A 288,358-nucleotide genomic window follows, 5' to 3' on the forward strand; every position below is an offset into this window, starting at 1 on the left:
ATTCCAAACTCATCTCTGAGCCCATAATGATCATTTACGAGCAACTTTTTCATCCTCCCTTAAAACTTTAGCTGTGTCCAGGTGAGCCCACATCTATGAAACAAAGTTGAAAATTGGTCTCAAGCGGCTGAACTAATTCTTGCCTCAGCCAAGTGAAATCTTTCTCATCACTGGGCCAGTCCAGGCTCTAACTAGATCACAACTGACCTGTCTGTTGCTTGCTGTATCGTTTCCCATAAATAAGCTAATTGGGCAGATTTGTTTCCCCCTTCTCCGAAACCAAATTGCTGCTAGTCACTGTCAAGGCCCATCGCAGTTTTTCTTCTGACTCCTTTTGGCCACTGATGAAGACAGCGAAAGAGCCATTTTGTCACAAATCTTCCACTTGACAGATTCCTCCACCACTTCGAGTCCTTCTCCTGTGCTGCACCTCCTGCACCATGTCATCAGCCTTCAAACTCACTGCTGCTGAGAGGCCAACAAAACCCATGTCAGTGGCAGGGATTTGCTCACAGTTGCTCAGTGGCCTCACTGTCTCGGTGTCCCTGCCACCTCCATCTCATCATTGACTGGACACTCTTCACAGCAGGACCATTTCACACAAGGTCCATCCAGGGCCTCAATAGTGGTTCCTAAGCCCTACAGCAGTCCGACTGTGTTGATGTGATGACAGATCAATGATGACAACCACCATTCCCAATGAAAGGCAATAACAACAGGCACAAGGAGTTATGAAAAAAATTACTTTTTTAATGTACAAAAGGTTTATATACAGGTTCAGCACATTACCTCTGTTCTTATGATGTAGAAAACAGCTAAAAATGTTCTTAAGATATAAATCTGACAGAACAATTCACCTACAGTACTTTTAGTAATGATGTCTTCTATACATAATATATACAGTGCTGGAATGGTTATTATAATACTATTTCAGTAAATGAAGGAAGACCACCACTGGAAAGTCTGAGAAATCTCAAGTCATTGGAGATTTGGGTTTGATTTTTTTCTAATGAGATATCTATGAAGAGGGACTCAAGAGCCATCGTTGCCCTACACAGCGGTTGAAAAAATCAGATTAGCAGTCAAAGGATGTGTGAAGGCCTGATCCATCTCAATACAAGGGATGCCCAAAGGCACTCCAAGCATCCAGGACAACACAGAAAGTCCTAAAATATGTATTGCCCTCTTTTCATAAATGCAAAGGCAAGGGCAAGGTCGGTAACTGCAGGAGAATATATACAGTGGACTATAAAACAATCCCTTTAAACACACCTTTCACAGGAGACACAAATGAACAGCCAGACACCTTGCTTTGCTTTACTGTCCTCGTGCAGCCAGGACGTCAGTGGCAGTCACGGGGGCCAACGGGGGTGACGGGTGGGGGTGAGAGAGCCCCCGGGGGTGCCCTGTGCACACGCTATGCCTTTGGGACAAAGATGACTCATCTGGCAGGATGCCGAGCAGCACCCCCCTGCACAAGCGGGACACTGGAGCCACTCAGCAGCAGGGCTATCCCAACCGGCCGTTACTATGCACAGCACGTGGGGTATCTAACATTGCTAAGTTTGCTGGAGATTACATGTGACGTTCTTGCACCAGGTAGAGATTATGCTGGGAACAGCAAGCCTGACATCAGTTTGTGCAAAAGGAAAGCAGTGACTTCAGGACCACTGCATCTTCACCGAGCTCCCTGACGCCCCACGCAGACGAACAGGGTGGGACACCAGTGAGAACCTCACATCAGGATGAGGGGAAGAGGAATGGTGGGCAGGAGAGAGCTAAGCCCTGCAGATGGCCAACCTATGAGGACCTGTCTATCCTGGGGAGAAGTCACAGTTGTCCCTGGCCCCACAACACACGGCGCACGAATTATTTAATGCCATGTTACTAGGATGAGGAGAACTGAGGTGCTCAGCAAGGCCTCCTCTGCAAGTACACCCACCCCACTATTCCCACCCTTTTGTCTAACAACAGTAAAATAAATAATGCAACTAGGATTGACTTCAGTGCCAGGTGGACCCAGCCTGAAAACAGCTAATCATGGAGTGTATTACACAGACAAACCCTTGCTAGACAAAAAAGCTCCCACTACTATGCCACAGTGCAGACAGGGCAGAAATGATCACAGAACTCTCTTCATCAAGATCACTTTGGTATGTGAGCATCTTAGGAAGCAAAACTCAAAAGAAAGTGAAAGAAAGAAAGCTGTTGCAAAGCTGCACAGTGATATGGTAATGCTTGCTTTAGAAATCTGACATTAAAAAGCTATTCAGGGCCCCAGCAGAAAGTCAGTACACCACGACGCTGCTGCTCAGAGAGCGCAAAGTTATGCATGCGTATCAGTCTCTGCAGGCTGGAGCCTTCCTGCCACAGGGGATTTTTTTCCCAGTGATTGCTGTTCCCAGGCCTTTGCTCCATTCTGCACATGATATAAACCACATTGTAAACACATCTGATCAAAGTGTGCACTCACCTTTCATGTGTCTCATCAATGTGTCTTTCCAATGTTTTCTCAGAAACACCACTATGTTTTTATAAATGTACATTTTATATATGCTTCTGGCAATACACTATATTTGATTTTAAAGGAAGAGAGGCCTTGGCTACTTAACACTAAAGCATAGTAAGGCACTTCGCTGAGAAGCCGTTTGGATTCAATGCTCTTCGCAAGGTACAAAGGTATTTACTGTATAAAACAATACTGCTGGCAGAGGGCTTGTTTGGAGACATAACTAAGCACTACTCTCATCAGAGCAGAATACACAGTATGGCTTTTATTCGGATCAAAACCACATCCTCCCATTTCTTTCTGGGGTGGGTTGAAAATGGTATTTTTTTGAACAAAGCTAACGGAAAATGATGGGAAGTGCTATTTACAGGGTGCCAGGGAGGGAGGGTTTCATCTTTAACCACTCTCATGCAGTCTCCTAGCTTGGTGGTGATACCATTCAGTGCTCTGAGAAACCAAGCCAAAAACAATACTAGAGGCGCACCCTTGCAGTGCTGACCTGCCTGGATATAGTTTACATAACTCTGTACAGAGACTTTTAAAATCTTATTTTGAATCCCTTTAATGCATTTAATATCAAAAAAAATTCTACCCTATTGAAACAGATTATTTTTGGAAAGCACATTCATAAAATTGCTTCACACAGAGCCCCTTGGATAGTGCTAAGCCCTTGTGCTTTACTGTTACGACATCATGTTTAGAAATTTACTCTCTTCCGCCAGCGTGGTTAGCATGGAGCTCATGTCGCCTATTGCCATATTGCTTATTCCCGCGGGTATGGCGGGCAGTGTCAGAGAGTTTCGTGGAGTTGTCAGGCGAGAGGAGTTCTGGGAGAGGTTCTGCAGGATGCTGGGGCTCAGGGTGCCCGACATCAGGCTCGAATGGTCCCCATCGTCCATGATAGCATCAAAATCTATCTGGGATGGCTCAAGACCTTGTGAGTCCACCGTGCTGGACACCTGGTTCGCTCCTGGAGAAGGCAGGGCGGCCTGTTTGCCGTTCAGCGCACACTGCTGCTGTCTAACTCTGCAGTCCGCGTGATTATCGAAGTTGCTGTTTTGTTCATACATGTGGATTTGACCGTAATAGTACATCAAATTGTTTTCCCTTGTGCCATCCACGCACTGCTGGGTCAGTGCTGGCAACATGTCGCTGGTTCTTTTATGAGCGGCCTCTGCTGCCTCCTGTCCTGGGCTCATGTTATTTGTGGGGTGGGGAGTTCTCATGTAGCCCAGCTGCTGCACAGTGCGTACGCCTCGGGCTCTGCTGGCCGGGCTTGGCTCGAGTGGTGGACGAGGCTGTACCATGCCAGGCGGGTAGGCCTGTGCAGCTGGACCCATCATGTTCTGCTGAGGCTCGAAGCTTGGCTGGTTTGAGGTCATGATGGGCTGGTGAAACACCTCCTGAGCCATCGGGAAGTTCAGGTGGGTGGGCTGAGATGAATAGTTCTGCTGACTCTGCTCGTGCATGACCTGACTCAGCATTGTGCGCTCGCTGTTGCTGCTGATCATTAAAGAAGGGTCGGTTGCCATGTCCATTTGCTGAGGGTGAACATGGGGTCCAGACTTCACTGCCATGCTGCTACAAGAAGGAGAGATCTGATTTGAATTGCTGCTGATTGCACTGGGGCTCAGCATCTGATGAGGTTGGTTATACCCTGTGTGCGAACCCAGATCAGGGTTCATATTTGGGCCAAGGTTCATCAGCTGTTGCCGCAGCTGCATACAATTTAGCCTCTGCCCATCCATGCCCATATTTCTTTGCATAAAATTCTGCTGAGTTACATTCATGCTGTTCTCCGTCATTTGCTGCTGGTTGTAATTCTGATACTGACCAAAGTTCTGCTTCTGCTGGACCACAGCTAAGTTTCCTTGCGAAAACTGCTGCTTCGACTGATTGGACATGATATCAACTGTACCCGAGCTGACTTCATTCCACTGGACGGGCATGTTGTTTTTATTCATGTCTGAGGGAGCATCAAAGCTCATTGGACACTCTGCCATCATTGGCCCCAAATGGCTCATGCTTGCCTCCGCCACAGCCATCCTGCGCTGGCTGGGCAAGGCTGGAGGCTGCAGTTTCCCACTTCCTTGGAAGCTCTGCATCTCACTGCTGTACCCTAGGGAAGAGCTCTCAGCTGCTGTCCCGTTGCTCTGAGAATTGATGTACTGTACCACGTCATCCGGCAGCATAATGTCGTCATCTCCGACGTTCCCCTCTGTCTCCCTGGACATGGCTTCCATGGTGATGTTTTCACTGATGCTCAGTGGCCGGGGTGAGTAGACATGCCGCGGGAGGCTCCCATCAGAGCGTGTGTAGTTCTGGAGGCTGAAATTCCTCCTGTCTGTAGGATGTGGAGGATGGAAGGGGTTCATGCTGTTGGTGCTGTTGAAACGATGAACTTTAGGGAGGGCCTGGGGTTCTCCAGCAGGTCTCCTCACTGGGTCACTCGCCCGTCTCGTGCAGTTGCCTGGCACCTCATGGGGAAATGCTGTGGCTGATGTATAGCCGTAGGTGTTACCATCGCTGCAACGCCTGGGCCCTGGTGGGAGGCGAATGGAGGACAAGGTGGGCTCTGGTCCATCCATAAGGGAGATCCTATTCTTCAGGGTCATTCTCTCCATGTTTGGCAGAGGAGTTGGAGGAGGGCCCCCTGTGGCAGCAGCATACTTGGCTTTCAGCCGATAATGCTGAGCTGGTGTGAGGTTCAGAAGACCTGGCATGCCACTGCACTGGCTAGCCTCACTTGACCGACGGGAGGCGTCTGTTGAAATTGGGTCATAGGAGTCAGCAGAACTTGTGTTATTGGGACGATGGCCGAGCTGCGAAGCTTCGCTGGAACGGCGGCTGGAGAAGTAAGGGGAAATCCCTGATGATCTGCGACTGACAGTGTAGGCAGAGCTGATGGTGCTCGTTGTACTATCACGGCGCTCGTTGAGTTGGTTCAGCATCGTAACCTCATTGACAGACAGCTCCATTATTCTTGGATTAGGCAGCGCAGCAGAAGAACCACCACTATTTTCTAGAATAGAGCCTGAGAAAAAGTTGTGGGGAAGGAAAAGATTTGGTTAGCTGAGAAATTACATTGGGTAATGTTTTTCATGCTTAAATACAGACACACAAACCCACTCTTAGATATTTTACTACAGTAACACTATTGTATCGAACAATAGTGAATTTCATTTACTGCCAGTGAATGCTAAGCTTCATTTCCAACTCTGTGTCCATGTGCAAAGAGCAAGAAGGCTGGGGAAAGAGGACAAGAAGCTCCTGCTGCAGAGTCTTTGCAATGCATACCCCACTGACGCTCAGCCACTAAGGGAGTGCATCTGTACGAACTTCTCTTGGCAGGGAAAAAGTAGGACTGGTGCGAACAATGCCATAAGGATAGCATGTAGCTACAACCACAGCTGTTGACTGGAACAGATGCACAACTTTCAGTGACAGGAGGCTGAAAGCCCAGAAGTCGAAACTCAGGAGCTCTTCCCAGCATAGACTAAGATGCTTTAACATACTAAACGCAGGTTAGTGTAAACCAGGTCCTACACCTTGGGACTTCTCCTTGGCAAAGCGAGAAGAGCACAAAAGGGATCATGAAGATGCCAGTATTGGGAATCTCCAGTCAGTGGAAAGCTGGCATATGACGCTGTAGGCAATAGCCTGGAGCTCTTGAAATGATGGAAGACCTGTCAAAGCAAGATCAAGGACAGAGGGCTTGGCTGGATTGCTGCTATGCTCCGGCAATCTCCCAAGAGGCACATCAGCCCTTAGGGAACTGTTACTACTGGAATAAATCAGAGCACTCTTGAGGCTGCTCTGACTGTGCTATCAGGGTGGTGAGGACACCTGTGGTCAGGCCCCAGGCAACCAGATAAACACTCGCACCCCTCTCTCTCTGCATAGCTCTGCTGCACTAAGCATCTGGGTTTCTGCTGCACAGAAACACCAGGTTGGTGAGCTCATGTCTAATTTCTCCATTTTACCTGATGTCTCTATCTAGCAAGGACTGACTCTGAGGCAACAGGAAATGATCCTTTTCCAGAGCCGACTCCTGGTTATGAGACAAGAGTCAAGACTTGGTGGGTTCCTACAGGGCAAGGACCAGTACCAGAGCTTACCATTTCCTGAGATGGGAGGCAGCTTGGTGTTTCTGGCTTGTGGAGCTGGGCTCACCCATGAGCAGGAATCCTTAACTGTCTTGAGTTTTTCTTTCTTGAGCTGTTCAAGTCGTTGCATCGTCGTCATGTGTTTCCTTAGCTGCAGGCTGAATGTCGAATTACCAGATGAGACCGTTGAGTCCACAATAGGAGCGTTGTCATCCAACGCGGTCAGATCTCCCAGACTTCCCCCGCTGTGCATGTTCATTTCTACTCCACTGTCATTGTTGTTGGTGCTGCCAAGGGGTGACGGCTCACTGCTGCATGACGACTGGCCACCAGGACTGGACTGACACATCTTGGGGAAGGAAAAGAAGAGAAAGATTTGGGCAGTGGAAACATCAGTAGAGAAAAAACAGGACCTGACATCTGCAATGGTCTCCATATGTTTGGAAGCAGAGAGGCATTGCCTGCTCTTGTTACCCTTCTCTGCCACAGGAGCTGTAGCAGAGGGCAGGGGCACCTTCCCTGGGGGCATAGGGCGGTTCAATATCTGGGGTATCCCCAGGGCTACAAGCAGCAGAGATGGGGATGGTGACAGAGCCTCTCCATTATGTACCCTACAAATCCACACGCAATTCCCACACCTTGCTTTTGCTGCTGTCAGGACTAACGTGTTCAAGTAGTGCCAACACTGGCTCTAGCCTCATGCTAGAGATGTAGTGCTTATTTCAATTAGATGAACAAGCAGATCTTGACTGTGTTTAAGAGCACACACATCTGCAATTCCCCCCACCTCAGCTTGAAAAACTACAGTGTGTTCAACTGGATGACTTAGAGAACCCCAGAGTTCCCCCTCCAAAAGATTATGCACAGATGCTTCTTGGAAAAAAGCAGCATGTTACCTGGTTTTGCAAGGTATGTTGCAGCAAGCACTGGCTTATCTAACATAGGATCAAGGCCTAAGTATTTCAGACACAACATATTTCTGTCTTTAAACTACCCTAATGTATAATTAGGTTAGCTGACTAACTTCCCAGCCAGATAAAAACCTGGTTCAGTGTTTGCAAACTCCCGCTTGCAGATAAAGCAGATAAGCACCATAAATATTTATTTTATTTACATTAGAAATTGCATTTCGCATTGAGGATGTTACTTGCTGCAGACACTAAATAGTCTGAACTTGCTCTGAGGTAGCAGTTGCTGCTGCCAGATGGGATGCTTGGGTTCTCCGCTTGAGGCCCATGCTGCAGCAACTGTCAGAAATGCGAGTGCTGAAAAGCAACATACTTTGCCCCAGGCTAAGGTGGAAGTGCAAGGTGATGGAGTGCTTTACTTTCCTCAGAAGCAGCTCTAATGGGCAGGGCTGACTGGCTCTAATGGCTTCATAGCCCTTCAATCAGGATGACAGAGATTGCAATCCCAGGATTTAATGGCAAGTCGTAATACCGGGAGCGATGCAGTAACGGAATCCCTGGGCACTGCGCTCTCCTCCTTTCTATGCACTAGCAAATATCCCTGCCCCTCCCTGTTGCTCCGTACACCTCCACCCCCTGCCACCATGGTTAGCTGGAGTCAGGAGGTCTGGGAGAGATCAGGTCTGGGGGAGATCATGCTCTTACACAGGAATTTTAATACAAAGGATTTCTTTGCTCACCTTAGTACCGACTGTCCTTAGGAAGGTAGAGTAAGGAAAGGTAAGTGGGAATAAAGAACAGGTTGTTAGAACAAAGATAACATTATCAGAAGGGATCATGTTAGTAAAAGAAGGAAGAGCGGAGTGCAAACGCAAACACAAACACAAAATGCCAGCATTTCCTCCTTCTAGGAAGGAGGGTCCTCCCCTAGGAAGACTAGGGTCTTCCTTACCATCCTTCTTTGTGGGCCCAGATGGAAACCCCTAGAAGAAACTTTCCACGGGTCTCTGAGGGTTTTGAAATAAACTCAAAGCTGGGTTAGAACAAGAGACTTTGGGATGATGAAAGTTAGTGGAACATCTCGCTCATCCTGTCACCCTGAGCTTAATTAGAAAATAGTGGTTGGAAGTGGCTGGTGAGTCAGATGCCACCCCTGTTATATGTGCACACATGAAGTAAAGAGCGTTGGACAGGGACAGCAGAGAAGAACATCTGACCCACAAGCTCTGTCACCAACAAGACAGCGTGGGTGTAACCTTGGGAGCGCAGAGCGCTGGGAAAACAAGCCCATGGAGCAGGGAGTAGTGAGTCTGACTGTGTTTTCATTGAGAAAAAAGAAACATCAGGGGAAGAGAATTGGAGTGAGGTCATTCTGTCTAACGGTTTTCACTCTCAGTTTTTTTAACCCAATGCAGAGCCTAATTAAGGTAAACTGTTTCTTTAGTCAATTAGAGTCACTTTGGATGTGAAAATACTCAGTTCCTTCCTAAGCAAACACACCACTCACTACTAATTTGTCCAACACCACATCCCTCAGCCTTTTCTAGAAAATCCTTTCAGCACCAAGACATGTTACTTGGTAGGAATAATAATATTTTAGCCTAGATTCAAATCAAAAAAATACATACTTCGGAGCTCAAGGTGCTTTCAGCTCCAGTGAGAAGTCTGGGGACTGTACCTGTACACTTTCATTTGCAGGTACAGGTCATTTCTGCCACAGCCACTATGCTGCCCTACTCTGAGCTGGTGTAGGAGGCCAGAACTTCAAGTATGAAGGTGAAAAGAAATACTGAAACACAAATGTGCTCCCATGTGTCACAATGCCTGATCTCCTCCACCAGCTGCACAGGGACAAGGAACAAGAGGACTCACTGGACAGGATGGAGTAGACTTGAATGAGCTTGGGTCCATCACCTGTACACACCGCATTAGCACAGATGACCATGTTACCACGCACTGTGAAGCCACAGTAATGGCCACGAGCAACACCCTCTGCCTGAGCAAGTGGCAACTTGTGGGAATGTAAAAATGTGATCATGGTCGACCACGGGCCCATATTCTGTGGACCACAGAAAGAGGAGTATCTGTCCTAACTCCTAGGTTCACTCCTGGCTTCGTTTACCCCCTCTCATCCTGGTACTACTGTTTTTGGTAACTAGGAGTAATGCTGTGACCTTATGTTTAGTGGACAGACCTGAGGAACTGAACTTGCTTCAAAATACCCGACAAAAATAAAACAGCTATTTTTTTTCCCATCAGGTTCATCAGACAGCCCCAAACACAGCTGCGCCAGCAGAGCAGGGTGGAGGAAAAGAAAAGGGACATCTTATGCCAGGATTTCACCTTCAAGATGCATTCATCAGTCTGTGCCTAGGGCTTCTGTTCAATTTAAATTGGCATAGCAGGCAAAGCTTATTTGACCACAACACCATGATAATGTCATATTTTATTCATAACACACAGCACAGGGAGGCTAAGCTTGATGCTGGGCATCATGTGACCCTCATGACTGTGAGGGTGCGGATTTGCGATGCTGGGTTGAAAGGTGCAAAACATACTGGACCCTGCCCTGACCTGCATGCTCATCTTTGGGCTTGAGCTCTAGGGTGTTGGCAGGTGAAGGGCACAGAGAAGAAAACAGCATGCAAATTCTTCATGCCCCCATCGTGTCAGAGAAACTGGAGGCCACATCATTTCTGCTAAAAGCAACTGCTCTTACCACAGAATTCTCCGTCTTTATGTTTTTGACTTGCAGGCAATCCTCCATGCTCCTTGTGGTGCTGTTGGCCTCGGGGCTCTCCTCTGAAACCTTGTTGCTCTGTTTGGCGCTCGCCTCATTGTCCCCGTTTTCCTTGAGTGCAGGTGGCCTCGGGTGGACGTCATTGCGCTGCTTCTTTGTGACGTGGGCATCAGGCCCGTGTACAGTCTTGACGTGTTTCCTGAGGGAACTAGGGTCTGTGTACCTCTTCGTGCAGCCAGGGATTTTACAAACATAGGGTTTCTGTCAATATAAGCAAATCTTGTGTTAATTTTAGAACAAGTCCAAATTTTCCAGGTACATTTTACGGGCCAACAGAGTACAATGATCATGGCTGCTGGTAGCAGGAAAACGTGGAGCATCTGTTCCACAGAGTTTTATAAGACCGAGATCTCCAAGATGTGATATATGGGCTGCTGCCGATCCACACAGCTCAGGCCAGTCATTTGATGTTGGCTAAACTCCTTGTTTTCAGTTGCTCAACTAAAAGACAGCTAAGAATTCATGAAATATTTTCCTAATATTACTTTTCCATGTAAGTATTTGCTCTAGTGGCCACAGGAATGTTTCCTGATTATGGGTGGAAGGGAGGTGATGTAGGGGACTGGCCATAACACATTCCCTCTGCTAAGGTGAGGTCTACACTGAGAAAATATCTGAGGCCTTCTGGTTGAGGAAAATCCAGAGAAACCAAGCCAGACTGGATTCACCCTACCCAATCTATCATACAACTCCAGCACCTGTCACCTTGAAATCTGTTATTGTGCAAAACAAACCACAGGCATGCAGTGTTTTTTTCAGATGACAGGACTCTGGTCCCAAATTCATGAATCATTGATTGCCACAGGAAAACAAGGCTGAAGCCATGCTGCTGAAAACAGAAGTCAGCAAACAGATACTTTTCTTCTTCTTCTTTTTTTTTTAATCAAGTTTCCGATTCTGAAGTGCATTAGCACCACAGTTGTTTAAGTTAGTGCTGCTGCACTGGAAGCTCTGAATTCATCACAAGTTATGCTTTCAGCTGCACAGTCACTCTAAGTATTTTTCTGCCAACATACTGGAATAGAACCACAAAGAACCCCCAGATAGATGTTGTTTGAAGGCTAACCCAAATGACAATTCCTATTCATTTTTTTATCTGTTTTCTAATTTCAGCCAGAAGCTTGAGTGAAAAAATACAAAGGAGCATATATACTCTGCAGAAAGCCAGCATCATCACATAAAAAACATTGAAAGTCTGTTCTTTATTCAAAAGCATGTTTCCTGGCTGATCTTGGCACATCACTTGAACAAACTGAGGTAAATATTTAATATATTTTAAAGCTGGGTGAACTAAAGCACAAAAAGTAAAATAGTTTGTTTATAAATCTCATGCAACACTCTGGATGGGGCATTATATAAGTATTACTGCTGTGATCAAAACCTATTCTAAAGAACAGAAACCCCTCCACACACACATTAAACAGCTCAATGACTATTTAAAAATATTCTTCTGGTCTAATGTCTGTATCTGATTTTAGACATCAGCAATTAGGGACACACGACCACTGCTGCTTGGACAGAAGACTCTCCTCTGAACAGGGTGCAAGTTAGAGAGAACCATCTGCTTCATCAGACCATACCTTCTGCAGCCAAACTGAGTACAATTGTTGTTTCATTAGCATGCCTTCAAATGGCCCCTGGATTATTCAAATACTGATGTCTGATGCAGTGCATGTTCTAGTGAAGTCAGCAACATAGATATCTCAGATGCCTTCCTCATCCTCCCATATACATACAGTGATGATGCTCTCTAGGGTGGGAAAATCGCAGATTTCTCCAGGAACGCAGCAGCACTCAATTCCTACATTTCACCCTTTATTGGCTTGACTCAGAGAAAATGTCACTTCAACCCTCTGGCTGACCATGGACTCCTGCCAATCTTTTGGGAGTTTGCACTGGAGAGGGGTCAAGGAATGAAAGCCCCTTTTCCAGGAGCACCATTGAGGGTATTCCCTGAAAAGATCTGAATCCTCACTGGAAGTTTAAAAGGAAATAGTGCATGTGATGTTTCAATAATCAAATGAAAGCTACTGCCACTCAAACTTCAGCATGTCTGGATCAAATACGTATGTCCTGTCATACAATGTACAAACGTACATGGGGAACCAGGGACACCTTCCTTAGAGGATGACTTAGACATGGGTGACTAATTCTGCAACTGTGGTGTATCCCTGGTAAACACCGCATGTAGTGGGAAATATTTAGTAGGAAGCTAGGAGCCACAACAGAGTTACCAAAGGGTAATAGGAAATATTCACAGCCACAAACTCCTGCTTTGCATCTGTGTGGTTTTGTGTGGCAAAGTCTCAGTGCAGTTTCTTAACCCACTGGTCATGTCCACAGCTGTTTGCAGGACCCTCACACCCGGGCCTGCTGCCCAGTGCAATCTGCTTTGCCATGAGGGACATCATCTGTTGCATCCTCATAAAGAGAGTGTCAAATATATCATCCACAGAGCTGTTACATCTGGCCCACAGACTTCCTGCAAGTCTCTGGACATGTCTGTGCTGCATGATGGAGTGCTGAGCAGAGGTTCAGGAGTGAGTACAGGCCTCAAAATGTAAGATCACACAGTGCCATCTATTTCCCTTGGTAAGGCGCAGCTGGTCTGGTACAAAGTCTCCACTAGTGGCTATACTGCTTCTGCACCTGGAAGGCTTTGCTCAGACGAAAGGAGGAGTGATCATCGACTCAGTGCAGCTCCTGGTCTGGATCACTCAGTAAACTCAACTCATTCAAAGAAACGGCATTTAATAATACAATCAAATAAAAAAAAAAATCCACATCTAGGAATATGGGACACAGGCCAGGCCAACAGAAGGGAAGACTGTGTCTATCCCAGAAGGGATCCTGGAAAAGCCCTAGGGATCAGAGTTCAAGTGCTGTATGGTGGAAAAATAGCTAACACATTGCTTCAGCACGTTCAAACTGGGCAGAATCAGCTTTAGGATGAGAATTTTATTTTATGATAATTTTAGTACAGTGTCCTGCACTGAAAATTGTATCAGAAGTCTTGATCCATCAGCATCAGGATCCTTAGGGATGGAAGAGAGACACAGAATTGATTCAAGTACAGCAAAAAAGTGCTGCAGCAGTGGGACACTTCAGTGGCTTGTCTGATTCTTATGAGAAAGATAGGAACTGAACACTGCACTGTCATGGAACAAAATTAATGCCAGTTAAAGGGACACTGGATCCAATGCTGAAGGAAAGCAGAGGGGGCATCTGGAGCCAGAAAATAAGCAGTTTCTAATACCACAAACTTTTTCAGTGAGGGTGAATTAAGACTACCTACCTTTCTGGAGAAGCAACTTTAACAAAGAACAAATTATGTTTTAGTTGAGCATTGGTGATCTGAATAACCAGTGCTCAACTAAAACATAATCTGCTCTTTGTTAAAGTTGCTTCTCCAGAAAGGTAGGTACAAACTCTTTTCAGTTGTCCCGTGTGACAGGACAAGAGGCAATAGGCAGAAACTGAAGCACAGGAAGCTCTGCCTGAACGTGAGGGGGAATTTCTTCACTGTGAGAGTGATGGAGCACTGGCACAGGTTGCCCACAGAGGTTGTGGAGTCTCCTTCTCTGGAGATGTTCAAGGCCTGCCTAGACACAACCCCGTCTAACATGCTCTAGGTGACCCTGCTGAGCGGGGAGGTTGGACTAGATGATCTCCAGAGGTCCCTTAAACCTCACTGATTCTATGATCCTATGATCACTGGTTGCTTGTGGATGAGAGATCAGGCAGTATGTTCTATTGGTCCCTCCTGGCCTCAAGGTCTGCATAGCCCCAAACCCCAAATTACCTTGTCCCATTGCAGAATTAGGTTAATTTTAATCAATATTCCGGCTTGGGAGTGGCCCTGTGGCAAAGTATAATCCCAATATTTGGTTTCATAGCCTAACAAATTCAAATGATACTGGGATCAAGGTCATTAATTGGGTCTTTCTTTAGATCACATAGCACTGAAGGGCATCTTAGGCTTTGAGTTCTTATTCTAACTCAAATGAAATCTATGAAGTCTTCCGAGCTCTGACTGTCACTGACTGATATTATGCTAGAGATAGAAATACACCCAACAAGCCCTTTGTAGACACAGCATCTCTTTAAAAAGCTGTCATCCGTGGCAACTGCGTTCCTTTCTCCAATAGTCTATATTTAACTGTTGCAAATTAAGCTGCAGATTGAATTCTTCATGGCTGAAAATATTATTAGAACTTCGGAATGTTGTTTTTTTCTTCCCCTGTCAGCTAATTAGTGGTAATATAAATTTCAATCATTGGCCGCGGTTGATTGCAACAGACCATCACATGCGTTACAATAAAGGCAATTTCCTCTGATCCCCGACTACTAATAGTGGGTCTTAATTAGCCAAGGTTAACAAAGCATTGCATTGTGCTCTGTCATTGTACATCAAACGACGGAGGGAGTATTATTTCCAGAGTGTTAGGATCCAGGGTAGCTGTTATACTACTGCAAGTCTGTGCCACAGTAATACACCACATACACAAATGTATGATCCTATTTGCACTACTAAAAATTATAAATTTGGAAAGTGCTCACTTCAATTTCCAAAGTCGATTAGAAAGTTTGCATACTTGAACATCTGTTTATGATTTTAAACACGGCTTTCATAAATATAAAGCTAATGTGGTCTGGCTCTCCAGCAAAATAAATCCCATTAAAAAATAAGAAAAAACCTCTCATTACAGTAGGTTTCTTCTTACACGAGTCCAGTGTGTAAAGTGTATGTTTATTGTCAGCAAAATTAAAAAAAAAGCCCTCTATATTGAGCTGTGGCGAGCCCAGGCTTACCTCATTGGAATGTGTCCTGTTCTGGTGCTTGGCTCTATCCGAGGCATTGGAAAAGGCTTTATTGCAGCCTTCATGTTCACAGACGTAGGGTTTTTCTCCAGTGTGGGACCTCAGGTGTGTCTTTAAGTTCTCCAGACGGGAATAGGCTTTGGAGCAACCCTCAAACTAAAATAAAAAAACAAAAGAGGAGTGATTAATTAACCAGAAAAATTTGATTTCCCCCCTGCCTAAACCCTTCTCATCTGTTTCTCATTCTTTTTTTCTTTTTTTCTTCCTTCCCTTTAAACGCTTGTGTTTTAGGGAACAACATCAACTTTGTTGAGAGAACTTCCTTTCCTTAGGCAGGCTGGGATTCTTAGAAATGACTCATATTTAAGGTGGAGCTCCTGTTGAGTACCCAGCCTGATGTTTCACTAAGAGAGTGTTTTTTCAAGCAGAGTTGAAAGAAAACCCCTTCCCCTCTCCCAGGACTCTCCTTGCCCCTTCTGCCATCCATCTGCAGCATCTCCAGCTAAGACATGCAGAAATGGAGGCCCTCTCCATCCTCCTTTATTTCCCAAAGAACCAATTGCTTCTAAACAGTTTGACTAGCCTTGCAACTTTACCAGCTCCAGAGCTGGAAAGACCAGACCATTTTCTAAAATACAAGCAGAAATCTAGCAAGCTTTGAAGTTTCCCAAATTACAACTTCGGTCTACACTTGGAAGATTCTGTGGTCCGGCTGCCTGACATTACCAGTATAAAAAACAAGACTCTCAATCTTGAAGACAGATGGATTTTTGGATGACACAACAGGCCACCAGCCTTCCTCCTGGAAGGAAACCAGCTGCCCACACAACGAGAAGGAGCAGCTCAGGAGACATGGTCAGACTTCAGTGATGTAAGTCCTACCACCCTGGCTGGGTTGGAGGTTTCTCTCTGCACCTGCCCTGTCTGTAGCATGGAAGAATTTCACTAGTCACTCAAACCAAGATGACTGCTTTAAATTTGACTAAGTAGGTGGGAACTTACAAACACTGAAAGAAGTTTTTTTTAAAAAATGAAAGCATAAAGCAAGGTTTGTTTCCAAATTCTGGCTGAATGTTGCACTCACTATTCACCTTACATTTCAACAAACAGTCACTCCTGTTGTAATGCATGCAAGCTGCAAGGTCTTGTACTTTAGTCAGATTGCTTACATATATCTGCAAGTTCAGTCCAACTGTAGCAAGATTTCAGACTGCTGTGTTTGTGTCTTGGTCAAGGAAAAAACTGGTGTCACAATAGGGCAGGTCATACCACAGATCAGTGCCAGACTTCTCGTGGGCAACTGGGTAGCCCTGCATGTCAGTGGTGTCTGGCCATTCTGAGCAGAGGCGGCTGGACGCGATAGCAACTGTATCTGTGTCCTTGTACTCCACGGGCATATGAAGCAGTCTGTTCTAACCACGCGCTGGTAAGAAGCAAGGCAAATGTACCCAACGAACCATTCCTCTTCTATTAAAGCCAGGAGTGAATGCACTTTTGGGGAAAGGGTTGTTACTGGACCCCCTCTGCCTATCAGCCCTGCTGACAGCAGTGGTCTGGAGGACCAGACAGAGCGGCACTTGGACTGCCGCTGAAACAATGGCCAAAGCACCATACCTTCCACTGCTGCAAGAGTCTTCGCTTGGCTCCGCTGCCTAACCAAAGGAAGAGCAAGCCTACTGACTTTAATGTGCACAGCAGTTTAAATGCCACAGGCCAGCATCTACACAGACAGGGCTCTTCTGAGTAGGTTCTTGCACATTCTCACCATCTGAGGACCCAAGCACAGGTTAATCCCGCCTAACTTTGCCGTGTTGGAGGAGTAGAGTTACTCAGGGTTCTCTTTAAAGTCTGGCATGGGGATGGTGGACAAGAGGTAAACTTGCCCTCTTGAGACACCTGATCTCTTCAAGCACAGTGGGAAAATTCTTCAATAGCTTCCTTCTACAGGTACGTTGAGGTGCAATGAATTCAGTTCCTCTTCCCCAAACAACTTTCGTTATGTACATTTGGCCCATAAGGCAAGCTGCAACTTTGAGACATCAGAATATATTCTCTTATTCTCTTGGCCTATGCGCACAGCCCTTTATAACTTGAGTTGCTTATGGTTACTGAAATATATCATTCCACTTGCTGGAAAACAAAGGGAACTCAGCATGAGGCAACTCATTTGTCCATTCGGGTTGTGCTGGATACTGACACAAAAATGCAGTTATTAAGAGCAAATGTACTGAGGCCCATTTTCAAATAAGGGCTTCTCAGCAGAGCAGCCTGTGCATGTTCAAAGTGGTTATTCTCAGTGTTATGTGTGGATTTGATCATGCCAGTGGGAGTTCTGGCTGTCATCTGTTGAAACAATTCTTGACCGGATCCCAGGCTGCAACTGGGCTCATCTGTAGCTTTGTTGCCACAAACTTCTTGTCTGAAACAAATGGCACTTTGAAAAATCATTGGTAGACTTGAACCAGGAATGATCTGCCAAAGCAAGGTACCATCTGCACTGCTACAATGTATCCCAGGCAATCAGAAACCTGCTGTATATTCAGTTTGGGCAGAGCTGCTGCAATACACCACACTCAGAGTGACTGCAGTTCTCTGGCAGGCAGAGGACTACTTGAGACTGCAAATTCACCCTTGCCATTGCTCCAGCCCAACACAACAGAGGGTACTTGAAAGAGGCAGGATTGAGCAGCAGCACTTTTTCCTGCTCCAGTATTGAAAAGGATGTATTCCCTGCTGCTTTTCACTTGTGCAGGGGGCTTGTGCTGCCTTCTGATTCCTGCTGCCTGTACCTGCAGAGCTGCAAGGGCAGGACCAGTCTTCTCCTTGCTATCACTTTGTGGCACACCGACAATCAATATTCTTTCAGACTTTTATGGAAGATTGGTAACATGCTAAAATGGGGCAGGGTGCTTTAGAAGATTAAAACAAAGGATATGGCCCTGTGCCCCAGGGAGCTTACACTCTAAATTAAATGAACACAGAGCTGGAAGATTGATAAAGGAGTCATGCAGCAAGCAAATCATACTTATCATAATATTTGTAAGCAGGAGCTGGGGCAGAGCTGGGGAGGGAGCAGGGCTGGAAGTGACTAATGGAGCAGAAGAGGAGGAAGATACTGGAGGAGGGCTCAGACATCTGCCAAGCAGAAAGAAAGACTCATTCTCAAGACTCTGGGGAGAGGAACAACGTAATGTTCACAGGGAAGGAGGTTTGAAGAACTGGCAGGAGGAGAAGGCGGGGGGGGGGGAGGGGCAGAGGATATCAAAAAATACAGGGGTGGACCCTGGGGAGAAAAAAGGGCTGAAGAGTATGTGGGAAAAGGTGGTGAACATTTCTACTCTCCTACCAGTGGGCCACAACCTCTAAACTTGACAGCTCGGTTCTCTCCTGCAGCCCCTCTCAGGCCTCTTACTTGGATTTAAGCAACTAGATGGTCTGCATGTTTCCCTTCGTCACTTTAAGTAAGTGACTTGTCCTAAGTCACTCTACATCTCTGCAGCAGAGCTGAACCCATTTCCCCCAAGAAACTCCATGTTTTACCCACTAACACTTTAACCACCCTCCTCTTTGATCACTTCCAGTCTCATCAGGGTGTAACTTGCACGCAAGTAAAAATCAATGGATATGGAGAGTTGGTTATCCCTGAGGTGGAGCAGGTACCCTGAGAGAGCACTTCCTGAAGCTACGCCTGTGTCTCAACACCCATGTTTGCAAACACTGAAGTCCAATGTCCCTCTTGCCAAGCCGAGATGTTCTGTGCATCCCTCCCAGCTCACCGTGCACTTGTGGGGCTTCTCCCCGGTGTGTCTTCGCATGTGCACCACCAGCATATACTGAGCCTTGAATGGCTTCTGCTCCCGTGTGCAGTCCTGCCAGCGGCAGACAAACTCCTTCTTCTCCCCGTGGATGTGGTCGTTGTTGATGTGCTGGGAGGAGAGAAGGAGGAGAGAAAGAGGTCACTCCTCGAAGAGCTGATGCCAGCAAAGCACCGCCGGTACTCTGAAGAGCCAGCCGTTCCCTCCCTAACACTTGTGGGCAGATCTTGCACCTGTGTCACAGGTGCACAAATAACACAAATAACCCCTTGTCCGCAGGGACACGTTGGCCAGTGCTGTGTCTCTGGCACGTCCTGCAGGAGAGAGCATGCCGCACCTAGCACACTGGGCTCTGGGGCTAAAGTATCCAGAAAGTGGAGGTTTGACCTAAAAGTTGCAAAAATGATGCAGAACCTGTGGTAGCAGAGGGAGAAGAGCCCCTCCGTGTCTCCCAGGGGTGCCCGAGGTGACTGCTGGTGGAGGAAGGGAGGAGGACTCTGACTGACATTACACCAGCATCACTGACAGAGTCATTTTTGCCTCTGTCAATCCCTCCCATGTCTCACTTACGCAGCTGGGACCCTTTCTTAGAGTACTGCTGAGGATGGGGGAAAGACGGAAAAAAGCCTGATCCAGAGCCAGCGCGTACGCCGGCTCTACAACATCCACCTGCTGTCAAACGCTGAGCGGCTGGCAGGAAATGACAACATCTGGGAAGTATGTGCTAAGGAAAACTCCGCAGCCTCAATTACTACTAATTACTCGGGGCCCATAAAATCCTTTGCCTGGGTGTTGAAAAGTCAGCACCAGAACAGGGCCTTCATCCTCCCTGCGAGGAAGACAAGGGTCTCTTTACCAGCCCAGAGAAGATGAAACCGTGACAAAAATAAACAGAGCCCGAGAGCAGCCCATCGGCAGCGCTGCTCCCACTGTGGTCTTGTCTCGCTCTGAATGGGGTCTTGCTGCCAAAAATAATGCCTGTCCTTGCTCCTGGGTTTTCAGCAGACATTCACCGACAGGAAATCCTAAAATAAACCACTTCGGGTTTGGGTTTTGTTTTTGCACTGAGATTTTTTTTTCCAGCCCCTGTCTTCTCCTTCCTGTCCTCCCTCCTCCCCACCCTGGTCAAGGCCAGACACACATGCTGTGGCTTGGGACTGAGATTTTTGGATTTTTTCGGGGCAGGGGTGCAGCACGAGGATACACAAACTTGTTAAAAAAGTAACTGGCCATTTGCCTCCAGCCCTGGGGTTTTGTGTGCATGCAAGGGAATGTACAACGTGGTCATGCCTCCCAGGACTTAGCTGACAACCACCGGGCAAACAGAGCGGGGACTTGGGGCCACGCTCTCTCCCCATAGCTACATAGGGAGTCCTAGGGCTACCGGTTTCCCAAGGTGGGCCAAGGGGCAAGGAGAGATGTCAGGAGCTCAACCAGCTCCTAGAACACCATGGGTGAGCACCAAGATCCAAGGCTGCGTGCCTACAGAGTGCGGGAGGCTGCAGCACTCAGAATGGGGTTAGGTTTCAGGTGGGTTTGGAGCTCAGCTGCCAACAGCTCTGGTTTTATGATGTTGCACTGATGGGAGATTTTAGCCTCAGATGGCAGAAATGTGGTGAACCCCTCATGAGACCTACAGACATGTTATATCACATCCAGACCAGACTAGAAAGATAAATCTGCTGGCTCTGTTTGCGTGGGAATCTGACTCACAACCAAGACTACACAGCAGTGCTAGCAGTGGGGAATTTCACAGGTTTTCCCTTTCAGACCAGTTTGGGCCAAAGGAAGATACATTTATTGGAGGAGGACTGCAGCCCACCCCCCCCCCTTCAAGCTTATTAGCTCACTGTCTGGGCAAAGTCTGGTTCCCATCACACGCTGCAGGAACAGTCACACAACTCAACACACTCCAAACACATTGCTCCACAGTCCCTGTCATACCCCTAACTGGTCTGAGATTTTGCTCAGGCTTCTCCCAAATTTTGAGTGAAACCTTTAAGACTGGGAGCAGCAGTGGTGCTTGCAAAAATATGTCTTCATTCCTGCTGCTCCCCTGTAGACATGCACTCCTCCCACAAGCCCGCCGCCCACTCTGTGTGCAGAACGGACCCTGCATGCCCAGGTATTTCTCTGTGCGTGCAAACAGGAGTTTTTCCATACATGGCAGGATATCACCTTTTCAGAAGTTGGCCCATGACACCTGCACTTTGTTTAAATGTGTATTTTGGGCATCCTGAATCCGCAAGCCTATGTTGCTAGTAATCATAGTACTCAATCCTCCATTTTTATAACCTTCCAAATTTAGGAAAATCTTGGACATCTTGTCAAATATTTTTCTTTGGGTTTTCTCTGGAAATAAATTGTGCTGAGCTGCCTGGATCTGCCCTGCACTTTGCTCTGGGCTGAGTTAAAGGGTTTTTCTTACATCTGAGAGGGAAATGCGCAAATACTACTGGAAAAATGTGAAATCAGCCCATCCAACAGGGCTGCTGTGGTTTAACTCCAATAAAGCAATGTCCTATGGTAGACTATGTGCAACCCATTAAACAGGATACCCTCATGCAGTCTTCACTTTTTAAACTCCTCTCATGCATTTGGCCCTCAAAATGATTTCCAAGACTGTCTATGCTCAGGACTTGTTACACTGAACCAGTGACTTCTGGCAGAGGCTGGCAGGTGCTAGCCTTAGATTTACGAGCAAATGCCAAAAATGATCATTTAGAGCACAGTTTCTTTGGGCTAAGATGTGGTGCAGAGCTTGGAGGAACAGAGATGAATGCCTGTTTGGTGGCCTCTAAACATGACTACAGTAAAATGAAGATATACATAAAAGATGAAAGTAGATGTGAGCTTTATAGTGTTTCAAAAAGAGGGTCTTTTTTATTTCAGAAATAAGGAAGACCTAATTGCTGTGTGTGTGGGTGCATGCACGCGCATGCACGTTCTTCACCATGGGCCACTGTATCAGTAAACCACATACAGGGAGCTCTGGGGAAGTTCAAGCCAAGCTATGAGAGGGCAGCAAACGGCCAAAGGGAAAGAAGAAGATAGTGGCTCCTGTCACAAAACTTGCTCAGCGTGGCATTTTGCTACATCCTCGATCCTCAGGGAGGATTACTGAGGCTGGCGACTTCCCAGTGACTCTGGGCTGGCTTCAAACAAGGTATTACAGACACAAACTGAGGTCTGTGAGGGAGCCAGGCTGAAGGAGGAAATGGGCTCAGGCATCGATCATGTCTGGTCTTGCAGATACTTGCTCCATGTTTGCAGGGTCCGCCAACCCCAGAAGCCAAAGAAAAACTGAATGACAAATTCCCAGGTGAAACAAAATGCACAGAAGGTTCTTGGACGTTCTTGTAAATAGCAGTTTTGATGCTGGTTCAGGGCATCACTATGATTATGGAAGGATTATTCCTCAGTTTTAAAATATCATCTCACTTGCTGTATTTCGTGCACTGATGGAACCACAGGAACATGTCTCCAGCCTCTCGAAGTGCCCAGAGGGATGAGCTGGGCAGGTTGGCAAATGGCCCCACAGCTCATGCCATAGCATTGTTAAAGGCTTCTGTGGCCTGGTCAAGGTCTGAAGATCATCTGGTCAGTCCCTGGCCCACAGCTTGGGTGGGTATGTGGGGTGGCTCAGTGAATATGGCCAAAGAAGAAGGAAGGGCTCAGCCTCCCCTCCCCATTTTCTGATTAGATCCCCCGCATGAAGTCTTTTTTTATTGGGTTATGCATGAAGGAGACCAAAACTGCAGCCTCAGCAGCTGAGATGAGAACATCAAATAATCTATGAGAGGCTTCCTGCGCCTATACCCCTTGGGGAACAGCGACCTGCTTTGGCAGTGTTTACACACTGTTTCTCTGATTTGCACCTTTAGTGGCTCCCAGAGTGAGCTCTGGCTGTACAGTAGCTAGTGATAAAAAATGAGGACAAGTGCACAGAAACCCAAATTTATCGCTGGGGTTTCCTCCCAACCATTACTCACATGGACGAGCTGCTCTTGAGTGTCATATTCCTTTGTGCACCCTTCCCAGTGACAGTTCGTCTCATAAATAACCTCAGGCTCCTGTTTACATTCATCCTTATCTAGATCTTCTTTCAGGTCTGTCAGATGCTCCTGTAACACATAACAGTGCATTTTATAAGGTGAGCTTGTTTCATCTGAATTCCTTCGTCACTCATAGATTAAAGGGCGGGTATCAACTGATCACAAAATCGCACTCATTGTGGCAATATAACATCCTTGATTAGAGTGAACTAATGAGTTACGAGGTTTTGGTAGAGATAGATCAGAGCTAATGACAAGACAGGAAACACCCCCAAGCCACAGTGGCAGTGGTGCCTGGCTCCAGCCAGGTCATGGCCAGCCTCAGGAGAGAGGCTGGAGAACACGAAAAGACTGCCTTTTGAAGTCTGATTTTGTCCTTTGCTGGAGCAAAACTTCTGAGCTGGGGGGAGTGGAGAAGGACAAGCATGAAGAAGCCTCAGAGCAGTCAGAGTTTAGTGGTTAAACTTACCTCATTTGGGCAGGATGGGGCTACTTTTTGCATCATTCGATAGGCAACAAAACATGCCTAACCCTTAAGCAGCAGTCTGCAAGTCCAGGGTGCTCCACAGGGACAAACTAATGAGCCCTCAAAGCACTCCACTGAGATCAGCGAATTTGGAAGACCTTGTGATGAGTGGGCTTCAGAGCAGAGCTCCAGGGGCTCTGGCTCCAGCCGGAGGCCCACTCGGATTTTCATAAATGAGCTTGACTCTAGGACCCTGTTATCTCTCTCCTTAACTTCTCTGTGCCCTGAGTGTGTCAGTGCTAAATGAAGTACAGAAAATTTTTACATTGTGTAGCTATGAGGATTAAAGCACTGACACCTGTGCAGTATTGTAACCTGGAACAGAAATGCAAACAAGAACAATGCAGAGGAAAAGACAACTGTCAGCCTGGCGTGGGTCACAGCTGTTTACCAAACAGACTGGATAGCAGTGCACCAGGCAACCAGCAGCAAGTATTGACCTGGGAATTTAGCAAGACAGAAATCTGCAGGCTTTGGCCCTCTGCAGTCCGTTTCGTCCCAGTTGCTCTCACTGCCCAGCACAGAGCATCCTGCCTCGGAGGCAGCTTTAGACAAGAGCCTGTCGGGTAACTGACCACATCAGATGCTTTTCTCTTGATCTGACACCCCAGGTGGCCCCATGAGTACCGAGCCACAGCCAGACTCGACTCATACTGTCTCTGATCTGCCTGGATCAACCCATCTGGCTGCCATCTCCTTCCCCTCCAACATCTTCCCAACACATAGTGAGGGGTAGCAATGATTAACGACTTAATGGCATTCTATGCCTTGGGAAGTAAGATGTGCTGTATGAAAGTTCAACAGTTTTCATTAACCAGCTCATGACAGACATGCCAGCTGTGACTTTTCAATTCAACAGTTTGGATATGGAGAGAAAGAGATTTGTTTTAATTAGTTCTTAATTAAAAAAAAAAAAGATATTGTAAGGTGGCTCCTGGGACAGGAAACTGTAGTAATATACAGAAGGATTTCGGCAGATTCAAAGTGTATCAGAATCTGAGAAATTTCAAATAGTAGTTTTTTTTCCTGAAGCTCCTATATGGTGGAGATGTGAACATTATTTTTGACGTAATGTTTCTCTCCACACAAAGTCTGGTCTGTGGAAAATTTAAGTTTTCTCCTAAAAATATTATTTTGCCAACATTTTTTTTACTTTCTGTTAAAAAAAATGAATTGGAAATATTTTAGTTGTGGAACAGAACTGAAATGTTTCATTTCTGGTTTGTCCAACATTAACCTGAATCTGTACTGGAGCAGTACTTCAGGTCCCCCATGCCTGGTGCTCCACTTTGTCCCGCAAATCTTGTTCTGATTACTTCTTTCATGAGTGCAAGCCATCATGGAGATACTGTCTGGCCAAGGATTTTAGACACCCAAACCACAGCTCACATGAGGCATTTCCAATACGGCATTTCCAAAACAAAACACACACAGGTATGCTTTCTGGGGGATAGCTGAACTTTTCATTCTGCACAAAACGTATCATTCAGTAATCAGCTTTCCACTAGAGTCTCAGGCAGAATGGGGATCCCCAGATTCAACAAGCTGCCTTTACTCAGATGAACTGAAACGCAGACACTTGCTACATTCAGTCTTCAACTCTGTGCTCTTGCCAGGGAACGCACTGTCTCTTATGAGGTATATCTTCAATCAATACAGAAACGCGGCAAGACCTGAAGTCTACATTTCCCTCCGGGTATTGCTCCACAGATCTCATTAGGGACTATCAGACAACCAGCATACATTTTCCTTTTCTTAATTTTACCTTGTTATCAAGCCTCCTTGCAACACTTCAAGTGATTCTGCCCCCCCCAACCTTTGGTACTTATTTCACGTAAGATACAGTGGACGAAATAGTGGGGCCGGGCTGTGTGGATGATGCTTGTACAAGCACTCCTGCTGCTGGGAACACATCTCTCCAAATCCATGCAGAGAAAAGGAGGACGATTGCTGTCAAGAAAGCAGCTGCTCTTCCCATAGCTCCTGTGCTATGGATGCTTGAGAAAGCAGGTGACGGCTTTCTTTTTTTTTTTTTCTTTTTTTTTCATTTGCTACAAAAACCAAACATGTGGCGATACTAGCCTGGGTAGTGGCCAGATTGGTTTTTCAGGGCATGTGCTTTTGCAGCACTGTATAGATGCACTCCTAAACTCAAAGCTCCAGAGAGATGCCTCTTTGCCCTAATCGTGCTGACTACAGCATGTTTATCTTTCCCTGATATGCTATCTTCATCAATTTTACCAGCCCCCTGATGACTGCACATGTTGCTGTCCCCATGCATCATGCTGAGACCTGCTCCTGAACCAGGGCAGGAGGAGAAATTTGTCATCAACTCTTCCATTCGCTTGACAATAACATGGCCTAATATTTCATGAAAATGAAGTGCCCAGAGCACTCCTGATAGTTTACAGTTGTGATAAAGGACGGTCAGATGGATACTGTCAGCCATTAAACAGTTTGCAATCACAGAGCTCCAGAAAGAAAGCAAAGGCCTTTGGGCCCTTCTTGGTGTCAATGTTGTGTCACCAGTGTAAAGAATGTTGCTAGGAGCAATTCCTTGTTGAATCAAGAAGTCTTTTTTTTTGGCAACCTTTTTACCTACATGCAAGATTCTCTTGTAATCTATGCTTGCTCTGAGACACCAGTACTGCTTGCTTTGCAGTGCAGAAAACTCCAATGTCATTTTTAAAGCTGTCACACTTGAAATATTCTCTCTTTCTTTCTGTCTTTTCAAGCACAGCAACATCAAGGCAAGTCCCAAGCACCCTCGAATGCTTCACTCCGTCACTGAAACTCTGTCCTGTACCTCACTGAGCTTCCCAGATCAAGAGACGCTCGCCTACCCTGCACACAAAATGTGCAGAGTGTTGTTCCCAAAGCTCACAGCACGACTTGCACCAAAAACGTTACCTGTGTGGTTGGGGACACTGGTGGCAAGCCCTCAACTTCAGTCTTGACTTTGCTACGCTTGTTAATTACTGGATTGACTGTGCTGCTCACAGCCGACTCGCTGCTCTGCTTGCTCTAGGAAGAAAAAACCAGAAGAGAGGTGGCATCAGGGTTTGGGATAAGGGATTGACTGCAGCCTGCATCATCATTAGGAGTTCACAAAAAATCAGTCAAGAATGAACTTCTACAGCAGCCAAGGGCAATGATGCACTGGCCTGCTGGCCTGGGGTTTCAGAGAAATTCAGCCCATGTCCAGGCATTGCCCGGGAGACAAATATGAACTGGATTTGTGCACAGCAGAAAGAGGGCAAGAAAGCAAAGAATAAAGAACATCAGGAGCTTTGGCGCACTCAGCAGTGTGCTTTGCCTCTCAGCTGCTCCTCCGTTTCAGAGCTATCCTGTCCCCATCAAATTCATCAAAATATTATGTAAGCCCCACTCAGGCCACAACTATATTTCTCAATGTGCTGAAATGACTTGTAGAAAAACTGAACACAGCAAGAGGACAGTAGGGTTCTGGTTACATGTGAGGGCTCCCTCACCCTGGGTGCATGAAAGGGTATGTGTATTTTGCTCAACTCTTAAAAAATGAGAATGACTTCAAGAGAAAAGAACATTCAGTTGTATGTGTATAAAACCGGAACATTAACGTTTTAAATTTGCTCTAGCTAATTGCTCAAGGTTGGTCATGCAAGTTATTAAACAGAGGTAAAACTCCTGCCAGCCACATTATTTTAGTAGTCAGTTTGTGAGAAGAAAACAAAACTAATCAATCAAATAGCCTTCAATAGCAGAGTTTGCAGTGCAGCAGCCACGAGAAACCCTAAAATAATAAACCAGTCTGAAAAGTTCAGTGTAATACAACTAAAAAAACAATTTGAAATGAATGTGAAATGAGGTGAAACAAGTCTTTTGGGAGAAAAGCAATTGCTATTTAAACTTCCAAGAAACAAAAATGGAAGGGAAAGTGATTAAAATTACCCTAGACATACTCACTAACCCTCAGTGCGTGTGTGCGTGCATGCACATCTGTGCGTGAATACACAGGTACATGCATAGATATATTTGAGGTTTCATACACACGCAGTATTTCTAATTCTCAAAACTCAGCCTCTCATTTTGCAAAACTTAATAGTAAAAATCAACAACAAGGATATTATGAGAGAGAAAACCATCTGACCTGATTATTGAAAAACAAGGAACAGTACCTGAAATAGAGGTCCAAGGTAGGATACAATGATTTGTTAATGAGGAAAGGAGTAAGGTGTTTTAAAACCACCAATATGATTCACATCAGCAGAAAAAGGGAAGGATGGATTGGTGAATGAACTGACTAAGCTTGATTCATGGTGCTTGGGTGCTTATCTAGCAAAACACTTCAGCCTGTGCTCAATCCCATTGATTTCAATAGTACTTAACATGTGTTCAAGGAGATTTGTTGCCTGAGATGATCCTGCATATCATGTTAAGTGTTTTGACAGATCAAGGACTTTGATTCTTGCACAGGTATGTACATGTGTGTGTTCAAGGAAGAGAGGTGGGCATAATATTTGGCTTTTACCAGTCCAAAAGTGTTTTTTCAGGATGAAGAATATGCTACATAAAGAGAGAGCATGAATAAAATGACAGTTAAACTATGGGTAAAACCAGGGGAAGTTCTGCCACCAACAAGGGCAGCCCTCACCCCACAAAGAGCACATCTCTGTTTCTGTCCAGGCTATGCACAGGAGAGAGCTGGGCATCGCAAACGGGACAGGTGCAGCTCGAACTGACGGTCGGCTCATACCTGACTGGAGTCAGAGATGCAGTTGCTGTTGCTGCTGATCTGAGCTGGTGGCGGGTTGACTGAGATGACAGCCATGTGCTGCCGCGAAGGGAACGTAGGAGACGGCTGGATCAGAGGGGGAGTGTGTCCAAAGGCTGAGCTCAGTCCTCTTTGCTGGTTCAAGATCTGCTGGTATGTCACTGGATTAATGGGGTGGGGAAAGCTAAACGCAGGGCTGCAACAGTGACAGGAAGAAAAATGAGAAGGAGTTATTTTAAACAATATTTATCACATTGGCTAGTGATTGATTTCAAGTTTGGCCAGGACTTCCTGGAGACTCCAGGACACAGGGTGCAATGTCCCAGCTGTATGTCTTTAATACCACAATAAGCCCGACAGTCTCTTTTAATGCAAAGACAGGATTTATCTCATGTGCACTTCAGCAAACTTGTGAGTCATTTTGACCCACCTATCAGACTGACTGTAATTTCTTTGCTTCCGATGGTTAAAACTAGCCAAATGGGCTCCTTGGCAGGGAGTGTAGAACAGGGACCAGCATCTCACTTTACAATCCTCAAGGCTACAGACTTTTGCAGGCTTTAAGGTTAGGGTTATGCTACCTTCAACATAAAAAAAAATGTATCACCTGGCTCACCTGGAACAGATCACAGCAGGGATGACTAACAATCAATTTAATATATTCCAAAACATGCAATTTACTCTGCATTCAGGTGAGTAGACTGCTGGCTCAGGAACTGCTAAAATATGTCACCCTTCATATGTAGGTCACCGGTTCAGCTCCAATCTAGGTCAGTGGTGACCAGAAACAAGATCAGCTCTTGGTGGCTTGGGTGCTGATCAGTGTAAAAACAAAGCACTAGTTTTGGTGAGAAAAGTTTTAACTCCCAGGAGTAATTTAAGTTCTCTTCACAGAGATGGAGAAACACTGGAGATGCTGCAAGTGTGCTCTGTTCCCTTTACTCTACATGAGACACACAAACTACGGACTCTCAGCCCTAAAATTCATTATTTGACACCTTTAAAACTTGGCTGCCATGAACCCGTATCCTCATAGTATTTTCTCTCACATCAATAGAACTGCCCACAGTGGAAGTGCTCAGAGAACAGGGCCACAGTCAGCAATACATTCCATTTTCCATTCTGTTTTAAGAGAAAGTTCCCATTGCTGATGACTATACAATTAGTATTTCTATTCGAAACCAGTTAATGACAACTTGACTAAAAGATTAAGGAACAAAAAATCACTCCAGCGTTAAGAAGTTCTGGAAGTTAAGCATGTGCTACAGCAGAAGGAGATCTGAGAGCACGCTGCTGCACAAATATGATGTGAGTCTGAAGAGGTGTGAAAGGGTTTAATTCCTGCCACTAATGCATTGTTAAAATAATAATAAAAGTCTTTTCAAGCAGCTAACAGTTATCCTAGTCTAATATATGTAATACATTTTACCGTTGTTTATATTTAAGATGTACCTTAGAACACAACAGAGTTTCAAATTATTTTATTTTACCCCTATAGGCCTCCAACTGACCACTGGGTCTGAACCTGTACTCTACAAAGACGCTGAAAATATCAGTTTCTGCCTTGAAAAGCTTGAAATCTAAGTACAAGATGAGATGCTGTAAGTGTGCCCAGCTAAGGACAGTGGGCAACAGGGGAAGAAAAATGTGATTAGCAGACAGGCGGTTCCAATTTCTTTAAGAAGGCATTATGTTAGATACTGCAGTCGATTTCTAAATGATGCTACCAGAGAAAGTAACTGATAAATTAATGTAACAACTATTAATGGCAATGCTTCTATTTTTCCCCTACAAATGTTAGGAGTGCATGATCTTTATAAGGCCTTGCTTTACATGTGTAAATTAGACAGTGTAAATTAGAACCAACATATTTAACTGTTAAGTAATAGAAAGAATAACAACCTTGTGAAACTTGGGTTAAGCAATCACAGCAGGAATTGACAACAGTGAGCTTCCTAATATAAGTGCTTTTTAATTAAGATTTGAGCAAAACTTTACTCAAGGGCTTAAGGTTTTTTTTCAAATATGCTTTTAGAATTAGGCTCTTAAACCCATCCAGGCAACTATTTAGGTATTTATTTTACAACTGTGGTCAATAATTTGGACAATACTTTGGAGCAATTTCTTAAATCAGAGGATTTATCAGTTGAACCATTCACAGTGAACATTTTATAAGATGAACTTTATCTCCATTTCTGCTTGTGAGGAGAGGCAACCGTATTGTAATTACTAGAAAGCTGGTAACCAATATTTCTATCCAGCACCCCTCTGCCCCCGCCACATACTCTGAAGTACCCTTCCACAGGCATAAAAGCTGATGGGGGGCTTTGGTTTAACACATGACACAATCCCAGTGTACAAAAGCAGAAGTTTCAAGGAAGGGCCAGAGTGTGAACATTTTCCTTGCTGGAGTTTCAGTCCTGTTGGTGAGATGATTGTGTAGCTGAACAGACCTGCTCCAAAAGCGTTACCTTATTGTCCCTGCAGATAAATGGCCATACGAGCCACTTGCTGCAGAACTGCTCCTGGAGTTGTTAATATACGCCACAAGTGAGTTCGGGGAGGTCCTGATCATCGTCTGAAGATCAATGCTGGCATCAGACAGCGGGGAGATGGAGAGGGCTCGCTTTCGGCTTAATCTTGGAGTCACCCGTGGGCTTGAAAACCGTGACACTGTAGGAAAGAGAGGAGGGATAAAAAGCATAAACTTTGTCAGATAAAATCAACAGGCTGCTCGTTTCCTGCAGCGATGTGCATGAAATAAGTTATCTGCTGACACAACATGGATCTGGGCTGTGTGAAAAGGAGACTCTGCATTCTCACGCAGGGCTTGTGTTTCAAACACCAGCACTCCCCGCGTTTGGTGACAGGAATGAGCAGCTCAGTCTGCTGCTGTCGTGGTCATCCTTGCACTGCAGGGGCAGGGCTTGGTACAGCGACATGCACAGTGGTCTGACGCAGGCTCCGTAGGTCATGCATCACGTTTGCTTTCCCCAGCTCTGGAATGCAGGGTGGTTTTCAGGTACAGTTGGTACATGCTTAACTTTGACATGCAAGTTATCCCTAGACCTCCCTGGATCAAGGCCTAGATGTCCAAAGTCTGCCCTGTAAATCTGAACACAACGGCCTCCGCCCATGCCTTGCTGCAAGGTCTAGGTATCAACCTCATCAGCGTGGCAGTTTGGCTCCCAGGAAGGATGACACCAACCACATCTTGGCCCCTTGCAGAATGACAGGAAAACACGGGCAAGGAGAACTCTTCTGACCTGCCCCAGCCCAGCCTCTCCAGCACTACTGTTTTCGCTGGTCGCCAACTGCAATGCAAAATGCTGCTGATGTGGCTAAAACGTGCTCCTAGGGACCGGACAACGGGGCTGGAAGTCACGGGCTGGTCCTCTGTGCCTGAGCATCTCTTCCCCAGGCCGGGTAGGCAAAGGAGCCCTCCCACATGGGAAATGGACGGGAGGTGCTGAGACCTACTGCACTCGTGACTGCTGGTGCTGTGATTGAGGGGCAGGTAAGAGGCAGGAGCGGAGCAAGGACCAGCTGCACTTTGATCGGAGATTTCCTCTCAGGTCTGTGCTGAGTGACATGGGTCAGGCAGTACCGGGAATGCTCGCTTGCTTTGTGCTCCTTGGAGGATAAACAGAGGCCTGTCAATCACCCCCTTTCATCAGCACTAAATTAACTTAAAATTAAAAGAGAAAAAGTCCCTGAAGACTTCTGTGAGCACAGCAATTCTCATTGACTTAGTAGCAAGAAAATCAGGCTCACAGAGCAGCACATCAGAATGGCAACACTCAGGAACTGCACGTGTGCATCTGTGTGCGGCAGGAGCGGAAACGAAACGGGCGCTAGCGCAATGCTCACCATCCAATTAACCACGGTGGCGAGGCTCCAGCAGCCCCAAAAGTAAATTAAGAGTTTTAAGAAAACCAATTTGGCAGCTCAGACACAAAGTTCAAGCTCTTCCCCTCCAAGGGGACCAGCTAGTGCCTGGACCCTATTAACGACTGTCAATCATTCAGGCATGAAGTCATTTCCAACTCTGCCAGTCCCGTTTGTGGATCTGAAATACATGGCAAATTACTACTGTACTAATTTGGCCTCTCCCTGCATTTCAGCACTGCTAACTGGAACAACTGACTTCATCATTGGGAAATTCTACCCTGGCCTAAACCATCTGCAAACCAGTGGGATGGCACAGACTGGAGTCTATGGCCTTGATATTAGAGTATCAGATCCAAAGCCTGTCTGAGCCCTAATCCTATTTGGAACTGCTTGTCTCTCCAAAGCATTGAGAGCAGCTTCCATGTAATGAGTCATGTATGTTAAAAAAAAAAAAAAAGAAAAAAGATTTCTAAGGTAAAAGATGCCACTTGGCCATTCATTCCCCTACTGCTCCACACTAGGCTGATAACCCCTGTAATCTGTAATCCACCCAAGGGTGCCAGAGGACTTGGCTTCTTCCCTTGCTGAGCACAGCACAGCATTACTACCTGGCTTTTCCAGTGGCAGTTTCCCCAGAAAGCTGCCTTGAAGGGTTGTTGTAGATATACTGGATTAAAAACTGTGAAGTAATCAGCATTTTCCCAAGATGGCAATATGAGCTCTTTTCCTCTAGATGGTTATCACTATTGGTTGCCATATCACCAAATACAAGCCTAGCACTGTGCAAGCAAATGAACTTCCTGTCCTGCAGACAGTGTTGACATGAGAGAAGGTGAATGGGATGCACAACAAGGTAAAACATATCCTGGCAGTGTGACCAATTAGTTCCTTGATTTGTGTTGGCTCGCAGAAGTTTATGTCAACATTTCCCTGAGACCCACGGCTGGATTTCAGTCTCCTAGTGTCCATGACTCATCTGTGTACTGAAGAGGCTCTGTCATTACTGAGTCTGAGTACTGTGTAATTAATGGGGTTTAATAACACTGTTCCCTGTTACCCATACTGTCCTTTACTGCACAAGTTAAATAAATTGCTCAAGGTCAAACTGAAAGTCCAAGGCTAAGTTACCACTTGAATTAAATACTCTTGTGACTATTGTCCTATATCTAAAAGTCTTCAAGAGCTGCTGGCTTCCATGCCTTTACTGCAAGACTAACAATACTAGGAATTTCTCTTAGAAATCAGGCTGTTGCATATGTACTGAACACTTTTTTCTTGCAGTATTTTGCATAACTAAGTTTTGCAGGCTCACGAGGCTGGAAGAACCTCAAACACATGACTGTGAAGACTTGAGAAACAGGTGGCAAACACAAAAGCACACACAACCATCTGCAAAAAAAAAAAAAAAAAAAAAAAAAGAAGAAGAAGAAGAAAAAGAAGAAAGAAAGAAGAAAACAAATCAAAGGTCTCCAGACTGTTAACTCTGTCCCATAATTTATAGGGGCTGGACTCACATTTTTCTAATGCTTGAGGTTGCCAGTTTCCAGGCCCATTTTGCCGTGGTGAGTGGCACTTCTCTTGGGAGCTGGAAAAGGAGCAGCAGTTTTGCAGAGGCATTATGGAAGCAAAAAGAAAGACCAAATGGACTCCCAAAGTGAAGGCTGGCCTTGCCTAAAGGCTATCCTGGAGCATTCCCAAATTTTTTGCACCTGATTCATGAAACATGAGTCCTATTAGAACCCCAAAGCCTCTCAAAGTTTAGAAATTTGGTGTGGCTCTGGTGTGGATTCAGATCATAACGCTGAAAACTGTATTCTCTCTGTAACATATTAATGTACTTGATTCAAAGTAATTAAACTTGCCTTTTTGTTTGCCCTGGCAAAAAGGCATCCTGATTCAGTACATGGGCAAGGCCTGCAGAGACCTGAGTCTTGTTCCCAGTTCTCCTCAGCCATATGACCTCAGATACATTGCTTTTACTTTCTGAGCCCATATTTTTCAGTTTCATCTATTTACACGCGCTCCTTGAGATAGAGTTTGCGTCTTACACTGTACATACTGCACCTAGTATGACAGGGCTCCATCTCAGCTGAGTTGTCAGTATTTTCCACTCTACAGTTAATATACATCTTTCCAGTTACAGATACTGTTTTCTGCATTTGCATTTGCACAGTCTCCTCCTTTTCTAACAGAAGGAAGCAGGCCAGATTTGACAGTCATATTTATCTCTGTTACTCCCACATCTCAAGGGAGATCTGTTTATTAATGTGCCACTTCCCTTGATAAATTACTAAATAGAAAGAAAAGCCTTGTACTCATTTCTTGCTGTTCTTCCAATGATTTATGTCCGCAGTGCTGGTTCAGCCATTGGTCACCATTAATTTGCAGAAGGAAGAAGTCCTCGTGTCCAACAGAAACCTTGATTTCACTGGTGCAGCCAACATGGGCACCCTCCTCAGTGCATGCAATACATAATTTTTTCCCTATGTAAAACTCTGCTGGAAGCTGTCAGATTTGCAAGCTGGCCTGGGACTTTTCCAGCACAAAACAAGTAATATGCATTGTGTTAGTGTCTGCTCTAATTTAGATCTTCCAAGTACCACGGGCTATATCAGACATTTGATAGCAGGTCCAGTAGACTGGGCTTATGTTTTACACAAAGGCCTTAGCTCTCATGGGCTTTAAGGGAAAGCTGTGACCAAAAGTTGTGCTATGGATGAACAATTCTTCTTTTTTCATGGGCAGCCAGCATAAGGTGCCCATGAAGTGAAATGTAAAGTGAATTTAACTACACAAAGAAGCACTCACTAGGGCTTTTAGGAGGAGAAAAACTTTTAAAAATTATTACTCAAAAGCAGACAATCTGCACTGGGATCATTCTCAATAGTAAAATTGGCTTGATCTAATGACACTGAGCAGTAACTCAGTTGTTAAATGATAACAAGCAGTAGCAAAGATAAATATTAGTGTAGCTGTACACATAGGCAAGGTTTTCAGTATGGGTTGAGTGATGGTCATTTGAAGGTGCAAGTAAAATCCTGTATTGCCTGAGGTTCAATGACGTTTCAAAGGAGAAACCACACAACTTTTTTAATAGCGATTGTGCCCAGAGAAGAAAGGGACTGTGGGATCCATTTTTGAGAGAGAGAGAGATGCAGGCCTCAGGAGGATTTACCACCAAAACTCCTCCTCTCATCTTCCTTTCAGAAATTCTGACTTATCAAAGTTAACAGGGTTGGTTTTAAGACTTTCTCGATGTTTGGGAAAAATGTTAGGAGAACAGTTTCCAAACAGTTCCCTTTTCAACATTCTTGAAAGAAAAAAAAATCTGTTATTTTTCTGATGGTGTTCTAAAAGATGTTTTGTTCAGAAACCTAAAGTCATCGTAAGTTAAAAATGAAATCTGAAACGGTCAGAAATTGAAATGAAAACATGAACTTATTTATAAGAATTATTTCCATTCACCTGCCAGCATTTCAGTTTGTAAAATTTAAGTTCTCTATGGCTCTCCATCTCAAATGGAGACCTTTTTCCTTCAGTCTCTTCACCTTGAATGTTACTGAGACATGAGAAAACGTCCTCTCACCCAGGTCCAAAAAAAAGTGACAGGCTCAAGACCATTCAGAAAAAAAGGATACAGCTAGACAACATCATGAGAGACTCCATCTTGTTGCCTCTTGTGGTTTTTAACAGCATTTCCAGTTCTGTACATTTACAGCATGCCCAGGGTGGGTGTTCTTCTTTGTTGTTACTGGCGGGTGTTCTTGTATCAATTTGCTTTGCTATTTCTATCTCACTTTGAATGAACATCTACTAAAGTCAGCAGACGCTTTCCACTGATTTCAATGGACTTTAGAACATGGAATAATATGAATTTAAAAGCCAACCTATAGACACCCATGTTTGAGAATTTTCATTTTCATTTTTAAACTAATTCTTTCTCACTTGGAAAACATGCTACAATGTTCATGCAGTCATTTTTGGAAATACTAATGCCTTGGTCTTGATTTATTGATTTATGCAGTGTGCATTAAAAGAATCAGCTCTGAATGAAGGAAGCCTGTTTTATTTTTTTAATTTTTGCAAGAGATAAAGATACCTGCTGAGAATTCAAAATTGTTTCAGATTTCCAACAACAAAAATATCATTTGGCTTGAAAGGAAGCATAGGAAATTTTAAACCAAAAGACTGTTCCCCTCTCCCTATACTCTCCAATTTAGGAGACTGAAATGCAGATGTGAATTGGCAAAAGGAAGAGTGCAATAAAGTTGAGCCCAAAGCTCTGGGCATTGGCTATGGAGTTGTGGATGGCAGCCGACACAAGTCAATAAAAATGTTACCATAGGCTCTTGGCCCCTGCTGCTTCTTTTTATAGGAAGTCAATTTTAGGTACATTTCACTGTGTTTTATATGGAATGTACTAGTCTGTTCATCTTTTGAAAAGACAAATGGTCTTTTCACATCATTCCATTGGCAGAACCAGATACTCTGGCTATCACGGGCCCACTGCTTCATGATAGAGAATAAATATAACTTGTATATTTTAAAAACCTTTAAGTATCACCTGGAACAACTTTTCAATTGAGAAAGCATGCCTTTACAGTGACATTATCTTTGCAAGTTAACTGTAAATGCTGCAGCTCTCAGTGGAAAGCCACTTCTCTTCTGGGAGGTTTTAAATATCCCATTTCTCTATTAGCAAGGATTCAAGGTGGAACCTGTAAGCGACACTGGCCACGTTTACCAAATGTCCCAGCCTAGTTCTCCAGCCAACCTAGAGCTGGGAGGAAAGTCCACATTTCTTATTAAAAAAGGAAACATTTCCTTGGTAGTTTCATACAGTGTCTACAAATTGCCACATATATGGGTTACTCAGAATCTGGGATTTTCTTCCTAAATTCAGATTTAGTCACAATGGGCCAGAGACAAGCCAAAGGTTCGGTTTCACGATTTTACACACAGGGCAGCCTGCGGTCTTACTCATGTTGCTGTTTCCAGTGCTGTTGTGCCGATGGGCCTGACTGTGTCTGGATCTGACAGAGCACAGGAAAGATGGGACCAGAGAGTCTCATTTGCACTGTTCTCTGTGGCTGTGGGACATCAGAGGGACATAACAGGGAGGGAGATTTGGGGCTTTCATATCACATTAGAAACAGTGATAACATAGCTCTTCTGAAAGGAAATGCCAAACACTCAGCTGGGAGATGTTCTAGGACAGTCCTTTCTTTACCAGAGCCTAAGCAGGAATTTTAGGTGGTCTGCTGACAGACAACCATGTTGCTGTGATCTACACCACTGCAGAACATTGGAGGAATCTGCTTCCAAATGGCCAAGCCCATAATGCACATGAGCAGCAGATTTTTCACCTCCCGCTTCCATGATGAAGCACGACAGAGCCACTGCTTCTCCTGCATCCCCCAGCTAAGCACCAGCATTAATACAGCGTTATCAACTCAGCCACTCTTCTTGGCCATACACCAAGCAAGCAAGAACAAACTCCACCCAAAGCATACAGACATACTCCCCTCCTCTCACCGTCAGATGGAATCCAAGGGCAGTAGATATATCGTGAAAAGCACAGAATTATCTCTTAATGAACGAGTAGCAGCAATAAGCTACAAACAATCTTGGCATAACTGGTTCCTTATTCCTCTGTCTTTCTGTAGCAGCAACATATATCTTACTTAGACTGCAGCAGATGCTGGACGTTTGTTCTGGCACCAGATGCTGTCCTGGGACCCTTCTTTCTTCACTCCCTGGGGCCTGATCAGCTTTACAGTTCAAGGAATACTAATGCTTCCCCCAAATCCTTGCTGAAAGACAAGGCTGCATTCTTCTACTCCCAATCCACACAGTAACTGTTTAGACGACCCAACTTGCATATGTAAATTGAATTCTTTAAAAACCAGAGTGCAGCGGGATTCCAGACAGAGCGCTTATGGGACGCTCTGGGACATTTTCTCTATTCTGCACATATTTTTCTGGGGAAGAAAACAGAACTGCTGGCTAGAACTGGGTGGGAAATTGTTTCCCATTCTCTGAATCTTTTCTGAGATTTCAGCAATTTTCCGTTCTGCACTGGGACAAAGAAAACAAAAAAAGATCTTTCAGAGTTTTTAAGGAAAAGACTACAGGGTGCGCCATCTGCCCAGAGTAGCCAACAGCTGGCTCACGTGGAGAAGTCATCTGTGATCCAGAATATTCAGACTGCAAATCCTGAGCTGCTAGTTCCTCAAGCCCCAGACAAGGGATTTATTTTCCAGGCCACCGTGAGGCCAGTCTCCTTCACTCTCTCCTGATGGAGTTAAGACACTTCATATACACCCACTGGAGGAAAGTCCTGAACTCACTTCTCACACATGCTGCTAACTGCAATAACCACTGGACTACATCATCAGCCCTACTTATTACCCTGATAATTATTAAATGATTTACTTGAAGTAGAAAGGCTCAAACAACAAAGACTGAGAGAGGCCACTGATGGCTGAATCACTGTTTGACTTGAGGGAAATCAAATCCTACTTGATCATTTGCCCATATCCCAGGGAACTGCTCCAGTCATTGGCCTGTTTAGCTATCCTGGGTTGACTAAAGCTCTTTGCCAGGTAAGCTACTATTCCTGTGTCAAGAGATTCTTAATCTATTAAAAAAAAAAGCAGCCCACACTTTAAGAATATTTCTACACTATTCAACACAAAACAGGGTAGGGATCTGCTCCCAAGCTCCAGTATTGGATGAAGTGCTATTACAGCACTACAGGATCATCCCAGCTTATTTACTTCTATTGGTAACTGTCAAGCTGCACAAACAAATCTATGCTGCCTTCACTACCTGAGGGACTATCTCCGTGCCACGCTGCTAGGATATAACTTCAACTCAAGATTTTTTCTCCCATTTCCTCACTCAGTATGGACAACTGTATCGCATCTTTGGCACTGTGCAAACAGAAGTGATGGATTCAAAGACCAGCTTTTCTTCTAGCACACGTCATGAGAGTCTTTATTCAGAAGATCTAGGTCATGTTCCTAGAGCTGCCACTGCTCTCCTGATAGATCATTTGATTGCTTTTCTCTTCAAGGTTTCCATGGGTGGAATACCTTTGCTTTGTACAGTAACCTGAGATCTGTTGATGTACAGGGCTCATCATTGAGTCAGTCTGGATCCATTCCTCTCAAGAGCAAATGGTGCTGCCTGGAGAGCTGAGGATAATGACAACAGCAATTGTACTTAGGGAAAAACATCTGGACACACTGAATATGCTCAGAGAGCAGCAGTCAATTCCAGATTCATCTGCACTTCCCACCAATCTTTTCCTGGAAGTCAGCTGCTCTCTGTGCAACCACTCTGCCACCCAGAGTAACCCACCATATAGCACTCACTTCTAGGATAGAAATGTAAATGGACAGCACGTAGGATAGAAATGTAAATGGACTGCACGAAACGAGGCAGCTAGCTCAAAGGTTATTTAGTTTTCACTGGCACTGGCCCTAAGATCCAGGCTGTTCAGTATGTAAAACTTATGTCTGGTCTACATTAGCAGTTCAACTACTGATATAGCTGCTCAGGGAAAATCCTACTGAAGAGACGTAGCCTCAGGACCCCTAGCTCAGTCACCTTTTAAACACTCAACAGATCTGAAACAGGATCCATACCAACAAGTTCCAGCTGACACTGATCCCCTACTACTTCTCGTTACTCTAGGCATCCGATGTGATGAAAAAAACACAGACAAATCAGGAGTCATGGAGGCATCCTCCAAGAGGTGCAACGAGGAACCAGAAAGGCCCTTTTAAGTGTCTGTGGAAGAACTGTTATATTCAGTGTCTTGTGCTCCCATAAACCTGCAGATGTTTGGAGGTGACACAAAACTGAATAGCCCAGATTTTTTACTATGCATCTGCCTCTTTTGCTTTTTCATCTGTGTGTGGTTTAACAGTTGCACTCCCTGCAAGAGCTACATGCATTTCAGTAATGGATAAAATTATTCTTTTTGTAAAGTTCTTAATTTCTGAGAGAAAAGGGGCTCTATAACTGAAAGATGCTGTCTGCCAGTGACTCATTCATGTTTTACCCATGCTATTGATACTCGCATCTCAGAAAAGCACCACAAGAGGAAGTTTTATTAAATTATCCATCCATCCAACTATTTACTTAGTCCCCACTGATTTAAACTGTTGATATAACTTCCTAAACAGAAAGGAAGACTACAATTCTTCAGCCAGAGTTTCAGAGCCATCCGTTTTACTCTCAGCCTTGATAGTGCATTATTCTCTCTTTATGTATGGCACTGACACTGCACCTCTATTATCAGCCAGGCTGACAAACTGGTGATAACACATCAAACCCACCAGCAAAAATCCTGAACTATGTATTGTAGCCCAATGCCTCAGGGTGCAGACCTGACATTAGGAAATACTAAATCAGAAAACAGCAGTGCTTAAGTTCCTCTGACTTCAAACACGCTTTTAAAAGCTGCGCTGGACCAGGGCCGGGCACAGGACCTTCAGCAGCCTGGGGGGGGGGTGGGAAGATAAAGCAGAGGGCTGACACAATTACAGCATGAGCCCTGGGCTGCTGGGTAAAACCAAACACGTAGGCCAGAGACTTGTACCAGGCTGCTTTTCACATCCTCAAAAACTAGCTTTCTGATATCTCATGTCACATATTTGTAAGGTTTAAAAGTTTTCATCTCAGTAAGGGTACGTGAAGGTCCAGAAAAGGCTTCCCCGTGAGTATTGGTTATGAGTGTGCCTGCCCGCAACTGGGACTTTTGTTACGTGATTTACTCTAGAGCTGTTTCAGGAGAAGCCAAGTAGGAAGAGAGTCTTCTGCCAAAGAAAATATCTCAGCGACTTCAGATAAAGACTGATGTTCAGTAAACTAAAGGACGGGCATCTTGGTGCACTGAGAGCCAGCCTGCGCATGACAACAGTTGTGTTTGCTTCCCTTTCTGGCTGTTTATCGGGCACTTTAGAGAGACAGTGCTGGTCAGAGATGGACTAATAAGGAGGCAAGGAGGAAAGAGTCTTGGTCAAGAGCCCAAGGAAAACTTGGCAGAGCTGATTTGCACCCATCTACTCTAACCCACAGCGATTAACCCCTTGGAGGGAAAACAAAAAGTAGTCTTACTGACCAGCTACTTTCTAGCAGAGAAACCCTGAACATTTTTTGCACATTAGAGGCAGGATACTACCAAAGAGCATGCGCTCTCCATTTTAGACTAGAATCCAGCTTCTCGATCAATCTAGGAAGTGATGGTAGAAAGTGACTATTCAAGTAAAACTTCCACAGCAGCTGCAGACAAGAAATTGTTTTTTATTTAGAAATAACTATAAGGCCCTATCACTGAACAGCCAGAGCAGCTTTTATCATTCAAAACCAGTCACTTTATGAAGCACCAAGACCGCAAAGCCTTTCATCTTAAAAGCTCAGCAACAGAAACTTTGAAGCAGTAATGAAGTGATGCAGATCTCCACTCCAAAAATCACTACTGTCCACAGGCAAATCTGAAGGCAGCCCAGGAAGCAGAAGCTGAGATCTGAAAGTCCAGCTGAGACTTCTCTACCTTGCAGCAGAAATAATCCCTAAACTGTTCACTGCAATATTTGTGCAATCTCAATTCTTGCAAGAGATGGTGTAAAGCAAAAGGAAAGAAATTTCTAATGGGTCTAAAAATCATCTGTGTATCTCAAATACTTTACATAAACAGTACCAATCACAGCAGGGCAGTGGTCAGGCTGCAGGGGTGAATCAGCATTGCAATTCCTAACATGATTTTGTTTTTAGTTAAGCCATGAGCCAGAATTTTCTGGGTTTATAATGCTTGATATTAGTATAAATACAACATTCCTGTAATTTTTCTTCCCTGAAGTACTGACACATCCTCTTCACTGGAGCTCCCCATTAACTTTATTTTTCTCCTTCAGAGATTTGTTTTGCAGTTGCTCTGAGAGGTCCCAACCAAGACCAGGGGTCTCCTGTACCGAGCCCAGACACATGTGTAACATGCAAGATGACAGCCAGTCCTTGCCCCAGACGCGAACCAGTCTAAATAACAAGGCAGACAGGGTGGGATAGGAAACAGAAGCAGAGCAGAGGAACTTGCCCGAAGGCGCACCCCAGGTCACTCGCGGCCAAGGGACCAGGATGGGAGCAACGCCCTACCCGCCACACCAAGCTGTCTCCTACACACATAGCAGCCCTGCTGTCTTCCCCCAAAGGCCACAATTTATATATTTTAAATTAGGAATATTATATTTATGGAATAACTCAACCTTTTAAGCCAAAAATTAGAGTGCATTGCTCATGGGTTTCAGCAGGAAGGAGCAACCACGCACAGTGACCTCCACCTGGAGAACAGCCACATCCGCCCCAAACCTCCCGCAAGAGCTCCGCGTGAGCCGCCTACGAGTGATGGGGTACTCGGCCTCTACTCACCGTCAACGGGGCTGAGGTAATCGTGGAGATGTGCTGCGCTGGCTGCTCCCCCGCTCTGCATCAGGAGGTCCCCGTAAGGGTTCGGGTGGCTGGCCATGAGCGTCATTTGGTGGTAGTAGTCGGTGGGGTTGGCTCCCGGTGGCGGCGGGGGCAACCCGAACAGGCCTCGCTCTTTCAGATGCTCGTGAGCCACTGCAGAAGCCGAGAGCGAGGAGGAAAACATGGGGAGAGTGTTTCCACAGCACGTTGAACTTCGGCGCTGACGTTGGCGCCCCCGTCTCTCCCCCCCGCGCCCCCCATGAGCCCGCTCCTTACGGCTCGCTTTAGTGCTTTCGTGACGTGCGTTTGGGCGTGTTTCTGTGGACAAAAGAAGCTAAGCTGGGGCCTCTGCATTCCTCCATTTCCGCAAATTTATAAACAATCTCTCATTCCCCCTTCTAATAATCCTTCCGTACGGACACAGACTTCACCCCGGGGAGGGGGAAGAGGGCCCAATCAGCCGACAGCAGTAACCCTGTCAGCATCAACATCCCTGCCTATTAGGAAAGAAAGACAAATGCAACCCAGTTCCCGATAGCAGTGCAAGAAAATTAAAGCCGAGGTCTAATGCACCGAGTTAGGTTTAGCGTCTGGCAGCATAAAACCATTTTGGCTGCCAAAGCCAATTACACTCACTTTCTCCCAGCTGCAATTTTTCAAATCTGCCTCCCCACCCGCTCGCCCCATTAACTTATTTACCACGGCCTTTTAAAAAAATTAAGAAAAAAAAAGCAGCCCAAAACACAATGCCTCTTTTTAATACGAGATCGTGAAACTCGCCCCGAGAGGGGAGGCTGGGGGAGAGCGCACGCACACCAACGCTCCAACCGCTCTGCTGTGCGCGGTTGGGAGTTTGAACGCCTGCCCTGGTGCGGCTGTAGGGAGGAACCACCCTAAATTAAGGGCCACATTTGGGGGCAGGAAAGGAGGCATATGCCTCTCCCCATTACCGCAGCACCTGGGGGCCTTGACGTTCTCTAACGCCCTGGGCTTCACCACAGAGAAGGGCCACTTGCCTCCGCTGCGGTTCAGGACCCGAGGGACGTTGTGATCTGCCAAGTTCGCAGAGGACCAGGCCCCCAGCCCCAGGCTGTTCCCTGGGCACTGAACCAGCTGCTTGTAATTGCGCAGCACAGTTCCCATCGCCTCACACGTGACACTTGGTGTCTGGTGAAGTAAACCATGACTTAGGCCTCCATACATTGAAGGAGAATTATGCCGTACCCCGTACGATGTGCACAGTGGCTCAAAGTCACAACCTGTTAAAACAGTGACATTCCAGCAAATTCACCTAGATCTTTCCCAGCATTTGGAAAGCAAGCTCTGTAGATTTGAACTCATTAGAGAAGAGCTTTGCATGTCCCCCTTTCCCTATTTAGCCATTAATGTCACCAGCCAGCTGGGGAGCAGGGAGCTGCCTCACCCCCCTGACACGGGGAAGCTGGGGTCCCCACCGACCCCCACCCACAGCACGTGGATACGTCTGGGCTCCACGGGGTTGCACTGCTTCTGCTCTGTGTGTGTCAAGCACCAGTTTGCACGTGCCTTTGCCTTCACATGAGAGTGTCTTCAGAGCAGTCTCAGTGCATTGGGAGCAATGAAGAAAGTGTGGCCTCCCTCCTTCACACTGGAGCAAATTCCCTCCCCCTAAGGATGTCATGCCATGCAGCGAGGGACCGGTATGGGGACCAAGAGCACAGGGGTGCCCAGCTAGGGCCAGCCTCACAGCAGCAACATGGAAGAGCCCAAACACGGTTGCCTCATCTCTCCTGTGTCAATCACAGCCACATCAAGCACCCTGCACAACTGTCATGCTCTCAGAGGGAAGCAAGGCTCCTGGTAGGGATATAAAAGCAGGGAAGCTTGTAAGAGAGCTGAGAGCACTGCAGAAAGGGACGTACTTTAAGCAAAATATTTATAATACGACCCAGTGGTAATAGCTATTCTCACGCTCTGCTTTCTCAGTGCAATGATGCAAAACAAATGTGTAGTTAAATGAAAAAAAAAAAAAAAGACAGCTCTCCCACTTCAGAGAGCAGCTGCAGAGCCTTTACAGCTGTAAATCCCTAGGTTTTAGGGAATTTCAGGGCTGGTGAGCTACAAAATAGCTACAGTACAAGTAGCATAGAATTTTCCCCAGCACTAAGCCAGGATCTGGCTACGGCCATAACTCGGGAAGCACGTGCCTTTGCTCTGCTACTCCTACCCCACGGAGGGAACCAGAGGGGAAGCCACGCTCCCCGTCTGGGAACAGGATGGCTCGGCTCATGCCAGCTGCCACCCCCAGGGATTTCGGCCCACGGCTCTTACCGTCAGCAGGGCTGAGGCCCCTGGCCGCAGAGATGACGGAGAGGGTCGGGCTGCTGTGCACGGAGCGGAGGTAGTGTTCCATGTGCGGGGCCACGTAGGGATGCGGCGGGCTGAACGGCGACTCCCCGGGGCCTGCCGGGTGCGGGGAGAGGCGGATGAGGGAGATGTCAGAGATGACGGGGCTGCCACTCAGGGTAGGAGGCCTGGGAAGGAAACAGAGACACAGCCGTCACCCACGACCACGATGGCTTCTGCTTGGGGACGAGCTCAGCAGTCTGACCTCCGCTGCAGCTTGCCATGATCCAATTTAATTTGCTGTGCAACAGGTTGGCCTTAAAAATGGTTATGAGATGGCTAAAGAGAAAATGCAACCTATGGCAGAGAGCTAGGACCGCATGGCAGCATCGACAGCCCTTTGCTGTGCAAGGTGGTGATCCTGCAGCCTGCCTAAATCCCAAAGTTACTGTGAGCAGAGGAAGCATGCAGGAAGGGCAGATGCACCCAGGTGACTCCCAGGCTCAGGCTGATCTAAGGGAACGACGGTGCCAAGAGGGCCATCTCGTGCCCATCACACATTCATCCCTTCTGCTGGCACCATCACTTGTGCAGCTGCACGGTCAGCTGGCCCTGGGAGCTGACCTGGCTGAAAGCTAACCTCCTGCCAGCAAAAGGGGGGAGGCCAAAGCACGTGGCTGCAGGAGCAGGCAACAGCAGCAAAAACTGCCCTTTTGGGCACCTTAAATCAGCATAAGCTTCCTGTGAACGTGCACCCCAGCACGGTCCGTGTAAAGTAGCTTGCCTCACCCGGACTGCCTTTAAAAAACACATAAGCAGCTTCAAGGTGAGGAACACTACACGCACAAGCAGGTTGCATGAAGTACGTCCTGTGCGATCGAGCTAACCCCCTTTCATTGCACAGGGAGGCTGAAACAACAAAGACGCTCAGCGTGAAATCAGCTGTTTGCAGCCTCCTCGCTGCTGCTGGAAACCCAGATCTTTAATTCTCCTGTGGGCACAGAGCCTCAGCTTTGGGACAGCTGAGTGAAGAAGGATGCAAAAGGGTGAGAACTGTTTATATGGCCTAGATGGCAATGAGCTCCAGGCTGAGCTGTGCGTAATTGTCAGTTAAATGCAGGCCCTAAGCATCGCTCTCCTCTTTCCCTACTTCTGTAGGAAACTCCCCATCGGTGCTCAGCTCCACGCTGAAGGGAGAGCAGGTCCCGTCAGCAAGAGAGTCAGTGGCGGAGGCGTGTGGAGCTGGCCCCAACCATCTCTCCTGCGCTGCCACTGGGCCACGGGACCCAGCATCGGTGGCTCAGGCCACCCGTCTGCTCCATAACCTGCCCCGGTTACGTCAATCACAGCTTTTACAAACCTCCTTGACAGCTTGGCTGTACAGTTCAAAGGGCAAAAGTTCAGGAGGGATTTTTTTGCTTGCTTTCTAGGGGGCCACTTCTATTAAATCCCTCAGATCTTCTTCAGGCCAAGTGGTACCTGAGAAAGAAGTTAGTAAATGCTGCAGGCTTCAGCAGGCAACCATAAGAAACAAAAATCAGGGGTGCATTTTGGCACCAAAACTTACTCAGGATGATCACGCATGGAAGAGAACCGTATTGAGCTCTCCCAGACATGTATACTACTACATCCACCAAGCATTTTAGACAAATCATGGAGGGTGCAAGAAGCAGAGAACAGAATTACAGATGCTGACCTGAGATGCAGAAATCTGAGCCAGACAAAAAACCAAGTAGACATGTCATTAGGCAAAAATGAAAGAGAAAAGCTTGCTTCTGCATTAGATCTCTTTTTGCTTACATATTTATTGAAATGGAGTTGGTGTGGAAACGCTGATCACGCCAGGGACAGGGTTTGTCCCTGGCCCTATGCAGTGGAGAAGCTGAGAGAAGTGGGACACTTGCCCTATGGGACTACACCTGGGCAAGGTGGACAAGGGCTGATATAACAGATGGGGTTACAAAGGTCCTTCCCAAAGAATATCCAAAAGTGCCATTAGCAAGCGTGTGTATGATCCATCTCCCTATGCACAGCTAACCACAAACATGAGGGTCTGAGCAGTTTAGACGTGCCACCTAAACCTCAAAATTGAGGTTCCTTCTACATTACAAACAGCTCAGGTGCATTTTAATTTATTTACAATACGTGCATATCAACAAAACCACACAGAAATGTAATACAAGCTTTACAGACTTATTCAGCAGTTTACGAGCATGTTTGTCTTTGTTTGATCTTCTGTGTGTTTCTCTGTCTTTCTGATAAATTAGTAAACCTTGTGGCTTTTTGAACACTTTTTGCTGATGGGTAGTAAATTAAATGTCTTTTAAAATATTTATAGTTCAAAGTACTTTCCTGTAGCAACACACACTGTGGCTCATTGGTGTAAAATACAAGGCAGTGAAAACCTATCATACATGAAGCTCAGTAAATGACTTCTAGAGACGCACAGTCACCGACACACACACACACGTTAACCGGACCGAGGCCCAAGTTTCACGGGCGTAACGCCTAGCAGAATCCAGCCTGCTTTCTTTTACGGCCCTGAAAGACAAACTGATGATCACATAGCTATTTCCAACCTCGTAACCTCCCCACCTGCGTTACTGTGTTATTTTGTTACCAAAATTACGGGGCAGCCCGTGGGCCGCTTTCCAGGAGTGCCCGGCTGCCGCGGAGCGCGCTGCCGACCTCGTGCCGCGACGGCAGCGCCGCGGCGGCTGGCTTCTGTCGAGGCTGCTTATAAAGGTGGCCGAGAACGGAGTCGACCAATTTATTTCTACCGGGGAGGAGGGCGAAGTGAATCAGAGTCTCTGTTCCAGATTTAGTTTCAATTCATTTCTAATAATCTCCACCGCCTCATCTGGAAAAAATGAAACAGGATTAAAAAAAAAAAATGATGTCATTAAGAAAACATCTGACTAATTTTTCTTCTGACGAAGACTTAATATAAGTGGTGGAAGGGGAGAGGGGATGTAAATTAAAAGCAGCCCCAATCTTCCCTGGGCCACAGAGCCAGCCTTAATACATAAGCCATGAAAGAAGTTTTCTTACATATACAATAAGTTCCCTCTTTCATCAGTACTCACAGCTTCTCCCAAAAGGGTTGTGAACTTCTTTGATGCAGCCTTGAAACTACGTATTACTAGGTTTACGAGCCTTTGGAGCCTATGCTGATCAAACTGCGAGGCTGACATCTAAAATGTGTATAACAATACGTGGAGTTTGCTGTTCATTTTCTCAATGCTAAATTGGGCAGAATTGCTGGAGTCCCTCAGAACAGGAAAACTCCACCCTGGCCAAAAAGGTAACACTGGGAAAAAGATCAAGAATTCAACCCAAACGCACGCAGCTGGAAATCTCAACATAAGGCTGGCTCTTCTGCATAAAGACCAAGTTGGAGACCAAGTTTCTGCTCCTGGCTCCTTGTAGCTTTACCTAAAGCCTCTCATTGCTGCAGTGTCTCCATCTGTAAATTAGAAGAGCAATATTCTCACTCAGGTCTGGCTCTTGTAAAGCCTTTTAGCCAGGAATCATCTCTACTGTATGTGTACAGCTCGAGCGAAGCACAATCCCCATCTCTGGTCCTGCAACTGGAATTAAAATGACTACTGGTGTATCTGAGGACCAACGTTCACACGGCACAGCAAGTCCCAAAATAGTATGACTTCTAGTAGCTGCCTACCAGGAAAAGCTCATTTGACAGGAGGGACAGCATTCTCTGTTCCCAGCTCCCCGAAAGCTTGGCCTTTCCTCCCTCTTTCCACTGTCTTTGATGGCATTATTTTTTATCTAGCCCCGAAGTCCCAGAGTGTGTCACCACAAACATGCAGCACAAGGCGGCTGTAGCTGCACAGGTCTCTTCCCAGGCAAAGGACGAGACAAAGTGAAATCTATTAGCTGCCGCTCGTTGGACGTGGTGACGGTAATCAGGGAGAGAGGAACTGCTACTGGAGGAAGGAGGCTCTGCCCAGGCTCCCAGCACACCGTGGGGGAAGCAGGGCTCTTGCCTCAAAGCCCCGCCGTGGGATACTCTCTGAGTTAGTGAGTTGAACTGGCTCGTGCAATGGTCCTAGTGGCGCCAGAGCTGGTGCAAAACAAGTGGTGAGACCAGGCGGTTATTGGGGAAACCAATTAATCCCTTTATAAAACCACAGACCAAGACCAAACCATGTCCTTTCATTAGAAATTATACGATGCTTTACTTGGAAGAGAAGTTGAAACAAGCTGGTCTCAGCCCTCATTACAATCCCTAATCTTTGGATTTCTTCCTCAGGCTCTGTGCCATACACCGGGCCCTCTCTAACAAAAATACATCACCACCTTACCACCAAGCCTTGTGTCTCCAGATGAGCCCCCAAGCTCGGAGTCAGTTAACAAGTAAGAAAAGACAGATTTCAAGTCGAAACTTCTGGGCTTTCTGAGTGTGTCCTTGAAGTTCACCACCCACAGCCCCTCACTATCTGTAAAAGCATCTTTTGCTCTCTCCCCGGGCCCTGCAGGTGACACAGGAAAAATGCCCCAGTGCCTGGGGATGATCTCCTGCCTTTGCTGAAGTCAACACTGTGTAAATCTCGCTGACTTGAGCAGGATGAGGGATTATACCTGACCACATAGATTTCTGAAGAAACTGGGATTCTGGTTTTCAAATAGGCTAAGGGAATTGGGTGTCCAAACGCCATTAAATTTAATGGGAGCCAGGGGCCTGTTTTCCCTCCGGCACCAGCGAGAAGCCCAGATTCTATAATTAATGCTCAGAACTTATCCAGCAATTTGCATCTCCTATGAACCACATGAGCACTGATTCATCTCCTCCACCGACCCACCCTCCTCCTCTGGCCAGGAGGGGCTCCTCTCTTTTTAACAGAGAGAGAAACTGAGGCCAAGAGACACCATTGACCACCGAGGACCTAATGGTGATTCCCATGGCTGCCAGCAGCCCCCTCCTCGGTGCACAGCTCTCGCCGACCTGCCGGCACTGAAAGCTGTGCGGAGGCAGGGAGGAGAGGCAGCTCCACAACCAGCGGAGGAGCAGCACCAGCAGCAAGGAGATCCGTCAGCATCTGACACGTGACACAGCCAGGGAGACACTGGGAAGGTTCTGGTGGTTTCCTAGAGGCTAGTCATTCCCTGCCCATCCAGGGGAAAGGAATCTGTGTTTTCTTACCCGGGGGGTCACCTCGAGGTGCAGAAAGGCAATAAGGCTCTGTGCGTCTGCTGAAATGCTGAGGTCACCTGGAGGCACACAGCCCCAGCCCAAGGAGATGTTAATGCTTCGAACTAGGTTCATGGCTGCTCTCCAATGCCCTTCCTGCTCCTGGAGCACAAAACCAGCAGCAGCTGCAGAAATCAGGGTGAGCAAAGCCTTCTGCAGGCACGGGAGGCCCCTGCGAGCCACCCATCTGCCCTGGAGAGGGGCTGTGGGGTGAAGGGAGCTGCTGAGTTGCTCAGGTGACTTGTCCCTGTCCCGCTGTCCCCCAGCAATCACATGACAGCAGCTGCCACATCTTGCGCAGCAGAGATGCGGCATCGCGTCCCTGCTGCATGCGACCCCAGAGCCACTGGAAGTGGCACCCAGCGATTAACACAACCGTTAAAGAAGCTCTGAAATACTTTCTGTCGGTTAAATAAAACCCAGAAAAATGGGGAGAACAAACCAGCACTAATGTCCCATGACTAGTCTGAATGAATACTTATGTGCCAAATGCATTTATTCCACCAAAAACAAAGGGCTGAATACTTTTCCATATGCTTAATGGAATATGGACACTTGCAGGCAATTGTTTCGCTGTGCAATAATAAAACTGCATAGCTGCTAAACAGAAAAGGAAGCTGGAAACAGAACTTTCATGGTGAGGGGGATTATTCCCTGACAGAGTTTTGTTATGGGGTTGTTTTTAACAGCAACAATCCCCTCGAAACCCCACATAAAAATCCTTGCTTTGTTTCCCCAAGATAAATAAAACCTCCTGGCCTGATTTTCACAAGTGCCGTGTACCCAGCACCCACCACGCAAAATCGGCAGGAGACGTGGAGGAGCCGTATAGTACCGTAAGATCTGCCAATGCCCCAAAAAGGGACCGCGCTTGCGACTGACACTGTATGTATGGGACATCAAAGCTTTATTCAGCATGAAACCAAAAATGCCTTAGGACTCGGGCTAAACGGGTCAGTCCAAACAGCTCTTGCCAACCCCTCGAGTTCACCTCTATTTCTGACTTAGAACAGGAAGGGCGAGAGGTTGTGACATCCCTGAGGTACCCCAGGACTAAACCCACCCAGGTCCTACAAACCAAGGTACCTTTTGGAGTTCAAATCAGGGCCATAACTACCAAACTCGCATGACATTTGATCATCTAGGAAGCTTCCCTCTCTACCCCCGTTTTTCAGCTTAAAAAGGCAGGGGAGCTGCAAATGCCCATGTGCTGGGAACGAGTGGCGTTAGTCATCTCGAAGCCGCATCTCACCCCCAGTGACTCCGTGGGGCCGTGGAGCAGTTGGGTAACGAGGCGACGGGGAATCACTCGCACTTCACAATTCTCCTGGTACGGCAACAAGTTGATAATTACCCATTAAAGTGACCTGAAGCTTGAATATCGGGCTATCAACAACTCAGAGATGCCAGCTGACATGTCCTACTAGGAGGAGAACTGAATGGGGACCGGGAGACGGCAGTGCTAATTCCCAGCTCTCCCCTGCTGGGCTGCTCTGCATGAGCCATTTAACTCTTTTTGCCTGTATTTCCTCACCTCTGAAGCAGGGATAATATACTTTTCTTTCTTTTCCTTTTTTTTTTTTTTTTTTTTAACATTTTTTCCTGTCAGACCCACAAAGAACAATATAGAAGACCAGGGCTATCTTTAATAAATTAGCAATTAATGTTCTCACTTGTAAGAAACTGTTGCAGAGATTGGGAAGCTCGACAAAAACTGCTACTGCTTCCCCGCAGAAATTTAACAGGTACATTTTTGAGCAGTTCCCATTTTCTTCTTTCCCCTCCAATACAGCTATAAGACACTGAAAGCATGAAAAATAACATATTTTAACACCGAGGGCAAGTTCCCCTTAGAACAGTTTATAGAGGGAAGTGGTAAATTCAGCACTACTGCAAGACTTTATGGCAAAACTAGAGGTTTTTCTAAAAGATGGGCTCTAGGAGTACCACAAGTTTTGGAGTTTTAATAGTAGGGAAGAGTCATTTCTCCCACTGTCGGAATTAACGTGTGGAATCCTATAGCCCGTGTCACAGATGTCAGAGCAGATTATCGTGGTAGCTCCTTTGGGCCTCAACAGATATAAATTTCTGAATACAAAAATCCTTACTTGTGGATTTGTGGTTAGGGCAGTGCTTTCAGAAGGAGTTAGGCAGACACTAAGAAAAATCCCACTACGCATCCATTGGCATTGGTTGTTGTCTAAATTCCTTTAAAAAATTAGCCTTTAAGTGTAATCTCGTACCACTGAACCAAAAGAAATTTTGTCACTGGCTACTGCAGTGACAAGAACAGGCCTCCAATTTGCTATTTCTGTATTTTCCATCTACATCATGGAAACAGTATAGTAATCACAGATAGGTACAATAACTTAGCATAAACTTTTTTAAATTCCTCAGAAAAGCTCATTTAAGAATTAATGCAACTTTTAACATATTCAGGTGAACTTGATCCATTTGCTCTACATGAAAAAAAAACACATTTGGTTCAAAAGAGAAAAAGTAAAGATTTTCGATTTCTTGTTTTAAAAGACTTGTTTTCGAACATATCTGACTTCAACTGAAGATTTAAAAAATATTTAAAACCAAAATATTTCATTTCGCTTGACACACAGTTATTATTTTCACCAGTGAAATCAATCTTACTTTGTTTTAGAACAACTTGAAACATTTTTTCCGCAATGTTTTAGCCTAAGTCCACTAGAAGTTAGCGATGTCCTTACGTTCACAGATTGTTAGCAGTCTTAGCAAAGGCAAGGGCATCATTTGGAAGAAACAAAATTGGGAATGTAAGAAATCTCATACAGGAACTGATCCTCAGATTAGAAACTCTCTTAACTATGTATGGTTTCCTATTGTATTTACGCAGCATTTTGTACAATACAGGTCTAGTCTTGGCTGACACTTGTAGGTACAACTGCAACATAATAACAACAACAATAACAATAATTGCTTTTAAATGGAAGAAAAATGTGTATTTTTAATAAGTAAGGTTGCCCTCCATTACACAACACACACATAAGCAAGACATCAAAGGCAGAAATTAGAGTTGATACGGGACCCTCAAACCCAAATCAAATTAGTGTCTTGAGGAGAGTTCTTTGATTTAAGCTTAATAGTGGTGATTTTTTTTCTCGGGTTGTTTTATACTTAATCAGCCAAACAGCCCACTGTGCAGACATATGTTCCCCAAGCACATCAAAGCAAGTAAACATTCTGTTTCAGATCCTAATATCCCTTTTATCCAATTATCTTACTTACATGATCTTTTAATTTAAGTTCTGAGAGCCCACCTTTTCACACAAGCTTTCCTTTGGTGACAGAGGTAGAAGGATGACCAGCTCAGTTCATGTGAGATGCCCACCAAAAAACCACAATGAATAAATCAAAGCATGGTAGATGAGCCTGTAAGATAGTTTCTTGAGAGGTTAAGGACGAAAGCCTTCAGTGAAGGAGCATATTTTAAGAAAGGACTTCAAGGAAGGTAGCTGAGGAGGAGTGAGGGAACAAGAGTGCGAGTGAAAAGGCATGAAAGAAAGCATGGATAAAAGTCAGAGAGCCAATAAAAGAAGTTCGGCAACAGACTGAAGAAACCATGCAAACCTGGCGGTGCGCGAACTTCAGGTTCAGCCATCAGAAGTGCGGACTTGATTCCAAGAGACACAAAACACAAAAGTTGTGGCATCAAAGCGCCGCTGGCTCAGCAGGAAGAAGGCAGAGGGCTGGGCAGCAGCGCTGCGGATGCGCGGGGAGCAGACAAGCGGACGTCTTGGCAGCAGGGGGAAACGAGGTGACGGCATGGACCAGATCTGAGTAGGAAGGTGAGGCCAAGGGAGATCTGCACGGATTTTGGGCTAGTTAGGATACGTGGGAAACAGGCGTTAGAAAGATGCGAATAGGACACGGCCGTTTATCTGCATCCCACTGATCCAATGCTGATTTCCCTTGGGACACATGGTGAGGATATTAGCACTTTTGAGTGAATATTTTGCTCGTAGCTGTGAAGGCGCTGGGACCGGGGAAACAAATGGGAAGTGTATGCGGGTGGGGAGGAAATACAAATTTTCCATTCCTGCCCAGTGTCTTGCCATGCTATTTTTGGGGGTGGGCTTTTCTTCCCTGGGAAGAAAGAACATCTGAGTGCTACCGAGAGGATTAATATCTAAAAGAACTACTCATACAGCATTTTTGGAAACTCCTTTGCCATGTTACACCAGCACTAACCTGTTGTGGAGATAGTGGGTCAGTAGCAGTAACACTGCAGCAGTAGAGCTCAGGAAAGAATCGAGCAAACCATAGAAAATGCTTATTCATTCATTACCTTTTAAATCTGCCTTGGCTCTGTACCCATCATATCCCAGAAAAGCAGAAAAGGACTATTCCTCTTCATCATGACTGTAATACAATCAACTGGCTGCAGCATTACTCCAACCAATGTTAACTAACAGAGTCTATGTCTGACATCTATAATTTCATGTTAACAAATTAGGTGGACTCCAGCATTTCCTGGTACCTTGAATGCCCAAGAAGCTCATAACTTTTCTTTATATGCAAAATGTCAGGGAAAGGGCAAACAATGTTATGCCAGAAGACCACAGCCGAATCACTTGGTTGGAATATGCTGTAAATCATATGTGAATGGAAAACGAATCTCTGTTCCAGGACAGAGACTTGCAGCATTAATGTTGCTGCTAATACCTTCCCTCTGCCATTGGGAATGTCCTCTTCCCATAATCCAAAGTCCTTAAATCCTGTAACTAAGACACCAAGGAACGAAAACCTACATTCAGCTAATTACAAAAGCCTGAAAAGTCTTAGTTGTCTTTTTTAATGTACAAGGGGACAACCACTGGAGTTCAGGTTTTGGAAAGATTGTTGTGCTTGCTCTCAGCAGCCTGAAGCAGTTGTAACTAACTGCAAGTAACCAGAAAACCATTCATTTTACCATACATTTTAAAGAAAAATACAAAGAAATGAAAACAGGTATAGCACAGATCTCTATGAGGCCTTTCCAGCCACTGCAGTCACAGCAGGCCGCTACGTAGAAGTAACTGTGACAGCCACACAGAAACACATCACACACATACACATACGCCCCCATCCATGACACAGGTCCACAACCAGGCAGCATCTTTCAGCCAAGACCTGTCTTTTTATAAGAAAGCCTCATTCTGCCATGTCAGAGATCCACCACTGCAGACCCATTATTCATACAAATAAATGCCAGTGATACTAGAAAAAACACATTGATCATTGGGGTTGGCTTTTTCAAAGGCTTTCCCAAGCTGCTGGAGGTAGAAGAGCAGCAAACAAGTACCACTGAGATGGCAATGTCAGACAAAGTACCCCAAATATGCAGGCAGCGTGGTGCATGCGTACCCGCCTCGAGTACATCAAAGCACGAAGAGCTGGGAGACATACGTTCCTACAGTCGTGAAAAACTTTAGTTGGAGCTCCCTGGGTTTTTCTGCAGGAATTAATTTTACTGGCATTTGACACATTTTAAAAAGCAGCAGCACACGCTGTAACCTCCAAAGGGAAGTATTTCTGAACAATATATAATAAATACATTGATTTCTAATAATAAACCATCTGCCCTAAATCTTCCTGCTGACAGGTTTAGTTGGACCAAAGGCCCTTTTCACATCTACTTCATGACAGTTCCCATCACTACATAAAGACTTTGAAGTGCCCTAACGTGCAGTAAAACGTGAGATAACCTACCAAACTGTCAATATTTCTTCTCTTCTAAAAAGAAATGCTAATGGCACTCAAAGAGCTCAAGATGTAATGTAAGATGTGATTCAGCAGGCTGCCTGATCTAACCGTCCTTCTCTGTGCTACAAGCATGCTGAACAGCTAGCAATGATATGAAGAACAGAAGTGGGTAAAAGCTTTTCACAAATAATATGACTGCAGAGAGAAAAAAAAAAGACTTTTTATTTCAAATGAGCTTTTCTCTTGGAAATGTTTTGAGTTTTCTCTGTAAAATATCTTTGTTCTATCTTTGTTCTTCCATTTTAATTTCTTTTTTTTAACCCATTGTTTTTACTTTTATCTAATCATTAGAAAGAAAACAAGCTAGGAAGAAAAATAGATGCTTTTAAAATCTGCAAAACATTCAGCTGGGAGTTAACTTTTCACAGGGAAAAGTTGAACACAAATAATTCTGAGAAAGCAAAGAAAAGCAAACAGAAAGAGCATCCCTTTCTCTCCAGTCCCCTGTAATAAACAACGGGCATTTCCCTACCAGCTCTAGCTCACAGTGTAAAACTGAGGGAGCTTCTCTCAGGTGGGACAAACTAAAAGCAGTCACAGAAGTCCTAAGCTAAAAACCCAGCACTGCTTGCTGTGCTGTACAGCTGCGACAGAGTCAGGCTGGCACTCCGCGTGTCAGCCGGTGGACACAAGGGACGAGGAGTTTTATCTCGGTTGTCCATGCACTGATGTAAAAAGCCTTGGCTCCAAAATCTTTTTGTTCCCGGTTTGTATTATTCTCTATAGCTGTTCTCAGATTTTCCCTGTTTTCCTGTATTGCTAGAAAACATCACGTATTTGTTAAGTAAGGAATAGGGAATGGCTGTTCCCACCTATTTGCTGCGCTAGTGCTTTTCAACCTGGGGTTTGCAAAACCACTGGGAATCAAAAAAAATCCTATAGGTACTGTGAAAAATAACAAAACCCCTCTAAGCCTCGTGTCATTCAGCGCCAATTCGCTCTCCCCTGCTGGCCACCCCTGCTGGAAACTTTTTAGGGAGTCCACGAAGCCTAACAGCTCGAAACCCCCTCACTGACCCTGCGCCTCCCCGAACCAATAAAATTACGCAGGAGACACTCTCCGGATAACCGCCTACCCCCACCCCGGGCCATCCAGCACCCGCCGAAGGCCGGGCGTGATTTCGGTACCGTCCTCACGCTGACGCACGGGTACCCCTGCCTCCCGCCGTCGGCAGCGCTGCGCGCCTACGGCCGAGCCTTCTCCCGCTGCCAGCGGCTCGCCGCCGCGCACCGGGAGACCTGCGGGCCTCATCTTTCACTCCCTTATCTCACGCAGCTATTCCTTATGCAGACACATTTCTGTATACAAATCCCATTATACTTGACCCCCGGTTCACCCTGTTTCCATTACAACGCTGTAGACTCAACCAGACTTGCTCCAGTGCCAACTCTGTGCTGTCATTCCCTGCGCACAGCGGTAATAAAGAAATCACTGTTTTAAGCTGACAAAGAACAGATTTCTTACTAAGTAAACACTGATGTTTTGGTAGGGAAATTAAGTTATAAAATTGTGTCTACAAAGGGAGACCATACAGATGGAGTTTGTTAAGAGACAGCAATACAGTCAACAGTGGTTAATTCAATTGCCTGCTACTTATCAGATTTTTTTTTTTGAAGGCTTATCCAGCTTTTGTAAATGCAAATGCAGAAAAACATTTCAAAGAACTGTCGCTGTCTTAGCAGGGAGCAATACGTACACACAGCTTTTTGAGGCTGAAGCGACAGCCCACGTGTTTCTGCTGTGGCCGCGATGGGGTTCAGTGGGTCTGGCTGTGTCCCGCGTGGTGGCCAAGCACAACGTGATCTGCTCCTCGGGGCGGCCCTGCCTCTCTGCCCTCCCGAGATCACCTCTTTGCAGCTGCGTCCAGGCCTCCCTTCCTCCAGCGACAGCTCTCACCTGCCTTTCTGCCCTGCATGATGTTCCACATCCATTTTTAACAGTCCCAAATCTTCCTTCAGTTCAGTCAATCTTCTGAAAAATAGGACATTAAAACTTAGGAAATTCAGTATGTCCAGTCCTCTGTAGAGCCTTAAATGACCTCATCTCCAACTTGCAATTTTTTTCTAATTCCTAAAAGGCTGGTTGGGAGGCTGTGGAAAGAGCACCAGGTTGGCTCCAAGTCCCTGAAGCTGTATTTCTCCCACCATGGCAGCAACAGAGGCATGGTCACGCCTCCCCCCCCCCAAATTTCCAGGCAATCTCAACTCGACTTGTGGGGCTACCTGCAAGCCAATGGGTTTTCACAGCATCAATACTTGCCTATCAGGTACCAGAGGGTCATTTTGCAAAGGCCACCAAATCGCCTCCACATGTCAACAGCCCTGGTGCTTGCTCACATGGCCCCAGGTCATGCAGGAGCACAAGATTTCTTAGCACGCTGGCACAACCTTAAAAATCATCTGTCTTAGGTTACACCAAAACCCAAATTATGGTCCAATTATGGTATCTAAGTTAAGAGAAGGACAAGCTTTCAGAGGCATCCTAATCAGCCCCCATGCTATGCAGAGCTAGTGAAGCAGCGGCATTGCTTTCCCCGATGAGAGCCAAAGTCCATCTCAGATGATACTATAGCTAGTATGACTATAACCTCACCGAAGGCAAGTACGTTTTGAGGACAGTTGAAAATAACTGGAGAGCTTTTAAAAATGCAGCTTACATTTTGGCTGGAAGCACAGAGAAGATGATTTACTTTTTGCATAGGATAAAGTTCACTATGGGATTCAGTGGGTAGCATGATGTAAAGTCTAAGACTAGCCAAAAGTTATTAACATTGTGTGCCCTTTAAATGATGCACTTAGGCGGTGCAAGAGATGTGCTTAGGTTGGAACTATGTAAATACACTGATGTAAATACACTGATTTTATTAATATAAGGCAGAAATGACTTTCTTAAAAAAAGATATTGCAGGGTAATTGACTTGCCCAGTATAGTTTCTATTTAAGGAGAAGTGGTATTAAACATACTCAAATTTTAATGAAAATATTTGCAATGGCTTTAATAATTCAGCACAAACAATTTCACTTAAACATTTCTCTCCAGTTTTGGAAAGGCAAACACAGGGCCATTGAACTGTGGTCTGGGAAGCAGAAAACAGAACTGCTCAGGCACACTGGATTATTTTACCTATTTAGACAGCACAATGATAAGCAAACCAACCTCCAAAAATCAAAGCTATACTGAAACCCCAGCAGTGAGGTTTTCCACGTGGTAGTAGCTTTTGAAAATCCCATTAGGCATCTCTTTGCACCTTCAGGTATCTTTTGCAACCTAAGTTGCTTTTAGAGGGGTGTGTGCTCCTAGATGAAATCAATGTGGATGCAGGTTGCTGAATGGCAGTTTGATGTCTAAGTACCTATGACTAAGTTTACTTGGTATACAGGACTTAAGGTCCCGCACTTTGTATGTTTTTCTTTAATCATATCTGCTGCTTAATTGCTAAGATAAGCAAAGGATATAGCAGGTAAAAATAAAGTAGGTTTTAAAATGTTTTATGGCTTAAATAATCTATAGTGTTATTAGTAATGAAGGAAATTCAACTGTCCAGAACTGAACTTCTAATATTAACAATTCCCTTTATGTGTGTCATATTACGTATCAAGTTTTAAAGTTGTTTGTAACACAATGGCAAAATAATCACTCTTGCTCAGCACTGTAGTACACACTTGGTACTCATGAATACTATAAGGATTAATACAGCCATCCAAGTCTGCTGTAAAAGAGCTTTTAGTCAATATAAAAATGTACAAGGCAGCACAGGCCATGTACTAAGCTCTGCTGGGCAGCAGCAGAAGAGTTGTAAGGATTTATGGGTAGGAAACAAACTTTAGTTACGCAAGACCCTCTCGAAAATTCACATTCTGCTGTTTGATCAAGCAGGCCAGAAGTTTGATGAGCCAAAAATGAACAAACGCAGCCCATACTATTGTACCCATAGGCTTTTACTGGCATATTTTTCAAGTTGTGAAATTCCCAATAATGCAAGATTCCCTGGCTGCACCATCTCTTTCTTTTAACTTCAGCCTTCAAGAATGGCTTCTAAAAGTCTCCAGCTTCATTTTAACCTCTAGTCCCAGTTTGCTGAGAAGATTTGCTCACGAACTCTAGAGGCTATCTCTGGCTCATGGCTCTTTCATTTGAAACTTAAGTGTGATCGCAGAGTGTGCAGACCCTGATGCACTGTAGGCAAAGACATTATGTTTCAATGTGGTTTTCATGCACCGAGTATGGTAAAGGATGGAGGAGATTAGATTGAGACCTTGCACTGGTAAGGAAGGCAGGCTGAAAATACAGAAACACAGGTATATACAAATCCTTCCTGAACTGGAAGTTCATAGATTACAGCAATTACAGCAATTTTGTTGGTGGATGTGTGAACCACAAAATTGCTCTGCCTAGGAGAAAAGCCACCAGTGAACACAGCATAGGTAGGGTTGGAGTTGGTTTGTGAAAGGCAGAGCAATGAAACCGATCACAGCAACCAAAATCTGGATAAAAGCCAGTCTAGCAACACAGTCAAAAACCAAGTGAAGGGATAGGAAACCACTGAACTCAGTATAAGTCTTTTGGAAAGAAGTGTGATTTGTCCTTCAGCACAAGGCACCACTAGGAATTTTCTATCCCTCAGTTTGTGCCATTTACTCACTGGGTCACCTTGGAAAAAGTCACTCACCCAAAGTGCTGCACTAGTTTGACATAGCTGAAGCAATGCAATGTCTATGCGCAAGCTAACTCCAAGTCCCTGCTGAACCTCTATCCTTATCAGAAACTGTCACACATTTCACCAGAAATGCAAACTCTGCTCTGCAGAGAATGGGCATGGAAAAACCTGGTTGATGAGAGCCTGAAGTTCATCAGCACATCAGGAACTGAAGGGAGAGAAGGTACAGCTTACAGAGCTCCAACCTTCTTTATATTTGGCAGGAATAAGCTCTTAAGAAAAACAAACAAGCAACTCTGAAGTTTCTTAATCTTGCAGTAACACTCATTTCACTGATGGGATTCAAATCAGACACGATAGAGGGAACTCTGGAGTCATATCAGTTTTAGATCTCACATGCCAAGAGAGGTCAAGATCTAGCTAAGACTCGAACAGATAACTTGCAAAGAAAATCCCAGGACAGTCGAGAAAGCGGTGTTAGTGGAAGAGTTCCTTTCCCTCCGACTCACTAAGCAATGCCACATGATGGTCTTGTAAGGGTACAGAGAGGCTGCCATTCTCATCTCTTAGAGTCCAAACGTCCAGAGTATTTCTCCTCATTACAGTCCCCCCATGGGACTCCTTTAAGAAGAGATGGGTTGTAAATACTCTAACTTGGCTCCATTCCATTTTAGTGTATTACATTCTGGACATCTCATTTCTGTCCACTCTTAGGAAGAGGTTAGAGCATTCCTGACCTAATCTGAAATAAGATTCAGTTCTGTGTGCTTACGCTGTTTTTATTCCGAAGATGTTGGAAATTTAGATGGAGACTGGAAGTCTTCTGCTTTTGCAAATCAGTAAAGAAGTTTGGGATCTGACAATGCTGAATTTGCTATGATTATCTCTGTGCCTATAGACTTCTACTGGGAATAATCTACAGACAGGTAACAATGATATTTAAGCACTCAAATGTACTGGATAAAGTTTTGCAGATGCTTCTCTTTTCATCAGTTCTTGGCATTACTTCTTACACAAAAACAGTTGTGCTGGAGGACTAGGAAGAAAAGCAAAAAGCTAGAAACAACTTGTATATGACTTTTCCCCTGGGAACTGATGGGAATATTCTCCTGACTAACCTACAGAAAATAGTTATTCACCCTGACATGGTTCCTACCATATATTAACTCTCACACTGTATCCCAGCTCCCACAACACACCACCACAAAATGGGAGCCTCGTGATCATGGTAAGATGGCAGCAGAAGACCTCACTTCAATTCCCTCCATTGAAGACAGGTTTGTGTCCAAAGGGAAGCACCGATGGCTACTTCAGGGTCTTTTCAAACAAGTAAGAACAACGGAAGACGATCAGTTACTTGAAGCAGCACCTTAAATACTATTAATTGCTTGACAACTCACCGGTCCCAGGAAGCAAACATCAGAGTATTTTGTCCACATGGTACAGTCGTTGCTAGACTCCTCCTAGGCCCGAGGTTGGCCAGTTTGACACCAGCTGTGGGATCTCCATGATGAACCTGGACTCACAGCAATGATACAGAGAAGGAACCATGTAGCTGTACTCCTTCATTAGCACTTGACTTCTACTTTGCCAAAATTATCAAAAGGAACAGCACTGAAATGCAACCCCTCTTGAGAATACCAGCAAATAATCCACTAGGCCATGAGGTCTGAAATCAACTGCAAAGTCTATGTCATTGAAAAAATCTCTAATATTAATTATTTTAAACAGCTAGACTATACAAGTGGGAATTAGTGAAAAGTTCTATTTTATGGCACCATCAGAAGACTCTCTCTCTTTAGGGCAGTATGTGAACATACATCGAAGTTTCTCGTGTTGAAATCAAGAGACTTAAGCAATTTCTAATTAAGCCTATACTTAGGTGTTTTCCTGAACAGGGAGTGCTTAAATACAGCTCTGCAATACAGATCACTTTCCACATAACCCTCTGCCTCATCAGCTCATCATTTCTTTTCAAATCTCTTCTATAAACATCTCTGCTCCTTCTTTGCTGAACCCTGCCACACTGATCTTCCTCTCATTTACTGATCTGATGACTGAATTCTTTAATTCCTTCACTACTATCTTTCTACACAGTTTCTTGTCATTTATAATACACAGTCTTCTCTTGTTGCAAAATACTGTACTGTACTTGAGTTGGGATGAAAGACAGCTTATGAAATTAAGTGTTTTATCTCAGAATTCAGATAAATAGTCTCAAACAAGAATATGCATGTAAGAACGTTGCCTGTAAGCAGCTGTAAGCTTGAAACTTTCCTATATTTAACGTATTAACCACACTCTAGTAGTCCTTCCTCTACTAGTGGCAATTTGAGATGTGTGGCTAGTCTGTGGGATCCTAAGAGGCCTTCAGATGAACTAGGTAACTAGAAATGCAGCTGATCTGCAAATTAAAAGTCATGTAAGCAGCTCCCAAATTTTAAGCTAGGAAAGTGTCTTATGAAGAAGCAAGAAGAGGAAGACAATGAATTCTTCCAAATACTTCTCCAGCATACTTTTACAGGCTCAAAAGGAAAACATTTCAAAAGCCTTTAAAGGAATTAGGAACAAACATTTATTTTTCAGAGACTGAAACCGACATCTCAACGTGACTGCATTTCAGTGATACATATAGCCCTAACGTATTTTTTCAGGCATGCCGAAGAGCACACAGGCACTGTGTTAAGTGACTAGGTATGCCTGTGCATGCTAGGGTGTATGAGATCCTACATAAATTGAGGTAGAAGCACTTCTCCTTTACAAGGTCTTGAGTCATCCCTGAGAAGCAGAGGCACTGCTGCATTTTCAAGACGGGCAGAAAGGCTCACAATCCCTGGTTTCACTCTTCTCTATTAAGATCAATTACATCAAAAAACCAACTCCATACAGTGGCCTGGTCAGTAAAGGGAGTTTGGGCTATGTGCTACAGGACGTGGTAGACAACATTAGATCCCAAACATGTGTAAGACATCTCATTCTTGTGTTTCTTAACTCCAATCAAGCCATCTCCTTCATTTGCAGATGCTTAACTCTTTTACTGTGGCTGGCCTTTGGGTTCTGTATTTCACTGAAAGTTAGGGGAGCTAGACATCAACTGGGATTTGGCATGCTGGAGAAATCCACTGCGTCTTTACATTCTCAGCACTGAACAAGACAGCCCTAAGGGTCAATGTCATTTTGAAAGTGGGACTTAGGATGTTAAATCGTATAGGCACTTTTTAAAATTTGACCCTCGAGCAATGCTCTAAACATTAGCTCTGTTAGTTGTCTATTTAATATCAACAGTGAAACATAAAAGAACAGACACAAAAAAGCCTCCAAGGCAGAAAATTGTGTAAAATCACAAATTCTCCAAATGGTCTGGCACATAGAAGAAAAACATACATACATGGCTTACTGTCAAATTCAGGGATCTAGAAAGCCCACTTAAATGAGTGTGTTCCCGCAGGAGCGTTCTGCAAATCTGAGATTTGTCAGAGCAGCAGCACCCAGTTCTGCCCTTTGATTTGTGTGGATACAGTGTTAGCTGTAGGCAGGGTATCCAGATCTACAGTTCTGCCAAATAGGGTCCTTTTATTTTACTTTTTTTATTATGATTATTTTCCTTTCACCCCAGCCATCTGGGTGGTCTGAGAATCAGATCTGAAATACCTAGAATCCCTCGAACCACATGTTCTAATCCCAGCAGAGTTGACTCAGTCCTTCATCCTTCCAGGGTAAATTGACTTCTCTGCACTTTATTGCGTGGGGGAACTTTTGGATGGGATTTTAAAATTTCCGCTCAGCATGGACATTAAAAATCCAGCGTTTTTCTTCCAGTATCACAGGCCAGCATTCCTGCTATTAGTTTTTATCTCTCAACACCTCATGCTACTTGATTCCCATGGCCACTGGTAGCTGGAAATTCAGAATAAATGGCACCTGAGAAGTGATGTGCCACAATCTTAATTTCACAAGCCCAGTGCTTTGAACAGGTTTTGTCCATTTATCTCCACACACACTGGAAGGATTTCAGAGAAACACAATGAAAATGAGGAGGCTGAACAGATTGATTTTTGAGGAAATGTTGCAGGCTGCAGCCTGGCCAATTCATTAGTGAGAGGAGGAAGGATATGACAACATTCAACAACTATCTGGAGGGGTGCGTTACATGAAGAGGTGTGTTAGGAGCAAAAGGGTGAAATTCAAGGAAGAAAAAGAGGGTGGATTATGAAAGTGAACAGCAGGGAGAGTTCTTTACACTGCAAAAGGATTTGCTGTGGGACGGAGCAAAAATTTAGCAAGGAGATGCAGGGCTGGAGAGGGGGAACCTGCACACCCCCAGGCTGTAGAGGACAAGGTGCTGCACAGGGGCGGTAATGGGACAAAATGCCGCAACAGGTCTTCACCATCTCTTGTCTTCAGGACTATAAGCTTGCAAGAGGTGAAACTCCACGAGAGAGGTTTATTTACAATTAAGAGAAAGAGAAGGCCAGGAGGGGCTGTGCTCCACATTTAGCTTCGAGAAAACTTAGGAAACAAACAATTCATAACAGCAGAGTTAAAAAGGCAGGAGATTGCCCCTGAACAATCGTCAATTTTCACAGGATGCTGAAAGCAGTGGAAAATGGGCTATACCATCGAGAAAACTTCTGAAAGACTTGCCCTCTCTGTTTGGAAAGCAGTGGGAGAATAGAGTTCAAATAAATTTTTCCTAAAGCACAAGCTTAACAGCGGATAAGGTAGAAGCATGAAGTCACTTTTAATCTACAATAAAGTGAGGTAAGCAAAGGGATTATCACTTAAGACTTGCTGACATGAAGCTCTGAGAATGACATTTAAAAGCAGCGGTGGATTACAGAGTGACATCATATTAAACGAACACATGCCAGAGGTTTATACGAAAGACCTCAGAGATCAGACTTTTGTTCTCAATACTAAAAACGCCTAGCCATTTTTACACTTCTTGTGACGATCAGGCTGAATTAGAGCTGCAGTTTTTCATTCAGTAAGTTGTGGTGTCACAACAAGAGCAACTCAATGGTCTAAATCTTCACTGGGTGAGTGCTAATGGGCATAACTCCATCTGAGCTCACCAAGACCCGCCTGCTCCAGCACGGAGGGTGCCCACATACAGCAACAGAAGATCCAACCCAAGTGCTTCTAAACACGATCTACAGGACCTTTTAGCTTACTGCTTCATTTGAACTTGAAACTATGCACCTAAAAGTCCCTCTGGACTTCAGGCTTGAGTTTTTCCAAGTATTCTGAGGGCTACAGACACATACACAGAAACTCTCTCCTCAATTTAAGAAACAGCATGGATGCACTAATAGCTTTATAGTCAGAATGCTTGAGTGTGTTTAATAAGATTCAGAAGAGAGAGGGTTCTCCCCCCACCTCCCCCCCCGAACAGTTTATTCAGATTGAAAAAAAGCTACAGAAACACTCGAGCCATGATGAGTGTTTTGGATTCTGTTTGCCCCAGTGTCAGAAGACAGGATCTGCCCGTTCCTCCTGCTGAGGTCAGGCGATAGTAAGCATAGACCTTCACAGTATCCGCACAGATAGGCGGCACTGCCTACTTCTTTCCTGATGCCTGAAAACATGCCACAAACCCTTCTGGGGAGTCGAATGAGCCACAGACCAATTGCTAGCCCTGACTTTTCTTAGCTCTCAAAGACATTAGGTGGGCAAATATTTTTCTAATGACATTTTAGAGATGGGGAGACTAAAGCACAGATAGAGTTAAAGGAATTTCTCTGGCTTCCAAAACAGGACAGCAGCAGCCCAATAGTTCACCTGTGGTCTTCTGAAGATGGATAACGTGACCATGCAGAATTACTTCTGGTTGTTTTACAGTGAGAGTGGTATTGATAGTTCCCCAAATCACCTCCTGTAAGTTACCAAAGAGCCACCTAAAAGCAACACACTCTGGCTAATTACAGACTAGGGAGAGGTCTGAACCAGCCTTCGGGTGGGGACCAGATTCTACAAACCATCGCAAACTCACACATTCTTATTTTCTTAAATAAATAAAGAAGCATGTGGGAAAGAGGGGGACAGAATAAATTGGATGTGGGAGCCCCCAAACCTGTTTCCCAAATAAGACATGTGTCTATTTGGTAAAAGTCGTAAAACTTTGCAAAACACCTAAGAAGGCCTCTCTGAGCAGCTGTTTGCTTTGACTCCAGAGGGACCTCGCTCTATCTCCAAAGCAGCACAGTACCATCAATTACAACCTGCCAAACATTTTCTACTCTGGTAGCAAAGTAAATATGAAAACACACACATTTTTATTGGCGTGTACGTTCTGCGGCTCAGCCGAGTGGCATCCTTGCTGCAGAAACCAATGTCACCTGAGTTCCTATCCTAAATTGCCCGGTAGAATCAAAGCTGCAATTCCATGAAAGCAGTGTCCTACAGAGGTTCACTGAAGGTCCTTCACACACATCCTACAATGCACAAAGGAGGCTCAAGGAGGCTGGTAAGGTGCCCCTCAGGGCTGAGGCTGCAGAGGAGCCTGGCTGTGAGGCAGCCTGCCAAAAACGTGGAGCACCTGAAGGCAGAGTCTTGCGGAAACCAGGCACAGCAAGCTGGAGCATGGGCTGTGCCTCGGGACCTTCAGGAAGTGTGTATGTCAAACTCCAACTCCTCTCTAACAAGTGTGTATGAAGTGAGTTTTTCAAAAGACTTCAATCTAGCAAAACCATTTTTTTTTGAAGTAAGATCAGCAAAAAGCACATCTGTGACAGTAGCAAATTCCAACCCTCGAGCAAGAAACACTAGAATTTCTCAAGGCACAGTTGTGTGATGATGATGATTATTTTTTGTATGGCTAAACAACATATTTTCCCTTACCCCCAGTTGGCCTCTGCTGGCTGAATCTCAAAAAAACAAAACAAAGGAAAAAGAAAACTTGCCTGACACAGATATTCAACATGGAAAACCTTGGGTTCAACATTAAATCTGGCAAATCTGTAAACCCTTGAAATACAGTCTTTTTATGATGAAAAGCACCAACAGCCACCTAGTTCACCTATGAATTACTCTGTCGAGGCAGCTCGGGACTGTTGGAGCTGACCCTGAAAAGGTGTTCCGCAATTTTTAACACAATGAAAAGAAAACAAACTTCAATAAGGAGGGGTACTAGGATCAGATAAAGAAAAAAAAAAGTACAGGCTGACTATCAGGAAAATCTGCAATATACTAAGATCTCAGGGAAATGGAGGAAGATCCATAATTAAACCAGATAAAAGCCCCACCAAAGGGAAATTAAGGGCAACTCCACATTAAGATGGAGATAGAGTCTTCTCCACCTTTATGTCTTTTGGGACAATTCACCGAAGTCATGGAATTTCACACTTGTGGCCCCTCACACTCATGCTGAATTTGTCTTTGTGATTCCATGAGGCTCAGTTTTTATTATTATTACTTTCTTGTGTGTGGACAGCAGAGCAACAACAATATTTTTCTAATAAATAATGTCAGAACTGCATCCTGAAACAGCACCACGATGTCAGTACAAAAAATAAAGCTGCTTTTGTTTGTTACACCGTGTAATGCCTGATGGGTTTTAACCACAGTTTTAGGAGCTACTGTTAAAAAGCTTCTTGCTGAGTCAAGCCTAGGCATGCTGTTTACAAGGGTTAGCCCTGAAGGCTTTTGCATTGGCAGGGACTTTTGAGCTGAGCTAAGGACTTTCTCACTGTTTTTGTTGTGTGTTTTTTTTTTTTTTTTAAGTTCAGAGTAACTAAGCACATCTAGAAATGGGGAGTGGAAGGGAGTTATCAGTAATCACCTGCCATTTCTGCCAGAAACATTACTCTGCAGTTAAGGACTTGATTTTGCAAAGCTGACACTAAGAGTCCCCTTGGTTTGAAGCAAAGGGAGTTGTTGCCAGAGACTGGGCCCCAGAGGAGTAAACTTTTTTGTGAAGCAGCTCACTAAAATGTGAAATATCCCCTTTGTTACAAAAGGGGCCTGTTCTAACACATGAAGTGAATTTGTTTGGTTCAGCTTTGAAGCTGCTGAAACATCCTGGCTGACGACTTTCACCCAGAAACACTGATCTATGTTCTCTCTACAGCCAACACTGCAGAGTGAAATTCTAACAAATCAATAAAAACTGTATATAGGAAAAAAAAATATAACACCTACCATTACTCATCCACAGAGTCTGGGCCATCTTGTGCTGCAAAAGACACAGGGATCGCAGAGAAAAACAGTACTTGGCTGTGTAATTTAATACATTATTGCAATGGTACACCAAATGGGTCGGAATCTGCAAATTTATTTCTGTCATTTCCTAGCTTTTGAGTGCTATATTGTGCAACTTCAACATTAAATGAATGTTGTTTGGAGGAAGAGATGCCTCATACAATTTATATTTACCGATACAATTTCCTTCATTCTGTTTTACCTCTACAGTCCTGAACAAGATTTCATCCTGTACTAAGGTTCACTGCATCCTGCACTACACATTTTCATGGGGCTCCAATCCACCCTCTCTCACCTTTCTCCATATGACCGTGAACCCACACCCATTAGAACCCAGTCTGATGTTTTAAATCCATAATATTCCTATTGGTTTGCAATGCAGAGAACTCAAAGTATCATCTGAATAAGATGTTTTATGTTTTCCAAACTATCCAAGCAAGCATCATGATTCCACCAAAGCCTCTGTAGTTGTTCTTCATGGTGCCATCACTTCCAAAAATAAGACTGCTGTATCACCAAATGAGCAAAAATAACAGACAGTTTATAGAAAAGTGAGATGTCTTATGACTGGAGAAACACTATTTTACCCTGAAAAAATCATCAGAAGGGCATTTCAAGGGGCTACCAAAATAATCTGCTATGTGACTGGACTTATATACTAAAGACTCAGTAATCTGGAAGAAGACTCGAGCCCTAAAAACTATTTGTCATGCTTCTTAACAAGGAAATGACTGAGAGATTAATATAGACCAGAGCAAGCAGAAATCCAGCAGGATTTTCAGGCCCCTCTTTTGGCACAAGGGTCCTCTATTATTTGAGTTTTCCATACTCCCACCCATATTCTCCAAAAAACAAAACAAAACAAAAGAGTTCCAGAGACAGTCCTGATCAAGAGAACCTTGCAGATGAGTCCCTACAGGGAGGATAAAATAGCTTATGCTCTCATCAGGCCAAATGCAAGCAGTGATGAAGGGGAATGCACAGCCATATCACATCGCGCAATCAGGAAACAAACCTTTGACATAATGCAGCAGGCAGATTGTAAGACCCCATAGCTGACAACAAATGAGACTACACTTAATTTGCTGTGCAATGTTCATGTAATTAGATAAATTTGGTTCCAGCAAGACAGCAGACAGCTAGAATACGGTCTTGATGAATTGGGGGCTCTCTGTCAAGCACTGATCACATTAATCATAAAGCCAAAACTCAGTGACTCAATTTTTTTCCCAAACATTTACCATGTTCTTCTAGAGTGAAAATGTGCACGTGCCTTTTTGAGTTTTTACTTTAAACAAAAGAATGGACTTCTGCACTGCCAGGATAGAGTACAAAATTCTAGAGTCTCGACTGTGTTTGCAGAGTCCACCCAGCCCTGGAGAAGCCATGCAACAGCTAAGCATGCTGTAGTCCAGCTCTGCCACCATATTCTGAATGATTTTACATCAGATATCCTCCACCAGAGAGGAAAGTCAGCACTATGTTGTGGTCTCCAGAGCAAAGACTGGAGGAGAGAATGGGAAGATAAAAGTGAAGCAGAATGAAAAGTAGAAGAGGAAAGGGAAGGTGATAAGGCTGAGATGTTTGCAAATAAAATAGAAAGAGGGAAAAAAGTCAAGAGAAGCTCTACAACTAATGAAGACTTTCCCAGTGTGATTGTGCTGCACCCTAGGGCATTTGAAAAAGAGAGATAGAGAGAAGTTGTATTCCCTTGACTCTAAAATGCAGGCTCTTCTCAAATGAAAGAAGAAAACTCTCTTTTAATTCAAAAAAATGAGAGCAGGATAAGGCTCAGGACACAGCATAACACACAAACACTCACACATTCACAAAAGTGGATCTGTTTTTTCAGTCTGGGCTGTGTTCTCAAAATGCAGTACTTTTGCGCAGCTTCAGAAACACCACTGAAGCCTCTGCACAAAGACTACAGCCAAGAGGCAGTCTGCTCCATCCACCATCCACCGCGGCACAATGCCCGAGCAATACGGCTGAGCTTACCAACTGTTCCAAAGAAAACAACCTTTCCTCTTCTAACACTAATGACCAAGCTTTGTCTCTAATACCTTGGAAGTTTTCTTTGTGAGAGCTGCTGCTGAGAAGGTGAAGGGTCCTGAAGAAGGGTGATCGTATTTACTAACAAACTTAAATCCACCCCAAGCCCTAAGTATGGCAGCTCTTGATCTACAGTCAGACAAGTGTAGCCGTTGCTGGGACAGTAGATTATTAGCACTTTATTGACTACTTGGACATCCTCAAAATAACCCGCCCCCCCAGCAGCTCTAGGCTGCTTTTTGGAGACGACCTTGCTCCATGACTCTATAGGACAGATGCAGTGCACCTGATCCTCACTAGAAGGAGTGAAGGAGAGCAGGGTCGCTGCGTGATTTCCAAAGGACAAGCAAGGGGAAAAGACAGACTTAATCATGCAGCAACCCGGGGCTCTCCAGATTTTAGGAGTAAAAAAATAACCTGGTTTGAACAACCAACCATCTCCAATCCTCTTTTCTAATCAGTGTTGAATATTCTCCCCATTAGACGTTAACATGTGCTGTACTAGCTATAGCTACGTTTTATTAACAGTTTCCCCAGACTATTTTGGATTAATCTGTGTTTCCTTTTTCTACAGTTTTGCAACTATTTGAAGGCAAGGTCAAGATCATTTTACACAGCCCCCTCACAAATATCAGCTTCTCTTACTACCAACCTGTTCTTTCTTTGGCATAGATGGAACTACTCTGCCCCTTTAAACAACCAGTCAAACCAACTACCAGCCAAAAAGAGAATGACTTGTCTTCTGGTAGGATACAGGGGAATGCCCTATAATTTCTTTCCTGCAGCATTTGGAAACAGAATAAAGCCTTTCTAGCTGTGTGACACTACAGATCTCTTGACTTCTGCCATCTGCAGCACTCAGCTCCCAGGGGCTGTTCCTGCTGCTCATACCTCCCCAGAAAACACACAGCTCTACAAACAGCTCCTTAAAGGCCACGTGAACCCTGGCCAAGGCAGGATGGTCAGACTGGAGCAGGACTCTGATGTCTTGCTTTCCAGAGCATTTTGGAAACAAAGGAAGCACATCGAGAGTTTTCTAAATGATGAGCCCTAGTTCTCTTTTGCTTGCTCTTCCTGCAAAGTTTTGCCAGCTCTTTCGGACTTCTCTCCACTAAGCATCCTGGGACCTGCCGCTCTGCTGATGGCTGAACCCTGCGTGAGCACTGTGGGTAAAGGGATTTCAGAGCTGCCGTGGGACCACCAACCTCAGCATGCTCCTCCTCACCCTCCATGGGACTGCGAAACTACGATGGCACATTTTGGGGAAAGGATAAACTTTCCTGGCTGCACAGTCTATCACTACAGTCTCCTGCTTAGAGCTCCTTGCTCCTTTTTTCCTGCACTGATTGAAGTTAACATGGGATGAACCTAAATCTCTTTATGAACATAGCAACTAAATCATTTAGGAACAGAAAGGTCAGTAACCATGTGCACTCACTAGGGTAATCACACTCTCTCCTCATCTTCATTGGTAACAGCACTTTGAAAAGAGACAAGTACACGAAGGAGAAAAACGCGTCCTCCAGACACAACAGGTTGTACAGCACCCACTGCCTGTGGCAGCCTGGTTTAAAAGTCAAGCAAACAGCCCTTTACAGTGACAGGGTGGGTGCACAGCCACAGTGGCATGCTTGATGCATGCAAAGCTCCTCAGGCAGGTGACTGGTGGCATGGTATGGCCCTTCAGCATGCTGGGTCTGGGCAGCATAGCCCTAAAAACAGGCACCTACCACTATGTCAGCCCTGGAGGTGCAGCCCACGGCTAGTGTGGGGTCACCTTGGTTGAAAGCACACGCCTGTCTTCTCCTCTGGATGATGCTTCTCCAATGCCTGGATGTCTCTCAGCCCTCAGTGAAAGTGTCCTCATAGTTTCCCAAAGCAGCAAGGATTATTGAACTGTTAAGTTTTGTACTAAGAGCTTAACGGTGAACCCCCCTGTCCTTCCCAAACCCACTGCACAGGATCCAGCTCTCTGCTGGCCCTTCTGCCATTTGCTATCAGCAGCCACAGTGGATCGGAGAGCATGGCCTCTCCCAAGGAGGCTGTCACTGAAACCCAGGGCTCTGCCTTCTTCCAAGCACACCGTGGCTGCCTTGATACACACTTGAGGATCAGTCTCTACCATGTTTTGAAAACGCTGTATGGCTTGTCACAGCAGCTGCCTTATGAAATCAAGCTGAACAGTATGCCTTTCGCCTCCCTCTGAAACGGGAGGGAGGGACAAACAGTCCTGCAAGGTCTCCAGCGGAGGAAGCCACACTGGGTTTCTGCCAAGACAACACTAGAAACGACCCAGGTATTTTATGAAGTGTGATACACAACAGGCACAAAAAATACAGGCCTTGCCTGTTCCTGTGACCTCAGCTGAGTAATGATACAAAAACACTGTACTACCATCCTACTGCTGTAATGCACCGCACAGGTTTAATTGAGATGTTCAACACTGCTGGCAGACAGGTCAGCATTGCCGTCAGATGAGAAAGTGAGGCCTGGGACGGCCAGCTGCCTCGCTGAGGGTGGCGCAGGCAGCCTGCAAACAGGACGCCAAGTCTCTGCGAGTCAACGGCCAGATTCTGCATAATGGAGGCTGCCAACATTTTAGCAACACATCGGAGCAGAGATGCAAGACTTACCCGTGAATAGCGTGGATAGAGTGAGGTTCGTAATGGTATCGTCCTTCCTGGTGGCGCATGTCAATTGGCAAAGGAGCGTGGAAGGCCGGAAAAATGTGCTGCGGAACTGTTGAGGGGAATACAAGAAGAAGAAGAAAAAAAAAGGGACTTCAAAAACTTTTCCTTTCCTTTTAAAACAATTTCAAAGGCACTAAATCTCCATGAATTTCAGAGCAAGAGCAGTGCAAGACAAGGGGTCTTCATGATATCAGCGCTATCATACACCAGAGAAGTGGAATGAATAAATAATCAAAGTCATGCGGAGAAATCCTACATCTTCGACATAAAAGATCTCCAACAGGGTTTTTGACAAAGACAAGCAGCTAAGCGCTCTTTGAACTCAAGGAGATTATAGGAAGCACCAAGGAAAACTAGACTTGCAACGCAAATCAGACTCAACAGAGCCTGGCAGGATCCAGACCTGCATCGTCCCTCGTGCCTAGAGTGGCAGCAAACACCTTTCCTGAAGGTCTGTACACACAGGTTGGAAATATTTACCTAAAAATGTTACAGTGATAGCAGCACTCATGCAAACCGTGTAGGCAGTCGGAAGTGGCTCAAAAATGCCTAGTGCCAGGTTCTGAGAAAGGAGCCCAAATTGCTCTCACTTGTAATCACTTGAGGCCCTATTTTTTATTCATTTGAGAAGCTTGTTTCATCTTTGATGGAAAGATAAAGTGGTCTCAAAAGGCACAGAACACCTACATTGACTTATTAAATCTACAGGTTTTAATATTTATTATTGACCCCAAAAGTTACAGCGAGAATACTTGAGTGAGTCGAGCTGATGGAAAATTCATCAGATTATTTCTCTGCCCCACCCCCAGCAATTCTGCCTGGCCGCCTCGGCCTTTTGTTCAAAAATTGCAGAAGCTAAAGAAATACAATTAGCAGAGCCTCAATAACAATACCACAACAGCCCTCAGATGGGGCTCAACTCATCTGTAACAACTCTGATTTCTAGATTTGTATCAGGGATCGGTTTTAAAGATAAAAGGCTGTTTTTGTTCCGTCTTTACAAACAGTCATAAATTCTCAATTAAAAATTGTCCAATACTGTCCCACGTCTCCCTATTCCCTCTCTGGCTTGTTGCAGACGCCCTTCTGTATAACAGGAGATTAAAATCAAAACCAAACCCCTAAGTGAGCACTTCAAAACGCAGTCTGCATTCAGTATTTCTCTATAACTTGCCTCCATGACAGGCAGCATCTCTCTGTAAAGGGGGAAAAGCATCATCCAAAAGTGTCAAGGCTTGGGCCAAGTCATTCGCTGATGTTAAGCAAACTCCAGTAGCGCCAGACTCTTTTTCTATGAAAGACTTAAAATTCAGGCTTTCGCGTCTGCAACTCCGGCAGCAGCAGAGCTACGCTGACTCCATCGAACGAGACTGGGCTCCTTTCGGGTCTGCTGTGGAAAACCTGCATAAAATCCCCAAATATTTCTTTCCCAGCATATCAGCAAGAGGATCTGAGGCTCCTGCTCCCATCGCAACATGCAGTCCCCGAGCGCAGCACAGCAGAAGCGTGTCAGCCCGGCCGCGGGGAGAGGTGAGAGACTACACCAAAACAACCCTCCTGCCAACTCGGCTGAAAGGCGTTAAGCTAAGGTAGTCGGGGTGGAAAGTATTTAAGGCTGCGCAGCAGACTCGCTCTGCGTGCTGCAGCGCAGGGCTGGCACCGCACGCAGCCCGACACACTGGGAGCATTTTTGCAGCCCGCCTAATGCCCGGACACAGTAGGGTCCCTGTTAACCGCTTTCCCTGTCTGATCCTCCCCGCCTCCCCCTGCAGGAGCCCGGAGAGAGAATAAACTTGCGGCCTTTAGGATTTGCTTTGGCGGGAGAGTGATTCACCCTTTAATCGTACAGGGCAGGGAGGATCTGTTACATAAAGACACTTGCAAGGAGGCTTCATTTTGAGAGAGAGCCAGTGTTTTTCCAGGTCAGAAACGCAGCGCAGTTCAGGCAGCGCTGAAAAGTCACATCCCGTCTCCCGCCCGCGGCGCACCGTACAGCCTCTACGCTCCCCAAACCACGCTCGGCCCAAACCAGCGGCCAGTCCGGCAGACACCGAGGGACGCTGCTCGCCCCAGAGACACTGCTGCCCCCGGCCATGTGCTAAGCCCACAACCGCCAGCTGCCGTGGGGACCAGGCAGAGGGGTGCACGAAGGACTCACTTCCCCAAAGGCACGTGGGACCTTCTGCAGGCCAAGGGCCTCCTTCCTCCACGCGAGACTTATCCAAGAACCAGGATTTTATATCGCTGTGCACCAAGCACGGTCGCAAAACCAAACCAGCTCTGCACAGGCTTCCCCATGCCAGGCAACAGAAACATCCCTGCTAGCGTGAGCCCCTGGGCTGGACTTTCCGCAGTGCTCAGCCCCCATATTTATGCTATGTGAATAAATACAGAAGAGCAGGGATCCTCCTGTGGTCTCCAGTCCAACCTGAACAGCCCTACAGGGAAACTTTCACAGCCTCCTAAAATAAGGCGGCCACCCTGCCTGCAAGGAGCGGATCCAGGGCCGGGTTAACTCCCAGGCTGCAGGAAAGCACTGGCTGAAACTGTGCTGGGCGTCCAGGTAATGTCTGAGCAGTATGGGCAGCCATATGTTAACCCCTGAGCCCGTTCTCTGGACCAATTTTGTTCACTAGTGCAGACAAAACCATTGAAAAGAGGTCAAATCCCAAAGTCTCTTAAAAACTAGGCTGAGTACATCTTACTTTGCAACTGCCAATTACTGAATGATTGACTCGAGGTAATAGCTGTAATTTTTGTGGAAATAAAAGGGTCCTTCCCCGTCGCTCTGGAGAGCTGGGAAAAATAAAACACGGAGTGTTTCTTGCTTGGCCTCCACTCCTAGCTAGCTGCCAGCGTAAAAACAACGTCTGAAAAGAATTCCTCCCTCCTCACACCTCTGATTATTAATGGGAGAAAAATTCCCATGCATTTCCTCCCTCCCACTCACACAGTTGGGCTGGTTTTAGCATTTCAACCTATTTGGACAGTGGGGGAGTCTGCAATTTCACTTTTATTTGGCGCCTGTTTCACTCTCTGGTTGTCTTTACCCAAGACAGCCATGTGCTGTGTTTCGTTCCAGCCGAGGGCAAGGGAAATGATTATTTTTGGTGACTTCCCTTTCACATGTTCCACTTTAGGGCTTCCTTTCTGCTTCCTTTCCTTGGAGCACCAGCCAAACCTACCGGCTACGATTGTCGGTGTTGCTCCTTTTTATTCTATTCCAGGTGCTTGGTCAAAAATAATGAATGGTTTTATAGGCAATCAACTACCAATTCATAAACGTCAGCTTCTTGTTCCCACCCCTGCTGAAGAGAGCAGCGAGCTGGCAGCAGCACAGCAACACACGCCATTAACAAAGATGGATGTTTTACACATACGATTTAAAAAGACAATTATATTCAATTACTTCAAATAAGTCATGGTGATATATTTCTGAATAGCCACGGGAAGGGCGGTACGATGATTAGGGCAATGAATTTGCCAACTTTAATCTAATCAAGGCAATCTCTTGTTTAGCATTATCTGCTTTACGGTGGCAGAGGATTTACCAAACCCAAGCAATCTCTGCAGATTTAACGCCAAATCTGCCTAATTAGTGTTAGTGACGATTATTATACACAGGAAGAAGCTTTTAGCAGCAGGCCTGAGGAAAGTTTCTCCCCAGGAGAAGGCTTAGCCATGCCCAGCCATTAGGCACAACACAATGAACTGCAAAAGCAAAACAGGGCCCTCAAAAGTCTTGTCAACATTTTCTCTGGCGCCCGCAGAACAAAGAGAAAACTGAAGAACAAATCAAAGCAGTATCAAATGGACAGTGGCAAAGGAAAAAGAAAACACAATGTTTTGCACAGAAATAACATTGCTCTTGCTCTTCATTAAGTTTATGGCACGTAACTGCTGAGATAAAGTATGACGGTACATTAGAAACCCACAGGTGGGAGCCCCACCTTGCACCCAACCGCTGCTCCTACAGGAATGCATCTGCCGCGCTGCACGGGCTGATAAGGGAAAAGATGCTGCTACCTGTCCCCACTTGTCAGAGCTGATTTTCTGGCCAAGGTTTATTAGCAAGACACGGACCTCCCACTGCTATATTCTCATCCTCTTCTATTCAGAGGCCAGCCAACCCTCTGGCTTCAAAGAGAACAGATATGAAGCAGAAATGCGAGTTTAAAGGGGATGTCCCTTTGCCGAAAATCCCAGGAATCAGGGAGGGAGGCATCAGAAACGGGCATTTTTTGAGGATGATGCAGGCTTTTGATTATCTCTGCAGATAAGCCTGTGCTTCAAGAGAAGCGTACACTGCACACATCGGTCTGTACCGCGAGCAAAGGAGCCGTTTTGACATCACACACAGCAGCAACTCTTTTTGAGCCCAGAAAGGAGAATTACGAAGGGTCAAGTAATCTTTTTCTATTCCAAATGCTTCAGCCTGCACACGTGATTCTTTTTCTTCTTCCTTTTTTTTTCCCTTTTTCCTTTCAAAGCAATAGGACCCCACACCACTAAATTGTTACATCTTGCAGTCTGCTTTGACAAAAACAGTTTTGAAAGCCTTTCCTTCTCCAAGGGGCTCGAACGAATCCCCGTAACTGGAAACAGAGTGGCCCCCGATGGAAGGAACAGTGACAGACAGGGGAAAACCCAAACTACTGCGCCTGTTACCAGCTTTCCAAAACCGACAAGCATTTAAAGCACGTCTTATGTTACCCCTTGGAGCTCTGGCGTAGTAACCCCGGAGGTCAGGGCCGCAGCAAGAGTGGGGATAGGAAAACACGACGAGGAGTGCAGCAGGCATGCTCCGTGCCATCCGATACGCCCCGGGAATCCCACTGGTTTATCTAAACCACATGCACGCTGCACAGGCCAGGAGGTGGGCTCCAAGAATGTGTTTTTCTTGCAGACACCCTCTCCAACAAAATCCTCCCTAGGAGCAAGTGGTCCCAGCTCTGAGTGGGATCCTTTGCTGTGTTAGGAACGGAGCATGGCATTTTTGCAATCAACAGGCAAGCTACTTGTTCAGGAAAAAAAAAAGAAAAAGGAAGATTTCTACCTGAACAATTCGGCATCAGTAATGCTTTTTTCCAGACACATTTCCTTTTTATAAAAGAAAAAAAATAACGATTTCTTGAGATCCCATTTGGCTTGACATCCTGCGACTTCTGTGACACGTGATCCTTTTCACAAAGGGATCGCAGATTACCTTGCAAGGACTAATTAAACTCCACCTCACCTTAGAAAGAGAAGCAAGCATTTATACCCATTTGATACACGTCCCTTTTTACTCACGGAGGACTGAGTGAAGCAGAATAACTTGCCCAAGTCTAAAAGGTCAAACAAGTAGCAGTTTCCAGAGATAGCAAAGCAGAGTCACCTCAGCCTGTGGTCTTCAACCACAGCAGGCAGAAATTGCAGCTTTGTCTCTGAAAAGCTTCAGAGTCCCAGGGTATTGGACTGATGTGGATTAGCGAGAGAAAAACTTCCCCAGACAACAGCTTACACAATCCTGTCACCAAGGTGGCACTAGCAACTTTGCACAAACAGCTGACCCAGAAAAAATGAAAAGGAAGATGTCCCAAAAGATGCTAGCGAGCATCTGCTAGCGCTGACACAGCACTAATGCTGTACTTCCGTGAGCCAGGTCTGTAATACCGAAAATCACAGAGATGCCACTTCGTGCAACACTGTGGTTTGCAATGCTTGGTGCTTTTTTCCCAGGTCCATCTCCTCTGAAAAGGATAACAGCAAAGTAGCCCCTACCCATGCTAGACGTTACATATAAAACTAAGCCACCAGAAGATGCACTTGCAAGCTTTCCCCACCCCTAGAGCACAGGCTCTTCTTACTGTCCACATTTTCTCCTGGAGGTCCTCATTTCAGTCTCTTCTCAAAGGCAAGGTTGCAGCTACAACAAAGTGCTCTTCAGCAAAAGAAGTCTAAAGCATCAGGTGAGAATTAAATCAGAGACAGTGTTCATTTTGCTGTTATGCTTTTTAAACTCCGTTTTATCCACGCTGCATATTTTAACATGACACACTTTGGCCCCAACTGACTCCAAGGCAGCAAATTTCAAGTCTGCTTTGAAACGGCGAATAACGAATCAGGCTTTGCTCCAGAGAGTTTGCACAGTGACTCCCCTCACTTCGGACAGCGCAGAGACCCCCCGAGCTCGGCTTCGGGGCGAGCCAGGCGGGCGCCCGCGCGGCGCCCCGCTCCCGGGCTGACGCCCGTGCCGGCACAGCCGGACCGCGGGCGCTACGTGGGAAGGAAAGCCCAACCTGGCCCTGGGTGAATGCGTGTGTGTGTGTGTGGCTACTTGCCCCCTTTGATGTTTTTTGTTTTTTTTTCCCCCTTGGCCTTTCAGCGTTGGAGTCGCAATGCCACCCCTATCGCCCAGCGCTTCAAGGTTGTAGGTGTCGGCGAGGGAGATGGTTTTTGTGTTTATGTGACGTCCCCAGAATAATGATCTCGCTGTTTAAGTGAGTTGAGCGAATGAATGAGCACAAGAAAAACATCTTTACTGAAAGCAGAGCCAAAGTTAATGCACCATTAATAATGGCCTGGGTGAATTACTGGAAGAGATAATAGGGCCGGGGTCAGGGAAGGTCCGAGACAAAGAACGGGGAAAATTGGGTCACAGAAACATGACAGAGCAGATCACATCGGTACGCCCGTGGGATTCTCCTCAGATGAAGTCATGTATTACCACACAGAATATTAACTGCTTTGCAGGGAGAGCCATTCCCAGAACTATCACTCAAATCAATAGAGGGAGGAAGGGCGAGAGCAGAAACACACAGCAGATGCCTCTTAGCTCCGATCAAGCCTCCATTCGACTGCTCAGCTTCAACGTCGTTTTGATAGCTTGCAAAATACACCAAGCGCACGCTTACTTTTGAAAGGGATAATTATGTGGTTGCTAATTACGCTGATCTGTGTATTTTTTAAGCGTGGAGATGGACATCCGTCTCAAGGAGTAACCGTCCTCTCCAAACTGCAGCACACTGCATTTCAGGCAAAGCCGTTCCAGGTGCTGTGGCAGCGACAGCTCTTCTGCCTCCAAAACCACCCCGCAGGTTGGTGGACTGGACACACCGCCACAATCCCCATCTCCAGCCCCACCAGGTGCCCGACTTCACGACGCTGAATTATTCACTGAATCGCTGTGCATCAGGATTTCCTCGTCTTAAAATGGAGATGGTAACACCTCCCTACCTCAGAGGTTTGGTTAATGTTTAGACAGCACTCCAGAAATGATGTGGTAATTAAGTGCCCAGTATTACTGTATCAACGCTGCATGACCTTCGTTAAGGGTGTTAAACCTGTCAGTCTCTTCCTGGGCAAGAGAGTTATAACCTTTTCTCCACAGGGAAAATTTAGATCAAAAATTTAAAACTTCATGAACATAATTCTACAGAAATAGGTTTTCTATAGAAAACGCAGCCTTTTCATTACGGAGTCAAACCCTGAAATATGTCATCTGCTCTGAAATCCTGCTTTCCGCCTTGGCCACCGGCAAGGGGGAACCCAGCTGCTGCCAGTGGGGGGGATGAGGACACCGGGATACTCCTGCAACACCCTCTCGCATGTCAGCTGGCTTCGCACCAGAATTCAATTTTGACCAAAAGCATAGGCTTTCTGGCACTTTTCTTGTTGAGAAAACAGGCATTTTCTGAAGTATGCAGACAACTTGCACTGAAAGATCTATTCTTGCTCTTCTAAAACAGGTTGTACCCAAAATTTTCAACAGCTTCAAAACAGGATGGGGCGGATGAATTTATTCAAGTCTGTGAAAGTACTTTGAGACATTCAGGCGGGAGTCTGTGAATAAAGGCGATACATTATTTATTATTCTACCAGAGTCCTGGGGGCTTCTGGTTGCTGCTATGTGGTTGCCTTACGGGGACAAATCATTATTTTTATACATCTGGGAAGGATAAATAACATGAAAGAATAAGTCTCCCACAGCCAGGTTCTGCCACGGGGACCCCAGTGAGTACGAGGCAGTCCTGCAGAGGGTTGCCCGAGATTCACCTGCATACCTAAGCTCCAGTGGTTTTCTGAACACAATAATTAGAAAAATGTCTTTAGCAGCACTGCTGCTACTGGCAGTAAGTCCTAAAAAGCTTGAGTTGGCACAAGGCTAAGTACAACAGCTTTCAAAAAGTGAAAAAACCTTTTAGAGGAACTTACAGATACCTTCAAAAACAGCCCCCAAAAGATCAAAATGCTTTATGACCTGTTATATTTTAGAATACAAGAAGAATATGGAGGTGATGAACTCAAAACGCTTTGACTTTATTACAACAGTATCTGCCAACACAGGAAGCGCCTGAAACACATTTCACTTCCTGGCAAATTTAGGGGGAAAAAAATAGCCTTTTCTCCTAAGTGAGCCCTGAGTTCTTCTCTGGGACAAAATGAAATTTCAAACATCAGCGTAGCAACTGCGCATGGCAACCTGCTCCGCTGCTAGGCAGCTGCTGGCAAAGTCACCAAAGCCTCGGTCTTTGAGCTGCAGCACAAAGTGTTGCTGTCGAGGCCCTCGGCTTCAATCACAATGAGCATCTCGGGCCAAACGTGTTCATCGCCGGAGCACAGTCAGGCACGACGCCAGGGGATGAGTCTGCTTAAATGCTTCAGTCAAGGGAGGACGTAAGCCGCAGACGTTAGGACGGGGCTGGACAACAGGAGGCAAATGTGCCGGCCGGGCAACGCTGCTGCCAGCCAACGCGTCCCGTCACACCTGACGTCCTTATCCAGGACCAAAACCTCCCGCTGGCCCCGACTCTGCTCTCTGAGTGAGGAGCTGCAATTTCCAAACAGCAGAAAACAAAACTGAACGGCCTGATGCGGCTTATTAATTCCACAGGTCCTGAGCTGCAAACATGGGGAGTCTTGAAAAATCACGTAACTGCCAGGCTGTCAGGCCAAAATGCATGTCGAGGACGCTGCCAATCTGAGAGTTATTAACAAACAACGAGGCCGCAAGCCCTGACGGCACCGAGCGCCTTGTTACTTCTACTCGTGCTGCATCCCAACAGGAAGTACTTAATAAGAATAATAATATCCCGAAAGGCCAACCTACGGCAGTGCAATTAAAAACTTTTCTGTCTCACTTTGGGGGGGGGGAAGAGGGGGAAATTAAAATCAGACAGGAAATTCCACTAGAACAAGCTGGCTTATGTCCTAATAACACGGGACTGTGCCAACTCCTCCAAAAAGCAGAGGAGAGGGGAGAAAAAAAAAGAAAAAAGAAAAAAAAAAGAAAAAAAGAAGCCCTCTAGACTGACTCAGATCTGAGGCCACACTTTGGTTCGACTGTGGCTGCAATTCTAAAGGGAGAAAGGCAGCTCAATCAAATAAAAGGAAGTTTGCTTTTCTAGTACGCTGCTGTTATATAATGTAACTGTTGTATTAAAGCGAAGCCACGGCAGCTTTGTCAAGGAAACACACAGGCCGATAAGCCTGAAGGGCCAGATGGATCTTGGGGCTTGTTCTCCCAACAGCTGCTGCAAGAGAATGGAAAAAAAGAAGAAAAGGGTTGGGGGGGGGGGGGTGGAAATCCCAACTAGCTAGCAAGAAATCCTGGAGCGTAAGGGCCGGGGAGGGAGGTGGGGGGCAGACCAGATGGTGGGTAAACTTGTGACTGCCTGGATGAGGTTTTAAGTGTCTTACAGTTAAAGGCAGTAGGAAAAAAAATCAGTATGTCAAAAACATCCATGCAAGAACACAGATCCCTCCAGAGAGCTAGGTTAAGGAAGAAAATGTTCCTACAGGTTTAACGGGAGAAGTTTTTCTGAGTTTTTATGAAGCATCATCCATCTTCCTCAAAAGCCAGCAGCAGCCTGAATTTCAGACTTGCAACTCCAGCTGATGCTGCAGTCTCCAAAAAAACGGGCCAAGGAGATTTGCCATTGACTGCTTTGGGACCAAGCCAATGAATGGTAAATTCTTCCAGCAGCATCTTCCCCCTGTGTATTTCATGTTAAAGCTCATTTCACAGTAGGAGCCACATCTCTTGAAAGAGCTTGTGAAAAGTGACTGTGCGAACCTCAGCCAACCGCTAAGTGTCTTGAGCATTCCTAGATAGCCCTGTCCCATCTCCTGAGGTCCCGCTGCCAGATGGGGGCGGGGGGAAGGCCCCCACCATCCTCAAGGCATTTCTTTTTCTTGGTACCCCAAGGAGAGAGAAAATGCATTTAATAAATGCACAAATGAGGCCCTGACAGAGATCGTGTCTCTCCTGGAAGGGTGCTGTGCAAGAGAGCAGAGCACCGACTGCACGCCGTGCTACACCACGACCAGCTAATCTGGTCCCAGAGCTTTATTTTAAACCTGAGCAAATCTTTCCTCATTTCTCAAAGTACAACTGCTTCAACTCATCTGTTAAACAAGGATAAACTGCAATTTGCCATTACACAGAGACATTATGGGAGATGCACTTAATAGTCATTTATAACCAGGAGGCACTAGAGGACACAGAGATACCTTCAGCTGCATCCCACATCACCAGACCCAGGGTCTCCACAATGAGATGCAGAAGAAAGGTCAGAACTGGCAAAGAAGGAGGAGAGAGACATGCTACGACACAGCGCACTCTGCACAACACCTCATCCTACCGCAATGCTAGCAGAGCCCCGACCACACACCTTCTGCTCATGCAAACAAGAAGCTATTCATGAGCATCATCCCAAGATGCAGCCTTATGAGCAAGTCTATAGGTGAGGGTGGCTTTTAGCATTCAGATCTGCCCTGCCTCACACCCGCAGCCATGCATTCACACCCCGCCCCTGAGGTGCCACCAGCACTCACGCAATCACACACCCAGCCACCTCAGGGAGTTCATCCAGTTGAAAACTAATCACTAAACATTTTTATCACATAGGTTTTCAGCTGGATCTATTCCCTGAACCAGTTTAACGTGAGATTGTTCGTGCAAGAGCGAGCAACAAATGCCCTTCAGCTGCAGTTCAGTGAACTCTTCCAGCCAGCATGGGCCCTGGCTGCCACTGAAAGCAGCAGTCCTGACCTCCCCTGGCCACTAATCCCTACTTCAAGCCACTCTCTCCATTACAGCAGCCAGGCTGTTTCTGGGTGGCTGTATGTGTGAGGAACACATCCCAGTGAAAAATAACTTAAAACCCGTCCCAAAGTCTGGTGTTCAGATGGAGGAGCTTCATGGCCTAGCTTATAGCACAGCCTCCCAGATGCTTGCCTGGGAGATGGCATGGCTGCTTATGCATAGGTTGGTCAAACTATGCTTAGAGTAGCTGCACTGACTTAGCTTTTGCAGACTAAATACATATCCCAGAATCCATAAGGCAACACAGCAGCAGCTGTTGGCACAAGGTAACTTGCAGAAGCTGGAAAACAGCTTTGCATAAGAAAACTCTGAAGGATACGCTTAAATCTCACGAACGCACGTGTGCAAGTGCCCACAAGAAAGGGCAGACCAGCCACCGTAAGTAAAGGCCTCCCTGAACAATCTCTCCCACCACAGAGCTGCTGCTGCTGCCATCACGGGGACACCCATACCCACTCACGCTACAAAGACAGAACCTTGATCTTCCAGGACAAGGCTGTGCTTCAAGTGCCATGCTAGCATTTCTAGCCTCCCCAATCCGAACCACAGAAGCAAGTTCGCTTTCTTCATGCATCTGCACCTCCAGGCACTAAATTAAACTGAAATCAAACTGTTCCTATAGGCAAAAGCTGGAAAAAAGCTTCCCTCCATATGAAAGGTCTATTTACATTATTTGTAAATCGAACAAATAGTTTGGAAAATCCCTGAACAGAATCTGCTCTGCATTTTGACCAAACTTCTTTCTAAAAATGGAAATGAAGTACTATGTTTTATTAGCCATAATACAATTACAGGGATGGGAATTTTTCTCGCACCTATTCCCAGGTGATAAGCACCTCAGTAGCCTTCAACTAAGAGTCTGGCCAGCTTTCATACTTCAGGACATCACTGCCAAAAGCATTCCTAGCCCGTAAAGATCGGGAGGACACCGCAGGCGCCAGCACTCACCCAAGTGAAAGGCAGCTTGCTGCTTTTCAGCAAACACAAAGTCTTACTGGGAGAGGGGTGAGGAAGTTATCTGCTTTACTCAGCTGTGGTTTTGGTGCTGGCTAATAACTCCCATGCATCATCCTGCCTTGGTATGAAAATTTTCTGACTGGTGTTAAAAATGGTCCCAGTGCAGTTTGCAGTGTGTTCTCCAGGCAGCTCATGCAAAATGCTTGTTGTTAGCATGCTGCTTGTGTAATTAGGGTGCTTACGACTGGAAGGGGTCTTGGGAAGGTCCTGAAGAGTGATTGCAGTTCAGAATACTCACCCACCTGGCAACACGCTGATTTATGGCCCGCTCAGTTAATAGCCCTGCTTAACACAGGAGTTTGTCGAGATTAAGTAATTGCCTTAAACAAAAAGTTTATTATCTTTAAGTCTCTGCTGATGAATGACTGGGTGTTAGGGGAATCATGTGAAAGATCATCTGTGATTCCCTCCCACTTTAAGGGGAAGAAAAAAAAAGATTTTAAAAGACAAGTTTTTCCAAAGGAGTTTGAAAACTCATAACTTGCACTGAAACATGATTGCAGACACAGTTACAAACAGGAGGTTTTAGGTATTGGCTAGAATCTAACAAATAGCTCTAGTAACAGCACTCTGCAGTTCTGCGATGTGTTTCTCCCAAGAACTCCAAAATGTTTTGCAAACATTAATTAAAACTACCCTCGAGAGACAACTGATCCTATCTTACAATAATAAGGTTAGGAATAAATTAAGAAGTAAAGTCTATTTTGTTTTTATACATAACAGTGACCCTTCCCATCACAGAAAAATCCGGAAACTTTGCAATCTAGGGAACGTTGTAAATGACTAAAGTTAAAGGATCTTGCACGCTAAATTCTGCGGCAGTTTTTGCTCATCTCTATTTCCAGATGCTTTGGCAGGGTTAATTGACTTGATTTAAGGTCACCCACTTCCATGGCCTCATGAAACTTGGATCCAGCAGCGCACCAGGGCACACGAGGCTGTGACCTGCCCCGCGTGTGCCCTGAGAGGGGATACGGAGAGCAGCGCGGTGGCCTCGTGCAAGGAGATCATGCAGCTTAAATCTTTCCATTGCGCCCCTGAATTTGCTCAGAGCGGGCCCACGAGCACAAACACGTGTCGAAAGAGCTTGGACACGAGGCTAACAGGCAGGCGGCGTACGCAGCGCAGGCAAAACCCCCATCCCTGTTGCAACCACTAAATAATGTTCCCACAGCTCATACTGTCAGATGTGCTGTGCCTCTCCACTTCAAGTCCTTCCTGCAATAAAGTGAAACTTGGCTCCAGCTTTTTTTCTAGCACTTCTCATATTACCTTTTAAGTCAGATACATATGGTTCAGGAAACACAGATTTGCATGAAAGGATGGACACGGAGAGAATATAAACTCCTCAAAAAGAAAAAAAAAAGAAGAAAAAAAAAGAACGAGATGTGCAAGACTCCCTTGGCCCCAAACACACACACACTGCTCCCCAGCATATTAATCAAGAGCCTGATGAGATTCCTTTTGAAATCCCCCAAAAGATTTCCATAGACTTCAGTGGCATTTGGATCAGGCTACAAATTCAGAATAAATCATAAACTGGCTACATCTGCCAAGCTTATTTCTTTCTTCTCCAGTTTTCAGAACAAATCCATTTTACTGCTGGGAAAAAGCAGAGTGAAATAACTGACAGGAGTTCAAATATCCTGCATCTCTCCACATATTAATTCAGGCTGTCGCTGTCTCCCATAATGCTGGGAAGGGAAGGAGATCACTTCAGCCAGATGAACATGCAAAGGCTGTGCTGGTTTCATTTATGTGCATTTTGCTTTTTAACATAACCAGTGCTAACCCCTTCTCTCAGGTTGAAAGTAATACTTTTGGGGACTGAAGCACAGGTTTAAGCTAAGCTCAGATAAAACAAAGGACACCCAGCACTGAGGCAATCTAATGATTAGCATGTAAGAAAATCCCAACAAATCAAACCATGAATGATCGCCATTTTCCTGGGTAGACAAATAGCGATTTTGGGGAGGCTCTCCTACTTAAGGATGTCTAATTTTAAAGCAGGTGAAAAAACTTCAAGACTTCAAGATGTAGCACCAAGAGTTCCTTGTATAGCTTGGGATGGTTTTATTAATTCATTGCCAATATATTTACTCCCAAATTGGCAGATTCTTCAGCACGTACCCTCTACTACTGTTTGTTCTCAGTGGAGAAAATAAGGAATAGTTTCCCCTCACTCCAATCACAGTCCGAGTGATCCATACTGAAAGTATCCAACCTGGAAGAGTTGCAAGAGAAGCCTCCTATGGCACACAGCTTCAGGTATCATTTAGGATTTTATTTATTCATTCACTGTCACTCTCTGCTGAAAGCAATGCTTGCACGGTTCTTCATTCAGAAAGCCACTGCACAACCAATATGGCATAGGACTAGACTTTTCCTCTCATTTCCAGTGCTCTGCTAGCATAGAAATCACCAACTGCAAGGCAGCAATACCTGCAGGGCAGCACAGGACAGGAAAATCAGCCAGATATCCCAGTAGGAAAGCCATGGGGAAGACCCTTTGATTTGCTTTGACCAGTTGCTTTGAAAGACTAAGTCTCATTGCTGTGTTTCAGGATGCCCGTGTACTCGTTCCAGAAAACCAAAATTTAATAGGTAGGCTGAGATCCAGCTCCACTTTACTGGACCACTGAACTAGGGCAAGAGCAAAAGTGGGCATATTAAGTTCTTCAGAAATGCAGTACTGGCAGATCAAAACATCTGTGAGCACTATGTTTTACTGACAACACGCTTCTAGCTTTGAAATAGGTACTGCTATCAGGCTATTAGCACATGCATTTTACTTTGAAGTATGTGCTATAATTCCTGAGTTTTACTCCTGACTCTGATATTTGTTCAGCTCTGGTTATCTCTATAATTTATCTTCCCCGTGTCCCACTGCAAAACAGAGATTGTAGTATACCCATCCTTAGTGGTACAGATATAAACACTTAAACCCTTATCTGGAAGTAGCCACAGGGTTAAGATGCATCCTCTTTATGTGCTGCACTTTTATCATGCATGATATTTTCTGTAAGGAATTAAAAAAGAAAAAAAAAAAAGCAGGTTTTCAAGCCAGGTGATGTTAGATCTGAGTTTTTCCCATGAGAAAAATCACTCAGAAGTTCTCTGACTCCAAGTGACTCACGGTTGTTATCCTGCTGAGGTTCCTGTACTCCCCTGGTGGTGTTTTAACCCAGGCACTTAACTCACCCGCGTGGGGCAGGCGTGTTGGCATTTGCTAATAAGCTTCCCGGGTTGTCACCTGGATGTGATCAGTGAGATAAAAGATTGTGTGATGATTTCTGTTTACAGAACAGTTACGATAAGCTGACATTTGCCTTGCGTGCCTCTAGCTGTTATGTTTTATAACTCAAATACAGTCTACACAAGCAGTCGTCCTCTGAGCCAGTAACACTCTCATTTAAGAGCTGTTTTACGGGAACTTTTCCACCCCCCTGAAAATTATAAGTGAATTTTTAATGCTTGTGAATGGGCCGTATTGACAGCTGAGGAAGCCGCAGTCCCTTAATCTCTGCACTCACGTCATCACATGTCACATCACCCCCGGTATCTCACTCTGCACTCTCACAGAGATTCAATTTCCAAGCCTCCGGTTTGAGACCCGATTTCCCTCCTTTAGTCTGACAAGGGCAAATATGAGCACGAACTGGATGCGTCTTTGGGACATGGCACCTGCTACTGGGCGGCACACAGCGGCCGCGAGCTTCCTCAGATACAGAGCACAACTGCAGCAGCAACTCTCTCATCTGAGGATGAGAATGAGTGTTTTCCCATTACCAATTCCTATCTCACAACTCTTAATTTGTAGGCAAACATGCCTGCTTATGCTTAAAACGAAAAGGAATCCAGGTCACGGATCAATAAGACAAAAAAGAAACTTCATTTCATGAGCAAGGGCTTTGGCCATCCCTGCCAGGTATGTTCAACGCCTCGAAAGCTGCAGTTGGGGCTGCTGAGGAAGGAGGAGGAGACGAAAGGTCTCAGAAAACCTGCGCTGGCATTGCTTCATTTGTCCAAGCCACTATTCAGAAGAAGGCATGTCTAAATCACATTGGTGGATTCACACAACGCTATCATATTTCTCCAAAAACCAGTCAGTACTATAGATCCTGCACTGCTCATTTGCTGGATGGGGGAGAAGAGAAGGAACAAAGAGGGCTAAGGAAGTAATAACTTTAAAGAAGGCGAAGGCAAGTCATCATGCATACTTGCCTAAATTATTAATCCAACTACAATGGCTACAAAAGGCCCCTACTATATTTAATGACTCACACACTTTTCTGGGAGATTCTCAGTCATCAGTTGGTCAGCAAATGAGTTTGTGGGCACAACACTTCTCTAGGCTCTCACTTTTCTCTGCTTGTCATGGTGTATTCTTGTCTCATCTTCTTTTGACTCTGTATCATCTAGCATCCTATCTGTATTAGCCACATCCATATTCCAAAAGAGCTGCCAAACACAGCTTTGCCAGTACACTTAAGTGCTAATTATTATTAAATTGTTTTGACCACAGCTCCTAGCTTTAGCATGCAGGGGAGGGATCCTTCAAGTATAATCCAATTCACAGGCACTCTTAAAAACAGGTTCTCCACTATCACCTCTCATGGCAAACTGTGGTCGACATACAAATGTGAAATGCAGGTAGATCGGTTAATGCAATTTCCTCTGACTTAAATGACTATATGAATCCATATAAAAGGAATCTCCTAATATCTGGAAAAATAAGGGACATTAATTGCTCAGTTGCCAAGTAACGTCTCGCTGTCAAATTGACATTCACCTTCAACCAAATGAGGGTGTTTAAAAAAACAAAAAACAAACAAAAAAAACAACAAAAAACCCCCAGCATTTAGTCCCAAGGAAGCCTTAATTTGTTAGCTCTAAGTCCAGTTTTGCTTTAGGTCTAGTAATACCTTACTTTGCAGACAGTTACGCTGTCTTTAAATAGAGCTCAAGCAGGGGCTGGATGGCAGACAGAGGCTTTTTGAAAAGCAGCTCTCAAATCAAAAAAGCAACGGCCTACGTCCTCCTCTCCAGCATCACCATCTGAGGGACCCAGCATGCTTTTGCAACGTGACAAAGACAGAGCGTCCTTCCACCACAGTGGTTATTTCTCTTATTTCAGTCTGAACTTCTACATGACAGATGACCCAAGTGTCCCAGCCAAGGTCAAGCACAGAGGCAGGGAGAACGGCAGAGCGCCGTCCCCCTTCACCTGCGCCCAGTGCGCTATCCGCAGGGCCAGCCCTCTGGCCGCAGCCGTTTCTAAACGTCGGAAAGGGCAATTCCACTACGCACATTCAAACGCCCCGGACTGAACCCGTGCTGCCTAGGAATGTATCTGGGCTGCCAGACAAGAAGAGCACGAGCGTGACCCGCTTCAGGAAACGCCGAGACTGCCCCCCCAGCATCCTAACTCAAGTTTTGCAACTTTAGCTCCCAGTGGAAACAAAGAGTCCATTTTTATCACCTCCCCTCATCCTGGGTCTACAGAGGAGTGAAAGGCTAACACAGCGACTGCTAATATCTTTAGCCACATTTACTGAAACCTTTTGACACCAAGGCTATTTTTATTAGCTAAGTGCACTATGCCTGTATCTGAATGTAAGTTTTATTGCTTACAGTTCAGCCTTGCAAAAAGCCTTTTCCAATCACTCTCTGTGGCAATGATAAGCCTTAATGACATAGAGAGAGGTTATAGTACCTCCTAGCACAGCCTGGTACTTAGAGCAGCTATAGATACAACACACGTTACTAACCTCCCTCAGCCTCCACTCCCCTGCAGAGCTCCTTGTGCACCAGGACAGCATTCAAAAGCACTTGACTAGGTGGACATGTAGAAGGAGTGCAAACAGGAATGAAACATGAATGTGTGTTTTTGCTTGGCTTCCCAAAACTGAGGAATAAGTAGATTTTATAACTCTGAAGCAGCTGGTACATTTGGTGCCCTCAGAGTGCCACACAGGGTCTGATCAAGGCTCCTGGAACCCCATCTCCAGTGGTGGCCATCTGCCAAGGAAGGGCACAAGAACAAAAGACGCATGGGGCAATCCTCCACAATACATCCCCCAACCTCCAGCAGCTTCCCACCGCAGGCCCCAAATCTGAGGCATGTCTTGGTATTTAATGACTTCTGACATACTTCCCTTCCATATATTTACCCAGGTGCCATCTGAATCTCTAAATTCTTTAGCATTCACATCTTGCTGGGCATGGACCAACTGACTACATGCTGTGTGAAACTGTGCCCCTTTTATTTGTGCCATCTGCCACCCTAGAGCTTCACTGCAGGTCTCATTATGATCCCCAGTCAAGTCACCAAGCTGCACCTCAGTTTCCGAACAGCAAAACAGTGCTAATAAGAGTCCTTGGTTTCATAGAAAACTTTGCAAACATCATTATAGTTGCAGAAAGTGCTTCAAAAAAGTTTGGGCAGAAAAGAATTCACTGATATATCCATAGAAAACCCTTAATTTTCAAATTTTCATTCTTGGGATTCCCTATGTGTCTGTTTTTCTTTTCAGAAGTGCTGCTCCTTACAAATTAGGAAACTGCAGTGACTAACAGTAGTTTACAGTGATACAGTCTTACACCCTCAATGCCTTGCGTGCAACGCCACTGTTGAGAAATTAGGAACTTGATCTCCGTTTGGTACACAGATGCAGTCAGACCTCTCACAGTGGGAGTTCACAGACAAGTAATTCGACCCTTCATCATTCTGCAATCCCATTAAAAATATCAAGGTTAAACTACCAAAAAAAAAAAAAAAAAAAGTTTCAGGCAACATGGATTTCACTTTGCAGGGGCATAATTAGCCTGCTGGCAGTAGTCACCCATTTCAAAAATTTAACCTGCAGTAATTTCTCCCTTTACAAAAGGCATGACCCAAGTAGGTGTACTTGCCATCTGCAATCACAGCATGGGTTTGGTGTCAACTGCTTGCTATATAATTGGCCCTCTATTGTGAGTTATCACTGAAGGCTCCAGGCATTCCCCACAGACCTTGCCCTTGATCTGGGTTAAGATACTTTGACCCGTGATCCTTTATAATAAATGATATCCCCCCAGTTAAAGAATGTTGCCGTCAACAATATGGGCCTGCCCTCAGGAAGTGGGAAAGGAATTTTCCTGTAAAGGCAGATTAAGGAAATTCCACGCAAATTTCATGCATTTTGAATAATCTTCTGAACCGTGACGAACCAGCTTCCCCTTACAGGGATCCCGCTCCAATTCACTGCAGTTTGAAGACAAATTTAACTGTTCTTTTCTTGGTGGCCAAGCATGTTGTTTTTCCTGGACTCCATATGCTGTACTGAAATCTGCTTTTGAACCTGCTTGTCCCTCGAGCTTGTCTGCTGAGCACCCAAAGCACAGCCCTCCCTGCCGGGTGCTGTTAAACCTGAATACAAAGTTAGTTACAGTTTAAAGCTGACACAGCCCATTGCGGCCTATTCAGCAGGGATAAACCCCTCCACATAGATCAAAAAGAGAATTTTGTTCTCACGCTGATACCCAGAGTCCCTGTGCCAGCACGTAATGATGCTGCAGGACGGCCTTCCTTCCTGATAACAGCTTTCCTCCTCTGTTTGCAGTAGCTGACACAATTTTGGATTTAGGACAGGATCCTGCAGCAGTCTGGCAGCTGTATGAACCATATCAGCGATCCCTGGCTTATGGAAGAAGCCACCCTGCAGACCATCTTCTCCCAAGCTGCTGCCCTCTGGGGAGAAGAGGTCCTCACCCCGAGGTCCCGAGTGGTAGAGGTCCTCATCTTACCGTCTTCCTTTCCCGTTCGCTTCTGACTTCTGCCACCCCCTCCAGCACTGCCGACGATGGGCCTCTTTTCCCTGCCTAATGGATGTGTCCTGCGCTGGGCCCCTGTTCTCAGGGTTCCCCTTCAGGTGGCTTCAGCAAAGATGAAAGAAGCCAAAGGCTGGGGCTGAGCCAGCTAAGCTGTGGTGGAGAGGTACCCAGCCTCCCCCCCAGCACTTTCAAGGTCCAACCTTCAGCATTTGAGCCCTCAGCTATGCTACACACCTCAGCTCAGTCACCTCACCTTCTCCTGGTAACGAGGGACAAATCAGGAAGCAGTGAAGGAATGCTGTTACCTTTTTAAATTTCTGTTTCCAGAAAATGGTCACTTTAAAGGAACAGAGTTACACCGGAAAATAACCATTCTTGTCCAACCAAAGTAGTGCGTGGTGATGAGGAATCCCATAAGATAATGTCAACTTTGAAGCATTACATATATTTTTATAATATATATTCAATATACACATTTTTCACTAGTCCTCCATCAATTTATATCAAAATGTTTCTCTGAGCCTCATGAAAATATCACATGAGAAAACTTTCAGTAAATAAAGTCTTTTACATGCAGCAATGTTAACAAGACTAAAGCCACAAGGAGAGAAGGCATAAGAGAACAGTGTTTTAGTGTATATGTCAGCCCACATGTATGCTTTCAGCACAGGAAGCAAACAAAATATTTTGCCAGGCTCCTGAAACGGTATGATATTGGGACAAACTCCAGCACAGCTTTACTTACTGCAAAATAAAATAAAATAAAATAAAATAAAATAAAAACCAACCCCCCCACACACAATTAACCATTGTCACTATCAAAGCTAAACGAGGTGATTTACAAAGGTAGTAATAGTTTCCTAGCAGTCAATGTCATAATTAAAGATGTAGAGACAAGCATTCTGAAAGATGCCTACACGTCCTTCTGGGTAAATTGTTTATGATTTTGTGATCTTATTTTAAATGAGTGAGTTTTGGAAAAAGTACCTTGTAGTTAATGGCAAAACAACCAAGAGCACACTGGTAGCCTGATGCAAAGTCTATTGAAATCAATGGCAGTCTTTCCACTGACTTCATTGAGTTTTGGATCAAATCCTGGAAGAGAATAAGCTATTCTGCAATATCCATTATCAGGGAATGCTTTGTCCCGGTAATTAGATGCTGAGAGAGCGCTGGGTGATTGTTTAAAGCACTGATCATTCACCCATGGAGACCTGCGTTCAAATCCTGCCTGGGTCAGGCTGAAAGAAGAGCTGCAGATTCCCACCGGCACCCGCCAGCGCTCCCAGCCCACGGCACCCCAGGTAAGGGCTGGGCTGCAGCAAGGACCAGAGAAGCCAAAGGTCAGGGCTGAGCCAGTGCAGACGTGCCAAGGGCCTGACCGAAAATTCCCGGCTCCTGCCATCGCTCCGAGCTCTCCATTTTCAAAAGTGCCATCGCTCATGCAAAATATTTTAAGAAAACCAGATAGCCAGCAGGTCTCACGTCCGCACAAAGCCCCTCTGTACGGTCCACATAGCCCAGGGCTGAAAGCTGAGCGTCACCGGTGTTACCAACCATGCAGAGAACACGTCTGTATATTTACATCTCGTTTCTAAGTTAAAGCACACTGCCCCTTGGAGGATACATGCATGGGAGGGACTGCACGTCCTTTGCAACTAAAATACAAACAAAAAAGGCAAGCAAATGCAAAAGGACTCCCACCAAGAAGCTATATAGTTGGCTCACTACGAACATGGAGCTCCACATCACGAACAGCCTACAGAAAAGACAGTATAGTCCAAATTTACAGAGGTTTTAGCAATTGCCAGTACAAAACTCAAGGGGCTCATTTTCTAAGATATGTTCTGCATCCATTCCTTGAGAAGTTGGGGGAGGGGGAAAGAGAGAGGGAAAAAAAAAAAGAGAAAAAAAAACTATCCCAGCTGGTAGGAATCCACCAAAACACAAGCAACACCCATTCAGTCCTTTGGGGGAGGAGTGGGGGAGGATCACACCTAGAAGTTGTACATTTTACAGGGATATGATCACACTGCCTACTTCTTGTAGGTCTATGTACAGTCTTCCTAACAAGTCAATGCAGAAAGAACAAGGAAGACAAGGAGGGGATGATTCAGGCTTGAATTCCAAATAGGTGGCCTGGCTTTCCTGCTAGAGAGGCCATTTCTTTCTTTGACTATTCAAGAAGCCCAGAGATACCGGTTTTCTACATCAGATATTTAAAAGTGAGGTACCTCCAGCTGGAGGGCCTGAGCTCTGCTCCTGTGTTTAGCCTCCATGCGGAAAGCCAACAGACCTGCACTCATCAGTTTACAAAAGAAGCCACCAACATGCAATTAGGCTGGAAGACAGACAGAGATAAGGGTTGATAGTTACCCATCTCTTCCAATCCAAGACCTACAGGCTACCAAATAAGCTGTGGCACTGCTCACTGTAGGATGGTGCAAGTGCTAAAAGGACATGCCTTTTCAGAAAGTGTCTGAATGAAATCATGGAAGACAAATCCAGTGACTCTACCTTAGATTAAAGAAGTCCCTAAACTGGAAAATTCGAAGGTTGCAAGAATATCTTTGGGAAGTAGTGCCATGTGCTTGCTCCACTCTTAAGATGCTCCTCTAGCGATCAGATACTTGCCACTAGCTCCTGGGCTGGACAGACCTTGGCCTGACCTGCTGTTGCTTCTCTGCTGATGTTTCCCAGAGCTCCCTCTCCTCCTCCACAAGCAAGAGCTGCAACACTATGGCAGCACACGGAGAAAACGGGGAGGCTGACAAGTGGCCAGCCAAGCTAATGTGCCTACTTCAGTGAGGTCTTTCTGACCTCAATCTTTTTTTGTTCAGCTAAACATAACAGCTAGCCCAAAAGTATCCTTCTTTCCATCAGTGGTGGGAAAAAGAAGGTGAAAAATATTTCCAGCCCCATGATGCCTACTGTGACCGTGAGTATTCCTCTTTTGCTATTTTGCTTGCTGAAGTGTAACCCTTACTTAGCACGTGAAAAAGCCCAAAATCTTTGGCCCAACCAGCTCTCGGGCTGGTAGCAGACTCTTTCACACCAGCCCTGATGGGCTCCACTTCAATCCTTGACACTTTGTCAAAGCCAATGGTCTCAGAAGCACATCTAGCTCCACCTGAAAACAGGGAGGCCTCACTGTACTAAGCTATAAGGACCATTTATCTCTGTTGCTGCTGGGCCTCAAAAGACCAGGATAAGAAGTCCAGCCTCCAACATTCCCCATCTCGGATGTTGCAGGATTCACAAAGAGGGGGTGGAAGCAGCCTACAGGAATAATTAAATCAGCTGAATTAACCAAATACGTTTGGATGAGCTTTGGTCATGTCAGTCTGAAAACTGCCTGCCCGCAGCAGATTAGCACATATCTAACAGAGGGGGGAAAACCAGCCTCAGCTTTTTACCAACTAGTGCTACGGAGGTGAACGCATATAGCCAAAAACGTGGCCTCTCTTCCTATGCTGCTCCAGCATTTCTGCAAAAACTATTTGCAGTGAGAGGCTTTCTTGTAAAACATAAACGAATACCAGCTGCCCAGACGCTCTCACAGCACAACCTCCCTCCTTGGACAAGCTGTGGATCTCGGGAAAAATCAGATTGCCTGGCAGGATGCAAGTTGTTTGACTGTCTGGTACAGACACTTGAGGGGCTGCACAGTGAAAAGGCAGCAGTGTTTTCCTGTCAAGGTGTCAGTCTGTAAGCAAACTGAGTGCTTTTTGCCCTTAAAGAAAAAAAAAAGTAGTATTTTATCAACTTTGATTTTTTAGAAACATACTTCTTTTTTTTTTTTTTTTTTTTTTTAATCTTAGAGCCAACCTGATTTCTTTGTACACAAGGAGGAAGACTGAGAGGCTTTGGGACAAATTTCTGGCCCAGAAACTTACCTCAGATGTGTCCGTGTGTGGCTCCCAGTGAAGCAAAAACACACTTATAACCAGACGCTGGGCTTCAGCGGGGCCTGCTGGCGCGTATCTGAGGGCTCCAGCTGGCTTGCTGTGCCCATTTCTTCTTCCATTTACCTTGGAAATAGTATTTCCTGGCACCACATTAATGCCCTTTTCAAGGCGCAGAAGAAAATCCTAACAGCAGCACACGCTAGAAGCCAAGCGCCTCAGCAAGGAGAGCAGTACCTGCTTTGTCCCTAAATATTTATAACTTGCTAATACTGTCTTCACAAGCTTAGTTTTTATTTTACCTATGCATGCTATCTGTTTAAATACTTACTGTGCCTTCATTGCTACAAAACGTCAGGAAACAGGCCTGTTGCGCCAAGGCAACAGATGTGGCTTTGGATTGTGTTTTCGCACGCGTACAGATGCGGGCAAACACACAGCAAACAACACTGCTTGCTCCAGTTGTACCTCGATACCTAGGTAATCACAGCAACGGGGGACACCAGGTTTTCTCAGTCTCCCCTCCGGGGCTGAGGAAGGCCTACCTGCGCCACGGGAACGCACTCCACATCGCAACACCACCAAGCGAGCCCCTAGGCAGGACCGTCGCGGTCCGGCGGAGGCAGGGCTGCCAGCACCAGGAGAGGAGCCACGTGGGAGCCGCGGGGCCGGTTTTAAGGCCAGCAGAATTCACCAGCTCAGACCGTAAGCTCAGAGATTATCTGCAGGTGCAAATGGCAGAAGGCAGCTCTCTGCCACCCGTGTTGCTGGAGATCTGCAGCCTGATTGCACCTGAGAGTTTTCTTACAGGTAGAAGCCGGGGCAGGACTGAGGCCCCTCTGAATTGCTAGCTCAGGTTACCGGCCGCAATCTAAGCCGAGTGTTGTTCTGGGCAGCGCACGGCGGTGTGTAGTTTGGACCGAGCTGAGGATCCGACGTTCAGCTGACTCCTCAGTTTGCAGCTGGGATGGAGCGAGGCAGCCTGCAGCAAGCTCCCCGCTACGGCGGGCTCCGCGCCCGAGCGGAAGCTGCGCGGTGGCAATGCTCTGGGAACTGCTTTCATCCCCTCGTGGCAGAGACCTCTAAACTCATTTCATTTGTGCCCTCAAACCATTGTGAACTTGAGGTATGAGGAATGCTAATCGCTGCTCAGCTGAACATTTCCCCATAATAACCTTTAATGACTCTGTAATTACTCTTTAAACCATTGACTTTTGCAATCATTTTTTAATTCCCCTTTGCCACATCTCTCCCTGTGCTACCAAGCTGGAAGGCTGAACTGTAAGGGAGTATTAGCCTGCTAAGGCAACGGTTGTAACATTACAACTCCACTTAATGCGGGCACTTTGAAAGAGTTGGGAGGGCCGGGGGAGGGGAGAGGAGGAAACAAAAAGCACAGCAAGATTTTCCCCAAATTGGTTTCCCTCAAAACAAAGCCCTTCCACTTTGCTAAGCTGCTTTAGGGAACACCGGGGAAAAGCGGAGCTCTCAGTGGCTCCCACTGCCAGCACTGCACACGGGGACTCCTGCACCGCCGGCGATGACTGTGGCTTGCAACTGCCGAAACGCACATTAGAAACTCCGCGATGATAATTTGGGAGAGCGCAAGCCCCCGCGACGAACAAACACAAGCGAATCTGCTCCACTGGAAACGAGCATTTCATTGGGGGAACACAGAAGCAGTAAAAGAAACTTGAGTGTCCGAGCCGCAGCGTGAAGCCAGCACAAAGCAGGCAGGGACGGGCAGTCTCTTTTCAAGCCTGCGCCCCCAGGAACAATAGCCCTATTGCGAGCAGCCTCTGCTTTTCTTCCCGCGATTAACATGCAGCCCATGCCTGCGAGAATGGGAATTTATTCGTCAGCTAAGATTCCAGAGGTGCTATCGGGTCAGGTGGCTAATCGTTAAATCAAACTGCTGTCATCTTCATTCAGTTCCTGTCACCCGGGGCCACGTTATTACTCGGGTTTATGCAAAATAAACAGCTTTGCTAAACATTCCTCTAAAGGAGGGTCAAATAAAGATGGGAAGGAGGAGATTCACCATCAGCATCAAGTAGATCTTGCCTTCCCTCCGACCCCCGCTCCTTTTCTGTTGGATGGGCTGGGGGGAAGGAAGGGTTTCGTGGAGTTTTTAGGCTTTTGTTTTTATCAGCAGGCTGGTTTTTTCTTTTCTAATTCCACTCAAGGCTCCTTAGTGAGTACTGTTAACTTATTCTTGTCTGAGCCTGGCTAATTCAGTTTCTTTCTTGAACTACATAGACTTACAATTCTGTATTTTCTATAGGTGAACTCAGCCATAAGAAATCTCTTATAACTCCTCCATAAAAGGCCATCTCTCAGAGGCTTCCTTCAAGACACGTATAGAGATGCTTAACACAAGGCGCTCAGAAGGAATGTTAATTGCAGTACAGCACACACACATTTTTGGATCGACTGGTTATTTGGAAATCCTGGGCTTGCTGCTCTTGCAGGTATCTGGAAAGATAAGTTCTGCTGCAGCACTCTCAGTTGCTAATGGGCCAAGATCCTCGCAAGGGAGCAGATGTGCTGACTGGTATGTTGTATCGGAAGGAAAACAGGAGAGGATTTTGCAAGAAGAAAAGAAACAGCACCCCCCCCCCATCTCCCTTGCATCACTGTCCTTCCAGTTCAGTTTCAAAGAGCCCAGTTTCAAGGATATCTAACTGCACTGATCCAAACATTGGCTCACGCCAACCTCTCCCGCCACGGAGAGCCACAGTCAAGGACACTTTACAGAGACTAGCCCAGCACCACACTAACCAGACGTGAAGGACGAGCCATCATGGCACTCCAATGTCTCCAAGAAAGCTGGACACAATGGTCGCCTGTAATTGTCTAAGAGCAGAAATGCTGTGCTAGGTATAGGGCCAATCGAGCAGAATGATCTCCATTTAAAGCAAAGCTGTCTGCTGTTCCAGTTTCTCCAGACTGGCAGTAGTCAAAAAAAAAAAAAAACCCACCCTCATGATTAACATTCGTCTACTTTGAAAGAAACTTTTTAAAATGTGTTTTTTGTTCTTTGTGGCGTGTCGATCCCAGGCAAAAAGTCAAAACTGGGATTAAAACCGAAAGGCTGTAGCCAGGAGACTGTCACTTCTGGTTTCTCTTCCCTCAAGGATTAAAAAGTTACTTTTAATTAATGTTGTTTCAAGATGTCAAGCCTGGCATTTCTGCACCGAGCGTCAGCTCCAAAGGCTGGTGAGTAATGTGAGCGCGTTCAGCCCGTCTGCACACCTCTGCCGCCTGCTACAATCTGGCTTTTGTAGGGGACTGCACACCCTCCACCCCCCGAATCAAGCAGCGCAACGCAACCGACGGTCTAGCGTTAAACTGCACGTTGAACTGTTGCCCCGCGACGCTGTGTCGGGCTGCCTCGGCTGTGAGTCTCTAACAGCCATTTACACCAGCTGAGGATCTGGGGTTTGGTAGAAAACACGACTGCAGCTGACACAGGTAAAGCCGAGCTTTGAAATGCACTCATTTAGCTTGAAACTCCTGTGCACAGGCTGAGTCCCAGCATCTATTGAGAAAATATTTTCATTGCCTGGGCTCCCTGGGGAAAATTATTGATCCTTCCCTAGTGCTGGAAGTCTGTTTCATGTATGAAGAAATCCTCTGCTAGCCCAAACATCAAAACATCTGGGTGTAAGTCCAGCTTTGCTGAATTGTACCAGCTTATTCCTGGACTATACACAAACTGGACACTAAACACACACAGGGTTGTATGACTAACATATGTTGCTTCCTTCCTGCATGCTCTGGCAGCAAGTTCAATTGAAACAGGACTGTCTGAAAAACCATGCCCTTAAAGGTCAGACACAGAGAGTGTCTAGGTCCTTCTGGAGTTTTACAGAGAATCTGGTATGAAGGAAAATTATGGCAAGCAAAAACTGAAGCAGAAATTTGACCACAGCCCTGACCTCTGATTGAAAATGCCTCATTGCTAGTTCAACCACAGGCAGACAGACATGATTTAATCCAACTTTTTCACTCCTCTCGCTGCATGGAGCTAGCTAACTCTTTTGCTGCTCCTCAGGGGTATAAAACATTTTTTATCCACCCACGATAGCCAAGGTACATACGCCACAACCACCAACTATGAATTTATTCAAGGTGTGCTTAGAACTTGGCAGGGCTAATAAAATGCGAAACAGTTTAAGATGCCCTGGAACATTTTTATATCACATGTCCAAAGATCATATATCTGTTCAGGCATTTGCAGAAGAGGATGAAGCCAAACGTGAAGGGGAGCTCCTGAAACAAAGATCTGGATGAAGTGGAAAGACCCAGATGGGGCTGTCCAGACCCAAAAGGAATGCTAAGACCCAAATCTTCTATTGCACTTTCACCCTTAAATAAAAACTCAGTTCATCATCCTCAGATACATTGCTCCCCTGCTCCTCTGGCAGAGAAGACAAGGCACAGAGTTACACGTAACTTGTCCACGGCCACAACCAGAGCCAGGAGAGCCAAATCTGCTCGTGCCAGCCCAGCACCATGCTGGTGTGTGGGGCGGCAATGCTTTCGGAGGCACAAGAAAGCCCAAGCTCCGCAGGGCTCAGACGGCCCCTATCCGCACCGTGAACGACACGAAGAACACCACTAGTGCTTCATAGATAGTAACATGAATAATCTTGTAACCCTTCACCTTTGCATAACCTCCCGGGCTGACGGATCGACGGCGAGAGCTGTCGGAGCAGCCAATTTCCCATCCTCCGACAGCAGGATGTGAAAGGGATGAATCTCGTAAAGTGCTCAGAGAGAGGCAGGAATTAAAGCCAGCAAGCGAGCGGGAAGGCTTAGGCTGAGAGGCACCAGCGCAAAATTCTGACTGCGAGAGAACAGAAGAGATTTGAATGCTGTGTGAGTAAAGGCCAGTGAAATTCTTGCCTTCTAAAAACTTCAGTAATATTAAACTTCTGCCGTGTTTTGTAGGGCTCATGGCTCACCACGCAATCAGCTTTACAGATTGTATCCCATATAAGCCCATCCATTTGCAAGCCGCTGACAATAAACAGTCAGAAAGCAAAGGACTACCGTTCAAGCAAGCAAGCAAGCGCACTCCCTCACTGCGCCAAGGCAGCGGCACGAGAGAACTTACCTCCGTGTGTAACATGGAAAGAAATGTTCACCAGCTTAAGATCATCTCACTCCACTGAACAGGCACATTGAAGCCACGTGACCACATTTAAAAAAAAACGGGGCACGAGAGAGGGACTGAGATCCCATTCATCTATAGATTGTTGAGGGTCGACATAATGAGTTCTGCAAACTGGACCAAGCAGCTCTGCAAAGCATTATTGCTAGTAAATAAATCACTTAGCAGGAGAAGAAAATGCATATATAAATCTTCTGTGCTGGTAGCAGACATGTTTCACTAGCAGCTACCTTCTGAATAACACGCCAAGAAAGCCAATAGAGAGAGTTTGTGAATGCATGTCCAAAGCTTCTTAGCAAACTGTCATATTGATCTAGCACAGTCTAAGGAAGCCTAAGAAGACTCAAGGAGTTTGGGCAAATGCTTGTATTAGTGTTCCCTTCCTCTTAAGAGTTTGCTGAGACGGCACTTCAGTGTTTCCCAAGTAGTGCACCTCCGACCCTGGCAATCCATCAAGTGAATGCAAATTGCGGACCAGACAAAACCAGGCAAACAGCAATGCTGCTTAATAATAATGTACTCCCAAAGCGAAGGACTTCCTCTACAATGATTGCTGTGTACACATTTAAACTAAACACCCAAACTTCTTATTAGCCTCATCATGATTTGTGTTTTTGTTCCCTTTGAAATGCTCCAAAGTAAATGGTACAAGTTTACTCAAGGCTAACCTCAAACAGTAGGCTTTCTGAACTCTGCAAATGAACAAAAGTTGGGCTATATATAGATGGCCCACATTTATTATAAGTCCCTTTTGAAAACCAATACCCAGCAAAGTAGAGTTAAGGACCATGTTTAAAAAGAAAATCATCTCGGTAATCATCACTCTCTTTGCATTCGGCCTAACCAGATCTAATTTGGTGGGGACTGCTCAGGACAATGCCATGGGCAACCTCCCTAAGGTCCATCTGCAGCCACATAATTACTGGGAGTCAGTTCAAGTAAGAGGACAGGTTTTTCTTCTGATCTGTACAAGGTGTTCCTGCTGCCAAAATTGCTGGTCCCTTTTTCAGCACCTTCCACAATTGGAGAGAAAAAAAAGAGAGAAAAAGAAAAAAAAAAGAAAAAAGGAAAAAAACAAACAAACAAACAAAAACAAAAAAGAGCTCTAGAGGGCTTGAATATTCACTGTACGTTAAACGCTAAAAGTGGTTCTAGGAGCACAGGGTAGCACCCAAAATATCACAGTTACAGGCCTGATTTTCTGCGAAAGCACTTTTCATGCAGCTCTTAAGAGATGTGATCATTACAAAGTGTTCATTTTAAACTCCACTTAATGGATCAAGCAGACCTATCCCGAGAAACTCACTAAATTATATTTAACCGTGTTAATTTAGCTCAAGCATTAATGACTATATTCCAATGGGCTTTCCACTCATTGCTTTCCACTTGGATTTGCAAAATCCTTCTGTACAATGGAAGTTTCCCTATCTGTTACAATGGGAACATTACCAAAGTATCTCAGTGCTTAGGTTTGGCTGGACTTGGACAATTTCTACTAGATTTTCTAGCTCAGCAATGAAAAATGTTGCCACACACATACTTAGATTTATCACATGTTCACGGGGAATCTGAATATACCAAAGGAAAACAGAACGTGTGCTGGCTGATACACATTGGCAGTAATGCCTCTCATTGAAGCAGATCAAAATCACTTTTCTGTGGGGACAGGCTAAACCCACATTTGAGTCACTACCTTCTAAAAACCGTATCAAATGTCTACAGAAGTCTCTATGGCTACTGAAGCTGGAGCTGCAATAGCACGCTGTTGCTTAAAAAAAAAATCAGTAAATAAATAAGCAAATTAACAGCTACATAAGAATCTAGTTACATTCCCCACATCCGCTGCCATTTGGAGCTTATTCTTCAGAACTTCTGAAATCTCAGTGGTGAGCTCTGATACTACAGTACATTCTGTTGTCAGTAAGGTGACACCTATTGGCACTGTAGACTTCACGGTACAAAAATACCAACTCTGATATAGAGCAGGACTGACATAGTGCAGCCACAGAACCGTGATCCTATGGTGTCAAACAAATCATGGTTATGTTCTCCACCAAAATCTGCTTTTAAAGACAGACTAGGTGCGATTGCTGCATCCTGATCAGTCACATAAACTCACTGTAAGCATCACAGAAGTGAGACCTCATAACGTTACTGCAGGAGCGCTGCCAGAGTCAAGGAAAAAGGGGAAAAAAAAGAAAGTTGGCTAAGTTAAATGATTAGAGCTGCCTCGTAAGTGAGTGGGCCAAAAGTACCAGAGCTAATTATGAAATAACAGTGCTTTGCCCATTCAGATTCTGGCAGTTGCTTTCAAAATCAGTTTTGTTCATCTTTACACCATGAACAATGAAACCAATAACCTGCTGGTGACTTTGGGAAACATTTAGCCAGGAACAAAATAATATGGCCAGAATGGCCATCATCTGTCAAACACACAACGGAGTAGAAACAAGAAGAAAACAGCAACGGCCTTGCAGTTGGCCCAAATTCCAGGCAACCTAAATGTCACGGAGGTTCCTTGTGATGCGGTTGCCAGTTTGGGTTGCTCCAAAAACCACTCCAGCACATGAGCTGGACCTGTGCTAGTGAGCAAGTTATTATATTCTCAATGGGAATGAGCCAACATTTTTCTGGCCTTGACTTAATGGGTGTAAATGTGTTTACATGTCTTATTTGCTGCTGCTGCTAATGTGTCTGAATACCACAGTTCCCAAGCAGGAAGCCATTGATGACTGGGTGTGTACAAAATATAAAATAGCCTGTTTATGGCATGCCATTCACTATAACTAGGAGCACAGCATCAAAACTGTCTGGGGGAGTGACCTCGAGGCAAGCCACACTTCAAATTTGTACCTTCTTCAGAGCAGGTTGAAGAGCCTCACCACACTCAGGGAAATATTTCAAGAGCATTTTAAGAGATTTTGAAAGACCATGTTGAGATTTCGGGTGTGCCGAAGCTGCAGACAGCTTGCATGAACCCCTCATGCTATTGAAACAATTCAGCATACCTGCTTCAAGCCATTGCTGAGCTGCTTCTGGAGTCTACCAGTGCCTCCATCCTGGCATGGCTATTTTGGACTGCAAAACAGGTATCCTATAAACTCGTGTTTCACTTTCATTTCTCTTTATAACCAAAGGAGTCTCAGAACCATCACAGCATCTCAAAACTAAGTCTCTAAGAGACCTACTGAACAAATTCAGTTCTTCCTTCTCGTCACGGGATCTAATGGTACTGCTGGCTCACTGACTGTATTTTTAATTTCTTCAATTTGTTAAAAGCCATTCTGATCTGTGGTAGACAGGGACATGTGCTTTAGACTGCATGCTCATGCCTCCTTTAGAAGCTACAGCTAACGTCCTTTGTGGACCACACAAGACCCACCACAATACTTTTCTTTGGCAACTCCTGTGGTGGAAGTGAAAAGCGCAGGTCTGATCAAAATGGACTTGGAGGCCATGGATGAGATTTGTGTGCCAGAGTTTATCCCTACCTACCTCGGTAAAGTTCAGCCTGAACTACTAAATGTTCTGGGCTTGAAGAGACTTCACAAGTCTTCCGTGAGGGATATTCAAATGTTTGTACAAACCTACAAATTAAACTTAATCTCTTCCTGCATCTCAAAGTCTTAATTTTTGCAAACACTCTAATGCATGGCTGCACTTAAGACTGACACAAATTAGAGCTACGATACAAATCACAGTGCATTCTTTAAGAGTCACTCTCATTGAATACAAACAAGCTAGCTGGTCTATAACTAAGAAACAATCTCTCCTCCTCTCTCTCTCTCTCTCTCTCTCTCTCTCTCGTTTTGTTTTAGGTCACTGCCTAGAAGTAATATCTGGATAGAAATATGACAAGAACGACCACAACATTTTCCTATACATCTGAGAAACCAGAGTCATAAACTGAATTCAATACAAGGAAATAAACAAACAAAAAAGAACCACTGAAGGGAAATGAAACAGCATTATTAGTTTTAATTTGGGCTTCAGAAGTGACTCTGATGATGGGAAGGACAGGATCTTAGTGTGGCATACTAAGCTTAACAAGAGAAGCTCTGGCACAGGACATAGGACAGTGGGACAAGGCCACAGTGACCCGAGCGAGGCAGATGAGGCCCCTGAAAGCCTGCAGAGACTGCAGATCCAGCAGTGCCTCTCACAACAAGCACTCACCTCTCCATGTGGACACTTCCACACCAGAGCCAACCAGCATCACCCCACAGGTCCGAGAGGCCACCTTACCCTAGTTGGGTGCAAGAAGACATAAGCAAAACCATAGCCAAATCACTGTCTTCACTGTCATTAATTATGGTCATATCTACTAAAATGGTGCCTTTTGTCAACTATGAATTACATTAGATGCAACAAAACTCCAGATTTGTGGTGCTGAACACTAGAGACCTGACCCAGAGCCTGCTGAAAGCTGCTGCAGCGCAGGAAACGGGACAGCCTTTGGAAACTCAGCTGAGGGCAGAAGTCCTGTTTATATTATGAATATATGAACAATGATTGAGCATTTGGGCTTATAGCTGAGTAAGGATTTCTAGTCTTGTCCCAATAGTGCCAATTGCTACAGAAATCCCCACCACCACCTCACTTCATTTAGGCAAATTGCAGCTTACAGCAGCATCTAACTTTCATTATACCTTTCAGCATGCATGCTGTGTATTTCTGCCAGCACCTGATGCTATGTTAAATGGCATTCAGTTTCTAACTGTTACTCTCTGGACCCCTAGTACATGCCCATGAATAGACAAAGCACATAATTAGGGTCAAATTTCTATCTGATGGCCACTGAAAATATTGTTTGTTTTGGAAGGTAGGGGGGAGAGTTTGGTTCAAAAACAATGTTTATTTTGTGCAGCCGAGGCGAACTGCAAAGCATTTCAAGAGCAAAGAATATTTTCTTTGTCAAAACCTTTAAGAGAGCCTCATAGCAGTGAACTGATGATAGGGTAACATTCCTCACTGGTAATTATAAGCAATGTATTAAATTTCATTCAATAGTAAAGTAGCATAGAAACACAATGAGAAAGCTATTGCACAGCTAAAATACCCCAAGTTGTTAATGAAAGGTAGCTGAAATAACATACTGGTTTGGCCAAATCTATGAACATAAAAGATGCTTTTACATCAGATTGGTGCATGTAAAAAAGAAGGAGTGAGACCAATATTATTTCTATGGAATTCTAAATGATTAAAGGCAATAAAACTTACAATACGGCTCGGAGGACTTCTTATGGTATCAGCTCCTACAAAGCATATCACATGAATTGCGATAAAGAGTCTCTGTACAAGGAAAAAGTCCCTGACAGCAAAGATTCTCCTAAGAACATATACACACAAACTCTTGTGAATCTGAAAGCCCCTGAATATACACCACCAGTTCAGTTAAATCAAACAACTGGTTCAATCTCTTGGCTAAAAGTTACATTTATTGTCATTTAAAAAGCATAGTGATTTGTAATGAGAAAATTCTGATCTCCAAGAGGTGAATACAAACAAAGATTAACAGCAGCCCTGGCCTCTGGAAACCCAGGAGCACGAGGTGACGTTCGGGGGATAAGTATTTTAGAGCAAAGTACAAAGACACAGCCACTCATCTCACCCACAAATCGGTTTCTGAATAAATGCTGCTGGGTTGTCTTGGAGGCATGCTGATTTCTAGCTGCTGTTTAATAGGACCACTTGTTACTAGCCAACAGGAATACTTATAACACAGTTTTGTCCCTGGAGACTTGAACTATTCAAGTTCAGATGGATTTCAAGATGTAGTTTTCATGTTCTTTATCCTTAGTATGCCACTCCAGATTGGGACCAGAATACACTGATACAGAAGGCACTAACATGCAAATAATTTTTTTTCTGCCAAATTGACACAGTTTTCTGGATAATTATATGTTAATAATGAAAAGTTGCACTTTTGTGCAGCAATATGAACGTACTCCACAATTGCTTAAACTTCACGAGTTCTCCATAAGAGAACTTTTTCTTCTTTTGGACAGATGGGGAAATAGAAATAATATATTTTCCTTCCCAAATTTGTTCAGAAGTTCTTTCCAATTTGCCTTGGTAACTGGTAATACAATCCAAGTTGTTCTCAGTGCTACTGTAGATCTAACATAATGTTGCAAACAGGTCCTAGTCCAGTGCTTATTGATGTTAATGGCTATAAGCTGATACACTTTCAAGGCATTTCTAAAATATGCATGGACAAAGCTATAACCTGTGGCAAAACGAGGAACTAAATTCAGGAGTCCCAGTATATCCCAGTCATCCTGTCCTAACCACCAGGCAACTTGAGATCTTATATAGCAAAATAGTCAAAAATGACCCATTTCTAGAATAAAGAAGGACAAAGACGTCACTGCAGTGGGTCAGGAGCATCACTGCAGTTATACCTTGAACAGCAAACAACCTGCTGCAGCAAAACGCACAAGTCAGCGCTGACAAACACCCACCGCTCATCCTGAACAATAAAGTACAGACGAAACGGAGGGTCCTCTGCAGGGAAGAGGAGCAGACGGTTTGTGTGGGCTGTCCCACACCTGCAGCACAGCAGCGACAGCCTGGCACTAATGCCCTGTCGCGGTGCCTTGGGGCTGGTCTGGTTGCAGCAGCACCTTTGCCACTAGCTCCCCGGGCCGCACCTTCATCATCCTCCGGATCGAAGGTGAAGTTCCTCTCACTGCACATATCCATCCTGCCATGACAACATCAACTGCTCTATCCGTCGACAGTGCAAGCGTGCGACCCTGGCATTATTTTGCAGCGTCTCCGTACTTTTCAGGATGCTGGTTGCGCGGGCTCCAGTTCCACCCCCGGCAAGGTGCAAGGAGGAGGGAAGAGAAGCATCAGTACAGTCCTGACAAAAGCGAACAGGTATTAACCGAAAAGCAGTAATGGCTTCGTTGGGGTTGGGATCAGAGAGGTCTGAATGTGCCTAATTAAACAGTGAGTTTCAGCATATGTGAACATGGCTTCCAGAAGTTTTGTGTCATATATTTTCTTAGTCTCCTGTATGAATTTGGGATGATTTTCTCTCTGCATCTGCCAAAATGCTAGCTGTTGATAAACTAGTCAAAGTGCTACCAAAGCATCTTTCATGAGCTGACTGCATACATGGAACAGATACATACCTCATTAATGTGCTATATTTCAAGCTAGAGAAAACAATGCATGTCGAGAGACTATAAACAACAAGTACAAATGATTCAGCTCACCTATGATGAATATAACCAGTGTTACATGAAACATGACACATGGGCTTTCTTTTCTTGAAAAATAAAAAAAAAAAAGTAGAAGAGAAGAGATGCAGGAGGGCTCTGACTTCTTATGTTTTTGTCTCTTCAAAAAGCTGACAGAGACACAGAGGCAGTTCAGCCTCCGGAGCAGAAGATTTTTCCTTATTGTTTTGTACATGGGATGCTTCTCCCCTTCCCCCAGACATTACCTGTCCTGCAGGAACATCAAAGAAAGCTGAATTTGATTCCAGCTTAATCTCTAAATCCAGGATTAGGCCAATGGCTAAACTAGAGAAAAGGGCTTGATCTTGGAAGCAGAGGACCTGAGCAAGAAAATCTTGCCCAATTGTCCGTTTCTGCGTCTTTTACAGATGAAATTATGTGAAAAGAGCCTCTCTGGTAGGAGTCCACTTTCATCAGAATCAGAAATTCAGAAGATCGTAGGTGAGCTTTGACCCCAGGGGTAAAGCTCATGCCTTTCTCTACCTGACATTGAAAGACCCCAGCTTTGGCTAGTTGCTTAAGCACTTGCTTAAACTGAACCATTTGACTAATTCTGCTGATTTAAAGTTCTGCAATTATTTAAGTCCCTTGCTGAAGCAGAGCTCAGGGTAGGATTTGGTTTTGTGTGCTTTGCTTAATTCTCTATGCTTTTCTGAATAAAGGAGTAATTTATAGTTTTGGTAAGTTTGTAGCCTGCAAGTACATCCAGAAAGGTGCGAGCGAAGAAAACCAGTTCATAAATTACTATTATAGAAGGAATATATGACAAGCAATGCTCTCTGTATATTCATTAGTCTCTGCCTACTTTGGAAACTAAATCTTCAGAGATTTTATAATTCATGCCTTCATGCTCATCAAAACCTTTTTTATAGCAATCACTTTTGTGACAGATTCCCCCCATTCCCTTCATTTGAAGGAAGCAGAGTTATGGAACAGCCACGCTACAAAAATACCTGCAAAGTAGCAGCTGCCCAGAAAAAGGCCTAGATATAATATGACTGCTGATTTTTGAACTGCTATGCATGCTGTGTATGCCTGGAAACATAACAAATGTGTGCGGCTTGGCTTGTAGCACCTAATTTGCAATAATATTGAAGTCCCCCACAATAACTCATTTACTCTTATAATAAATATATAAAAAAAGACAAATTGCTACATTGAACATGCATTTTCTTCACTGCAAGGAGCTGCTACCCCAGGGAGAAAGCCCTGTGCTGCTAACTAATAGTAAATCCTTTGGAAAATCATGTGTCATAATGATGGACAACCAGGGAAAGGGTATTAAATAGATTTAGAGGTTAGATACTCTAACAAGAACAAAAGAGGCCTTTTGCAAGCTAGTACCAATCAGAGCTGGCTCATTGGTATGATTAGCATCAAGTCCAAAGAAAGTTTCCATTATGAGACAAGACAAGGAGGAAAATTTAACCCAAAAGCTTTGTAGGCAGATCAGCTTGGGATAGGTCAAGTCACCAGAAGATCAAATAAGTAAGTTTTTGGTTCTCAGGAGACTTCAGCATCACTGCTTCTTTCAAACTATATTCAGGTTGGGGTGATTTTGCTCCATCTTTTTGCTCTTTTATCTACTGGCATCTCATTATCCAAAGTACATCTGAACCAGAATGCATTATGATTATATGATCCCAACAACTAAATACAGGCAGTCTGAAAACACATCTGCTGGACAGAAAAGAGAGAAAAGGTGTGTTACCTAGGAGTTGAGGAAATATAAGATACCAACATTATTGTTTCACCTTTAGAAAACTACTCATACACTTACATTTATCCCCAAGCATAATGTTTTGGCAGTAGTGGGATCTAAACATCAGTCTTCTATAGAAGCGTACAAAATGAAATGATCACATCCAGATCTAAACTTCACATTCGGCCAGGGTTTTGGCCTGAACAGATTTCCACCAGCACTTTCTAATTAGAATTGATACACTGGGGGTGTGGGAACCTTAATTTATCATAAATGTCTTTTGTTTATTTCATTCAGAAGCAAAGAACAGCCCAATCTGGATAGAAATAAAGGAAATATTGTTATTATTATTAAACTCCTCGGTATCTTTCTTATCTCCTGAACACCCAACTGTTCTCTGACTGGCTCCAAGTTCAGAACATTTTTTATTGTTTCAGATATATCAGCCAATAGTGATTTATCATTATTTTGCAATCACTATCAGTTTACTATTTTAACCAATACACCACATAAATCAAGAAGAAGAATGTTAGGTGGGACTTCATAGTGTAGCTTTCATTCATTACCTGCAAAGATTATAGCCATTTCATAAAAAAACAATATCGGCAAAAGAAGGTTATTGGCAAGGACCAGTGAAATTCATTTCATGCTTCAAAAGTTTGTGATTGGTCTGGTAAGAAAAAAACTTCAATTGTTGGAAATCATTTTTTGTTTTAAATCAGCAAACACCCAAGACTGAGCTATGTCAACTGCATGCTGCACTTTCCACTCAGATGCAATGGAGACTATTCCATATCTGTCCTTGTAAAACCTGCTGTGCTTACTATTCATGAACTGCTGGAGAGATACATAAAATGCAGGTCTCCAATACATTATGCTTGCAGTTTCAGAGTTGTGGCACTCTGAAACGAGACTTTGGGAAAGTCAGCTGAACACTTCCACGTACTTAACACTCCCATGGGGGAAAATTCCTAAAAAGAATTACCTAAGGCCTATCCACTGGAAGTAGATTTAATGTAACCCCCCCCCACACACACACCACCACCATGCTTTTGTGGAGAAAACTGAAGAAATGGGGACAAATTACCTTTGTTGGTATTTCCTATTTGCAGATGTCTGTTATCCTGCTTAGTATGGGGTTCCTCACTGGTTGAAAAGTCATCAAGCCTTCTCAGAAACTTCTCAGACTAATCCAAACATATTTTTAGATACCTTCTCTCTCCACTTCTCACTCGATCTCAAAACGCCTTGACTCCACCAACCTGAGTGACAAATCACAGGCTGTTGTCCTGACATAATAGCCTGCTAGCAATGTTCAGTCCCTAACTGGATCAGATCTTGTACCTACATTGACCTTGTTTGTCCTAATCTGAAGATTCTTTGGATTTTTTAATTTTCCCTGAGTTCTGTTATTCAGACAAATCTGTTTAAATGACAGCATCTCTAACTGCAGCAGTTATCTTTCCAGTAATCTATAGCAAAGAAGTATCACTGGGGCCTTGAGTCCTACCAGTGAACTAACTGAGGTGTTCACGATAGCAAACTCCCTTTGAGCTAATGCCCAGAAAACACCAGGAACAGTTCAGAGGAAGAGCACCGGCCTGCAACTGTTCCCAGCAGGCTGCATGGACAAGACTACTTTGCTCTGGGGAGGAAAACAGCACAGCTCTGCAGAATAAGCTGTGATGCTTCACTGGCCCATAGGGTCAGAGAGTATGTCCTGCCTAAATTTACTCACCAGCATAAAAGCAACCAGAGAGAGTATGGATAGGCTTTCTTTCTTATAGGTGTAGCACTGTATTAGTTCCTTCTGTCTGCCAAAAGAGTCTTCCAAAGGCAATTATCCCAACTATTTTACACTACGTCCTTAGGATCATATGAAACACCCTCTGGATGTGTGTCTCAAACCCCTCTAATTATGCATGTGGCTTAGCCAGTTCAGCTAAGACCACATATCATGCTTTTGTTCAGGTCAAGTTGTGTGTGACATATTTAACCATCAGGTGACTAATCCAGGATAATTGAGACTGTGGAGAAGGCAGGAACTGAGCTTTGGTCTTCCAAATTCCAGAACTGAGGTCCCCCCTGGACAGTCTTTCTCCCAGAAGAATGAGCCTAGGTCCACAGTACCACTTGGGTCAGGAAGGACCTGCGAGTGACTTGAGCCCTTGGTGTATGTTCAATGATCAGAGCATAAGCTGGGGAACCTGTCTTCCAACCCAGCACTGAATATTATCTGACTTGGAACCCCCCCCTGCGAGGGGTCTCCCTCACTCTTTCACATTATAGACATATTGGGAGGTCTCATTAGTTGAATATTGGTGAAGTGCTTGGAGAACTGACATATGCAACTTTTAAACTTCACTTCCTATTTTCTTCTTTTCCAAACAGAATAAACCCCATCATCTATTTGTTAGCCTCTTCTCCAGATTCAGATTCTCAAGAGCATGTATCAAACTTGGGTTGCACAGAAAATGCAAACAAACATTGCTAATTTACACTTTAAGAGCTAGAAGAGAAACCTTTCCCTTCGAGTTACCATTTGTTACTCAAACGCCTTTCACCCTGTCACAGTTACTGGGAGAAAACTGCTGAACTGGAGCTGTAGAGCTCATGCACAAGGCTTCTTGATGTAGTGTATGGACTGAACATCAAGTGGACGGCTGTGCACAAAGGTGTAGTTACTATGAATCATTTATTACCCCAGCTAAAGCTTTAGGAACAACATTCACTAATGTAAAAGATAACTTGACTCTGGGAATACTGCTGTCATACTGGCTGCATACTTTACAAGGGAAAAAGATTCCTTTAGGTCTGTTTGTTGTGTTAACCCTTTCAAGCCTGCACTTTTACTGCAAGGACAGTTATTCTCCTTGCAAGCATAGAATGCCAAACAGCACCCTGAGTTTTCATTTAAGTTTCTATATAGCACACCCAAACATTTGAAAAGACTTGTGGGCCTGGAAATTGTTTGAAAAGAAATCTTTTACCAGAGGCGGGAGCAGAATATCTTTATTTCTGTACGTATCTCATTGTGCAGCTACCTTTAAAACATTTGAACCACATTGTGATTATAAATAACAATAGTGGAAAATAGCATGCTCTGGCCTCTGCAGATCACCAGAATACAGCTACAGGCAAGCATAAATGCAAAACAGGAAAAAATTCCTGTATTCAACAGGAGATATTAAATTGATGATTTCCTAAAACACTCCAGAATATTTCCTTAATCGCTCCCAGACAGTGGTTTGTTGTCAAGAAGAAACTACTGCACCATTCAGTGCATCAGCATGGCGCAAAGGTACATGCCACACACATTACCAATAGAGACCACTGCCAAACACACAGAATTTACGCTTCTCTGTACACGAAGAGCAGCCAGATAACTTCAATGTGAATGACCTTCACTTTAGATTAAGAAGAACAAGAGAGACTACTCCAACTGCATGTCTCTTTCTGACAGTCTGTGCTGAGATTAATGCGAAATGGTTACCTATCTCTGTACAGAGCAAAGAGCTTACAGATTTAAACATACAATATGCACAGTACAACAGCTGAGCTAAGTGATACCCATTCTGCTTCCAGTTGCAATGTGGTGGTTCTCCAAAAGATCAGATTATTTTCATAGGCTCTTCCAAAAGCTTGGATATTTAACTGCACTTCTCTGGCACACAAAAATAGCAGAAGAGGTGCTAGAGAAGAGCCTCTCCTACAGCTTTTCATGGCTTTTTCTTGCCATAGGTAGAAACACAGAAGTGCCCAAACCAGAATTCAACAGGCATTGTTCAAGGAGAAGAGCCTGGGCTGATCTCTAAGTATTTAATTTTGTTTTCTAACATTCCGTGGCTCTTATTACCTTGCTCCCTTCTCCCCTCTAGGATTGTCTCAAAGGGAGGAACGCGTGGTTGGAGAGGTAAGCAGTGGGCACAGCATGCCCAGCCATCGGTCTGTCTGTCTTTCAGCTACAAGACTTCTTTGGCCATGAAGCTGCTCTTGGAGGAACAGCCGTCTGAGGTGGATACAGCTGCTACACTGAATTACTGCCTCTGTGTGCACCTGCCCAGAGGTGGTTACTGTGGTGGAGCAAGCGAAGGGGGTCGGTCCTTAAATTATGAGTGTCCACTTCCTGCTCAAGTGTGTTTGGTTTCTCTTAGGGCAACAGGATCACCTGCCCTCAACCACCCCTAGTACCTGACAGGCCTTGCTTAGAATAAGAACACATTTTTCTGACCACATGGCCATACACCCACTATTCATGCCACCAAGCTACAAGACAGGGCTGAAATACATGGAGCTCTTTGCTTCCATTGGTGAGAACATGATTTTCTCCATCATGTTGATCTACTTCCTCAGATAGCAACTTCTGAAACCTTTTTCTTAGTCACTAATCTTCCAGTCAAGCCACAACTTACAGGAGGGTCCCTCAGAGACCTCTTCAACAACATCTAATTTCTGAGTGACACTAAATACTCTGTTCTCCTCTGCAACTGTTAGTCATACCCTCAAAACACGTAGACTTGGGCAGAGGGAAACGGGAGCTGCTGTCCTGTACAACACTGGCAAGCGATAATGGTAAGCCCGTTTGTTTAAGACTAAGCAAGGGAAAGCCCATGGTGGTGAGGTTGCTCTTCACTGGCAGAGTCCCTCCCCACCCCCTGCAGCCACACTGAGCTCATTCCACACATCTATAATGAATCAGGCTCCAGCTCATTAATAAAAAATGACAAGCCATCGTCTCATTGAATTCCTCCATGCTGGAACAGTATGCAGATAAAACCCCCAACCCTCTCTCCTCAATTCCTCTGTGGCACAGCAACTAATGAGACTGCTAGATGGACAGGACAAAGTGAGCTGCAATTGAATTGAGCTTAACTTGCAAGAGAAGGGGAAATAACCTTTTCATTACAGTCATACAACTTTAATTTTAATGACCTTTTAAAAAAAAAGGAAAAGGAAAGAAAAAGGAAAAAAACTATACTAACAAAAAGCCAGGATCAGAGGCCTTGGTATAGCCACCAGCCAGGTCATCAAGTTGTAGGAATGTCATGAGACATAAAGGAGGTGAGCTTTGTTATAGTAATGAGCTGCTTATTGCTTCAGATTCCCAAGATGTCATGAGAGCTAACATGATTTAGAAGTGCAAAATTTCTAAGTGTCAACAAAAATCCAACTCTAGGAAAGTAAGATAAAATAAACAACCTAATGAGCTTTGTAGACACCAAACTCTTCCCAGGGAGTTCACCAGCTACTTTGAGCTGCAGACACTTTTACCATCTTCCTAACCCCATCTCCATCTCCCACATCTCTGAACCACTGCTATGATACTCACAAAACAACGAGTCAAGTGTTCTGCACTCCAAGTGAGATAAGAAATAATAAAGAGGGATGAACAAAAGGGAATGATAAAAACAAATTGCAGTGTCTGCTTGGTATTAATAACTGCATCCAGCAACATCCTTATTTATTTTAATGATCTTGAATTATACAGCACAGGCAATACAAATTACAGATCACAACTTCATATATACAGCACCGACTTTATTTTGCATAGCATCCTTTATGGAAACTATAGCCCAAAACGTTTTACACAATACAAGAAATAAATAACAGCAGAGAGGGAGAGAGGAGGAGCGAGCCAGGCGTACAGAGCAGGGAAAGGAAAGTTTTTAGCTGAGATGTGGGAAAGAGACTGAGCAACAACAAGGGCCAAGGCCAGCAGTCTGGTCAGGAGTAAGGAGAAGCAAAAGATGATCCTCGCACAAAGACAGCATGGCCAGGGACCCAGCCAGGCAGGGCGGCACGCAGTGGGATGCGAGGGAGGGATGAGATGCGGCTATCAAATCAAGCAGGAGAAAATCAAGGGGAAGAGGTTATACAGGTTAGCTACAAGTTATTTATTCTAGAAGAAAATTTTCAATTCTTCTAAACACTGCCCAGAGATATTACCTGAATTATCTCCAGAGCTGGCAAGGAGGAGACCCTCAATTCAATTCCTTGTTCTTTCAGTGATCAGGATCATTACCTAATACCTCGCGCATCTCTCACGCAGGGCTACTTGTGCCAATGGGAAGTTACAGAAGGTGGTAATGGAGCCCAGCTCTCCAAGCTGGCACTCGCAGGGGACCACGGGGGCCAGGCGCCTCTCAGAGAAGAGCTTGCCAAGTATGGAGACTGCAAAAGAGAGTCACCTGTGTGCGGGATGCAGTGTTTCTGTGTGTTCAACCTCCGTTTCCAACAACTGGCTCAGAGCTGCTGACTTCTCCTTTTGTCTAACTTTAGTTTTAATCTGTTTCACTCACACATGATGGAGAGCTCTGCTACAGTGCTGCAGGTCTGTGGTTCAAACCCCACAGGTGGTTGCAAAGGGAACAGAAATATCGTATTTGGTCACAGTGGAACTGATTATTTCTATTAAGACTACAAGGAAATTTCACACTGGAAAACTAGAAAAAAAAGGTTTCCTTGTACCAGACAAATGAGAAGATCAATTCAACAGCTCCGAAAGAAATGCAAATGTTGGGACTGTTCAGACTGTCTTGCATATATTAATACAAGCTTTAATTACACAATCACACACCACTCCCACCCCTAAGTCTTTGCCTTAACTTTAAGGGAGCCATTTCAGACTAGGATAGACATTTGAGATATGGGGTAAGCAAGCGAAATAAGGGAAATAAGGAAAGACTGTCATTAGTTTGACACAAGCAGGAGGTGCAACACTGCACACACCATCAGAAGTAAAATATAGCTATGCACTGGGGGACAGTTGGGATATGTAGCTCCAGGGTGATATACAACATTAGATCATAGCTATTCGTAATGTGATAGCACTATCTGAAACTGCAGTAAAAACCACTGCTGCCCTGCTGCTTGCATACAACAGGAGATGACGACTCCCGGGCCGCGGAGCCTGCAGTCTCATCAGATAACGAAACACAACCGGGGGACGGGGTGGAGTAAAATTCTCACCATCGCTTTCTAACGCGAGTTCTCATTACCCCAGCGTTATCTCGAGAACGCGCCAGCTGCTTCGTCATTCCCAAGACCCCAGATCTGAGCGCAGCTACGTTACTACGAGTTCGGGACAGGCCAAACATACGGATGATTCAACAGGAAGGTCAGAAACTGTCAATATCCCAAACATCTCCAGCCAGCCCACCCCTACAGTGGGAATAATGAAGTCAGATTCACAAACAAAAGTTGTCCGTCTGCCAGTTTAGACTGCAGATTGCACATTCCTCCACCACAACCAGACAACGGAAAAAAGAACAGTGTGTTGTCCTGGGGTCAAGTATTCTTTTCTCTCTCTCCCTTGTGTACTGTACACAGAGTGAAATTATGTTTGCTTTCTGGAAAATATTTATTCATTTCAGGCAAAAAAAAAAAAAAAAAGCCCAAACTCTTCACATTTAAACAACAAAAAAAATCTCTACGAATTAAGATCATCTCTTCAGGGTGTATTTTTTTTTTTTTTTTGACTGTGAAGACTTATGGTTTTTGAGTGTGCAAATATGCTGAATTGACAGTGTGAACTGCCCATTAAACTCCCTGTGGACTCCCCCCTCTGAACGATTTAAGTATGAGCTTTCCCACAAAGCACAAGGATGTCTTCAAACTGGAGAGGTTAGGCACTTAAAATGCAGACCGAATAACAATTCCATTTTAATTTCTCTCTCTCACACACACACACATGAGTGTCCCAGTATAGGAACTCAAAATCCAGTGGCTATAAACCAGTACCACACACCGTCCCAGACAGCTAACCCTGCCAGGAAGGTTTTCTCAGCTTTTACCTAGTTTATATCTTTTTTTCTCTGCAATTACCACTTGCAGACAAAAGCAATATGAGAAACTAAGTGTCCCCTGAATCATGCCTTAACGATCGACTATCTCGCTAGACCAGTGCCTGCATATGAATTCCTATGTTGGGACCCCGGACTCAGCACCTGCCTCCCACCACCCAAGAGCTACGGGCCTGCAAGTATGAACCAAAATTTCTCATCAAGTAGCGGTATATAAAGGAATTGGTGGCTAAGACCCAAAGCACATGGGCTGTCCAGATCATGAGCAACACACATTAAAAAAGGATTATATCCACTCTTTCATATAACCATGTGCATGTGTGTATATATACAGTATATGTAAGTATACACACACACACACACACACACACAAAAGCAAATACAAAAGTTTTTGCTGAAATGAGTTATTCACATCCATAGCAGTGCAAAACCTTTCTGGCTGTAGATACTGCAGGCTCTCAGACTCTCTGTACAGTAGGGAAACATCACCTCGTTTCACAAAGAAGAAAATAGGAACATCAAGGGTAAGACTTTCTGAAGCACTTGGTCCTTGTTTAACTTGCTCTTCTTCGCTCCCTTCCCCTTGGATCCCTGGCTGTTATTTGGGACTTTTACTGTCACTTTCAAACAGCAAAAGAGTTGAGGTGTTGCTGTACGCGTTTGAAAATCCCAGCTGTACTGACCTGCCCCAATGATTTGATTAGTCTGTAACAGATCACGTTTCTCGAGACCTAGTCTAGTGCCTCAAAAAAACAAAACAAAAAAAACCCCAATTTCCTGCATTCAGCCAGGAGCAGCCCGAGCCGCCGCGGTGGCTGCGAGCGCGAGGACGCAGGCGGTGCTGCTCGGCAGCTGGCCGCGTACAGCACCTTCCCCAGGCGCAGCGCTGTCCCCAGCACATGGCAGTAATTAGGTCAGCTAATCCCTAGCGTGAAGGCTGCACCAGAAACGATGGCCGCGCCGCAGCCGGAGATGGTGGAAGCACTGCACGAAAGCCACGGAAGAAATGCAGGACTTACTCCGAGATGCCTCATTCCTACCACACTTGAAAACCCAGCGGTGCCTGGGACGGACACACTGCCTCAGCACGGGGAGAACCGCAGGAAACAGAGCTGTGTTATGTACAGAGACTTCCTGGGTTTCAGCCTCTCGGACTCGCTTATTTTACAAAATCAATCTGAATTAATGTGTTGTACGGTGGGAATTCAAAGCCCCTTCTTTACTCGCTACACTTGATCTGAGGCTCAACTTGACAACGTTGATAAATATGTTGCGCTGCATTATTCATGTTCCTTCCCTCACCTTCCTCCTGCTTCTGCCTGGCAAGTGGCATCCGCTACTGGTGCAAAGCTGTAAGCATGGTGCAGCAGAGACCTGTCCCATACAAATACCTGCAATAAATAAAAGATAAACAAGATATGTTGCACTATGATATCTGCCGCCTCTCTCCTCCCTGTGCTTGGCTCTCAGTGTGTGCCGGCAGCTTGGCCGGGGGAGGCTGGGGAGGAGGCGTAGCAGACTCTGCAGCTGGAAGCCACCATGCTGGGTTTGGGCTGCAGCTGTATTGAATAAACCACTTGGATAAGGGCAGAAAACACCTCAGTGCTAAGAACATCTGAAAGCTGAAATTCTGCTGATGAGCATCAGGAGATCAGTGGTTTACAATGTGAACAACATTCCTTCAGCTACTCTTCATCATCGTAATCATCATTATAAATCCTGGCAGCCAGCAAAAAACATCCATTGTTTCGATTCCTCATTTTTTCTCCCAGATCTGCAGACTTAGTGACGAGGGTATTTTGTTGTGGTCTAATCCTTAGCGGTTTATCCAGGCTATGTAGGGGACCACCTCTGATGAAGATACTTTGCTGCAGCGTTACAATACGAGCAATTGTGCTTAGCGGTCAAAGAGAAAGAACCAGCAGATTTGACTTCTTCTCTTCCACGCTACCGAAGGGGCTGAAACTCAGAGTTCCCAGGTTCTCCCTCTGATGCTGTGACCTTCACGAGTCCAAGCTTCAGTCTGCCCCTACATACAATGGTTGAGTAACAACAGTTTGACCCAAACAGGGTTCACGTGGTTTCAGTAAAGCTTCTGTGCTCAGCTGCATGGAAATACTATTTCATCTTAGGCCCTTCCACTACAACAAACATCTTGCTCCAACAGATAAAGCCTTCAAGTCCCAAAGAAAATTGGAATTGAGTCGCACATACACTTTCTCTGTGGATCCACAGAGATTTCAGGCTACTTAGTGAAGAATAAACCATGAAAATGTATGTATACACACACACACACACTCAAGAGTTTCTGTAGAGAGAAACACATTTGATTATGAGTTTGTGAACAATTATGAACAATATTATTTCTCCACAAGTGAGTCATCAGAGCATCTGACCCTCGAGTCTCTGAAGATAAGATGATGCCACATCATTGTTAAATGAGGCAACATTGTTAAGAGTCATAAAAAATATGTGCTGTGTTGTCAGGTCACAAGGCCAGGAGCTGTTATTGGAAAGGTCTACATAAACAAAGGTATGTACGAAAACTGAGGCACAGTGCATCCTTTACTGCAATCTAGGAAATGATGAAAGCCTCAAGAAGAGCGTAGTCCAACTAAAAGGACATTCATGTATTCATCTTCCCCAAACGATAATTTCTTGCTGCACAACTGTTCTGAAGAAGCCAAAGAGAAAGGACTCCAGGTGTCACAGGAGATCCTCATAGTCACTTTCAATGTCTTAAAGATTCCCTCCACCGTGTCTATTATATTCTTGTAACTCTGATACTCCATGCAGCTGCCAGTTTGCTCCTTATTAAAATGAACTGTGTGTGTTCGTTTCTCTTAGGAACACTGCTGTCTGAATTCTGGGAACCAACCGATATTTGGGAGGCTCTGTGGCTTGGGGCAAAGAGCTCTTTTTTTAAGAGCTCTGCCAAGTCAGGACTGTGAATGGTTTTCCCCACTTATAGCCTCCAGACCTTTATTATGCTTGGGCTGCAACATACACCCAGCCCCACCTCCGCCAGACCAAAGCTGCTACTTTGCCTGTGAGTCATAACAGGCAGAAATGTGTATCCTCTGTTCCATACCTGGCCTGGGATAAACTTTCCTTTGGTTCAGAGGCTTCTGATAGGGAAAGGATGAGATATACAACTTCTGAAGCAAGGTGGAGGAACTGGTCTATTTGTTCTGTACACTCTTGGAGCTGGGCTGCACTGTGGTGTCTCAAAGCTGTCAGCCGTGAAAACAGAGCCCTCGCAGGCTAACACCCATTCTTTGCAGCATATATTGCTATTTTCTCTCCAACTAGCCAGTGCAAATGCATCATTTTGGTTCCTCGCTCACAACGGACTGCATATCCGTACCAGCTACCTGGGAGACAGCTGGGACGAACTGCCTTTGGTTCTAGTGGCCAGGTTAACCACAGTAGTTCAAGCCTCAGCATAGGCTAATTCTCCACAGGTTTGGAGTGGATTTTGCAATCTGTGCTTAGCTCTGGGCTGTAGCTAAATCACTGCTGTTATTTGAGCAATCAGTTTGAAAGCTAAACTCAGGAATCTCTATGTTCCCTCGTGATTGTTTACCCATTAAATTTTCTTTTCTTTTCCTCTTGGCCCATTTTTTGCCTGAAGTCCCAGTTTTTCTGGTCAGTAAATCTAATTTGAGTTGTCGTATCTGTAGTCTCATACTGCATGTTAGATCTTTTCCCAGGACAGAGCACTTGAAAGAGCTATGTCTGCACCACGCAGACCTGACCAAGATCTGATTCATTTCAGAGTCTAGGGGTGTTAGGATTTCTGGATGTTTGGCTCTGGGCCAGCCTCATAAAAAAATACAATTACAAACTGGTGCCTTTACCACCAGATGAAGTTCGTACTTGTTAGATTAGGAAAGAATATACATATTTGGAATACATTTCTCTAATCTAACAAGTACAAACATTATCTATGCATCCACACGCACGCACTCATAAATGTATTAGCCTACAATAGATACTGTTTTCCCCACTGTTCAGACTCTGAAACCTGAGGATTTCCTCTGCAAGTCATGTTTTATTTGGTATAAACACTGTGGAGAACTATAATCAATTACAGGAAATGCATTCTGTAGCATCTGGACAAGGGAAGGCAACACACTTAGGAACCAGGTATTTGTCAATACACTTTTCAGAGTTTGCTGCGAAACAAGCAGCATATGTTATCTGGATCTGGCCAGACTTGGCTGCTCTTCTCCGCAAAGCACTATCCCATACTGAGAACCCTCCTGCTGAATCAGTACAGAGAGTATTCAGAGAGTAACTTCCCAGAGTAAGGGGATCTCAATGTCCTCCTTCATAAACATACGCTAATTACTAATTAATTTTCACAGTGTCTCTAAGGAGATAGACAATATGATGACCATTATATATGGCAAGAATATTATTATTGCTAAACCTAGAGCCTGAAAAAGAATGGGAAAAGCCCCGCTAAGGAGACATACATCAACATTAGACTATCCCTATGGTTTAAACACTCAGTTAACAAAACTGATGGATGAACATTTATCTTACCCATGCCAAAAATAACCTTAAACTCTGCACCAAAAATTTTCACACTCTGTTAATGTATATGAATTTTCTCTGAAGTCTCTGGCATTCTCTTGTCCTCCTTCCCTCCCCTTGAGCACTTCATGTCAAAGCGCATCAGCAGTATACTGAACTGAAGTAGCAGCCCTTGAAATACGCAGAAAGCCTTTTGTGGTACCACAGCGCTCCACGCTCTGCAAAAGCCTCATAAAACAGAAGCAGTATCTCTGTAGCAAGGCTTGGCATATCTGTGTGTACTGAATCAACATAATTATTTAGAATCCATCTCTCCCCATGTCATTTCTTTATCCTGCTATTGTGTTGTAAAGAATGAAAGCCACGAAGAGCTGATCATCCACGTACTCTCCCTCCTCAGCGTTTTTTAAAATCAAAAAAAATCCTGGTTGCGACAGAGTCAATTTGAAAATTGGGAAACACAAGCTTCTGAAAGGTGCAGACAGAAGCAAAAGTGGCTCTTACAATGCAAGGCTGTCTAAAGTGTAGTGCACCACTTACCACCTCTTGTAAGCGTAAGGGATTTTGACTTGTGGTTACTGAACGGAACCCTCTGCCCTAAGAAATTAGTGTGGACAAGAATTTAGCTGAATTCATAGAAGACCTCAGTATCTTTATGGATAATAACATCAGCCAAAAATAAATAACCAAGTTCAAAGCTGATCTTGGGAAAGGGTGAAGTTTAAATACTGTACTACCTAGGAGGTAAGGTGTTGTGCACTTCTTTTCTCAAGGAGGTAGCTCTAGATACCGGAGTAGGTAGAGCTGCTGAACCAATACATTCCTGTGCACCAGAAGAACTGGAGAAATGAGGTAATTATGCCTTGTGAAAAGTGAGGAGTTTCAGCACAAGGAGAAGCTTACGAGGAAATCACAGTTCAAAATAAATAAATAAACAAAAGAAGAGATCTCACACAAGCAACTGTAAGAACGCCTCCAGAACCATTCACTTCCAATCATTCTTTCTAAATCAACGAACAGAGGACTAACTATTATCAAAACAAAGTTGTTACTCGTTAAGAGACATACATGAATAGAATAACTGGCAAGCTGCACATGTTTGTAGTTAAAATGCAAGTCTCACAAGGCAATTCTGTGGAAAACTAACCGGACCAACAATTTTTCATTGTAAAAATACTAACTGTACACATCTAAATGTCAACCGTCTAGGCAGATTCTGTATAACAAGAGCCATGAACATAAATTATGAAGTCTTTACAAGACAAGTTTCTATGCAACCATTAAATGCAAATGGTTACTATGCAATCTCCCATGGAAATCAAATGAATATAATAAAAATAGTTTCACATGTGCATAGTATGGCATACAGATGCTCCTTATACAACATGAAGAGCCGTTATAGTATAACTCATCTGTGATGATAATCACTTCTTTCTTAAGGCCTGGAATCCTCCGCAAAAGTGCACATGTAATTGCATGCCTGCTTTTGCATATGTAACTGCTGCCTCTGCAAGCATAAATTAAATATGTATATTGCTACATAAAAAGCTAGTCATTAACAGACATGAATTTCTCTCAAACTCTTTCCAACTCCTCCTCACACTGTCTGACTGGACTTATGGTGTGGTGCTAACAGAGCATGCTTTTACATTCCCCATTTATTTACTGCATTCCTGGTGTGTAGTAAGAAGGAAACACTCATACTTAATTGCAAGCAACTCTAATACCTCGCAGAGGCAACGATCAATATCAGTGATAATTTTATAGCCTTTTTTTTGCATTTATATCCCAATTCAGCACTACCCTTATGCTCAAATACAACTTCAAGCACATGCTTAAATATCACTGAACTCATCAGGGACATAAGCAAAGTGCACGTGGAAGCAGCCTGGGAATGTCACTGGCATTGCCTCTGTGAAACAGCCTACGAACAAAAATCTGGGGTGTCAAACTGTCCAGTCAGCCTCCAAGTGATGAAACCAGGCCATTTTTGGAGAAAAGGGAGCTAGTAAGGAGGAAAGCAAACCTCTCCACAAGCAACCCCACTAATGGTAAAGGTGTTCCCCACACCAAACTGAGGAAACTTTCTGCCCCTCTTTCTTAGGCTGAAAGGGATTTTCAGATCGATTCTTCTGGCTTGGTAGCTCCTCCTGGTCTTAGCAGGAAGAAGTCCACCCAGAGCACCATGTTTCTTTGGGCCTGGTGGGCTTATCACTGGAAGAGGTTAGCACCTCAAATTATGCCTGCAGAGCAGCCCGCACACACACACATACACAAACCATATGGAGCTTTAGCAATATATTTCTGGTAGGAAAAAAAGAAAAAAAAAAAGCAGAACTCATTCCTCCATCCTTGACATACTACGAAAGATGCCGATAATACTGCACATTTAATTGCACTTCTAAAAATCAGTTATTTAGCTTGCCATCTAAAAAGAAAAGAGAGAGAAGAACAAAGCTATCCATGCCTTTTAAGTAATGAGGTGCTGAGGAATGGAGTTATAATTTGCTGATATATCTTTGCCAAACCTGCAATAATGCTAAATCCACTGTTAAGAATAAAACGTCTATTGCAGGGGTGAAATGGAGGGATCTGTGCTCCAAATTCCACTGGAAGCTTTTGAAATCCTACCCTTATATATCATAGTCAGGTGTCAAACTTCACAAGCAACCACTTGCAAAATTATCTGCCAATCAGACCAGCAACAAGTTTTGCTACCCAAAGCTGTTGATTGTAACCATATGCAATTAACATAAATAAAAATAAGAATAACAAAGATTATATTAATGCTTAGTTATTTTTTTCTTACCCCTTTCCTTTAATCAGTGTAGTAGGAGCACAAAGACCTCAAAACTTCTTAATGTTCACTTTCAGGAAGCTTCTGCAAGGTCAGAATACCCTGCCAGTAGTCACCAGCTCTGAAATCTCGTGGGAGCAGGTTCCCTTGAGGAAATGATTTCAACTATATCGGTAGATGGACCTGTGAGACCTTGGTTTTCTTGATGGACTTGCCAAAATATGCTTTAGCAAAGTGCAGCTTCTCTAGTTCCCCTCTCCTTTTTTATGTGCAGAACATGAATACTTCTCTACCTCAAAGGATGTGATTTGCCAAATCATTTTGAAATCCTCAAAAGCTACTACAAAACCAGTTATCTTGACTGAGATTGGGACAGGAAAAATGGTATAGAAGGAACCCTACCAGGTGAGTTTGACGGGACCTCTGCAGCACCACATGGGTTTAGTGTCTCCAGGCATCAGTCTCCAAAGATGTCAGCATGTTTGCCTGTCAGCAACACTAAACTCAATTGTTTTAATTTTTTGAAGCAACAACAGAAAGTAAAAAAATTCGTCACAGCAAAGCAATCGAATTAAAACTCATTTGTGACCACAGAAATAATATTTTAATAACTGGGGAATAAGGGAAACCCACTTTGTAGCTTAACCGGATCAGTTCCATCTGTTATTTTAAGGGGTGAAGCCTAAACTGAGAAATCCGTGTCACACAGAGGCCGGCAGGTTTGTGAACTCTATTGGGAGCTGCTTAACAGTTGGTCTTAATCGTTTTCCAAGGCACAAAGCTGAGATCAAGATGAATCTGTTTCCCACATTGTTTCCTCCCAACAGGGTTGGATTTCAGATTTGCCTGGATTAGCGTAAGCCACCGGAATTCCCCACCTGGACATTAAGAAGGTTGGAGGCCTTGATTTCAAAGGCAAGCGGTATGCAGTAATTCCACTCTGGTCCCATGGGACTACAACTTTCATTTCTAATCAGCGAATTGTCTTTGCTTTGTGCAAAACATCTTAAAAAAAAAATGGAGGAAGGAGATTTTGTTACTTCTTTCCTTTTACTCTATCATTTTCTTTTCAAGCTAACATATTTGTAGCCTAAACACTAGAATTAAAAGCAGAATCATTAGTTCCAAGTTCTCAGAAAAAATTAACAACAGGACTGAGATTTTTAGCTCCCATACTGTTCTTCTGCCTCTCCCTGAATTTGTTCATATGTTACTTTTCCCACACAATTGGCTTGGACTCAGTGTCTGCGCTGGGCTGTGTTTTAGTCTCGCTGCATTTTGCAGCTGCAGTGACCAGGACCTGAATCACCTGCATCTTCATCCTACAAGCGCAGTCACCCAAAGGCACGCACTTATTCCAGCTGCAGAAAAGGGGGAAGGTGTTGGCATCTCAAAGGTCTCCTTGGCCAAAGGGAAGAACGGGACACCTCCGACCGCAAAAAAAAATCAAACATCACAATGTGCAGAAACCTTTATATGCTTTTATCCCTCCAGACGACCGGCTGTGATCGACCTGGCTGCCCTGCCTCCATTTCGCAAAGCGCTGTGGGTTTGTTCAGCTCCCTCTCAGGGGTTTTGTAACCTGCAACAGCCATGCCAAGTTCCCACCTTGCTTCACCCTCCAGCCAGTGTTGGCTGGGGAAAAGATCCTGATACCTTTCCCCTCACTCCTGAATGCTCTGCTCCTGAAATCCCAGGGAAATACAGATGCACTGGCCAAAAAAAAAAAAAAAAGAGAGAGAAAGAGCAAGCAAGCGAGAAAACACAAGTTTCCTGTATAGCCTCTGCTGGCTTGGGGCATGGGCTTCAGCTCCAGTAGGAACTCTTCTGCTGGTATAAACTGTACTCTTCACTGGAGTAGTTTCTTGACGCAGATGAAGCTACAGAGAGGGACTTCTGAGATAATATAAATGCCAAACTCCGACCAACATGAGATTGTTACCCCATTGTATCTGACTGTAGAGGAAAGCGAGTCATACCAAGAGCACCACTGCCTTGCTTCTGCCACCACTCACTGGGACCTGCAAGGCTCCACGAACGTGCACGCTCCCTGCGGGAGGTGAGGATGTGTTCTGGAAAAGTCCAAGTGTTTGTCTTGGCAATCTCCAGTCCACCTCAATGCTTTATCCATCAAGCTCTAGCTTTCATTAGCTCCCCGAGAGGGTTTACTCTGCCAAAGATTTTCCTGTTCCCTGTTCTGGGCAGTCAGGTTCAACTCATTTTAATAGACTCCGTAGCAAGAGCTTTTATTTTGACCCCTGCAAAGAAATACTCCTGATGAGAGAAACAGAAACAAAGGCACCAGCATATGCATCATCCATGTGGCTGGGAGGAGGAGGAGTATTCAAATATTACCGGCTGGAGTCTAGAGGACTAAAACGGTTAAACAAGTCATCTCAGATGAGCACTGATAAAATCTTCACTGCAAAATCTTTTCATTTCCCTCTGCTGAAAGCCAGGTGCTGCTGGCTCCCTGACAGGCAGAGGCAGCTCAGCTTGGGATGGCTGATGGAGAAACAGCTTTCTGCAGCCGCACCCCACCTCGCCTTGAATCAAGTTATCAGTTATCAGTCCATTCCTGGAGTTCAACAATTTACAACAGGCATTTAAGCTGTCACCCAGCTCTGTCTGCATTGAACACAGTGCTCTCAAGTGCGGCACTTCAGGGTGCTGACAGACAAACTGCTCCAGCAACCTGCAGAATGAGCGACTGGCCACGGCCACCTCACTGGCGGCCCCAAGCCACATTCAGCAGAGCTACTGTTCATGCTGGCCATTGGGAAGGGCAGAGAGAGAAGCTGAAAAACATGGGCAACTACCCCAATATTCTCTCCTTTCGCAATGTTACAGGGCAACGTTGGCAACTTGCAGGTCAAGAGGTGATTCCTGAACTTAATTTCTCACACTTGGTTGAGACAGAACAGTCCCATTTCTTACCAGTGTGGGGAACAAGACCCCAGACAAAGTGCACAAACAGATATTGCTCATAGTACCAGAATATTGCAATTTGCAGGAAATTTCATATTCACAGAAAAGGAGAACTATTTCCCTGGATTTAGAACAATAAAACAAACCAAAAACCACTGATCATCTGATAGCCTTCTATGATGGAATGACTGGCTGGGTAGATGAGGGGAGAGCAGTGGACGTTGTGTACCTTGACTTCAGCAAGGCTTTTGACACTGTCTCCCATAACATCCTCCCAGATAAGCTCAGGAAGGGTGGGTTAGACGAGTGGACAGTGAGGTGGATTGAGACTGGCTGAAAGACAGAGCTCAGAGGGTCGTCATCGATGGCATGGAGTCCAGCTGGAGGCCTGTGGCTAGTGGCGTCCCCCAGGGCTCAGTACTGGGTCCCATCCTGTTCAACTGCTTCATCAATGACCTGGATGAGGGGACAGAGTGCCTCCTCAGCAAGTTTGCTGATGACACCAAGCTGGGAGGAGTGGCTGACACACCTGAGGGCGGTGCTGCCATTCAGAGAGACCTGGACAGGCTGGAGAGATGGGCAGAAAAGAATCTCATGAGGTTCAACAAGGGCAAGTGCAGGGTCCTGCACCTAGGGAAAAATAACCCTAGGCACCAGTACAAGCTGGGGGCTGACCTGCTGGAGAGCAGCTCTGCAGGGAAGGACCTGGGAGTGCTGGTGGATGACAGATTGACCATGACCCAGCAATGTGCCCTTGTGGCCAGGAAGGCCAATGGTCTCCTGCATTAGGAAGACTGTTGCGAGCAGGTCAAGGGAGGTGATCCTGCCCCTCTACGCAGCCCTGGGGAGGCCTCATCTCGAGTACTGCATCCAGTTCTGGGCTCCCCAGGACAAGAGAGACATGGAGCTACTGGAGAGAGTCCAGCGTAGGGCTACAAAGATGATCAGAGGGCTGGAGCATCTGCCTTATGAGGAACGGCTGCGAGAGCTGGGCCTGTTTAGCCTGGGGAAGAGAAGACTGAGGGGGGATCTTATCAATGTGTACAAGTACCTGAAGGGAGGGTGTCAAGGGGACGGAGACAAACTCTTTTCAGTTGTCCCGTGTGACAGGACAAGAGGCAATGGGCAGAAATTGAAGCACAGGAAGTTCTGCCTGAACGCAAGGGGGAATTTCTTCCCTGTGAGAGTGACAGAGCACTGGACTAGGTTGCCCAGAGAGGTTGGGGAGTCTCCTTCTCTGGAGATCTTCAAGGCCTGCCTGGGTGCAACCCTGTCTACCATGCTCTAGGTGACCCTGCTGAGCAAGGAGGTTGGACTAGATGATCTCCAGAGGTCCCTTCCCACCTTACTGATTCTATGATCATTATTCCAAACAAGTCAGACGCTTATCTTGTTAGACTCCACTTTAAGTGAAGCAGTACATAAAATGGTACCAATCCAAAGTGCTAAATATACAAATGAAATCATTTCACAATCAATAAGGAAAAGAATCCTTACAACATCCATGTGATGATGTTTGAAGATTTTGTAAGAACATATTTTTATCTGACAGCATGTGTTTTCAATACAGACATATTTGGGCCTGCATGCTGCTATTTTAGTGCTAACATTTACAAGCCTATTTGCTGAAGGCAATTTTTAAAGACATTTTCTCAGTGGCCAAATCCAGTTCTCACTGAAGTTAACTGGAAGACTCCCACTGACCTCAATAGGAAATGGCTCAGACTGTCAGGGCCAGATTCTGAGCTGTTAAAATTAACTGAAATTGTAGAAGTTGAAGATACAGTTCTTAGAGTGAAATGGGTGTCGGTAAGCCCAGAAGAACAACAACACAGGAAATAACAAGAAGCAATCCATTAGTAAATATATTAGGATATGATGCCATATAATTTCTTTGGTGGCTAAGCCAGCATGGCAGATTTCCGCCCCTTTGCCACAGTTCACAACTGGGTTTTGCCAATGAGATGGTTTGTGAAGTTGTGCATATTGAACTCAAATGTAGAAAAAATTAAACAAAAAATGCCAAGAAGGAATGACAATCCAGTTTACAGCACAGCTTCACAAAGCTCTCTGGGCCCAATGGGGGGAGCAGTGAACTTCAGATCACAAAACCACACTCATGCATGTATAGTATTAGTACCTGGATGGTCTTACTCAAATTACAAGAATTACGCGTGTGCTTACAGTTAAGCATAGACAAGAGTGCCTGTATTATCTCAGCTTTACTTTCTTCTCCCAGATAATTATTTTCCTCTAGTTCATTACAATTACAAAAACTTTAATATCTTCTAATATTGTTGTTATGACTAACTATACTTCCTTCGTTTGACTGAAGACGGAGAAAAAGTCTTCCAGACCTTTTTTCCTCTTTTTCTTGTTAAAAAGCCTACATATGCTACAAGGGCGCAGGGGATGGAAAAAGTATTTAATTAGTATTTCCAGAAATATCCTCGCCTAACCTGTAATGAGGTCACGTCAGATCATAATCCTCCTCAAATACAAGAGACAAAGTGATTTCCTTTCATACAACATCCTTTTTTGGGTGCAGCATCGACAGCTTTTCTGTGGTTTCAAAGGAAAAATAAAATCTACTCAGTCTGGGCAGGGGAAGTCCAGAAAGGCCTAAGACATCTTTCTGTGAGATGAATTCGGTAGCCTATACCTTAGTGAAGACATGGGTCAGATTTAATACAGCCAGGAAGCTTCTTTTCTCTCTTTTTAAGAATGAAAACAAAATAAAACCCACACAGCTCCAGTCCACATGTGCCCAAGTGAACACCTTTGAACTGACTGCTGGAATAGTATTTCTCTTAAACACTGCCTGGGTGCATTTGGGCTATTTACATCTCTCTGCTGTTCCTCCTGCCCATGGGTGCTGCACTCGCCTCCTAGGTGTATCCTGGAAAAGACACTGCAACCGAGTGGGTCCGTGGTGGGATCAACACCCGCATCACCCCGGACTCGGTTCTGACGCCGTAGAGGTGTCAGCATCAGACGCAAAGACCATGAAGCCAACACACTCACTGCAAGGTCACCTATCCCTCCCCTTAGCATTTCCAGCAGCTGGGGTAGCACTGGATTTTGAATACTCTCCAAAAAAAGCCTGCTTTTTCTGCCTCTTCTCTCACAGCACACTTCAAACAAACATTTTCAATAATTTCCCCTTGTATAATAACTTGCGCATGGCAAAACCAGTACCTTCCAGAAAAGCATCCAATCTCATCTGAAGCACCAAGAGCTCACAACCTCACTGCTTCCCACAGTGGCCTGTCCCACTAATTAATCAGCTGTGCAGCTAAATGCAAACAGGGAACAAAGCTCTGGTGGTCGCACGGGTTTAGCTTGTTCCCGTGATGGTTGCACAGCCTTCTTCTACTGGAGTAAGGACCCTGAGAGTACAAACTATTCTCTCTCCTTAAAGGGAGAAAGCTTCAGTCTCCAAATTCAGTCTGATATTGGTTCATCACTGGAATTAAAATAAATCAAGAAGAAGCCATTAGCCACTGTATTTGTCCTCTCTCAAATATATCTATGTATTACAGAAATCACTGGACAAAGTTGATTTACTGACCAATATTAGGAAACTAGTACTTCTCCACTCCTTTCTCCCATCCCCCAAACTTTATTGTTGAGTTCTTGGAAAATCAACTACAGAACGTGAAATAATTTAATGATGGGGGGGATTTTTCACCCTCCTTCTCTATCCCAATATGACTAAATTTATTGATTTTGGATTGCTGTAAATTATAATGTAATTATCCTGCTGCACAAGCAGCTTCCCATTCCAGAAATTAAAAAGCAATTCAGGTAAATGATCTTTAGCTATCATGGTGCATCCCTGCAGAACTCATTAAGTTGGGGGATAAGATGGCACACCAAAACTCTTGCAGAGAGAATGACATTGAAAACCACCATGTCTGAAATGCACAGAACTTAACAGGAGCAAAGCTGCAGCTGTGGCCTGTTTTTCTTTCTTTTTCTTTTTTTTCCCCAGAAAACTTTGAAATGTGATCAGCTTGTACATCACCGAGGATTTCTAATACTTACTTATTGAACTTTTTTTTTTTAATAAATATACTTCGAGATTAAAAAGCCCCTAAGGATTAAAAGATAAGAGATGGGCAACATCATACCACCAACCATAGAACCAAATTATCTGATCCTTATGGATTTCAGGTAGAAATGCAGCTCATGCAAGTTGGAGTTAGCAGATGCTTTCTGTCATGTGAAACTCCCTAGCAGCACTGAAGACGGCTAATAGCAAATTTCTAGCCAGTTAGGGTTAATTTTCCAGCTTTCTATGAAGACAGCTATATCTGTTGGGATCTCTAAGAGATCAATCACTGACTGTCAGTAGTCACAGAGCATAGTACCAGAAGTGCCTTTTGCACAACTATTTTCAATCCTACTGCCTTGTCCAAAGGTTAAGTTCTGCCACCATAAAGTTTCCTGCTCCCCATTCAGTCAGATAAGGCATTTTCCACTTGCTGTCTTACATCGTTACGATGCTGCAAAACAGCCATCAGCAGGCTTCACTCTGAAGGTGGTTACAGCCGGTGGCAGATGAAAGGATACGCAGCATGAAGTTTGCACATCATTAAGTCCGTAAAATGCTTTGAGGATGAAATGTGCTACATAAAATATAACAGGTTATTAAATCTCTTGGTGCCACTTCCTTTATCTAAACCTGCAGTGGTCTTTGCTGGACTGGGTCTAAACCTGCTGCTGCTTTTAGTCTCCCGGCTTTTTCCCTTGCTCCAGGAGATTTGATCTTTCCTCCCCCCCAAGCAATTAGTCTTTCACACCTTCCTGCTGCCCAGCCCAGCCGCTACGCAGGCACCAGCTGCAGGAGCCCCTCCAGCTTTCAGCCTTATGGCGGGCTCTGCATGTGCAACCTTTCCCTTCGTTTCCTGGAAAGGAGTCGGCTGCCAGACTTGAAAGACCCCTTTTGCTCCCACCGCTTCCCCCTAATATGGCCCTTAATTCATAAGGAAGGCAGCTACCATTTTTGAGGAGGACGGTGCAGATCCACAGGATATTAGCCAAATACCGCAGAGATTTATAAACTTGTCAGCATGGCCAGGCTACTCAGAAAAGAAGCCAAAACCTTAAGTTTAAAATCTCCTGCACTATCATAAATTTCAACTTTATCTGCAAGTTCTTCTCATTATAAAAGTTCACTAGTTATGTTGTTTTAATTCTACTAAGCATCATGCCCTAATTTGGGCATTTTTGCAGCATTCAGCCGAATTCTGAAAATACATGACATACCCCAGTAGCCTTTTCTGCTGTTAAAAACAATCTATTAACTCTGAGTCTCATCCAAACCCAAATCATACTATCTGGTCTCTATTTATACCACAAAGCGCTCCGCTGGTCCTTTCTCCCCACCTCCCGGCCCCGCGAGCGCGCGGTGCCGCTATTACACAACATAACATGGCAGCAGGACAGAACGTCACTTCAAATCCCCGTTCTTTTTTGGGACGCGTGCATACTTTTCAAATTTCCTAAAAGGAGAGATTATTTGGTTTTGGCCAAGCATCTGAAACCACTCACAGGCCACACAGAAGTTACCGAGTAAGCAGACGACATCCTCTTTTAAAATCCTTATGGGCACAAACAGATTTTTGAAAACATGTACTTCAACCACCTCAGCAAATTGTTTCTCTAGCTCGTTGGCATTACGAGCCCGGAGCCTTTGCTAGAGCAGAAGAGCTTCTCCCGTCTCCTGTCGCAGCCCTCCCTGCTTCTTTAAATGCCGTTTGCTGTCCTAAAACAGCACGGACATCAGTATTAGACTGAACCCGCTCCAGCTCTTTTATATAGATTTAGACCTTATAATTTCATCATGACCACAGACAGTTCTACTGGCCCGATTTACACAAAGCCTTGCAGGGGTTTAGGTTTGGGATTTTTTAGGCTTTTTTTTTTTTTTTAAAAAAAAAACTTCCTTCTTTTTGGTATGAAAGTGAGTTTTGCAGCAGTCTTTTCCCTGCTCTGGATCTGAACACGAGCTGCGGGATCCCAAGGCTTCCTGCAGCAGGGACGGCCACTTGCCGTCACCCAGTGGCTGCCACTGGCTCTCCTCGCAGCGGCTGGCAGAGGAGCCATGGGCATCACGGGGGCTGTCGGAAGCGCTCTCCAAGAATGAACCGTTCCCCATGTCCTACCCGCACCATCACGCTCACGTTATCCCCTGGAACAAATGCTCCTCAGCGCTGGAGATGATGAACCATGTGAATATCAAGGCAACATCCACGGGCCTGGCTGCTGAACAGAAGCTGAAGATTTTGGAGTTGCTCAGGGCACACATGCTAATACGATCACCAGTACCGTGCCTATCCTATGCTTTTCTCCACTGCTTTTAAATTCCAGCTATAGCTTCTCACACATAGTCCCCTTCCTGATGGGAAAGGCTGAAGTCAGCCTTCCCAGAGGCTTTATCCAGCAATGGGATTAAGCTGAGGCAGCCAAACCCAGCACCAACAGCAGGGCAACCAGGGATGGCAAAGCAATGCCCCAATGGCAAAGGGGTGATGTTCCTCAGGGTCTCTCCCTCTCTTGCCCACAGACCCTCCTTTGGACAGGGAACACTGAATTCCCAGGAACATCAGCAAAAAGGTACTCAGGCCAAGCCATCACTTTTATGGTTCAAGGACTGGATAACAATCCAGACAGCCCTGCCATGGAGCTAGGGGGGAAGTCGCTGCTGGGGCCAGCATGTCAGTACCAACCATGTGCTTTCTTACGGCATGTTTAACTCTGGGATCTGTATAAGTAAACTCAGTTGTGCATCTAGCAGGTATTAAATACCAGCTTCCCAGGAGAACTTGTCACGTCCTCACGCTTGAGGGGGTAAATAGAAGCGAAAGCCATTCTTGTATCTGCTGCCTGAAGAGGCTAGAACAAGCCAATCTGAAACACACCAAGGCCCCAGATCCGTTCCTATCGTGCAAATTTCCTTAATGAAAATCCTGCCCATCTTTCCTTTAATCTGTCCTCTATCTCATTATGTGTCCAGAACATGCCATGCCCCTACAAAGGCAGGCAAGTCAATGATTCAAAAACTAATTTCTGGAATTTGCCTTACAGAATTATTGCCTAGACGAGCATCATATTTTGAAGTAACAATTGCAAAGTCCAGTAGTCTTGCCCTGTCTCCATTCTCACTGGCATATGGAGAGTAAATTTAGCACAGGCCTGTGACCTTAAGGAACAGGTTCATCAGAAAATCAGCTGTCTCAGCTTGGTAGCCCTATTTTCACAGCTAACATGGACTTCTTTCCGGCTTCTCTACCTTTTACCTTTCTCTGCTCTCAGGTTCCTCTTATGCTTTTAAAAGCATGCAACTCATCCATTTAAGTACTTTCACAACTTTCCTTTCACTTTTTCCTCAGCTACCAAGCTCTTCTCTTGAAGAGTCACAAAATGCTGTGTCTTTTCACAGAAATCCTGCTGTTACAGTCCTGCTCCTGACAACTTTGGCCAACAGCCTGTCAAAGGCATTCCCATCCTGCTACAGGATTCAGCCTTCCTCCTGGAACCTCTGGTCCAGGCCACCTGTATCTCCACACAAATCATCTCATTAAGGCCTTTCACCATGATCCACCATGGTTTCCATTAAGAATTTTAAACCTCTCTTCGTTGCTCTGAGACTGGAGCTTCTGCTGGCACCCCGTCCGTCTTACCTAGTCCAGTGCAGATTTCCTACTCTTTAAAGCAGAAATCATGTCCTCGCTAGATATGGATTCAAACAGCCTTACTCCAACACTGCCAAAGTGAATTTTGCAGCAGTCTTTTCCCCACAGACTCCTCGTCTCATTTAGGAAGCAAAGGCTTTGTCTTTACATTATTAATTTCCCGGAAAATGCTTTTCAAAATTGTCTATAAAACTATTACTAGAAAACTGCAAACAGCACGTCCACCTCTGTGGACTGTGAACGACACGGCTCTTCTGTATGTCACTGCATTTCACACTTGCCACAAGGCCAACCAGAAACACTTGGCTTGCGCTTCTCCATCCTTGTGAGCATCTCATGAAACAGATTCCTCCTTCGTGATGCTGCTGCATTTAAGGGCCAGTTCCCTCTTCTGTTCCCCTACCATGTTCTGTACAGCAGTTGGCTGCTTCGTAGCATGCAAATTCCTACTGTGTCTTGGACCACCAGCCCTGCGCCTCACAAAAACACACAGTTAAGTGAAACAAATTCAGGAGGGCATTTCTATTCTGCAACTCTTACAGCTCTTAGGACTTAGCTGCTGGAAGACTTTAAGTTTGAAAACAATAATCTTTTACTTGGGTAACAGCAAAGAGGAATGAACTGAAAACCATCTTTATAAGAGCCACCACAGATACTGGCAGTGAGGAAAGACCCTTTGGGCTGATACTTAGAGAAAGCTCATTTCTATCCCTGCTCAAGTGCTACAGAGGTTAAAGACCTGCTACAACCTGCCATAAAAGGCAAAAACCACATTAATAGGAAGTGTGTTCCCCTCCCCCATTCCAAATGTATTTTTTATGAGTAAACATTTCTGTATTAAGACTTACTGTCTTCAAAGATCTCTTTTATGTCCCAAAGGTAACCATTTAAGTGATCTTATAACAGCCGTTACTTATCTTTACAATGGGCAATGCACATGAACTCAGTGTCTGAGACTTTCATTTTGCTATATATTTTTCAGTAACCACATATAAATCCAGCCTGTTTCAAGTGTCAGTGACTCTATATGGGCAAACGATAGCCTTGGATCTTATTTCAGCTGCTAAGACACTGTTTCGAGTGGTCTTAAAAGAAGCACAGACAATTGCAAAACTCCTTTTCCCTCCCCTAATTCTTATAGTTCGCTCTCAGAAACGATGCAGCATGCACAGAGCTCAGGAAAAAAGATGCAAATGTTTTTCATACATTGAGCCAAGCTCCTATCTATTTTAAGAGTCACTGCTCCAGCATTTGAAATACAAGACCTTGCAGTAAGAATGTTTTCAAGGCTGGCTTTGTAACAGACTGTGACACTTCCACAGGAGTTTTCCAAAAGGAAAAAAATTCCACCAGATCAAACAACAACATTGGCTGCTCCTCCACAGCTGATTACAGTGTTAGAGTGTGCATGTGCACAGCAGCCTGAAGGACAAGAGAGCCCAAACCAAGGTTTTCCCTGAAGCTGTCATCCCAAGTCAGTGATTTTCTTCTTCCATCACCTAGCCTCCAGACTGACACCTCTCCCTCAAAGTGATGTCAAGGCCATTAGCCTCACCTAAGGCCACAACTAAAAGAGTAATTACAAAGGACATTGCTAAAATCACTATCTTTTGCTTGGTTTGGGGGTGAAATCCTGAAGCTCTGCATGTTTCATCCAGGTCTGTCCAGAATTTGTCTAAGTACTTGACCCTAAGCAAACCATTTGGTGAACCTCACCCATGGATTACACATGTAGGAAAAGCCCATAAACCTGAAAAATTTGCCTTCTCTTGTTACAACACAAAAGATTTATACAGTTATTAACAGCACCACACTCTCTACTTGAGTTTGCCAGATGAGACTGTCTGAAAAACTTTCTTATTCCAGAATGCAGTATAACCACTCGGAATATAGTTGATCTCTATCTACCCCCTCAAACATTCTCTGCTGCAGATACTGAAAACGCCTTCGTTATAAGAACTAAGCCTTATCTTCCTTAATCCTGCAAATCTGTTTTATTGGGCCCCTTTGACAACAGCAGGTTGACTTCAGAAATATGAACAAGGTCACCCTTGTAATACAGTTCTCAGAGGCAGGAGAAGTCCCTTGCAGGAGGTGGGGAGGGGGAATTGGCATCCTCTACTGTCTGACCTGTTAAGTGCTTCAGCATGACCAATACCATAAATGTGCTAACCAGATGCTGATTGATGAGCCTTGAGGCCCAAAGAACAACGTAAGTTCATTATACAAATGGGTAAGTGAAGGGAAGTCAAGCAGCTTACCAAAAATCATGGTGGAAGTTTGGGGCTGAATCAGGAACTGAAACTATTTTTCCCCAGGCCCAATTCTGTGCCCTCACCATTGGGAGTCACGAAAAATTGGGCACTTTCACCCGAGCAGCCTCTGGGAATCTAGTGAGCTTCCCACAACACATAATTCTTCTCATTAAAATAGGACATGCATACTGATGCATAAAGTCCTCACCTCTGAGTTTCTCTATTTTACTTCAGTGTATGGCCACGAATACCACAGAAAAAACATCACTAACTTTAATTACAAATTGATATGAATGAGATTTAGCTCAACCTCAAGCTTGATGAAGAAGGCATTTTCCTGCACAACATGCAAAGCCACACCAGTGAGAATGCAGAACTATCCAACTGCTTGATTTTCTGTCACTGCTAGTCTACCCTATGAAGGGCGGCCATCAAGCCAGGTGAGCCTCGAGTATAAGAGCTGAACACAGAAAGATCCTTTTTCCCTCCCACATAGAGAAAAATGTTCACTTGGGGAAATCTAAACAATGCCTGATACTTCAGATTCGAGGCCAAGCGTTCTGACTCTTTAAAAGACGCTCTAGACCAGGAGTGTTTCATTAGGTGCAGAAGTACCTCTGTTCTGGTTAAAGCATTTAACAAAATATTAAACTGATGTTGAAGCAGCACACAAGCGGCCAAAGCTAATGGTCAGATATCTCCTCTGCTGGATGGTTTTCAGGAATGCTCAGACACTAAACTTTTATATCAATACAACTGAAATTATCAAAACATCAACTTTAACTGTTTACTTAGAGATGCATCTGTTGCAAGCTGTGTTTTTTTTTTTTTTTCCTGAAAATCTGTCAGAGTGAGGAGCTGATCCACACAAGAGGGAAGAGAAAAGCTTTTTGGCCCAAACAGCACCATTCAAACCCTGCAAATGCGTCTATATTTCAAAGATCAGATATTTGTGGCCGTTAATATAAATATTTTGCTTGGATTGCTTCCGTTCTTATTTACAATTTACTTAAAATTGGAAGTATTTTCACTAGAATAAAGTTCTGAGAGTAGCTATGATTCCAGGAGAAAGAACCCCAAGGAATTCTCTAACAGACTACAGAAAACACAGAATAGATTTCAGAGATGTTTGTGTGATATCTTTTGCATTTGTGTTCATGTGGGCTCACACTGATTTTTTTTAACTTTCACTTTGAGCTCAGTCAACTTAAGTGCACAAACCATAGCTTTGTTCTTGTCACTAAGTTTGTTTCAACCCAAGAGCACTAAAAGACAAGTAAAACACCTAGCACAGGTCACATTGAAACACACGTAAGCTCGCGAGTTTAACAAAATCCTAAACCAGTTAGAGTGAAGAGAGCATATCCACTTCATTCTTCTACTGAAAGAGCAAAACTTAAAATCTTGACTTGAGGTTTATTCTCTGCAGCTATCGTTAAGATCAGAGAACGTGTTCTGCCAAACTTAGACTCCACTCTGAATTCAAGGGATCTTGATTTATTTCAGAACTTAAGGTTTCTGCCATTTCAGTTCAACTTGCTTCAGGAAAAGAGTACTATTCTTTGCAGCATAACAACCTCTAGCTATGAGCCTGCTGTGCTAGGCACTGCACAAAGGCACTGACAAAACTGAGTTTAAGTTCAGTAAAATGCCATTTGTGCTACTGAACATTTTCATACTCTTAACACAACCAAAAGGAACGGTATTGACTTCTGCAATGTGGCATTTTCAAAGGCACTGTGTGATGTGTAGGTAATGTGTTCAGCTCCCCTGAAGCTGAACAACTTATTGTTCAACTTCTGAAACAACTAACTTGATTTTGCGAACAGATACAGTGCAAATTTGAGTTGCTCAACCACATCGTTTCATGGGCTGCAGTTTGAGGAGGAGGTAAGCTATGCCAAGTCCTCCTTTTGCTCCGAGGCGTGCGGCTGTCTTTTCAAGGCTGCATAGAAATTCTTTAAGAAGTGCCGGGAATACAAGTCCCATTTCTTGGTGCTGGTATTGGATGCACAGCACTTTTAGCAACATTTTTCTCTGCCACTCGTCTGACCTCGGGAGCAGTCCCACTGCTCCGCAGAGGCAGCTGTAGAACACTCTGCCAAACCCTATCAATTATTTAGCGTCAAAAGGAAGACTTAATCTGTGTGATAAAAGAATGGATTTTATCTAATGCTTGTTCTCCTTAAAGTGATTTACACAACTGCCCTCTCTAGTTGCTTCCCGTAATGTAATTATTTACTTTTGCATTAATACCCTTCCTCCACTTGGGTTATTTTTAGGAGTCTTTTGTAGCCTTTAGGATTTGCTAGTTTTTTCCCCCTTTTCTATTTAGTGGAGATTTTCAATTGCCCAACTCTCTGAAAGGTCTGGTAAAACACTGATTTTGTTAATGCTAATGTAAAGCTGGAGCAGCTGTGTGGAAGTGGCTTCCCCCACCTGCATTTCCACTGGGTGTCAAGTTAGACTCTGACTTTAGAATCTGTGCAGTGAGATTTCAGTTCAGACTCTGAGTGCTTGGCTGGTTATAGGACAATCAGCACAAACGGAGAGCTTTAAAACATTAACCTTCTCCCATTCCTTGGTTCCTTACTTTAAGCCCACTCTTTATGCAATTTTGGCCAAGTAACAAAGATTGGGATTCCCCCCCTACCATTAGTCACCTTAAATCAAGCATGAAGTCATGGGCAGAACAGGGCAAGCATCTCCATAATATGATTTCCTCCTCTCCAAACCTAATACTTAGGTGGCTAATCTCAGACAAGTCCCATTGCTGTCCCTCCTTCTCTCCAGCCTCAGCTGTCTTTGGAAAAATTGAACCAGTCCTTTCTTCTCTTGGAAGGATAATAAGGGAAAGTGCCCATATGATTGCAGCAGGTTCAAATGACACAGTTAACGGACAGTATTGGGAGAGTTAATTTAGAAAACTTGTGAAAATACATGGATGCTCATCTAAAAAGCTGACACAGTAACTAAAAATATAAATTATTGAGACATGCTGGCAGCACAGAAGAGACAGTCCAGGAAAGCATCACCACAGATATAATCCATCACTACTGGACTTTCTTATTTGACTATAAATGGCAGACCCACAAACGGTAAGTTTAGCAGAGGTTATATTTAGGTGCCCTGAGAGGCATCGTACTGAAGTCTCAACTGGCTCAGTAGAAAAGAAGATGTATTAGTACTTGCCAGAATAAACTTTTGCAGCTTACAAAGTAATAGAAAAATAAAAGTCATTATTATTATGATTATTATTGACGATAACACACTTAAAAAATACAAAGGTCTTTCAGGTGATACTTAGTGGTTTGGATCACCAGTGCCAAAAACAGCCTGTGAAGAATACCTTTTCCATTTTAAACTCATGAAACCTTTTTGAGCTGGTGTGCAGTGTGGTTAGGATGAGATTAAATTACTCTATCTTCAAAGTACTTCAGTATCTGTAATGCGCTGAAATGGTAGGAATTTCTGGTATGACAGTTTGGGGCCGCTGTATTCAAATAATGAATGCTGGCTGATATTATGAAATTGCTGTATCATTGAATGTTTTGATGATACAGAACGTAGCATTATTTGTCTGGGCTATATTATCTATGTTTTAAATCAAAAAGTCTGTAAATGTTAACGATTGTCCAATCCAAAGTTGCAGTGATGGCTACCACACAGAGAAATTCAGCATAGAGGCTTGAGAAGAGGGTTCCCTCTGTGAGAGGGAAAACAAGTGGCAAGAAGTAGGACTCCACAATCACTTGACTAAGCAAAACAAGGGATTACTTGGCAAAGATGTATCACTAACTTTGCTAGAGAAGAGATTAGAGAGACTCAACACTGCAAGATATGGACAGAGGAGAGGACAGGTAGAAGAGCAGAAGAGACATGGTTTTTGTAGCAATCTTTACTGAAATGCCACCATTTGTGGTGGAATAAATAAACCTGCTGCTCCCTGAATGCTTTCTACTATTCCTTCAAACTCTGGGTGCCAGATATCAAAGGAAGGAGCTGGAGGCAGGTAGCTGGGCTCCAAGGTCCCACCTCTAGGAAGAGGGCAAGAGAGGGAGAAGGTACCTGGAAAAGGGAGTCAGAGGCACCATGGAAAGACTGGATGAGGCAGTCAGCAGAGGTGTAGGGCTACAAGGATGATCAGAGGGCTGGAGCATCTGAACGGCTGTGAGAGCTGGGCCTCTTCAGCCTGGGGAAGAGAAGCCTGAGGGGGCGGATCTTATCAATGTGTACAAGTACCTGAAGGGAGGGTGTCAAGGGGATGGGGACAAACTCTTTTCAGTTGTCCCATGTGACAGGACAAGAGGCAATGGGCAGAAATTGAACCACCGCCTGACTGTGAGGGGGAATTTCTTCCCTGTGAGAGTGACAGAGCACTGGACCAGGTTGCCCAGAGAGGTTGTGGAGTCTCCTTCTCTGGAGATCTTCAAGGCCTGCCTGGATGCAACCCCATCTAACATGCTCTAGGGGACCCTGCTTGAGCAGGGGGACGGGGTTGGACTAGATCTCCAGAGCTCTCTTCTGACCTTACTGGTTCTATGATTCTATGAGGCAGGAGAACATGCGAGTTCTGATGGACTGTCTCAGCACAGCATGGTGACCAGCATCTTCTTAGGGACCTTCATTTTTTTTCACCCCTGGGTCACCTCTTCACTTAGGAAGGCCAGTCTGTGGCAGCTGACCCCTCTGGGCAGTGTCTCAGGAGCAAGGGCAGAAATAACCAAAGAAATGCAAAAAATGGATTTCTGTAGGAAAGCCAAGGAGAAATACTTACTATAGACTGTCTCCTCACAGTGAGCAACAGCCCAAGTCAGCAATAACCTCAGAGCGGGAGGGAAAGGGAGTTTCATTCTGTAGGGAAACGAACTGTAATCTTCCAACAGCCAGAGCTACCAGACAACCCCTCCTGGACCTCAATTTTTGGCCCTTCAGTACGCATTAATGCAACTTCATTAGGTAACTCTCCTCAAAGTGTATTAAGCTTCATACACTTCCCAATACACTCTAGGGTTTCATAAAGCCCAAACGCCTGGAAGAGAAACCTTGAAACCCAGCTACCGAAGGAGCTGGCTCACAGCTGGCTGTAGGATCTTACACAAGAACCCAATGATAGCTCATGAGGGCCCCCTCCCAGAGTTGCCATATCTATATCTAAATAGATAGATAGATGGTGCATATATATACATAGGCACCATATATATATATGCTACATATATATGGTGTAGCATTGCTTCAGCCTCACTCATCTTCTGCAAGGATTCTACTCAACTAGTCAAGCAAACAGGTTTCAGGTGACCGATGTGACACAAAGCTTGCAGCTAATCACAGGGTTTGACAACCTCCGACTGAGGACAGCATCGCTACTGGGCTAGTCTGAGCATCTGAACCCTCTGGATTCCCAAAGGGACAATCTATGGAGAGACCGGTAGGCAATCTTGCCATCCAAAGGGACTATGATGGCAAAGAAACCCACCTCAAGCCCCAGGAGAGCTGCTTTGTTTAAAGCTGACAGAAATGTTCAGGGAAGAAATACGATTCTTGATTGCTACTATTCTTATGGCACTGTTGTAATGAAACCCTACCCAGCGTGGGGGCCACTGAGCTATATGCGGTAGACACAGCAGACAGTGATAGGCAGGAGAATTTCAGTCTAAATTATAGGATTTTCCCATCATTGTTTTAACCACTTGTCCTCTTCCCTTCTGAAGCCAAACTAGGCTTTTCTGTTAACCACATATCTCAGTTTCAAGATGTATTCAGCAAAACAGCACAGGGCAGGGAAGCTGAGAATGTGCTTGTACTGGTTATATTTCCTTTCCTGGAAAATGTGAACCGCTGGATGAAAAACATTCTTTGGAGAAGATCCCTGCCCCTCCAGGGTAGACAGAGGAGATGACTTAATAGGGGCTGTTCTCCTAATTTGTCAAAGTCTCAGGCCACACAAACTATATATTTTTTTTCAATTCACTGAGGTCTGCTGGGACGCTGGCATTTCCTCCTCCTCATTTACATAGTCTTCCCATAATCCAGCACTGAGACAAGCTGAACTGCACAAGGACTCCTGGCCAATGCTACTCTTGCATTGCTTACAGAAGATCTCTGGAGAGCAATGGGAGGTGCTCCCTGCACTTCTCCTCTGCCTATGAAAGGGCTGAGTGTGCTACTTCTGCAGCACTGAACATTCCTGCCAGCCCATAAATCAAGTGACCAGACTCCATCCCCATCTCTGATCCACTGCAGAGGAGCCCAACACTCTGCCCTTAAAACATACGCAGGGCAAAGAGCTGTATTTCATCAAGTGAAACCTTAATATCAGAGGAGAGTTGTTACCTACTGGAAAAAGTGTAGCCAGAGTCTTGCTGGTTCTGCAGCTTGGTTTTCCCATGTTTACACCAAATGACTTGTTGAACTTCATTATATACAAAGTATTTCCATAGATCAGAAGCAGGGAGACCTGTGCAGCTAACATAAAATAAATTACCACCCTGTGATAAATGGTTCTATTAGCAATCCAGATTGTTAAACTCAGATACAACAGGATGAAGGGAGCACTGCCCCATTCATTCTCCCTGCGGCAGATACTGAGTTGTAAATAGGTTATTTTGTGTGTAAATAACACATTAAAACTCAGCATTAGCCGTGTCTTTTGATAGAGAGGAAATTGTTCCAAATAAATAATCTTGGACAGGAATGTAAAATAAGCCAGATTTAATAGTGCATGCCTGCTGCAGCCGTGTTAAACATGACTAAAATGATAAACCCCAGAATATACTAATAGTAAACTATGCTCTGACATCAAAGTAATGAGGCTGTATTTTTACCCAGCTTTAGAAATGCTAAAATTAGTCTTGACAGAGCCAGACATCAGAAAAATGTTTCAAACATAAACACCATCAATTTAGGAACTGGGTGTTTGTGTCATGCAGAGGGTGGGGTGGAGAGCGAAGGGTGCATTCTGGAGCTTGTTAAGATCAGGCAGTTAGCATTTAGAAGAACTTGTATTTAATTTTTATTACAAGATGAGAAACCTTTCTTCCTAAATATCTTAGTATTTGAATGAGAGGCTCATTCAAATTTCTTCTCCAGCCACCTGACTGGGCTTCCTCGTGCATTGCTGATACAAAGGATAACCACAGTGCTAGCCCAAAGGACCAAGTCTGTTCTCACTGATGTGGTGTTGTTTTCTAACATCTCTTACCTCAACAAAGCAATAAGCACTTTTGCACTCAGAGAAAGTGTCCTCTATACTTGAAATGTTCAGAGTTGCCTTTCCAGGATTGGAGGCATTGAAAGTGGGAAGCAGTTTTGCAAATCTGGCTGGCTAAACCTCTTAAATATTGTCATTAAACCCAGCTTCCATCTCTGTCACCCATATGCACATACACCCATTGAAACAGAAAAAAGGAGCTTTGACTCCTTGGCCAGCCTGATTTATGGAAAAATGGAAAATTAGGAGAGACTTCCCTGATGTCACTTCTGCAAGGCCCATTTCTGAACATCTGATCAATGAGTTACTACAAAAAAAGTCAAAGAAGATTTCTAAAATGGCAGCTTTAGAAGACTAAAAATATAACACAGATCATTAGTACAGAAGAACTCTTCTCTGACAGCATCAACAATACCAATCTCTTTTCCTACAGCCATAACTTAATTTGTTCAAGGCTGCAAACATTTAGGACGAATATTCAAAGAAAGGGAAACAAAAACGGAGGTCAGACATATTAAATTATAATAATATAACACAAATAATGAATAGAAATGCTGTTCTTCAATTATTTAACTAATATTCAGTTTATTGCCTCAATTACCTTAATTAGAAATAAACCCTTGTGAATCTATTCATTTCTGCAAGGAAAAAAAAAAAAAACCCTATGATCAGAGAAACATGCTATGTTGGCACTCCATCTGTGTGACTCAGTAGAATAAAAGAGAAGAAATGTGTTGCAAATTACATTTGTTTGGTTCTGGAGAACAGCTTGGTGATCCACAGCATTAGCTGAGCCTCGCTGCCACTTTCTCACATGCTAGTACAAAGAATAAAGCCTCTACAATAAATAAAAGCAAGAGTTTGTCAGATGAGCGTAAAGACATGTTCATATGGCCCCAAAGCAGGGTGGGGAGCTTAGAGGCCTTTAAAGCTTGTCTGTTGCTCTTCCCCTCCCGGAACTTAACAGCGTAATTAATCTCCATGCCTCATTTGCTTTCTTCTGTAAGAATATGAGCATAAATATGTACATTTCTGGCCTGTTATGAGTAATTACACTAGTTTAGTGAAGCAAATATGTTCTATTAGTATGAAGAGTATGTAAATACAGCCTAGTCAGTACCCAGGCTTTTTGCTATTATCTGCTAAAGCACACCATACAATTAGCTGATGTTATAAAAATACTGTATTAATTTTTTCCACTTACACACACAGAGATGCTCCATTTCAACAGCATGCATTACTTTTATCTACAGAAAAAAATACCCAAAATAACCAAAAAGCCTTCCAAACTGTAAGAACAAGTGCATTATCTGAAAGTTTTGGGGCCTGAATCAGATCTCAAGCCTACTTTACTGCTAGCCATTTTAGGTCATCTATTAGTACTTCTATTCGCAGTACGATATAGATATTGCTCTTTGTATTTCATTACACAATGCTTTCATCATGTTTCTCCTGGCATCTTCAAACAACTCCTCCACTTACTTCTCTACTTCCTCTTAATAAAAAGAGAAACATTGACTGTGTAAATCATTCTTTCCAAAGGAGATAGCACATGGCTAATGTGACATGTAATGCTTGATGCTTAAAAAACATTAAGTCTCCAGGAGTGCTAAATGCGCCAGTGGATGCTCCACTTTGGAAGAGGAGGAGGAGGATCTTGATTTCTGTTGTATCTCTGGAAATGAAGCAACTGCTTCCTTGGTAGAGGTACTCCTGAGGCAAATGCCCAGTCAGGAGTAGGTACTTATTCTCGGACTACGTAAGTTTTGAATTTTAGCATGTGTTTAAACTTCATTGGCACCAGCCAGCCCTTTGAATCTGTCAGTCACTCAGATGATGCCTAGACTGGGACACCTCAGTGGTTTCCACAGCCTGCTGCTTCTTTACTAGAGATGAAAATCTGCTTGGATATAGCAAACTTGTGCATGTCGTCATTTCTGCCTTTCCTCTATTTCTTCAGTCCATCAAGTTTTCCTTTTCTGCCAATTTATATGGTACTCACAAGAAGGAGGGTAGCTCAGACCCATTCAATAGTTTGAAGTTGTCTCTCTCTCTAAAGCAATCCTCTGTCAGAGGTTCTCTAGAGGGTTTTAAGAAAAAAAAAAAAAAAAACAAACTTCCTTTGTTTAGCAAGATTCAAAGATACAAGCAGATCTGACAAATTATAATCTCTTATTTTGTACTCTACAAAATCCTACTCTTTCAAGATCAATGTGGAAACAAACAAAAAAAGATCAGTAAATAAGGCCTTGGAAAGAAGGGATAGGTAAAGCACATCTACGCAATTTGGGCCAGGAGCTATCTTCACAACTCTGTCAACAGAAAACCCAAACTCACTGAGCTGCATAAGCAACAGAGAAGTCCGCAGAAGAATTGTGCTGCTTTCCTGGGTTGATGAGAAATTACCATGCATTTAAGGAAGGGGAGGGGAAGGAATCCTTCTGAGGTGAGCCTGGCTAGCAATAAGGTATATTTTAAAGAGAAATAAAAGCTGCCTGCAAAGTTTACACAGCTGGCATGCCTCTCATCACATCCAAGCTAGTGAAGTCCCTTCTAAGCTTGTCTCCCCCCCCAGAAAGGACACCCTGTCCCCACTTTCAGATGGGGCTGTGTGGCACCTGCCCAGTGCGTGTAGCCTTGCCGACAGCTGGAGCTGCTGCAAGGGTGCCAGTACCAAGGGCAGATTCTCTCTTTGGAGACCCACCAACCCTGCACACCTGTGAGTCAACGAAGGATGTTTCCTGGAGCTATATTTTGCCTGCTCCACCTAGGCCATTTTCTAGCCTTCTCCAGACCAGAAATGTGCCTCAGCATAGAGCAGAGCCTGCTGCTCCACAAGGGGCTGTGGTGATGGATGGGTGCACGCTGAGGCCATCCTGCCTCTCCCCACGCCCCCCCCCAGCCTGCCCCCAGTGAGGTGGGGAGCAGCCAGGAGCAAGGCACGTCTGCTGTTGGTGCTATCCAAAACTCACCCTGCTAGGGACCACAAGAGCTTCCCTGCAGACTTCAACACCAGCAGGACCAAATCCTCTCTGAAAACGCTTAAACCAAAGTTAGAAAAACTAACCAAAAAAACCGAAAAAGAAACCAAGACTTGAGCTACTTTTGAAGCAGCAGGGGCAGTGCAGACAAACAGGGTTTGTCTTTTTTTATGTGAATCCTCTTACAGGGGATTTAGAGGAGTCCAAGCTCCTTTCTAAGCATGAAATGTCAGCAGCAGTGATGGCTGTTTAGCTCATTAACAGAATCGCAGCCGATACACGACACCTCCTCTTCCCTGATCACGTTAACAGGACATTCACTTATCTCCAGCCAGCCTCATCAACGACATTTTAATTCCTCTGTGGAGAAGCAGCAGGCAATACGCAGCATGTATCACATAAGGCCAATCCACCAGTGGTTAGTGGTGACTGATTGTCTCAATTCCCTGATGACTATGTCTAATTCAGTGGCAATTTAGCACCAGTGGCAGCTTGCTGTCCTCTCCCCCACTCTGGTCCGAGCTTGTTAGAAGCAATGACGCCTCATCACCGCACAACGTTTGGATGCTATGCAGGGAGATAGCTTACAACTTCTGTGACCTTCTGAGGCCAAGAACCCCAATAAACTCAGCATGTTCGCAGGAGGACAGATGCCACCATACTTATTAAATTCTAACAGACTAATGAAAAACACCCCTGCTGCTTTCAAAGTGTGGAAAACATAAAGTACCTCCTTGCGCCACCGCTGCTCCTGCAGCTGCTAAAGGAGTGGGTTTCTTCCCCGTCTCTGTAAAGCCATTCCCCTCCAGAACTGCACCTTTCCCTTCTTTTTTCCCAGCAGCAGTCGAAGCAGAAGTTTCCATCTTAGATGTGCATCTTCCAGCTCAGCAACCCTACAAGACAAAATAAAACCAAATTCTGGTCACTAACAGAGCAAGCAAAACCAGCTGTCCGAAGAAGCAGCCAAGAGTTCAGCATAGCTTAAAAATAACTTGAGAGTTGCAAAGATCATTTGAGTTTCTAACCCTACCGAGTCATTACAGTAGTTACAAGAAGAAATAGTACAACCCCGAGAAAGATCCATATTCACAGATCTCAGTGACCTCAGGCAGCTGAAGAACCAGAAGGATCAGGATCAAAATACATTTTCTTAAACTTGGGCTATGATAAAGCTGGTCCAAAGGGCTTTGCTTGATTAAAGGACAGATGAGATTCAAAAATTCAGTATGCAATCTGATTTGTCAATCCTTGCCCATCAATCATAACAAGAAACTGAGACAGTTAAAAACTTTCAAAGTACTAGTAATTTAAAAAAAAAAAAAAAAAAAACATTTTAGATGATTTTTTTCCCTGTAGTTGGCGGTCATTCTATAGGCTGATGCTGAACCTACACGCAGTGCTGAACCTACAGGCTGACCGTAACTTTTCGGCAGTGTTTACGATTAGGCCACAACAGGGACACAGGAGTCCTTCCAGCTCTCGCTAGTCCAGACTAACAACCACCCGTTCCTCTCCCAACCAGCCTCTTTTTTCCTGAATAGTCATAGCTCAAAGTCAACTACCGCTTTAGCTGCGTTACAGATGGCCAATCAAGTGCCAGTGAAGATACCAAAGCACAAATGAAGTTTTTCTTTTAATTTACATCCATGAAAAATACCAGCTCCCAAATCTTTTGTCACCTGCAACATAATTCGTGCGTATCAAATTTATTTCATCTCCCAAACCCAGTTTTGTGCATCTAAAATTCCACAGATGGGAGTTGCTATTAAGTGAGCTGGCACGCTACACTTATGACTGTAAGTTCCCCCCACTTTAAAGCTGTTTTATGTCAGACGTCTCCTCCACGCGACTCCCGCTTTCACAGAGCCTCCGCAGCGACCCGGTACCGCTGCCCGCAGGCTGGTCTCGAGGAACCCTCCAGCTCACTGCTCCTTTCCCACCCGCGCCGAACGGGACGCCGGAAGGGCGACGGCTCTGCCACCGTCGCTCCCAGCGCGCCGCGTCCCGGGCCGCTTCTCCGGGCGCTCGTCCCCTCGCCCGCCTCTACCTCGCACGGCTCCAGCGCGCCCCGGAAAGGCCCCCGAACCCCCTGGTCCTCCGCTCGCCCACCGCTGGGCGACGCTCCCCCGGCCCCGCTGCCGCGCCGGGGGGCAGGCGCCCGCGGGCCGGCCGCGGGCCCGGCGGGCCGTCGCGCCCACTGCTGGGGCTGGGGCCACGCTGGGCGAGGACGAAACCAGGAGCTGGGGCGGCCCCCGCGGACGGCGCAGCTGGCGGCCGCGGGTTTTGCCGCGAGGCGCCGGAAGCGAGGTCTCCGGGCCCCCGCCGCGGCGGACGCGCCGGTGGGGACCCCAGCTCTTCGGACGCGTCATTTATCCACTCGAAACCTGACAGGAGACCAGGCCCGTACTGGCAAGTCTGAAAAGTAAACGTACCGCTACAGAGACCAAACGAATTATGAAAAAAAGTGATTCTAATAAACGGCTGTATTAAAAAAAAAAAAAAAGGGTAAATCCTTCTCAAATACTGGATTAGGAAAAAAAAAATCAAATACAACGACTCTAATCTTGGAGGATTTAGGGTAAGGCGGCCGTAACTCTTCTCGCTCGGTAAAGGCGCCTGGCGGCAGAGCCGACCGGCAGCGAGGCCCAGAGCCACCACGACCGAGGGCCGTCCCCCCTCCCGGGCGCCCGGCCCCACGAGCCGCGCCGTGCCCGGCTCCGCCGCCGCCGGCCCCGTGCGGGGGCTCCGACGGGGTCTGGGCACAAAGCTTAACCTCTCTCGCAGTCGGTTCGCACAGCCGTAAAACGGGACACAGCGCTTGGCCGTGCTTGCGAACCGCTTTGAGATCCGTGGAGGCGCAAAGCTATGGAAGTATTTTTATTACCCGTACAAGAAGATATATTGATGGAAGCAGTCAATCCGCACCGTCCAGGAGCACGGCATTCATTTTTTAAGCAATGCATAGTTTGCTTTCTGTTCAATGCTAAACTTTTTCCACAGCTCTGCGCCACACAGAATTTATAAATTCAATGACAGATTAATCTTAGCAGTGAGCTATTTGGCATGAAAAAGGGTTTCACAGGGAGCCTGCTTTTTCCTGTAAAGAGCATGCATTTAGGAGTGACTATACAGAGAAAGACCCTGTGCACTTATTCAAGCACAAGTCTCTGCCCTCCATCATTACTCAGAATTAGAAATCCAAAATGGATTACTCAGATTGTTCCAAAGGTCTGTAGCTTTCTCTCCAGGAGGAGGGTTGGGTAATTGATTTTGACACTAATACCAGCACTATTCATATGCCTTGTAATATAATTCTGCAACGACACTAAAAAGGCAGCCATCTGAGAGCTGAACAAGGAAAGTGCTATATGATTTGCCCTAGACAACCCCAGCTATTTTAACAGCTGTGTTGTATATTAAAAGGGAGAAATCCCAACAGAATTAAAAACAACAAAGTCACATTTGCCTTTGAGGGAAAACAAGAAGCCGTAAACTTTCCTAATAAAACAATCCCTCCTGCTAAGTGCTTGAGGAATGGTCAGAAGAGCTGTCCCAAAACACCTCTCTCTTTTGGAGGGCATCAGCCTGAAAGTGCCTGCCAGCATACTTGGGAATAAATGGATACTCAGACATACCCCCCGCACACCCTGTTCTTGAAAAGACATTATTTCCTTCTTTGGGGGTTTTCTTTCATCAGGAAAACACCCTTTCCCTCCCCTAGACAGGGCAGGAAAAAAAAGTTTCCCCCCACCAAGCTTTTCTGTGAAACATGAAGCACCAGTTTTGACCACGTCTCCGTAAAGATTAAGCACCACGGCGGGAGTCGGCCTCTCTGATATAAGGCAGATGCCGACAATGACGCCCTGACACGGGTCTAATCCGCGCAGACCCCGTTACACTCACTGAATACCACCGTGGTGCCCAACAGCTACGCCGCCCAGCATGACATCAGGAAGAGATTTCCAAAGGAGGCCTCCAGGAGCTGTTCTGTTTCTGTGAATATTTTGTGCTCTATCAGACAGATGCCTATTTTTTTTCCTTTGTTTTAAATATACGCACAGCTCTGGGGATAACAGAAAGGTCCTGTCACCAACAACAGGACACAGTCAAGGTATGCCAACTGCTGATGCCAACACTACATCCACCACAACGTGGCCATGAAGTCCACCTGCTTTTGGCTCCTAGAGTGAATGGGCAGAGCCAGGCTAACTGAGAGCAGCCTTTGCGTAATTCTTGCTGGGTTCATCCCCACGCACCCACAGTGAAACCCTTTATCCAGTCGGCCACGTTGTCCCACACAGTGATAACATACCACATTCGATAGCTTTTCCTGGCATGCCATTTTAACTAGAATAAACAAGGAGATACTTCCACCATCTCTTGTCTGTAGTGGACTGTGTCATATAGCTGAAGCCTTCTGAACACAGTATCTTCTCATGACATTCAGTTTAAGCCAACTGTTTTGAACATTGGCTAAATACAGTGGCTGCTGTGATCCTTTTCAATCTCTCGGGGTCTGAGCCAAATTATGTTCTCAATTACACAGAAGTAGCAGCAGTTAACCTGGTGAAGTCATAGGCTCTATACTAGAGCAAAACTTGACCCGTCTATTTTCTTCTATATCAGCAGCAGCTTCAAATTACTCAAGAAGGTTTTTTTCTGTCCACATGCCACTAGTAAGTGTAGGGACTATCCAAACACACTGTCTATTGCTGAAGGACCTATAAGCGTTTACAGAATATCAATCTAGGTTAAAAGCAGCATAAATATTAATTCAGATCTAATCCCTTCTGGCGTTCTCTTGGCACAAGGTTTCCAGTCTTGACAGTTCCTAGGAATGGCCTCCATGCGCCAATCCTACAGGATTGCTTTCACATGGAAATTAGGGCTGTACGCTGCAGCGTGTGTGTGTGTACAGCAGTAACTCTCTGCCTGGAGTCCCCTTTCAAGCTTTAGAAAGCTTTTGTGGTAGATTCCTATCTTCTAGGAGATGCGGTGGGGAGAGAAAGAAGTCACCAGAGAGATAACTCCATGCTGATGGAACCAGTGTGGTGAGGACACTGAGCTGCTCAGGGCTTCCTCCCACTTTCTATCCCCTACCACAACTTCTGCTTCAAGAACACAACTAGGCTGCTGAAGGGAGGAAGGAGGGAGCTTTACTGGCTTTTACTAAAGGAGATGGAAAAATACCCATGTTTTGCCCAACCATTCACCTCAAAAACTAGGACAAAAATTGGCCAGAAATATAATGCTTCCCCAGATGGTTCCAGTTCATGGCAAAAGTCGCACTGCTAAAAGAAAAAAAAAAGAAAAAGAAAAAAAAAAAAAAGAAAAAAGAAAAAAAAAAGAAAGGAGGAAAAACCCATTAGAGTTGGCAACACTGCAATAGTTATACGGGTTCTGGAATGTACAAAGACTGAAATCAGAGACTTGCTATCTCTTTTGAACTTCAAAAACAACAAGTCTCTTCAAATCACCCTGTTAATTGGCTTTAAATTAGAGTTCTAAGTTTAATGAACAAATCTTTAGTGTACAGCATGAAATGGATACGCTTCTAGATTGATTTCCTGATCAACACCATCTGCCATTTCCATATGGCAAAAGCAAATCAAACGCACAAGGAAGAAGCCATTCCTGCCTTACCGTGAGGGGTCAAAGTGCACCCAGGACTGTCTGGTGCTTGGCAACATTTCTCTGTAATGTGACAACTTCAGAATATCACCTCCAATCAATTCCAGAAAATCAGGGTATATTTCAGGCACTAATGGACCCAGCTCTGCCCAAGGAAGTAAAGGAAGCAAGCAAAGTACGGGAAAAATGTGATGGGAAGGGGGCACAAGGGAAGGAGGGATGTTTGTGAGGATGACTGGTTGGGTGTGAAAACTGTGGGGGGAATTCCTGAAGGTGGAGAAGGGCTTGAAAAACAGGGGGGAAAAAAAGTGAAATAAGGTGAAACAGCGATGAAGTTAGTGACTTTGCCACAGAGAAAAGGCAAGACCTCACTAAAGAGCGCGAGTGCACAGATACAGGCAGTAGACAGGCAGGCAATGGCAAATCCTGGGGAGAACAGAAGAATGGCACATGATGGAGGAAGAAAGAGGGTGCAAACAGATCCAGCATCGATGGCAATAGATAGTTCTGCGAGGGCAGGGAAGGACATGGCAAGATGTCAAACACAGCAGCGAGACATGGCATAGAATGAGGAGAGGAAGGTAGCATCTACAGCACTTGTAGAGAAGCAAAACAGAAACGTGAGGGCCTCTGATGGAAGAAAAATACCAGCAAGCAGCCCTGAATAATGCAGCCAGCCAGTGTTTTCTGTCACTCTTTGCAGCTGAAGTAATCAAACAAGGATACAGTCTACTTCCTCACACGGTGCCATGCATCTGAAGCGAAACAATAGGAGATACACCTGAGAAAGAGCCCTAACTGCTGTTCCTCCTTATACTGACAACAGTGATCTTCCACTTATCTCGGACAGGACCAATGGAGTTGACAGCAGCGATCAGAAATTATCACTATCTGGAAGGTCTTTAGACAACGAGTTGCCTACTCCAGAAGCAGCATTCATTGGATGTTTCTTAGAGGCCTTCCAGCAGGGATCAGAGACGAAACAGGACCTCGGCAACAAGGCTGCAATTTAGTTTTCTGAACACAGACACTCAAGGACCTGCATAGGCCTGGCAGATGTGACAGAGCACCTTCAAGAGACTTGAGCTCTTCAGCAACAGCAACAAGAGGCCAGGCTATCCTAGGACACTCCATGGCACTAGATACCAACATTGAGGCCACTGAGTTGAAACATAAATGACTTCCTCCTCCTGAAACTGTTTACTTCCTTGGCTGTGCTTATTGGATAGAGCACAGGATTGAATAAAAGAACTTGCACTGCACCCACTGTTTGGATTTAGCCTGATGATTTGGTATTTTTCATGAACACAAATCTCATTTTAATGTTGCATCTTCCTTACAAATAAGACCAATTTATAAAGTATCAGATAAACTTAAATCATTTGCCCACTTCAAGTGGATTTTAAAGTTACCAGCCTTAGAACCTTGCACAGAAATTATCTTTCAGAGGCTGGGTTAACAACAATTACAATATATCATCAAAACATACCAGCAAATACAAAAGCTCAAAGCCAGATAGATTCGGCATTGGTCTGTGCTGAGACATGCAGGCTGTGGTACATGACTTTCCCATCTCTCTCTCCCTCTCAAGTTATCTGTTTCTTATTTTAAGAAGATGGAGGAGTGGGGGCTGGAAGGGAGAGCCTTTTCTGGTGGAACAGGAAAACAAAGTCATGTTTGTACTTTTTCAAAGCCAATCCTACATGTCTTATCATGAGAATTTTTTACCATGCGAATTCCAACATGTGAAAAATTGTCAAAGATGATAATCAAGACACTCCTGCATTAAGACACTGTTAACATGCTGCAAAAACATGGGAGGATGCCATAGGTAAACCAAAACTGCTAAAAAGTGATGCGTCACCACTAGAATTGGTCTATGGATCTTTGCTGGGATTTTTGTTTGTTTTTCATTTTAATAGAGAGAAAATTCTGGCAAAAGAGCTATCTAAGTTTGTGTTTTTGATGCAAATCCAAAGTAGTTTTCAATTTCCTGCAATGGAAATTTTTGGTGTTTTTCCAAAAAAGGAAAAGAGACAAATATTACCTGTGCATGTATCTACCGAAAAAGTATTGTTTTAATTTTAAAGAGCATTTGTTCATCAGAATTTAAAAACAACAAAGCAAAGTATACTTTGATCAAGTCTTCATGCTCCAACAAGAGCAGAAACTGTTAATAGCTAACATGTCAGATAAAACACCTATGGTGCTGACGGATCTACCAGGTAGGCTGGGTATCAATTCAACTAAGACTGTATTGAGGCTGGAGTGGAGGAACAGCAGTTAAACTGTTCACACAAAATTAGACTCTAATTTCAAGTCAGTAATAATTAATCTATTGACTTTTCAGCAGGTCTATGAGTAAAAGGCACTAAGAAAATAAATGGTGTGTATTACAAGTGCAGCCAAAACTTTGATTCCTAGAGATTTTTAAGCAAGTTCCACACAGTTGATCAGAGCAGATCCAGGAGGTCTGGCTGGGAGAAAAAGAGCTGCCTTGAAATCAAATAGATTTGAGAGCTTTTGAGAAGATGGAATATAATTTTTTTTGGCTGGTGGTGGCTGAAGGAGAATCCTTTCTGGGTTTAACTTCCCTGCTGCAGTAATTCAAGCACTTTCAACTCTCATGAATTAAACTCTGAATACAAACTACAGGCAGTGAAGTTTAATGGGCTTGCTTTACGTACGGATGAGATATGTAGTATTGTCTTGTAGTGACTAGTCCACCTAGATGACACTTAACAAGCTACAGAGCTTGGATAAGAAAATTCAGGTTTAGCTCAAAGAGTGAAAACCTCTGTTTTGAGAAATGAAAGATGAAGGACTGCCTCCCTGCAAAAATCCCTACAGCAACTGGATTCTTTCAGAACGTTTCATTGCAAAATTTTGGTTTATTTTTAAACATTCCAATTCACTACTGAATATTCCCTCCAGAGGCACATGTGTAAGTATGTAGAAGAGAGAAGCCTGGGAAGGAAACAAGAATGTAATTAAAAACAAAAAAGCAACACTTCAATTGGCTCATTTTCCCTTACTGAATACACACACCACACAAGCTGCTATTCCACATTGGTTAGAAACACATATTGTCTTTTAAAGACTGCAGTTGCCAGCTGAAGACACAATGGAGACCACATAAAATGGTTGACAATTCATAAAGTAGAAAACGGAAAGAATTTCTCCAGATGGGAATGGGAGAAGAGTTTAATAAGATGATAGGATATTTTGGGCTGGAAAGGACCTCAGGAGATCATCTAGCCCAGCCTCCCACTCACAAACTACAGGCAGTGGATCACTGGCATTCGCAATACCAAAACCATAGAAATATATGGCAGACAATCTAGTAAAACAGAGCTATATGGGATATGCTCACACAGCCCAGTCTGCAAGGAAACTGAACACTTCAATGAAAAAAGATTCAAGACTGACCAACCTTGCTGGGAAATTTATACCAGTGAAAACGGAATGAATATTCTGAATGAAACAAGGCAGAGTGCTCATTTCTTGGAGATGTGATTCAAGTTACAGGGACATACATGATTGCATGAATTAACAATTAAGTAAGAAGTGAAAGGCAAAGCATCCCAGTTTTCAGCAATGCAGGTCCATCTTCTACAGGAAAAAAAAAAGAAAAGAAGAAAAAAAAAGATTGTACAACTTGGTTGGCTGTCATTTCAGTGAAAAGGAATAAGTCTTTCAGGAGACAGGCAAAAGTATTCAGGAGGGTATTAAGCTAATGACAAAAGACAAGGGTGAAAATGAGCACTCATTTAGCCAGAAATCAAGATGTCAAGATTAAAATTAATCAAGCTACCAAGGGATTCAAAGAAAGGAGATTCTTTAATTGTGTAGTCTCTAATGCTATGAACCTGAGTAATAAACAAGAAATGGAATAGCTCATTTAATATACAAATTAGTCCTGACCAGTATTACTGAGTCTGGTGGAAACATTCACATTTGGAGAGTTACGATCATTCTGTGTATCAGTGACTGGAAACAAGCACAGAGTGATGAAGTATGTTGATGACAAATGACTGCAGACATGGTAAATAAAGATGACTGCTTTTTATTGGGGACCTGCTCCCTGTATCACTACATGGACTAGATAAAAAGACTATACATTTAAAGCAACCACATAATAAAGGTCACATTATCTGGAAAACAGTCGATTCAACTAAGACTGTTTTGAGAAACATCCACTGAAGACAACTTGAAGTTTATGGTGGGCAAACAGTAGTTGACAAGCTCTATGGAGGCTGTTGGTATCAAAAGAACTAAAGCAGTACATGGTTGTCCAAGCAAAATGCGAGAGGTTTTAATCTCTGTTTAATTTTGAACTGACTGTCATCGGAAAATTATGCCCAGCTCTCGTGTCCACACTTCAAGTAGAAGGTTGAAAACTGCAACTGGCTCCAGTGCTAAGTACAAGAATAATGAGAGGGAGCTAAAAAGAGAGGTGCTTGTAGAACAGCTTGATCATTAATATTAATACATACATAGTTGACAGAAATTTGTAGCAGATGTTCTTTTACCCAGAGGTAAGGACATTACAAGACCCTATTGCTAGATCAACTGCAATTACCTACAACCAATTAGAAGGACTAAAAACTAGAAGTTAAACTAGATAAATTCAGATTAGAAACGAGGCTCCCAACTTCAAGAGAGAAGAGTCCTGGAATCAGGCTGGTGATGGATTCCCAGAGCTGACATTTTGTTCAGACATTTGTCTGAAAAATCTGCTCTAGTCTAAGGCCTATCCCTGGACATGGATAGGCTTAAATGCAGGGAAGTCCTCTGACACCATTATAAAGAAAGTCAAATAAGATCAAAGAGGATCAGGGTGGCAATCTAATGCACCTACGAATTGGTGTGTTGTAAATGGCTGATTTGCCATATCAAATTTTGAAACATCTCTATTTACAACGCTTGAATCTTACCATGCCTGTCTGTGCTGACAAAGAAAATACTCACCTTCCAGCCCCCTTTCTCTCTCTCTCTCTCTCTCTCTCTCTGTGTGTGTGTGTGTGTGTGTGTGTGTGTGTGTGTGTGTGTGAGATAAGTACTTGGTAAGACACAAGCAATAAACATCTCCCAGAACGCTGATAAACTCTAAGGTGTTTACGTCCTGCCAACGGCAGTGTTGCCGACTACACATTCCTTTACTATGTAGTTATGTCTACCGCACTACAAGTATTTTGATGACTGAGACAGATATAAAATTGTTCACCAACAGAGTATCATGAAATTTTTGCTTGGTAGCCTACAAGAACTGACTGCTTTCTTGGTCTAGCAAGAAAGTTGCTAGCACCAGAAAGGAAAGAAGTAATATTAGAACTGATTTTTCCTCTTGTAATAAAGCTAAGGGAAAGGAATTTCCCTACCCTCAGCACTGGTGTCCCCAAGGTCTATAGAAGCCTGAAAGTGTGGGGAGGTATCTTCTGCTGTACTGCACTACCTATTTCACATAGAAAATGAGCAGGGCTAATACACCAGCACATCTCACATCCATAAAACGGATTGGAACAAAACTCAGCCTACCCGTATGCTTTCAGTAAACCGGCCGGTTGCTATGGCTTAGAGGAACGCTTTAGGAACCACGTTGTCTGCATCTGGGCAGCTGAAGTAAGTCAAGCAGAAGAATTGCCCTTTGTGCTAATCAGACCAGGGGCCAAGCAACTCAGGGGACACTGCACGCACTCTTGCTGGGTTCCCCTGACTATTCAGAAGCTACAGCCAGACTTTGGGGCACAAGGACTGCTGTGGCCACTAGACAACTCAACACAACACATACACAGACATACAGACACAGATGCTTTTCACTATTTTATTCTATAGGACTCAAAACATTAAGCCTAGCCTGGGAAGACCCTGTTAGCACTCCCTCTTTGTTTGCTACTATCTAATTTAACACAAAATAAAAGGATTAATATCAATTCTTCGGGATAAAGCCCGTATTTGGGGCTTTTTGCATACAACAAAACTTAACCAAAATTTGATATAAACTAGGCCTTTTAGTACTACCAGTAATGATAATTACTTACTTGCCTTGTAGCTATTGCAGATTATTTCTGATAGATTTTGTATACTACTGCATACTATCATTATCTTCTTTTTTCTGCACACAAGCTTGTTGAGTCCCTTCCTAAAGGAAACAGCAAGACCAAGACAATCTTTTACCTCTCATCTACAATTCTCTCCCTGCTCCTAATGTTTCATTTACTCCTCTCTAATCACCTCACTCCCCCACAACTATCTTCTGAAAGTCTTACATCTATTTATGTTTTTTTTTTTGTTTTTTTGTTTTTTTGTTTTCCTTACCCTTTCTCTCTTCTTCCTGCTCTTTTTCCTCACAAACCCAATCTGCTTTGGTGTCTCGCTCTCTCAACACAAAATCCCACTTGCCTCTGCAACTCCTATCAATCTGCTCCTAATTTCATTCACACTTGTTTGCATCAATGAAAACTATCGACTTCCATTCTTTTAGGGCTCTCAGAGATGAGACTCACATCCCCTTCAAAAGTCATGAACCAGTGAACGTGTCCGTCAGAGTCTTATTGTTCTGACTTTAGGAGAAACACTAGAGTTCTTCAATTAACCCTCTTGCTCACTGCATTGTATTTTTCTTCAACTGAGGGAATCATCATTCACATAACTCATTCATCATAATACTGAAATGCTCTCTTGTCCCTCACTAAGAGAGGGCATAGTCTTATTTCCACGCATTTTCTCCATCACACACATGTGCAGGGCAGCACAGCATTCAAAACACTAGAAATGCTGAATCACCTCTGCAGGTAGCCATCCTAATTGCTGTCATAACCTAGGACTTGACTGAAAAACCAAGTTGAAGAATATTTTGCTCTACTAAAGCATAACATATATCATCTCCCATCTCTATGGTCACACATGTAAGTCCAAAATTTCAGAGAACTGAAGGTACAAAGATAAGGGAGATATGACCAACTATTAGTGCTGATACAATTTCTTGTCTACAACCATGCCCTCAGTTATCTAAGATTTGGTACCACCTGGTCCCTTTGGGCTTTGCCCAGCCTTTCATGCATTACAAGTGAGACAACTCAACACACTTGCTATTTTAGTGCCAGTATTTCTGTGGCAAACTCATTTTCACAGATTTATTGCTAGCTTATAAAGTGTTTGTTAGAATAACAGTTGGAGAAAATGCATCTTTTTAGAATAAAAAAAATTGTTGGCCACCCCTAAATCATTATTAGCACTGCTGTGAAGACATTAGGTATCCTTACTTGGTACTTCTGTAACTGTAGATCCACCTCTGTTTAAGTGAATACGTCCAGGCAGGTGCATTTAGATCAGCAGTATGCAGAGTGATGCCTTCCATCACTATACTACCCTGAGATTTTTAAAGCAGAAAACTGCTAGCTGCAAACATTCATTAGTGTATAAGCCTTCCCTTTAACACATCGGTCAGTGCAATGCTATGAAGCCGACCCAAAGTTACGTGGCTCCTGCCCTCTCTTCCGCGTTGGGACCTGGGCTGCCCACGAGCAGCAGTTGCTCCCTAGCCCGTCAGAGGCAGACGTTAGTATTTCTTGTCTTTGTGATCAATTTAGATGTTTTGATGTCCCGTCCCAACTGTTCAAGGCAAATCCTGAGCTGAGGGAAATTGTCAGAGCAGCACTGAGGTCAGTAAGGACATGACTTCTCATGCTGCCTGTCTTGTGGAAAACATTTCTGGATTTTACCAGCTATGCAATTTTTCTGGTTACAACCCTTACAGGCACACAACTGCACCCACCGGCAGCTAAAGACATATTTCAGGACAGTCAGAACTGGCAATCAAAGGAACAAACTATTAGCTACTCCAGCGCATATGTAAATTGCAGCATGTACAAGATCTCAAAGCAAACAACAACATGTGTAAATGACTTCTTAGGCAAAAATAGGTAGAGGAAGAGGCATATTTGTTACAGAAATAAATGATTCCTGTCTTTTCAAGTGCAAAGAAGAAAGGCACAATTGCATACACTGTTGTCTCAACTCTGTTGGACACGTTTTCTTTGCCAAGCCTCTTGATTGTATTACCAACAAGCAACGCAATGAAGGAGCAAAATGTTGCTATTACTTCAAAAATCACCAAAATACAGTTTCTTGAAATACAAGAACCCAACTAGCCATTAAAATCGATCTAAACATTGCTGAGTCTGTTTTGTTATTGTCAAAGCTGAGGGAAAAATGAAGTGAAGAAAAAAAAAAGAAAGGAAGCTTTTTAAAACTCAGTTTTCCTTCCATGATAGCACATGAAGGTAGATGAACAGATGATTGAACCACCTCTCCTTGAAACCACCTTAACACTGGCTGAAATAATACTGAAGGTACTTTTTTGCTATATATTCAGTATAAAAGGGACAGAAATAAATAGCCTGGAAAAGACAGCTGAAGTTACATGAGGTGAACAGCATATAACATTCCCATATACCCAGCAAGAGAGTTTCACTATACACACCCATTTAACACATATATCCAGATTTCTCTTGTCCGAGACATTCAGATTACGCTGTGGTCCAGTTCACGAGATCCATATGTTCTTAACCTCCTCCGATCTTGACAGAGCACAGCACAACTGCACCATCCAACTAACGCAGCTCCACAGTATCAGTGCTGATCTCCAACACCCTTAATAAATGCAAACAGATGCTTTTCCAGAGCTCTGCTTCCAGAGCAGCTTAACTTTGCAGTAATACATGATAGGGAGAACCAGAAAGGTGCAGAGGTTTCTAAATAGTTACCCTAAGCTAGCACAGGAAAGATGCACAACTAGGTACTTGCAGTCACTTTTTTTCATCTAGTTTTGACCTTTATTGATCTTTGGGCCCTCTGAGGGATCAGAGTCTTACTTATCCCTCCCTTCCAGTATTTATTTCTCTGACCAACAAAATACCTTCACAGTAACTTCAAGCTCTAAGTTTAACCTTAAATAAGACCTTTGCAGTGAAAAAATGCCCTCTGATTCCTCAGTTCTTCCCAAAGCTTTCTGCTCTGCAATAAATCCCTTAGGCTGATGCATCTCACCTGCAATAGCTGGCTCCTTTGTTCTGCTGAGGGAGATCTTCTGTTACACGCTCCCCCAAGACAGGCTGGGAGAATTAACCAAGGAGTTGTCCCCAAAAGTTTCTGTCTGATGAACATTTAGAGTTTGGAGGCTGACAGTGCTCCTGATCTACAAGCATGAAGCCACTCCACGATAGGGTAATTATGTATCCTCGTACAGACAGACTCCCCAGATTGCCACAGTGCTGCGTAAGGACTGTCACACCGAACCAGACAAATGGTCCCGCTCATCCAACACCCTGACAGCAACCAATGATGGATTCTTCTGACTAAAATACAAAAAGGTCATTTTCACTGGCTGATATTAGAGCAAGACAGCAGAAGGCAAGGAATTTTGCAAGCAGGGCAGCTGATGATCTGTTTGTGCTACGCAAGGTGAAGTGAGAAATTGCAATAGATCTCCATCAGAGTGTAAGCTTGTTTGATCATAGGCTGAAAGGAGACAGAGAAGAGCAAGTTATTATTCTTTAGGGCCTCTGTGGATTCCAGTGCTGTTACCAGTCCTGTTACCTGTCCATAGAAATGTTTCAGTCTTTCTTGAAACCTACACAGCTACATGCTAATTTACTAAATGCACCATAAACATCCTTTCACTTCTCAAGTTAATCACAATTGCCTTACAGGAGATTAACACCATAAAGCACTTTCACAGCTGACGTGCCTTTAAAAAAAATCCCAGAGTTAAACTTGTATAAATAATGTAAGTGACATGGAATATAATTATTAAATGTTGTCATTTTGGAAGAAAATTAATTAGCAATAGCTGTAGCTGTCTTGTGTCTATTTAAGCAGTGTGCATCTCAATTAAAATTTAATTGCAGCAGATTCAGTCACAGCAGGGTAAAAGTGATGGAAATGAAAAGCAGCCTGATCCTATATTGCTCTCTACAAGAAGAAGTGCAGTAGAAGCTGGGGGGAAGGGCAAGAGAGAGGCAGGAAGGTAAGACAAGCAAATTCGCAGAAACAGGCTGCTCCTCAGTCAAGGAGCTCAGTTCCAGTGGGTGCTGCTTATTCCCAAAGCAGCTGACTGTCCCTTGCTTTTCAGGGCACCCTGGAAGAGGTCCCAGAGAAGATCTAAAACCCTGAACAGGACTGAGAGGGGCCCGATTCTATGATTCCTTCAAGGGGAATCAGAAGGATTTAAGACAAGGTCCTTCCGAATCACCACGTCTCTAGAGGTGCAAAGATGTTTTTTGAAGAGGAATAACCCTCTCCAGTTGACTCTGAGAAGCAACTGGGCTTCTACATGAATTTGAAAATCTCCTCCAGATGCAAAGTATGACTTAAGTATCACCAGCATCCACACACAGAGCATTCTGGGTGCCCAGCTTAAGATGCTTTAAAGAAGATACACACTCAAAAAGTTTTAGGCATCTAAACCCATCTCTCATGCCTGTATGTGTTCTGCTGTGTTCAGTAGCAACTTTAATATTTTGGTAAAGATGTATGCCAACATTTTCAATTATAGAGCTCTTCCTCCATCATTCATTTCAGAATTCAAGTTAGCTACAACTTGTTTATTTGAATGAATAATTCACATCTCAGAAAAAAAGAAAAAATTGAGTATAGCTGTAGGTGGGTAGGGAACAAATTATATTGGCAAAAATGGTGTAGAATCCTGAGCTCATTTATGATAAGTAAATAAAACAGAAACCAGAAATAAAATGTTTTTCCCTTAACGCATAGGCTAATTAGAAAATACATGCCAAATATAACATTGTTGAACCTACATATATATTCCTGGAATACTTCTGTTTGGACTTATTTAGCTTCCAAATGAGACAAATATATTCTCTCCAAATTCCCAGGGCACATTCTTTGTCAACTTGAAAATCAAGTTATATTGTTTCTGACTGATATCATAATTATAATGTAAATTTACAGTACTTGACCATTTTATTGATGAAGCTGAAGTCATAACAGAATCAAACACTCTTATCAGTACGTGACTGTCCAGTCTTAGCAAAACGCTGCTTTCTGCTGATACAAGTAGTGAATAAAGATAGAGTGAATAATAATCTGACATGGTATGTGAATATTAAGCATAGAGATGGTGATGATAATAAAACTAGTTGTAATAACAACAATACTGCCATTACTTCAGTGATACATAAAGCTAAAAAGTTACAGGTATGATACAGCTATGTTGAAATTAAGATGTTTTCCTGAAAATTATATAGGCTAGATCTGTTTTTAACATAAGCACCGATAATCTAACTTCTGTTTGAATATCAAAGACTCAGATGAAATGTGAAACTAAACATGCATGCATGATCTAATATGAAAGTCTGCAGTCTAAGGGCACAGAAGTTCAGACACAAAGGTACTCCACTTCTCTAGGATTAAAGTTTGGTGAAGATATGGCTAACACAACCTAGTAACAGCCTGTAACTAATTGAACACACTTAAGAATCTGATGGAACCAAATCCTTTGGGAAGTTCAAGCTGAACATTAGGAAAAGTTTTTTCACTGGGAGGGTCATGCAGAGCTGGAACAGGTCACCCACATAGGCTATGGCATCTCCATCCCTGGAGGTTTCTAAGACTCCACTAGACAAATGACAAATTGACAACAGTCCCCCTTTCAACAGGAGGCTGGATTAGAGACCTCCATCGGTCCTTTCTGACCAAAATTTCTAAGATTCTGTGTTCCCATTCAAGTGGTGTTGAAGAACCTCAACACTCTGGAAGACTGGTCAGTTAGGTAATGACCCGGCACCACTGCTTGAAACATTCAGGGTCAACCCATTTCAGAGTGACTATTCCATAGGCCAATGTCACAGGCTACTGCGACACTACCAGATTTACCACTTTGTCTTCTTTCTAAGAACGTCAGTGTCAGCTACACATGAAATAACATGACAGAACCTGCATCAAAAGATTAACTGATGATAAACAAGCTGAAACATGAACTCAGAATACTACTTCCTTGTTTAAAAAACAAAACAATAAAAATGGGAGAAATGGTCAATTTTCAAACGAAGAGATCAGCAACTTCTTTCCTTCTACAGAATAAATCAAAGCTGGAAAAACACCCCTTAGCTTACAAAAGTCTGTAATATTTAAGTTATCACATGTTTTCTACCTCAGCATAACTAAAACCAAATAGACAGCCTGTTCACTGGAACACACCCTCAGCTCAGAGATCTGATGCACAAAGCACGTGCCTCTGTGTGTACAGCACTCGCATACAATTTATATGTAAACTTCCCAAATGTTTTCAAACACATTGAATTGCAGAGTGTCATTTTTAAAAGCTCTGTTCAGTTTTCTGTATATTAATATCTAATTATATGCGGGTTTTCCTCTCTATGCTTTTGTCTGTTACTAACTGGGACTTGAGGCAATTCTCATTTCAAACATTTAAGCTCACCATAAAGCTAAATGCATATAAACTTCAGATCCTGAATCAGACTCTTGAGCATACCTTTCATCACATCGCATTATTTGGTCTTCATTTAGCTGTCACGAAAACATTTCCTTTCGTCTCCAGATTAATTACAGCCTGGTGAGGTTTCAGCACAAATACCTTTGCACATTTGAGTCTCTGCAAAGACACAGTGATTCATGCAGTATCTATGCCTCTGCAAGGGAAAATAAAGCTAAGGCAGGACATGCAAGCTGTGAGTGGATACAATATCAAAAGAACCGGAGCCTCCAGCGTACACCCAGCCATACCAGCATAAATAAGTTTCTGCATGAATTGTGCAAGATCCACAGTTAAACATGAACCCCTGCTTTAGTTTAGCACTAAGCTGATTTAGCAACACAATTCATTCATCTAGGACTAAAGATGACAAGGCAGGAAGCATCACTCGCTAATGAATTATTCGCAACAAAAAAGCCACAGGTGTGTTTTTCAGAGACTATGCATGCAGCCACTGCAGCCCTGGATTCCACTTAATTGCAATAAGTAACTATGGAAAATGGACAGTGGGAAACACTGTAGAAATGCAGAGAGTGAACTGGTCCAAGAACACATTCCCATTTGTTCAAAGCAGCTAGATGCACCATTTAAACATGTGTCTACTGTATCTGATGACGACCATGTCAGTACGTTAGGTCTGGATGGTTAAATACAAAAGGCTTGATTCTTCACCGTGCCAGAGCTCTGCTGTCAGAGCGCCGGCCGCCGCAGCCTGCCGCACAGCTGCCTGGTCCTTGCCGCAGCAGAGCTCTAACCCCCGCTGCTGTGGCTCACACTCCAAGGGGGAGCCCGGCAGAGCAGTGCAGAGCTCCTCCTGCCTTCCCCCTGCTCCCACCGAGGCTGCTCTCAGCAGCCGCCTCGGCACAGACGTCTGCAGTCTCCTCTGCCAGGTTTAGATGTAGGGGGTTGTCCCGGTGCTTGGTCAACACTTTCCGTCTGCCTTCTTGGTTTGGGGGTGTTGGAAAGCTCCTCCTTTTTAGGGTAACAGGATCAGAGAAAGAGGGAAACACATACAAGCATTTTTACATAATAAAACCACAAATACGTGCATACATATATATATACACGCTACAAAAGCCAAAGCTTCTAGCAACTAAATGTCTGACAGAGCAAGTCAGACTTCTGAATGTGTTCAGACACTAACTCTTCAGCGGTCTTGACAAGATCACCTCTCTGCCACAATTTCCTGGTAGACCCATTCCAGCAATCCCCACCTGCCAGCTCCTTCCCATCGCACAAGCTGGACTGTTTTACCAGCTGCTATGGGGGTGTGCGTAAGGCCTCCTGTGTCACCTATTTGGGCAATGAGGGCTATGTGAGAGATCATGGTCCAGCCAACCTCATCACTACAATCACCAGGACCTAAACATATTAGTAAGGTTGATTTAACTCTTTTTTATTTTCTTTTTTTTTCCTACTTGAAATATTCTTCCGTGGTGGTGAATTAATTTCATCTCCATTCCTACCATTTGAGAAAACTCTCAAAGTGGTGACTTCAGAACAAAATATTCTCCGTATCATTTTCTTAACATGAGTCCTCAAAATAAACGCATTCTTACCCCACATTTTGACAAGTCCATCTATTCTCTAAAAGAGGGCACATTAAGCCCTATGAAAATCCGCGCATGTATCTGATCACACATACAGCACTTGGATATGCCAAGACCAGTGTCTGCTGTTTCCTCAGTGATAATTAGTGTATTACTTTTTTTTTTCCACCCCATGGTGGAGAAGGGATTTGTTCTTTGGTGTCAACCTATTTTCCTTCCCAAAGAGGTCCATCTGCTGTGTGGGGACCTCATGGCTCCCAGGCAGGTACCAGTAAGCTCCACCCAACCACAGAGACTATCCCAGCTGTACTCTGGCCCAGAAACCATGAAGAACAGCTTTCCCTTCCAGTGTGATGCCCCTGCCAACAATAATCAACTAGTGTTTTGGAGAAAGCACCAAAAGAGGGGGTTTTGTCTGGCTTTAAATGGTATTAAATATTTGCAGCCCTCTTCAGTAACAAAGGACACAAAGAAGAGGGGGAAAAAACAGCCCCACTTCTTTGGTTGTTTTTTCTGAATTTGGAAAGGTTCCTGGATCAAAGCTCAAATAACTGCAAGTTTATGGAATGCACACTAGCAATGCTTAGTGAGGAAAAATTAGCAAGCCACATACGAAAGACAACCTACCAAATCCAGTGGATTTGATCAGTGGACAAACTTCAGGGAGAACAACTGACCAGGAGGAAGTGATCTGAGAGCCTTCAATGGAAGCCATCCCAAATGCAAGCCCAAGGCAAGTTACAGCATGAAAAAGCACCAACAAGGGGAGATTTATTTTAATTCATTAGATTGTATTTTACAAGGAATAGAGCCTCTCGGGAAGCAGTTATTCTCATATAGATGTACTCCTGTGAAACAGAAGAAAAAATACCTAGACTCCCTGATGTGAGAGGTCAAACAATTACAATTTCCTTAATTTCATATCCAGTTGGGAAATTAAACAACAGAACTATGAAAGCTTTACACTTCATTTTGAGGAAAGTGGCAATTTAAATTAATTTTTTTTAATGTCATAAAAATTGATGAGTGAGTACAGGAGGGGCTCTTCCCCAGGGACCTTCCCCCTCCACCCAACAGTCTTGCTCATTCAATGGAAAAATAAATAAATAAATTTGAGGAGCATAAAGTCTTTTATGAAAGACAGATTACTTCATGGACAAAGCACTAAGCATTGCTTCTCATGCAGCTGTTTTGTTTCATTATTAGTCTTCTCCGCACAACCCAGCTAGCTTTGTCCTCAAAGCACTCTTTAGAATTATGGGGTTTGAGCCTCTGGCATGAAGCAGCATCCTTTCATGATGCCACCACACAGCTATTGCTCCATACAAGAACACAGGAGACTGGGAGTCCATCTACCCTGGAGCTGCATCTCTTCTAGGGCAGCTCCGCTAACCTCAGCAGAAAGATGCTACCTCCTCCCACGATCCCATGCCTCAGTCACCATCAAGCTTCCGTTTCCTAGATCTTGAGAAGAAGGCTCAAGGGTTTTTGCAGGGAACTGATTCAACATCCTGCCTTTAGACAAGATTTCTTCTAACTTCTGGAGCAACGTATGCTCCTCTAGCACAGGATGGGCATAGGAGAGAAAGATTTGGAGCTTATACCAAGAAGTCTACACAGCTTCTGTGTTGGCTGCAGTCACAGCAGTCCTGTAGAGCATTTTTATCAGAAAGGGGTTTCAGTCCAGAATCACATGCTCCTCTCTCAATATTACCCAGGGCACAATATATATGAAACTTGGTGGCAGCAGCCAGACAGTAAAAGCTACAGCCAGGAAGAACATGTGATTAATAGAAAAACAAGCTAACGCTTGACACTGAGCAAACAGGCAATCTCAGGATACTGGACTGCAGGACAAAACAAAAACAGAAGTGGGGAGGAAAAAAAAAAGCGTTAGCACTTGTACAGACAGTGAAAACAAAAATAGAGTCTGCACATAAGGCTGGCCATAGGGGATAAAGATGAGAAAGGAATTTGAAACTTTTTTCAGATTTAGTAAGAAAAAAAAAATGATTAAGTTTTTGCCAAAATTAACCCGTGGAACATCTGCTAAAAGGGTTCAATGGGTACTGTTACCCCAAAGCTCGAGAGAGTTGTGTTTTGTTTTGTTTTTATTTTAAACCTCATTCCTAAAAACAGCAAGGGAACACATTACAGAGCTGGAAACTCTGGCATCCACAAGCGACTTTGGAGACATTAAAGATTTTCTAATTAAAGATGAGACCATTTGCAAGACAGATGACTCCAGTTTACTGGCAAGCCTATTGAGGAAAACAACAGAACCACAGCTAAAGAAATCTGTGGACCAGCTCAGAAACAGAATGAGCGTCCTGGCCTAGCCTCTGTCCCTGGACAGCAGTACCAGTGGCAAGGAGAAAAATCACCCTGCTGTAAGCAATGAAAACCAAAGTTTGTGTCCTGATGCTGCAGGTAACTCACGAAAAAGGCAGCAGCATGTCCTCTTATGGAGACACAGAAATTTCCAGTCAAGATGGGGAAAAACACCAGCCCGACACTTGCAAATTGCACAATTCTTGGTGTCCAGTCAGCCCCTCAGGCAAGGATCAACAACCAGCCCAGTGCCAGCTCTAGCGTAACCCCAGTAACTGATAAGCAGCAGTATCGCACTGCAGAAACAAGACTGAGTGCTCATGATGTACAGTAAAAACACTCCAAGGCTAGCTGCCTAAAAAAAAATTAAAAAAGTAAGTCTAAGGAGGCAGTACTACTTGGGCTGTATAGTAGTTGACATATAGGATTACCACCAGTGACCTGGTAGGTCAATCAATGGACTTCATCACTGCATTTTCCCACATACAATATCTTCAAATTTATGCCACACTGGACACCACAAATGCAGCTTGTCCCAGGAACCAAGGAAGCAACTTATGCCAATATAAGTCAGGGACACTGTGGTCTCATCTCTCTTCCTCGCCTCACCTTCGCTTTCCTTCTCTTGCACTCACATTAATGCACTTACAGTTCAAACAGTTCAGGGAACTGATCCAACTAAAACCTGATCCTGCAAGGAAAAAAGATCCTATCAGTCTTCAGGCTCTCAGCATGTAGGCTGTGTGGCCACGCGAATGCCAGAGGGGAGGAAGATGAGGACAGAGCCATAACAGCCTTCCCCTGGATCAGCCGAAGTTCTCTTTGACCAACACCTGGCAGAAAAAAAATCCTAAATACGTCCTCTCCCACAGGGAGCCCTAGCACAGGCAGATGAGAAGCCTGTGAACAGGCCTCCTGCAGAGCACACAGGGCAATTTTTCAGGCTCTAAAAGGGGACTCATACTGGTTTCCAGACAGGGTGCGCTGGGTCTGAGTCTCCTCCAAGCAACATCCCTGAGAATCTGCCACTGACCAAGAGGATCCCAAAGGGCAGAGAGCAAGAAAGTCCTTTGCCTTTCAGGAGAGGCCATCAGGAAACAGCTGGGGAGAGCCAGCACAGTCAGCAGGAGACATGCACAGCTCTGATTATTCAGCATTAACCTCTCCTCACAAGCTTTAACTGTTTTAAAACCTTTAAGTACTGGTTTTGGCATAAACTGCAAACGTTATAGCCAGACCTGCACATAAAGCTGCACTCAATGAAGCCACAACGCCAGCAAGTCACTCCTCCTCATCAGCTGTTCCTTTAGTTATCTTCTCCCTGCTCAGCACCAAGAGCCCACCAGTGTCATTTCAAGGAGGACACTATGTCTGAGCCCATGACACAGTCATGCGTTCCCTGAGCTCAGGGAACAACACTGCAAAGCCAGACTCTGAGGTGTGCAGTGGGGTGTATTTTCTTGTGGGTACTCCCTCCCCGAGCCTGTCCATCCACAGGGTACCACCACTCACAGGCAGCTCACCCTGCAGTACAGCAGGACCCAGGGTAGAACAGGAGATGCGGGAGCATCTTGGGTACAGTCTGGAAGGGAAGAGGCAGGTCCTATTGCAGCTGACATTGGCAGTGCCTGAGGAAACTCTGCTTCTGGGCTTTAAGTATCACAAAATTCAAATTTAAAATGTAAAGTTCCCTAATCCAAAAGACTGCAGTTTCTTCTGGGGCAGTTGAGGTTTGGGGTTGTGTTTTCCTCCCGTAAGACTGTCTGAAAACATGTCACCTAAATGTATCTCCTAAACATGTCACAGAATCATAGAATCAGTAAGGCTGGAAGGGACCTCGGGAGATCATCTAGTCCAACCTCCCTGCTCAGCAGGGTCACCTAGAGCACGTTAGACAGGGTGGCAACCAGGCAGGCCTTGAATATCTCCAGAGAATGTCACCTTACACAAACAGCAAAGACTGACAATTAAGCTATTAAATGTTCAACTCTTTCCTCAGTCACTTCAAACTACTGTCCCCAGTACTGTCAGGTGGAGTCACCTTGATACAGATGCAATGGCCCCACGGGTTGAGCCTCATTATATATTCCCGACCGATCCCGTACCAGGGGGCAGGTTTAGCTCAGTTGGTTAGAACAAGCAAGTTTTAGAAAGCTCCATTTCTTCACCTGTGAAATAAGGATATCTGCGCTTACTCAACTTTGTTATTATTCTTTTGTTAATGTTTTGTAAACGGTCTAGAAGAACTAGAGCACTGTGCAAAGTATTAAAAAGTTCCTGCGCAGAACACTGCCCTAGGAACCATAAAACAGCATTGCTTTTATCCTTCTCCGCACACCGCTCCGTCTCCCACATTAGCATAACAATGCAGCTGATGTTCAGAGCATCCAAACAGATTTTTGAAGGGTAGAAGAAGTGGCAGTGGCTAAACATATGGAAGCAGAGCAATCAAAGGGGAGGAAATTCAAGGGTGGCATCTCAGGTAATCTCATGTTTTTCAGATGAAAACAGTCATGAAAACTGGTACTCCCACTCTCTTAAATCATTGCTCATGGCTGGAAATTCTGCTTCCAGAAAAACATGTGTGTCCCTTTTTGGGCAGTGAAGTATGAAAAGAATAAAAATCCCGCAACTCCAACTTTTCAGTGTGGTTTCTAAAACGCTGCACCGCTGGAAAAAACTCCACGGAAAAGTGCCATTTTCAGTGGAGGGCAAAGAATTATTTTTATACACACACATGCGCAGTGTTTTGCTTGCAGGCTCCAAGCACAAGAGTCTGGGAGGAGGCATCCTCCCTCTGGATAGCAGCCGGGTGCGATGTGGAGTCAGTAACTCACCCACGCGCCGTGCCGCTTCCTGGATGTAGCGAGTGGTCTTTGTTGGAGCTGAAAGGCTGCAGCTGGGGTGGAGGATGCAAGTTCACGAAGGGTTATTCAGCTCCAGACAGTCTTCATAAAAGCACAAGTCAGAGCAAACTTTCTTAATACTACCCCCTCAACAAGCAATGAACTTCTGAACTCTGCTATTTTGAGTCAAGATATGACAAGACAGTCGAACACTGCTAATTTGCACTTTGCTGATCTACACAGCCCATAACTCATACAAACACACACAGAGCAAACCAGTTTCTCCATACTTCTCAGCAAAGATTTAATAGTGGAACGTATGGCCGAGGTCTCCTATTACTTAGGCAGTTACGTTTTCCAAAACACACAACACTACGTCCACTATATCTTGAAACAACTAATACTTTAAAGTGCCCTACATGCATCAAGCCCAGGAACAAAATACATTAGGTGATGTATTATCCTTTCTTTTTTATTATGTACCTTTGCTTCATTGCTAATGAGGGGAACTAAATCGTTCTTACAGCTGTGAGTAAATTCACACTGGGGTGAGTTATATAAAGGGGAACGCTCTAAAATACTGAGGTTGCAAAGCAGAAAGGGAATAACTCAAACATTTCTGGTTTATTGACTACCTGCTGACAACTGCTTGGGCACCTCCAAGCAGTTGTCAGCCTTCCTATCCAAAGCATCTACAAACTGTGACCTCCATGACGCTCCTTCAGCTGAACTCTGCTCTAGCCATCCTTAGCAGCTTTACATAACCTTGTAGCAATACGCTATACTTATCACATGCACCAACATGCACATGACAGCGGTCAGGAACCTCCTGTCGCAAGAGGCTTCCAATGGAAAACACCAGTTTGTCCAAACTGGAAACAGCCACGGCTATGCATCCGTTCAAGCAAACCACTGGTGGGGTGGGTCAGAAACCTGCCACATTTCTTGCCAGCTCTCTGGGTAGGCAGCTCAAGCCTCCAGCTTCTGCCGTTCCCAGGCAGCTCCACCTCGTGGGCTGCCTTCTGCAGCTGGGAGCCTTGCACGTCCCACGGAGTTAGCACCAAGAGTGCACACTTGAGACGAAGCTTTGGGGGTTTTAAGCCCCCTGCTCTGGGAGTCAGGGCAGACAGCTGCTCTCTTTCATTTTGGAATAATCAACTAAAACACTTTTTTTTCCCCTCCCTGTAGCAAAAAAACGTATGGAATTTCCTTTCCGTGAGACACTTTTAAGAGCTTTGTTGGGAAAGACTACATTTTCACAAAATTTCCCCAGAAGCAGAAATGTCAGTTAGCACTAGCTCCAATTATATGATAATTCCTTTCTTGTCCAGCAATCAAATTTGGGATCCATGTTATCCTAAGACAAGTCCCTTTAAAACCTTTTTTGTTTGCCTTAGCCAAAACACAAGAGCTTCCAAACACTGAAGAATCTTGCATGAGAACTTCCTGGAATGAAGGTGGTGATTCATAACACAAGGGAAATGTGTGATAAAGCAGAGTAGCTTTTCCCAGCTGTTGAAAGGGATGGGTAGAAATCCACGCAGCGCTAAGATGCCAGGTTTCCATTTTCTTCGGATATTCAAAGGGAGAGATGAAATCTTCGCATCCTGCCAAACTGTAGCCCAACTGGAATGTGTGCTGTTGTTTTGACAAACTGCAGCTTACTAGAGAAAACTTAATTTTCACATCATAAAGTTTCCTTAAGCTGGCTTCAGGCTTCAAACTCGCAAAACCTCAGTTAGAAAAATGTTATTCAAACCCAGGGAAGTTTAGGGACCCCATCACAATTCAGTGTCTGAACCAAATCTGTAAAATCAAAAGCCTCATTCGCAGTCATTCCAATCAGCACTTACATGAGTGTCTAAGTCCCATGTTGCTTTTTGGTGTGTATTAAAAACACATAATTAAGTCCTTCTGGCTCAATGCAAACCACAGTTTAAGATCTGGTTTGATCAATACAGGCAGTTCTCTCCTTCTCTTCCTCTCCTCTCCCCCACAAACATACACACACTTCCTTAGAATTATCATCAGGATTTATAGGTATAAACCATAACAAAGGAGGAAGAATTTTTGATAAAGCACATGGGAAGATCAACTCAGGGGAAAAGCTTTGGTAGGCTGCTGATTATTGCATCTTCATTTCTACATTCCCAAGGGAATTTCACACCTATGAAAGACACTGGACCGGTAGCTCTGGAAATCTTCTGCAAATAGGTCCAAACCAGCAACTGTGCATCATGTTAGACACCTCCAAGGCTAATGCTGCTCAAAACCAGTGCATCTAATACTAAGCTACATGACCTCTTCAGCGAGACTGCGTGGCCCCTGCCAGGCTATTGCTAAATCTGCATTATTGCTCATTTATCTGATGTTACCTTAAGGGCACTGGAACCACAATTCTCTGTGCAGTGTAGATAGGCCCAGACTGATGGAGCACACAGAGCTCCAGCACTGCCCTTTCAAGCAGTGAAAGATGCTTGAGGAATCAGCTCAGAGTCACGGCCATTCAGTTTCCCATCTTGTCAGAGGAAAATGACAACCAATCACTCAGCCAAGGTGGACATACTGCAAAGAAAGCTGATTTCTCTGGACATCCCAATAAATCCTGAGTAATTTTTCTGCATTAGAGGACAACAGTCTGCAAAGCCAGCAGGTGGCCAAGACCTTAAGAAATGTGCACCTTGAAGTTCTGCAGAACATGGTGGGCAGTAGATGGAAAACACTGGTCACAAAGAAGTTATCCTCAAAAGAGAATTTGCAGATTGCCAAGAAGCAAAGGTCTCCTGACTAGGACAGTAAGCCAAGAGTTCCAATTCCCAGACACTGTTTTCAGATGTGCCCATGGATGCTCTCCACAACTCTCTGCTAGATGTCCACTCATCTGTGATTCAGCTTCTTATCACGTGCAGCCAGCATAACAATGTGTAGGCATTTTCTAAAGCACTTTGAGAGGCACGGATGGGAAGTGCTTCTGAAAGGACTGATAGGTAGGGCTAACAACCATTAGTTATAGCAACCATCAGTCACCACTGATCTGGATTTACTGTGAAATGAGAAAGCAACAGGGGAAAGGCCTCTATAACCCACAGCCTGTATTACCTGCTCAGCTTCTCATTTCTTTATTTTTAATATCTGTGCAAAATAAATGTGTGAATTACATACCTCCAAGGGTCAACGAGTTCATCTACAGCCTATGGCAGCTGTGTACAAATAAAATTCTAACTTTTGCCAAGGAAAATATGTGCAAAAAAGAAGCTGATATTACTTTCTTCCTAGGAAAAATAGGACACAAAAGTGACAGAGAGTCACATTAGCACCCCAAAAAACAGCAATAACAAACTGCAGCAAGTCAGAGCACTTCTTACTCTAAGAGGTAAATAAAATAAACTTTTGTTGACACAACGCACCTTATGACAGAGTAACTCTTCCATTGCTTATTTATTCCTTTTAAAACCCAAGCTTGGCCTCTGACAGATCTTGTGGAGAGACATCTTGTTTATACATAAACAAAAATAAGCACTGTTAGTATATGCTGCAAGGATAGGAGGCCTAAATCTAATCTTGTGGAGTGCTTAAATCCAAAATCAGATATAGTAGATGGTGCAGGTTATGAGTTTTTACACCGAGTTACAAGAGGGCACTGCAATACAGCACATCAAAAGCATTTGGACTCTAGAAACCATTTCTCTTATTTAAATTTCTCTTATTTAAAGTTTACATCTGTGCAGACCAAACTAAAGAGCTTTCTTTGAAAGCTGGAAGAGATTTCACTAAAAGCTAAATGAACACTATAAACATTTACTCTCAACAGTCTCTCAGTGTCAGGTCATGGCCCGGTTGAGAAGCAAAAATTCCAGACGATAAAGGCAGAGAATCAGTATGGGAGAAACTATGCATGGGGGATAAAAGCAGCAGAGACAGAGAGAAACGGTACAACTCTCCACTACAATTAGCTAAAACCTCCTCAGCCTTTATATGCTGCTAAAGAAAATGAATACTGTATTTCAAGTGAAAAGCATCTGATTCCATACCGTAGTTTCAGTGCACACACATCTATTTGTTTTCCAAACAGTAAGAGAAAAAGAAGAGTCTATTCTCTGCACTAACGTTGACTCCGTCAATTTGGGCTACTCTTCACTTCCCATCAGAAAGCAGGATCTGGTTCTGGTATATCCTTCTGAGAGTCAGTCAGCGAAACATCTGTTTCACGGTAGGAGAGCAGGAAAGGCCATATACATCTGAAACTCTTTTGCAGTTGCTATGGGGAAATGTAAGAAGATAACTCCTACTTTATTAATCAAACATCCGCAGAGGTCCAACATCATTAGCCAATTAATCCTTTCACTACATAAGCTAGCTCAAGATTTTTCATTGCCCTTAGCAGATAAGGAGGGCGGGCAGTTTTTTTTCCTTTTTTTTTTTTTTTTTTTTTGTCTTACACTGATAAAAATACATTTAGTGCGCCTTACTGTCTGCAATGCTGCCTGACTTGGCTCCTACAACCCAAGCCTCTAGGATCTCTGTTCCAATAGCTCCTGTGGGACATTACAATCCCTCTGCCACATCGCGTGGGGTTGATAACCTGTGGCTGAAGTGCCCCAGATTCCTATTCAGGCCTCGTGTGAAGGATTAGGACTAAAATGCCAGCTGGGAAACTGGACGGTAGCTGATTCGCGGGCGCTCTTATGGGACTGAGACACCTGCGAGGGGATGGAAAAAAGACAGAAAGCTATAGGCATGCACCTGCATTTTGCAAGAAATCAGCCATCAATCAAGAGATCTTCGTCACAGAAGAAAGTGGCTTGGACAGCCATGGTGACTCCCCCCTCCAAAATCACTGATTTTTATTTTGAGGTGTGTTCACAGTTACCTCCAATCTGAGGAAAGCTCTTTCCCACAAGTACCCCTTCATGATCCACTCATAACTTTCCCTGGGGTGCTCCACGCCCCCAGCTTTGTGAAGATGCACTTCACTAATTGGATGCAGAGGAATTTGCAATAGTGGATTAAGGACACCTGACCACATACCCCATCCTCTTCATCCGTGGTGTGCAATTGGGAAGTCTGCCTTCTAGGGCCTGAATTTACTAATGGAGGTGCAAAACTATCATGAATCAAACTCCAAGAGAGTAACACGGAGGTCCCCTGCAACTGCTGTCAGTGACCTCCAACTGCATAATTAAAATTTCTTCTTAAAGCAGGCTCCAAAATAAGGCAGGGAGAATAATTGATACTCCTGTACAGTAGTGAAACCAAACATTTTTTTAAAACTAATCCTGGAGTCATACTGACATAAGTGATTTATTTCTGCTGAATGGAAGCCACTTAGATTAAGGTGGCAAACTTGAGGTAGGTTAGTGGTTATGCTACTCTCCTGAGACTGGGGGTGGGGGGGCTGGGTACACATCCACCCTCAATCTGGATAGGAAAAATGATTCAAAGCAAGACTCTTCTATCCAGAAGTGTGCTCTCACCACAGCCCTCAGCAAGAGGAAAGGCTGCAATGAACACAAAATTGTTTTGACATTTCCCCACATACAAATTTCCAGTGAAAAGCATTCACCAAACTAATTCAGTTCTGAGGAGACCAAAACTGCATTTTTCAGCAAAGGAAACACTCATCCCCATCCAGAGGGGAACTAAATTCTTCAGCAGTTCTTTCTCCTCAGAGACTCGGAAAGGACTTAATTCAGAAGTTCCCCTGGAGCTTACAGACACAGACTTTTGCAGGGACAGCACAAGCAATACAAAACACATTGAAGCAAAGTGCGAGATTTCTTGGTTTTTTCACAGAGCTGAAGTATAACTTTGTAGTCTATTCCAGAGACCGTAACTGAACTAACCCCCCAAATGGTAACAGTACAACCTCGGAACGGGAAGAAGTGCAAGAGGTTTTATAAACGGAGGGTTAGATCAAACAGCAGACACGACGGGCCCGGCCGAGCTCTGGGCACCAGCAGAGCTGTCTGGGGCACGTTTCAGCTCAGGGGGGCCGCTCAGCCTCAGGCCCTCTCCTCCGCTGTAGTGACACCAAGAGCTATCGCTCCACCCCCAGACACGACACAACTGTCGATGGGCACAACGCTGATGTACTGTTTGCACATCTTTGCACAAAGTACATAAAACCTGAAAGGTACAATTTGAAACTGGCCTTAATAAAGACTGTGAAAAACTCTAGCTTCTTAATAAACAGGGTTGTGCCCTAAGTAGCGAGCAATAGGACTGCTGCTGCAAGAGCATCCCATGGCCTAATACATCACACTGTCAAAAAGCTGCTCCCATTATTCAACTGAAATTTGCCTTCTCTTAAATTTCATCCCATTACTTCTAGTTACACCCCATTGTACCACTCTGAATAATTCTTCATAGCCTTGGTGTTTACACCCTTCAGATATTTGTAGATTTATATCTCAGCCACCCCATTTGTCATCCTTTAGCTAAGTTATCCATATTCAGCTCTTTCAGTCCTCTCTCATAAGTCAATCCCTCAAGCCTTCTTGTTGCTTTTTTTTTCCCCCTAAACTCTTTCCAATTTGTCAGTCTCTGTTGCAATGGAGTGAAGCAGACCTGAATGCATTACGCTTCCTGTGGTTGCTGGCTCTATGTCATGAGTCCCTGCTGTCTCCGTACTATAGGACATGCACCTAAACCCTCATTGGGTCTTTTTAGGTTACCAAAACCACCAAATTTGCACTTTTCTAATACTAAGCCATTGATTCCAGAAGATCCTAAGATCTTCTTCCTAGATTTCTCCTTTCTGTTTTTTCCCTAGATAGTCCAGGACTTTTTCTTACTTAAACCTCATTTTAAAGTGTTGTGTTGCTGCTTGTGCTCTTTCCACAAACTCTGTGGTAACTTAACCAAACCCCGAGCCTGCTTGCTATGCTGCTCCCAGCCTCGGGCACAACCGTTTATCCCTTATCCAGGAAGGCCACACTCTAGAAAGTGCCTTCACCATCATTTCCAGCTGCCTATCAGGTGCCATCAAAGAGCATTTCTAAGTACCACTTTTTCCATCAAAGACTCAACCCAGGAGGAGAGACAGGGGTTACATACCTGTGTGCTAAGCCAAATACTCTGCTCTTAAAAACACTCTTGATGGCTATAGAAAACACATCACCCCCCCACACACACACCAAGCCCAGTGTAAAATGAAGTATAAACAGACAACATTCCTCCAACATCTGCACCTCTGCAAAGCCACCGCTGTTCTTCCTCATCCTGTGAAAGCATCCTACTACACATTTCCTCTAATGAAATCATCTGGACAAACAACAACAGGACTGCAGAAAATAGCTCACAGGGAGCAAAACCACAGCTTAACCAATTCTTGGAGGCATGACTGCACTCCTCACAGCACGTCAAAGGCCCTGGAGAATAACCTTGGTGACCAGGCCACAACACCAGGGCAAAGCTTGGCAGACAGCAGCGACAAACACCGAAGCTCCCTCCAGTGACTAGAGGAGAGAGGGAAGCTGCAGATGATAACTTAAAAAAAAAGTCAAATTCACCAAGCTTCACCACTGTTCCAGTCCAGGAAAACCTGGACTGATCATCTATTTGTATGTCTCTGGTTTGAGAAGATACCCCATAAATTGAAGGCACTCTTCAGTTCTGACTTGCAGCAGATGGCCACTCACTTCTCTTTGATGTATTCACTCTGTCTCACATTAACACTCTCTCTTCACCACACAGCTTCTAGACAGAAAAAGCTATTTTGCACATCTATTAAAAATAGTAATTTTTTCTAACCTTAACTTCAATTCAGCATCTGAAATCAAGTGCAACAGCAAGTTACAGTGCTGTACACAAACACCTAATAGATATACTTACTTAATAATTTAGTCTACTATTAAGAAAAAGATTATGTATACACTGACATTATTACAAGCTCAGTTTTGAGTATGCAAAAACAAAGCAAAAGTCTGAAAACTGTGGCAGGCACTTAGGTACCAAAGCAACTTCAGAGAGAGTTATTCAAAACCAGGTGGGACCCATCAGCTCCAGCTCATAGTCTCTCTCCCTAAAGCAGAAAAGTATGATGGGGAAGGAAAAAAAGCTGACCCCTCAGGGAACAGCTAAAAAAAAGCATCCAAGAAGCACAGCAAGCTCTGGCAAGAAACTTGCATTTGCCATCACTTAAATTAACAGCAAAGGAATCCCCAGGAGGGAGGAAATTTGGACTCTGTCCAACATGCAAGTGTGCTGCGTGAGGAGCTCTGGGGGAAAGAGAGCCACACGCAAGCACTACAGACTCAAAGGAAGCTTACATATATACCTCTAGCAATTCTCAGCCCTTAAAGGACAGGAGTCATTTACTGGGCTTGACTATGTCAGTGGGTAGCAGGAGAGAAATTTATTGCTGGTCATCTCAAACAGAATCGCCACAGTAGCTGTCAGTGTCATGTCAGCCATGAGCCATCTTCAAAACGCAAACAGCTTTTTTTATGTTCAAACACCAAGGTATCTTAAAAAGTCTCAAAAGTCTAAGACAATTTAAATCATCCAAAACATTGCAGTTGGCAACATAACTAACATAACATTGCAAACTGTTGTCTTGTTATCACACCTGTTGGAGTTGCCATCAATTCTTACACAATGTGGAAATCACATTAACTTCCAGAAGAATCACATGCTCAGTCCGGCTTATGGCAGAAAGGATCCTCTACTCTGCCTTAATGACCTAGAAATGATGAAATATTCTGGACGAAGTCCTTCTAGAACACCTAAACATATGTTTTTCCCCCACAAAACTCATTACTAAGTTAAGTAGTAATTCAGGCATGTAAATTTAACCTACGCAAGTAAATCTAATAACATCTTTCTAAAAGCAATAAAATGCAAAGACTCTTAATCCTTTTAATTCACTGTTTATCCCCCTTGGCACTTAGACTATTTTTTACTCCAGTCACTTTGCCATATAAAAAATTAATAAAAGAACGCAAGTTGTCCAACAAGTTGCGGAACTAATGAAGACCAGTTTCTTACAGATTTGGTGTGTTACATCCTTTCCTTATCCAACAACAACTATCCCAGCTCCCAGCATGATATCTGGGAGCCTGTCCTCTTCAGCTCTCCCTCATCTCCCTTAACTACAAGTGAAGCAAGAGGTAAAACATGCTGCGGCTGGCTCTCAGTTAAGTGTGTGCTTACAGACTAGCCAGCAGGCCTAGCAGAGCAGAAAGCAGTTAATTCACATTCCAGCCTTCTCCTCAATAAAGCCCTTGCTGGTCCACTGAAAAACAACGAATATAAGGTAAGGGTCTGCCTTAAGAAACGAGACTGAAGATGATCTGTGGAACCTGCCACGTAGTAATACAACTGTCCTTCCTTCCATGATAACCCATGCAGACACCATTAACAACCATAGCTGTAACACATGCATGGCCTACAAGTCCCCTAAAGAATAAAATGAGCTTTGGAAATCACAGAAAAGGCTCTCAAAAACCAACGGAGGGGTACACTTTCCAGGAACCCTCATAGGAAATAATCCATTACAACCACCTCTTTCATAAATCAGAGTCCTGGTTCAGGCACCTTCTCATGTGCAACTACAACATCACAAAGGAAACATCTTTCATAGCAATGCAAGTCTCAAACCTTGTACAGATTTCTAGTTTTTAGCAATTATCTTGAATAGCACCTGCATACTTACACACAAACAAGGCACACTGCAAAACACATGCATCACTTGTCTATATAATGCCCCAGGTGAGTAAGCATTTTGCACTAGTGTAATCTCTGGATGGTATCAAAGCATAGCTCCATGTCCAGCCCATAGCACAAACAATCACAAGGGTCTACACGCAAGGGGAACAGTAACAAATATGAGCCTGAAGGAAAGTCCTTCTTGACAACACTTGGATCTCACAAAGCAGTCACTCCAGAGGTTTTGCTGATGAACCCATTTTATGCAGAATAGTCACGATCTCTTGACTAGGCAGCCACAGTTACAACATTTCATGGTATTTGCAAGGGACTCTTCAGTTAAGTTACTCTCTTGCCTACTACGTGAAAACACTGGATGACCTACTCCCCTGGCTCTGCAAAGTCACAGTAGATGTTAATTCAGATGTTAATTCATGCCTTTGGCCTTGCAAACATGCTCCAAATGGCCCTACACAGCATCCAAAACCAGAGGAGTAGTGAGCAGAAGGCAACCTGCAGCATTTCCTATCACAGTCTCTTCAGGATGCAGAATTGTTTGGGGAACTGTACCTCTGAGATTTCTCCAGAAGATGAGACACAGCCAGTACTGTTAAGAATTCCAGATGGCTCAAAACTCAAAAGCTCCACCTTTTCTTAAGCTTTGTTAAAGCTGGGCTACAATTAACAGCAGCTGCACTAACTCTTCATCCTACTTGGCTGCCAGATGTAGGTGATCAGTCCATACGAGCAGCAGAGTGTTTTTGCTCCAGCAACTCATCTTAAAACCTCATCTCTGAGAACTCCAAATGCCCTGCAAATTGTCCTCTACAGCTTCCCACGCAAGCTTTTCTGAGGAAGGAAGGCAGCACTTGGATGGCAGCAGTAGCTAACTGTATATATCCAGAGACCAAAGCACATCCTTAGAGACAGTCTTTATCCACCAAGCGCAAAAGCTGGCTTAGTTCCAGATATGGCCTAAATTCCTCCCTACCTTGTTTCAGTGAATAGCAGTAGCTTAAAATCAAGTAGGATGTGTGCCTTGCTGTAATCAACACAACTCAGTCCTGAACATAAAAAAAAAAGAAAAAGGAAAAAAAAAAAAAAGAAAGAAAGAAAAAAAAGTCACTTAAAAATTAACAGGAGGCACTAATTAAGCCTGGTTTCTTGCAGGTTTCTGTTGCCTCTTTACCTCCACACCATACGGTCCTCCCACCTCACTGTAGCCCAATCTCTCCCCTGTTCTCCAGCAGTCTATCCTGCAAGATCCCCAGTGGATAATGAGGATTTTCTTCTCCCTCCCCACAGACACACACTAAGTACCTCAGCCAGGCAGGGAATAGCACTTGCTGTCTCAGCCAGGCCAAGTACTGGCCCATGCCCTGTCCCAGCACTAGCAGAATATTTCTGCCACCACAACCCAACTGGTTGCTGTGCCCAGTTTGTGCATGGCAGGCGCCCAGTAAGCACAAGGAAATTATGAGGGAGGCGAATTATAGAATCAGTAAAGTTGAAAGAGACCTCTGGAGATCATCTAGTCCAACCTCCCCGCTCAGCAGGGTCACCTACAGCACGGTAGACAGGGTTGCATCCAGGCAGGCCTTGAAGATCTCCAGAGGAGACTCCACAACCTCTCTGGGCAACCCGGTCCAGTGCTCTGTCACTCTCACAGGGAAGAAATTCCCCCTCACTGGAGGTCCTAGTGGGACACATTGGACCAGTGTGTCAGAGACAGGGCCTGGTGGAAACCCTGCATTCACCTGGGATCATACCAGCTTCTTCCCTTAACACTATAAACCTCATCATTCAAACACCTCATTCATAATTATACCTAGATATGAAACATGAACTTTCTATTCTTGTCCAGTTTTCATTGGAAGCTAATAAATCACTTCTGCAAGAAAGTGAATGCCAAGCCTGACACCCAAGACACATGCTGGGCACCAGTCTTGCAATGTGGATTCAAACCTAAGGTTTTGGGCTGAATAAATATGAGGACTCATCTAGTCCCCAGTACAACTTGTAGGCTTGCAAACTGGGACATAAATTGGCACACCTAGGATCTAAGCTCTTGCTTACAATGTTAAGGTGTAGAAAACTACTGAATGCAGGAGGTTGTGTAGCACTCACTCATGGGCAATATAGAACGGGAAGAAAAAAAAAGAAATGGAGAGAGAAGAAATACAAATGAAATACGATCGACTTTAAGCAACAGTCTAGAATATATCTATAACTAAGGTATGTGCGTACTATCCCTTGTACCCGCTGCTCTTGGCTTCCTAGCCCTCACCAGATATCCTTTGTTTCAACGAATTCCCCAAAAGTTGGAGTTTTTTGCCAGTCAGAGATGTCATCTGAAGTCCTATCGCCAAACAAACTCAAATGCCCTGAAGAAACCTAAGCAGCAGGCTTTCCTGAGCTGCACTTTTGGCGCATCAAACTTAATAGAGATGTGGAGCAAAAGTACTGCCTGCCGCCTGCCTCTGCGGATATCGGGAGCAGACCTCCTGCAGAAGACAGCCCCAGGGAGGCTACTCTCAGCTTTTACACCCCGTTGCAGCCATGGTGCCGGCCTGACGTTGCACCGCACAAACCCTCGCACCGCTGGCTCACAGGCAGCTGCGGCGCAGCTGCGCTGCCAGTGCAGCGCAGGTATCAGATGGGCGGCCAGACGCTGATCTCCTGCCCGAAGGAGTTCTGCAGCACTGCAGGTTGCGGGAGACGCGTAAGGAGCTGTTTCAATGAACATGTTAGAGGCAAATCCCCTCAGAGCCACTCTCGTGACAGCAGGGACCTACGAGTTCTGGATTAATTTCTGTGCTTGCTTTCCATTTACTTCTTGTGACCTCGCAGTAAACTGCTTAACCTTAAATAAAGACAATAAAGTGAGATGCCAGCATTTTCAGCTCACACTATTCACACTATGCTCTAATCTAGTTTGCATGTCCGGTCCTGTCATTAGCTGAAGGAAACATTAATCCAAGACAGTAGAAAAGGAGGAGTAAAAAATTGTTTCTGGAAACAAAGTGATTCTAATGGCAAACATTCTTTATCTAGACCCACAGCTGAGTTATAAACTGAAACATATTATATTCCATGCAGAAAAAAAGTTTTAACCATATGTTTAGTCATTTGTGAGCTCTTGATCCTAACACACAACATAAGCTGCAATATCGGTGTCACAAGTTCCTGATCTAAAGCACAAGAGGCAGAGCTGCATTAAGTCAAGTTAAAATCACTTCTGCAAGTTCACAGCAGAGACCTTCACACGGAGTGACAGGGATGGAGGAACATACGCTCTGCTGTTACCCCAGGTCGGCACAGAAGTGGAGGAAGAGGAAAGTTTATTTCATTAAAAGTTATTCTGTTAGATTGACTAGGGAGAAGATTATATAGCTGGGGGGGAGCACCGAGACAGCTAAAGAGTAACACATGGTATGCTTTCAAAACATAAAGCAACATGTGACATTCGTCTGCAAGTCTGGCGCTGAGGAGCCTGTGGTCTGGCAGCAGGGAGAATTTCTGCTTTTTATTTCTTAAATCATCGCAGGCATTTGAACTAAAACCCCCACCTAATAGTCTGAAGGGAGGAACATAAAATCAGATTTTACGTACCACACTCTAAGTCAGCCATGGCTTTCAGTGGATTTTATACTCCAACTCAATTCTCACATAATTAGAGTGATGCTGTCTCTTTAAAACACAACCTGGGGCCGTGCCAAAGCCTGCAACAAGAATCACTGGCACCAAAACAGTCAAAGCTCAGAGCTTAATTCTCTACTTAATAAGACAATTAAAGAAGAGTATTTGGATACAGCAGTCTGCAAGTACCAACACAGAGCAGTGATGTCTCCAAAGGCATGTTGATTTGAAGGCTTTATCACAAAGCATCTGTCGCAGCCAGATGCCATCAACACCTGAGAAAAGTGGGAAATAAAGTGAGTTAACATAGCCCTGATACACACAAAGGTATATACTGTCCAAGTTTTTATTCAGGAGTATTTTGGAGACTGGCATGATGTAGTGCCCTTCTGCAAAAATACTAAAGAATAAACTAATATATACGTACACAGCTGCCTTTGTTAAAAGAAATCCTGTAGAAATAACCCAAAATACAGTGAAATTAAAATGGTTGTGGTGTTGTTATTTTTCCTGTCATAACTGTACAAAGCCTTATAGGCAGGCTGTTCTTAAACACCGTGCTGTGACAGATGCCTTAATGCACGCAGATGAATGGAGATGCACAGATTAATACAGACTGAATATGATTGCTCATACAGAGTCTCTTGACCATGCCTGTCTCTAAGTTTCCAAACAAATAATTCTCAAATGTTTTCTCCTAGCAGGCTTCATCCTGCAGAGTTGAACCAAAGCTAGGGAAAAAGATAAGATAACTGCAGTGATATAAGAACTAATTAGTCACTTGATTAGTTGGCTAGGAGACAGGGCACCGCAGTTCTGTGACCTAAAAATGCCACTGATGACCTTAAAAATTCAATCTCAAGGGTGTCCAGAAATCTGTAACCTCAAGAAAGGGAGAAAAGCATGAAGCCTAAATTCCATTAGCTCACGTGCAAAGTTGAAGTAGTATAGACGTTACGTTGAGCAGAGGTGTGACATTTGAAGCAATCAGCCAGCAGAAGAGCACCTGCAGCCCTGCACTTTGTTTGAACTACTGCATCGATGGCTCCGTGGTCCAGCCTACACGGGAGGTTCGTAGGGGTGCATGATTTAACACACCCAGAAGGCACGTTTGGCTCGTGTGAAACACAGACCTCATCCTAACAACATGTAGCAAAAGGAGGGGTGGGGAGGAAACCAAAAGCTTTGCCTTCATTATAGGGGGCCTAAATTCCCATCGCGTCGAGGGTGGAGAGTGGCAGCCCCTCAGCCACACCACACCAAGCAGGGGAAGACAGCGGCCAAGGAATGGAGGGAAAACCCACTTGAGGAGAGTGTGTCCTGAGCAACAGACATCTTTGCCCACACCCTTGAGCCCTGCAATCCACTAGGAAGATCAGCTCCCAGCAAACCCCGCGCTCCTCTCCATTAATGCACATGCAGTGACTGGAGGGGCAGATCGGCGTGAAGCTGGCAGGCCCTCTTAGACTGAAATGATGCACCTTCAAGAGCAAAGGAAGAGGACACCAAAATGACAGGGCTTCGGGTCCCACATTATTTTGTGCTCCCTTCCCTCAGTATGACAGCTGGAGCGGGTCATCACCTGACTGCACCCAAGGCACTAAAAAATTTCTACCTGATGTAAGGCAGTGCCTCCCTGGCAAGCCATCAGGTGGTGTGGAAATACCTGAGACGACCTTAGAAGAGCCAGCCTAGAGCTGGAAGCACAGTTACGTCAGCCCTCTGTCAGTGGGTTTCCCTCCAAGAAACCCTTGCTTATCTCCAACCTTCAATGGTTTGGGTGGCTTCTCGTGCAGGTATCTCTACCCTGAGAAGAGATTAAAGGAAACAAATGCCTTGGCAAAGATCACTCTGCCATCTGCACCACTAGAAATGTCCTCTGGAAAGCAAAGAGGAGGCTTGCTAAGCTTGCACGCTCCCAGGAGAATGGCACAACCTCCAGCACTGCCCCTTTCCAACAGAGTCCCCCCAGCGCGGATCCAGACCTGCCTTTGGCCCCCCACCGCGCCACTACGTGCTCTGTCCCAGCGTGATGAACTCATCACCAGCCATGAGAGCACCATTGAGTTTCTCAGAGTAAGTCCCACACATAGACCTCTGACAGAGCTTGCTAAGGTTTAAACTAGGAGTAAAATGCAGAAGTGATGACATTTTCTTGACTAGAAAGACAAGAGATCAAGAACATTGCAGAAGATCTTCTGGTGCCGGCTTTGATGAGACAACGAAACCACAATATGTACAATGTTTTCGTCCTTCATTCCCTTTTCTTTAAAAATAATTGGGGGAAAGACCTCACATTCCCTTTTCTTTAAAAATAATTGGGGGAAAGACCTCAACAACTCACCCACAAAATAAAACAAAGCCCATTAAACTTGCAATGGCCATGATTCAGTAGCACATTCATCACACTCAGTTTTATAAACTCTTAAAGTTGTGAAAAGGAAAGAATAAAGTTAGGGACAGAGTTATTGCAGAAACAAAGAAAATTAAGATTTAGAAATCTAACATTATGATTGGAATAAAAACTAAAAATGCTGAAATTAAAAAATAAAATAAAATAAACATGCTGAGCCTACTGGAAAAATGACTGTATTATTACTACCTTTCCTTTATAATTGAACGGAATCTTATTTTAAAATTCTAAATAGAAACTTGTGTCAACACAAAACCCTTCTTTAATTCCAAAAACCTGAACTTTTAACACTGTCAGGAAAATGTCCCATCTCCTATTTTTCCTACCACTTTCTAATAAAATGGACCTGATTTTCTGAAAGGTTTTAATGTTGATGACGTCAGGTATTGGAATATGATTCCATCAAGAAGTCCTAGTCAGGAAATACCAAAGCTGTGGTTGCCAGAGCAACATAATTAACTTGATCACGGTACATACACTGTGCACTACTTCCCGAATGGCCCTTTAGCACCCTCCTAAATCCTTCTTGAACGGCATGTCAGGATGAATTTCTCCTTCAAGTTCTTCAGGAACACGCACAGGAGAATAAGTAGTTCTCCAAAATATTAAATGTCGAGCACCTTTCTGCTCACCGTCCAACAGTCCCATGGGAATGGACTGATCAAGGACTAACTCTTGCTTTGAGCCTACACACATGACTAATGGCTGGCGCAATCATGGAAACGCACAGCTCTGTTGCGTAGAGCAAATGCACTTTGTAAAGCTTCACTCTTAATTCATCTACGTTACCAAAGTCAACAGAGAGTTTGGGGTTCGTTTCTTTTGCGGCATAATCAGGACCGCTCAAACTACCCAGGCAGAGAAGACCAGACGTTGAGGCTAAACCTTGACCCCGGGCCACAAACTTCAAAGTCTAAACATCCTGTCACTAACTCAATATGTACAATGTATCAAAAATAAGCTCCTGTCTGTTCCTTTGGAAAAAAAAAAACAAGGAAAAGAAAAAAAAATTGAATGATGGGCTTTCAGCCTGTCATCAGACCACAGTGACCTCAATTTTTTGAGAAATAAAGTCAAAATCTATTCTTATCTTCCGAGATTCAAGACGTATTTACGTGTCAAACTTTCCCCACCTTGTCCTTAGCCTTTGGGAGCACACTAAAAATGGTATTAAAGCCGGAAAACCCTACGATCATATTCACATTCACCTTCGGCCCAGATCGCCTATAGCTCTCACCACCCCCTTGGCTCGTGCCGAATCCACGCTGGCGACGGCAGGCCCCGGGAGCGCTCGCAGCGAGGGTGTCACAGTGAAATACAGGCTACTCGACGTAGCGAAACAATGCCACCCTGCTCAATATTTTAAAGGCCAAAAAAACTTTATTTGGGCAGTTTTCTGTTTCCTTATATCCTTGAAAGATGTTTTACCAACAACCTTCCTCTCCCTTACAGGCCAATATTTGAGTATTCTCTTTGAAATGTCTCTGTAGCATCTGCAGGAATAAGATGCCGAACGCACACACTGATTGATTGTTTCTCAGCCATCAAGATCTGCTTACACAGCAACTACACACAGCAAACGCACACAAATCTCACATTTCACGTTTAAAAATATGAACATGCTGTGTTTTTTTTCACTCGAACATAATGAATGAGCTTAAATATTAGAACTTGAAATTATTAAGTAAATCATGGCACCTGTAAAGCTTCCATTTGCATAACATTAATTCATGATGGCATAGAAAACAAATTCATCATTCTCACTATATTGTAGTCTGATTTATGTTGGAATTGGAAAAAATAAAAATCATGAGCACAAAATTATGTTGACAAGATGTACGTGCACTTTGGAGCCTGAGGTTTTTTTTTTGAGCCATCAAAACAACTAAATTATGGGAAAGAGGGCTGGGAGAAAGCATCTTTAAAAAATGAGTAACACGCTAGCGTCACACGTACACACTCTCCGGTTATTAATGTCAAGCATGGTGAAGATACTCTAGGAAATCATTACCATTCATAGCTACTAACAGCCATTAAATTTCAATCAATTCAACTTAACACAAGTGTACTTCAGAAGCCCTTACAGTTCCTTGTAGAGGTGGCTCAGAAGTCCTGCCTGACTTACAGCATTGTCCAGCACACAAAGAGGCATTGCTAAGGGTTGCTCTGAAAAGGGCCATCCTGGTGCTCGCAACCGATGCTCTTTTAACACCAGAGCAATCAACAGACCTTCCTCGGAAGGAGGCAGGATAAAAGGGGCTCTAACGGGACCGCGCGGGTCAGTCTGAACGGGAGCGACATACCGGTTTGAGCGAGGGATGCTGCTTTCCAGGCTGAAAAACGTGATGGGATGTTTTTAAGGCCTTGCAGTGAATTTTAGCAACTGAATCAGACTGCTTCAAACAGCGTTAGACAACTTCCAGGTGATCCGCTTGCTCCAAGAGAATATCCTCACCAAATATATCGGGCATTTAAAGAGAAAGGATTTAACTTCTAGCGACGGGACATTTAAAGCTCCCACTGAGAGATACAAGGCACAGAGCTGGGCCGTTACAGCATCACCTGAACTGCATTTTTAACGCTACACGTTTTTCCACTGCTAATATGGAAATTAAACCGTGCAGCCTGCAAGTGACCATCGCGTGGGGGTTTCCGGGGAGGACCGAGCGGTCCCCCGCAGCGACCTACGTGTTCGGGGCGACGCAGGGCCCCGCGGCCGGTGACACGGGTGAGGGAGCAGGACCACCCAGCGCCCGCCACCCTACGGGGCCGCGCGGCTCCCGCATCGCGGCCCAGCGCCGCAGGGCAGACGTGCTCCTCCAAAAGAGATTTCTTTAGTTTCGCTCCAACGAATTATCTACAGTAAAACCCCCCATTTTGCAGCAGACAGAAGTCTCTCTCTTTAATTTTTTAGAAACGGGAGCCCACATTTCCCACCTAGGTTTCATTCTGCAGGGCACTAGGTCCCCTCACCAGACCTAGCAGCAGTTTGAGGCTGCAGGTGCGTATTCCCGCAGAACGGACAGTCGCTCCCGTGCACGGGAAAAGCGGACGCCGTCACAGACGCGCCCTCGCTGTATCTGAAATCACACGCTACGCAAGTACGGATGCCCTTCCACGGCCTTTAGCTCATCCCTTAAGAATCACAGTTGATGACACCACTTGGTACTGAAATATTATTTGGGGCTATTCTTCAAAACAGTATAGTTATCCGTCCCCTGGAATTTATGCCATTGCGTTTAGTTTAGTTTAGTGAGCAACACTGAAGTTCCTGGGAGTCAAGAAACACCCAAGCAATCTCTCAAACAGATATACGCGCCATTCTAACTCATTTCCCTACACTTATTAGCTACACTAAATGAAATGAAATTAATGGTAAAAAGGCCTTTACTTAAACATCTCACAGTGATGTGAACAGAAAGTGCCAGAGTTCAAGTAACTCATTCCACGGAAAATGTTAGCCAAGCTTAATTATGCTGGAAGCCACATTTAATTACAGCTTTTTTTTTTTTTTTAAAAAAAAAAGTCCATCTGGGGGACAAAAAAAGAAGAGACTTAAGTATGTCACCTGAGATGATCTAGATACTGAAACTATTTGTAAGTTAACAAAAGCATTAGCATCACAAAGCGCTCCAGGCAGCGCCAGGGTAAAGCAGATGTGTAATGAACAAGGATCATAGCACCAAAACAATCAGGACTGTAAATAACCACTACTAATCTGCAATCATTTAAATTTCAGTTTAATTGCTAGGCAGCAAATACATTGCATTCTCGCAGAGGTAAACCTGCTCTGCAGAATACACACGTTACGGTATTTAGTTGGAGCAACAACAGAGTCAAGAAACTTGAGTGTCAGCAGGGCACAGAAAAAGAGACAAGCAGCAGGGCTGGATTTGCTCTGAGATCACACACATTAAACGAACTTTTCCCAGGAACAGAATTAATAATGAAGCCATGTCAACTGTAGGTACTGTAAGTGCTGCAGGAGTGACACAATGACGCACACGGGAGGCAGGAGGGTAGCGACTATAGAAAAAAAAATTCAATCTAGCGCTAATGAATAAAAAGTTCCTTTTATTTCTCTGTTGTTTTTGGTTCATTAAATTTTCCACAGATTTGCAGAGAAGAAAACGTGATCAATAAACCTTGACAAAAGTGAACATGTGAAAAAGGCGAGAGAAAGGCACAGGAAGATAAAAGTGATATCCCGATCGCAGATTTCAGAGGCAGATGACCAGAGCTTTGGGCTGCTGAATAATCTGAATAGACCATCATTTCTTTACAGCCTTTTACTTTCTTCTCCCTGACTGTTGGAACTCTTCATTCAATACAATAGTAAATGCACTAAAACTTTTTTTCTTATGCTAATGGTCGAAATCAGGCGCTCAGAGTTAAAACACACTTCCCACCAACTTGTTTTCTTTTTTGTTTTTTTTTTAAAAAAAATTAACCTATTCAAGTTAAACTAAAATGTCAAAGACAGCTTAAGGCTTACTCTCACCATTCCACAAAATTAATGGTTTTCTCCACAGATACAAAAAGAAAAGCCTTGAATAAGGATAAAGCTGCTAAACTCTTTTCATATGAAAAGGAACACTTAGAAAGTAGAAAGAAATACATTCAGTACAAAGATCCTGATACCTACAGCTCTAATTTGTATTGTTTTCTCTCCGAATATTTCTAATTGCAGAAAGGTGACAGCCGGTCTCAAATAATTGTGAAAGGATGAAAAAAAGATTCACCAGCGACTAATGTATTTGGGCAGCCATGCCCGATGACGGTACAACAAATGCTTCCACTGACTACAAAGGGGTTTGGATCAGACACCCAGGAACCCGTTTTCAACTGTGCCTTCTAATCCGGGGGTCCACTTCCAGGCACCGAGGCCTCTCGCGGCGATACTGAAGATTCGCAGATTCCAAGGAAATTTTACGGCTCTGAACTTCTGAATTCCAGGATAGCAAAAATTTCCCTGTTCTCTTCTCGCAGCACTTTTTTAGCTTTGGTGGGCTTGGGGAGGTGCAGAGGAAGTTACAGGGTACAGGACATTGTTTTGCAGTTTGTGAGTGTGAGCGAAGAAGTTCTGTGGCCTCTCCTGGACTATACATCTATTATGTATTTGCTTCCAACCGGAACTGGCCTACAGAAAACTGGACCTGATTACCCAGTATTTCCCTTCCAGTCACTTGTTCACTGTTGTTCTCAACAGGCAAATTTGAAATTTTGCCTCTTCAGCTATCAAAGTTAGCGTAACAGATTCAATTCCCATTATATATATACACCAAATATCACTGAATTATATATATACCAAAAGATATATGTAAATATATATATATATATATCAGACAGGCTGCTTACTCAGACAAGTATTTCTTCTATTATATGCATACACACACGTATCTGTGTGTGTACCTACATATACATAGACACAAGTACACACACACGTATTGTTTGCCTCCTTCCACAGTGCCTTCTCTCAGTCATTCATACAAGGATTAGTTCATGACTGCTGTTTCATTTAGCATTGTTTTAATTAATTCCCAAATACCTCTTGTTGTTTCGCTGTTCTTTGAAAGGGCCCTGGGAACAGAGCTTGAAGCAAACAGCAGTAAACACTAAATACCGCTTAACGCCTGGCGGCAAGTTGTCCAAACGCACAACTGCTTGCAATATTGACCCAGGTACACACGGAGGCTGCGCAGCTCCCAAGCAACGCGCTGCAACCTTCCCCATCAGCGAGAGAGCGCACAATGGAGAGGGCAGCTTAAACTAAACGTCTCAGCAGCAAGGGAGAAGTGCAAATACCGCATTTCTGTAAAGCCCTGGAAGCTTTGCAGAAACGAGTGGCAACTAATTAGTTTGATGCGACGGCCGCGTCTAATGTCCCTAAGTAGCTTCTCCGAGAAAAAACTCACTGCCCTGAAATCCTGGGCCAGACTATTAAGCGGCGGCTTTGTGACGAGGCAATAGATAGGTGTTTGCTGCACAAACACATACAGATTTTGGTGACTGCTTACTGAATCCACTGTCTTCGCTAATCTGCGCTGGAAACGTCAGTGTGAACAGAGCACTTCTCCGCGTACAAAAGCGTGAAGTATTTGTGTATCTTGCAGACTGCAGGGCAAACAACTGGCTTACAGTAGGCCACGAGCAACAGGGGCAGGCAGTTAACCGAGCGTCCTCTGAACTTACCAGCACCGAACGAAGCTAATCTTTGCGTTATGCCGTAAGATGCTCTACCGTATCCTTAAACGGAAAAGGAGCAGCCTGGAAACTGTGAAACTAATTTAAAAAAAGTCAAAATCCCTAAAAGAGAAGTAATAAGAAAAATACTTTGAAGCTACACAATGCCGTAACACTCACACAGGGCTGAGACAAGGTCTCGCTGAAAGGGAAGTTGCTGGTGTAAGCCTTTAGGGTCATTAAAATCACAGAAACCAGAGTCAAAAATGGTTAACTGCCAGAAAAGTTTTAATTGCATTTCAAATCTGAGCTGAAACTTTGTCATTATATAACGTGACATCGCAAAAAAAAAAAAAAAAAAAAAAAAAATTTTGCCTTATCCAAATGTGAGTTTAGTATTCAGTGTGGCATTAGGGAACGCAGGCTGCTGTGTACTAGATATCTGAGGTCGAGTTCTGTTTTCTTTAATACAAGTATAAACTGGCATAGCTTCAATTAAACTACTCCAGATTTATACTGGCATATGCATCCAGCTCAAATTCTTCTAAGGCTCTAATTTTTCTCTAAATGAATGACCTAACACAAACACTATTTGTCCATCTGTATACATCTCCTTTGACACACTACTGGAGGAGGAAAAAAAAAAAAAAAAGAGAGAGAGACATTGAAAGGAAGTTGGAAACAGTCCTCAAGATCTGTTTTTCTTTGAAGAACAGCAGTTACATTTCTGGGCACTTCAAAGTCACATACTTTAAGCAATAACAACATTCAAGATCAAGTGAATCTTACCTCACCTTGCTTTAAAGATTAGCTCTTTCACAAACACACACTAGAGACTTGGATATACACATATCCATAGATTAACAGTTCATCTTCAGTGGATCAGGCACTTCTTAGCACTACAGACAGGTCGTATTTTCAATCAAATGCCAAATTTCCAAGAGTTGTTTACAGGGGAAAAGCCAGAATGAATTTCATTCACTTTTAAAAACTTGTCGGTTTTGTAATTATGTTCAATATGACATTTTTATTGCAATTTGAAGTTTGACAGGTGTCAACATTTCCTGAAATTCCAGCCAAAATACAAATTATTGTATCCACCCATCAGAAAGTTGAACCAAACTAATGCACCAACTGTAGTTGCTATGTGCAATAATTACCATACACTTCAAACATCCTGGGAGCACAAACAATCATTTAGCAGGATCCTCTCTTTTAAGTGAATGTATAGCATATACAAAACTTTGTTTTTCTTCTGGCAAAGTTAGGCAAATTAGGTTCAGAACTTAATTTTTTAAGTAAGGTAGCTAGAACAAACAGATCAAATCAGCAAGTCTTACAACAAATCAGTCTATTCCCCCTTCTGTATATTTTTAATTTCATGGTTTATTTACTTTACTTTTTTGGCACTAACTCCACAGTGCATGCCAATACAATATTTGTTTAAATGCTGTATTTTATGCAGCACGCTAGTCAAACGTTTACTTTCAAATTCTTGTACATCCCAAGAGCCTCAGTTGCAAAAAAAAGGGGGGGGTGGCAAAGGGAGAGAACAAAGTTTTACAACTACTCCCTTCTTTATCTGCGGCTGCAGAAATACAAACATTACATGCCCAAAAAAACCTTGTTTTCCCCACGCGCAAAGGCGGGCGAACGGGCTTCCAGGGTGCGGAGCGGTACGAAATATGGGGACACGGGGAGAAGTCACCCAGGCGGGAAGCTCAGCGCGGGCTGCGGCTCCGCGCGGGCCCCGGCCCCGGCCCCGGCCCCGCGCGGGCCGCGCAACACGCGCGGCCCCACCGCGCTGCCCCGCCGCGCTGCCCGGCGGCTCCCGCGGGACGGGGCGGCCGCGCTGCAGGAGCCGGGTTTCCCGGGAAATGCCGGGCGCCGCTGGAGGGAGAAAAGGCATCCAGGGGAGCCCATCTCCAACCCCCCCCCCCCCCAACACACACACCCCCACGCTCCGCCGCCGCCTCCCTCGTTGTTTTAAAGCCACCGAGTCCGGGGGAAAACTCGCAGCTCCCTAAGTCCTTAATAGGATTGGAGCCCAGTTCTCTGCGAGCCGCTCCTCAGCGCGCACGGATCAAGTTGCAGCGGCGAATTTTTAAAATTCCTCAGCAAATATACTTGGCGAAAGATTGCCCCTTCCCGCGGAGGGGGGGGGGGGGCGCGAAATGGGGAGGGGGCAACTCGAAAGAAAGAAAGAAAGAAAGAAAAAGAAATGGAGAAAAAGAGCAACCCGGAGACTCACGCATGGCCTGTGCCGCCGCGCCGACCTCCGCCGGGGCGGGCGGGCAGCGCGGGGTGTCACCGCCCGCCGACGGCCCCCGACGGCCCCCGACGGCCCCGCTGGCCGGCGGCTCCCCGGGGGGGGGGGGGGGGGCGGACACGCACACGCACACGCGCGCACACCCCGCTCCGCGCACACGCGCGGCCGCGCGGCGCCCCGCAGCCGCCGCCCCGTCCCGCTCACCTGCGGGGGGCCGGCCCGGGCCCCCGCCGGCCCCACAACCTCCCCCCTCCCCCCGGCACCTCCGACAGCAGCGGGGGGGGGGGGGGGGGGAGAGAAAGCGAGAGAGAAGGGCGGGGGGCACGATAAAAAGCTACAATAAGCATCAACTTTACCCAAAAAGCGGAGCAGCAAGTTTTCAGCAGGCGAGCGGCTGCCGCGGCGCCGGGCGGCCCGCCCGGGCCCCCATCATAAACTTGGGGGAGGGGGGCGTGGGAGGGACCTTCCCTCCGGCCTTCCCTTTCGTGCCTCCCCCCGCGCTCCTCGCCAAAAGCTGCCGCCCGCGCCCGCGCCCGCGCCCGCGCCCGCAGCCGCTCCGCGGGTCCCGCCGCGCGCAGCTGCCGCGCGCCCGCGCGCGCACCCACCCACCCACGCACCCACCCACCCGCGCCCGCGCCCGCGCCCGCGCCGGCGGGGGGAGTTGGGCAGCCTGCAGGGAAGGAGGCGGGGGCGGCTGGCGGGCCCCGGCACAGGAGGGCAGCGGCGCTCGGGGGCTGCTGGGTTCCCCCCTACACCGCCACCTTCTTCCTCCTCCACCTTTAAAAAAAATAAAATAAATAAAGGCGGTGGGAGCGGGCGGCCCGCTGCGCGCTCCCGCCGCGCGCTCCCGCCGCGGGCCGTCCCGCGTTCGGGGCCCCGTGGGGGCTCTCGCCGGCGGGACCCCCCTGCGCCGCAGCCGCCCGGTGGGGACCTGCCACCGGACCCCAAAACTCCGGGAAACGAGACCCTCCTCCCCCCGTCAACAAAAGTTTGGGCTTGTGCGGATTCACCCCAGAAAGGCGAGGAGGCGCCTTCTCCTCCGGCTGGGGTTTTCCTCCGCGAGGCCGCGCCGCTCTCCGGGCCGGCCGGGCCCGGGGCGAAGCCCCCCGCGCCCCGCCGCGGCCGGGCCGGCGGCAGCGAGCAGCCCCCGCACCGCGCACCGGCCCCTGGAGCTCTCGGGCGGCCTTTTTGTGAGCCTCCCTTACCAATACGTCCCTCACCGTCATCACTAACCTCACCTGAGCCTATTATTTATTTTAATCTTCGTATTTCGGGACCCAGACGATGAGAAGAGGGAAAATAATTTCCCCAAAGCGCCGTGCTCCAATCCCAAACAGATTCACTTTTGCACTGATGTAGTGCATTAACACTAGTACCGACGAGGAATGCAGCAGCTTTACCGTGGCGTCTGGCCAGACAGGGCTTCGTTCTTGATTTATTTTGATTTCTTTGCTTGTGGAATCTATCAAAAGCTTAAAACACAACCAGATGCTCCTGGGGAGGGTCACCCTGTTGTACCTCAGGGCGACCTGAGACTCCAAGTCTCATCAGGGTATCTGACTCTGGCGGGATTACGTCCAATACCACGACAACCACATGCCACATCAGCCCCCGGCTTCACTTTCAGTCCCTTGGGCAGTGTTAACGTTTGCCAGTGGATTTGCCCAACACACAGACCAGGTCTGGGCAAGTGGAAAAATGGGCTTTATGCTACTCAGAAACGTCCCTCTTCTAGCCTGTTCAACATGCAACCTGGCTGGAACCCAAGCTCCATCCCACGGTTTTAATCCTTTGTAAAAAACTGCTACTAATTTTGGCACCTTCTCTTTGAAAGTTTGCATGCCCCCTTTTTTTGTATGGTATTAGAGGGCTGGTGTTGAGGGTGACAACTGGTTCCCCATGCATCCCAAATTCCCATTTGTTCCATTCGGATGAACTTGGGCGGGACTACGCAAGGCAACAAGTTATTTTGCCAACCACCAACATTGCAACAGCTTTTCTTTTTTTTTATTTTTTTGTCAACAACTAGCATGGGCCTACAATCTAGTCTAAAAAAGCCCCCTCCTTCCACTATGACATGCATGAAGTCCAAAATGGTAAAGAAATTCAACCCTACCCCATGAGTTTCATTTCACTAGTAGCGAAGAGCACACCGCAATGGAGAGAGGGGTTTTGGTTACCAGAAGTAGGAACAAACCAAAGCTTTGGTCTTCAGAAAACAAAGCCCACTTGTATTCCTAGGTTACTTTTCCTGGGGAAGGATGACCTGAATGCTCAAGAGGTGGATTAGAATAAGAGGTTATCAGATAGACCAAAAAAAGAAGCTGGCAAGAAATCAACTTGTTAGCTATTTATCCTAAATTTTTGCTGTATACTTATAAACACATGCACACCCAGACTGTTGCCTGAGCACATTTTTAGAAATCAAAAGCAGGAGGGAATTAAAAGATCAACCTAGAGCACTCATGTAGTTAAGAAGGACTGTTTTCCTTTCTTGAATTCACATGTGTAAATCTTTTAGAAGATGGTGACTTTCAAGACCGAATGGAAGCTCCTCCTTTTTGTCAGAGAGATAGCAGCTGGATTTTTTTTTTTTTTTTTTTTTTTTTTTTGAGGAAGAACTTTGAGTTGGCTTTTACAGTATCCAACTGCTGTAGCTTGTCCGTTCTTCCCTCTGTTACTCTGTTCATTGAACTGTCCTCTCTTAATCTTCCATAGGTGTCTGAGATTAAATAGATGACAGCATGACTGACATTTGGTATACATAAAAGAATCAAAATATGAGCAAAGGGTCAAAGTGCAGCTCTTGCCTCTGGTCTTCCCTCCTGATCTTGTACAACCAGGTGGGAATGAAATCAAATAAGGCTATAAAGATATATGAAGATGTATGGTTACTACACCTTGCTGTAGCATGTGTGTGTGGATATAGAGGATATATTTGAAAATGTTCTGGACTAAAAGAAAAGAGGTTTTAATCAAAATGTTAAAAAAATCTTTCACAATGATAAAAGGCTGACATACCACCAGCTCCTGGATTGCTAATCTGGGATCTCTCTCGCTTTCATTAGGTCAATGGAATGATTCTGATGAACAGCAGTGGAAGTTGGATTGGCCTCTGAAGGAACAAATGTGGTTTTAAAAATGTTTGATACACTGCTGAAGGAGAATTGTAATTTTTTCTTAAAGATGATGGTTGAAAAACCAATAGGAGGTGTTCCATTCTGTTCTGCTCACTTCTATAGAACCTATTTCTATATATCTTCATAGATCCTCATGACAAGCTATAAAGTCCACTTAGGTGTTCCAAAGAATACATATGGGTAGAAGTTACCTGCAAAACTCACATTTAAATATGCTTCTCTTCTGGATCAAAGACAGCAATTATATGCAGGATGATCATTAGAAGAGAGAGGCCTAAAATGGTGTTTCACACAACTCCAATATTTTTATTGCATCTGGTTTAATTCCATGTGGGAAGTACTATGTGATCAATTCTGCCCTGACTTAAACAACTGTACCAGCTCCAGGGTCAACAAAGTGACAGCAAGCCTCAACGCACCTCATATCTATAAAATATAATTAATCTTGATATTTAGTAAATTAACAATGAAGCATGCAGTGCTGGCCACATATTTGCTAGGAGAACAGGAAGATTTTTGGCACAATATATTCATTTCTTTTTTTAAAGCAGCCCTGTTACCTGGGGGAAATTGTAACTCTGAATAGACAATAAGACAATACTCATCAGGATGATATGCAGTTTCCATTCCTATCTGCCTAGATGTATGTGTTGTCTCTTTTTTAAAACTTCAGTGGTAAGTTCCTTGAGGCTGGTGCCATCTTACTCAGTTCTGCATTTTGATTAAGCCTTATATATTTTTTTCTCTCTCCAAAGCATATATGAAAGTATAAGTTCAGTGCAAATTTCCTAATGGCTTCATTCTTGTTGGGTTTTTGTTTTGGTTTGTTTTTTTTTTTTTGCACTGGAAGGATCCATGGTTTAATCTACATTAGATCAAGAATATTGAGCTGATAACAAACTTTTCTGTAAGTTTTCTATGCTTATGAAAGCCTACTTTCATGCTACATCAACAGAGGAGGTGGTATTTTTATTTACTGCAAAACTGGCCTGGAAGCCTGCCTTTAGATTTCAGAGAACATGCAAGACCTTATTCGACTTACAGGAAAAGTGAAATGTCTTGCCAAAACAGGACCTTATTCACCTGACTACAAGCAATGAAATTACTGCATCATAAAAAGATAAGCAAACTGTTTGAATCTGCATTCACAATGAACTAGGAGTATACACACCTTCACCTACCTGGCTCATCTGAAGGACAGAAACTTCTCTAAGAGAGAAGCAGACCGGACTCCGTCATGTCTCTGCAGTTTTCAGGCAGAGTCCCACTCGCAGCAACTCTTGCCAGACCCGCTCATTCACAGGCGGCGCAGGCGTCCCTTCTCTGGTCCAGATCTAAAACATTTTGCTCTAAGAGCAGGAATTCAAAGCTCACGCACCCAAAATGTAGAGTTTAACACAAAAAGTTCAGGGCTGGGCCCGTGCCGATCACAGCTTTTCCTCTTATAGAAAAGTTACATGTTTCAGTCGCTCAAGGAAGGAAAATAATGGGCACTGCGAAAAGGAAAGTATTGCCTTTTTTGCAAGATGTGAGCATAAAATGAACAGTTTTTAAGGGAGGTTCTTTTCTCACGTTCCTTTGTAGTTTGTCATTTTTTTATTCCTCTTCTCCCTGTCTTTCTATCCACAGCCATTTTGGTTAGCGAGGGATGGGGTACAACAGTGTGCCTGCAGGTTTGGGCACCCCAAGCCGGCACTGCTCCTTCTGGACTTCTACTGTACAAATGCTGGGAGTTAGGCAAGGTCTGAAAATCAGAACATGGCCACTGCTACAACACTAACTAGTCTCGCTGGGTGTAGAGGCCATGTCTGCATTTCATCAGGGAAAATGAAGGAGAAGACTTTCTATTACCTCAGAGATCAAAGAGAAAATTTGTTGGGTTTTGTAGAAAAACAGACATTTCAAGAAAACATGCGGTCTTGTACTTTATACATGATAGTATATTGGCTTTTTATGCTGATTGATAATTTGATAATTTACACAAATCTGCCCTGATATTAGACTACCTAAATATTATCTATGGTGGCCAATGACGCTAATAAAACTTGTCTTACCCCTCCTTCTCTTCTCCCAAAAGAAACATTACCCATTTAACCTTTACATTTCCATAAATTACGGTACATATTTCCATAAATTAAGGTACATCACACTTATCCAGTGTCAGATAATGAGTCCCTGATAAAGCTGGAAAGAGAATTCCAATTCTTAGACCTGAGTTCAGCCTAGTAGATAGTTCTTGCCTCAAAAAGACATGCTTTGTCAGAGGTTGGTTATCTTTACCTCTGCCCTGATTTATAGCTTTTTAAAAGTGTTTGAAAACATCTCACCTTATTTGATTTTGTAAGTCATGTCTTGTAAGTCTTTCCAATTAATTACAAATCTTCAAGTAGAAATTTCAGCAAAATCACAGACCACTGCAGTTTACAGAACTAGTTACAGTGCTAGGCTGTAAAGAAAGAAAAAGATTAGGAACAAGAATATGACCATATCATCCACATCTCAGATTTCTTATGTACTGAGGGTCTCTTTCTCAAGATAGTATCTGCTACAGTTGTGGAATATCTGCTAAAATTGTATAACAGTTAAGATTTTTAAAAGCAGCTCCTGATTTTCAGTGGTCAAATTTTTAAATAGAGATACTCCTCCATTTTCTGAAAATGAGGTCTCTGAGTCGTCTCAAGTCAGGCATCCAATATACTAATTCTTTATGGTAAATCTTGACTAACGTCTTACAATGATGAGCAAAAAATGGGGACACGAATATATGAAATTGCTGATTGAACGGCATGAGATATCTGAAAAATCTATCATGCAAATGAGAATTTCCATTATATTTGGTGAATAAACCAGTGACGATATCATCTAGGAAACAGTAGGACCCTGAATTTCTAAATAATAGCCTTTATATTCTACTGCCCACAGCAGTCCAGCCTACTTTTGCTGAAGAGACAAGTAATGTTTGCAATCATGCCTAATATATTTCAAATCGGTTATATTGTTTATAGATTGCTTATGTCAAAACCAGTGAATTCTCTGGTGTGCTTTAGGATTTATGCATTCTAGTTCTTTGCAAGGTTTGTTCTTATTTGTTGCTACCTGCAAAAATATATCTCTTGGCCCCAATTCACAGTGGAACAATGTTAGGTCATTATTCCTTGAATTGTTAGGCTGTAAAGAAGCAATTTCTCACTAACCTGTGACACAGGAAATTGTGATTCTGATGTCAGGTCATTTCTGGAGTTCCTTTTACAACAATCTGTTTTTCTGTCAGCAAATGACATTTATGTATTATTTTTAGAAAGTGTAGGCTTTAGTATGTTTGTTTGTGTATATTCAATATTTCTCTTCTGCCTCTTACTCTGCCTTGCCTGGAGTTTTAATATATGGTTCAACTGATAAATAAATATATTTTGATTGATAGTGCAAATACCTGGTAGCTAAAACTAGTGCTACTTTAAAGTGCTTCTCAGGGTAGTTGAGCTTCCTGCTTTTTTTTTCACTGCGATTTCTTTTATGAGGCGCTGTGATGAATGATTAATGCTTGGGTATCCCTTTTCTGTAAATTTCCAGCTGAACTCAGCATGCTGTGAGTGCTCCTTGAGACTGGAACCCAGCTCCAGTGCCACCATGGCCAGATTTTATATCCTGCTAAATAGCGTTTGGTGTTAGGAACTGGAGTCAGCAGCAGAACTGGCTCCAAACTTCCTCTTATAAATAGATACATTTTACCAATATACTGCAGCCAATGCAAAGAGTTATTTTATTGTACTCATTTGCGATTGACAACATGAGAAACATTTGACAGATGACAGTGTGTGTATGTTTTACAAATAAATATGCATATCGACTACCCAAGAAATAGTTCGCTAGCAGAGTACGTTTTAGATATACTCAGGGAACTGATGCTATAAAGTTACACATCCACAGAGACAAAAGTTATTTCCATTGAAATGCACAGCATCAAATCCTTCCACACAATGAACTCAACCATTTCTCTCTCCTTCCTACAGTACTGCTTCTTAGGATAGTAAGTACTGTTAGAGGTACTTCTATTACCTTTATAGAATTCCTTTCTTTCTGAAAGATCCCAAATATTTACAAAACAGAGCCTAAATCCTGCTGGCTTTACATACTAGAGATGATCTGTGCATCTCTCATGCTCTGAGCAGATGGGATATAGTCCCTGATGACAGATAATATGCTATATTATGTATCTATACACAAGACAAATGTGCACCTTCTATACATTAGAATCACATTGAGTACCACTGCAATGTAAGTATCTTTTGTATAAATGCAGTCGCTATTTAATAACCCAAGAGAATTTAGATCTGTTACCATATTTACAGAATGATGACATAAGCAGGTGACTAGCAACAACCAAATAAACGTTTGATGAAGGTCTGAAATGCATTTCTGCCACGTTCTAGTCATTCACTTATTTCAGCCCATTGTTTCTAATGGGTTGAATCTAATGCATGGATTTAAATTGAGCTTTCCAAAATTGAATAAAAATTGCAGCATTCCTACTAATAAACAAGCCAAGACCAAAAGAAGTCTCGCTCATAGGGACATTCAGATTTGGCATGGACAAAGCACTAGAAAATATACTGCAGTAGCAATCTTGCATGCAAGCAGAAGAGAGATTATTTACATTACTAATATGTAGTTTATTAATCCTCAATTTCCTCAGAATCAGCAATCACAAAATCATTTAGCATAAAACCACAGGGGAGAAAAACATAATATTACATTGATATAAAAATGTAGGATATACCTAGTTCTGTAGTAATACGACTTATTAATAGGCCAATTAATCTTACAGTATCACTGAAAACTTCTCAGTTCCAGCTAGCAGAGACGCTATCCCATAACCTAAATTCCAACTATCATGTATCTAACTATCACTATTCACTCATGAATCACGGTGGGCATCACGGTGGGCATCACGGTGGGCACAGGGGGGCGTTTGCAATATCAGGCCCCTAATTTGTGAGGCCGTTGTGCTAGGTTTGCTATACATCAGTGCAGAGGGAGAAAGTTATCCGAGAGAGTAGAGTACCTAAGTTAGGCTGTTATGGTGAATCTCCCTCTGTGGGAGCCGTGCTCCCCAGGAACTGCCCAGGCTGCCCAGGGCACCCAGCTTCCCTGCGTGAGGTGCTTAAAGTGTGAGCACCCTGCACTGACCGCTCAGGCTACTCTCAATCCAAAGAGCCACGCTCCTCTCTGCAAAGATCATCTCAGGATGCTGACAAACACTGAATACAGCCAAGTCACCCTGACTTTATTAAAAAACTCCAAACATCAGAAAGAATACAATTTCAAGTCTTTCCGTTGTTTGGCCCCAGCACCCCTAAGCAGCAGATGGGCCACCCAGAAGAGGCCTGGGAACCCATTGGCTCTTGGTGCAGCCCAAGATCCTGCTCCAACCTGGGGCTTTTCTCAGCAGGCCCCCCACAATGTATCTGAAAAACATGCAATATTCTGATATAAACATATTTAACCTGTCAAACATTTTCTCATGCCAGAATAATACTATTTACCCTCTAGATCACATAGGAATAAATTCTGGTAAAAGCGGTCAGGTTACATACATATTTGTATACCCTGAAGGACTGTATTTGTCCAGCCTTTTCCTCAGTTTTCAGAGAAGATTACAAATCACCATCTTAAGTGTGCACCATCTTTGAACGGTATGACAGCAAGACAGTAAGCCTATCAAATATTAACAGTATTCTCCATCAGCCTATGTTAGGACCTTCACCTTCCTGAGGATTTATGCGCAGCCCAGCTCTGTTTCTGTTCAAACACTCTCTTATCAATGCTCATTTTTTCCAGCTTATCTAAAGAGTTAATTGCCCAAAGTTATTTAATGATAGATGAGTCCAGAGAAAAACCCAAAACAAAAACAAAAAAGAAAAAGTTTAAAAATGATGTAACAAGAGACACTGTATACTCTATAGTCAAAAGGCAGAAAGCACAGATTCTATTATAGGAGAATAACTCAATTAAAGAGTGATGCAGGCAGAACCATGAGAAAGCCCACAACAAACAAAATCTGCAGTTCAAAGGGCCACAGTGAGCATTTTGTATGGTGCAGCTTCAGAGGAAATGGGCTCTACTAGCTAGAACGCTTTCCTGGGTGCCACTCTGCTTCAATCACAGATGTGCTTCAAGACATTGCACAACCGGCACCCAAGCTCTGGAGCTGAAGGTCTCCCTCCCACCATCACCTTTAAAGAGAATTATTGTGAGCTTTTAAACATTCAGTCTGAGATATCTGATCAAGAAGGTACGGCAGTTGTGCAGATCATCACTGTTTAATTTGCTCTGGTGAGTCACTGGAATTACAGAATAGTAGGAGTGGGACCTACACACTTCTATTGCAGCATCAGCAGTACAGTCACAGAAATTAAAGTCAAAGAGCAGCTTTGAGCAACTCTAATTACTTCTCATAACAGGTCAGCAAGGGGAACTCAGCCTCCTGAAGTGCAGCCAGCAAAGCAGAACTTTTCAGTGATGCTCAGGAGCTCCTTCAGATGCTGTGGGGACTCTTATTGCAGAAAGCCTGGAGGAAGAGCTAGGAATGAATTACATATTTTGAAAAAGATACATTTTCCTAGATTTGAATTGGTAATCACATTTCTTTAACCACACCAGATTCTGGGAAGGATACTTCAGTTTATGTTCATACAGAAAGGGTTCATAAGATCTTTTGGAAACAAAGTGGTCAGAGTCCCCACCTTGCACTTCGTTTGAAGGATATCCAAGCAAACATTGCCTTCTTGCGTCACGCTAGGGCATTGGTTCAATGCTGAACCAGCGGGAGGCCTGCCATCAGCTGAATCACCAAGACCACTTCCTGCAGCTCCTATGTGGTCCTTGAGATATCCAACCCCAGAGCGACACTGACCTTGCCTGACCTCAGAGGGCTTTTGGGACCTTAGCACAAAGAGATAGGAGTGTGGGCTATTATACGAGGGGTTCCTTCATGCATACTACGTTGCATGATTTCACTGTAATAGATCCAAGGTTGTGAAGAAAAGGAAACACAGCAGACAGTTCCCTAGGTTGAGTATCAGACATGAAGATGATTCTACAAACACCCAGCACAAACATGTTGAAGCATCAGCTCACACGCCTGCACTCAAAAGGTGGTGCAGTACGTGGAAAGAGTACAGTTTGCCACAATAAGCAAATCTGACGGACTGAGCTATGGAGAACCTCTCTGACAAGCAGCAAGACAAACCTCTAAAGCACTCCATCCTGTGTTCTCTGTATACACCACGTGTTACTGAAAGGCGAAAGACTATTTTAGTCACATTTTATGGAGTTTTAAAAAATGTTATTGGGACTATATTTTGTATCCTTTTGCCACTAAAGCCCAATAACTATACCATGGGCTAGATCTCCAGATGGTTTAAATCATCGGTCTTGCTCTAATTTGCACCAGCAAAGGATCTGGCCCCATGAGTCTAACTACACAAGGTAGATGGAGCTATAAGGAATGTGCCAAATGAGCTAAAATAGCTTTTCTAAAAATAAATGCCACAAAAGGACTTCCAGTGCTACACATACGTATTAGGTCTGTTGAAACAGTATTGCAAATTCCAAACATTCAAAAATCATGAGTTGGGCATGACATTGGCTTTAAAAACCCACAAGATTAAAAAGAAAAAAAAGCAAACTAATATCTATGCGCTTCCTTTGGTTTGCATTCTTGGTTTTTCGAGTCTTGAAGGTAAACTCTGGTCATGTTTTAAAGCTTTTTCTATTTGTTAGTTCTTCTTCTTCTTCTCTCTCTCTTTTCCCCCTCCTTGGGAGCAGCAGGGCTAGATATTTGCTTCTAAGAAAAAAAAGAAGAAAAAAAAAAGCAAAGGAGAAAGTTTCTCATGGAATTGCCTGACTCCAGAAACTGGGCTTTTAAGAAGAATATCATGAGACTCATGATAAAATCATGAGAGTTGGCAACACTAATAGTTAAGCTGGAAATGATATAAAGCTCCCACTTCAGCAGTCTGCAAAGTATTGGACTTTAAGTCACAACCTTTTTATACTCAGAAAATCTGTCACTGCTTATGACTGGTCTTTTCATTGTCGTAGATCTTCGGATTTCCATTAGATCAATTCAAATAGTTTCTAGGGATCTTCTGTTTCTGTGTAGTCAAAACAAAATCTGGCAACAGAATATTCTTGCAGCAAATTACGAAGTGGTGCAAATGGGGATCAGGCTGTGAGACTGAAGTAATGATTACCTCTGGGGCAAATGAGGTATTTCCACACGGCTCTCTTTGCTGGACTTGTACAATTCCCTGTTCAGCTAAACACTCCCTGCGAGATGGACCTGCAAATCCACATTTTACATTAACGAACTAGTGGGATCCTGGGGGAGAAAAGAACAACAAACAAATCCAGACCATTGCTTTTGAAGCCTGACATCTACCAAAGTACTGATACCAGATTAGCATGTAATCGGCACAGAGAGAGAGACAGGGAGAGAGAGAGTTTCTAGCAGCATGTGGCAGTGGGATTTTCCTGATTATTATGTCCAATCAGTGCTAATCTGTGGTGACACGAGTCATTCAAATTAAATGTGTGAAGAAGAGAGATTGTCACCTTCCAGGACACAGCCAGTTCTGGGTGTCATTTACAAAAAAAGAGGCTTGGTGACCTTTGTGTGCCTGACACTGCCACAGTCTAATGACAGCACAGGTCAGTCCAGATGTTACAGGCTCCAATTAGCACTGTGAGATACCAAGATCCTAACTGAGGTCACAGGAAAGTGGAAGATCTCTCGATGCCTTTGAGGACCAATCAGGAAACACCGATTCTCCCAAATGAAAGTTTGAAAGACTTGCACTAGACTTAGAAAAACAAGATCAAGCATACAAGCTAACGGACCACCCATCCCAGGCAGAGACTACCAAAACTGCCTGTATTTTGTAATAAAATCCGAGTACATCACACCTATCTGTATCTGTTATAAGGTCCCCATTGCTGAGGGAACGGCACATGACAAAGTTGACACTTACAGAAGTGCAATTTCTTATTTGCCTTTCTATGCAAAGTTCACACATGTTCCTTAGAAGTGACACTTCAGGTGCCAGTGGCTGCTTCACAACTAATGGATCTTGAATTCTTAGTGCTGTTTGATCTGGGCATTTAAAATCAGCTCCACTGTTGTTTTAGACGGCGAGACCGTGACTCGCGTTGCACTCTTCAACAGTTAACTTACTTCTTCAACATAGACTGCACAATCAGGAAATCAAGATAGAAAACTTAGTAAGTGGTAGGGGAGAAGTCCACAAAACTGACTCTGAACTCTCTTACATGAAAATAAAGCAGGAACAGTTCCTTTAAGTTCAGCGAATTACACTAGCACAAGCCCAGTCCTAGTTTCTTAGGGTTATAAAAAACAAATTCCAGAGAAGGAAACCTAAACTAAGCTGAATGGTTCTGTGACTCAAGGGCATCTTTCAAGAGGCCTGTAACAATTTATGGGCTTGGCTGGAACATGAAAAACCTACAGTGGAGATTTGCTGTGAATTTTGAATCCAGAACTCAAACCTGGAGAACACCAAGTAAGCACAAGAGCACCAGGACTACAGAATTAATTGCTGGGAATTTATCAAGACCTGGACCTTCTCTAATGAAAAGAACTCCCCGTTTGCAAGGGAAGTGGCACTGAAAAACACTGGAGACCTCCCAGCCCTTAAGGTTCAATTCCTTTTGGATTCAGAGAAGGAAAAGTTGTTTTTTTAGTTAAAATACTAAGCCGAGACCTGGAAAAATTGGTTCATTTGTCATGTGAAGAATTCTTGCACAGGTTCCACATCATGCTTCACGATTAAGATCGTGATCTTAATCTCAACTAGGGACTTTGAGCACTTACCTGTGTATAAGCAGGATTAGCACATTTCTTTTTTTCCCCTCTGCTTGAAAATCTTACCTCAGAAGATTTTCAGGATTTGTTCAATGTGTCTGGAAACACATTAGCCTTATTTTTGATGAGATGTCCCAGTATGACATACATACATCTTGACATACATAGTCACTGCATATATACAGTAGTGCTGGACTTTCTGAGATGCCTTGCATCCAGAAATCCCAGACAACATACGTCCTAGATTTGTGCAGCCACTTCACTTCTTTCTGAAAAGCCTCAAAGTAACTGAGCAAGTACTACCAAGTTGCAGCACATCACATCTGATGCTTCCTGTAGCCATAAGACTTGCTGCACATGTACTAAAATGTCAGACTGACATACAGTAAACTCTGAATAGGAATAAGCAAATGAACTTGTTGGATTTTACACAAGCTGGTGAAGAGTGTATCACCACATCCTTTCTGTTTTAGTGTTTTGTTTGTACATGCAACAGTTCAACTACAAAGCTGGTACCAAGACAAAACTCATCAAGTGATCAGAAGGATTTAGACAATGACATTCCGCCATCTAGTGGGAAAATGTAAACAACACCTCAACCAGTCACTGAAAGTACTAAAAAAAAAACTATCCTCAAACCTGGCAGAAGCAGAATGAGCTCTTTTAGAGAGGCAGGAGATGCCCAGACAAGGCTTTCTACGGATAAAACACCTCAGGTTTCCACTTTAACCTCCAAGAAACAATATATCTATCTAGAAATTTATATTATGCATAAACCTATGCTCATAACATAAATTATATGTGCATACGTGTTTGTGTGTGTGTATATGTTTATAACATAACTAGCCAGAAGCTTTTTAGAAGTCATCCTATCCCATCCTATCGACGGGCACAGAGAGGATATCTGTGGATGTCCTATCAGGATATCTGAGCACAGCCTATCTATTTAACTGCTACCCTCTCATAAAATTTCACAGAGCTAAGGGAGCCTGTACATGGCTTTTGACCAGTCCTAAACTACAAGACATGGCCAAATTGCTGCTATAAGTGTCAGCAGTAAAGTAATACTGATCCATGCTTGGGGGGCCTCTCAAGAGAGCACCACAGGGTGGGAGATAACACAGCAGCTGCGTGAAGATCTTTTATTTTTGAAGGGAGCTGCTTAGTAGGGACATGCAGACATGCAGCTTTTTTTTTTTTTTTTTTTTTTTTTTTGAATTTTAGATGGGACCAAAAAAAATTTATAATACGAAGTTTCAGAGTCATTAGTTTACAGCAATTTAAATGTTGTTCTGAGTCCAACTCTGCCCCCTCGTGGTGGAATTTGAAAAGGTACTATTTAAAAAGGTGGAGTTTATATGTACTGCATACAAGAGACTTCTGCTAAAGGTCTACAGGGTAAAAAAATACACAGTAAAGATACTTTTCTTCATTGCTAGGAACACTTCCATCCTTCACCGATATAGGTTAAAAAGTGAGTTTTCTCTACAGTTTTTTGCTTCACAAATTGTCATTGATAATAAAAGATTCACATTTGTTTCGCATTTGTGAGGAGCTGGCTTGTAGTCAGGTTCACTTCCCAGTTCTCACGCAATAGCTCCATGCTGAAGTGCTTGGATGATAAACAGGGGAGCATTTAATTTCAGGCAATTTCTTTTCCTCTTCACTGAGGTCTAGGTAGAAGCCAAGTTTTAAACAAAGGAGTTCAGTCAATTATATGCAAAAATTATTATAAAACAAAGAGCCATGTTAACCTTCTGTAAAACCAATATTTGAATAACATTTAATGAAAGTGCCAAGAGAAAACTTAAACTGCTGTCCTAGTTGAAATGAATGACCTATCCTGTCTCCAGCACTGGGACTGGATGCTTCAAAGGAAAAAGTAAGAATCCCTGCTTTTGACTTGTCTCAGTCTTTTCCTTCCTCCCTGCACAACTAGCATGTGGCAAGCCATGGAGAATGAATACCTTGATTTCACTGTGAAGGTATAGTCGTGCCGAGCACAGCAATGTAAACTTCCCTTCACACCGCCTTGTCGTTCAGATCTCTCCTGAGATCAAATCTTGGCAAATTCAGGACCTAAAAAAGCCTCAGTCTGAACTCACACACACCAGAAATGGGACAAAGTGCTGATGCTCACTGTGCATCAACCCAAAACCCTGTACCTCAGCAGGGAAGTTGAGTTGCACACACAGATCTCAGCATTGCCACCTGGTGTCCAGCCCTAGCCCAGTCTCTCCTTCCTGCAGGAGTTTCCAGTCCCCAGTATTCAGTGCAGTTCTAGACACCTTGGGAACACTCATATTTGTCCTCACTGTCTAATGCTCATATACCATTACTGCGTGACTCTTTGCCCCATCTCAGTTCTTTCAGCTGACCCCCTTCAATATTGCTTCAATATCCAGTTCAGATCTAGTGAGACACTGCAACTTGAAGCTTAGGTTCAAAGCCATGTTAAATTATCCCAACCTTCTGAATACACAAACTCGGACAAAAAGTTTTAGTGCAACCTTTCTCATCCCTTCCTTTCACCTTTCCCATCTTCTGCTACCACAATTTATACATCTAGAGCTGCAAAATCATGAAAGAACCAGAAAAAAAGGGTGTGTGGGGGGGGTCACCTAAGCTTGCAAATCACCTCATCCCATCTACCCAATCTCATCTCCCACCCCCGGCCATATCAAATTGTGATCGTTGCCCTCCCAGATTCCTACCTGCCGCAGACTCGTCTCCCGTGGCATCTTGCAGCAGGTCAGGATTGGCAGCTGCAGAAGCCTGATGTCAAAGTATACAAAGAAAGTTTTCAGCAGTGGCAGCTGCTTCTCCAATCACATTCCCCTGGAGGCTTGCATTTGGCTTTGACAGCATATCTGCTGGTGGCCGTGGCTGGTCTTGCTGAAAGTTGTGTGTAGGATCAGCTCCCAGTAGGACACTCATCTTTCTTCTGAAAGGCAGTCCCCAGTGATTCATAGCTTCAGGAAGGTGTTCTCTTTCCTTATTCTCATATTTTCAGAAAGAGATTGTTCAATTTGAATAGGACTGAATTAGCAAGAGAGGCTGTCTTCCATAATTTCTATAGAATTTCCCCTTTGAAAGGAGAACTAAATCCTTTTTGTGTTGTTTCCTAACATTAATTTCTACAATAGCAAAAAATATATTGTTATCTAGAACATTTTTTTATCTATAGATCTGATTTAGCTTTAGTTTATTTATGAAGAATATTTATGTTCATTTGAAACAGAAGAAACTGAGTTACAGAGAAACTGAGAGACTTTTGAACTCCTTCAGCACTTAAAATGTATTTGGTTATGAGATTATTTTATAATCATAATGATCAAATGAGGCTTCAGAACAACAAGTTAGAAAAGTCATAATTTACCTGTAGATTGAAAAGATCTGAGACAGAATCTCTGGCTTGAAGTGAGTATGGAGACGTGTGGTTTGTGAGTCAAGCAACCACAATGTCTGTTTTCAAGTATTCTTCCTGCTTTCCCTCTGAGCAGGTCTATTGGAAGACGACATCTGCTGTCACTGCTGTCATCATCTTATCCCTGGAGTATTGCTTAGGTGGCTGGTCACAAATTCGGGATTCGGGATTTTGGTTTCCATTGCCTGTAAATGAGCATAATACAAAAAGGGCACAATATTTTGAATATGATGAAATTCTTAGCAACAGTGACAATAAGGACCATGTAAATATCTAGTTAGGCTGTTCTTAAGAACAAACATACCATGTATTCAGAGGAACATTTACCCTGTTGTCCTAGGGTAATTGTGTGGTAGCACTCACAGCACGAATGACGGTTACCAGGTCCCTCTCTTGGCCCCTTCAGCAAGGTCACCTAAGGGAATACCATTGACATCCCAAGCATATTCCTCAGATGTAGGATGGTGCAGCACATTCCCTAGTGTCAAAGTCACGTGGCCTTCAGGCATACCCTCTCCCTCTCAGTGCAGTGAACTACACCGGCACTGCGTGATCCTCTTCGGGTGGTGAAATATACAGGCGTTATGTGATACAAAGATATTGCATTTCAGATTTTACATTTACTGGCCTTGAATTTGGTGAAGTGTTCCTCTTTAGCATTTGCTAAGGATACAAGACACAAAGTATACACTGCAGAACTTTCACTTGCTTAGATCAGACCCTTCTTTTCCAGGGTAGCTTTAACTTTTCTTTCTGATTCCCTCTTTTCTTGTCCAATTTCCACTGCTCCAAGGCAGCATCCAAGTTCTTAATTAATCATCCTGCGGGCCATCTAAACATACGTAAAGACATAATTGTGCTAGATTAAAACAGCTTTCATCATTTCTATGGCTAGGTATGGCACTACTAACTGATGTGTACGAAGAGCTGCCTATTCATGGTTCAGTCCCCTGACGGCGTAACCCTCTGTACGACCAGAGGACCTCTGTTTATCATGTTTTAAACCTCCTCCCTCCCATCTTCATGCAAACACTTCATGCATCCCTTCATGCAAACTTTTCTGGTCATGCAACCTCGATCAAGCTAATTGTGACTGTGCGGACTGTGTTGTGCAGCTTAGACTGGCTGAGTGAGTCCTTACATGCACTAATTTTATCGATGCTACCCAATGCTGACAGTGAACAGCAGCTTAAGGGACCATTATGAAAGCATTACAAGGGGTTTGTTACAGCGAGACAAAGAGAGAAATAGGAACTCCAGAAGAGTCCGGGCACGCAGAGAAGGTATTCAGAGACGTGCACAGCTACCGTCTCACAATGGAAAGCACGACTGCACAGCTGACAGCTAGCACCAAAATCCCGGCACAGACAGCACTGGGGCCTCTGCTCTTGGCGCCCAGAAGGTAGCCATATACCATACGGCATCATGAGAACCTTTTTCACTGTCTCTTAGAGGTACTGTCTCATTGCCAGTTGTATTTGCTGTTGGGTCAGATAAAACTTGTCATATATCACTCAAACATAATTAAGGAATCTAGCTGATTCTTGTTTACTTCAGGCCAAAGAGTTGTTCTCTCATGGTATCCGTCATACCTCCAAAGCCAGTAAGTTGCATTGCTAGTTAACAGGTCTGTTCTCCTTAAATCAGTGCTACAATCATCACGACAGACAGTTACGAACTTTCTTTTTATGCGAGGGCACCAACAGAGAATCTTACAGTTTTTTCCACGTGTATGTTGCATTTTTGTCGCACATTGCTCCAATCTTGACAACCGAGAGAGAGGCAGGGAGAGTCACAAGACAGGCAGTAGATGGCACCAACATACAGCAATTAAAGGATGCACAAAAACAGTCACAAGGCAAAAAATACTTCAAACTATTGTCACAGTTTCCAGTCCTTGCGTCTGACCTTATCTGAGCTCAAAAACTCCTTTGCTAATGATCATTTCTCCACAGTAAAACCCAGATCCCAGCGCCCTCAGACATATCTTAATTACAGTTCTCTGATCAAAGTTTTTCTTTTTTTTCCTCCTTGCATTTACCACAGTTAAAAAAAAATCAGCACAAAGGACAGGAAATGGGACCTCCTCACCTCTCTGCTTCACGAGTGGGGCAGGTCACTGTCATGTCCTGTATCCTTGTCTTGCCACCTGCTACATTTAGCACATGGTCAGGTGCTAAATATCTGTGCACACACCTAATTCAAAGATGATGGTCAGATTTGGATAAGGAGGGAACGTCTTCCTTATCCAAGGAAGGGGATATTGATAGGATCCAGTTGCTCTTTCAGCTCTGATTTCTTGGTCCACCAGATATTGCCATGCAAAATACCTTACATGTACTCAGCACTTGGCCTTAGATCTGCAATAAGATTATGAACTCATGTCTTTGTGGGAGCAAAAGACAGTAAAGTTAAGTTCTATGAAATAGTTTCAAATATCTGTGGGCTATGCCAATGCTATTTACTGCCTTTTACTCCTCCTTCAATATTCTTCCAAGGTTCAGAAGCAGAATACCATATCAAGGAAAGCATCTCTCAACTCTGTAATGCCCATGCTAGACAGGTAACTTGTACTGCTTAACAAATACTCTTAAAATCCTCGACACGTACAAAGTCACAATTTCTCCAGAGACGGAAAGAACAATTCTAGAGTTGCAACAGGCTTTTAGGGCTACCATACTTACTTTTAAGTATTTCAAAACAGTATTTCTATAAAACAGAAGATTTTTGTGCAACTTCAAAATAGTTATTAAAAACAAGAAAAAATGAAAAAGGTGTCATTGTCCTCCTACAGCTTTTAGCCAGCTCTTCTTTTTGATAAACTCATTATTGGCCCTGTTAGCTCTCATATTCCCAACAGTCCTTCAGTTTGGTCCCTCCCCCTTCTCTCCTACCACTCAGGAAGGAGTTTATGTTTTAAGGAACTTAAAGTTTTAATTATAGTTTTGTTTGTGTTCACTGAGTTTCATTAGAAGGTGAGCTCCCTTTGTTTAACTGAGTCAGAATAACTCTATGCTGAATAACATTAAGGTCATTGAGAGGAATTTCTTTGGCTCAGGAAGGCAAATTATAGATTTCCATTCTCCGTGGCCTCTCCAATAGATCTAAAAATCCTGTTCCATGTTACAGTGGTCCAGTACACACTACAGAGAAATTTAGGAGACACAGACGCACTAGAAGTGCTGACTTCTTTTTTGTCCTTGTCAGAATTGCTTAAATGTCTACACTCTCTTTTCCTGTTCTATTTATTTTCCCACTAGGGTGCAGTTATGAGATCAGAAGTAAAGTCATTTTCGTCAGCAAAATCTGTCCTTAGTTTTCTTCAGTTCACAAGAACAGGCATGCATTTGCTCAGTGTTAATAAAATCACACGTAGCTTCCTTCATTCCCAGTGCTAAAAACAATAAAGCAAAACATTTGTGAGGAATTAAAATCTACTTTGTTCTGAAACAGCCCTGAAACTTGAAGAAAGATTTCACATTGGCATGTAGTTTTACACCGACAGGCACATTTAGAACATTATGACTCATATAAGTATTTCTGGGTCAGAGGAAACAGGGTTATTTACCTTTTGCTGAGGAGCCCCAGTCCTTCAAGAGATAGAAAAACAGAATTAAAACATTCTAGCTGGGTCATCAAGACCAAGTCTCCACAGTCCCAACCACCATATATGAATGTTAAAATAAGAAAGAAATACCTATTCTCTTTTTACCTCCCCTGGCCATCCAGCCCTAGACATCTCCGGGCACAGAACAACTCTCAATATCCATTTTAAACTCTCAGCATCAAAGATCAAATGCTGCAGAAGTTGAACCATGCAACAGGACAAAACCAGGATAACTACACTGCCAGTGCAGGGGCCACTATGACTCATGGGGACATGTGGGTGAGAATATTTGGGTGATTTTGGATAAGCAATGTTCAGAACTGTCAGAAGGCCAATATATAGTAGACAAGCTTCGTGACATACAGTCCTTCAGAAATAGATCATGCACCACGCTGCAGAAGAAGGGCAGCTTTTGTAGAAAAGGTAAAAATAAAGGAAGCAGGAAGAGAGAACTTGGTACCTGCTGGAACTGCTGCACACCTGTGGAAATACTCTTTCATTAGGCCAAATCTGGTGATTGATTTAAACCTGACTATATAAGGAAAACATACTGAACAGGCCTCAGAGTTTTCTTCACCGCTCTACAACACACACTGTGTTGGACTTACTTACTAGGAATCTGAAATAGCTTTGGACATGAACTTGAGGTTAAACTTTCCAAATATTGTTTAAGGTGAGAAGGCCACGAGAATCTGAAGTGCCTCTATTCTGCCAGCTTTCCTAATTGTTATAACATTGGCTAGGTTGGCCAATAAACTAGTGATAGTCATTAGCTCAACTGGAGGATCCTGTAAGTGTTAAGGAACTGAAATCTCTGACAGATGAGATACCTACTGCCTTGCAGCTGAGGAGTGAGGACAGCTGCTGGAGCTCCCTAGCAGCAGGAAGTAAGAGTCCTGTTTCCTTCCACAATGGCAGAAACATTCCTCAGTGTGGACTGAACCTGCTAAGGTCAGGCACCTTGAGAGCATTTAGCTATTCCACATACAAGCTATGGGATGAGGGTCCCAGGTTTCAGATGAAGATGTCTTCTTGTTAATGTATCCTGGACAAATGATTAGGAGCACTGAAGGGGAAAGACCGGGAAATCTGAAGAGGAGCTGGCTATTACTTCTCAGTTTTTGATAACTTTTAAGATCAGAAGGATCAGCAGAAATACAGACTGATTTTGCTGTTAGGGAAACAGAAGGACTTCTGTCAGGAGTCTTGAGCTTTAGTGTGACCCAAAACTAGTAATTCATCCCATTTCATGGAGTGAGATCGGTGGCTGAATGGGCTTGCTTGGGAACAATTGATCAATATCAGTTACAGGACACTCTCCTCGATTTTCCAGGAACCTGCCACTGAGGTGGTTTACAAAGGCATTGGGTATCCCTGGGAAGTCTCCCACTCTCTGAGTCATGCAGATCCTGAAAATAAATAAAAGCCTTTTTGCCATGCTGGTCTGGCCTCTGCTGGGAAATAAGAATGAAGATCATCAGGATTTTGTATCATTAAGGTTTTCCATACACTAGGGATCTCATCTGTAGATTAGATGATAGCAGACAGCAGCAATGCTAGCTCATTCCAAAAGATCGCAGACCTTAATTAGTTGACACTGATGAAATTACACTTCTTTTTAGAAGTACAAAACAGGGTGCCACCAGAATGCTGATCTATGAATGCCTTATGTTAAAAAGGTACATGTTTGAGCATGTCTAGAAGATGTCTCTCTAAACAACACATGATATCCTTCGAGTCAAGTATGTGCAAGGTGCCTGTTCTACCCCTCTGGGGTAATTCCATCATCCCTGCTCAGCAGGCTTGGAGGGGCTACAATTTCTGTGGCAGAGAGTAAGAAGTTTTTGGAATAGAGAATACTAAAAGGCCTTAAACATCATGTTGGACAGGGAACAATCAGCTAGTTTAGCTTTGTCAGAGGAGGAGGATGAAATAAAGGCAGGCAACTGTTATTCTGGCTCTTGCATATGCTCAGTAGCTAGACCTAGTTAGAAAAATATACTCTGATGTTCAAGGCAATATAATCTGTTTGTCAGATGAGCGACTTGGTGAGGACAGTGTACTCTGACAGTGGTAGATCCAATGGAGTAAAGAGTGTCCTCTATAACTCAGCAATGGTATGGCAGTTCATGGAGAACATAGGGCTTATGTTGTTCTACCAATGTGGAAAAAATACCTACATTAGAATCTATAGCTGTGGCAACTTTGTGTCACTAAGGTATCTTGGGGGATGGTAAGAGATAGATGAACATCTAAGGTGAGGGTTTTCCCTAAAGTTCAAAGTATAAAGTATGAGTGATAAGGTACTTCCCACAGGAAAAGCGGCAGTACCAGGCAGCCTAGCATGCTTGTTCTGTGCCACTAAGATATTATCTCCTAAAGATGACACAGAACCAGCATCAATGTTTGTAGGAAGGCAAATAGGGAATACTGGATCAAATCTGCTTGTGTGCTCAGCCCTAAAGTGCCTGCTGCGATTGGTATAGAGGTTAAAAATTTAGCACTCCTATTGAAGTGGCAGAGTGCCTTGTCTCATAAAGATCTTTGGCCAATAGCCAAGTCTGAAGTTCCACCAAGAGCATCAGAATCACTGTTATCTCACCCAAGGCTAAAATCTCAGAGAGCATCAGTTAGTACAAGGAAGAGTGAAATCTAAATTCTCATTCCCACTTGTGTCATTAGAGAGACAAATTTTTAGCCTAACTATGAGCCCTCTGAGCGTATAAGGATATTTATTTGGTCTTCAGTGCTTTCAGTGGTTCCAAAAGGAGCACTGGTTCTGAGTGCCTAACCAAAAAGGTCTAGAAGTCCCTTCGAAGAGTGAGTTGGAATGGAAGGAACATATTTAAGAGACATGAAGTTACACCTCCTATTTACTCAGAGCCCTTGATCAAACACATGGCACACAGACTAAACTGGAACATAAGAATAGTTAAAGATCCGGGCATGATCAAAGCTTCAGCTAATCAAGCCTCATGTGTCTGACGCTGATCAAAAGAAGATACTCAGGAAAGAATAAAAGAGGAGGGTAAGAAATACACGTGCTAGCACTGTCCTTGGGTCTAATCATTTCTAGCTTAAAGTAGCTCAGCTAGAGGCTGTTTCTGTGAATGTAATAATGTTCAGTCAGCTTCGTTTCCTTGAACTTGTCTAGCCTCTCCTTGAATCTTGTAGCATGGATTGCTGTGGATTAATTATACATTATCTGAAGAATCACTTTTTCCAGAAACCATTCTGTATCTCCACCAGTCATTGTTGCCCTTCTCTAAACCTTTTTTAGTTTTACTCTAACAGCAAACTTTGTCACCTAGCTATTTACTTCTTCCAGGTGCTTCATTAACATGTTGAACAGCACAGGTCCCAGAACGGGTGCCTGAAGTAGTCCAATATGAATCTGGCCATTTACTCCTGCTCCCTACTTTGTACCTTCCACCCTATTTTAATTCATGCAAGGGCCTTCCCTCTTCTCCCACTGTTGCTTAGTTCCCATAAAAGCCTTGTAAAAAGCTTTTTAGACATGCAAATAGTCTATATGAACTGGCTTTCCCTCATCCGCATGCTTGCTGACCCCTTCAAAGAACCCCAATAAGTTTGTGACACATGAGCACAAATAGTTCATTTAGCTTTAGCTTTACAATTCTCTGCCCATCAGACTCTCTGGCCAGTTTCCTTATCCTGATTTATCTGATGTAAAATCTGCTTTTAGACTTGACATCCTTTGTTAATGGTTCCTAGGATGCTGAATCAAAGTACTTTGTGGTCACTATTGCAGAGCAACTCTTTGACTATAATATTTTGACTTCTCCATGATGTATTCCTTCAGTCATACCTCCAAGATATTTAAATTCTCAATAAATTTGCAGATGGCACTTTTTTCACTTCCTTTTCTGAGGCAAATAAGATACTTATACTCATCAGTTGTGGGCAGACAACTTGACATAAAAGGCAGGGTTCAAAGCCTGAAATTTTCTGCATTCTAATTGCAAAATTGCAACAAAAAATAAAAGATTTTATCTGAGATAAATTGCTGTTACATAATTAACGCTACTTATATGAAAATATGTCATGTTCTAAAAATGCTAGAGGGTAAAAAAATACAACAACAATGACGAGATGAAGAAAAAAAAACAGTGTACTCCAATTTTCAGGCACGAGTGGGAAGGAACTGCAGAATGCTGGGACAAAGATGTGTAGGACAAATATATCGCCTGCATGTGTACTGTTACCAAAATACTCACTGAAACACATGGGGCATAAACAACCTTATTTAGAATACAAGATTGCACACACAGTTAAAAAGCTGGGAAAATAGCTTGAAAACCTAATGAGCATCAAATGGATACTGTGGAGGAAAATGCCAGAGAAATGGCAGGTGTGAAGGCTACGTAAGATCATCTTCCATGAACAAGTCAAGAGGTTTATGAGTACTTACGATTTGTATCACTTGTTCAGATTAAGGATGATAACTCTTAACAGGAGGACGCTACTGACAAATTACATTGTCAAAATATTGTTGTTATATAGGCATGAAGGGTAAAATATGCTTAAACACACAGTTCTGGATAGAGCGAGATACTGTTCAGCTGAAAGTAAAAGATGCAGATATTGCTTAAAAAGCAGGATCCTTTCTGCAATCAGAAGTGTGCATGTTGGACTGAGACTAGTCATGTGAGCTATGGGCATGACATTCCAAGAAGTATCCAGAGCCTGAAGGCAATAAGCCTGAAAGGTCATGGATTCTAGACCATTCACCAAGGAAGTAATATTAATATTGCTGGACTTAAAGAGGGTGGGCAGCTATAACGGTTTGCAACTGTGCAAAAGATTGCTGCACATAATTCAGCTAAAATTCATATTCAATTGATTTCACATCGAGACAAATATTAGGTTGATATCAGAGCAAATTTACTAGCTATAAGGATAGTGAGACTGTAAGATTACCTAAGATGACTGGAGAATCCCCACCATGGGAACTTTCCTACGAGCATGTTAAACAAATATTTGCTAGGGAAGATTTAGATGCAGTTGATTCTGTTTCGTACAAGAGGATGTCTCCAAGTCCCTCCAGGCTCTTTCAACAATGTCTGCAATTCTATGAAGCTATGCACAATGTTAGGTGTTTATGAAAAGATGTTGATGTCTTAACTCACCATAAACATTTTTTTAAACCCTAATCTGTATATCATAAGGACTGATTTAAAAAAAAGAAAGTTAAGACTTCAAAAAGCAGATTTTCCCCTGAAAATCAAAATAAGTATGCTTACATAAAAATCTGATTTTTCAAATTTTCATTGAAACCCCCAAACCGGTATCAAAATATTTCCAACAAAAACAAATATTTTGATTGAAATAAAAAATATTTCAGTTTAAGTGTGTTGCCCTGGTAACCAGGGGCACTGTAATTCCATGGTCTTGTTCTTCCCATTCTCCCCCGGAAGCCAAGCTTCCTAGCTTGTTTAGCCTTCCTGCAGCTGGGATTCCTATTATGGGCTGCTTCACTTTCTCCTAAAGACTGGATGATGAAACATCACAGTATGTGCAGCCCAAAGAGGAAATGCATCTGGAAGAGGAAAATAGGATGAAGAGGAAACCACAGTTCTGTTTCAGTGAAGCCTAATGGCAACATATTTAAAGAGTAATATTTCCAATACAAATTAACTTTTTTTAACCAAACTATTTGGCTACTCTTAGAAGACAAAGAGCTGCTCCCCCACTCCCATAGAAGGCTTCAGGAGGACGCCAAAGCAATTCCTGACAAGCTCCTGAGAGCACCCCTCATATTTCTCATGCATCACAAGGAACTATCATCTCATTCCATTACTTGTGACTACTTCAGTATCCCTCAAATGAAGGGGTGTTTTTGCCAGCATTCACTGCAGCCATTGAAAGTGTCAATATTGTGAGCTTCCCCTAAAGCAAGATACAGTCACAGCCAAGCTGAGCTTCAGGGCTCAGGCCTATGCTCAAAAATGGGAAAACAGAACACGGATAAAATAAACATACCTTCATCCCAATTCAATGAGAAGTCTATTGCCCCGTATTAATAATGTCTCTTCCAGATGAATGATCCAGTGGGACAGCAATTTCACTGTCCTACATTCACATTTCAGAGGGGGACTCTAAAACGAGCAGCTGGTCAGCCTCATGGAATAGGCCAGCAACTCTAGCAGAGCCTAGAGGGGTATTTTAAACAATATACTTCAATAAGAGCTTCATGTAGTGCTCAGGTGAACTACAGTGCCCCACCTAAATATTTGACCTGAAGTTGCCACTGAACAGGCTCTCCAGGCTGACTTCTTTGATGGATCAATTTGGAATGTGTTAATGGCATTACTCAGCACAATAAATAAAATGCAACTCACCTTAACATTTCTTGGAAGTAGTCATGGAGTTTATGACACCCAGTGGGAACAGCAAGAGAGGGTCATCTGGAAGGAACGGTGAAGCATGCTGAGTACTCACAGGGGAAATTTCAAGAAACAGATGGAGAAAATATCAGAGATCTCTGTAGCCTCCAAGGAACAGACAAAAAAACTTTTGGGTCAATAAGCCAGAGAGTGAAAAACTCAGAGACCCAGGTTTGTGGTCAGATTATCTAGTCCATGTACTGGGAAATGCTAATGATCCCCTAGATGCTCCAGTCTCCACGGGTGCAAAACTTTGAAAACTTCTGAGGTGAAGCAGTAGGGAAGATATTTCTGATGTTATTTATGAGAAATCAAATATGATTTGTTAAGTTAAAAGGAAGGCATTCTAACCTTGAAAGAACCTCAGAAGGAATCTGATTCTTCCTTTCTTTTTTAGATGATAAAATAAGTAGGGGAGAGAGAATTTTTTTTTATCTGATCATCAGATATATATCTGAAGACACAATCCGTGCAGAAAAACAACACAATAACAATTTTAGATGGAAGTGCCATTTGTAACTGTTAAATTACCCAAAGGATCTTTCACACAAATGCTCCAGACTGAATAGCATGTGCATACACATTCCCATCATGGGTCCAAAACAAATTAGGAAGCTAATATGCACCCTCCGGTGGGATTTAATTGACCATTAGTTTCCTAGGTTCTGAAAAATCATGTCATTATACCTAACTTATTTCTACATTGCTTTTTACCCCCACAGGATCCTAGTGCTATATACATTAAAAAAATGCATCCTCCACCACAAAATCGCTATTGCCTTTTGAGAGTGGAAGCTTCTGCCCAGCAACACTCCACAACTGGTGTGGACATTTTTACTCAAGAACTGAAAAATATTGTATCATACTTCAATTATAAGAAGAATTTAGGTCAGACAAACATAACCACCAACTAAAGAGTTTAGATGAAGATGTGTCAGTAACAAGCTCACTGCTGGGAAACAGTATAGCAAGTTCTTAATAATAAATTTCCTTTAGACATCAGCCTCTCCCTGAAGAGTTACACCAATACAATGTAGTAGAGATATAATAAAATTCCTTCAGACTCCTAAAGGGAGGTTATCTTTTGGAAAAATAGAAAAGGAAAATAAAAAAAAACGAAAGTAATTATAATTTCAAGGTTAACTGCAGTCATTCCAAAACCACCACCTTTTCATGAGCAAGTTCCTTGCATTTTAGTGGAGGAACAAGTCCCACAACACAGAAAACTGCAACTCAGTTTTATAGTTTAGATGAATAACAACTCCCTAAGAGTACGATACCTCTAAATGCCAAACTGGTGGATTGTCTCAGTATTGACTTGGAAGTTCAAGGGCCAGTAATGGACTCATGTATGTATCTTCTACAGGGATAACCCAAGATTTTCGTTGCAGATCATCTCTATTCAGATACAGTTAGGTCTCTGAACTTGGCTAGTCATGACATGGCAAAAGCCAAATTTCAAAATGGTAAGACTAGGGAGTGCTGAGCTTTGCAGATGATCTGTGAGTTACTAGCCTTCCTTTACACATGGCTCTGTTTGGAGTACAAGTTGGCAACATACTGCTCGGTTGTTTTCCTTTGAGCACACTACTTGCCAACTTCTGTATTCTGCTCAGTGATGAACAAGTACTAGATAGCCATAAACTGTAGGGCACACTCATTAAGTGGCAAAATCCAGGATTTTGTGGTTTCTTGTATTCCTCATGAAACAGTTAATCATGTGGCTCTCCGAGTCTGAAGATTTTGCAACTGCCACAAGGCTGCACCAGACAGGTACCTCGGTCAGGTATTTGGACTTTCTTTAAACTCCATAAAAATAACAAACAAAACGCTTGACCTTGTACTGTACGTGCATGAACGCAGGATTTAAACAGATGCAGAAAAGATCAAGAATTTCAAATAGGCCCAAGAGAATGCAATTCTGCAGGAGTATATTAGGCTTTAGTGTAAAATCTCACTGCAGAAAAATAAATGAAATGAATAAAAAATAAGTGTAAAACTCAAGACTGCTAGTAAAAAGTTGAATTCTCTGTCCGAGTCCCTACTATCTGACAGTAATCATAGATACAAAAGACAAGCCCTTGTCATGCAGCAAATGCTCCTATCCAGCAGCTAATGGTCCATAATGGTCTGTCTTCATTTGAAAGAAATTATAGACAAGTAAAATATAACAATCATAAAAAGATACAGAGAGTCAACATACCCATGCACATGTGTCTAAGAGGGATATCACTACAGACAATTCATCCCACCTGGATAATTTTGTATTTTATCGTGTATCTTTCATTAACCACCTGTAACTCTCACTAGCTTTCAGATCACATGTTCATTTCTATAAAAATAACTACTAGAAAGAAACTAAAGAAATTATTTCAGATTGGGAGAAGACAGATATTGAAATACAGTAAGGACCATGTCACTGTCACAAACAGCCACAGGTACTGTGATGTCTACAGATCATCAAGATCATAGTTTTTATTCTAAATACAGGAAAATATCCAAGTGATGTATGCTTTACATGTCCATGGGATGTATTTCTAAAAAAGATATTTCTAAAAAAGATATGCTCTGTTTCAAGTATGAGTTATGGGGCCAGGTGCTGGAATCTGAGTGAAGAATTATAGGAGGCGTTTATAGGAGGTCAGGCTGGGTAACCACAATGGCCTGAAAATTTATTAATCTCATTTGAAAGATGGAATGTAATCTTTAAGTTAATACAAATACAGCAACTGCAACAGTGAGTTTAGAGGAAGGCATTAGAATATGGAGCAACTTAGGCAGAGAAGAATGAACCAAACATGAGATGAGGCCAAAATGGAAAGAGAAAGTCTGATTTCTGTTATCCACCGGAGAAGTTAAGATTCAGACTTGAATGTAGTTCAGAGATTCCAGACCTCACCTGTGTTTCTGGAGAAATATTTATAATCTCATTAATCCAGGCTGCAATGCAGTTTACCCAAATGAGAGTAAGGAAGTGATCTGATGAAAATATGCACTTATTTACGTAAGGAAAAGAGACTGCATCCAACATGAATTATTTTGTAACTCATTCTGATTCACACAGAATAAATTAATCACAGAGCTGGAAACTGACTGTATCCTAAGAGCTCGTAATTAAAAGTGGACAGAGTGAAGACAACTGTAGAGTGGCGTTTCCCAATGGCTAATAGCCTCCAGCTGAGAGAAATTATGAGGAAAAAAGTGAGTGGGAGGAAAAATTTGGAGAGAAAAATACAAATGCAAATCAGAAGTTCTTTCAGAATAGAGTCCATCAGCATCATCAAGGACAGATTGGCTAAGGCCCAAATACTTCAATGGTAAACTAGAAGTATTTTAAAAATTCAAAAAATGGGGAAAAGATAGCAACCAACAGAAGGGCAGAGTTATGAAGTAGAACAAACTGATATAGGAAAATAAAGAGAATGAGAAAAATTGGTCCATGATGATGCTAAGTAGAAATTTTTGCAGAGTGTTAGAGTTTCATAGGTGCATTGCTGAAAGGTGAGAGTAAAATAGTAACAGCAACACAAAGAGCCAAACTTGTTCAATGAATATTTCCGTTTGGTATTTGGAAAGCAATTGCATGATGGTGTTTATATGAGACCAAGGTTGAGTAAGTACTTTCCAGCCCATTAGGAACTAAGCAGGATGTTAAACATCATCTAGTAGAGATAAACATTTTTAAATCAGCAAGCTTGGATAAATCATACCCAGGGGTCCTAAAATATTTGACTGAGGAGAACTCTGGCTTGCTAATGTTAATTTTCAATAAATTTTAATATCAGAGGGATTCCAGGTGACTGGAAGCAGGCTAGTAGCCTGGAAAAAAAAGAGAGAGAGAGAAAGAGAGAAAAAGAGATGGAGGGAAACAGGAAACCAAGTGCAATTACAAAGGAACTATTGAGCAGTGAACCTCACGTCAATCCCAGGTAAAATAGTGGAAAAGCTGAGACAGGGCCGAACTGCTGAAACATGAAAGAACAAGATTTTAATTACCGCCAGTCAACAAGGATTTATGGAAAATAGCTCTTCTTAAATAAAACTAGCTTCATGTTCTGTCTGTAAAGAAGCTAACTGTACAGATACAGCAGATTTCCTCAAGGCTTTAGACTTACTGCATGACATACTTATTAGATAAACACTATATAACATCAAGGAAACTTATGTTAAATGGCCAAGACATGGCTATTTAACATAACTCAAAGCCCAGCTGTGTCAATCAGACCATCATCAAATAAGGATCCTTTCCTGGCTTTCTGCAGAGCTTTGAAGTATTCAGCATTTTCACGGATGCTCTGCAAGGCAATATAAAGTCAGCACTGACAGACAGATGGCTGACACAAGTATTAGCAGCCTGGTAAATAATGATGAGGAGAGAATACTCAGGCAGGGTGTAATCAGGGTCACTCATTAAAGGCAGCCCGTTGGAACCGAAGAGCACATTAATGCAGTCAGCGCAAAGGTGATATATGTTACGGCCAAGAACAAAATAAATGTGAAGGGACCCGGAATCCCGAAAAGCTGTGATCCTGGAGAAGGATTTAGGGATCACAGTGGGCAAGTAAGGCTGCATGAAATTCCAGAAAGGTTTTAAAAGAGGCATAAAGTTTGTTCTCATGATCCATACAGGAGCAAACAAGGGAACAGTGGGAGGTAATGTGATTTTACCTCTATATGGTAGAATACTCCCTAGAATGCTGCAGTCCAGTTTTTACCAACTATTATTAAATATTGGAATGGCAACAGAGAACAAGCATTAGACTGAACTGATGAATGAAAGGGGGACCTGGCTGGAGAGATTTAGAGACTCATCTATTGAGTTTATCATGAAAAAAAAAAAAAAAAAAAAAAAAAAGTGATGTCTTGATTACACTGCATAGTTATTTCCAGACCAGACTGTACCAGACACTAAAGGGTTCTTACATCTGGCAGAGAAAGGCATAATTAGAACTGGTGGCTGGAAGTTGAAATCAGAAATTCAAAACAGTCACAATTTTTCAAACAGTGACGGCAATTATCTACTGGAACAAACTTCTAAAGGAAATGATTGATTATCCATTTCCTGATGTATTCACATCAAAATTAGACACTTTTCCAGAAAATATATTTTAGCCAAAAAAGCTTAATTCATACACAAAGTATTGGATAAGAGCATGAAATACAAAAGTCTATGTCATACAGGAGAGAAAATGAGATGATTGCATGGTCCTCTCTGATTGCAGAATCTCTGGATGTCCATAAGAAAGAGATCTCTAATCTGGTACAGCAATGTAATCTAGTAGGGAAAAAAGATTAGAAAACAATATTGGAAAAAAGTCTGACTAGAAAAGAGGTAAAAATGCTGAAATGAATATAATTAACTACTGAAATTTCCCTGGGGATGCTGAGCACTCTACAGCTCTGTCTGCTTTATGTCGAGACTGGTTTTCCTAAAAAACAACCCCTAGAGCCAGAGAGAGAAAAACAACCTGATGGAATTGCAGAAAAGGAGATCTTAAGCATCAGGATACATTTTCTAGCTGTAAGGATAACAGGTTAATTATCTGCGGAAGCTGTAGAGTCATCACCAGTGGAGTTTTTAAGACTTATTTACACAAACATCTGTCAGGAATACTTTCAGTATAACTGATTATCTTTAGGGCACGGATTGGACAAGACGACCTCTCAAGGTCCCATCTATTGCTATTAGTTCTATGCTATGATACAAGTAAAGGTCATGGGCATGATGCCAAAATTGCTAGGGAAGGATATGGCCTCTATTATGCAGAAGGCCTGATTAAATGATAATTTGAACATAACAGTATATGATGTTACAAAATTTCAATAATAAATATCAATCAATCAATAAAATTTCAATCTGAATTACCCTTATTTAGAAGATTAAGTAAGTCTGCCCCCCCCCCCTTTTTTTTTATTCTTCTTCTCTGTACCTGTTGGAGTCTGGCAAAGATCAAAAATGGAGGTTCTAGTTATCTAATACCTATCTCGGTACTTACCTGCCCTGAAGCCCTGTAACACTTCAACTGCTTTTGAGAAATGGTGTTTTTCAGACTATCTGAGGCCAAACTAGACCACAGTGAACTTCAAAATCAGAAAATCTGAAGCACCACACAAAGGTGGCAGGGGCTAACATGTCCTCCACAGCAGAAACACATCAGTGTAAAGGTGATTCACAACCAGGGCTGTACAAATACCTAATTTTTCAGTACGCCAGATGAACTTGAAGGCAGAAGAAACCCTCACACTGCCCTGAAGTGAAGTTCATATGTGTTTTTTGATGAGGAGAAAAAAAAAAAAGATATTTACATCAGGCTGACTAAACTGTTCCATTTGATTTGAAATCATTTTTCTTTGTGGTCTGTTGCATATAAACAAAAGTTTAGAGAATTTTTTTTTCTTGAAATGTCAACCCATAGTTGCATTTTTGGGGTGGTAATGATTCACCCCACTCCCCCCAAATTTTTATGTCTCTATTCAGAGTTTTCTATATATTTCAGCTTCAACAGCTATATTGCAGAGGCAGAAAGCATTAGCATGCATAAGCAAGCCATGGAAAAGCCCAAAGAAGCTCGATGAAAGGAATTCACCTCTGGAAGTTTCCCTGCAAAAAAGTCACTCACATGGAGAAAGAGTTGTGCAGCCAGTCCCTCTCCCTAAAACTTGTGAACATGACTAAAAGAAAAAAGAAAGTCCTGCCTTCTTCTTCCCTCTCTGATACTGCCCATTTAGCAGGAATTACTTTGTTTTCGATCTCCCCTCCAACGCTGCAGCTACATAGCCACCTGGATCACAAAGATGGTCAATCCACCTTTCTCCAGCTGCCGGACAGAGAATGTGGTACATTGTGGTAGCTGAGTTGGAAGACTGTGCATGGAAATTTCTTGGCCAAAACACAGAAAATAAAGAGATGTAGCTATTTTTCACAGAGAAATCTATATCATTACCCTTAGCTACATAGTGCTGCAAGGCAAACCTCCCACACAAGTTTGCTGGAGGAAGATAACATCCTAGAGCTCCCAGTTAAGATTTCCCACCAGTTCAGACACCTACCACAGGCCCTGATGGAAAGTTCAACACTTTTACCTCCAAAATACAAACAACCTCTGAAAACACAGCTCAATCATAGCCGAAACTTTAAAAAAAAAAAAAAAAAAAAAAAGTGAAGAGAGAATGTCACAAAAATGTCAGAAAATGGAGAAGACTTTCCACCTGTGCAATGGACATATTTTCTGCATGATAAGGGAATGGATATTTAACAAAAGGGTCAGAAATTCTTCACCAACTCTTGGTTGTTCATTGTGGTTAAAAACTCTTAAGCTTGGAAAGCAAGTTTTTTTCAGAAGCATGTTGGCATCAAGAGAACTTGCATCAAGACCAGAAGGGAATTTTTAGTCCAGACCAGAGGCAGGAAGATTCACCCTTATTCCAAGCAAATGCTGCAACTAAAAGGCTTGAAAGAGAGTGCGCTGCTCTTTCTAGTCTAGTGAATGGCAATCACATATAAAAGTGGAATAGCTTAATGCAGAGATTAAGAGGCAGAGAGCCCAGATTTAAGACGCACACCTGGATTTTAGGGAGCCTCATTTCAATTCGCATTCAACCGCAATCAACCTGTGCTCACTGTGAAAGCCTAGAAGACTTGATTCTGGAATAACCCCATACAGTAGCTATTATGACTTACGAGGCTTTGACTTATTGTTTCTGTGGGCAAACTTATACTGCACAACAAGGGCTTGTAGACAACTACAAGTCCACCAGTCTGGCCATTGGACCATGCAGAAACACCCCCATGGGTCCCACAGACTCCAGCAGCCTAAACAAAGTCAAGTAGCCCTATCCTCCACAAAGTCCAGTGTTTAGGGTCTGCTTTTTGTTCTAACATATGATGGGAACATTTTCCATACTGCCAAGTTTTATTTTCTAAATTACATTTTGGTTTTCGAGCTACCCCCAGAAATGACTCCCTACATTCGGTAGGCTAATACATTTTTTTTCCACCTCATTTAAATGATTTGCATTACCTTATTCTCAGTTGGTGAAGTATGAGGATAGCTTAGAAAGAAAGAAATAATTATTTTCTAGGAATATTTTCATGATGAAGTACTGAAAATCAAAACCCTAGGAGATTTTGCAGCTAAACTTTGCTACCCATTTGACTGGAAATGCATTAACCAGACGAGGCTTTAGTTTACTTTCACAGCTGGATTTGCAAAGCCAAGAAGCAAAGAAATGGTAACACCTCCTTTTTGTGCCATTAAGGAGGATCAGGTTTGCCATATACTCCAGGTGCGAATCCCTTGAAAAAAGAAGGTGCCATATTTTCAGTCTCTTCTCTGCCTGTCAGGTTTTCTTAGCCACATTTTGACGGCTGCACCAGGAGGGGGCAGGAGAAAGCCATCCTTTTCTTCCCACGTAGGGAAACCCTGGCAAAACCGATTGAAAACTTCCCCAAGCTCCAAGTTAGCTTCTGTGCTCTTGGCACGATCCCTGTTTTACACACATCAAATGATACGCACAGAGCAGTTAGACTATGGATTATTTGCAGGCAAAGATCCTGCAAATCCGGGTTTGTAATGCATCCTGTAGTCTAAAGGCTAGGCTTTTTAAAAGCCTCCTGTGTTGGTCCAGCTTCACTTCCTCCTGAGTTAATAGGAATTTTGACACTGAAATAAATGAGCCTTGGCTAATTTTCTTTCAGCACTTTGACATATAGGCTATCTCAGCCTCGATATTTGAGCAGCACTTCAGAGATCCTTACCATGCTATGTGTATTAATCAACAACAGTAATTTTATAGTAGATGAGATTCAATGTGGTCTTGTATAGCTCAAGGCAGGCTAGATGGATACTGATAAAGTATCTAGTGGTTATCTGAACAGAACAGCCCCAACGCACCTAAGAGTCATGTGCACATGACGTTGAACATGGCTGGGCAGATACCAAAAGGTGTATGGTACAGGCTGCATTTGGGTAACTCTCAGTCTTCACAGAAAACATCTTCAGATACCTATCTTTGCAGGGGGGAACTGAAAATTGGAGCTGGTAGAGAAGTCTCTTGCGAGTTTCCAAACTTCCAGCTTCTGGGAGGGTCAGGAAAAAAAGTAAAAAAAACCCTGTCTTCTCTTGTGGTATTTTGGCATTTCTGCTTTCAATCATAGCCAGGAACCAGAAATGTGAAGCCTTATGAGAATTAAATATGTAAGTAAAAAAATATCAACCAACCTTTGCAGAACAACAAAGAAGACTTGGCTCATGTTGGTTTCCAGCTATGGGTGAAGGTTCAAGTCACTTACTTCAAAAATACATTACTCATGAATGAGCTTTATTAGGAAAGCTTGTGCTCCTATAACTCTTTCCATGTGAGGTTTTCAAGTACTTTATGGAATTAAGCAAAACAACCCTGGGAGGTAGACTAGTTCTAACATCCCCACATTACAGATGGGAAAACTGAACACTAAGCACATCTGTAGGAGAGCCAGAAATAATATTACCTAACTCTCATATACTGCTTTTCAGCATTAGATCTCACATCTTTACAATGGAAGAACCATTATCCTATTTTACACAGAGGTGAAGTGACTCGCTTAGGCTGGCCAATAGCCGAGCGGAGCGAGAGAAGCCAGGTCTTCCCTGGTCTGGTAGTCCCAAAGCCTGATTTTACTAACTAAATGTCCAAACCACTTCTTCTCTTTTTATTATTAAACAATTATGCAAACACAAAAGATTTAAATACAAAGGAAATATATCAGGGTTGACTTGGGGAAGCTAAAAATCTAGTTTCAAATATTGAGGAATTTTTGATTGACTATATCTCATATCCCATTACTACAGTGCATCTAATGCCTTCCTAGTGAACATGAGAAAATAAGTAAAGGTCAAGTCTATTCACATTAATCATGTGGTATTACCTGACCACAGACAGCATCAGCAGAAAAATTAAACATCAAAGAAGTCTGTTCTATGGTTCTTTTGATGTTACAAACCCGAACACAGAGAGGATAGTTTGAATTTTCAGAGAAGTAATGACACATGAACAAAGAAGGAGTCATGATGTTGTTGTTAAAAAGAAAATCTAGCAAACCACCCCAAAATAGAACTTCCATCTCCTTGTGACAATCTTTTCTCTTCTCACAAGAAAAACAAGCTCTTGAGCTCTTCTACTGTAAAGCTCCCTTTCATTGCACCCAATTGCTTTTTTTCAAGATCTCTTGTGACAGAGCAGACTCCCATTGAGCTAGGTTATATGAATACACACAAATTGAGAAGACAGTCCTGTCCCCAAAGAGCTCCTAATGTACATGCATTGAAGATGCTCTTCTTCCTCAAGAAATCCCCTTTGCTTCCTCTGTGCAATCTCATTATTTTGAGCCAAAAACTAACAGTCCAAGAGCAGGCAATGTGGAGGCTTCCAAACTAGCAAGTAAAACAAGGAGATTTCATACTTAAAAAAAAGGAGATTTCACACTTAATTCTGGAAAGAAAAATCATGACTGAGAAACTCAAAGATGAACTGAAGTTGCTGCTTGTAAGGCAGTTGCTGAGCTAAAGAAGAAAGTTAACAGGTTAGAGGATGCTACCTCTGCCTAAATGTAATACGTTAGGAAGCACCACTGTGCTAGATTGCAGACCAACCTATCAAAATACTAGCATAGTTTACCATGGACACCACATAAATTAAAAGATAGTTGTATAAAGAGATTTAGTGAGTCCCCCAAAGGAGTGGAAGTTAAGCCAATCTTTAAAATGGCTTTACTAGAGTTTAGTGTGGACAGGGCTTCCTTCTCTAATTCAATGAATCAAACGTCTACCTTCCCAAAGGAAGGGTATCAAGTCAATTCAAGTTAACTAAGTCAAGATAAAGCTTATCTTACGTTAGAGAAGGATGCAGAGTCATTTGCACATGACTTAATTGAAATTCAAATGGCAGCAGTAGCAAAAATCTACTTGTATGGTATTTATTTATTAACATTACCTGCCAGCTCAGCCAGCCAACAGAATCAGGTTCTCTTAGCTTTTTCTATTTGCTGTGCCACAGCCCTCCTGTGTATATATGATGAGTCACTTCTCACTTGTAACATCTCTTTGCCTTCTGCAGAATAGTCACACAGTGCACTGGGATCACTGGAATGAAGTTTTGTAAAGCTGTGTTTTTATTCTTCTGAATTTCAGATAAGAGACTGAGTCTGAGTGATGCAGGTGTTGTAACTCTTGCTATTTGTCTACAAAAAATGACCTTTTACTGTGCTGAGAAGAACCAGACACTGTAGGAACCAGTGAGTATGATGGTGGATCTCCTCCCGTCCACTGTGAAGTTTGGTAAGCCCAGAGGACTCGATGTGAGCCTGACTGCATGGGCAGACAGATAACAATTTCTCCTGTTTCACTTGTGTTAATTTGAGGAAAAAAAAAAAAGAGGAATTTTTGTACAAATAAGAGAGAAAGGGTAACAATACTACTTACCTATTTAACCAGTCCTCAGCATTAACAAATTACTAATCTTGATGACCGCACTAACTGCCCACTGAAGGACCAGAAAAATACTTTTTTGTCAGAGTCCTATTTCTACCTTTTCCTCATTTACAGATGTGGAGAGGGAAACCCAGAGCTATTTGGAAGACCATTCTCTGACTTGGGAACAGCACCGAGATCTCCAGTGCTCATGCGCTCTTCTCTAGTCCCCGCACTGTACATACGTCAAAATCTGAGCTGTCTAAGCCAGTGCCAGCTGAGAGAAGCTTTGGTATCAGTGTTGTGCTGTACCACTGCTGCAGAGCAGAGCTAACTGCTAATAGGAAAGAGCTGCAAGGAAAGAAGGAGGATAGGGGAATTTGCCTTTCCCCATACAGTGGGCTGGGGTGACTACCGGCATCATCTGGGAGTTTTATCCAATAGTCTCTGCTCCTGCCATGGCCTAGAGTGTTGCTAAAACTTTTGATCACTCTTGATTTTCCTTTCTTTTACTTGAGGTTTTTGAGCTTTTATTCTGAGGTTGTAACGACACAATGAAGCCTGGGGAAGTGCGGCCTGCGATCCGTGGACTGGTGGACTGGATGTTCCTCTGCACTGTTTGAGAAACTTATCTGGCCTACGTGTCCCAGATGGTGCTTTCCAGCTTTCTGTTCTTATGCCTATGCTCACTGATAGCTGCTGGATGGTCTCAGGACTAAAACATTCTTCCTTTCTATATTAACCAAAATACTGCTATAAAAGAACTCTCCCTTGTTTAGTCATCTGGACTGATGCCGGAGGAAAAAATGAACAAGAGGTTTCCTTTAAGTCCGCTGAGCAGAACCTCGCAATGTTCACATCCCTAAAGGTGATATGCTCTCATCTAACCAGAGCATCTGCTCATTTATTGTCCCCGGGAGTCATCACCTGGAATCAGGAACATCAGGGTTTTGCTCAAGCATTCAGCATTAAGTTGTTGGCAAATCTTCACCGTAACATTTTTTCTTATCTAATGATAATTTGATGTATGAGAAACCTGCCGAGTGAAAGCATGGCTATTATGCGAGCAAACAATACAGCAGTATGTCCAGTATTATCTGTGAAATGTATTTCAATACCTGTGTGATTAATAATGGATTTGGAAGCACAGTGAGGTATAAATAATCCAAAGCAATATGCAAACTTCTGCAGAGGAAAAGGGATTAATAGCAGAATCAGTTCAGGCCTTAGAGCATACAGCACTCAAAGTAAATTGGCCAAAATGCAGGATCAGCCCTCAATGTAATTAAATAATAATGTAAAACTCACAGACCAACAACCCAACTGGCCTCTCCAGTCAATATAAAACAAAGAGGATCATCAGCAGCTGAGTTACATCTTAATTACACTAACCACTTCAACAGGAAACCCCTAAAAGTTTTAGGAAAAAAAATGTTGTTAAAGCCAGACAAGCTTGCTCTATTGCACCATATTCCAGGGAGGGAGCACGGAACTGGAGGAAGCAATTTCATTTTATATATTTTGGTTATTTTAGCAAACAAGTAGGAAAGCAACAAATCCTCTTTAAATGGGAGACATCATAGTTCTGCAATCTTCCAAGGAGGACTTCAGAAAAGGTTTGACCGGAACACCTTTACTGGTGGAAAACATTTACATAAACTTTGCTATGTTGCACACCGCAGTGACTCAGAAACCCTGTGATCTTTCTAGCCCCAAAGTCAAAACTCCCGAACATCTGTACTAAGTCATCCTTCACTGATAGAAGTGGTCTGCTTCATAGAGTAAGGCTGATGAGTTCCACTTCCGTCTAGAGGCCGGTATAGCACGTTTACTAAACAGTTTTCAAACACGTCATCTCTGAAGACATCTGAAATATTGTAAATTAACTGAGTGCACAGAACAGCAGACAGATCAGGCTGACACTGAGAAAATTGTGTCAAACAGACAGCAGAGGGGATGCAGGCCTGTCCCATGATCAACAGCCAGTAAGATCCAGTAATTACTATTAGCTATTATTTTAATTGTCCTGGGTCATCGGAATTTGTAGGCTTTGCATGCTTCTCCCTTCCTTAATTAGATTTTTTTAACATATAGACTAAAATCAAAGTATAAATTAAGTAGCTACAATTTAAAGTGTAAAAAATGTGATGTGATAAAATGGCACGTTCAAAAACTAAAAATTTTTTTTAATGTCCCAAGAACTGCCTCAAGACAAATCTCCTTTCATTGAGTTAAATGTTACTCACTAGAGGAAAAAATATATAGTACAAGAGTAAGTCCTTGAAATGAAAACAGCCTCCTAAACCCACAAACCCAAGCAAATCAAAAGACAACTTGTTCACAGAGATAAAGGGAAAAAACAGAGAGGAACGTTTTTAACAACGACTTTTTTCATTCTCCCTTTTTAATCTGGTATCAGTATCAAGAGCTGAATGGGGAGGGCCTTTGAACAGCACCTGCATGGGCCAGCAGTGAAGGTCACATACCAACCTACAAATCTCTCCCTCCCCTTGCGTTAGAGATACAATGTTACATTCCTTCCTTTGTACCGACATGAAGTGGCTTCAAGTCCATGTCCAAGTCTAAATAGTCATGAGCTGTAACCCAATCCTAACTTGTGGCTTTTGTACGGCAGCCGACAACGGGAACCTGAGATTGCGGATTCTTAACCTCCTGCATACCAGGCTAGTGTCTTCCTTCGGCTCGGCTTTTTCCCTTCCCTGTTAGCTGCCTCAGCTCCAACTCTCTCAGGCTAGCACCAATTTATTGGGAGACTTGTGCAATTCAGTGTTCAGGAAAAAAAAAAAAAAACTTATAGTGACTGTATTAGAAAGGGGTTGTGGGTGGGAGTTGGGGAATAGGTTCCTTTCTCCGGGTTCAACTGCATGAGAGCCGTGGAAAACTTCCTGGCAGGTTGCTGCAAGGTTGTTGAAGCAATTGCTGCATGCTTCAGTCCCTTCTCTCTTTCTTTTTAGTGAAGGCAAGTAGGAGAAAGAACTTGCTGTCACCCTCACGGACCCATTTTGACTTTCAAAAAGGAAAGTGATAGTGCAGTACAAGCTAACCATTGCTGCTGAGTGGCTGAGCAAAAGGCTGTATATTTTCCCTAGAGCTTTAAAATACAGGTAGTGACACCCCCAACAGCATATAGGGAACTGCACAGCTCTTGTCCTACCAGAATTATTCTGCAATGGTACAGAAAATGTCTTTTTCTTCCCCTTCTTTTTAACTACCCTAGAAACTACCACAGTAACTCCTCTTCCTAAGGGCTGTTTGAAAATGTTCAAGTGAAAAATATATACTGTAGTAATTTATCTTTTTTTTTTTTTTTTTTTTTAATTGGAGGATGGTGTAACTTAGGGTAATAGATTATATTTGGTTTAAAAATAAATGTCAGAGATCAAGGGATTAGTCCATATAAATATTTTGGAGGCCTTTATAATCAAATAGAAATACTCATACAAAGAGAACAGGATGGGTCCAGCACAGCATCCTTCAGTCCATACTGATTTTGTCTGTTCAGGTCCTTACAGCAGATGACATTCTCACAGAGACACTGTTCCAAAGATCCGTGTCCTGGGAAAGGAAGAGGAGCTAAAGCAAACCCTAAAGAGGCCACTGAAAGCCAATGTGCAGAGTTAGCACATGGATTTATTCTACATGCATGAAGAGTAATAAGCCATCTTCCAGAGAGGGCCTGTTGAAGATTTATACGTGTTATGGATTGTTGGTGCTTAGCAAGACACCGTTGTGGATGTAAAAATCTAAAATCTGGCCTTTAAATTGTTGGCAATATCTAGGAGATAACATTTATTCTTCTGATAGCCATTGCTCTGAGAACTTTTTACATCACACATGATGGATCTCCTCTTACACAACACTGAGGGGATGATGTTTATTATGGAGTTAATGGTGCCATTATAGATACACAGCCAGAGCTGCCAGCCTTTAAAGGAGAGCAGTTCTCCATGCTGCACTCGTTATATGCACTAATTCCAGTCCTGAGAGGGTGAGACGGTTTAAACCTCAGTGTACCTGTGACTTCCATGGGTGCTTTGGTCTAGTCCAGAGACAAGGCCACTGAGTTCAAGTCGGACGACCTCTCATTCTAAACAGCTGATTTGTACATGGAGTAGAAGTGGTGAGTTACAAATATCTTAGAATCTGACATTTTAATCAGTCAATCTTTTCAGTCTGCAGTTACAGTCCTCAGTTATATATTTTTAAAAAAATCAATTGAAATAGCAGAGCCTTCTTGCAACTACAGAGGACCCTGAAGACCACTAAAGACTACTATAAGCTAACTCAGTTTTCTTTTCTTTTCTTTTCTTTTCTTTTCTTTTCTTTTCTTTTTTTTGGGGGGGACATGTTTTTGGAAGGATATTTGCAGTACAGGACACCATAGAGAAACCTGCTATCAGTGGAAAAGTCTAAAATCAGAATTCTACTTCCAGGCAAACCATCAGCTTCCCAAACACCCACATATCATAGAGGCTTCTCCTGTGCAAAGTTTTCCACACTCCTCTGATGGCCACATATAACTGTAGAGTATCAAAAAAATAAGCACTTAGGATTCCTAGCTGCATGAACTCTCCAGTCAGCTAATGAAGAGCTCAGAAAATAAGCACTTACCATGAGCCACTATTTTCAGACCGAGTTGATGTGTTTTTCTTGGAAAGGTTTAATACATCAATAGGAGATGACAGAATTTTTTCCTTATGATGTTCTCCATCCTAGTAAATTACATACAAATATTTTATGTGCCAAGACATTTTCAGGCAAAGTCTGGCTCATCAAAATCTCAAATCCTATCATTCAATTAATATGCAGATAATTACTCAAATTAGCCATTATGCAGTGGGTGAGGTGGCAAAGTACCTAACGTCATCAAGACGTAATATTGTCAGGCAGTGTTATGACAACTTTTCCATTTTAGAAAAAAAAGAGCTTAGCCAATCTTGCACTGATTGGATTGGCAGTAGCTATTTATTGGGTGGTCAGATAAAATTCAAGGTATCAAGATGAAATTGAAGTGGAAACAGCAGCTACTAAAAATAGCTTTAAAAACAGCAGCACCTTTCCAAGTTGTTAAATAGGAAATAATAGTTATCTTCTGGACGTTATTGACAGTTGTCTTTATAATGTCAACAACCATATCACATCATTAGAGTACAATGCTTTTCAATATTTCGGGAGATATAAATTAGCCTTTCAAGAGAGGTTCACAACCCTAATTTCATTTTCTCAAAATAAACCCAATGTAATGTCCTCAGATAAGATAATGAAGATCTACAGCTCATCTGAGGAATCATTTAAAAGCCCATTAATCATCTTTAAAATACATTGTGGTGGCATGTATTACCAGATTGTCCTTCTAAAGAACTGTATGTAAGATATTCCTGGCATGCAATAGATTACACAACACTGTCATCAAACTTGGTCTATCTTTACTGGAATATGTGGAAACTGGAATATCAGACTCAAGAGAACAAACCTTTGATTTGCAGTGACCCAGGATAACAGTCGGAGGAAGCCAAACATACAAGGAGAACAGAATAGTCGAGATAAGAATGATTTGGGAAACAAGACATACAACATACACATACTGTCCTGATGGGAGGAGAAATATTTGTTGTGAAATAACATGTACAAAGGCACACGTGGAAAATCATTACCTCAATCAATCTTTTTCTCTGCAAGACAGCTCTCAGTTGCTTGAAAATTCCTGTTTGTTGGAACTAGAAAGGGGCCCCACCAAAAACATGTAGTAATTGCATATAGAAAGGAAACTGTAAGCATGGAACAGAAGCTGACTTACTTCATTTCATTACAAATGGACAAAATTAGTCATACTACAAAGCATGCTTCCAAAGAGTAACAAATGACTTAGGCATTTGAAAAAGTTCCAATGTAGTTAGTTCAAAATCTCCTGAAATTAATTCTTCTGTAACATCAATAATACGTAAATTATTTGTTTCAACACTTTTTTTCAAGATTATAGTTGTATATAAAATCAGCAGTGATGGTCCCATTTTGAACTGATGTTTCAATACAAAACAGCACCGATGTGCCCACTTATAGCATTAACTGTTTCTCTGCAATTAAAAAAAATATTAGTAGATATTACTAAATACCAGATGCTATCAGAAGTGATGAAAATGTTCATTTTTACAGTCTTCAGCACTTCAGATATCATCTGATACTTGGTTTCAGTGACAAATGCAGATATATATGAACTGACTACAGTGATCCTTCCAGACCTGGAAATTGGTCTGCACTATATAATGCTGACTAACAAGTTGATCATGACTGAGAGCAGAGTCCCAAAACTAAAGTAAGCCTAGAGCTTAAGTTCAGGGGCTATGACTGCATCATCGTTGTTAATACTTTTGTGGCTTCTCTGTTCTAACTGTCAGTAAGACAAAAAGTCTAAAATCCATTATTTCCAAGCTGAGGTATTCCCCAAATTCATTTGCTGGATTCAGATGTCTGTTTTCTCTGTCCTTATTTGTCTTTGCACAGAGATTTCTGTTCTCTCTGAAACCTCAGGCACTCTATGTCCAGCCTCAGCCTTTTCTGATGAATGTAATCCCAGATAAGTATTCAGATCTGATAGACTGGAGTTAATAAATATCATTTGCCTCGGGCTCTTGGTGTGTTTCTGTTGCCTGTGTACTTGGCACCAGGTGTCTGACAGAGATGTAAATACAGCTAGTAAGATACTGAGCATGGGGAGGTCAGGGGAACAGATTCACAGGAGGAGTGAACCTTAAAAGCAGAAAAAAGAAAAGGAAGGATTAACTGATACCCAGATTGCCCAAGGAAGATAGGAGCACAACACCACTCTCAGTTTTGGCGCAGAACAGGTGATTGATCGGAGACTACAGGAGGAAATGCTCTGTGGGCCTGGAGGCAGAATCAGAAAACTGAAATATTACTTGGATTTGTGCTTCACTGACATGTGGCTTGGTTTGGTTTTAGAAAAGATAAATTTGGGAGTACGCACTTGAACCATTTCTTTGTGTTTGTAGCTGCCACTTCAACACAAGCAAACTACATAATTCATGGGTTTCCATTTTGACATTTACTTAACTCCACCAATTTTTTTCTGCAGATCTATTCCTATTTCTCACAAGTCCTGCAACATAGTACCTCCAGGCAGGAGTGGTTCTTTCCTTCAGAAAAAAATATTATAAAACTGAAGTTTGGAGCACAGATTTAAAGTGGAAAAAAAAAATCAGAGCCATATATTAAGAAAACCACACGCAGAAATCAAGTAAGATAGCTATAGGCTGCACAGTAGGAACTTTAATAATCATTATTCAATTACCTGTTTCTGTCCCTCTCAACAGCCTCACACACAGCTGTCTAAAAAGCAGCTCTCCTCTGCTTGGTGGAAGTACTTAAACTCTGAGTCCCTGCCTGAGCATGGGGGCCGAAACGTAGAATCATAGTGGTGAAAGGAAGCAGATCCATATGAAGGTAACATGACCATCTTACTTCAGTAGATGATTTTGCACTCCCAGTATCATTAGGTATCATTTAAAAATTGGCTAATGAATTATACACAGTAACTACTTATCAGCGAGGTATGGGGAAGGTAACCTTTGGTACCAGTAATGACAGATTCCCATAAGTATTCTGTAATTCAGCTAGGTTTCAGCACAGAAATATAATAGAGGTAGAGAGATGATGTCTCAAAAGCAGAGGCCATGTTTGAAAGATGAATATGCAATGTCAAAATTGCTTTCCTGCATAAATGAGCATATACTACTCAAGTTGAAGCTGCTTGATTTTTTTCAGATGACCAGAACGGACACTGAAGAAAAGCCAAATTTCAGAAGATAGAAGAAAATAATAACTTACTACTCTATGTTGATTTGCCAATCCAGACCTTGCACTGCAAATAAACGTTACTGAAGAAATGAAGAGTATGCTTTTACATGAAGAGGCTTACAAGTCTTAAACTCCTCTGTTTGCAGGTGACGACCAACTGTAAGTTTTCTAAGTAGCCAAAAGATTGAAGACAAACGACAAGTCCAGTTATTCAACATCATATGGATTTTCAAAGCTGAGAGAAAACAGAATAAGTAGTATACAATAAGGAGAGAAAAACTCCCAGACTTGCTAAGAGATGAAACAAGCTACAACTGGTGACAGAGCAGCTCAGAAAACCTGAACTTCTTTGTGCTCTGCACAGCAAACTGCAGCAAGGACTAAACATCCCCTGTAATATCTATGTCAGCTTTAAGAAGCTTAACTTACTGTATTTGGATATTCGGATGCAGATCAGACATCAGTCATCAGTCAGCTCATTTCTCAGTTTCATTTTGATTATCAGTTAGTCAGAAATCAATATTACGGGCTTGCACTTTTACTCCTCAATAATGCTCTGGTACAAAACAGTCGAAGAAGCAGTGCCTCGTTATGGCTAGCAGCAATACTATCTAATCTCTCTTAGAAACTACGTATTTTCAGTCATGGCTGCAACGGTCAGAAGTCACTGTCTTATCTTTTAGCCTCCGTTCACCTGTGGTCACTTTTTTATCCATTCACTCGTAGCCAATGTTGTCCTTTAGCTTCCACTGTTCCCCCCTTCCCTGGTATTTGCTCATATTTATGGAGAGCAATTTGCTCAGTGAAACTAAAGCCAAGAGAGGCTGCTGAGAAAGCCAGGCTCCGTAACCCCTTCCTGTAAGACAGGCTCCTTTTCTCTCCCCACTCCGCGGCGAGGCATGTCGGTAGCGGCAGTGGCGGGAGACCTGCAGTGTGGCCCATGCAACGGATGGGGACTGTGGCTTGGCGGGTGGAGGATATCCAGCCCTGCTCCACCTGCACACTCTCTGGACTCCCCTGCGTGCAAAACAGCCCTTCTTCTTTCTTTAGTCCTTTTATTTCTGTGGCTGAAAAGACTTTTTCTGTGGTTGTAATTTGCTTTGCGTGTCTATCTCGGCTGACTTCTAGAAGTTCTCAATTTATTCCTAAAACTTCTGACTTTCAAGATAGATTTCTTCATATAAATTACTCTTTGGCTTTTTATTCATCCGTATCCTTTCAGAAATAGTCGTATTTCTAGTTGGATTGGGAGCACTTCTCTATATTTTTCTTTCTCCTCTGCTGGAAACAAAAGTTCCAGATAGACTTTACACCACTGGCAAAAAGCTTCTGCATGCCTTCGCTATGCAGATTTTTGATTTTTGAGTTCATTGGACTTTGTCAATACCTCCTTAAATCTAGCAAAATTTGCCCTTTTCAAATACAAGTTATTTTTAGTCTATCACAGAATTACTTGTGTTTATGCTTTTGGCTGATTTGAACTGGAGCAATTTAGGATTTCTTGATCCAGTAATATTTTCTTACGATCAGCTCTGTCATTATACCTATTCTGCTAATGGAAACTAAGTCTGGAACAGCATCAGTTCTGGTTCAGTGATGTCTGGAGAAAAAGTCTGTCAGCTTGCATGTGCAGAATGTCAGGGCCTACTACTATGAACATTTGCCTTTCTGTTCAATGCCAGGAAGTTACACTTTCTTCTAATAACACAACTTTTAGTAATATTCCTCTCTTTCCTAAGAGCAACAGAACACCACAGAAGACTCTCTAGCCAACTCCAACAAGTTTCCAACTAGCTGGAGCCGCTCAGCATCATCTCCCCACCATTATTACCATATTCCCAGCACTGATCTCCTTCCCAAAGCCCCTTGGCCTAATGTATTTCCGTGTGCAGCATGTTCAAACCCTTCCCAGCAGCTATGTTCTACCTGCAACCCCAGCAGACATCTCTTTTCTGAGGGTGGATTACCCTGCACAGCCTACATGAACCAGATCTTCCGGCCCGTATTAAACATTAGGTCATATACATAAACTGAAACCATCCTCCTCCTCCTCCCATAACCAGGTATCTGTCAGCTTGTACTAATTTGTGTCCTTATCTAAGTTTAATTGTAACTGGCAACTGCCTCATGGTAATTGCGCCTGTGAGAGCAGTTATGTCCTCTGTGCCAAATCAGCATTACAAGGAAGGTGCATCGAGACCATATCTGCAAGTAAGGGAATTTTGGAAGAAAGAAAAACAAAGAAAGCAGGTAGAGCTCAGGGGAAAAGCTAGGAAAGAAATCACTTAAGTATTATTGCGATGATGTTTTAATCAGGAGATTAGCTTTGTTTTGTTAAATAATAAAGCTGAAAGTTTTTCTTTGTTGCACTCTGCTCCAAGTGCTTCTATTGCATCTGTGCTGTTGAGGCAGGGAAATCATAGTGGATATCAGTTCAGCTCCTTTTAACACCAGTTTAAGAGTGAAAAGTAAACAAAAGAGACTCCAGAGAAAAATATGACTATTTCACAAAATGATAGCAGCTCAAAGCAAGAGGGTTAAAGAAACAGCACATCTAAAAGTCAGAATAGAAGAGGAGTCTGTTCGGTGGTTAATATTCAGCTTCGTTTGGCTTCATTTCCCTTAGGAAAAGGAGGGTAAGAAAGGTTATGTACAGACAGCTATGACTTTCTGAGTGCGAGCCCGAGGACACGTAGTCATACCAATGCCATAGCATCAAGGTGTGGTGGTTTGCAGAGCAACAGCTGCTGGAGCTCCGGGTACAACACGGGGTCAGCCCCGCTGCCCTCCCCTGGCTGGCAGCACGGTGAGCTCCAAGGTGCACCCCTGCCCCACGGCCTGGGGGGCCTGAGCTCACCCAAGCTCATGCAATTCTTAGAGTCACTCATGGAAGACGGCCTGTATGCTCCAAAGACCTATATGAAACTGTGTGAACACAGCAGTCAGCGGACATAGCCAGCTATGAGCAGACTTACGCAGAAATAAATATGTTTATATCCATTTACTGAGTTCTCATCTAGAGCAGTCTCTCAGGAAGCTATAGTACATCTTGTAGGAATTATGTGCAAACCAAGCTTTAAACAATCCAGAATATGTCTTCTTTTTATCCCGTTCCATAAAATTAGCCCAACCCCTAACCAAATCTACAAATCTAAGTAACAGAAAACAGAATGTGTATTTCTTAAATATATACATATATATATAACACCACCCAATAAGATATGAGGCATGCAGTAAACCACATAACAAAATGTGAAGTCACATCAAAAATAATTTAACCTTAAAAGCAGCGTTAATGCCAACATTATTCAAGATCACATTTAATCAGTGTATTAGTTTGCAAACTCTTTGAGACAGGGATCACCTCTTTTTAAGTGTTTATATGAGACTTAGTTCAGCGGTGTCCCAATCTTGGACAGAGTTTTCAGTTGTTACTATAATGCAAATGCATAATAGTAGTGGTTAAAAATAATACCTTTTAACAACAGCTTCAAGTCTAGCTCAGCTGAGGATGAATCACTCTGTACTTTACTGGATTTTGTATTCTTACTTGCTATGAAATTCACCAGCTGTCTGGGATTACAAAGCAAATAAGAATTTTTATGGGGAAGTAGAGAAGTAAAAGCGTTCAGCTTCTGAATGGATATGCCCAGAACTAGGAAATTAAACTAAAACAATGAACGTTGAGAGAAGCCCAAGGGAAGTAGGTGCCCAACTGTTACCCATTTTCTGAATTCTCTCTGCCGAGGCTAGACTTTCAGAGGGATATTTTAATCTTTGAAGATTAGTTAGTAATTAACTTTGGGAACAAACTTCATGCTTTGGAGGACAAACGTGTATATGTGTGTGTGTGTGTGTGTGTGTGTTTCTATTTTGTGACAAAAATTGAACAGAGTTGGTCTGAAAACTCTCTCTATGTTACTAAGGACTCTGTGTTTGAAAGACAGGAAATAAAACAGTCCTTCGTCCTGTTAATTTTCATCATTTGGTAGGAAATATTTTTAAATCACATCTTCAAAGCATAAAGATTTGTAAAATGGGACTTCTTCAAACAAATCAAAGATTTGCAAATACTTCTTCTGGAACTTTCTGTTTCTAGTGGTTTAGATAGTGTTAACAAGGCCTCATATTTTACAGTTTAATATTTTTATTCTATCAATTTTCTCATTTCTTGACTTCTTGCATCTCACTGCATAACAATGGAATGAAGTTTATCTTTTCTGTGTGCCTGAAACCCTAAAATCTGTATGCAGGGCTTGGTAACAGAGGTTGGACAATCTTAATTTGTAAGACAGAACACGTTCAAAGACCTACCTGCTGCTGAAAACTGATGGACATTTGGCATTCAGTCCCCATTTGTGCTTTTGAGTATCTTTTTTCTTGGATTTGTATTTCAAAACGATTGGACCTTTTCTCAGGATAGTGCTACCATTTGTCTACGGTTAAAGAGTTGGTACCTCCCTATTGTATCACGTCCAAAAAGCATTGATTAAAGTTATGTTGTTGCCCACCAGACAAGAGATAAGATCCTGGAGAGTTCAAGGTACCAGCTCCAGAGAAATAAAAACATCTAAAGGACTTAAAAGGATTTTATAAGAACTTGAATGAAGATAAGTCAGTAAAATGCAGCAAATGAACTAAAAATAAGAGTGTCATCTGAGAAGAAAGTATTCTGGAGATTAAAAAAAAAAGAATACAAATAGAAAATGTGATGATTATACCTCAAGCTTGTAAAATCTACTTGTCCAACAAAGCTACTTGCTGGTCAATATCTGTATTATCAGTCATAATTCAATGAAGCCAAGTGCAATCAAATATTCAATACCACCCCGCTTTTGTAAAGTACCTTTCATCAGTACTGTTCATCAGCACCTAGCAGTTTATATATATATATAAAAAAAAGTGTTTCATTATCACATTTTAACAGGTAAAGTGATAGCTGAGACAAGAGAGAGAAAGTGACTTGCTGAAGGTCATTCAACAGGCACAAGGCAGAGCTGGGAATAGACAGCAAGTCTCACGAAAGCTCGTCCAACGTTCTCGCCATCAGATAGCGCAGTCCTTCACAGTAACTCACTGTTCGTCTGCAGCCTGCCACAAATTACATTCCTCGCTCTAGATAATTGTGTGCTTATATATTGGAGGAGATAAATCCTGGCAGTGTGTGGAAAACCTAGAAGTTTTCATCTGCAATTGAAGTGGCTAAGAAATAACAATTAATCTTAAACTACTGGCAGGTAAAATAAATGTCCATCCTTCCCTCATTTATTAGAGGCAGAATAAGGTCACAGAATAAGTCACCACAAATGACTTTGATCTCTGCTTTTTTTTGCCTCAGTTCTTGAATATAAAAACAGCACTAGGCAAAACAAACAATGAAGTGGACAGGAGTTGCCTCAAACAACCATCATGTGGACTGCCATACATTTCCAAGTATTCAAAAATAACACATTATTAAGTGCCAATACGTTTTGTTTTGTTTTTCAGCCAGACACATGTGGAAGGCAGAATTTACTTTTAGGGTTTTTCTTTGGGCATTCTTTAGTAGATGTCCAAATAAAAGTTACCTTTTCCTGCTCCTTAAGGGCTCTTAGAATTAGGCTTCCCATCACAGGCTTATCTAAAATCCCTGGAATCCAATTAAAACTGTACTGAAGCCTAAACTGTATTATCTTTTCATGAACCATTGGTAGCATGAATTAGAAGATTGCCTTGTGCTTCTGTTAAAAATATCAATTACAAGTGAAGTGAGTTAAATTCCACCTTCTGGAGCAATACCTAACAAACATACACGTAATGAAACTGCAGAGCTGTCGTGTTTTTCAGATTACAGGCTGAGATTTGCATTGCTTCAACTGACAGCTAGCCCTGCACTTGATTTCCTTTCCTTTTTAGTACACACAGTTGTGGTGGCTCTTCTAATATAAACACTGTGAGCATCTCAGTTTTGCTAGCCAACTGAGGTTATTTGTTGAAGAACTGAAAGGAGATCAGAACACTCTTCTTGCATTGTCAAAGCCCATGTACATTTGTAATCCACAGACAGAATAATGCTAATACAGACAATAATAAGAAGACAGAAGGATGTCTTCTCCAAAATTTACGCGTTTTCTTACCTCCTGGCTACTGCATGCTAGTCTTCATCCCACTAGATCAAGCCTTGAAATAAAATGAGGTATGGCTCATTCTACTGTATGGTCTTCACGAACTGGTGTTTTCCCTTTTCCATCATGCACTATGATGGGCAACTATTTCTACTGCATATACGTTTCAGGATTCCCAGTGAAGTCACTAACACAACATGTTTGCCATCAGCATGAGTTTAGCTGCTTCAGCAGCTGGTGGCCCTTTCCTCACTAACGATCTCTGAGCAGGGGCAATTTGCTGCTAGATTTCAAGATGCAATGGAAAAATCAAAAATCTTGACCATTTAAAGTCAGTCTACTGTTTTTATCGCAAGTAATCTAGCTAAATCCCAGACAAAACAGTTCCTCACTTAAATTCCCCAGAATGTATTAACAGAGTAATTATTTTTCACTTTACTAAAAAGCAGTCAGGGATATGCCATATGATTCTTGCAGCCTTCACCTCAAGTACAGCAATTTGCTGATGAAATTCAGGTATCAGTTTGTAAGGGATGTGGCCAAAAGAAAAAAAAAATCACATGCACTTCATTCAGAAGTCTCAAGATATTACAGTCTCATGAGATCCTGGGGAGGCTAGAAGTGTTATTATAATCACTTTAAAGACTCTGGAAGCTAGTCAGGAAAAGGTCATCTCTCTTCCTGCACATTTTACCAGCACTGTCAGGACTGGAAGTAAAACACAGGAAAGCTACTTCTCCTGTCCTCATTATAGAATTACTCCAACAGCAGCAGCACCTGGACTAACACTTTCATGTTAAATTTATTAAAAAATGGGATCAGTCTTGTTCTTAGATTCATACTGCTATTTAATCGCTAGCACATATTGCTATGTCTATTATTGCTGATTTTAAAGGAAAAGTATACGGGTGACAGATGTAGAACTGAGTATCAAAAAGAACAAAAGCAAATACTCTTGTAATAACCAACATTCAGGACTCTTCAAAGGTACCACATACTCAGAATCAGAGTTTCTTCAATAGCCTTTCCCTTCAGCCATATCAAATTGATCTGATCACTTCCAACAAAGCTATATAAAACATCTCATTACATGTTACACCATAAAACATCTCTCAGGTAGGGAGGCACAGCAGGAATCGTACAAAGAAAGGCTATTTCTACTCCCAAAGCCCTCCTAAGATTAAACAACTGTCCGCCTGAATCGGTAGGGAGGAGAGAATGATTTTAATAGTAATATTTCCAAAAATTCTACGATTACTTTTTTTAAAAAAACAGGCATTTCTGAACTATGAGCACATGCTCATTTTCCCAGTGAAATCCTCCTGCTTTTAGATTATAAAATTTAGAATTCTAGCCTTACAGATCAGAGGATATCGGTCATAAAATGTGTCACTGAATATTGTACATTGGCGAATGCTGTTCACCAGCCAACATAATACGGGGAAACAAGAAGAGATCCCTGATTGCTGCCTGAATCTACACAGTATCTGCAGGAGTCATTCTGAAAGCAGTGTATCAGAAGACAAAAATGAAGTTTATGATCACAGGAGCACACAAAATGCACTTATTCACTTGACTGAAACTTGTGCAATGTGTACGACCACTTAGCGTACCACCAGTGTCCAGGATATGGACATCTGCATGTAGACACAGCGGTGCACAGCGCTTACCTGCCTGCTATGTTCTCCCTTAGCCTCGCCAAACAGAGAGGTCAAATGCAACACTATCAAAAAATGATGACTAGTATTGACATGAAAACCCCAGAGACACAAATCAAGTGTATTAAAAAAATATTTTTCAGAAGGGGCATACAGCTATCACAATTAAAACACACTCCTAGAAGAGAAGTAGTAGTATTCACTGCAACGAGATACGTACATTCAGATACGTGATAGCCACCCATTCTAAAGTTACTGAGCAACATTTAACTTCTTTTATACTTACACAATACGATTCCTGCACAGACAGCCTATCACTAAACAAGGAAAGATTTTGATCTTGCACTATTCTGTTGCTTTTGCGGGAGAGTTTGGGTTTGTTTTCATCCGGGTTCGGCAGATAGCGGATGAAGGCCAGCCAAGATGAAGGTGTCTGTGCCCATTTGCCTGCTTTCTGTTTTGCCATTTGTGTTTTCCGAGGTATTTGTGAGAGGCTAGTGGAACGCACAACCTTTAGATTTGGACAGATAAATACAGGTAATGGCTGATCACTTGACTGCGCTTTTTTTTTCCTTTCCTTGTATCATGGGTAACACAGTGCATGTGTGCACTTGGTTCATTCGGTATCCCTGCTCGAGGTTACGAGCAGACAGGTTATCCCTGTCTGCTTCAAAGTCAAGACAGATTTTGATCACGTAAAATGTCGCACAGGAAAAGATACTGAAAACAAGCAGTTGAAAAATCAGCTGTAGAAGTAATCCGCCTCCATTAAATTTCTAACCTTCCACTAAAATCAACTGAGTTTCCTTAGAAACACGCATGTGGCAACACCTTATTTATAACATAAATTAGTGTCATTTTCATCTTCCATTGGCAAATGCAACACAAAATTCCCATAAATAAAAGAGAAAGACGGATGATGCGATTTTATTACTGAAGGAGCCACGGACGCTCTAATTAGCAGCCCAAGGATTACACTCAGTGCAGACGAATCCCCTGAAGTGCGAGAAGTGTTTTTCCCTCCTCCTAGCAGGAAAGGAAAAGTCCAGGTCGGCTAGAGAGGGCTGAGGAAGCACAAGGAAGCAGCCAAGCGGTCCTCCTCTTCTCCTCCGCGCAGGACGGTGTGCGCAGCCCGGGGCCGGGCGCGGGTTTCGTCACGCGCAGGAGGTGTGTGCGCCCGTGCGCTGCGCGAGGCCGCCGCCGCGCGAACCCCCCCGCCCCCAACAATCAGCCTCTGTTCATATTTGATATACGGCCAAGGCTCTCCGCAAGGAGAATAAGTGAACTACCTACGCAAAACCGAACCGCTCTTCAAGAGCATCCGTCAGGGGAAGGGGCCGATCCTCTCGTCCTCAAACAACCCCGCGCCTAATGCTCCTGGGCCCCCTCTGGGTTGAAGGCAAAAACATTGGGAGGTGCGCAGTACCGCGTAGTATGTTTGGCCAGACTCGTTCATTCATTTTCTCTCTCCTGGACCTGCACAGGGTGCCTGACTTTGAAACCAAGGAACGGCTAAACTGACCCATATCGCTGTTGCGACGCTAGTAAACTACACATATTAATACCACAGCATCTAGCACGGCACTAATAGTTGGATTATTAGTGGCTGAACAAGCAGGCTTAGGCAGCCTTTATTAGGCTAATGAACAGATTTTTCCAACCAATGTCCCTAATCACCGTGCCTGCCTGCAGTAAAACTGCATGAATAACTGTTAAACCAGATACAATTAAGGTCCTCACTGGGATTAGAGCTACGGAGCGGCTGTTCCCAGGCACCTAGATCCCTGTTTCCTAATTCTAGTTAATAGGAGACCTTCTGCCTGCTTTCTGCCTTAAGCCAGTAAAGGAGAAGGCAGGGGGAAGGGGGGGGGGAACCCTTTGCAGAATATCAGATCCTCTCTTCTAACCTTTCCTGGGTGAATAGAGACGGATTGTGAATCATGCAAACCTAACATCTTTTAGAACAATGAGGCCCTTCAGCGATAACAATAGTACTAATCATAATAGTAGGCAGCTCCAGCCCCTTTCTATCATGTGCAAACAGTTGGGGCAGAATATGAAATTGCTTTAGAAATAGATACTGACTTTTCCACCCCCCCCTCCCTTTCACTTGCCTACTAAGAATAGCCTAATTTATTCATGCTTTTATTTGGCAACAGAAACTAGGCTGACCTGCCTCCCTTTTTATTCACACAGATAAAAGGGCTTTGGCAAAAAGGCAGAGGACACTCTCTGCATTTAAAGGTGTCTAGTATTGCTCTCCAAAGGAATGACAGAATGGTTACTGCTTCTTTCATTGGTCCTCCTCTGCTCTCTGGCCTTCGTCTCTTTTCTCTCCGACTTTCTTTGGGGCTGTTCATGCCATAAAACTAGGTTAAATCTGGGGCGGAGGGGAGGGGAAGAGAGTAAAAGAAACTCAAGTGCCTTCAGCATCTCGTTCAGAATAGTGTGGCACTGTGCAGCTACAGAGGTCCTATGTGTAACTCACATTCTTGGAGCTCAGGGAAGAGAGCATGATTTAGAGATTTTGTTGAGAGCATGTTGTTGGGGGGGGGTGAAAAAGGGCTTGCATTAACCCTTCTTTTATCACCCTATTACAAGAGCTGTTACCCAGAAAACGAGTCATTCAAGAAACACCTCACATAACAAAAGCAATCCATATGACACAGCCCCGCTGTATATACATCCTACTGGCGTCCTCAGTTGCGTACTCCCCGCGTAGCCCTTTCCAGGAAGGCTCACAGAGAGCTATTACGCCAGACAGAGATAACAGCGAAGTTAACTGCTAAGTACAAACACAGGGACCTTTCAAGCTGTACAAAACCCCTGTATATGCAAACACAGCTACAGTGTCAGTCTGCACATCCACTTGGATGAGCCAAGAGCAGGGTTATCTATCATCTGATGCGGGTAAGAGGGCTTCTGTCTGAGTGAGCAAAGTTCAGCTGCTCTTTGCTTGATTAGTAAAACCTCAGTCCAAATAATAATTTTTAAGAACCTATTGGAGCAGGGCGGGAGCGTGTTTTAGAATTCCTGCGCTGCTGCACAGACGTAGCGACATTGCCGGGCTGTCGCGCTGGGGAACATCTGTACAAGAGAGCCATATCCACTGCCACCCTCAAAGCAAGGTCTTCTCCAGGCTCTAGGAGTCTCATCTGCCCCGAACATGTCTTTCTGTGTTGACTGTAGAAGTGTTTCAGGTAGTTTTCTCCATGGTTGCTGCTACAACCTTTTGTCTTGAGTTTCTCTGTCTAATTGTGTGCAGCATGTTTGTATGAAAGGTGATCTAGAAAGTTGCATAAAAAGGAGGCAAACTAATAGTCTGTGTCTGAAGAACTAATCTCTGAGGGAGCTAATGTGCAACGCCAGATTTGCATTTTAACAGTATCTTCTGGACTTTTTGAATGATCAACACCCACCGTGGACTGATACTTGCACTATTCAACATCCAGTTCCGGATTTGTAGTTCTAATTCATCACCCAAGTGATCAATTTTGTTCCTTCTCCACCTTTGGACCATTTTATTTTTTCAGCTATGCTAAGATAAATATGAATTCAGTAGATATATTACAGATTAGTCCACTGGAACTGAGAGCAGAATGTGATTTGTCTTCTTCTCAGATACATTATTAAGGAACCTAGTGAGAGCACAGATTTTTCTGCTATGTTATCACATGATAAGGTCAAGTGGATCTGCAAAGCGAAACCTTTCAGAATTTTATTTGGCAGTTTGCTTTAAAACATCAAGTGGTAAATGGTTTCTGCTCTATTTCAGTTCTCATGAACACAGTTCCTTTACAACTGAACCCTTCAACAGGTTAGCAAACATTGTCTCTCTGCCAAGACATGCCATTTCTTTTTTGTAGAATACTTCTTTTCTTCTCTCCCGTGCCAACCCTTTTCTCTTTTCCACACACTGCTTTCAGATTGCCAAGACATGATCGTGTGCTTTAGAGTTGATTTCGGAATTACTTGGCATATCTTCTTAACTTTCATCTATTATTCTATCTGGAAACACAATAGAAAGCTTTGACTTTTGAGATTTTTTTCAAGCATCTCTTCTGAGGACCTAACAATGTGCTAGCTACCACTGATTTCGATAAGAAATTAGACCATCAGGATTTTCCACGTACAGTTGAGAAAGGTTGAAACTTCAAAGCTAAAATGTAGATTTAACTTCCTCCCAAAGCCCAGATATTGGCATCTCCCTATCAAGCTGAAGGCAGTCTCGTGCAAGAGTGCATATACTACTCTACTCCAGCACTGACAGAAAGGGGTTCCCTAGGAGGTGGACACCATCTAACCCAACAAAATGCACTGGACTGGGCATTCAGGGGGTTGTGTCCTTATGAAGTCTATTAGTGAGGGATAAACCCACAAAAAAACCAGCTATGGTCACCTCATCTGACCTTTTCTTACGCTAATAATAAAACATCACTATCACTTTTCCCATTGTTTGAAAGATTTTTCCAGTCTTCATCTCACTCTGATAGCTCTGCCCTAAATCCAGTTTCTGCTTTTTCCCCACATACATTATGAAGCTGGACACCGGTATTGCAGGAGTTGTCTCCCTAACTATCTCCCTACTTCCTATACAGCTAGGGATCACATTCGTCCTTCAATTTAGAGTCAGCGTCAATTTGGGAGTCCACAATTACCTGTGTTTCTGTCATTACCCCAGTCTCTTTCCACGCTGGTGAATTCCTGGAAACGGTCTCCATCTTTTAAGTGCGACCTACATTCTTCGTTTATAGATTTTGCATTCTCTGTTCATAGACTTTGCATTTGGCCGCATTACTTCACAGAGTGCTCATTTCTGCTACCATTTTTTGTGTCCTTTGTTAGAGCGAAAGCTTTTCGGGCAATGACTGTGCCTGCCTATGTGTTGGTGCCATATCTAACACAACAGACCTTTAATCTTGGTTGAAGTTGTTGAATATTGCTTCCTTTCTTCACTAGCCTCTTCCATGTGCCATTTGCACAGTCATCTTTATTTTGAGCTGCTTCTTCTATGTATTTCAGGACTGAGATGTGATAATACTACATTAGCCACACCAGTGCTGTGGAACATGCCTGTTGACTGTCTCCCATTCACTGCTGTTAGTTCAACCCCCAGATATGCTCATTTACATAACCTGTTGTCAGACAGGCATACTTAAAGGCTAACCTGGCCATGCTACACAAAATCATGAGCTTGCTTGCTAAGATTTCCCAGTCCAGCTCCTCATAATAGGTGTCAATAGCATATCTACAGAAGTCAGAAACACCCTTTCTGTCAATATGGCCAAATTTGAGAAGATCTTAGAGCTGCATACATGATATATATTTATATGCCAAAGACGAATAAATATTTCAGATGTATTTATATAGGTAGGAGTTACAAGACACAACCTGGAATAGAAGTATTCTCTCTTCAACAAATTCTTGCCATATGCACTGCCAACTAACCTATCGTATGAAGAAATGACCCGAAAAAGGTGCTTTGGATTGTGTCAGATACAAACAAAATCTGTCAGCAAGAATAGTCTAGGCTTTTCTGAGGACACAGGGGTCTCAGGATTTTAGAATGAGAACTTGCCTTCTTTTAACACTCTTTTGACCCACCCCACCATGCGCTGCTGTAACACATATGATGGATTCAGTGATAAGACCAATGCAAGACAGCCGAATAGGTTCAGCAGCTCTGCTTAGCAGTAGCGAGTCCAGAGAATCACCTCCAGGGTTAGATACGGAGCGAGCTGACCTACTTGAAACATACAAAACCCATCCAAGTAAAATGAGACTGTGTTAATTTTCCCCCAAAGCAGCATATAAACCGCTTGCTACCACCTGTTGCCTTCTGCCATTTGAAGGAGGGTGGGTTTTAAATTCAACTCTGCAAGTTTTTTGGAATTCCTTAGTATTTCATCCCTCAAACATTTAATTGCCTTTGACTGCCTTCAGAAGTTCCACTGGAAGAAAAGCTGTTGTGCAAGGCAGCTGGGAGATCTCAAACAGTTCCAACTTTTCCCAGTTAATTCTATAGCCTGAAAGCAAGCCAAGATTTTGGATTAACACTAGAAGGGCGAGGATTTTGGCTTCAGAGTTTGTTACAAACAAAAGCACATTGTCAGTGTATAGCATCAAATGGTACTTCAGTGAACCAACCTTGATATCCTGAATACTTGAGTGAAAGTGTACCATGATTGCCATTTATTTCAGGGCATCAGCAAACTCTGATGTTGTTGCAAGTCCATAGGGAGCCAGAGAATTTGTAGTTTAGAAAAAAAACAAACAAACGTGTGTCCCTTTCCCTCCCCCCCCCCCCAAAAAGAAACAAATTCCCCACACTGCAAGCAAACCAAATGAAAAGCTTATCTTGCATGGCTGAGCTTTCAGCACCTTGCACACAGGACCATAATTAGACTTGTGCAGGTTTTTGTAAAATTAAAGAAGTGTTATTTATATGCTTGATAAAGTTCATACATATATATTATGTTTATCTCAGATTAAAATAATCATTCTCCCAGCTGCTTTCTGCTTAAGGTGGCAAGTTAGCAGTCTACCTACTTTCTCCCTGACTCCCCAAAGTCTTAACAAAGTGTAAATTCAATGTGAGCCATATGCAGTTTATTTAACCTCTCCAGGTGTTCTGGGAAAGGACTTTCAGGCTATTGCTGATTTAATTTCATCTTCTGTCTTCACCTTTTCCTTAAAACCACAGCAAAACTAATAACCTGACCTCAAAGCAAGTCTTCAAAGCAACTTGTCAATTTTCCTTAAGGAAAAACTGAAGAGATCAACTTCCCTTTTTTATATAAACAGTTTGAAATGAAGATCTAAAATGAACATGGTATTAAATTTCTGTTTTATTTCACGCTTAAAGTGCATGAAGTAAGTTTTATGGTAATGAATGCACAGAAAGAGATTAGGAGTACATCAGCTGAGGAGTTGAACGCAGCTCCCATGAGGTTAGAAAAAAGGAATAATCAATCTATGAATATAGCTTTTATTATGATACTAGAATTCTAGATTATCTACTTTATGGATTGAGTGGAAAGATTTATGTTCTATTAGTTCCAGATTTTATTAGACTTACATATAGTTATGATAAGGAAGTGTGCATCTCTGGAAGTTTGCCAAAAAGTCTATGAAAAATCTTCATATTGAATTCACCTAGCCACAGACCACATGTCAAATGTGACAGTATCTTAGCTAGGCCATGCTCTTCTCTTAGTTTATACTTAAAAAGCAAACTCCTCAGCTAAAGCTGTCTTTTTGCTCTAATCCTAGCCCAGTAGGATTCCTATAAATTGGGATCTTTGTGTTAGAATGAAGCAGATTATAAAATCAAAACAGTAACAGTATGAACAGTATGAATCACTGAATGGTTGAGGTTTGAAGGGACCTCTGGAGATCATCTAGTCCAACTCATCTCCAACCCTAACTAACAAGCAGGGTTACCTAGCACACATTGCCCTGAATTGTGTCCCGACAGCTTTAGAATATCTCCAAGGAAGGAGACTCCACCAGCTCTCTGGGCAACCCGTTCCAGCACTCAGTCACCCTCACAGTAAAGAAATTTTTCTTCATGTTCAGAAGGAATGTCCTGTGTTTCAGTTTGTGCCCATTGCCTCTCGACCTATTGCTGGGCACCACTAAAAAGAGCCTGGCACCATACTCTTTACATCCTCCCTTCAGATACTTATTACACATTGATAAGATCCCCGCCTCAGCCTTCTCTTCTCTAAGCTGAGCAGTCCCAGCTCTCTCAGCCTTTCTTCACAGGGGAGAGGCTCCAGACCTTTATCTTAGTAGCCCTTTGCTGGACTCGCTCCAGTAGCTCCATGTCTCTCTTGTATTGGGGAGCCCAGAACTGGACACAGTACTTGAGATGTGGCCTCACCAGGGCTGAGTAGAGGAGAAGGACCAGCTCCCTTCACCTGTTGGCAATGCTCTTCCTAATGCACCTCAGGATACCATTGGCCTTCTTCGCCACAAGGGCACACTGCTGGCTCATAGTCAACTTGCTGTTCTTCAGCGCTCCCAGGGTCCTTCTCTGCAGGGCTGCTTTCCTGCAAGTCAGCCCCCAGCCTGTACTGGTGCATGGGGTTATTCCTCCCCAGGTGCAAGGCTGTTGAACCTCATGAGGTTCCCTTCTGCCCATCTCTCCAGCCTGTCCAGGTCTCTCTGAATGGCAGCACAGCCCTCAGGTGTATCAGCCACTCCTCCCAGCTTGGTATCATCAGCAAACTTGCTGAGCGTGCAGTCTGTCCCTTCAACCAGGTCATTGATACAGGTCTCCAAATAGATTTTGTGCCACTGATTGCAACCCTCTGAGCTCTGCCATTCAGCCAGTTCTCAATCCACCTCACTGTCCATTCGTCTAACCAGCACTTCCTGAGCTTACCTATGAGGATGGAACAACGCAGGAAACTGAATGCAACACTGTACAACACATTTTGCTTGCCAGGGTCCTGAGCCAGCTAAAAACTGCCTACAACTTCCTATGTAACTGCCCTGTAACTTCTCCTATAAAGTTTTCAAAAAACGTTATTTCAGAGATCAGATGATGTCAAAAATACCTCTTTCTTGGAGACAACAAGGGACTCTGGACAACAGGAAAGCTAGACTTCAAGCTCCAAAGCCTTGTACAAGCATGGAAGTAACAATTCAGCCTATGAGTAGAGTAGCTTTTGTATATTGAAAATGTGAAAGAAATGTTCTGGAAATAAATGCCCCACTAGCTTGAAATGCACACACACACACAACAAGTAAGATAAAATTGTTAGAAATAATCAGTGAATAGAGAAAATGCATTTGATAAATACTGATTGAGACTGGAGAATAATATTTCAGCAGAGAGAGTCAGTGAAGGAAACACATTCTTGTAACGCACAGCTGAGAATCTTAGTATCCATGTCTTTGGAGACATGAGGGATTCCCTAAACAGAGATGAGATCATTCACGGGATAACCAATGCCAGGATAAAGGACTGACCATTGAGAGAAACAGCTCTAACCCCATTACAAGTGCTTCCAAACAGAAAGCACCGAGTTCCTGAAAAAAAATACGAAACTAGAAGTACCAATAGGCAAGAACAAATACACCAGAGGCTGGAGGAAAAGGCGTCCAGAAGGTGAGAGAGACTTACCAAAAACACAGGCACATCACAGAAAGCAAGATGAAAGATAGGAACCGAGCACACCTGCAAAGCATCCCAAACAAGCACTCCAAAAGATCCCTTAAAAAAAAAAAAAAAAAAAAAAAGAAAACATCTTACAAGCATGCTTTATCCTGGAAGAATAAGAACAGAAAAAACCAGAAAAACTATTGCAGGCCACTAGGGTAGGCAGCCAGTCATCTGCGGCAGAGAGAGCAAGGACCCCGACCTCCTGCAGGTAAATCTGTCTCAGTCCAACTATCAGTTACCCAAATCAAACCCACACGCTGGAGTCACGCAGGAGTCGGGGAATATGTCCTCTGAAATGACAGCAGTCCTGCATGTCAGTGAGGATAAGGACAAAAACGCGCACAGACCCACAGCGTGCCCAGCCACAGCTACAACCCATGGACGAGGTTACATGGGGAAAATGAAGAGGAGCCACCATCAGTGGGGAAGAGATGAAAGAACAGCTGAGAGGAAGATGATGCCACCCAAGAAGCAAATGGAAAAACAAGCCAAAATTTATCCTCAAATGACAGCAATATTGTAGGTGAGGGCCGGGAGACACTGGGCTGCAGGGCCCTGAGGAGCTTCTGGCTGAGCAGGGGCTGAGGCAAGGATGGCACTGAAAAAAAAGTCAAAGCCCAGGGAGGGATGAGAGAGCAGCAAGAGCAGAAGTGGGGTCCATGGGTGCTGGAGCCACCAACACACAAGGAGCTATGCTCACGCTCCCCCCACCCCCCCGACACATCGCACAGGGCCCCTGGCCATCTTGGCCTATTCCCAAGCTCAGAGGCGGGAAGGCAGGGAGCATGTCCAGGAGACACCAAAAAAAGCCCTGGGCTTATAAACAGAGTGCTGGCTATTGCTTCGAATAGATCTGATGATGTAAATAAACCTATCCAGGAAGGGGCAGTTTAGTTTTACAAGCACTGTTATCCAGCACAAAATGAATGAAAGGGGGGGGCATGACTGCGACAACCAGGCTTTGAGCAACCAGCACATCCGCATACTTTCCCTTTCCCAAGGAGCAAGTTTCCTCATTTGGATTTGCAGGCTGGACCTTACCATTGATGCTAAGTTCAACTGAAACTTGCTTTATTGTGAGGGAAAGGCAAAAACAGATCCACGGTCCACCATAGGGCAGCCTCATACCAGTCACTTAACCTGCTTAGGTTTTTATAAAATAGCAACCTTCTGCTTTCCTAATACATAGACATCTGAGCGTTAAGCAATTTGTATAAAGCACTTTGAGATGTCCAGAAGATCATAAGAAGCAAAGACACGAATAAATAGCACCTTGTTAACTTTTTGGTCGTTTAACAGAAGTCCCAGTAATTTGCCTGTCTCTGTGTGTCAAGTTTAAAACCAAAAAAAGTGTTTAATATATCCTTGTATACACTGTGGCAAACTGTACCAGGATACTTCAAGTTTGTCTCTGTTGGCTTCTGTTATGTTGACTTCTGCTACAGGACTAGTGAACACACTGAGGAATAGAGCCATAATTCTGCTCCAAAATCCAATGCCAGCTGGAAACAGTGAAATTATGACATTGGACTTGTCAGTGGGGATGTCAACAGCAGTGGCGTGTAAAGGTTTTATAAACTACTTTCTTGCAATCCCCTAAACCCTGCAAAAGTGCTCAGAGGTTGGCTGTTAGAGTCTGATCTAAATCTCTTTAAATTAGTAAAAGTCTAATAATGGGCTTTCATGATCTCTGGATCCAAACCTTTAATTACAAACATGCCTGGAATGGCAATTTTACATCCCTTAGAAGTAAATATTTTGTTTTAAACCCCTTCTTCTGCACAAACAAGTCAGGAAATAATCTACAACTAGCCTGTTTCTTTAACAGATATATTATTTTTATTTTGTTAGTGCATTGTAACCAAATAATATAGCCACTAGTCTGTAACCATGCTTGAGCTAAAATCCAGGGTAAGCTGATGTTATTCATATTAGCCATTATTTGTGGATCACTGAATAAAGAAGCTTGTTACAGGCTGGCATACAGCTCGCATAGGGTGTTTCACGCTGTTGGTTTTGTAGTAGCAGTACTTAAGACTCTGCCAGGGAATTAGTAAAAGTAACTATGTTTACTGAGAGTAATGCTAACTAAACAGTTTAAGACAAAGCCTGCTATGCTTTACAAACCTTTGCACTCTGCCAGAGAATGTGGGAAAAGAGTTAATCAATAAAAGACAAAATAGAAGCATTACCTCATCATGACAAAAACTTCCATAGCCTAAACACTGATCCCAAAGGAGAAAACTGAACTAGTGACTCCTGAGATATGCGTAAACCTTTGGTAACATCAAATGCCCCATTACAGTTGGAGGAATATCTGGCTCCCAGTAAAGTAGCCATCTCTGGTTTTATCTCACAAAATGAAGATAGAGATAAAATGCAAACAGAAAAATGAATTGTTTTTAAAATAGAGTGTGATCTCTTTAGGTCAGACGATGCCTTACAAAATATTTATACATAGCTGAGCACAGAGGGGCATCTGTCACACTTCTGGCCTCGATGCGCTACCATACCATAAGGTAGCAATAATAATGTGCTATGTGCCCATTTCTAAATAGCTAGCAAGTCGTGTAACAGTAGGTTAGCATATCTTAGCCAAAAAGTATATGTACGTGTGCATGAAAGAAGAAATCATTTTAAGAAAAAAAAAAGAAGAAGTGACTTTAAAAATACGTCCCCTTCCTGGAATGAGGCTCTTTGTCTGAATCACATTGCTGGTCTAGAAAGCTCAAAATGCTTCAGTGGGACTTCTCAGACGTTTCTCAGTTCCCTTTCCTGTAGCTTGGATGTTTGTCAGCTATGCAGATAAAGATGCACAGACACTGTCATTTTACTTTCAGCTCCCAGGAGGATGTATACTCCCGTGCTGTATACTTTGTTTCTGACGCTCATGCCTGCTTTGCACAGCATTGTCAAGATTTGGTCCTTCAAAGGAGGTCCTTTGGTCAAGGAGAATAAAAACAGTCCACAAAAGCTTTAGGCAGGTAGAAACCAATGCACAAAAATCCTCGCCTTTAAACTAAAAATGAACTCATCAAACTTTCTGTCCACTTAGCACAAATTAGGGTCCAATTCAGGCTTTTGGCAAATGCAAACAACAACCCCAGACCGGACAACTCCCGCACAATGCTTATCCGCTTACAGCTCCATCATCTGAGTGTGCTACAGCTAGCTTGTCGCTTGCTTCATGCTGCTTTTGGAGCAGTTCTTTCCATTTGTTTGTGTTGAAGGCTGCATTTGTTTTCTTTCCTTGTACTGAAAAAACTGGAGTACTGTTGACAGTAAAATTATTAGGCCCTTTACCCTAAAGTTGTCAACCAGTCTTGGCTGTTAACAGATCTAACAATTAGGTAATTAAAAGTATGATTGACAGGCAAACAGTGAAAGAAACCAAACCTGTTATTGCACTCCTTCAGAGCAACAAATAAACCCTCTGTACGTTTTCAGTATTCACTGGCTTCAACAGGCCTAATTATCCCTGGTTGATGAGTATGTGCATAGCATTCAGAAAGTGTAAGGTTTTCATGTCACTTTTTTTTTTTTTTTTTAACTAGGAACCTTTTTCTGATACGTGTGTGTATTTTGAATATAACGCTAAAATACGGGATGTCACCACGACTGCTGGAAAGACGCCAACATATAATAATATCCTATCAGGAATGCTTAGGAAAAATAAATCACTCCAGATCCTTGGAGGCAGTGATGCAACTGCTATTCCTCTGCCACAAGCAGGCTAGCGCATATGTTCAGTGCTGCACTTCAAGGTAGGCAGTTAGAGCTGGTCTTCCGTACGGGACCAGCCTATGTGAGTAACAGTAAAAGAACTGCCACTGTGAATTTCCAATTTCCTCTCGTGCGCAGTTCGCGTATGTGAACAGCTGTGTACCCCCCAGGTGGCCACTGATACGATACGATATATTCTGAGAGGCAAAACACCTGATGTATTTAAAATAAAACCAAAATCTTGATGCTCTTCTATACTTTAACCACCTAAACTTGCTTTCCCTCTATATCGGGTCCTTTAACTTTTTATTCTCTCCTTTTCAAATTGCATTCTCTGCCTTTCTCACACAGAGACCAGGCAATAAATCTGTGCGTGCTTCGTTTTTGGTGGGCATCATTCAAAGACTGATTTGTTAGGTGTAATTACATTCACAGCAGTTTGAAAGAATTGAGCTAAGCCGCCTGCCCTTCAGCTGCAAGGCATGGTTTACAGTGCACCCTATTAATATGCAGCTGGGCAGGCAGATGAAATGCCCTCAACAGGTCTTAGATGTCTTTAGCATCTTAGCCCACTAACTCTGTAAATATTGGATAGCTCTGGGAGAAGGGACTGCTGGGTCGCACAAGAGCTGCAGCTCTAGGGAAAGGGAATGGAGCCTCGTGATGCCTCTGAGCGCCACAGGGCCACCTGAACAGCTTCAGAAATTTGTCAGATATTTACTCTTTCATGTGGCTAACAGTCTGAGCTCGCAACAGTCTCTTCAGGCCTCGCAGAGTTCACCACTCACACAGTCAGGCTGAGAGAGAAGGTCAGAAAAAAACCTTTGAAAAATTGTCCCAGCAAGCTCCCCTCCCAGCAGGACCAGGAGCTCCAGGTCTTCAGACTAATGGCATCAGGGCAGGTAACTACGCCCAGGAGCTTTTTGGGGAACAATAGTCAACACGGATGACAACAGAGCCCTGCTGCTGCCTCTCTCCTCCCACCACATTTCCTTCTCTTCCTACGCGCTACCATATCTCTTTCACGTCCTTCGAAGCACTATTTCAAAGCAAGATCTGGAGTTAGAAATGGCTCGTTCATGGAAGACTTTCCTCTCAGGCCAGGATATAAAACTGGAAACATTAAAACCTGCTATACAGGAGATTTTCTACACCCGTGTTTTACACAAACTCTGCCGGGCCTGTTGCCAGCAGTAGGACGCAGCCCCGCTGTTAGAGCGATACTTGCCATCTCTTTCTGCTTCCTAATTAACGAACGAAGCAACTTCGCCGGCCTCCTTCCAGACTCGCGACAACCCCACTGCAGTGGCTGACACCCAGACCGAGCAGACGAAGGGGCTGCCCGGCAGCAGCACAACCACCCGCGCTTCTTTTCCGACGCTTTTGATCCGCACGTAGCTGAACCCCTTCCCATGCCCGAGGCCAGCTCCCCGCCGGGGGCTCCCACACCTTCGCCTCGCCGCAAAACACCTCGGCGCCCCGTCGGTGGCTCCCAGCTCCCGTGGGAGCTGCCTGGGCAGTACGGCGCTGGGCAGCCCTCCCGCGGCCCTTCGGACGGAGGGGCGGCTCTGCCCCGGTTAGCGGGCAACAGGCGCACGCCTCCCATCTCTGAGGCTTCAGAGATCGCCCTTGCCTTCGGGCAAACCCGGCTGAAATTGGCCTAAGGCTCAGATGTTACAAAGCTGAAGGGAAGACTGGATGAGCGATCATATAGCTGCTGTTTCTGCACGCATCCGGATTAAAAAGAAAAAAGAAAAAAAGGTATTTCTTACTTGGGGTTTGAGGGGAAAGAGCGTTTACTAAGTGACAAAGCTGCAAATAAATAGGGAACGTCAAAGGCTAATTGCTGAGAATTAGTGGGGCAAAAGCTACGTGCAAACAGATTTAATCTGTAGAGGCAGAAAGAACAGCTTAGGCATCAGTGCTGAGTTTAACCTAGGGGAAGTGAAAACCAAAAACTGAAGATCAGGTCTCTGGCTCTCTGTAGCTTTTAAGGATGAGAAAATTTCCTAAGTAACAAGCTATTTTTATACCATCTATTTTAAACCTCTCTATTCATGAGATGATTCTTCTTTTATTCATGCTCCTTCAATCTATTACACAGACCATACTTGCTGAGCTACTACATTTTAAGACCACACAAACTGTAAATATTGGCTTGTAATAAAGACAGGTCTGAGTCACCAGGTTTAGTGTTTGCATCCTGACTCAAACTTTTCCAAGCTCATAGGTGTTTTGATTTAGGCCCATTTAAAGGCTTGGATTCTACAAGATGCAAAGCACTTTCAGCTCGCACTGAAGTCTAAGGTAGTTGAAAGCCCTCTGTACTTTGAAGGGTTGGGCACGTAATTTAAAAATCTCTATTAAAAAAAAACAACACTCTCTTCAATGATCCATTATTTAAGGCGCATGAATTTAATTACTTACTGTAACTAAGCTCAAGAAAGTTAGTCTTCTCACTTGGAAGGATACCAAATTTCCATGTCTACATATAGGCACAATCACATACAGTGTGACCTTAACAAGATTTATGGCGTGGTTTATTAATTCTCTAAATTGGTTCCATAAATCTACAGTACCCCTCACTATGTAGTTGAGTAAATGGTCTTTGATCTCTGCAGAAAGAAGAAACATACAAATCAGATTTCTTTCATAAAGTTACTGGGCCAAGTTCTGCCCTCAGAGGTACCGCTGGCAATCCCACCCCAGCCTCCCGGCTGCAGGACCGCCAGGCACAATTTGGGCTGCTGCATGCAAATCACATCCTCTGTAAAAGCCTTTGGATTTCTAAATGAAGGGACGTTTATACGTGCAGTACTGCTTATTTTGCAGTACTTAATAATTCCTGGAGAATCTGGAAGATTTTTTCAGTTGAGGAAGATGCTAACTTTGCCTCACTTTGTTTACCAGAAGCTTTCGCAAGATAAGACTGCCTACAAATATATCAGTTATTCCAGAATGGTATTGCCATTTTAGCAAAGAAAGAATTTTATTTGACATCTAGTCTGTAGGTTTGAGCAACTGACTGGCTGCTCATTCTCTATCATGGACCAAGATCAGCCCTCCAAACTTGGACAGATTTGTGCTGTGATACCGCAGATATTACTGTACAGGGAGTTTTCACACAACTGTTCTTATTCTCACCTATACAAAGCCGCAGTGGGAGTTCTGACAAATTTTATTACTAAGACACTTAACATTGCTTCTACCTTTTAAAACAAGACAAATCACAGGCAGTCCCACTTATTTTCTGGAAACTTTCAACAAATAGAAGAAAAAGTCAATCTTTTTTTAGAGGATACAGTGAAACACACTAGAAGGCAAGAAACTCAAGAAACTTCTGTTATGCTAAGCTATTTCAAGTTCGTTTTGTGACATTGGGGAAAAGCAGGAAGAATTACATTATTCATCTGCATTTTGGTATTTTACATCAACAGGCAAATTAACCTGTGATGTGCATTCTTAAATAAGAGCATATTTGCAGAATTGACTACGCTCACGAAAAACTGAAATGCCTCCACAAAGCAGACTTTGACAACACATACCTTGCATTTACCCACCTTCAATGTAGTACATCATATTTACTGTCACATTTGGGGAAAGTTGCACAGATGCTATTAATCTTCAGTTCAGATTTCTCTTCCATTATGCTTTTAACCTCATCATAAAATTCAGCTTTGTGGACTGGTACATTTCTTTTCAGTTTCAGTCCAAAGGAATTTTCAAAGAGAAGCTGAATTACTCTATAGATTTGTGAGTATATTACTGTCACTTTTTTCTGTAATTTCTAATTTAATTTTGAGATGTAACATCTCAACGTTTTATCTAGAAAATGCAAAACACAAAGAACAAAGTTGGTCTATGTGGGTTTTTTTTTTTTTTTTTTTTTTTTAGCTATCAAGGGAGTAGCATACTCTTGTTAAACTATGTGTGAAAAATTAATCATAATAGTGGTCTTATTCTTTATTGTTTTTTTATAGAAATGCTCCTTTAATGTTTGCAATTTTCCCTTTATAGCAGCAAGGAGTTCAAGATATCCCATTGAAGAAGAAATGAATGGCCTCTATGTGCCAGAAGCAGCATTTACTTCTGCTGGTTGCACACCTTCTGCAGGTGGAATATTTTGCAGATGTCATTAGGGGACCAGACAACTGAGGACAAAGTAAAGGAAAAAGTACGTATTAACTCTTCATCAAGTATTCTGAAAACATGGGATAAACATCTAGGGAACATATGTAGAAAATATCTCAGAAAAATCACAGTTACGCTAGGAGGAGAAATACCTTTCTTAAGATGGTTAATCACATACATATTGCTTGTGATGACTCCTGAGCAAGAACGTATAAACTGGGAATGGGCTCTTAAAGCTTACTGAAAAAAAATGGAGACTAAAAGATACCTGTCACAGTAGGAGCTGGATCTGAAGATTTTCACCAGGTTGTAAGGTTAAGACAGGGTGCAAAGTGTTCTCCATGTAATACTTCACACATCTCTGATCTCTGGTGCAGAAGCTAAAAGAGTGCTGGTGGGATAAAGTTTCTGAACCATTTGGGTAGATTCATAGGAGTCCACATCCCACCAGTTGTACTAGAGCCAAAGGCCCAGTGCCCCCTGTTTAGGTGGTTACGGATTCTGTCTTTGTTCTGCTTGCAAAAAAACACTCCAGAAGAACTGCTGATCCTACAGGAACAGAGTCTTTGTTTGATCAGCATTTTATCTAGAGCTGAAGTCATCCTTGTTTTTCCTCTCTGGACTCACTCCACTGCGAGTAGAAAGGCAACCACTTCCTCCCCCAGTCTGAACACAATATCCAGCTACGGCTGTGTCACCACAAAATGCAGAATGAGACCTTCAAGTATTCATGTGTCATATTTGTTAAAATCAATTTAATTCTCCACCAAAATGATAAGTACCGGTGCACCATCTTTTCACACTTCTCCATGCCTGACAGTTTCTAAAGCCTCTGAATCAGAGACAACTCCTGTTCCTGTGGGCACTCCAAATCCAAAACAGATTCACAGATTTTACTTTCTATAAAGGAAATTTGCCATACCTGTTAAAATTTTATTCCTGACATCTTCTTCATTTCTCTCCTGAGAGCATACTCTCACACTGAGAGCAGGCTTCCAAAGGAAGAGATCCCTTCATAATACTTTTTCCTGTGTGCATTACAGTTGTTTCGCCTGCACGTTTTCATTTTCATCTATTGGCAGCAAGTTTCATCTGCTGTTTTATCATGCTGTCTCTCTCTCATGAGAATCTTCTGCAACTCTTTCTGTCTCGGTTTTGATTTCACTATCTAGAATAATTTTATATCACCAAATGCTCTCATTATTCAATTTAATATCTAAGTTTGTTTATGAATATGTTGAGCAGCTTAGGTACCAGCTGGATACTGCTAAGTTTCCTTTATCATGAAAACTGACTATTTATTTCCAGTTGTTTCCCCCCATCTTTTAGCTAGTTAATAACCCCCCAAATGATATTCCCTCTTATTTTATGATAGCTGCTTCTTTAAAAGACATCAAGCATGGATCATTTGAAAAACTTTCTGGACATACACAATACACCCTATCGACTTCATCCCAATGGCCTTAAAAAAAACAACCCCTGCCCAAAAAAGAACCCCTAACAAATCTGTGAGATGAAATCCCTCTACAAAGATCATACTAGCTCTTCTCAATAAATCATATTTATCTGTATTTCTACTTTATCTTTAGCATGTTTTCTGCCCAATACAGAGCTCAGACTCAACCTTATCCAGGCATTTGACATTCAAGTGTGACATTTGTCACCTTTTTGGGGGGAGAGGGAGAGAAGGGGGAAGGAAAAGGGGGTCCTGACAACGTAATAGTTCTCGTTCCATTTGTAATCCGTACGAACATGTTTCTGCAAAACTGCTGTCTAGATATGTTCCCCATCCTGTATTTGGGTGGATGCTGTCTGGGACTGTTGGCTGGTTTCTCCTGGTTTGGGATCTGACAAGATAAAGGAGCGATCATAGCTGGAAAAAAATCTTCGAAAGGGACCCTTTCACCTACCCTGTCCCTTCCCAACCAGTCATTAGTGACACCTGATAGTGGAAGCAGGAACGCTTCCTTATTTATCAGCCCCCTCCGACAATTAGTTGGGTCTGTTGCCTTTCTACTATGCTGTGTGGGAACAGGCTGTACATCTGTGTTGCAAAAAGATAGTTTAGGCATATCGATGTTTTTGCATTGATGGGACATGGGGAAGGTGATGAGTGTCTGTTTGTGTATCTGAGCTGGGTGTGGGTTTTTGCTGGGTGATTAAAGTACAAAGTATGTTATGGTAAGATAGATTATTTGAAGAATGTGCAGCAATGAAAACCACAAGAGGGAAGAAGGCAAAAAAAAGGCATGGTTCTAATCTCAGAGTATGTGAAAGGTTAGGGAAGAACGTAGTCAAAATGTAATTTCAGAGCCTGACTCAAATCCCACTGAAATAAATGAAAAATTCCATTTGACTTCAGTGGCTTTTGAACTAGATCATTAATATCTATCATTCTGAAATTGTGCTTAAACATCAATGTGTTTTAAATTTAATAGAGAAAAATGGACAAGTGAGGCAGTATGTGAATTGTAGAATTCACATGTAGGTTAATACATGGAAAAAAAAATCATAGAATTTATTGGGTCCAATCTTGCTTCCTTTGGAATCAGTGAGAGCTTTGCCATTGACTTCAGCTGGAGGAAAATGTCCTGCTTCCTAGAGGGAGATTTCCATGTGAATCTAAGACAAGGAAACGATCTTTCACGAGCACTGCAGTCTAATCCATGGCAGCTTTAGCAGAACACAAGGACATCCCCAGAGAGTAGGATGAAGTCAGATCAGATCTGTAAGGTGAACCAAGGCCACATAAAGCTTTGTTTAAGTCAACATAAGGATATTAAAGTTGAGATTTCACCACAGCCTTTCCAACGCAGTGTGAACTTGATGCAAAGAGGGTTGAGAGAGAGTTGAAGCAGGGAGACCTGATGATGCAGGGTTACATAATAATCCAGCCTGCTAATCACAAAAGCATGGATAAGCATTTCAGTCTACATTGCACCGGCAAGCAACTAATCTTGGAGATGCTTTCTGGTGCTTTTCTTCTTTTCTTTTCTTTTTTTGTAGTGTTTCACATAGCCTGAAGTCAGAGGAAATAAAATTTCACTGGATCACTGGACTTTAGGGCAGGAGTGGCACTGGGGGGTTGGAAAGGTGCTCCCCATGTGCCCTTTGCCCCTCTCTGCAGGTTGTTATTGCACCAAAGCAGGACAGTAGGTGAGCAGGGAGAGTGTTGGGAGGCAGCAGTCCCTACTTCTCATACAAGATACCAGATAAAACGGACCAGTCAGTTCTGACTGGTCAGAAGCAGAGAAAAGGGAGAAAAGAATACATGTGAAAAGGATTAAGCAGGAATCCCCCAAATCCCTGCCTTGATTCACTTGTGCCTAGAAACACAAGGAAGCCAACTGATCTTGCAATTGCCTTTCCCAAAGGAGAGATGGGGACTTTCCAAATTCCTCATCCTTCATCAGCTAGGAATGAAAAATCCTTGTCATCATCACAAGGAAAAGAAAGGAAATGTCAGGAAGATGCTCCGAATCTCATTTGTCCAGTACATGAAGTGCAAACACACACAGGTCAGGCCCTACTATACGTTATTTGTTATCCCATTATAAAGTTACTATAGGGCAATATTTCAAAGGTTTTGTTTACAGACAAGCTCTACGTTACATTAAATCCCAACCCCAAAGTCAGTGTACTTATTTAATAAACTTTAGTGCTACATATTTTTATTCCTAAAGGACAACAGTGAAGAAAACTGGCAAGGGTTGAGAGAGTGCACTAAACGCAATATGAAAATCTGTGACACTGCTTAAATAGATAATTGTCAGAAACCTTTATCTGTTATTTTCACAAACTGCACAATCATGCAAGTTACATGATCTGTCCCATGAGAGCACTGACAACAAGCAGAAAGGCAATTTAGCTTTAGGATAGTTGAGTTCCTACACAAGCTTATCTGACCAAATACATGGCGCCCTTCAAAAGGTGCTAATATGCTATGGGAAAAGGATATGAACAATTCATCTATGAGAGACAAGATGGGTCAGAGCTTAACAGGATGAATGAAATACAATGTACAATTGTAGAAGCACAGATTTTGACCACCATGGTTGAATAATTTAAAGTATGTTTAGAGAAGAGAGCTAATGGGGGGAAAGGGATGCACCCCAAGAATGGGACAAGACAGGTTAACTGCAAGAAATACCCAACACTTGACACTAAGGGAGCAAGTCAGGTGCCTTAACACAGGTATTCAGCCTTCCCTAAGGGCCTGGGAATACAAGACACCTCAGCATGGAGGTGGCATCAGCGCTGCAGGGCTTGCACCAGCTTTGCACCTTGCTGGAGTGCCAACAGGAGACAGAAAAATGAGGCCTAGGACTGGTGCTAGACACCAAGACCGAGGCACCTTTATCACCCCTGAATCTGCATATAAGATTTGCTCACAGAAAAGCAATTTACTCTGGTCATACATAACTGGAGCTTACGGGAAAACAGAAATCTCACTAGACATCTCATCTGCAATGTAGGACTTGCAAGAATGATCACATAGCTGTGAAACAGGACAACACATTGAATATACCTCACCACTGCTGAACAGCTTTGCTTTGGGTATGTTCCTTCAAAACTGTAGGAAAGATAAGGAGGTTGTCTCTTGTTTGAAGCTTTGCTTATTCTCCAGAAAACTGAGTGAAAGAGATGGAGGAAGGGAAAAAAAAAAAAAAAAAAAAAAAAACTCAAACCCCGAGCATGCCCTTTCACCACAATAAGAGTCTTTCTGAGGTGAAAAGAAAACAAGTTCTTTGGCATTTTGGATGTATTGACAAGTTTTTGTCAGGCTGCATATATATTTAATAACGCACACTTGGATTCTTCAGTGCACAATTTACTTGACAAGCAGTGCTTTCAAAATACATGCGCCACTGAAATTATTGTACAACATGCTTTCAAACAGACCAGAACGCTTCACTGAGTTTAAAATATACAATGATGGCACAGCAATCTGAGGCATGGTTGCCACAGATATCAGAAATACCTGCAAAGGGAAGTTTTCAAGCATGAAATACACTAAAAAACCATTTCTGAACTTAAATGTCTGCAAAATGACTATGATATATGGCAATTTATTGCAAGCTCTCCAGCACCATCATATCTGAGCACTTCTCAATCTTTCGTGCATTAAACTTAGAAATGTGCCTGAGGTCAGATGTTCCTATTTCTGTAGCAGCACTGATCACAGCTGAACAGATAAAGACCCAAGAATAAGAAAAAAAAGTCTTGGATTCAGAAAGGCAAGTAGCTTCCTAACTTCTATTGCGTCACCTCCTTTCCAGATGAAGTCTATTGAAAGTTAGGTCTTTATGAATCTTGACTTCAGTGTCTTGCTCAGCATCACCTTTAGATGAACTTTTTATTTCATGTGAAATCTGAATATGCAATAGAGGAGTATGAAAGGACGTGGAGAGGAGAGAAATAAATAAAGTGCTCTTACAGACTCATTAAACATAACCCATAATTAATGAATCGTTGATTTCAGAAAGCTATAAACATAGTAAGTGGATTTTGGGGGGTTACTATGTATTTCAGACAACAAGGTTGTTCAGAGTTTGCATAATGGCATAGATGTCTGTAAATTATTACCTTACCACAAAACTAATGAGGACACCCAAGGATCCACAGTAAAATGTAACTAAAAGTCAGCAGCACCTGCATCAAAGTTGCTGCTTCTTTACACTATCTCACAAAATACTAAGCCAATGAGCAATCTTACCAGGGAGCAAGAAACAAAAGTGATATTACATAGGCTTAAAGACATGGTATCTGCTTATTATAAAGGCAAAATTTAGCTCTGAAAAACCCACAGTCTTGATGTTAATCCAAAGCGTCACCAGCAAAGCAGTCCATGTTTTGTGCCTCACTGTTTGCTGTATAAACTACATTACTGTAAGCAAGTGAGGAAAAAATAGAAGTACAGCTCCTACTAAAGGAACGGCAAAGAGCTTTGTGCTACCCTCCGACTAGAAATCGTAGGGCTGCATAGCTACACAGGAAAAGCGGCATTTTCCGCTAATACTGCTACTCTTTGGCAATGGATAATTTGCACCCAGAGATCCACTCCAAGCAGATTTTAATTCAGCATAGTATAGCTTTCTCCCTCCTCATTAATATAACCCATTTGCAAGGGGCTTCCTCTAAATTAAACCCAAATACTCCACTGCATGCTCAGGGCTCATCATTTAGATTGGGGTGTGCTTTCCAGGCTTCAGAAACCTCCTGCTAGCAAAAAAGTTCTACTGCAAGGGTTATCCAAATTTATAAATAATACATCTGGGGCATCTCCTAACAACTGTGCTCTAAGCAGCCTCCCAAAGCCTGGTACGGTGAGGAAAGGTCCTTCGGGTCACACATGCTAGCACACATGCTAACACACAGGAGGATTTTGTAAAGTCTTGAGGCTTCAAAAACAAGTGTCTCTTCCCACAGTCATGCAACTGGTGCCTGTGAAACATCTCTGGTGAACCAGTGTCCATCAGCCCATGGCTGCAACCTTCAAGACCAAAGGCTGTCCTGAGTTTCTTTCAAATAGCACCCAAGTCACTACGGTCTGTGACCAGAGGACTATTTTTCCTAAGTTGCTCTGTCTTAACTTTTACAGAAATAAAAGGGGAAAAGAATTGGAATTAAAGCAAGCATGGAATTCAATCGTTCATTAAGAGGAAGGACCTATTATATACCACATACATGAAGATTTACTCCTTCAAAAAATGCAAATTCCAATTTTCTATTTCTCTTGGAAATATTTACTCTATAAATAATGGTTAGTGTGTGAATATATATTTAGGAAATATAAAAATAGGATTCCAAATAGTCTGCTGGCTGTAAAAGCACATAACCAGTTTTAGAAATTGCATTTTTGAAATTTAAATTTAATTAAATTTTACTTGAACCAGATCCAAACGTATCAGAATTTGGTTAAATTTCAGTGAGGATATTCTATTGTATAAAATACTTCTTAATAACAAGTTCAATGTAAAACAGGGAACTTTCTGTTCGTTGCATTAAACTGAGAGACTTGTTTCCCTTAAATGATTTAATTATTTCCTGTTCACTGATCTGTTCCAGTATATTCGCAGAAGCTGATGTCACCTGGACCTTTGTACAAATTTACTTTTCAGCTTAGTGAGGTTATTCATTATAAATAGTTTAAATCAAATTTTAAATAAGCTATTCATTATTATTGCTAACATAAAAAAAAAAAAGGGAGAGAGGAGAGAGCAAGAAGGCTACCAAGCAGAAAGCAGAAGGATACCAAGCAGAAAGCGACAGCAGAAACACCCTTCACTGTTCTGATTTTCTTGCCACATACAGGTTGCAGCGGTGCAGTTCGAGTATCAGATTATGTCAGTAATTAAACAGGACTATTATACTTAAGAAATTTCAGATAGTCCAAGAAGTTTGAATAACTTGCAGCAGGAAACACTTACTCTGTTGAATCTGATGCATTTTGCTCTTTCGCAGGCAGGCGGGACGGTCCAAGGAGGCTCAGCCTGCCGGAGTACAGAGGAACTGCCCGAGCCCACGTTTGTCTCTGTCGTTATGGTCACTGCTCCGTATTACTCGTTTACGAACTTCTTCCAAAGATCTATTCTCAGAGTTTAAGCCTAAAACCCACCACCTATGCCGCTAGCCTCACCGGTATGGTAAAGGCAGTAAAATGACAAAAAGCTATACGGCTAAGGGGCCGACCGCCTGATCCGGGGCTCCGTACCTGCCCCCGGGCGCACACGGTCAGTGTCCTTCGGGCCTGGCGCGAGCGAACGGCTCTGCACCGGCCCTTTTTACAGCAAGCACCGCGCGCAGGTTTAGCAAGGACTGCCCTAGCGCAACGGCGCCTTAGCGCAGTCGAGGTGGATGGTTCCCCCTCTGCGCAACCGTCCGTCTGCACGGACCGTGAGCTCTGTAAGTTGAACGTACGATGTTGCACTCGTTAAGGCACTATGCATTTCCCTACTGAAGGCGTTAAGATAATAAAAGGCAATATAAAACAATGAACAATATATCTATTGTTAAACTCCTGCTTTAATTAACATTTTTCTTTCCAACAGTGGCCCTTTGGGCAGAAATTCTGGGCTTGCGTTTTTCACAAAAGACAGATTTAAAATACGTTAAAAAGAAGAAAACGCTAATAATCTAATCAAGAAACAACATTCAACCTTTCTTTCGTAATTTACTATAGGACATTTTATGAAAGCCTTCTGCAAAATACGTTTGCCAAACTTCATCACAAGATTAGGATACATTGCTTTATAAAATGAAGTAACGGTAAATAAGGCACATTTGTAACTTTTTATTTGCTTTCCCTGATGAACTCAACATCAAAGAAAACCAGCAAACTTGAAAGGTATAGGGTCAAAATATTCTCTTATATTTTGTAAAACTAAATGAAGTCACCAGAGCAGTGCCATTAAAAGCAACCAAGACATGGAGTCATTTAAACGGTTTCCCCTCGATGGCTAGGTTAAGCTCTGTTAAAATTAATCCTTTTTCATGCTGGCAGGTGTAACAAAGAAAACCTTTTTGTATGGAGCGCAAAGAACGTATTTTGCCCTCTCAAAGGAAAGCTGCTTGATATTTCCATGGAGAAAACAGCACAAGTGATTAACAATTTAGATTTCCCATTCCTAAGCTTTGTTTATACAAATATATGGGGGATCATTTCTGAATCTGTAAGAGGATTTTCTACAGTCCAATGTAAAGAACTTAAAACTACCATAAATGAGATGTTAAAAAAAAAAAAAAATACAGAGATTGACTTGCTAAATGCCAGTTATTGCAGACCGAGCTCAAGTGCAGTTACACACTAAGCAGCCAATATTTGCAACAAACCTGACTTGAGTGCTATCTCCCTGCGTAACTTTTTTCATCTCAGTCTGTGCACGGTGCCCACAAGAGAGGATCTCTGTCGTGACGCTTAGCCCGTCCTGGCTCAGAGTTATGACCTGCTTCAGGAGACCTCTCACCCCCTGCCACGTCTTAGCGAACACTGTCACCTTCTTCATCCAGGCCAATAACAGGCATGCCATCCATCACGGGGATGCCTGGGACCAAAGGGACTCCACAGATCAGGATCTTGATGTCGAACGCAGATAGCAAAATCATCCCAGCTCTCCTCTATCTCCCTGCTGGCTTTCACTCCTCTCCAGAGCACGGATACTCCCTTTTTAGCAGTTTTTCCCCAAGTTTCCTTTCACCCGCCACGATTTCCATGAAAGACTGAACTCACCTTATTTAGAGAAAAGATTTCCCTTTCCAAATGCAGAAACAACTGAAAATAGCAAACAAAAGTAGCTCCTCTCCTCACACTGGTTTACTGCTCCCTGAGATCTTCTTCCCCTCAGCCTCCCTACACGTTGACAGCAGAGATGCACTTCGCCCTCTAGCCCTCCCATTGCAGAAGGTGTTACAGCAACCTGGGTCTCTCCTGCTCTTTAGAGGTTTCTGTTGTGGCTCTTCAGCAAGACTCAAAAAAGCAAAAGCACCAGTATCTGGCTGTCAAAGGGACTGGCCACCCATTTATGGAGCAGGGAGCCTTGGTGCTGCTTGTTTGGTTGACACTTTTCTCTACTGCAGTAGGCCACCACAGCGGCAAAAGCATCTGTCAGTTGTGAAACTCCAGAAGAAGAAAAGGGAACATATCTTTCTCCCTCCTGGTCTCAGTGAACAAATCTCTCTATTCCCTCAACTCCCCTCCCTCGCTGGTTAGCAAATCAAGACCTGTTTCAACTACCACTGCTAAGTACATAATGTATAATAGATGTTATTACATAATTTACATAACTGATCCCTTTCTCAGTTTCTGGCAGAGATGCATAGACATATTTCTTAGCTGATGATAAGCACGCTTGTTAATATAACTACTGAACGGCCCAAAGGAAGCAAGTCGAAGAAAGGCTACTAGAGGATCGTAAGAGCAAAAGCAATGATTAAATTCAGGCTCCAGAAAGGACCAGCTCCTCGCTCACAAAAAGCCCAATACATGCTAGGAGGGTAACTCTGCACTAACTCTTCACCCCATCCACCCTGAAAGCTGTGCACGGAAGCACAGTGCAAGACGTGCCTGCGAAGCCTGCGCTCGTCGGCCGCAGCACCCGTGCAAGGTCTGCAGGGTGGCCTCCGCGTGGTGTTAACAGAAATAGGGTAACTTCTACCCCTGCTGCGGACCAGTGATTTTCACTCTGCCTCACTCCAGAGAGGCTCACGCTAGGCATATCCGTAACTTTTGCAAACTACAGTTAAAGAAAATGCAGACTCCTGCTGCACGGAGCCTGCGACTCCTCAATACGCCTGAGAGAGTTACGACCACAATCCCATAAAAATAGCAAATTCAGATTGATCATAATGTCTCTGTTCTATTCATGTCTGCTGAATTCAGAATTAACAAGTATAAAACTTTGAATTAAATGTCTAGACCTTAGAAAATATACCCCTTACACGGAGAGGAAAAACTAGTAATGGTGGAAGGAAACAATACATTTTTAAAGCTGACCATGACTCAAAACATCGGTTAGGACTGTCTTCAAAATTTGCTCACTGCCACATCATTTTGACAGTACAGCAGTGTCTCAGCAGGCTGTAATGCAACTCCTTGGTATTTCTAAGTGCACTGGGCCTCTAGGAGCATTCTCTGGGAAAAGACATCAGGGCTGTTATTACAAAATTGTTTACATTTAATTAAAATGGTTAGCTTATCTGAGTTTCTATAAGGTTAATAAAACCACAAAATTTCTAGAGATATTACAAATAGAACATATGTATTCTAGTAATTTTCCTCTGTTTCTGTAACATTTCTATAAAATATTTAAGTCCATTAAATATTGAACACAAACACAATGACCTAAACATTTATTTTAGAACAAGCTTTTGGGTTGGAGAACTTTATCTGTAAATACTTAAATTCAAAAGAAGACTTGGCAGACACATACTTTAACAGGGGAATTTTCTGAGATCTGGTGACATTTAGCCTGACTGGCTCACAGAAAAGCTATGCAAGCCTAATAATAGGGTAAAATTCTTGAATAATTTCAGGTTTTTGAATCCTGCACTTCTACTGCTAGAGGTGTACTTGCCTGTGACCCCTTACAATTTTGAAACAATTTATTATCCACTATTTCAGTAATGATCACGGTGATATTTCTACACCATGGGCCATCTCCTCTGCTGTAGTCATTGCCAAGACCCACAGTTCAGTCTCCAGCTATGCCCATTAGGATGCTCTTCTGAAGTGTCACCTAAAACGTATCAAGCTGAGCACGCCCTTCAGGTGCCATCCACCTCCTTGCTGGAGGCAAGATATGGAAATGCATTGGTGCTCTCCCTGAGAGCTTCTGTGAGAAGGAAACTGGGGCAAATGAGATGCAGTGGGGCTGGGACTAGCGAGATGTTGAGTGGGTCAGGTCCCCAGGGCATGCTAGGGAGTATGCGTGTTTCTCAGCCTACACACAACCTGAGTCGCTCAATTTTCCACTGAGCAGCGCTTGCTGAAGTCATCAGCTAGGCAAGCACCGCCGCTAGCTCATGGCATTACAGTGCTGATTTTACAGCATCAAATTTTATGCACCAACAAGGCTGGAAGGGGCCTCAAGCAGGAATCTAGCTCACCTCTGCTCAAATGCAAGACAGATCAGCAATACTTGCAGCAATTGTGACAGCTGCTCGCTAAACCTGTTCATGAAACCTTCCAATATTGGAGACCATCTTATCTCCCCGAGCAGTCTTGACTGCTCTTACCAGAAGAAAGTTTCTTCCTAACAGCTAACGTTTTTGCTGTTCAGTTGCTGTATACTGCATGCATTGCACCAGGATGGAATAGGTTTAGTGACACTTCTTATAAAAGTTTGGGTAGAAGTAATGGAGGAATAAAGAGAGACTTTATGAAAGTTTGCTGTCTGGACAGTCTTGTGAGAAGGCTGTCAGGTACTTTTGAATCTACCATACTATTGAGCTACTTGAAAATTTTGATACTTTCATGGTAAGTTACTGATGCAAATAATGTATGTGAACATCTTCATTAACTCTTACATTTGTCAATGATAAATTATGAATATATGTTTTAAATGTAGCTTTTACAAGCTAAATCTCTCTATACATACGTGAGTTAAAAATGTAGCTATAGCTCTTGGCTATAGCTATAAATCTTGGATTTTAGTGTAAAACATGGTAAGTCCACTTAGCTTCAAATATTCTCAATGCTGGAAAACGTAGTGCATTGGTAGTTTCCTTGCTGAAACAGCAGAACCTCTAGGGTTTTTTTTGTCTTTGTCAAAAGAGTTTCTTGGAGTAAAATAAAGAAGGATCCAATTTATTCTTACTCTTTTGGTAGCCATCTTTCAACTCTGTCTCAGGGAAACGTTAATCACAAGCAAACCCAAAACTTTATCAATGACCTCAGCAGTCCTTAGGCAAGAGAAACACCGTTACAAATTACTCCCTGTATTTGTATTATACCTGTTATCTGAGCCTTCTACCTTGCATCTAAAAATTGCCCAAAATTCCAGTATACCTCCTTACAAATCAAAACCATCAGCTAAAAGACGTCAACTGAATTTTAAAGCACATCTCATTTTTGTTCTAAATTTCTTCAGATTCAAGGCACCTGGACTGAGAAATATAGGATTATGCTTTAGCTGCTACTTTGGTTGTCAGGACTGATCTGTTAAAATCTGGAACCTTCCTAACCAAACCTCTATTTCTGTGCATATCCACGTGCTGAGCCTCCAGTATAGCTTTGCTGCACCTGTGCATTACACCTACGTATAGGCACTTCACGTGTGCTTCAGTGCCGGCTGCTTTTCGGGATGCGTGGAACTCGGACAGAACAAGAAATAGCATGTTCCATTAGATTTTCACGTGGGACACTGGACTCATCATATCACAAAGGACAACCAGTACGTATAAGACACCTGGGAAACCAACCGTTGATACGAACATTTCCCAGAAAAGTCTTTTCTTGTAACCTGGGAAAGTCCAGAACTGGGTTGTGTCCCACACACAGCAGCTCAGCAGCTCCAGCACGGCTGGGCATGGGGCTCATTTCGGCCGCTGGTGGGTCACTTCTGGTTACCAACACAGACATGGCCAAGACCACAGCTCTGCTTTGGAAGCTCGAATAGCCCAGTGCTCTTCTATCTTCCAGCTACTTTTTAAAGCAGGCTGAATAATGTCGGTCGCACCTGCGGAGCTGACCCACTCCCGTGGTGAACCCGGTACGGCCACGTTTCAGGGAGTGGTACCCTACTGCGTGGTTGTCACAGCAGGTCCAGGTAAGAGACTACAGGGCAGAAAGACCTCTCAGTTTGTGTTCCCGTTCCCTGTCTTTTGGAGGCATCAGAAAGGCTATATGGCACTCCTCAGAAATTTCTATGGTATAAGTCACATAAGTACATGTAATTTCATCTTTACATTCCTCTATTTCAATGTATTAAGTAGATCCTAAGGGCATTTTTTCCCTGTTCGGTTTTATGTTCAGGCCACACTGAAGGATAAACCTATCATGTTTCTGACCCACAAGAAAAGCTGCTTTAGTGTTGCAGGAAATGTAATCTGTATGGCCGACATGAAAGTGTTATAAGATGTGAGCTGCAGAGATTTTGGAAGGTTGTGTCTGAGCCACAACATCCATTCTTCATCGCTAGGCTTTGCAAGCTAATATCCTCTTAGCCTAATTTAAAATCATTAATTAAAACTGTGTTGAAACTGATGTGTAATGTAATAAGGACAAGAGGTCTCATACCAAAAAAATGAAGATTTAAGAGATGTCCATGTATTCAAACTTGCTGTATTTGTCTTGAATTAGAATTCACTATACAACATGACCATATTTACTAGAGTCCTCAGATATGTGCAGCCTACAGGCACATTTTAGGGACATCTTTGATTGAGAAAAATAATTAGTATGAAGAAATTGAGCCATAAAGGCAACCAGCAGGTTTTTTGAGCAAATTCTTAACACAATCTCTGTATTCCTCAGTCCTTCAATATACTGGCTGTATCAAATTAAGGTAGTAAGGAAAATCTGTTGAGATCAGTTGGAAATCTTGACTAGCACAGTATGAGCTGTTGCTGCAATGTAAGTTCTTCGGCTCAGCCGGTGATATGCTACAACAGGTTTTGTGAAGGGAATTCATTTTCGCTTCTGTACATGCTGGGGTGGAGGCGAGGAGGAGGATGGGGAAGAGGAGAGTAGAAAAGACAGTGGAACAGGGGGGTAAAGAAGTTAACATTTTTTATTAAATCTTTGCTAGTTTTCAGCGGGTGTAAAAATTAGTTAAATTCCCTAATTAAATTATAATTCCAATCTTAAACAATAAAATGAAATCCTGTAATAATCTATGTGCAGTGCCTGACAGCTGGGCCGTCTGATCCTTGCAGTCTGCTTACAAATTGGTATTAGTGGCACTAATAAAGCTGATTAATGTTGTGACTAGAGACCCACTAACCTGACACTGCCAGCTGGGCGCACAAAGGCTGTCAATCTACATGGCAGCTGTTAAACTACGAGCGCCGTAGCCTTTAATTTACATTTCAGCAACCTCCACACTGTAATGCATTTTAATGGGCACAAATAAAAACCGCTGGTGACGTGCAGGAATTTCACAGGATATTGGTGTGTACACATTATATTAGCAAAATACCAGTTATCAAAAGAGCAGAGATAAAGCCAATTCTTTCCTCAGTTACATTTCTTTCAACCTGTAGCAACTCTGTCATAACCAATGCAGTTATTCCAGACTGGCATTGGCATGACTGAGGGCACATATTCACCCGGTCTACTTACCCTTAATAGTTATGATAGCTTATTAATTTCCATTGAGGCAAATAGCTACAAAGATACTATCTGCATATGAACAGCATTTTCCCACGACTGGTTTGCTTACAAGTACTTGGGAGGGCCCAGAACAGGCCCTGTCTGTGATTCGGAGGCCTTTAACAAGTCACCCTCCGACACTTTTTGGAGCAACCACGGTTGGCAGAGGAACCCGAGCAACCCATTCCCTTCACCGCGGTATTTTTCTGATGAGGGGATTGCTGCATTGCCTGTGCCTGGGCTGTAATTGTACTGTGTGTAAACTATACGTAAACAGAGGTTTATAGGCTTTTAAGACTATCAATCTAGGACCTTCTATAAATATTCGGTCTAACTGATTCACTTAGAGCTGAAAGTCAAAGAATCTACATTAATGAAACACCAGAGCGGCTGTATTAAAATAACAGAGTGAAGATGCACAAAATACATATTCCAACAGTAATACACAGAAAATAGGACCTGCTTTCTTTGCCCCTACTAAGAGCATAGCTTATTACAGTAAATATTTTGCTAAATCTGTTTTGTAAATTATACTGCGTTTGCAAAGATTCAAGTTAACATTTCTCTGTACTTTTTTTAAATTTCTTTAAATTCTTTAATTATTGACTGTTTTGTCCCTCTGAAATGCCTGAGGATGTTATTAGAAAGGACTTTAGGATGCACCACACTCATTTTTCTATTGCAGCTAGCTTTCACAACACAGGAAATTTTGGAGGGGTGGTTTAGATAGGAATTAAGTAGCAGAGAAAAGATGAGGTGAAAAGGAATACAACCCCAGAGCTTTGATAACACCTATTTTAAACATACACTATAAATACAAAGACATCACAAATACTTCAAAGAATATTCAATTCTTAAGCAGGCTATGAGTATAAATCAAATATGTCTATCTGGGTACTTATTTTATTACTGTATATCTGCTATTAAGAATAGGGGTTTTTTTGTTTTATTTTATTTTTTAAATCTCAGCTCCCAGTGAGCTGGTGAGCATTTGCCTACTTCTGAAAATCAGAGTTAAATAGCTTGTACCGATTCTCATACTAGAATCCAGTCTGTGAGTCGAGATTTAAACCAAGCTCTGTTACGTTTTGTTCCTATTTCTTCCCCACTTGACAAACCTTCCATTCCCAAACAACTAAGCAAAGAATTGTTTTTACAGACTTCTGAGGATAGAGACAAAATGAGCAGAGAAGTGAGGACGCTACGGTAGCACAGCTCTGCGCCCGTCTGCCTAGCCTACTTCATGCATCTTGGTTGGCTTTACACGGCTGTTACTTCTGACTCTAACCAGCACAGTATCAAGTTTAAAGGTAATAACAGAGGTAATGAAAGGAACAGTGTTTGTACACTTGCCCTGAGGATATTAAAAAACAAAAAAGAAGGTACCCTCTTGTCACATCACCTGTCAGCCTTGTGCTCTTCATCTTAACTCCTGCCATTTCACAGAAAACTCTATGGAGAGAGGATCTGACAACTTCCTAACACTGAGTTCTTGCTATTCTTGGCTGATTAAAATGTCACATCTTATCTAATATCATACAAATAAAAATGAGGAAGCAAAGAGCTACCAGAGCTACCACTTTTCTATATATTCAGGGGAATGAGCCAAATTGTCCCCAACTAGCAGGCTGAAGGTTCATTAATTCACACAGCGACTTTCAATTTATTTGTTTTTCTGTCAACTGGGGAATCTACCATACCTCACACTCTCAGGCACGCACATTTGTTTATCCATTTTTTATTTCTGATACAATCTTTTTTTCTATGATTTCAGGCCAAAATGTTGCAATCCTTAGCTCTTAACACAGCAGTCTCCCAACAAGGCTAATAAACCCTCTTTCATATTCCTTCCTAAGCAAAAAAGACTTCTCCTCAGGGGACCGGCATTTAAATCAGGGCAGAATTTTGGCTGTGCTCTGGACTGGTTTATGTAGCAGCATCATGCTTTTTACAACATGTGTTCATCATCACCGCTCAGCATTATGTGATCGCTTCAACTTCTGCAACAATCAAACTTTCTTATCAGTTCAAATCTGATTCTCCAGACAAGTATTGTGTGTGTGTGTGTGTGTATATATATATATATAAATATATATATATAAAAAATAGCATATAATCCCAAATTTTCCTTTCCCTTGAACTTTTACAAACAAAACCAGCAGGACTAAGATGACAAATAGCATACCTTATATTACTGAGTTTCACTAAGTCTCACAATTTTTTACCTCAGCTGAAGAGGGGAGGACATAAGTGATAGAATCTGTTAACATGGCTAAAACAGGAGGCCAAAAGAAGAAGAAAATCCAAAACTAACATCTCAAGCAGGATTAGAAGTGGAGAGAACCATGAAATTACCCACTTATTTTTCTAACTTCTATCAGATAACAGGATTGAAAGGATTGTATAAATGCCAAGATAGATTAGACACAATAGACAGATTCAATTGTTTGTTCAGTCCTTGCTACAGATATTTTAGTCAAATGCATATGTAGTCTGATATAGACTACATGCAGAGAGATGTAAATTCTTAACATGAATAGAGTCGAGCTGATTACGTCCACAGCTTGCAATCTTTAAGTGACATTTCCCTTGTCTCTTCCCTTTTTCATAACAAAGCATTAGTTAGAATTAGTGAGAAAGGGTCTCTCTCTGGATTTGTTTAGTATAGCAAGAACAATGTTATATTTTAGTACAAAAAATAAGCCTAGTTATTTCAGTTTGTCTCTAAAAACTAACAGAAGCACTGATGACTAAAAATGAAATACTTGCCATTTAGTTTAGAAAGCTTCTTTAGCAAGGGTCTTCTACATAAGCAAAGGAACTTTTAACTGGGCACTAACTCTTGCAGTAGTAGTTAAAGCAGTGAGCCTCACCTGCATTAACTGAAGCATCTTGCCTTCACATATCCACTGAAAGAGCTTACGTACAAAATTTCTCCTTTGCCAGTTCAATTTTCATGACTTCCTAAACTGATAGGGGTCAAGTGAAATAACATTTCATAAGCAGAAGTTTATGACTAGGTTTTCTTGCCAGAACAGAATGGCATCTGTTCCCATGCATGTTTAATTTAAATATTTTTCATGAATGTGGGATGATGGTATAAATATTTGAAATCATCAATATAGTAGACTGCGCTATAGCATGGAAAGGCTGCTGCACAGCTGCTGTTAAATTATAGATTTCTTATGCAATGAATACATTTAACTTGTCTTTTGAAGAATTAAAAAATGATGTCTTCTGTCTAAAATATTTTGTCAGATCCTCAAGAGAGTTCTTCATATGACCTACAGCTTCCAGTCAACTGAAAGTATAAATCTGTGACCCCATCACAAATGACGCTTATGTAAGGTGAACTTATGGAGCCATGGCAAGAGCACACTGCATGTGGGAGATAGGCGAATTTCTTCTCATTATCATCTTGAATATCCTTTCCCTCCCCTTATAAAATTGTTCTCACTAAAAATAGCTCCCCATTCCTCAGATCTTGCTCTATGATTTGATTCTTGAGTTTACGTGCTGGAGAATGCTCATCTCCCCATGACTTGCAAGTCCCCTCTCCCTTCCCATATCCACCCCCCCTCCAAAAAAAAAATAAGAAAAAAGAAAAGGAAAAAAAAAAAAGAACTATTTTCCCTTCATTTCCATCCCAGGAATATGATGATGTGCCAGTTTACACCATCTGTAAAAAATTTGACAGTCAAGTCTCAGGGGAATATAAGACTCTCCCCATACATAAAAGTCACTTAAAAGAGCGTGGAGAAGCCTTTTTTGAAAGCAACCAAATCCAAGATGTGAGGAAAGGAGGTGCTAGAGTGTTTCATGGCATTGTTCATACTGCTACTCGAAATCTGGAGTCATTTATAGTAAATATGACATTGGCAGGATTCATGGTTCATCAAAACAAGAGTAAATATTTTGTTATGGATCAACCAATTGGATATCTTCTTTCCCCCAAAAAAGAAAACCCATTCCCCCAAACCTGTTTTTAAAGAGCATCTTTTTAAAAGACAGAACAGCTACCTGCACTGCAGGATGTGTTTACATACGATTATTGAGATCTGAAAACGAGCTCATTGAGATAACGGTATCTGTGGAGCCTTGGCCTTACAAAGTCTGCTGTTAGGCTTTTTAATTGCTGAGGCTAATTACAGGTTATATAATTTTACTGAGCTATTCATTTCAGTGATTATTTGTTAACACAAACCACATAAATGCCATGGCAATGGGGAAGGCAATACATGTAA

General features: G+C 43.2%; 1 protein-coding gene across 2 annotated transcripts; it reads right to left on the minus strand.

Moving 5' to 3' along the window:
- Window positions 1–769: 769 nt before the first annotated feature.
- On the minus strand, window positions 770–199,178 carry GLI2 (GLI family zinc finger 2). Of its 2 annotated transcripts, none has more exons than XM_062578770.1 (14): window positions 199,127–199,178; window positions 150,474–150,636; window positions 73,515–73,620; window positions 44,971–45,173; window positions 42,622–42,813; window positions 30,765–30,966; window positions 28,276–28,489; window positions 26,451–26,564; window positions 22,952–23,083; window positions 18,921–19,070; window positions 15,136–15,300; window positions 10,243–10,524; window positions 6,628–6,964; window positions 770–5,543 (listed from the first exon to the last, which is right to left on the minus strand). In XM_062578770.1, exons 2-14 carry the CDS (start codon window positions 150,604–150,606, stop codon window positions 3,193–3,195), a joined length of 4,581 nt encoding a protein of 1,526 aa, XP_062434754.1. In that variant the 5' UTR covers window positions 150,607–150,636; window positions 199,127–199,178; the 3' UTR covers window positions 770–3,192. The 2 variants fall into 2 exon arrangements, with proteins under 2 accessions (XP_062434754.1, XP_062434755.1); XM_062578771.1 differs by lacking the exon at window positions 199,127–199,178 and adding an exon at window positions 198,753–198,782.
- Between the last annotated feature and the right edge of the window lie 89,180 nt (window positions 199,179–288,358).

Source organism: Rhea pennata, chromosome 6, assembly GCF_028389875.1.
Source record: "Rhea pennata isolate bPtePen1 chromosome 6, bPtePen1.pri, whole genome shotgun sequence".
NCBI lineage: Eukaryota > Metazoa > Chordata > Aves > Rheiformes > Rheidae > Rhea > Rhea pennata.

Coding starts and splice junctions, on each gene's coding strand:
- GLI2 (XM_062578770.1), bottom strand. CDS start 150,606: ATGGAAACTTCTGCTTCGACTGCTGCTGGGAAAAAAGAAGGGAAAGGT. Junction 73,621..150,473: donor AGCAGCGGTGGCGCAAGGAG/GTACTTTATGTT, acceptor TCCCCTCAACAG/TTCCGCAGCACATTTTTCCG. Junction 45,174..73,514: donor TCTATCCACGCTATTCACGG/GTAAGTCTTGCA, acceptor TTTCCTTCCCAG/GCCTCCTACCCTGAGTGGCA.